This window comes from Rhinolophus sinicus, chromosome 8 (genome assembly GCF_057876585.1).
Source record: "Rhinolophus sinicus isolate RSI-liver-muscle chromosome 8, RSI-T2T, whole genome shotgun sequence".
Lineage (NCBI taxonomy): Eukaryota > Metazoa > Chordata > Mammalia > Chiroptera > Rhinolophidae > Rhinolophus > Rhinolophus sinicus.
In genome coordinates this window covers 80295888-80578702 of record NC_142508.1, presented here as the reverse complement: position 1 = coordinate 80578702, position 282815 = coordinate 80295888, and the positions used below count along the sequence as shown (strand labels likewise).

Here is a 282815-nt window from a genome sequence, read left to right as displayed (position 1 = left end):
ATGGTGGGAACTCAATCACTGTTTATGGAATTACAAGAATAAAACCACCACGAGAATTCCACAGTGCTCCTCCCCCTTAGCGATCCCCTGGCTTTCAGAAGAAGGGAGACACTTTGGTTTCAGGGTTTTAATATAATAAACTAGTGAGTTCACTGGCCATTTAGGTTCTAGCAATATCAGATCCTCACAAAAAACAAACAGAAACGTCTCTTTCCTGGGCCATATGAGAAATGATTCAGAGGAAACAGCAAATTTGAAGTGGCAAGCATTATATATTTTAATTTGCAATGTACAGATACGGTGTTACACTCGTTTCAGACATGTAGGTAAATATGCTTTTACAGTGCGGAGCGCTGTGGAGACCTGGCCCCTGAAGGTCACGTGACCCTGCCCTGCCATGAAGGGCACCTTTCCGTCTGTCCGCGTCACGTCTGTCGTCTGTCAGTGTCACCAGATGCGGGCACTGCTGCAGCACGTGTATGCCAATGTGTTATATATACAATTATAAACTAAAAGTTATACATAAAATTCAACTGAATGTTTATATATAAATTATGCCGATTTGGTCTTCATTTACTCAGACATTTATCAAGTGCCTAGAATGTGCCAAGCACAGCAGGAGGTGCTGTGGCTGAAAGGAGCAAACACATGCCCGTGAGCCTTCAAGGATTCTCAGTCTAATAGGGAAAGACTCACAAAACAGACCTGAAGCAAGTGTTATTCACACATTTGTGTAAATTAGTATCTGTTCTGAGTGAGTCCAAGCTTTTACTAATTTCCTGAATTCCTTACCAAAACCGACAGAGAGAAGTCCGCATAATAAGACTTCCCCTATGAATAATTTGTAAAATGCTTCACTTTGACCTAATTAGCCAGGGTGGGGGTGTGAGGGGGAGTGTAGTTCTTTGGCCAAGGACTTGCATTTCAAGTTTTAACTTGGATTGAATGTATAATGAAAAGCGAATGGGCCGTTATAGAAACGCTGACAGACACCAACAGTGCGTTTATTGAAAATTAATGAAGTCCCGGAATTTTTATTTATAAAGTGGATATTATTGGTTTTAGATGATTTTCCACAAGCCAATAGTCAGAATGTAATAAGATGATGTGTACAGATTACACCGATTTCCACTCTTATCCACTGCTTGCAGCCTATGTGCATTTGAACCAAAAAACATTTGATATACACTAACTATAAATTATTTCCTTGGAGATCTCTCAGGCATGAAGAAAAAGCCTCTTAAAATAAATTTAAAATATTATATGCTTGGTGGTGTATAACCAAAGGTTTAATCTCACCACCAAAGGGGGCAGTAACCGTGATTTCGCAATAACCCTGCAGACAATAATCAAGACAGCTCCTGTTGTTCTCAGAGTCAACCTTCGTAAACACAGCATGGATAGACTGTAATTTGATATCTGTAAGATCAACAGCTCGACCGCATGACAACTCATAATACGTATAAGATTTGATTCACTACTCAATTGAGCGTTTTCCTCAGAAGACATGGGAAAGTGTGTTCTTTACCAAGCACTGTCCTATTAACTAAAGATTAGCAAGTTGAAATAGACGTGATAGATAAGCTTTCTTCCTCTCTGCACTTGGAAAAAGTACAGGCCACAAAGCAAGCTCTGAGATGTAGGCAATTGATTATATTTTCCAAACATCAGGGAAATGTGCATATTTCCATCATTATTTTAAAACAACTGATTCCAATTATTATTCTACTGTAAAATACAAGAAATATTCCCAAATAGAGTTATGATTAGTCCAGCTCAAAAATGTCTCATAATATCACTTCATAATGATATTAATATTATTCTAACTTAAAAGAAAGGAAAAAAGAAGGCAATTAGAATAAACACAAATGGTGACCCAACTTCAGGAAATCATGGAACATGAAATTCAGTAAACAGTGAAAGACAATATAAATTAGTAGCAAAAGAATTCAAATTGCAGATTACTAGAAGAATTCAACTATGGGGTACAAAAAAAAAATATATATATATATACACACACACACACACACACACACACACACACACAGTACATACTTTATTTAAACCCAAATAAGTGACCTCGTCAGTATTTCAGAAAGGTGATAATAAAAGCAGCTTTCACTCACCAGTGCTGGATTTTCTCTTGGCAGCTAGTGACCACCTGTCATGAAAACAGATAACTACTCATGAAAAAACAGGGATATGCACAAGCTTCAAAATCAGTGCATCAGAAAACGAGAACAGTGGCTTTACAGATTTAACAGCATCTCAGTATACATTTTTATTTGTCAAATGCACGGAGATGTGAATGTTAGTTTTGAAGCAGCACACTTCATCATAACCCTCTAATGCAGGCTGATAACTGCAGAACAAATTACAGCTTTCCAATTCCTACTTTGGTACAAAACCCGCTTCATAACTATTAGATGACACATGATAGAAGATAACTAGTATTTTGTACAATCTACAGACCTGTTTTCAATGTTGTATGTTTTGTAGAATACACAAATGTTACAAATAACAAAAACCACTGTAACATCCACGTTTCATCAGTAAAAAAAAAAAATGACAGTAGTGAAAATATTTTATTTTGTCAGTATATATCCAAATGTTTTCACCTATAATTTTTATTCTGACGCATTAAAAATGAGTTCTGTGATATTTTTCTACAACATTTTCAAGAAGAAATACTTGGGATAAAGAGATGCTCTGAACAGCCCATTTGTTCCCCCAGTGAATTATTATAAAATTTTAAGCATTTCATAGCCAGTTTAAACTATGCTTATAATACTAAAACAATAAAATTAAGTACACAAGTTATTTGTTTCCCTTAGAGATATTTCAGTAGATTCTCAAAATGCTCAGAAAACAAATAAGAACACTAAGCAACAAGGGGGGAAGAAAAGAACATTTGAACAGCAATTTTTAAAATGACAGTTTTCAAAGATTACTAATCATCTGTTTTTAAACTGTCCATTAATAAAAATTTTAAACAATAATCTCAAATATTGTAGCACCACTTTAGAGACAGAGAAACTAAGGAATAAAGGCCAAAGGGCTTAATACAAGGCCACATGCAAAAAGCCAGCAGTAACATCTGGTTTGAAACACACTGCTCTAGTTTACTGTTCTAAATACCGAGACTGTTTCTTGTACATGCTCCATGTTTTAACCAAAAATCACAAGAATGGGAGGAGGGCTGTCACTAAATTTCTCTCTTATAACATTTAATTCCTGCAGTAAATGTCCTCCTTCGGGACATTTTAAATACTAAGGCAGCAATCCTGTAGCAAAATACATGCTGTAATCAGATACCCAGGCATACTACACATTAGCTCAGCATACAAAGTCCATCTCAGAATGAAGATCTCTCAGTAAGTATCAATCACACAGCAACACTTAATAACAGTGGTAATACATAATAGAGTACTGGCTTTACATCTGGAAGAGCCAGCCTAAAACTACATCAATCCATTTCATTGTTTCAGATTTGGCAGTAATTATAAAACAGACAAACAGAATTAAATGTAAATTGAAAAAAAATCTTCATGAAATCCTTTTTTATAAAGTTGCTATTTAACACCCCCATTCAAAGATGAGACCCAAAAACAGGCAGGATGCTTTCCAATCCCAATGCATGTGTTTCCAAGCATGAAGTGAGCCAAAAGCACAAAAAGAAAAGCCCTGCAAACCGTAAGAGCAGAGTGTTCATTAACCTCTACATGATAATCCTGTCGTAGCTGCATATTAACTAGTTACATATTCATAATCATTTACATTATTTAAAGGACCTTCGATGAAATTGTCTATGCAATATCCATTAGTGACAGTGTTAAAGGTTATAGAAGATAGTCTACTTAATGTTTCCAGGAAGCCTTTTTAATTAGTAAATATGTAAATTTGGCACATATGCTCTGTATGTTTAAAAAACAAGTCCCTGGTAGAATGGCATGTATTCTTTCCATCATCCCCCCCACCCCCGCCGCCCCTGTCTACTCTCCACTTTGTTCCAGCTATTTTTTCCCCAACCCACCCTCCCTCGCCCCTTCTCGTTCCTAAAATAGTCTCCCAAGAATAGATATTCAAGGATAAAACAACAAAAATCTATTTCATAACTTACAAGAGAAATATTCACTGCCAAAATATTGCCCTCCATTAAAATCTTTATTAGTTACATGTAGGGTTTGGCACAAGAGACTTTTCAGTTAGGCATTATTCAATTGTGGGCTAGATATTTTGAGAACCAAAGAAATAAAGGAAAAGGTGAAAGAGGCAGGCATGAAATGAAAATAGCCTTCTCAGGGTATGTCTACAATTACCTTTGTTTACATGACTTACAGTCCACCTACTTCCAAAAACACTTGAAACCAAGCAGTTGTATTTATATTTTGAGATATCTTTAGTTTTCTTCTCTTTTATAGCAAGTTATTTTAAAAATTAGTAAATTTCTACAACTTAGCTACCAAGGAAAATTTTAGAAGGAAGAAAATCTTATGATTCAAACCTGAATCTTATTTTTCTGTGAAGTTAAGTAATTCCAAATAATCTTATTTCCTCTGAAAATGGACTTAGATTAATTCCTTTAAATATTAAATAAAGTGACCATAAGATAATGAGTCTGATTCTATAAGCAACTCTTGAAAACCACAGTAAAACAAAAACATATCATTACTTTGTTGTCCTTCACCAAAGCTTATTTTTTTTAAATAAGGTGGATATCAAAGAACAATATTAGTTGTTTTGTAAGTTAAACCTGCCAAAACATGCAACTATTACTCCTAAAGACAAACAAATCTTACTGAACTCCTTTTATTAAAAGAATTGGTTAGCAGGCTTCAACAATTAAAATAACTGACCTAGTAAATTCTTTCATATAATCGCACTTAAAGCCAGGAATTTATAAATAAAATATGTACTTAGGTACTAGCACAGCACAAGACCATAGTAAAGCAAGGGGCCTATGGGCTGATTTACCACTTTTTAAGATACATTCTCTCATTAAGTCTTTACCAACAACTTGGTAGTAAGTCATATGGTACTTTCTTTATAACTCAAAATTGCCCCTATCCTAAGAGTAATAGCAGCAGAGTTTTGCCAAGACTTCATATGCTCAAAATCAAGCTGTGAACAGTTCAATAAGGCAGGCTTTTACCTCTTCTTAAAGAGAGGAAACCTGTGTTCAGAGATGAAGTAACATACACAACGTTACACAAGTGCCCAAGAACTGGTAGGAGAGAAAGGCAGCTTTCAAAGCAGGTCTCTCATCTCCAGGCCCGTACCCCCTGTACCAGGCAGCTTCTAAGCGTCACGCATCTTACTGGGTAACCGAAGAAAGGCAGCTGTTTCCATCTGAAGTCTCTCTTAGAACACCGCTGCTACCTCTCCCCCACTGCTCTCAGGAACCCAGGCACACACAAACGAGCCCTTGCCAGTAACGACAGTAAAGTAAGCAAGCTTCAAGTCACCAATTCACTAACGACAATCCTTATTCCAATGCCTCATACGGCTCCTGGCCCTCTCAAGGCAAGCAACTACTGTAAGAATGAACAACAAACTTCCCAAGTCCATTTCTGCGCGCATTCACGCGTGGTGCCTCTGTATGCGCGTTTAGGGGGCGGGAGTAGTGGGCCAGCCCTGTAACTACTATCACATCTCCTCCTAGTTTTAAAGCACTCAGAACTAATCGAGTTAGAGGTATAGGATGACACTGACAGACAGCCCACCCAGCAACCTCTTTTTCTTTACATCAGCGGTCAGCTAACATACATGCACATTCTCTTACAAAGGGTTAAAGTAATATTTGATAAATTTTAGAATAAAGCACATGGAATACAAGAATAATAATCCCTTTGCTGTTTTTCCTCAGAAGTGACTTTTTAAAATTACTTTATAAAAGAATGATTTCACATACATTAAGATCTCTGTTCCTTATTTCCACTTGTGCTATTTATTTTGGAAACAGTCCACTAGGGGGCATCAGCCATGAGATTTCCATGTTAAATACAGAGCCACATTACACTGGACTGGAGCAGAAACCTAAAAAGGCACGTGTGCAAGTCTCAAGTGACTTCTCTCAAAAATGCTTCACTTCACTTCTAAAACTCTTGTCACTGTATTGCAATTGCAATTCTTCCTGTGTTGGTTAATGTATAATAACACGCCGAGGCCCTCACTAATCAGAGCTGTCTGCATTGACACGGTTTGCTTCTCTTGCTAGACTATGTCTGCAGGACATATCATACAATTTCGGGTTTTAACGCTGCTGAGTCAAAAAGGAAACAGTACCCGCGGTGACTACAGCACACTGATACTGGACATGCACTGGTTTCTGACAGTCACTTAAACGGCTGAAAACAATTTTGTAAAGGACACACTGTCAATTAATTAAATAGATATGTGAATGTCATTACCGAAGTACGCAAGAAGTGTACTTGAACAAAATTAGTAAAACATTACAGGTCTTTTAAATAAACCTCTTTGCAAAGAAGGGAAGAAATGACCACAGGTTCCTAACAGAAAAAAATTGCAATAAACTGTAATACACTGAGCGTTTCTGTGTAAAAATTTTAAACAAATTTACTTTCCAAATACGCTGAAAAGCAAAAATACCAAAACTGCTAGCCAAAGTTAATTCCAATTATATAGAGCCTCTTGTTAAAACACTTAAATGTTCTTATTCAAAAAATGTAGCTAAAATGAAATCAAAATAAGCTTCTTAACCTTACTTTTATATTTAGCTCAGTTTTCTCCTACATAGGCTTCTAACATGTTTCTAATATTCAAACCCAGTCCCGTTTTACACAAATATTGACCTGTGTGTAACATGCCTGTGAAGCTCTCCCCCCAAAAAACAATTCATTAAAGACTAAATACAAACAATAGAGTGTGCGGAGTCACAACATAGTGACACTGATGAAACCGAAGAGAAAGAGGCCATTCCAGGGAGAAGGGGCAGGGGGAGACCACTGCTTCCAAAGGAACAGGACCAAGAGTCGGAGCTAGAGGTAACCAACAAACATAATGGAAATTGAAAAATATAATAAAATCTTAAAGCGCTGAAAAATAACTGAAAATCTGTAATTACACACACAGCAAACAGATCTTCCAACATAAAGGAAAATAAAAATATTTCACACAGAAACAGAATCCTGCACCAGCAGATTTTTCCCTGAAAGAAATACAACAGGTAATTATGAGACATGATGAAGGTGTTAGTCAATGCTAAGGTGGTAGTCACTGCAATAGGTCAGTGTATCAAATCAACACTGTACAGATAAACATACACAATGGTATATGTCAACTATATCTCAATAAAGCTGGGGGGGGGGGAGAAATACTACAGGGATTATTCAGAGCAATGCAAATGCAGAAAAAACTAAAAAGCAACCGTACAGGTAATTTTAAAAAATGTAAAGATGAATCAATATTGATCATACAGAATGATTAATAAAATGCTGTGGCGTTCAAAACACATAGGATTAAAAGCATGAAAGCAACAAGGCAAGCGGTGGGATGGATAAATGAATGCATGTTGTGATCTCCAGGAAAAATTTCCTGAGTAGAAAGAATAGTATAAAAAATACAGTATAAATATATAGTATATTTAGTGCTAACAAATATATAAAGTATGGTACTAAAGTACCACAGGAAAAAGAATGTATAATGAACAATAGAGGGAAGAAAATACAATAAGGTGTATTTGATTAAGTCAAAGGAAGGCCCCCAAAAAAGCAGAGAAAAAAGAACATAAAGGTAGGTCAATAGACCCACAATGAGGTACCATTTCACACGCACTAGAATGGCTAGTTAAGAAAATGTATTAACAAGTGTTGATGAGGATGCGGAAAAATTTGAACTCTTGTACACTGTTGTGAAATGTGAAATGGTGCAGCCACTGTGAAAACAGTATGGTGGTTCCTCCAAAATTAAACACAGAATTCCCATATGACCCAGCAGTTCTACTTCTGGATATATACCCCAAAGAATTGAAAGCATGTTCACAGCAGCATTATTCACAAGAGGTAAAAGGTGAAAGGAAGTAACCCACCCATGTCCATCAATGGATGAATGAAAACAATATGTGGTATATACATACCGTATTTCCCTGAAAATAAGACCTAGCCAGACCATCAGCTCTAATGCATCTTTTGGAGCAAAAAATAAGACCGGGTCTTATATAATATAATCTAAGACCGAGTCTTATAATAATATTATATAAGACCGGGTCTTATATCGTGTTTCCCCAAAAATAAAACCTAGCCGGACCATCAGCTCTAATGCGTCTTTTGGAGCAAAAATTAATATATAAGATCGGGTCTTATATTAATTTTTGCTCCAAAAGACGCATTAGAGCTGATGGTCCGGCTAGGTTTTATTTTTGGGGAAACACGATTATATGTTTGGGGAAACATATTATATGAGATCGGGTCTTATATTATAGTCAAATAAGACCAGGTCTTACATTAATTTTTGCTCCAAAGGAAGCATTACAGCTGATAGTCTAGCGAGGCCTTATTTTCAGGGCAACATGGTATTATATAATATAAGACCGGATCTTATACTAATTTTAGCTCCAAAAGACGCATTAGAGCTGATTGTCTGGCTATGTCTTTTTTTCGAGGAAACACAGTAAGTACTATGGAGAGGCAATTCTGATATAGTCTATAAAATGAATAAACCTTGATGACATTATACTAAGCGAAATAAGCCAAGTCACAAAAAGTCAAATACTGTATGAGGCCACTTATATGAGATATCTAGACTAGTCAAATTCATAGAGACAGAAAGTAAAATGGTACTTACTGGGGGAATAGGGAAGGCGGAACCGGGAGTTATTGTTTAATGAGTAGTTTCAGTTTAGCAAGATAAGAAAAAATTTTGGAGATGGATAGTGGTGATGGTTGCATAACAATGTGAATATACTTAATGCCACTGAACTATACACTTCAAAATTATTAAAATGATAAATTTTATGTTGTGCATATTTTATTACAATTTTTAAATAAAAAGTAAAAAGTCAAGTTGAAAGACGAGAGTGAAACTATATCCATAATTCCATTAATTCCAATGGAATTAATTCCAATTCCATTAAACAGAAATTGACTAAATATCTTAGATAAAATAAACAGTTGTCCAGACTGAATTTTTAAAACCATAGTTATATGCTGTTTCTAAGAGACACACTTAGAACACAAAAAGGTTGAAACTAAAAGATAGAAAAAGATATATCATGAAAAGAAGCAAAACAAAATAAGCTGATATAACCATATTATTATTTGACAAGGGAGACCTAAAGGCAAGAAGCACCACTACAGATAAAAAAAATTTCAGAATGATAAAAATGTCAATTGACCATTATTACAGTCCTAAATCTACATGTACCAAATGACATAACTTCAAAATGCATAAAGGTTGAAAAAATAGACAAAAAGATAAATACAAAACCATCGTGGAGATTCTAAATCTCTTAACTGGTAGAATTAGAAAACAAACAAACAAAAATCAACAAGGATATCAGATACTTCAATACCACATTCAATCAACTTGGGCTAATAAACATATATGGAACTCAAAAGCTGCAGAATTTATATTCTTTCCAAGTAAATTATGGAATATTGACAAAAATTGATCTTATACTAGCCATCAGGCAAGTGTTAAATTTGTTTTGCAAAATGTGTTCTCTGACAAGAATGGAATTAAATATGACAATAGAAAAGCAGAAAATACTCAATTTTGTAAATTAAGTAACATATTTCTAGATAACTGTGGGTCAACAAACAAATCACAACAGAAATTAGAAAACATTTTAACTGACTAATACAAATAACATAAAATGTGTGGGTTATCTAAGGTAATGATTAAAGAAAATGTAAAAAAAAATGTGTGTGTGTGTATTTTAAAGAAATATATATATTTTAAAATATATATATTCTATATATATATATTATAAAGAATGGTAAAAATATGTGGCTTTTTCTTCTCTAGTAGCTTTCATCTCAAGAAGCTAGGGAAAGAAAAAAATCACAGCCAACAGGGAATTTTTTAAAGGAATAAAAAGATAAAAGCAGAAATCAAAGTAGAAAGCCAATTTACAAAGAAAAATCAAAGTCAAAAACTGGTTCTTTTTTTAAACAGATCAGTAAGATTGATAAACCGCCAGGAAAACAAATTAAGGGGGGGAACACATACAAATTGCAAATAACAGACATTAAAAGGAGGATGTCACTATCAAACCTACAGATATTAAAAAGATAAGGAGCTAGTATGAATAACTCAAGGCCAATAAATTTGAAAACTTAGATTAAAAGTGAAAATTCCTTGAAAAGCACATTTCCAAAACTGACACAAATAGAAATAGAAAATCCAAACAGTCCTTTAACTGAAATTGAGTCCATATTTTGAAATACCCAAACAAGGAAAATACTAGACCCAGACAGCTTCACTGATGAATTATTCCAGACATTTAAGTTAGAAACAATACCAACAGTATACAAACATTTTTATAAAATACACAAAAATGTGAGCTGTTTCATGAGGCCAGCATAACCCTGAAACCAAGAATTAACACAGGCACTACAAGGAAGGAAAAAATTACAGACCAATATCCCTTATGAAACTGTCAGCCCCAAAAATTAATGTGCCTGTTAAGAAGGACTTCCGGTGGCTAACGGCTCAAATTTATAGTCTAGTAGTGACTGCTAAACAGCAGCTTCTCATGCTCTCTGCGCTTCAGGGAAAAGCTGCACTGAGCTGCCGACCTCCTGCACTGTGCTCCGGCCCTCTGAGCCAACCCTTATAAAGGAGCTCCTAGGCTTGTAAATCAACCAATGGGCTGAAGACCTGCCCAGGCCAACTGGGACTGTGCAGCTATATCCTCATGTGTATCTTCACCGACCAATCGCAGTGACTCCATGCTATTTGGACCAATCAAACTGTGAGAATTTAGTCTTCATTTGCATAGAAATGGGCCAATCAGGGAGGGAGAGGGGGAAGGCAGGCATTCTTCTCTATATAAGCCAGCTTCACCTCTGTTTCAAGAGCTCTGCTCTTGAGCTCTGCTTCAGAACTCACCTTAATATGAAATGTAATATGGCAATATATAAAAAGGTAAACACGTCATAAGCAAGGGGTCTTTCTCCAGGAATGCAATGGGTGTCAGTATTTTAAAAAAACAAATTAATTCACCACATTAATATGTCAATACACATAGAAAAAATATCTGATAAAATTCAACACCCATTCATGGTAAAAGTAGCAAACTAGGAATAAGAAAACATTTCCTTATTTTCATACAGAGTACCAAAAGCCTACAACAAACATCATTTGTAATGGTGAAGTATTTAAAGCTGTTCCTGGGATATGCAGACCTGGATAAAGAAACTTACTATTACTACTTTTATTCAACACTGTACTAAAGGTCCAAGGTCATTAAATAAGGCAAAAATAATAAAATAAAAGCCTAAGAAATGAAAAGAATAAAACTGTTACTCAGACAACATGACTGTATATAGCTATACACATACTATCAGCATATAAAGACAAGCAATTTGAATTCAAATAAATTTAACAGTCAATACACAAAAATCAATTATATGACTACATGCCAACAAAAGATAAAACAGCAAATAAATTATAAAATGCAATAAAAATAAATATCTAGGGATAAATCTAAAACATGTGTAAGATGCATATACTAAAAAAAGCCAATACAAAAAGAAGTTATGAAAAAACTGAATAAATAGAATGATATACCATGGTGATGGATTGGAAAATTTAATATTGTAAACATGTCAATTTTCCCCAAATTGATCTTTAGATTCAATGCACTCCAAGCAAAACCCCAGCAGGTTATTTGTGAGTATTGAAAAGCTGATTCTAAAATATTCATGAAAAAGCAAAGGGTCAAGAACATTAAAGTCAGTCTTGAAAAAGAACAAAACCAGAGGAATTTTACTACTATATATCAAAACCTCATAAGAAAGTATTGGTACAAATATAGGCAAATAATACACCAAAACAGAAGAGAAACAGAAGTACACATACAAGATCACACAACTTTATGAAAAAGACATAATACACATGGAATTAGAGATACGCCTTCGGAACAAGGCTTGCGTGCTAGGAATATGAGCAAAATTCAAACAGACCAGCCCTAACAAAACCCAAAACCAACTCTCACCTGAGTTACATTGATCCACTGGTACTCGGCTGCTAAAAGAAAACTTAACCCCTCTTTGAATGAAGGTAACATCATCTAGAGTCTCTACAATTTTTCATTACAATGTCTGGCATCTAATAAAAAATTACAAAGCAGTCTATGAAAATAAGCAGCTGATGACAAACCAAGAGAAAAAAAAATAAACAAAAACAAACCCTCATTTGATTTATACACCTACAGATACTTTATTATTAAAACATTCATGAAAATAGAGGGAAGGTTAGAGATGTCAATAGAGGGTCAGAATCCATTTAAAATACCAAACCACAAATTCTAAAGCTAAAAAATAAAATAACTGAGATTAAGCTTTAGTAGATGGGTTTACTAGTAGACTAGATAGAAGAACCAAGGATTAGTGAACAGGAATACAGGTCAATAGAAGGTATCTAAATTGGCATACAGAGTAAAAGGAGGCTAGAAAATACAGGAGAGAGAGTAAGAGATATGAGACAGTAAAAATGTCTAATATATGTACATTCAGAGTACCAAAAATAGAGGACAGAGACAATGACATAAAGCCAATATTTGAAGAGTGGATAAGAATTTTCTAAACTGACAAAAATCATTAAATTACAGATTCAAGAAACTCTACATATTCAAAGCAGACTAAACACAAAGAAAACCACATCTAGGCACATAATAATCAATTGCTTAAAAACCAAAGATGAAGAGAAACATCCAAAAGCAGATAGAAGGGGAAATACATTCAAATTCTTCAGGGAAGAAAACAACAAGACTGAAGAAAAACTAACAGAAATGAAGAAAGTCAAAAGATAATGGAATGGCATCTTTAAAGTGTTGGGAAATTAGAACTACCAGCTTTGAATTAAATAAAAGTTAATGTTTAAAATAATAACCTAATATTTTAAGGGGTTAAAAACACATATAGAGGTAAAATATATGACAACAGCACAAATGAGGGAGGGTTAGTTAATGAAATTAAACTAGCAAAAGATGATTTGAATAATTTATCAGTGACAAAATTTCAGAAGAGCAGTGAATACTTTCCTACTAATTTGAGGTAGGCTATAATAAGGAAAGAATCCATATTGTAATCTCTAAGGCAATAACTAAAAGGAAAATAAAAACCATATAACCATATTGCTGAGAGCTTAAAATAGAATATAAAATATTTTATTAACAAAAAAGAAAGAGAAATACAGAAATAAAAACAAATTTGACAAGTGGAAGATATATGGCAAGATGGGTAGAGTTAAACCCCAACTAAGTAATGGATGAGAACATTTAGAACTAATAAACAGATATACCATGCTCACAGACTAAAACTGCAAAAATAAAAGCACAATGAGGTAACATCAGAATGCTAACAGTTAAAAGTAACATTTAACTGAAAAATCTGACACATTATTTTTCAAGTAAGAGCCTAACTGAAATACACTAGTGGTCCCTTAGGACAGAAGGTATGTATCATATGGAAAGAATTGACAAGATTTAGGAAATCAGTGGTCTGAGATGATTCAGCGCAGGCTGAAAACATTCCAGCTTGAATGGAGCCAGCCAGTATCAGGATGAGGACATATAACACTTGGATTAGGGACGAAGATGATCACCTCACTTTTAGTAAATGAGACTGAGCTGCTTGTGGGCCATCCAAGCAAAGGTGCCTTCCGAACAGACAACATGTCTGGGCTCTGCGCGAGAGCAGAGGGCATAAATGAGCAGAAGAGAGAGAACTTGAAGAGTGAAAAGAGACGACAGCCCAAAATGGAAAGTACAGAGATTACCAAGGTTTAAAGATGAGATGAAGAAACTAAAGAGACTAAGTAGGAACAGAGAAAGTGGTAGAAACACCAGAAAAAAGCATGCCGTGTTGCTTTTCAATCAGTTCTAATGCATCTTTTGGAGCAAAAATTAATATAAGACCCGGTCTTATTTTACTATAATATAAGACCAGGTCTTTAATATAATAATATAATACAATGCAGTACAGTACAATACAATATAATACAATACTAGGTCTTACATTAATTTTTGCTCCAAAAGACACATTAGAGCTGATTGTCCGGCTAAGTCTCATTTTTGGGGTAACAGGCTGTGCTTACCATTAACATGTTTCCTTACAAATCTGTAAGTCCCTTCAGGCAAAAAAGATAACCTGTGTATCACAGTCTACAATGTAGGACAGTGCCTGGCAAGTAATTCAGTGTTGTCTTTTTGTTCTTTGGGAAAGCACTCATTTGCAGTAACTTTCTTATTACTCAATTTATAATATGAAATCAGAGGATTAGGAACAGACAAGCCCAGAGATTAAATGGGATGCTTTTGCTATACTATATTGGGATCTCTTTAAAAACAAGCAAACATAGTATTTTCAACAGAAACATATTTAGGGTATTCGGCCCCAAAAACTACGGCATTATCTTAAGTTACAGTGAATAAGTGCAGAGTGGCCAGAAATGAACCTGGAAAGCGACAAGTCAGACAATACAAGGGTCTCACATCACATTTTAATGCCCCTGAATTTTATTCTAAGTACAATGGGAAGCCACCAAAGGATTATGAGGAGAGTGATAAAATGACATAAATTGATTTACATTGTTTAAAAAAATAGCTCTGGAAAAAAGGTAGAAGGGGAACAAGAGTGGAGCCCTAAAGAATAGCCAGGAATTAGTGCCTCCAGGTAAGAAACGATAACTTGAAAATGTCAGTGGAGGCCCCAAAAAACAGCAATTCAAGCAACTCAACACGCTGCTGTCCAGCCTGTGAACATCCCCTTCTAGCCTTCTTACCTCTTTATTTATCAATTTATTTATTGTAAATTAAATTGAGAGTTGCTGTTCTTTGAGAAAGTAATCATAAACAGGGCTTATAAAGCTAAACCAATTCACCCTTTGACCCAGGAATCCCACCTCTAGTTCACCTGAAGTCACTTCACAAATGAGACACCTATGCAGAGCCACTCACTGAAGCATTACTTGTACGTCTAAGAGACTGAAAACCAGGAGCAGCTGGATAGCTCAGTTGGTTGGAGCGCGAGCTCTCAACAACAAGGTGGCCGGTTCAATCCCCACATGGGATGGTGGGCTGCACCCCTTGCAACTAAAGACTGAAAATGGCAACTGGACTTGGAGCTGAGCTGCGCCCTCCACAACTGGATTAAAGGACAACGACCTGGAGCTGATGGGCCCTGGAGAAACACTGTTGCCCAATATTTCCCAATGAAATTAAAAAAAAAAAATTATCTGACTGGTTAGTGCAAAAATTGTAATATAGAATTGTGAATTAAAAAAAAAAGAGAGAGACTGAAAGTCACCAAGTGCCCATCAGTCAGATGCTAGCTGAATATGCAATAACATCCCCACACAACGGCGTGCTGTGCAACTGGAGAACAGGGGGAGGAAGCTCTCTGAACCAGAGTAATTCCCAGGTGAATCACTTAATGAGAAAAACAAGGGCCAAGATATACCCTGCTTCCCCGAAAAGGAGACCTCACTGGACAATCTCTAATGCATCGTTTGGAGCAAAAATTAATATGAGACCCGGTATTATATTATATTATACTATAATTATAGTAAAATAAGACCGGGTCTTATATTAATTTTTGCTCCAAAAGACGCATAGAGCTGATTGTCCAGCGAGGTCTTTTTTTCGGGGAAACACAGTAGTATGCTACATTTTGTATAAGAAGGTGGGAAGGGGATAAAGTAGCATATTTTAGAACTTATTTTTAAACAAGAAACACAGGGAGCATAAACTAGAAATTAATGAAAATGGTTATCAATGGGGGCAGGCAGGAGCAGGGATGGGAATGAATTACCTCAGTATACCTTTTGATATATCAGGGGTGCCAAAAAAATGTATACACATGACTTGTATTCATCTTTTGTTATCGGTATATATTGAGTATTACAATTTTAATACATTCCTTCCCTTTTTTAAAATGTCTATACATTTTTTGATATCCTCTGTAGTTGTGATTTTAACCATGTAAATGTTTTATGTATTCAAAAACTAAAATTAAGCCATCAAACTAATTTTAAAAAGCAAACACTAAAACTGAATGCAAATAGAAATTGTATATCAAATCCAAGATATAACCACGGAGGGAAAAAAAACCACCTAGTAATTCAAGTTAACTTTTGAGATCAATACCCTAACTGCACACCCCAAGGCAGTTAATTCTATAAAAACAAATGAAAGTGCAAAGAATTTTGGAACTTTGCTTCATAGGTTTGCTGTTGGCAGTGTAGTCATGTAGTAATTCTGGAACTATTTGGTGTATAATGTAGGACAGAGCCAATGAATAAATATAGAAAAGCCAACGTTTTCACTATAGAAGAAGGGAGATTCAAATGTAGATTGGGGAAAAGCTAAGGAAGAACGCTGTGTGATGGATCTGAATGCAAACTATCAGAATCCATTGAACCCAATTGGAGTTTTTGAATTTCTTTTTTGAGCTGTTCTAACTATTTGCAAGGATTGGCATTTCAAGACTTCTTTTTTAGATGTCTTGCAAAGAATGAGAAAATTCACTTATTTAAAAAAGAATAAAGTTCATTTTGTCAAGTTAATTACTATCTGAGCACAGTAAACCTTTCTGTAAGGCTAAGCTATGGTACAGGAATCCTAATGCTTATATTTTTCCTACATCTTGTTATTTCATCACCCCAGATGATTACTCACCTATTATTCCTAACTGCTTAAAAAAAAAAAAAAAAACTATATAAGAAATGGAAGAATCATGGAATCACCTAGAAGGATAATACAATCAATAGTGAAAAATCATCCTTCAGTTTTCCTACTGTATTGCCCAAAGTACTGCATCATCTTTCGAAAATGTGTAAAAGACTGGAGACACCCATCTTTGTAGACTATTTCTAGCTTTCAAACAGTTGACAATTCAGAAATTGTCACTTTTGGCCCATAATGACAAGGAAAAGAAAAATGACAGAGGAAGACACTTTGAAATTACAAAACAAGTCAGAATATAAATGTTGACCCCCACTGGCCAGTAGAATTTTCTTTGATGATGAAACTCCCCCAAATCAACACTGTCCAATGCAACAGCCAACAGCCACATGTGGCTACCAAGTGCTTGAAATGTGCAAACAAAATCTTAATTTTACTTAATTTTAATTAATTTGAACTTTAAATTTAAATTTAATAGCCACATGTGGTTAGTAGCCACCATATTGGATAGCACAATGAAGGTAGTGAAAATGATAATATAAATTTACCCTCAGATTATGAGTCTTCAGATGACAATAGCCTAGATAAATTTTCTCAAATTCAACAATCAATGAGCAATATAGAAAATTAACTCAAAATGGACCAATGACATAAATATAAGAGCTAAAACAAAAAACATATAAAACACTTAGAAGAAAACCCAGGTGTAAATCTTAATGACTCTGCATTTGGCGATGGGTTCTTAGATATAACACCAAAAGCATGAAGAAAAGAAAAATTACATAAACTGGATTTCATCAAAATTTAAAACTTTTGTGCATCAAGAAAATGAAAAAATAACTTATAGGAGAAAATATCTGCAAAACATATATCTGATAAGAGCTTAACATCTACAACATATGAACAACTATAACTCAACAACAAAAAGATAATTCAATTTTAAAATGTGCAAAGGAATAGACAGCTCTCCAAAGAAGATACACAAATGTCCAATAAACACATGAAAAGAGGCTCAACATCCTAGTCATTAAGGAAATGCAAATCAAAAACACAAGGAGATACCACCAAACACCTATTAGCATAGTTATCAAAAACGTGGAAAATATGTGTGGGCAAGGATATGCAGATGTTGAAAACCTCACCAATGCTGGGAGGAGTACAGAATTGTACAAAAGCTGTGGTGAACAGTCTGACAGTTCCTCAAAATGTTAAACATAGAATTACCGTATGACTTGGCAATTCCACTCTTAGGTACGTACCCCAAAGAACTGAAAACAGGGACTCAAACAGATGGATGCACAACAATGATCACAGCACCATTATTCACAACAGCAAAAGGTAGAAACCACCCAGGTGTCCATCTACAGATGAGTGGATAACCAAAATGTGGTGTATGCCCACAATGGAACATTATTCAGCCTTAAAAAGGAACCAAGTTGTAATACACCAACTTCTTAGTTGTAATACTATGACTATTAATACGACAACTAATAGCCATAACATGGATGAACCTTATGCGACATGAAATAAGCCAGTCAAAAAAGGACAAATATCGTAGGATTCCACTTATATGAACTATCAAGAATTGGCAAATTCAGAGAGACAAAAAGTAGACCAGAGGTTACCAGGGCCTCAAGAGAGGGGCAAATGGGAGAGCTACTCCTTAATGGCTACCGACTTTCTGTTTGGGGTGATGAAAAAGTTTTTGAAACAGTGGTGATGGTTGCATAATAACAAATGTAATTAATTCCACTTAAAAATGGTTAAAATGGTAAATTTTATTTTATAAATATTTTATCACAATAAAGATTGTTGGAATAAAAGATCTCTAAGTTGTACTGCTTTTTCCACCCTACAAGTTTTTAAGTTTCTTCAGGTCAGAGATTAGCAGTGGGGTGGGTGACGCTGAGAGCTAGAAATGAGTTTTAAGGCAGAAATGATGAAGTGGTTTACCTTTGTACTTCCCTAAGTCCTGGAACAAACCATGCCAACTGGAAAGACAACGCTACACAGCTGAATACAGTGGATGTTGAATAAAGGGTGACTGACTTGAATGAGGGGGAAAAGTATCAATGAATGAACAACATACTTCTAAGAACCGAAAAGAAATAGGGTTATTCCCATCCAGTCAGTCATTCAACCAGACCTGCATCCTGTAAGAGCCCGCGACAAGAGCCTGGACTGCCCTGTTCTTCTAGAAGGACATGTGGCAGTACCCTGACATCTCTGACAATATTTGTGCACAAAATTGACTTAACACAGAGGACTGCTATGTTTACACTCTTATTAAAATAGCCAATAAAGTTGTTTCTCACTATTCCTCATTCTTACTTCTGTAAATATTTGTAAACATTACTTAAAAAGTCAAAGGACCCCTTGGAGTGAGATGGTAAGTGGTGGTCACTATTTCTCCCGGCTACTGAATTGAATACATTTCCTCAGCACTGTCCACTGAGCGGGCCTTGATGCAACACCATCCCAGTGGCAATGGGTCCAGATCTTCTTTCTGAGCATTTCTCATTAAAAAGAACCAAAGCTCTTTGAAGAAATAGTGAATTTCAGGACTAAGGCAAGAAAACTAGTACAAGGTAAGCCAGGGACACGCGGTACCAGAAAGCAAGGTAATGATCACAGAACGATGGGATGTGCCAGAAGGATGCAGGAGCCAGCTTGAAGGGGCTCCCACCGGCCACACGCAGAACAATCTGAGCGTCAAAAGGAATAATGACAAGTTATAACATGCTGAATTTAAAAAACAAAAACAGGAGCTTACAGTAATAGTAAAAGGACGACAGACGCTCTTCATTACAGAAAAATACCAGCTATAAATAGATGCTAGAAAATCACTAACTGCAAACACCAATATAGTCCCTGACTTAGGCAAGAGTCATGCACGGTAACGAGTGGCTGGGGAAAACGATATTTACAGTCTTTGGGTATTATTCCCACTTAAAGTTCTATTCCTCACACAGGGAAGAGGGGCTTGGATAGTGCAGAGTTCTGGCAGGTACCACCTTAACCAAGTAATCAGCGACACCAGTAACAGGACAAAGTAACACACGTTTCCTGAGGTGATGCAATAGGAAGTCATCATCATCTATGTAATGTTCTTGCCAAAAATGTTTACCTTTGTTTCTTCATTACATTCATCAGACCTCTCCAAATCATGGGGCATTCTATAAGAAAACTGTCGTAAAATCTTCAACTACCAATTTCAGAAAGACCCAAAAAGGCAGGGGGGTTGTTTAGATGAAAGAAGACTAAAAAGGTAAGGCAGCCAAATCAGTCTTTGATTGGACCATGGAATAAAAAAGAGAATTAGAAAGGCCATCTTTAGAAAAACTTGAGGAAATTTGAAAATGTTAATACTATTATTGTGTGTGTATGTTCATTTCTTGTGTGCCAGAGAAGATATTGTGACTATGCAGAATAACCTTGCTCTAAAATGATATGTGCTTCAGTATCAGGGATGTGATGATGCCTGCAAGTTACTTTCAAGTGATTCAACAAGAAAGTACTAAGGGATATAAAGAGAGAAAGAAAAAGCAAATGGAACAAAATATTATTGATGACTCTAAACTATTCTTTCAACTTTTCTGTTGTTTCAGTTTTTCAAGACAAACAGTTCTAGCTTAAAAAAAACACTACCTTAGGACAGACTAAAATGATTGAGACTCGTCAATCTGGAGATGAAGGCAAGAATGATATAAGCTCAAAGATTCTTAAACGCAAAATGAGAACGCCAGACGGGAGAAGAAAATGAAGCAGTCCCGGCCAAATCCCAAGCTCTGCGCGGTCCTTCGCCCCTTCTCCGCCAGCGTTTTGGAGCTGTTCTTGTCTTTCGCTCCAATCGGCAGAGGCCTAACACAATGAAAATGGAGTCTATTCCCTCTTGAACACTGTATCATAATGCTCATTAACAATTTCCAAACGACTAAAACCAAAGTTTTTTTCATGGCACATGACTGACACGATACTAAGTGCTAACAACAACAAAATTATTCTAAAATAAAACTTACAAGTAATAAGATCTGAAATTTCATCTCCTTACAAAATGTATCTTTGGCTATAAGCAAACTTATTCTTACTTTACTGCTCTTATTAAAAAAAAAAAAAAGGAAAGAAAACTTCAACACTAGAAAGATCAAATACATTTTCTTCAATAAATTACTTATAATTACTCAATTTAAAAAAAGTATTTTCTAAACTTCACCCATTTAGAAAAACTATTAGCTAACTAGGAATTAGCTAATAAGGAAATGTCCTTAATCTGATAAAAGTGAATACAAAAATTATCCACAGTACACATACTTGATGGTGAATTTTTTTATAATAAGTTTACCACTAACACCCACTATCACCATTTCTGTTGCACTAGGAATTTGACCCAGTGCAAAAGATAACAAAAAGAAATAAACAGCATAAGGATTGGAAAGGATAAAATAAAGGAATCTTTAGGAATCACAACAAAACATACACTACCAAGTTTCAAGATGACTTAGAAAGCTGTAATAATTAGTTCATGTTTGGTTTAAGACAAATAGGCCAATGGAACAGAGTCAACAAACAGATCCACATCTATAGTCACCCAATTTATGACAAAGATGGGAATACAGTGGAAAGAGGATACTATTTCCAGTAAATGGCAATAGGGCAACTAGATAGCTATATAGTAAAAAATAAAACCTGACCGCAACCCCCCATTAAACACAAAATCAATTCCAGGTAGAGTGTAGATCTAAACATGAAAGGCAAAACAATAAAGCTTCTAGAAGATAACGTAAGAGAATATCTTCAAACATGAGGGTAGGAAGGACTTCATAAAAACGAGAAGACATTAACCATAAAGGAAATGCTTATTAAAATTAAGAATTTCTGCCCATCAAAGGGCCACCATTATGGAGTGTCAAGTTAAGCCACAGACTAGGGAAGAAATTTACAAAGCATTCCTGAAAAAAGACTCATAACAAAAGTACATAAAAAAATTTCTATGAATCAATTAGAATGTGGCAAATATCCCAATATAACATGGACAAGAGATGAGCAGGAATTTTACCAAAAGGCAATGCAAACAGCTAGTAAATATTTGAAAAGGTGATCAACTTCATTAGTCATTACTAGAATGGCTGGCAAATGTGAAAAAGACAGACAGTACCAAACGGTGACAAGGACAAAGAGTAGCTAGAACTGTCACCCACTGCTCACAGGAGTGTCAACTTTGGAAAACATGCATAAGTAAAATTAAACACACAAATAAATACACCATGAGAAAGTTCAGGGCAAAAACTAGAAGCCACCCAAACAGTTCACCTGAAAAATTAATTAAGAGTTAACAAGGATTCTAACACCAAATTTGTAAACATCTAGCACACACAGGATTCACTCTAGATAATGCAATCCCATGCTTCCCTTTCTTCACACGTGACAAATGGAAGTTTATAATTTTAGTATGAATTGCAGAACACATTCCAACGCCTTCTCACCTATCAAAAGCAAAAACCCAAATCCTTACACTGTTCGGAAACAGCTCTCTCCCTGATTCATCCTGACAAGTCTGCTGGGACTAGAAGAAAGCTCTTCTCCAAAATATCCTCCAAATAGCCATCCATGCTTCTCACGCTCCACTTATTTTAGGGTTCTGCTCAAAAGAAACCATAAAAGACAAGATTTCCCTGACCACCTTACTTACATCCAAAGTCCCTCCACTCACACCTGCACACTCGCTATAATTCCTTTACCTTACTTTCTTTTCTCTTACTAAATGTATTGGGGTGACTCCTTGCTTTCTTTATCTCCCTGGCCTAATAGGTGTATCACACACCACTGGACATTTTTAATGCGCCTACTCCATGTCTCGACCACTAGAATGCAATCTCCACGAAAGCAAGGACTTCCTCCGTCTTATTCACTACTGCGCCCTCAGCAGAACACGTCTGGCATGTAAGAGGTACTCACTAAACACCTGTTGAAAATTCTATGGCTTGAGCTTGAAAGAACAGTTGTTGTATGGGGAACGTGGCAGTTTCTTAAACTATGTGCAATTTAGTTTATCACGAGAAAAATAAGAAAACCCTTCATTAACTAAGTTGTTCTGCTTTATGAAAATTTACTTTTAATGCATTGAACACCCCACGTTCTATAGCAACAAAGTTATTCCAAAATTCTAAGTGAGAATTACATGAGCTACTCAGTAGTAATAAAATAACACTATCTGCATGAATTTTCCAAAGTTACTATTATTCTACAAATAAACTTATAAAAATAAAACTATATAGTACTTTTTTCACATTACAATAAAATCTCAGTAATTCTAAAAGTTACTGTATATGGAGATGTAAAGTACAGATGTCACAGAAATATCACCTTAGCCAAGAAACCAAAATGTCAACGGAACTTCCCTATAACAGCCCAAGACACTCCACTGCAGCCCTGGATCATAAATTTTATGGCAAGGTCAGTCTAGAGAGGTTCCGGAGTAGCTTACATTTTCCCACCGAATATTTTACTGCTGTTGGTAAATACAGATTTGGTTATAAGAAAAAGTAAGTTAGTCCAAGTTTCCCCTTGTCCCTGTAGGTTTTGACAGAGAATTAAAGAGTAAATAAAACCTCCAAGGAAAAAAGAAAAAAGGAAACCAAATGGGGGATGAATGTTTGAATAAATTATATCTATCAGCTCTGGAGTAACCAAGAAATAAACCTACCTAACTGGTGTTCAAATGAGCCAAGAGCTATTTTTCAGGCCCAGAAAGTATTTAACAACTAAAAATACAACATCCCAGTTTTCATTAAAACTAATAAAATGAGTTTTATCAACATCCTTTATTGAAAAAACTATCATTCCATCCAATTTCACTCACTTTTAGGTAAAACAAGAAATGAAATTGTGCTCTTGAAACACTGGATGGATGGTGTTTTCCTATATAAAGTGTGTGAATATTTCTATACATGCAGACATAACTGTAACCACTTAATACATACTGTTCTACAATTTCTAATGCCTGCATAAAAGCTCCTCATATGTATCGTGATTTAACCAATCCCCTAATGTTGAGTTTTCATTTTATTATTATAAACAAAGCTGCAAGGAACCTTTCTGTACATGTCTTTTTGTTTGATCAAAAAGGAATAAGCAAAAGTTTCAGCACTGATGTTATAAGTGAAAACAACGTTACAATATCTGATACTGTCCATTCACTACAGAGATTGTCATTTTTGGGGTCATGGCTCATTCATGCCGCACCTCTTTTTTCCTCAGGTTACTAATTTTTTTGTCCTTGTTATTCACTGATCCAAAGGATAAAACAAGGAAAAACAGAGGGGGACCCAGATAAAACCTGTTATAGTCCTTAGCTGAATTAAAAAATAAAAAACAATCAACTGATGAGCAACACTTAAATTTACCACATTACCCAGCAGTCCTCCACCAAGGTTCCCAGAGAAAAGAATGTCCTAAAGCTAAGGTACCCATTGTACGCAATGAATCCACATCTCTCCTGGGGATCTAGAGCCCACTGGCTAGGTACAGGTCCATCCTGGAGGAAAATGAAAAACCAGTCATTGCAATCTTTCTCGCATGGTAGGGAAAGGCCAAGTCCTGGAGCACATTTAATTCGTCTTCTATAAAGGAACATTAAGTGCCAAATAATACCAGGTCTAACAATTAAGTTTGCGAACTTGTTGCAACAATGTTGCTAACCTTTTCGCTATCAGAGGGATTACTCATTATGAATTTGTACCAACTGGACAGTTAACCAAGTTTACTATTTGGCAGTGCTGAAGGGCTGCATGAAAAAGTTAGACGACCTGAACTTTTCGCCAACAAGTCATGGCTCTTGCATCACGACAATGCACCAGCTCACACGGCACTGTCCGTGAGGGAGTTTTTAGTCAACAAACAAATAACTGTATTGGAACACCCTCCCTACTCACCTGATCTGGCCCCCAGTGACTTCTTTCTTTACCCAAAGATAAAGGAATAATCATTGAAAGGAAGATATTTTGATGACATTCAGGACATCAAGGGTACGACGACAGCTCTGAGGGTCATTCCAGAAAAAAAGTTCCAAAATTGCTTTGAAGGGTGGACTAGGCGCTGGCGTGGGTGCACAGCTTCCCAAGGGGAGTACTTCGAAGGTGACCATAGTGATATTCAGCAATGAGGTATGGAGTACTTTTTCCAGGATGAGTTCGCGAACTTCATTGTCCCACCTCGTATAAAGCTATTGTACCATCTTCCCTTTTCCATCCCAACACTGTCCCTCCACTTCTGCACTAGAGTTCACTACACCCCTACAGTTGGGCTGGTTTTCAAGCCTAAGTAAAGTCCCTCACAAAAATGTCTATTTACTAGGTGAAGTCTCCCTACAGTAAACTATAATTAATATAATTAAAGTATAGCTAGCTAACCAGTATATTTTGGGTCTCCTGTCCACTGAAGCAGAGCCTTTAAAGCCTAGTCTAGTCCACTGGTGTTTACTGAGAGGCGTTATCATGAACTGGGAAGAGTTGTACATACACATGACAGACATGCACATGCTTCTTTTACGTGCCCCAAAAGCATTAACAAAACAAAGGCAAAGTAATCTGGTAAAACAGTCAATGTCTACTGAAAATAGTTGTTCAGGGTCCCATAGGATGGACCTGAACAGGCAGTAACTGGGTACCATATCAGAAAGCTGTTCAGAGCATCCCCATGTATCCTTAGTATTTCAGCCACACTAACATCAGAATAAAACCAGAATCTCTCTTTTGAACATATCAAGTCAGCATTTGCACACTCATGCTACGAAGAAGGAGAAAGTCATTCCTCTACAGGATAGACTAAGGCCAATGGGGACACCATCTTCTCAGCGTCTGCTTCACATTTTCTAAAACAACAGAAACTGTAAATAGTTTTGCCAAAATGAACAAACTGGTTTCATAAAGAGCTGTCTTTTCTTTCTATTTTCCCTTCAAAAAAAATTAAGATCTACTAATATCTTATAATTTAGACATGCCAAACTTGTTGAATTTTTAAACTGTCATCTTGAAAAAGGCCAATTTAAAAACCCAACAGTTGTATATAGTGTTAGAGAAAAATGGCTCTCAGAAAAGGAAATCTAATGCACACAATAATTTAGACCAACCAGCACAAAGCAGGAAAGATTCCCACAACAGGTGCTTTGCCAGCGAACCAGGATTTTTTAGGTTCTACGAGAATTCCCTCATCTGGCTGACCTGAGTACATATATGTGTACACCTATGTTACGTAGTCATTTTTACACAGGAATGTTCAATAGAAGAAGTCTGGGATTCTCACTGTTGACAGTTTGAAACCGCCTCCTAATCCTTTTAATCATGATACTCTTCCCCAACGTGACAGAGGACATTGTAAGTAAATGTTGCTTTTTAAAGTAAAAATTGCAAACTTCCAGGAGACAGTGTTAATCTTAAATGCTACAAAGTGCAAAGGGGAAAAACCGCAGATTAAACAGTAACACTGTATTTCTAAAATTGGGTCTACTGCTCCATTTACAACACCAATAGGAAATACAAAACTTCCTTGCCTCTTAATTGGTATATTAAAACTCTATTATACGATTGAAGTTTTAACTTCCATTTAACTTTCAATTTACTGAAACAGCACTCTAATTTGACAAATACTAAACGACCGAAGTTGGAACGCACATTAAGGGTATCCTTACAAACCTAATGAAACATTGTTTAAGCGCAACGATAAAGAGCAACAAAGTGTACACATTTTAGCAACGCTCAGTAACAGGCTAATTAGGTGAACTCTTCCCACCAAAGAGAAATCCCCGCGCACGGCTCTATGCGTTATATACACGTTAAAGATTGTCACACCCCTGTCCCCCACCCCTTCCCTCCCCTCTAAGGTCAAAGGGCTCCAGACAAAAGACAACAAAAACACGTGACAAAAGTTTCTCCCAACACTTTCTCTCGTGGCCTAGAGGCCGTGCTCCTCCCGGGAGCAGGTCAGGAGCGAGCGGGGCCCCCGCCCGCGGGGCTGCGGCCCAAAGCGGGCAGGAGGGGCTCGGCCGGGGGAGTCGGCCCCGCATGGAGGGCCCCAGGCCGGGGAGGGGGATCCGGGCGCCGCGGACGAGCCGGGGAGTGGGCGCCTCGCGAGACCACCGGCGGGAGCGCGGGGCCGGGACGCGGCCTGTTACCTTTTCCTGCTCCTCGCGGAGCCGCGCCACCTCCGGGGCGCGCAGCGGCGCCGCGGCCGAGGCCGAGGCCGAGGCCGAGGCGTGGGGCCCGGGGTCGGGCGGGGCCTCCATGGCGGGGCGCCCGGACCTCAGCGGGGCGAACGAGTCCTAAACAAGTGTTTATGGAGGCGGCGTGGCCGGCAGCTGCCCAGCGCCCGCGTGCTCGCCCTCATGCACCGCGCGCCCCGCGCTGAGGAGGCCGCGCCTGCCTTCTCCGCTGCCCCGGCGGCCGCTGCTCGCGTCCGGACTGCCCGCGGCCGCATCTCACACGCGCATGCCGCCCGCCGCCGCCGCCGCCGCCGACTCGGAGCAGCAGGCCGGCCGGTGAGAGCGGGAGGTGCTGTCCGGTGGCCGGGCCGAACCAGGCGTCCTGTGCCGGCCGCGCCTCCCCCGTAGGCTCCGCCCCTCGCCCCGCCCCGCGCGGCACGCCGGGAAGCGCGCGGCCCCGCCCTCGCTCCGCCCCCTGGAGTCACGTGGTGCCGGAGCGGCGCGGCGGGGGCGGGCCTGCGCCCAGGCTGCACCCTATTGGAGCCTTCCGGAGGCTTCCGTTCTAACCAACGTCCAGGCAGTGAGTGTTCACGGAGATGAGCGCTGGTCTAGCCTTGTGTCTCACATCCCCCCAAGTCGTTCAGTGCTGCATCTGGCGGGAAGAGCTTAATGCATGCACTAAAGCTGCTTCTTAGGCCATTTAATTTTAGCAAATTTAAATCTTTACTGGGCCTGTTGAATGAATTAAAAATGCAATTATGTTTCGCATGTGTATTAATTACTGCACACATCCTAATTTTTCCTTATGTAAAGCTCTGGTACTTACATTAGTATATTGCTATGTATGGACCACTGAAGACATATGAGTAACTTTGCCCACACTTTTTCTCTATTTTAGAATTCCTGTGCCCTCTTTCTCATATAACCACTGTACACGTTAGGGGCCCAATTAATGCTTACTGAATGGGAGTGGCCTTGCCCTAACAATCATCTCTGCTGCAAGCCCTAACAGTAAGGATGGGTCCTGTTCCTTCACCATCCTAATGCAGACGGAAGTAGGCTGGGAGGTACCTGCACTTCGCACCCTGGTGTGCCTGCTGGCTCTACTTCTCCTGTCTCCTGGCCAGCTCTCTGTCTGCACACACCCTTTTCCATTTGCTATAAAGAAACAAGGGAGGACAACTTGGGCAAACGGTAAATGTTAATTCCTCTCGTTTCCTCACTGTATATCCAACCTCAACACCTCTGAAGCAGCCTGACTGACTGCTCTGACCACCTTCTCTAGCACCACCATCATAGCTTTTTCGCTGGTCACCCTGCTTTCACTCATGCCCCCCTGTAATGGCCACTGGCCACTGCACACCTACCACCCCCCCACCCTTCATTCGCATGGTCAGCCCTAGCCCACATAGCTCCCGTGCCTATGGGACCTGCGCCAGCTTCAGTCTAAGGGGAATGCATTTTCCCTGCAAGTGGTTGGTTCCAGGACCATGTGACACCCCACAAATAGAGGTTTTCTGGAGGCTTCTGAGAAAGTTCTTCCTCGCTCTTTGAAGGTGCTTCCATAAGGAATCTATCCGTCCCGTGGCGAGGACTTATGAGGCATGTAGCCTTGTGTGTTAGCCTCAGGGCTAGGAAGGCCACGCAGACACCTCCGAGACTCCGAATGACGTCTGTAGCCCGCAGAGCCTGAGTCCTGGACTACGTCACAGCACTGTTTCAGGGCTGAAGCCACCAACACGGAAGGAGCCTGCATTACCTCTGGACTTCCAGTTAAAGAGGCCAGTGCATTTCCTGACCGGTTCCGGCAGTTTGCATGAGGACTCCCATGACTGGCAGCCGAAGACACCCGATACACACCCCCAATCTCCTCGCAGCTCAACAGCCTGAGTGAGCTTTTTGAAAAGTAACCAGATCACATCATTCTCCCCTGTAGAGCCCTCCCTGACTTCTCACTGCAACCAGAAGAAAACCCAGATACCCTACTGGAATTCTGCATTATCTGACCCACCTTTCCACCTCCTTGCAAGCCCCCTGCCACTCATACCAACCAGAGTGGCTTCTCTCTTCTTCAGACACTTTAGACTCATTCCTGCCTCAGGATCTTCACACTGGCCAGTCCTTCTGCCAGATCTTTGCATGGTCAACTCCTTTGCATCACTCAGGCCTCTGCAAATAAAGAGGCTTTCCTGACATGGCAGGATTTCCTTTACTCTTTAAGATGAATATTTCATTGTATGTATATGCCACATGTTCTTTACCCCGTCATCCATCAGTGGACTCAGGTTGTTCACATATCTTGGCTATTGGTAACAATGAACACAGGAGTGCAAGTATCTCCTTGAGATCCCAATTTCAAATCTTTTGGATAAATAACCAGAAGTGGAACTGCTGGATCATATGGTAGTTCTATCTTTAATCTTCTGAGGAGGTGCCATACTGTTTTCTATAGTGGCTGCACCATTTTACACTTCTACCAACAGCACACAAGGGTTCTCATTTCTCCACATCCTTACTGACACTTGTTATCTTTTGTTTTTTAGAAGTCATCCTAAGAGGTGTGAGGTTATATTTACTGTGGTTTCATTTGCATTTCCATGATTAGCAGATTTGAGCACCTTTTCATCTATCTGTTGGACATAAATAGTTCCTTAATATCATCCAATATCCAGTCAAGTTTCACATTTTGTGGGAAAAAAGCTCCTGCTTCTCCCCACCCCCCTCCATCCCCACCCCAGGCCTGCTTAATCATGATCTCTATTTCAACAAACTCTGGGGTGGTTTTTCCATGACCCAGCTTGGGTAACCTGCCATATCCAGCAGCTTCAGCTGGACATACCCCCAGTGATAGGGAACTTCCATCAGGAGACAGTCATCATTGTAGGAAATACCTTCCTTTAAAATTGTTTTGCTCTTAGTAGAGGCAAAACTTGAATGTATTTTCCTTTGAAATAATTAAAACATTGGACATAAGGCTGCAGTGTCCTTGGATCACAACCCCCAATGCTGGTCCCACCCCCAATCCCCAGAACTATCACAGTTTGGTTAGTATCTTTCTATACCGTTTTCTGTGCTTTCAACATTTTCCCTTAAGCTGTGCCCCAAATTTGTCTCCCTGGAGTTCCCAAGCTTTTCTGTGTGTTTCCTGTTTCTGAATTGCCTTGCCAAAATTTGAAGCTGGCTCTTGTGGCCTCAAGTTTTTCCTTCTCCAGCATGGTGTCCTCTTTTCCCCTGACCTTGACAAGGTCACGGTCTTATTGAGGTGCAGGCCTGGCTCTCTGCCCTGGAATCCTGCACAGGGCTGGATTTCTCCCCAGGGCTCCTGGCTCCCCAACCCATGGGCATGTAAAGAAGAGGAGGTACATGTAGAGATAAAGCAAACTGGCTATGAATTGATCATAGTGGAAGCTGGGGGTTTGGGCATGGGGAGAGGGCATTATACAATTCCATCTTCTCTTGTACATGCTTAAATTTTCCATAATAAAAAAGTGGAAGGTAAAACAGCAATGAGGTACCACTACACACCTATCAGAATGTCTAAAATCTAGAACACTGACAACACCAAATACTGGTGAGGACGTGGAACAACAGGAACCCTCATTCACTGCTGGTGGGAATGCAAAATGGTGCAGCCACTTTGAGGACAGTTTGGCAGTTTCTTACAAAACTAAACATACTCTTATCATACAATCAAGCAATCACGCTCCTTAATATTTACCCAAAGGAGCTGAAAACTTACATCCACACAAAAACATGCACATAGATGGTAATAGTAGATTTATTCATAATCGCCAAAACTTGGAAGTAACTAAAATGTCCTTCAGTGGGTGAATGAATAAGTAAACTGTGGTCCGTCCAGACGATGGAATATTATTCAGTGTGAAAAAGAAATGAGTTACAAGCCATGAAAAGACATGGAGGAACCTTAAATGCACATGACTAAATGAAAGAAGCCAATCTGAAACGGCGACATACTGTATGATTCCAAATGTATGACATTCTGGAAAAGGCAAAACTATGGAGACAGTAAAAGATCAGTGGTTGCCAGGAGTCTTAGGGGGCAGGGTGAGGGATGCACAGGCAGAGCACAGAGGGTTTTAGGGCAGTGAAAATACTCTGTATGACACTATAATGGTGGACACGTGTCACTACACATGTGTCCAAACCCACAGGATGTCCAACACCAACAGTGAGCCCTAAAGGAAACTATGGACTTTGGGTGATGATGGCGTGTTACTACAGGCTCGTCATTGTAATGACTGTCCCATCTGGGGGAGAATGTTGATAATGGCGGAGGCTATGAGGGGAATCGGGGCATATGGGAACTCGCTGTACCTTCCCCTCGATTCAGCTGTGAACCTAAAACTGCTCTAAAATATTTTCTTAATTAAAAAAAGGGGGGGTGCATGGGAGATATGGTGCATGTAGAGTGAGGGCTCTCTGCCTGTAAGAAAAAAATTTGAAAAGCCAAGCAGGAGCTTTTGGACTCAGCAGGCCTGAGGCTACTGCCTGTAACCAGTGTACAAAGACAGCCTGATGTGGCCGGAATCGCACAGCCTCAGCCCCCTTCCCAGGTCATCACCAGTGGCGTCAGATCATCTGCGGCAAGAGCTCAGTGCTTCGTTGGGTGGAATGGGCTCCATCGCCAACTACAATACTTCCTGCATCACTCTTCCTCCTAAGAAACATGTTATTAGTTTTTTCATTACTTGATAATAATCATACGAAGAATTTTTTTTTTACGTCAGATATAGAAACACACCAACACTGTGCTCCTTTCAAGAGCGAGCAAAATTAACCTGATGAATTACACTTCCTTGCACAGATCTATAAGCGGTGCCCTCATATTTTTCTAATTTGTCTTTCTGGTTCTTGTTTCATTCTCTCCTTGATGATACAAGTGGCCACGCAGTACGGCAGCTCATTATTTACACGCAAACCAGGCTCCGGGGGGATAGTCATGTGCTCTCTGGAGGGAGCAAGGTCCACGTTGTCATTTGCCAGCTGCATATATTATTGACCTGGTGGCCCTTGCAGCCCAAAGAGTCTCGTGGTCTGTGTGCCCTTCCTGTAGCGTCCCGGGCATTGTAGCAACATACACCATACATCATCACAACGTAAAAACCACCTCTGGGACTGAAGAAGGACCTTCCCCAGCTGCCCTCTAATTCCTCTTGCTATGCGGGGCTTTTGCTGAGGGCTGGAGCTTGGCACAGCTCAGGCAGACAGGTGCTCCCACGGCCTGGGAGCGTCAAAGGGAGGCAAAGGCCTGGCAGGAAGAATCCCATTTTACAGATGGCAAAACCAAGTCTCTAATGTGGGAACAAGCAGTCACCCAGAGAAGTGAATCACCTCCCTCCCTAGCCATTTTTAAATTTACAAGGAGTATATGAGCACACCCTATGGTACTCTTTCTTTTGTTATGGTTTTCTCCTTTTTCCAAGTGACAATCATCTTTCTTTTTTAAAGTACAAGATAATACATGATGACAAAAGAAAAATCAGAAAATAGAGTGAAGCAGGAAGAACTTAAGGAAATCTGTAATTCCACACACTAGGAAGAAATACTTGTCCTCTGTATGTAGGCCCTTCAATATACCTTTATTTCATTCATTCATTCATTCATTCATTCATTTTGCAGAAGTGTTTTGAGCTGCTAATAAGTGCCAGATATTAGATACAAAGTCATCAGAAGAGGCCCCTGCCCAGGAGACAGAGAACTAAATAAGTGAATATACTCAGATTTTCTGTACATACAGATATCCACATGTGCAGGTGTATTTTTTACAGAAAAATGGGATCACATCATAAATGCCATTAACCTGACTTTTGGACTAATATATCAGAAAGACATTTTCATGTCAATAGATTCATTTCAGAACAACAAAACAAATTCTAGAACTCAACCTAACAAGAACAGTGCAAAACCTACATGAAGAAAACCAAATCATTTGTACTGAAGATCATTAGAATAAAGATTTCTAAAAATCAAGATAGAAATCATATGCAATGACTCAGTACGTCAGACTGTGACTCTCTACAAATTAGTCTCTATAGTTGATGCAATCCCAAACAAGGTCCACATAGATCTTGTGATGAACTTGTTAATATTCTCGTTCATCTGGAAGTGTAAATGCCAAGAATAAAAAATGTGTATAAAGAGCAACTGGGAATACTTTGCCTGCAAATACCAAAATACAGTTTAAGACATCAGCAGTCAAACAACTAGTATTGACACAGGACTATGAGAGATCAGTGGAATAGGACAGAAATTCTAGAAACTACTCCTAAATAAAATTTAGTTTTAATTTGGCATTTCAAATTAAAGAGGCGGGAGTAATGGAGTATCTCGTAAACACCACTGGAATAATTTCGCATTGTTTTGAAAGAGAATCTTCTACATAACTCAAAATAATAACCCAAGACTAATGCCAGATGATTTAAAGACTCAAGACAATAAAAAGTATTATAAACATAATAGAAGAAAATATGATATAATTTCTAAGTACTTTTTGGATGGGGAAAGCATTCTGGGGCAAATCTAGTAAATATAAGGATACAATTAACAGTTTCAACTATGCATCAAACTTCTCTGTACAAAGATGTTACAAAGTTTAAACAGAAGCCTCAGAATGAAAATATTTGCAATGTATTTAACAGATATTCATATGCAGAATACACCAGAATCTTCTACAAATTATCAGGAAAAGACAACATAATTATAAAAGTGAACAAAGAATATGAATGGGGCAATTCAGAGAAGAGGAACTACAAGTGGCCAGTGCACATGTGAAGAAGGATTAAACCTCTCTGATGCTCAGGGAAATGCAAATTTAAACAGACATTATATTTTATTTTATTTATTAGATCGATGAAAATATTTTAACCTCTAGTGCTTCAAACTGCGAGGAAAAAGAGATGCTTACCAAGTTCTGGTGGGGATGCCAGCATAGCCTTGGGGAGCGTAATCTAGGAACATTAGTGAAAATGTTTAAACGTGTAAACCCTTTGACGCTGCAATTCTAGAAATAAGCCTTCCAGAGAACATAACGCTGCAACTCTTTCTGATCAGTGAGTAGAACGCTACCAGCCACCAGCGAAGGTCAGCATTTGCAGGCCAGACCGGACCGAAACTTTGCCTCGTTGGTGGAGGGAACTGGCTAGTGACACCAGTTCTTCCCTGGGACCCAGGCAGCTTTCTGAAGTGTCTGTTGAGTTATCAAAGCCAGGAAGCCAAGTATGAAGAGGAAATGAACCCAGAACCAGGCTTCTGAATTGCTGCATCACAAAGTGTTAATCAAGATTTCCAAACATAATGAAACACATTTAATCACACTGCCACTCACGAGGAATCTCATAATTAATATTTGGGTGAGAGCAAAACGATTGTGTTGTTAATAAATAAGTTACTTTAAATATTGCTTATTTTATCCCTATCTTATCCTTTTAAAATGTGTGTTTGTATATGCTTTATGACAAACACAGTGAAATAATACCCTAGTACCCAGTAGACCCTGAGACAGGGACTTGGGTGTAGGTGGTTTATTTGGGGGGTGATTTGGGGAGGGAGGTGGGAGGGAGTGGGGGAGGGGGTGTGGAAATGAGGCCGTCCCTGGCTCCCACAGAGGCCGGGACGCTGTCCTCCCTCCATCCCTCCCTCCTTCCCTTTCCTTCCCAGGTTGAGAGCTGCCCCTGGACGTTAACTCCTAGACACCGTCAGGCTGCCCGCAGGTCAGCTAAGCAAGCTCCCCAGGGACTGGGGAAGCCATAGTCTGAGACACAGAGGGGAGCCACTGCTGGTGGTGAGAAGCTGTCACTTGTGTGGGAAGCGTCCAACACAACTGGTGGGGAACTCAGATGGGCCATCTACAGCATGTGCTAGAAGGTCTGTGCTTATAAATGTTACTTCCCGCCCCCGCTGCACCCTTCAACTTGCTAGTGTCCCAGTTGCCTTCCCACCTTCTGGAACTCTCCATCGCTTTGTCATTTCCTTCTGCAGGGCCCACCTGAACTGGGCTCTCAACTGTGCGTGGGGCTCACGGTCTAACACTGAATGGAGATCACTCACCTGGAGGCAATTCATAAACGGTGACTGGGAATAACTGGTCCTGAATTCAAACGCCTCCGTTGTCACTAACAGTGAAAGCACACTTGTCCCTCAGGCCACCACCCAACCCTTCCTCCTGACTCCCGGCCCAGGTTACTGCATGGGCAAACTTACCAAATCCTCACGGACCAGGTGACAACCATGGTGCTTAGACTGTCCCCAGCACACGCGCACACACACACACACACACACACACACAGACCTATTATGTTCCTAGAAAAACTTCCCATTGAAATTACAGCCATTCCCCTAGGGTGAGTCTAGATTGGATGTCTCCCATTTCTCTCCTCTATCTACTAGCCAGGACGCTTTTGGTTGCAAGAGACAGAAAGCAGTTCAAACTGGCTAAATGGAAAAAAGCGGAAAAGTGGGGAGATTTCTTGGCTCAGGCACAGCTGGATTCGGGAGCTCAGCCATTGTGCTGGCTGCAGTGGCAGGTAGCCATTTCCCTGTGGTGGCTTGGCTGCTCCTCCAGGACACCCCAGCAGAAAAGGGTCCCTCTTTCCTTACACGCCCAGCAAGAACCCCCAGAGTGCTGCCTGGTCACGCTCCTGCCTGTCAGCCAGTCCCAGGGACCAGGGAACAGGGTGCACTGTTGGCAGGCCTGGGTCACATGTTCATGAATCAGGGGTAGAGCAGCCCCCAAACCTTAGAGACTGAAAGTGGGAGCACAGGAAAATGGAGGCACCATTATCTGAAGCAGGAGCCGTACAGGGAAAAGCAACAGGATCTCTGCCTGGTTTCCAAGCGCCCCAAGCTTAGGGAGTCCAGCACTGGTGGGACAAAGTGCCATGGGGAAGAGATAATCGGACAGTGGGGGGGACAGTGCCAACGACTTCCTCTGGCACTCCACATGCAAGGTTTGGGGAGCGGGCCCAGGGATGCACACCCCCCCTCCCCGGAGCTGAGGTTCTGGCATGAGTGGCAGGAGCGCAGTATCCTGGAAAGAGGGCAGGAGAAGGGAGAAATGGGGTCTGCACTGGACACCAGAAAAAGACAAGGGCCAGTAAAGGGAACCGTGGGGCCCGACAGCCTCCCTGATTAAGGGGGCCTGGTGCTGAAACTGCCGTCCCGGCATGTGTGCCCCAGGATGGGACTGACCACGCAGCCAGGCTAGGAAAGAAGCAGGGGGAGGTGTCTGCAGGGTGGATTTCCAGACCCAGCACCTACCTACTTTGGCCCAGCTCTCAGGCCTGCAGTCTTCCACCAACACCCCTCAGCCAGGCAGGGACGCCCCGGCCCTTCAGCTCCCTTTCCTGGAGCCTCAGCTCTGAGAGGAGGAGGAGATGCATGAGGCAGCAGCTTCCCAGTCTTGTCCCGCTTAGCTCTGCCCCTGGGGCGGGGAGGGAGACACCAGGGACAAACCCCCAGACCCAGAACACTCCACACCCACCCCTCCATCAGCTTCTCCCAGGCCCAGACACCCCAGGCCTACCTTTCTGCCAGGCCTTGAAAAAGTCAGAAAACAAAAGACCAAAGAAAGTCTTTGGATGCAAGAATGATACAGTGGGTCATGAATATGGTAAGTCATCTTATTAGAATTTGCTGATTGATTGATTAGAAACTTCAAATCTCCTGGATTTGAATGTACTTGGAGAATAGGGGGAAACTTGTGGATTCCTGTCAAATATTGTAGATCACTGCCTAACTTGTTTGCTTTAAAGTGACTTAACCGTCATTTTGGGCTTTAAATTCTACATGACTACTTCATAAATATCCCATACGTTTACTATTTTCACCTTTTTACATCATATCTACGGTACTTTAGTGCCTGACTTGTATATTTATGTGACTATTGTTAGAAGTGACTAATTGGGTTTGATTAGCTCCATCATTAATATTCTGTCCATAATTTAACATGCTTCAATAAAATACCCTAAAGCAGTGTAATGATTAGATTTCAGGAATATGTGTTTTGCAATTAAGTTCCTCTTGATTTTGATATGCAGATGAAGAAATGGTGGTCTCATTTAAAAAAAAAACTGCCCTTATTAACTCAGCAGTATACTCTGAAGATTAGGTAAGAAACCCAAGATTTTCTCTTTGTATATGCTAGTTAAAATGTATTTCAATCAAGCCTATGTGGGCAAATCAGATTTGATTAGTTTAAGTTCACAGTCATTCTATCTAAATGAATAATGTGTCACCTAACATTGCAAAAATTTGATTAATAGTTTATCAGTTAATTAAAAACTGGTTTAATTTTTCTTTTTTAGGAAAATGCAAGGTAGATAGATATTCCTTGTGTTCATCATAAATGCAAATTATTTCACTTTGAATCTATTGTTCCTTTTTGCTTCTTAGCCAAACTGGCAAGAAAAATAAAGCTCTCAGAAATACCTACGGGAGGAGTTGGAAACTTTCTCCGCTCCCACGGGCCCCGCTGGGCCCTGGCTGCGGACAGTTTGTTCTGGGTGGAGCTGGTCCCCAGGCCTTGGTTTCTCCGGGCCTCTCACCTCCCTGCCTCCCCCTTCTCTCCCGCACCCCAGTCCTCCTGCAGGCTTTGGCCGCAGACTTTCCCAAATGGCAACTTTTGTCACCTTGTTCAGTTTAATTCGTCTGTGGGGCAGGAGCCAGGGAACCACAGGACCCTGAGACCTGCCACCAGGGCTCCAGGCCCCCAGCAGCATGCTCCTGCCTCCTTGGGGCAGGTCACCTTGTCCAGTAGTTAGGACCTGGGGCACCTCCTTTGCGAACCACGGATTCATCATTGAAAGGCAGCTGGACAGCCTGAGCAAAGCGATGGTTCCTCCAAGCACTGCTGTGGGGTCGGGGGATGGGGGAGCAGGACGGCATCGTGAGGCAGGGAAGGGAAGGAAGCCAGTCCCGACTGGGCGATGAGCAGGTCCTGCTGCAGGCAGCCTCACAGCTGCAACCCGGGACCCAGTGCAGACCTGGCCTCGGCCCATCCCAAGGGCAAGGGACTGGGCTGTTTATCAACAACTTCTCTTGTCACTGACTGAGCCTGTTCCCCGCGGCCTGAACTCCTGGCACTCCCCACCTGTCCTGCACACAGGCAGAGCAGGCTCCGGTGGCCAGAGCTGGTCCCCAAGCTGGTCTGCTGGCACTTGCTCAGCTGCGGGTAAAGGAATGATACCTGCTGAGGGGGCAGGGCAGGGTTGGGTATCCCTGGTGCCTCCCGCAGAGGCTCCTGTGCTAAAGTGGCAGCCCTGCCTGCTCTCCTAAAGTCATTCTTAGCTCCTGGAGCACCTGTCCAAAAGCAGCATCAAGAACAACAAATGCTTATCCGGAACCAGCCCTGTGGCCCAGGCACAGCTGTAGGTGCTGTAGCCACAGCACCTACAGCTGTGCCTGGGCTGTGAACAGACTGACCAGGTCCCCACCTTTGGTCTCTTGCATTCTAGCGGCAGGAGACTGACACGAATGTGTCGGGTGAGGGAAGTGCGATGTGGGAAGGGTAGTCAGGGAGGGCTTCTCAGAGGAGGGGACTTTGAGCTGAGACTTAAAGGGTGAGAAGCAACCTGCTGTATAAAGATCTGGGAGGGGGGTGGGGGGGGAGGTGAGGGTAAGGGGGATCGAATATATGGTGATGGAAGAACTGACTCTGGGTGATGAACATACAATGGGATTTATAGAAGATGTAATACAGAATTGTACACCTGAAATCTATGTAATTTTACTAACAATTGTCACCCCAATAAATTTAATTTAAAAAAATAAAAAATAAAAAATAAAAAGATCTGGGAGAACTTTGCAGGCAAGGAGGAGAGCCAGGGCCAAAGCAGGAGTAAGTTTGGTGTGTGAGGGTCGAGAGGAAGTCTTTGTGGCCAGAATGTAGGGAGTGAGGGGACAGGAGTGGTGGTGATGTTGAGAAGGAAGGCTGGGACCAGGTCCCTGAGGCGGCTCCAGCCCTGCCTGCCCCTCAGAGTCCCCGAGGAGCACTCCACACGCACAGTTAGCCTGCAAGCTCCTTGATCTGCCCAGGGACCAGCAGGCATGCTTTAGCTCACAGCTCCGAACTCAGGAGGGGCTGTGAGCATTTTGAAAACCGGGGCTCCATGGAGCTGTGGTGCGTGAGTGGCCATGGGTAGCTCTTTTCCTGTAGGAAAACCATATCAAGAAACCCTAGGGCCTGCCCGGTGGCTCAGGCGGTTAGAGCTCCATGCTCCTAACTCCGAAGGCTGCCGGTTCGATTCCCACATGGGCCAGTGGGCTCTCAACCACAAGGTTGCTGGTTCAACTCCCACAAGGGATGGTGGATTGTGCCCCCTGCAACTAGCAACAGCAACTGGACCTGGAGCTGAGCTGCGCCCTCCACAACTAAGACTGATAGGACAACAACTTGAAGCTGAACAGCACCCTCCACAACTAAGATTGAAAGGACAACTTGACTTGGAAAAAAGGCCCGGAAGTATACACTGTTCCCCAATAAAGTCCTGTTCCCCTTCCCCAATAAAATCTTTAAAAAAAAACAAAAATAAAAAACCCAAATGTCAGTGTCTGGACATTGAGAATTTGGACTATATCTGCTCCCAAAGGGGCACTATATCTGCACAGATGGCAGACTGCACCTCTCGGGGTGACGGGACTAGACCATCATCAGAATCAGAACTGCACCTGTCAGGGCCGGGGCCTGGCTGAGATGGGGTACCAGGCTCCTGGGAGGGGCAGAGACCTGCTCCCTGGCAGCAGCCAAGCCTTTATCGGGCACCTGGAATTCCGAGCACCAGTCCCACACTTGCAGCAGAGGGCCTGCACCTCTGAATCACTAACTTCCCATCTACTGGCCAGCACAGGGGCAGCGGGGAGCCCCTGCAGTCTTGGCCTCCACTGGAGGAGGGCCCCCCTCTACTTCGACGGCCCACTGTAGGAGGGCCTTAGTTCTGCATCAGTGGCTGGCCCTTCTCCCTGCAGCCAGGGCAAGTGCTGCCAGAGAAGAGGTGGTAGGGGGTTTGCAGGAAGTTAGCAAAATGGTTTGCTATTTCTACACACATCCAGTGAGTTCCTATTAGTCCTGCACACACCATTCCGCAAATATCTTTCTGAGCACCAAGAAGACACAAGGCCCAGGGCTGAGCCCTCAATGGGGACACAGGCAGTAGGGCCATGTCCCCGGCCTCCAGGAAGCATGACTGGGCAGGAGACAGAGAGCCATGCCCAGCTGATGGCATGAGGAAGCTGCTGCCTGCTTTACTCAAGGCCAGGAACTGCGGGTGGCAGGACAGCCCTCTGCCCAGGGTTTGGGGCAGCTGTGCGGAAGCCTCGCTGTGACAGAGTATTGTCCATTACAGGCCCAGGTATGGCCTAATTCTCCAGCGCCTTCTTCAGGTTTTCCATGCAAGAAGCAAGCCTGGGTGAGGTGAAGGGGCCTGCCCACCACTCAGCACTAAGGGGTAGAGCTGGGAGCCGACCCAGTGCTCATGCCCTGTGCCGCTCCTCTAGCCAGCACCACACAAGGACAACTGACGTGGGCTCTGGATGGAAGCGTCATGCCTTTGTTGGATGGTGTTGGGCTGGTTGGTGCCAAACACTCCATTGGGCAGCCCTGCCCACATCACACACCTCAGCCCAGAGGTTGGGCCTTCCACATGGGACATTGGCCATTACCTAGACACTGCCTAAATACACTACAGCCATCCCTGTGAGTGACAATGAGCACAATATGTCAACTGCCACGTAGCCCAGCCCCAGTGGGCCAGGCGGAAGCATCACAGCCCAGCTCTGCGCAGGGAGCTGATTTGTGCTTGGAAAGTCAGGAGCGGGGAGCAGAGCAGGAGACGAGCAGGACCAAGCAGGACAGAACTCCCCACTCTCGTTTCTACCCTCCTCTTACATCCCCTGCGTTTCAGCCACTACAGGTTACCCAGTGCACCCTCTCCCGCCCCTGCAGCAGGCTTTACGCCTCCTCCCAGCTCTGGGCTCTGCGGAGGTCTGACTTAGGACACGTCACACCAGGAGGTCTGGACCCACCCCACCCATCTCACTGGAGGCTGAGCCTCCTGGGAGCAGCTTCCACACAGCTCCACTCGGCTGCCCTCCAGCACAAGGGCCAGGGCCTGGCCCACTCATGCCCACCCACCCGGTCATACGAGATGCTTCTTGAAGGCCCACTGTGTGCCAACCCGAGTTAGGTGCTGGCATCTATAGGGGAAAACAGTCAGTTTCTGTCTTCTGAGAGCTGACAGATTGCTGAAAAGACAGCAGCACATCCAGTAAACAAAGAAACACGAAGAAAGGTAAAGGGTGATAATTGCTGTGCAGGAAAAGGATCTGGGGGAGCAGAGCAGTGGGAACTCACAGTGCACAGGAAGTCGGGCGTCAGGGAAGCCACTACTTGCGGCGCGCACGCCACATGCCCAATAGACACTCACAGTTCGGTGAATACATCTGAAAGCAATGGAACAAGGCAAGAGAGAAGAAAGGGGCCCAGAGTGGGGCGGGGGCTCAGAGCAGAAGGAGAGGGCCTGGCACTCAGCATTCAAAGCCCACTCCAAAGTTCAAGGACAAGAGCCCAACTGTGAACTGCTGCTGACACACAGGTGGGGACATCAGACCAGCAGGAAGTGGGGGCTCCGGTCACTGAAACCTCTGTGCTGTTTACAGACCACGTCTGGTGATAAAACATGAAATCGGGGCCTTACACAAGAGGCCCTGGGCTGCAGTCACTACGACCCTGGCCTGGCCCCGAGAGCACAGCATCAGGCCGGCTGCTGGCCCCGGCGCTGGCTGTGCCCCCTCTGGAGCCCGAGCTCCCGCAGCACAGGCAGAGGCTGGACACAGGGGGGGTGAGGCCAGGTGGGAGGGCCCCAGCTCTCCTGGAGGATACCTGGAGAGGGACAAGGCTGCCTGGACACAGGGCTCAAACAGGACGCCAGGGCCCAAGTTCCCACGAGAGGCTCGGCTGTCCTCTGAGGTGGTCTCTTTCCCAGGCCAGACTCTCCCCCCGTGATGGCCCCAGGCTGAGCCTCAGCAGGAGACTTTCTCCTGAAGCTGTTCCTGCCAAGTCGTGAGCCTAGGGCTGATGAGCCCGGCTTGGCTCCCCCAACTCCCCCACAGGTTAGCTCCACCCGAACAGCTTAGACCCTCAGTGGGTCCCCACAGGAAAAGCAGGCGCCTGGACACGGGAAGGTGGGGCTGTGTACCACAGCACGGACCAGAGGCACGCCAAGGGGGAAAAACAAATCACAATGGAAAGAAAGGCAAAGTCTTCGGGGGAAGAGTTGGGGTTCAAAGGTGGGGAGGCCCTGGCGGGTCCAGAGGGATGCCATGGGAGGGCTGACGTTTAGACGGCTCTGAAGGCCGGGGAGTCCTTGAGGACCATTTTCCGCCCAGTTTTTTCTCTCTCTTGCAGGGGCCTTTTCCTTAATTACACCCAGAGAGCTCAGCAAAGCGGATGCCAGCGATATTTATTTTCTGCTCGGGGCCTGCCCAGCACAGGTAACTCACCGGGGGCATCTTTCTTAATGAGGGAAGAAAAATGTCAGAACGGCGATCAGCCATGATGCACCCGACGGACTTAAAACTAAGCAAAAATAACACGAGAATGCATTTGCATTAGTTGGTTGGATATGCCATCCCCAGACGAGGGAGTAGGGTTTTCTCTGAGCTGTAGTGAGATGTCACCAGGGGTGCCCTCACCAGGAGACACACCTCAAAGACCGGGTCATCATTCCGGGGAAGATTTTGTTCCACGTGAACCAGAGCTGAAGTTGGATGCCTGGGTCACATTTGTCCCTCCTGTGCCTCCCTGTCTGAGATCTGCACCCTCAACCCCCACCTGCGAGGCCCCCTCCCACTCGAGGTTATATCTTTTATGTGTCTGGAGGGGGCAGAAGTCCCTGCCACTTAATAATAATTCTCTATGATCTCACATCACCCCTAAACGAGCTGGGGAGGTAAGGAGTGTCACCTGTACTTGAGAGAAGAGGGACCCGTGGCTCACCCAGGCTTCTCCCCGGCGCTACCCCACCTCCCTGTGTGTTCTGTCAAGAGCAGACACCAAGTCCTCCATTACCATATAGCCAGCTGGGGTCTGGCCCAGAACCCAGGCGTGGGGACCCTGGGGGCATGGTCAGTAACTCAGGGAGGGGCTGCTGGGGGCCTGCCCATCGGGCCGTGTGCTCTGAGTGCCGGCTGGCACCGCATCACTCCTGCAGGCTGGGCACACAGTAGGAGGTCCCAGCAGGGGCTCGGAGGTGGCCAGAGGTGCTGGGAGGAGTGGGGAAGGCCTCCTAATTCCAGCCAGAGCGCAAGGAAGGAAGGGGATGAGGATGTCCTTGAAGCCAGACAGTGGCCGTCGGGCCCATGGCCGTGTTTAGAGCAGCTCAGAGCAGGAAGAGCCCAGAAGCACTTGAAGCCCATCTCCTGGGCCTGGTGCTCACCCTCCGCTAGCGGTGGGGGGACAGTGGGGAGGGCTGTTGGCCCCACCGCAAATGGATCACTTGGGAAAGGTGCACAGTCCCCACCCCAATGGCTTCCTTCAGGGCACAGAAGTGGGGAGGCTATGTCTAGAGGGAAAAAAGAGGTGAGTCAGTGAAAGACACAGATGGTGAGACAGTGAGAGGGAGTGGGGGCCAGCATGAGGAGGGACAGAAGGAGGCTATGGCGGTGGACAGACCCCAGGAAGGGGACAGGGAGCTGAACATGTCCCCTCCGCCCTCCATGTGCCTCCCCACAGGCTCCCCACACCGACACAGTGCTCTGCCTTGGGGACCCCAGCAGGAGACTGGAAGTGAATGAGAGGTGCTGGTGGCCAGTCCCCAGGCTCCTCCTCCCGAGGTCACTGGCCCTCTCCACACAGACACCTTGGTCCCCAGATGGAGGTAGCTTCTCCTCCCCGCACCCTGCAGCCCCAGGTATGGGAACAGTTCACTGCCACCAGACCCACAGTGCAGCCCCTCCCCCATAGATGCCCCTTTGTAGAAAAGTCCCTTTATTAAACTCAAAAGTCGTGCCACCTGCTCCTTGCCTGGCCCTGGCTTCTAACTTTGAGGGGAAAAGGACAATGGGGGGAAGAAAGGCCCTGGCCTCTGATGTGGGAGGCTTGCATCCCCTCAGAGGTCAAAGCCAGGCTGGGCAGGGCACAGCCTCCCGCATGCGCCTGGGCACTCACGGCTGGCTGTTTTCCTGAATATGTCTCTGGGCGGTTGCAGCTGTCCCCAGAGGACAGCCCTCCACTGACTGCACGCCAGTGTCCGGACTCCAGGCCCTATTTTTAGAATGTAGGATAACTTTCTCCCAGAAGAGACAAGACAAGCTAATCCAGGACGGAGGCCTCGGAGAGATGAAGACATTGAGTCTAGATATGAATTAGCTGCAAGTAAATTATTTGAAGAATTGTTGAACAGCTAGGCAAATATTTAATACCTTTGAATTGGAGCCGGCGTTTTCACAGGTGGAGTGGCAGCAGCTGCTTGAGACGTCCCCCTCCTTGCTTGTATACCCGGCTGTCACGCCTGGTTCTGGAGGCCCCCTCTTGCTGCATTCTGGGAATTAAAACAGCTATTGGGTGTAAGACACAGCATCACATACACCAGTCCCCAGTCTTGGGGACAGTGTCGAGTGCATGAGTGGATCCAAACAGCTTTTTCTTTCTTAAAGAAAATTTATTTTCCTTAAATAGTTCACCATATTATTAAAGGGATGAGCCATCTGCCCCAGTGTGGCATTTTGGGGAAGGGGTCAGGGAGCATGACCTCTAATTTGCACCCTCTGGTCTGTGACCCTGGGGATGGGATTTGCAGGACAGCCACCCAGAACCCCTTAGCTCAGAAAGGAGGCCCCGACTCTGTGGCGGGGTTTATGCGGCCGGGTCTATGAGGCCGGGTCTAGCGCCCCAGTCTAGCCAGCGCCGGCAAGAGCCTCCAGGTTTCGGCAGCAGCTGGGGGAGTCTTTTTGCTCTGGCAGAATATTCACCTCTGAGACCAGTGAGGCCAGCCAGGTACACCTGTCCACCGAGAGGCGGAGCCAACTTTACACTGAGTTGGAGGCCCGGCATGGGCGTCGCCAGTTTACAGATAGAGAAACAGGAAGTCCATGAGCTGGCCAACACCGCACACTGCAGCGAGATACAGTGAGAGTCTGAGAAGCGGTCTGGGATTTTACAAGAGCAACAGCTAATATTTATCATGCTCTTACCGTGCGCCTGGGGCTTTCCAGGCGTCTGCCCAGGCCATCCTTGCAAAAGCTCCGCAAGGCACGCGCTTCCCAAGCCTCCTTTACAGCTGAGAACAGGGGCTTAGAGAGTGATGGGCTCTGCTGCTCATCACTCAGCGGGGAGTGGCGAGCCTGGCGCCAGGGCTCAGGCGCCGACCACTGCACGCACGGCCCCTCTCCGAACCCCACTCTACTAGGGGCATCCGGAGCAGCGCCGGAAGCGTGGGGGCTCCCCGGCTGTGTGGCGCGGGTCTGAGAGTCTCAGGGGGGTGGATCTGCGAACCCGGCTCCGCGCCCCTGGCTCGGCCTCCCGGCGCTGCGCCGCACCTGCCTCCGTACAGCCACCAGATGGCAGCAGACGCTTTGCGATCGCGCCGCCGGGAGGGAGCGCGCGGCAGGGCCGCAGCACCGGCCCAAGTAGCCCACCTGCGGCGCGCCCCCGGGACAGGGGCCGCCTCCTCCCGCCGTCCGCCGGGCCTGCGCCATCCCCCGCAGGTAACTCAGGCTGTGGGGGAGTCGGCCGGGACCCCCTGGCCGGTCCTCCAGCCGCAGCCTCACGCAGCTCCAGGCGCACGCGTGCTGATTGGCTTGATGGAGGCCGGGAAAGCTCGACGAGCAACCAACCCCTGCAGACTGGCGGCGGGCGGGAGGAGGCTGCAGGAGGAGGGCGGGGCCGTTCGGACAGCCGCCCCCGGGGCTCGCCCTAGAGCACGCCGATTCACACCTCTTGCTTCGCTGCCGCCCTGACCCCGTGGGAGGGCGCTGTCACCCCACTGCACCCGCGAGGAAAGTGGACCGGACAGGTCCAGGGCCTTGCTGAGAACGCACCGATGGTGAATGGCCGGCGGGACCCTGCGCGGGGTCTCCCCGCCCCAAGGCTCAGGCAGTGCCTTACACTCGATGGCGCCCAGAGCCTGGCTGGAGGGCTGGAAATGATGCGCTCAGCCAAGAGTGGGTGCGGAGCCCGTGGACAAGTCCTGGGCACTTTCTGAGCTGGACGGAGGTGGGGTGCTGTGTGGGAAGGGGCGGCAGAAAGAGGGAGGGGGCGGACTCCCACCTCCGAGCAGTTGGGGAGAGTTTGCTAACCGAGCAGTGCGCGGCTGGAGCAGGGCAGAAGGGGCTGTAGGCTGGCTCGGTGAAGGGGGCGATGACCCAGCAGCCAGCGTCCTCTGTGCCCGGGAAGGGGGCCACGTCGGGGCGCCAGGGAACCCCTAGCACTCTGCAGAAGCCCAGAGGCCCTCCCTTCGGAAGGGTGGGTGTCGGAGGGGTGGGGGGTGAGCCCAGAGAAAGCCCTGAGGTTGACTCCTGCAGACGCCTTTAAGGAACTAGAAATAAAATGTCTCAGAGGGAACTTTGTAAAGGCCACTAATAAGAATGACCTCCTCGGCCACGCCATAAAAAACGCACCTGGCCGTGGGCACTTGGCCCAGCCCTCACTGCCCTCCGCAGCCCCTGAGCCTGCAGGCAGCGATGCCAGGGGGCCCCACTGGCCTCGGGCTGTCCCAGCTCAGGCCACAGCATCCCGCTACCGGTCAGGCACCGGGACTAAACGGGGGTTGCAATGAGCAGCCAGGAGAGTCTCTGGAACCAACATTTCTGATTTACACATTTATTTGGGAGTCTTTAGAAAAATAAAGACTAGAAACAATGAAGTAAAATAAAATACAATGAATGGAAATAAGAAAATACAAACTTGAACAGACGGGGATGTGGCGTGCAACCAACAGCCTCAAGTCCGGTTCCTGGCCCCATCACCCACTTCCTCTGCGCTGGGGCACTGTCTCTTCACCTCCCCGGGGCTCCTGGACAGCCCACTAAATGGGAATAATCACGCACTCGCAGCACTGCTGTGGGCGTTAAAGGATGCAGGGATGAGGGTGTGCGATTGTGGAGGTGTCAGGACCCCACATTTGCTGCAGGGTCTCAGACCCAGCAGGGTGTTGCCCCGCGGCAGCACTGCCTCTTACTTTCTTTTTGCAATTCACTTGTGCTGTTTGGTAAGGTATTGTCTTACTTACATCAGTGTTTTTACTTTCTTTGTCTAAGGAGCCTATCACAATGCTGGCGCACCCACACTCCTCCCCACAGTGCTGTCCATGCTGGGAGCCGGGTGGGGGACACCTGAGCCCTTGGATCATTCTCTCAGGCCATCTGCCCCTTGGGGAGAACCCAACAGCTCAGCCTACTCACATGGGCCACCTCACTTCCCAGGCCCCTACAAATTAACAAGAAAAGGCACACGACCCAATAGAAAACGTGCAAAGAGGTAGGATACAAGGTGACAAAAATTCAGAAGAACAGGAGCATTTGCAGCCGGTGAGGTTGGAGGGAAGCAGGCACCCGTAGAGGTCATTACCGGTGGGAGGTGACTCACTACATATTTTCAGCTGTGCATTATCTATTACAATGGTACAGTGTTCCTGGCAGCTTGTTACATACTATCCCACTTTATTTCTCTTTACCTGTTATCTCTTCCCTCCCCCCCCCCTCCCCTTGTCCTTCCCCCTCCACCCCCATCCAGTGCAGGCGGCTGAGCCATTCTTTGCTCACTATCTCAAGACAGAAGTGGGAGGGCAAAGGCTGCACGTATTTTTACAGCTTTGGTTTCCTAAACTCAAGGCCTAAGTAAATGGAGAACATACGGGGCCCAAGGAGAACATGTGGAGAAACACTAGGAAGGGATTTAAGGAGAAGGCGCTCCTTCCCGCCCTCCACCCTGCCCTTCAGGAAGGGTTTCTCTGGGCTGGGGTCCAACTGGGTGGCCTTCATTGGGACACAGAAAATGGCAGAAGACATGACAAGAGCCAGGACATTGTGCCTTCCTGTGGGAGGCAGGCCCTCCCCTGAGATGCTGGGCCATGTTAGTACCGTGTTTCCCCGAAAATAAGACCTAACCGGAAAATAAGCCCCAGCATGATTTTTCAGGATGCTTGTAATATAAAATAAGCCCTACCGTATTTCCCCCAAAATAAGACTAGGTCTTACATTAATTTTTGCTCCAAAAGACACATTAGGGCTTGTTTTATATTACGAGCCCATCCTGAAAAATCATGCTACGGCTTATTTTCCGGTTAGGTCTTATTTGGGGGGAAACACAGTAGGGTGACAAGGCCCCTGGGTATCCCACCCCAACCCCACTGCCCATGACACAGAACCAGGACAGGGAGCTGCTTGGATCAAAGAGTCTACGAGCCCACGATGTCACTGACGCTGGAAGGGACCCATGATGGAGGGGCACACATTCCCACCGCACCCCAATGCCTGCGCATTTGCAAGGACCCAAACTTAGACTGAGTCCCAGGACAGGATTCCCACATTATCTAAGATTAGTTGCCTACGTGAAACTGAAATCGAGTTTTAACAGAAAGATATTTTTTCTCTCTTGTGCAGCAAGGGTCCCGTCTCCAGCATGGATGTCTTCTAGACCCAGCCCCGCACTCTCCAGACTCTACTGAAAATATCCGCAGATAACATGTCAGCCCTTGTGGGCAGCTCTGTGGGAACTGGAACCTGCCCACCTATCCAGCCAGCATTGGCAGTGCCCTCGCGGACTGCGCAGGTACCAGCCCGCCAGGTTTCCGGAGGCCAGCAGACATGCATGGACCAAGTTCCCACTCACGGGAGGGGAGGGACTGCAGGCAGGGAGACAGTGAGAGGCCCCCTGCAGCAGCAGCGGCAGGCTGTCCCGCAGGTCCTCAGGGTGCCACTTCCAAGGATGGAAGGAGGGGTGTTTGGGAGGGAAATCAAGCAGAAAGGGCTGGGCCCTGCCTTTGAGTGGGTGCTGGGGTGCAGCCCAGAGGAGACCAGAATCCAGCTGGAAATCTGAACGAGAGGGCCTGGGCATATTGGAGTGGCCCCGGGAGCTCCTAACCTACACTCAAACCCAGGCTGCACCTCACCTGTTCAGTGAGGTCTCTAGGGGTGGGGCTCCAGCATCAGCATTTTAAGGACTCTGCGAGGGTGACGTCTGCTGGACAGCCCTGCACAGAAGCAACCTTACCCAGATCGGGAGTGTGGTGTGTCCACCCGCTCCTAACACACCGGTCACATTTACCTGTCTATTCACACGTCTGTGAAGTCACTGTGTCCTATCCTTTCTGTGTCCCAGCACAGTGCCTGGGACTCAGCACCAATAAGTAAGTGAATAAAGAAATCTGTGTTTTTGATCATAAAATCACAGCACTAAAAGGCCCCTCAAGCCCATTTCGTCTACAGGCCCCAGGACCACGCTGCACACAGAGACAGGCCAAGGTCCCTGAGGGGAATGGGGACACCCTGAATTTCACCCAGCCAAGAGCCCGGGCTGGGTGAAAGCCAAGCTCCCCCGCTCCTCCCCCCCCACACACACACTCTGTGTGGGTTACTTTGGATTGCTTCTGGATCTCTATAGACCTGTACCTGTGTGAAGAGAGTGGGACACAGACTGTCATGCCCCCGGCTGTGAAGCACGGTCCTCTCCCCACAGGCAAACTCTGCTTTGTGCTAGGCCTGTGTTCCAGAAACGGGTCGGGGAGTAAAGTAAATATCTGCAAATGGAGTCCAATTCTCTCAGGAAATATTTGTTGAAATCTGCTTTGTGCCTGGAACGGTTCCCGTGCCCACCTGTGGAACGTGGTGAATAGTCAAGGAGGGCAGCTCCCCAGCTCCTCCTAAAATCAGGAGGGTCGATTCCCCTCCCCCTGCACCTGGGCTGGCACTCTGATGTGCTCTGACCAACAGAACGTGGCAGCAGTGAGCTGTGCCCCTTCTGGGGCTAGCTGTTAAGAAAGCTGGCAGTCTTTGATTTGGGTCTCTTGGAGCCAGAGTCGGATGTAAGAAGTCCAACCATCCTGCCCAGAAAGGAGCCCAGCCACGCCTGGCCACTGCAGCCATACCCGGGGACGCACCAGACACATATGTGTGTGCTCCAGCTCCAGCCAGGCTCCCAGCTGAGCGCAGCTGACCGACCCCAGCCAACACCACGCGGAGCAGACCTGCCCACTGAGCCCAGCCACCCAGAGTCATTAGAAATATAAATTGCCGTTGCCTTAAGCCACTGATTTATGGAGTGGCTGCACCACTAGATAACTGAAACAGGAGGGGAGACAGATCATAAACAATAAGCGTAACAAATATTATTTATTATCAATCATGGTAGTTATTCTCAGTTATCACTGACTCCCAATTCCTTGGCCTCAGGTCCATGAATACCCTCCTTCCTTCTCTCAGGGATAAACCTGCTCCCCGTCTCTGGGCGTGGTCAGCAGCACAGACCCCAGACCCGCCCCAAATCTCTCCAAGTGTCTGGGACACCGTAGGTGCTTTCTCGATGCGTTAGGCTGGCTCTGTCAGAAGCCTCCGTCTCAACTCCCACCCACACTGTGAGCACCCCCGACCTGTCCTCTCCACCAGGGGAAGCAATAGTGAGGGTCACCCCGTTTCTGCAGGGTAAGGTCCCCAGGCAGTGTGTCACTCTAGTCTAGTCACCTCCTGCCTCTCCTCACCCCCCACACCCACTCAGTCTTCATGTGGTAACAACACTGTGACTTTTGGGGGGACCCATCCTCCCTCTGGGTCCTTCTGACTCCATCCCCACCTCCAGGGCAGGCACATTGCTCAGTAGAGCATATTAGAGTATCTAACCGTGGCCAGTGATTGGTTCCAGAGGGCACGAAACCAAAGCCCATTGGCTCAGATCGCGGAACTTCTGTGCCTCTGTCAGGAAGAAAGAGAGCCTCTTCCACTGGGGTTTCCCTTGGTGAGGCTGGTGCAAGCCTGGAAGCTGGGCAGCTGGAGAATGGAGCCAGCGGGTAGGAGGCAGAGCAGAGAGACACAGTCAGACAGAGACACGGACAGGGCAGGAACAACACTGCCAGGGACTCACCCTGTCAGGCGCAGATGCCTCCCTCATCCTGAGAGCCAAGAGCAGATGCAGGGGAACACAACATACTTTGCTGGCAGGTATCTGAGCTGCAAATAAGTGTCATTTATGGTTAAACACCAGCAGTCATTTTATCTGTAAGCAACGGACATGATGCAGATGAGGTGGGGGAGGGCACTGGTTTGAGTGACAGGAAAATTATTTCAATTGGCTTAAACCAATGAGGTACTTACTGACCCACCTGTCCTAACACAGAAAGAACACGGTGGTTCTGCCTTCAGGAACAGCTGGACCCAGGGACTAGCACAGGGTCCCACTGTCTTAGCTCCGCCTTTTCTCTTTGCATCCACATTCATTCTTCTCTGGGTTGGCTTTCTCTGGCTGTCAGGGACTGGCCTCACGCAGTCCCCAGCTGACCTGCTCACAGCCTTACAGCCAGAGACAACAGTCTTTCCTCTCTGACTCCAGTTAGAAAAGTCCTGGGGAAGGGTTCCGATTGGCCAGCCTGGATCACTCATCCATCCCTCTATCCATCCATGTGGCCGAGGTCAGAAGCTGTTAGCACAGGCAGGAAGCCTGGTGCCCACAGGCCTCCAGGGGACCCAGTAATCAGTCTTAATTGTGTCTACATAGAGCGGAGGGGAGGAGACAAGCAGGGAGGGAGGGGCGGCGGGAATGGCAGGGCAGGGAGCCCTTGGGTGAAGGTGGGGAGACTCTCTGTCGACTGCGGAGCCAGCCTGATGCCTAATCAAGCAGCAGTGCCCAGGACATGGGGTGACCTGAGTCTCAGAATTGGGTTCCAGACTGGGGATCTTTTCCACCAGGCAGGGGGACTGATGGCAGAAGAGGGTGGGGAGCCCTAGGGAAAGCTGGCTTGCCTTTGAATTATGCAGAGTGGAGTGTCACAGTGGCTTTGATGGTGTTTAATTAAATATTTGCCACAGTTAATTAATTAAATATTTAAACGTTAAATACGGAATCAGATGTGACTTAGTGGACATTATGTCTCAATAGCCATTAGCCATTCACCAGCCCTCCGAATGGAGCCTCTGCAGCCCCGGCCTCCCCTCCCCTGCAGAGGAGGACACTTGGGAAGCGTCACTGGGTACTTAGTGCCTGCGGCTGCACTTTGCTATTTCAGAATGTCATGTGTCACCCAGGTGGGGTTCTCTCTGGCTGGGTCCCAGGGAGATGGAACAGGCAAAATCTACCGTGACCTACATACACACAAACACACACCTGCTACCTCTTCTACCCAAAAACAGCCCTAGTGCCCCAAATCCCACCATTAGACATTGCTTCCTTGGTTTCAGGCCATGTCCCCTTCCCTTGATCTGCCTTTATCCTGTGTTTGGGAGCTCCTCAACTGGCCGCCTCAAATGGGGGAAAGTGCTCCTCCAAACAGCCAGGCAGGAAGCATGGTGACCTTCAGCTCCCCTCTGTGTCCTGCTCAGGGACCCCAGATGCAATCACCCACAAGCCACAGGAGCCAGGCTGGGAGGGCACCCTGAAGACAGCTTTCTGGCTCCCCCCACAGGCAGGTGAGCTCCTAGGAATACGGGGGTTGGGGGTGTGCAGCTCTGTCCTGCCCAGATGGCGTGGGAAGGCAGGTGTGTGAGTGTCCTGGGCCGGGGCTTACCACAAGATGTCAGGTAGCTATGGCCACAGTAATCTTCCCAAAAGGCAAAATCTGATGGTTTGGAGGGGGAATTCCCCACTGCCCTCAAGATAAAGTTCAGACTCCTGAGTCAGGCTGCCCTGGCCCTGCTGCCCCCACCAGTGTCAAGGTCACCTTGACTCCCCAGTCCCCATCCCAACAGTCTACATTCTGGCCACACCAGCCTCCTATCGGTTCCTAAAGAAACCAGGGTCTGTGCCTCAGGATCTTGGCATATCCTGTTCCCTCTGCCTGAAATCCTTCCCTGCCTCAGGACTCACCTAAGATGTCAGCTCCTCCAGGAAGACCACTTGCCTTGAGCAGGGACCCAGGCACGGGAGAGTTGGGTGGGGAGTCCCAGGCAGGGACAGCCGGACAGGGCTAGGTGACCCCACATAGCTTCCTAGCACAGCCCAGGGTCTGGATGTCAGCACCTCCCTCCAGGCCCCTGGGGACCCTAGGCAGGAGGAAGGCTCAGGACTGCCACCTACTGGCCACTGAAGAGAGAAGGCCTGGGAGCTGTCAGGAAACAGCTGATTATCAGGGCTCCTGAGCCCTCCCTCAGGGACCTGGCTCCCTGGGAGGCATGGGAAGCGGGGAGGCCAGACGAGAGACCCAAGGCACCTTCTTTGAAAAGAGTCTGAAAGAAATGCCCAAACAAGGTTACAAGAGGCATAGCCTATTTAAAATGTTTACAATGAACAATCTAGCACTTTTTAATACCAAGATATATTCAACATAATGCAACTATGTTTTTCAGAAGAAAATTAAAGAAGGGATGTGAAAACTATTTGCTCATGGAGGTCTTGGATGGACATCAGCCTGTCTCCCGCTTCTGACTCTAATTGCAACCTCCTGTGGAGGTAGCAGTCCTTTGGGGCCCTGAGGCCAGGCTCAGGTGGCTCACACGCCCCTGTGTAGATGGAAAGCTGCAGCAGGTGGGGCAGGGAAGAGGGGAGCCCAGACGGGCCTGGCAAACCAGGCTGGCCCTTCCTCCTGGATGCACGGAGTTCTGCTCCCTCCTCAAGCTGCCAGCCCCGGCCTGAGCCTGGTCTCTCTGGTCTCAAGGTCCAGCCACCCCTCCCACCTCTGGGGCGCCCTGCCGTCCAGCCTCGTCAGCCTTATTTCCCTGCCCTTTATTAAATATGCATTGGCCCAGAGAGATGGGGGCCTCTCTTCTGAAGGAAAATTAACCCCGATGACAAACTTAGTTATTCATGCAAACCATCAGCCTGTGATTCCTGATTATGCAGGACGCAAACTGTGAGGATCTGAGTGACTGAGGGCGGCATCAAAGGTGCCATCCAGCAGTCCCTGTACCCCTTCTCTGCCTCTGTACCCCCTTCTCCGCCTCTGCACCCCTTCTCAATCCCTGTACCCCTTCTCCGCCTCTGTACCCCCTTCTCAGTCCCTGTACCCCCTTCTCAATCCCTGTACCCCTTCTCAGCCTCTGCACCCCCTCCTCTGCCTCTGCACCCCCTTCTCAGCCCCACTGCAGGCCAGTGGCCACCTCCTCTGACAGCGCCCATTCCAGGCAAAGGGGGCCCTCCACCCGGTATTTTAAAGGATTAGTTAACCTTGTGAGATTGGTGGGGAACGTTCCACCTGGCTTTCTACTTCATGAAAGCATCAGCTCACCGGAGTATTTTAAGCACACAGTGCAGACCATATGGTATTTCAAAGAACAGAAGTTGAAAGTACAGTACATATTTATTCCTTCCACAGAGAGCATTAAAGGGGTTTAAGTATTTTATTAAAGCCTGTGTGTGCGGGCATGTGTGTGTGTGCCTGTGCGCATCAAGCGGAAATATACTTGACACATACAAAAAATAAATTACACAGATTTATTTTCATCTCTCTGCCAGCCCACCCCATAGCAACAGTGAAAACTTAGTCTATGTAAACTTGAGAAAACAAGAAATATTTTATCAGGTCGTCTCAACTCACGGCTATTGCCAAGTTTTTCTTTTCGGAAACAAGAACAGCCTCTTCGGTGTCAGGACTGCAGGCAGAGGGGAAGGAGTGGGGGTCTAAGACAGTGAAGGGGCAGCCCCAGGCCGGTCCTCCGGAGGCAGGAAGTGCAAACTGGCTGGCCTGCTCACCTGCAGGTACCTCCTGTCGCTGTGCCCTTACCTGGAGCAGCGCTGATCTCGCAGGGCTCGCTCGTGTAAGGATAAAACGAGAAATTGACACCACCAGGACAAGCAGCAGCCCTGCCTTGAAGAGTCCTGGACCTGGAATTTGGAGAAAACTTACTGTAGAAGCCTGTTGATTACATCTGTATCTAGCAACCCAGCCCGCATCTCTTGGGAACAGCCCAGTTTTTCTTGGGGAAGCCCCTTTCCCGCCTCAGTCCAGGTGATTGGGGTGGACTTAACTCCACCCCTGACTATAAGGGTGGCTACTGGCCAATCAGAGCCCTGCGTCCCTGGCCTGAGTGACTTCTTCAGGGATGGTCACATGACCCAAGACAGACCAATGAGGCTCAGGCCTGAGACTTTTGCTGGAATTACTGGGAAAGAGGCTCTCTTTTCCCAAAGGACTTGCTAGGCTGGTAGTTTGGAGTACACTGCCAACCCAGTCTTGAGCAAAAACCTAGCAGTGGAAGAGTCCAGGGCAGATGTGGACTCTATCCAAAAGACAACTCACCTCTCCTAAGCAGAGGCAGAAATTGAAATTCATAAGGTTAATTAATTAATGGAATTAATTAATGGAAATTAATTAATTGATTAATGGAAAAATAAGATCGAGTAAGCAAGCTGGTCAGGTTCAGTGGACCAAGGATCTGACTCTTCTGTCTCAACAAAGTCGCAAGCTTGATCAATCTAGAAAGGAAAGAGCTGGTAAGAATGCCAGGCAGCCCCACCCTTCAGCACCTAAGGCTCTGCCTGCAGTCCCAAATCTCCCCTGGCGGGGGCATCAGTGAATCAATGGGACCCAGGACCTGGGAGGGTGGGGCCTCAGGAGCAGCGAGGAGGAGCATGCAACTCCGAACCCTTCACTCCCTTTTTCACTGGAAAAGACTGTCAAGGAAGCAGTTTATGGCCTCAGAAATTCATCAAAAGCACATAGCACAGGTGCCAAAACATGAACACACTGAAATTCTAGCCCTCCCCTGCAGCCACCATTTTACGGATAAAATATCTGCGCGGCAGCAAGACAGTAACTATGGTGCATCCAGCCTCCCCTGCCCCATATGTGCCCCCTTCAAGTCTTCCCCTCCATGAGTGTTAGAGGGAAGATATTTTCTGGCCACAGATGTACATGGGAAGATGCAATTCTCCCTGATATTCTATAGGTGAGAACTGAACCGTACATGGAGGCAGAAAAGTTAATCGAGTGAGTTCCAGGTTTTCTCAGACACCTAGTGCTTTGTTCAGTGATTTCAGATTTAAGCTGTCAGTTTAGATTTTGCTCTCCACGCTCTTCTCCACCGGAGTGTCAGGGGCTAAGAGTCCGCACACTGACCCTGGCAGGAAGGCAGCTCTGCTCCGCCACCCAGTCGTTCCTCAGAGGTTCTCCTCTGCTCAGAGCCAAGTGACGCCTACTGACCAAGCCTTCTGCGGTAACCACCACAAATCCTCATACTGACCGAAGGCACTGAGAGGGACCAAAAGGCAGACCCTGGGGGAGAGTCACTACTCAGAAGCAGCGAACAGCTCTGGACAAGTTTCCCATTTTCATGGGTTTAAACTAGAATGTAGGCTCCAGTCTGCCCTATGTAATAGGGCAACTAAAACATGGGTAGGAAAGTCAGACTGGCTTAAGAACCAGGGGCAATTAGAGCACATAAAAGGTGCCTGGGGGAAATTCAAAAAAAGTGGGTGCCATAGAAGGGGGGTCCTCAAATCTGTGCATAAAATGCCCAAATCTCTGAGCAACTGCAGAACCACACAAGTAAGGCGATCACCAAGTGGCCCAGCTAAAGCTAAAAATTCTTAACAGATTTCAGCTACCACCATCTGCAGGGGAAAGAGACTTTACAGTTTGAGTTCAACCAAGTTAATTGCCTGCTTAAATAAAAATCAACATTCTTCAGAGGACTTTAACAATCCAGAGTCTCTGGAACATCCCAATGACCAAGACAGAATCCAAACTTATCTGACAGATGAAGATACAGGAAAACATGACCCAAACCCTAGAGAAAAGACAATCAATGGACAGCAAACATATTGTGACCTTAGATGCTGGAATTAGCAGACAATCATTTTAAGGCAGCTATTATACGTATGCAATGAACATAAAGGAAAATATGATCATAATAAATACAAAGACAAATATTCCCAGGAGAAAAATAGAAGCTATAAGAAACAACAACCATAACAAACTGCTGTGACCATTCTATGCATGGAGAGAAACCCCTGGTTATTGTTCAGACATTTACACTTGCTGGCATCAGCTGAGTAGGCCGTTTCTCCATCTAACCCAGTCATTAGGCCATCCGAGCCCGTCATCCTCCTCTTCCAGAATCAAGTCTATTATAAGTCCTCTTTTGAGAAACATCTTCTCCCTCTTTTGGGCACAGAAAAATGTGACTGAGACCCACAAAATCTGGGGCCAAAGGACACATACACACACACACACACACATACACACACAAACATACCCCACAAACCAACATCCGTCCGAACACTGATGCAAACCCCGTAACAAAATTTCAGCAAATTGAATCTAGAAATATATAAAAATGGGCTTTATCTCAGGAATTCTAGGTGTGTTTAAAATTCAAAAATCAATGGACTCATCATTATAATCGCAAGAGGAGACATACCACATGATCAACCCAGTGGAGGCAGGAAATGCGTTTAAAAAATTCAATATTTCTTCATACTTTTAAAAGAGACAGATTCCACGAACAAGAGCTAGAAGGGAAGTTCTTCAATCTGATAAAAGCATCTTTCAATCTCATAAAAGCCTGGGTCTAACATTGTCCTTACTGGGAAAGAATCAATGTTCTCCTTCTGAGATCAGGAAAAAGGCAGAGAGGTCTCCTCACCACTCATGTTCAACTCTGTACCAGACATCTGAGCAATGAAATAAGCCGGGGGGGGGGGGGAAGGCACACAAATTGCAAAGTAACTTTATTCACAGAAGACTAACTTTATTTACAAACTAACTTTATTTATTAAAACTAACTTTATTCACAGAAGACATGATTGTCCACGTAGGAAATCCCTAAGAACATACAAAAAAAAGACAGAAAGAAACTTTATAATTTTATAATCAATACTATTTAAAATGGCATTAAAAATGAAATACTTAGGGACGAATCCAACCAAATATGTTCAAGGTTTGCCTGCTGGAATATATAAAGCCTTGTTGAAAGAAACGAAGGAACACCCAAGTAAATGGAGATATACACCGTGTTCACGGATTGGAAGACTCGATACTGCTAAGATCGGGTCTTCCCGAATCAATCTATAGGTTCAATGCAATCCCAATTTATATTCCAGCGGGCTTTTTGTGTAACAAGTTGATCTTAAATTTTATACAGAAATGCAAGACTTAAAATGGCTACAGCAACTTAAAAAGATAAACTTGAGGAGTTTCACTACCTGATTTCAAGATTTTTTTACACAGCTACACGAGTCAAGAGTATGGTACTGAGGGCCAGCCCAGTGGCTCAGGCGGTTGGAGCTCCATGCTCCTGACTCCGAAGGCTGCCAGTTCGATTCCCACATGGGCCAGTGGGCTCTCAACCACAAGGTTGCCAGTTCAATTCCTAGAGTCCCACAAGGGATGGTGGGCTGCGCCCCCTGCAACTAGCAATGGCAACTGGACCTGGAGCTGAGCTGCGCCCTCCACAACTAAGATTGAAAGGACAACAACTTGACTTGGAAAAAAACCCTGGAAGTACACACTGTTCCCCAATAAAGTCCTGTTCCCCTTCCCCAATAAAATCTTTAAAAAAAAAAAAGAGTACGGTATTGATGCATGGATGAGAGAGGTCAGAACTGTGGGCGGCCAAGAAGGGTTCCTTGCACCCCCCACAGAAGGCTGACCCGAAGCTTCCAGAGCCCGGCAGCATCCAAAGTTGTCCTGCTCCAAAGCACCGCCCCACACCTGAGCAGGGGGAGGGACCTGAATGAGGAGACCCTGACGGATGACTTCATGTGACACTTACGTGGGGCGTTCCCTGGCTCCGAGCTTCTCCTAAAAGGCATCCAGACTGCCTTGTGGTGATCAGGAAAGTATGTGAAGACACCACCACCCCCCAAAGAACGGGAGTCCCATTTGTCTGTGCTGTTTGGGGGAGAGAGAAAGAGGGAAAGAGGGGGAGGTGGGGGAGAGAGAGAAACTGGTTTCAGGTACCTTCTCTCCTTTGACTCTTGACGACAGCTCTAAGTTGGGCCTTATTTTTATTCCCCTCTCACTGGGAAGAAAACCAAGGTTCACTGTGGTTGGGTTTCCTGCCCAAGTTCATGTCTCTAAAACATAGAGAAGGGATTAGAATCCAGGTGTGTACACTCCAAAGTCCAAGCTCGGCCCTCTAAATCCTTTCTGCCTGGACACTGGGGCGAGATCTTGAACCCTCGGACCTCTGCGCCCTCATACAAAAGTGGAAACAGGCCTAATCCTTCACGACTTTCTCCCGGGCCAAGTCCAAATACACCTCCTGCGGGGATGGCAGGAGGATCCGTGACGAAGGTCCGGAAACCTACAAAGCAGCCCCAGACAAACGCAGATGACTTCACTGGACTTGACTCACTGTGGGAAGGTGGACGGAAGTCCTTTCATCTCATGCTCAGCTTTATTCACCAGGTTTCCACCCTCCACCTCAGAGGCCAAGCACTGGGCAGTCGTGTCCACCATGATGGTCATTATCTTCATTTACCAAATACTACGTGTCCAGTTCCCTCACAGGAGACACTACAACTCTGCGTCCTAAGCAGCACTGGAACGCACATGTGGCCCCGTGCAGCCACGCCAGCACTTCCTGTCAGCGGACCCGCTGAGCTGTGTCCCTTCGCTGGGGTAACGTGGCACCTCATCCCTTACCGTTACCTTTGTCTGATCACCAGTGAGCACGGGCCTTTTCCCACACCTCAGCTATTTTGATTTCTCCTCCAGGAATGGCCTCCACATATCCTTTGCCCATTATTATTTTTGTAATTATGTTTCCTTTCTTTTCTGGACAGATTTTCAGAAGTTGATTACCCTAGTTACAGCCTTGTGTTGGTTTAAGACATGGAGAATACCCTCTTCCAGCTTATCACCTAATATGTTAATTCCATCTGTAGTAAAGCAACATCTTCAATTTTGGTGCAGCCAAATCCATCGTTTCCCTCTTTGTGGATTAAGCTTTGGAGGTCATGATAAATCCTTTCCTCTCACAGAGATATTATCCTACTTTTTAATTTATCACCTCTATTTTTTAACATTTAATAATTAGGTATTTAATCTAGTTGGAGTTTATGTATATGGTATGAGGTAGGGATCCAATTTTATTTTTTCTCTGTTACAGAAAGTCAATATTCCCAATGCCATTTACTAAATAATCTAGCCTTTCTCTAGTCACTAATTATTTTATCTCTCTCACATACCAAGTTAATCATGTCTGTACAAATATCACATTTTAATTACTATGGTTTTGTAATCTGATTTAATGCCTGTAGAGCAAGACCTCCTGTTAGTTCTTCTTTTTCAAAATTGTCGTAACCAATCAAAGACTTTTATTCTTCCACATACCTTGCAGAATCAGTTTCCCAAGTTCCAAAACAACTGGGCTGAAATTTTTACTGGAATTACATTGAATACAGAAAGCATTTGGTGGAGAATGCATTCTTCCAAGGTTAAGATGTTATCCCATTATTTATCTGTGTATTCAGATCTTTTTTAAAACATCTATATTTTTGAGTTTTAGATTTACCTCCTTAAAGATCTTGTGTGGTTTTCATTAGGTTAATTCCTACATATTTCAGTATTATGCAGACTATCTTATTTTTATTACCTTTTCAAGAAATGGATTATTATTGCAGGGGAACCCATTACGGACTTGATATTCTGATCTTCTATGAGGTACCCTTGTTCAGCTCTTCTTAGGTTAATCCGTCTGTTGACTCTCTTGTTTCCTAGGATGATGCTCATTTGAGAATAACTGTGTTGTCTTTTTGCTTCCAATCCTTACAATTCACTCAGTTTTCTCACGTTGTATTGCCAGGACTGTCAAGTACCATGTTGAATACTGGCAGGGCCAAAGAACATCCTTGCCTTCTCTCTGACTTTTGAAAAGGAGGAGGTTTGGGTTTTAGCCTAGTGCTTAAAGCAGGTGCACGCAATTATTAGAAGCTCACTCTTGAGAAAGGTTCCCGGCGCCGCCCATGAAGACCGGATGGAGGGGAGCGAGACAGACGAGGGCTCATCTAGAACAGCGGCGGTCAATGAGCTGAAGATGACGTCGTCCCAATGGGGCTTCGGACATCAGTGTAGCAGAGAGACTGGGGGAACAGTAGATGGGGTTCTGGGGAACATTCGACTCGGGAGTGAGGAGTGAAGACTGAAGCCCTGTTTGGGGGCTGGCTGGCTGGCTGGGGAGACGGTGATGCCTGTTCACTGAGGGGCAGAAACAGACACCGGGAAGGAAGGCGGGTTCCACGTCAGACACGCGTCTACGTCCAGCAAGGGACCTAGCGGGCATCTGGATGGAAGGATGGGGAGTCAGGAGAGTGGCGTGCGCCAAGGGATAAAGGTCGGGGTGTACGAGTCCTGAGTGGTATCAGCGACGTTCACAAAGCGCTTAGCAAAGTGCCCGGCACACACGGGGCAGCTCCCGTTCAAACGAGGGAGTGGCCGAGAGCCCCCAGGCCAAGCCCTGGGCGACACCACGCCCGCGGGGCAAGAGGCCGCGGACAGACAGGAGGAAGGGCGGCCGAGGATGTCAGGGGGCAGGGGCCGAACGCGAAGGAGAGGCTGTGCCGAGACGGCCGAGGACCCTGCGCGTGACTGCGCCCCCGCGCGAGCGTCCGAGCCTGTCCGGCCGTCTCCCGGGGGCAGGGCTGGCACACCGCGACCCGCCTACCTGACTCTGGGGCTTCAGGGCAGCGGGCCTGGCAGCCGGGACGACGCTGGCCGCGCCCGCGCCCCGCCGCGCCCGCGCCCCGCCGCGCCCGCGCCCCGCCGCGCCCGCGCCCCGCCGCGCCCGCGCCCCGCCGCGCCCGCGCCCCGCCGCGCCCGCGCCCCGCCGCGCCCGCGCCCCGCCGCGCCCGCGCCCCGCCGCGCCCGCGCCCCGCCGCGCCCGCGCCCCGCCGCGCCCGCGCCCCGCCGCGCCCGCGCCCCGCCGCGCCCGCGCCCCGCCGGCCGCGGGCCCGACGGAGCGCCTGCGCAGGGGAGACCCCGCCCACAACCCGGCCCCGCCCCTTCCGCAGGCGCCTTCTGCGAGGGGCGGGGGCGGGGCCGGGGACAGCGGGCGGAGCGGCGTCACGTGGGTAAACACGCGCACGTGGAGCTGAGGCTGAGCGCGGAGGGCGGCGCCGGCTCCCGGCGAGCCGAGGGCAGCTGCGCTCCGCCCGCGCCAGCCCGGGAGGCCGGAGGTCTGTGGGCTGGGAGGCAGCGACCGCGCCCGGGCCGCGTGAGCCCCGCGGAGCCTCAGTTTCCCCAGCTGCTCAAATCCTCCTAGCAATTGGGAAACACAGAGGTCGGGCTCAGCCCTCAGGGACCTAATAAACTGTGAGGAGCCGATGATGTGCGCATTATCCCATTTCACGGATGGGGAAAGCGGAGCCAGGAGCGCAGGAAACGTGCCCAGAGCCACGTGGCCAGAAAGTGCCGCGCTCAAGGTCCGAACTCCGGCAAGTCTGGCTCCGTGCTTGGGCCGCGGTCCCGCTCCTGGTGTCCTGCGCCCGCCCCTTGGGGTTGGTCCTGCCCTGGGTCAAGCAGTGAGGCGTGTGTCACCCGACTGTACGATAGGGCGACAGTGGTGACCGCCTCCAGAGGAGCTCGGAGGCGGCGCTCACCCAATCGTCGCAGTAGCTTCCGCCCGCGCGTGGCGGGGATGGACCCCGGGAAGCCTGTGACCCCCACCCCCACAGCCCCGGCGCCGCTCACCCGATGGCCCCTCCTCTGCGACCCACCTGTTTCTCCCCGGAGTCCTGTGTCATCAGCGAACCCTGCAGCGGGCGGCGCCCGAGGCACTTTCGGGCCCTTCTCCGGCCGGCTTCTCCCCAGGCCGCCCGTCCTCTCTCCTCCGCGTCCTCCTCCGCGTCCTCCTCCGCCCGCCGCGTGACCTGGAGGCGCCACACGCGGAGTGAGCAGGGTGGACGGGAGGGTACGGCGGCAGCTCAGTGTTCAAAGAAAGAGGCGTTTCGGGCACAAAGTGAGCTGCCCGGCTCCAGGGGGTGCGCAGCGCTCTTTCCATGCCCGGCTGCCCTAGCCACCGCGGTCCTGGACAGGGGACACCTGGGCCCCGAACCTCAGTTGCGTTTTGAGGTTCATGGGAGCTGGTTGATGGCGTTAACCAAGCTTGGGCTTCTCATGCAGTATGACCACGGGCCCTGAGGCCAGCCCACTCCTGCCCACGTGCAAGTTTCTGAACCTCTCTGTGCGTCAGCTTCCTCTTCTCTGAAACGGGGTTGTGTGTGAATTAAATGACTAGACTAAGAACTGGATGACAGTGCCATGTACTGCAGGTGAGCGCATGCAGGGGCTGCGAACTGCACCTTCTGGCAGTCTGAACCCAGTCCCACCCCTGACCCCAGTCCTTCCCTCAAGATGTGTTTTATGGAATTTTCCATGCAGGTACCTTCAAACAGGGACTTATCCAGATGCATTCACTGAGACAGGTCAGGGCAGTAACACAGGCCTGTGTGGTGGCCGGAAGCTGAACACTCTTCTTAGCCTCCTCCCAGCTCACTTACCTACTAGCCAGCCTCAGCATGTCTGTCTCTGATGATGCCGCTTCCTTTGCCCCACCCCCATCCCAGGACCAATGGACACACCTGTGGGGAGCTTCCCTGAGCTGCAGTGTGATGTTGGACTCTTATTCTGCTGAAGAGAGCAAGACTACCCCAGAGTGGCCTTCTGAGTGGCAAACAGAGGCCCAGGCCTGGAGCTTTGGCTACTGAGGACCCTCCCAATCTCTGTCTTTTTCCTTCAGAACAGGCTGGGGGATCACAGCTGCTGGTCTAAGGAAGAGAACGATGGAAGCCAGAACACAGGGAGACCTAGGAGACACCAGAGAGGAAACCTGGGGAGTTCGGGGTGCGGCTGACCTGAGTGGTGGGCTGTTCCCACACTTGGGGCTCCTGGTCACATGGCTCATTAGAGGTGGGCCTGGCCTGCAAGAATCTCTAGAAGGGGACTCCTGCCTCCTCTGGCCTCTCTCCTGGCCCCTGCAATGGCCTTCCCAGACCACAGATGACCTTGACTGAGTGTTCTCTGGGCCTGTCTTGTGCAGAACTGTATTCCCAAGGCCTGGCATAGAGGCTCTCAGCAAACACTGATGGAAAGATTATTGGGTCATTGAAGCTCCTGTGGAAGATTGGGGTTTGGGGAGGGGTCAAAAAAGCCAGAAGCCCCCAGAGCTCCCTCTGTCCCACGTGCCACCTGCCCTTGGCATGCACACAGCCTCTTGCCCCACTTCTACTGATTATCTTCCCTGAAGACTTGCCCCACCCCGCAACCCTTCCCCAGGAGCACCTCGGGGATGACAATATGGCCAGTCTTGGGTAGTCAAGGGATGGATGAGTTTTCACTCTGACTCCCCCTCTGGACCCCCACACATACTCCAAAGGCCCAGGCACCCCAGAAACACTGTCAAGAACACCCCCTGAGGGCATGATTGCCCCCGCCAGCATGCCAGCAGAGGTGAGAATGTGCAGGCGGAGAGGACACAGGCGGAGCGCTTCCCGAAATGCAGCAGCACATCTGCCCGGAGGAAAAGGGAGGCCCAGAACCACAAGCTTTGGTATTTTTACTTGGTGTTGTGAGGGGCCATCTGTGCAGGTTGGCACTTGTCTGGAGGAAACCAGAATCTACTGTAGATGAAATTCAAATGTGAGATTACTGTGCAGGCTGTCAGGCTGAGACTTTCTCCAGGAGCTGGGGCAGCCGTTCTGGTACTTTAGGAGCAGCAGAGTATGCCAGGGGCTAGCAGCTGTTCAGGGCGAGTGAGCACACGGGGCCTCCTGCCAGAGCCTCGTCCAGCTCCTCACCAATGGTCTTCTCAGCCCTGGCTCCACCAAGGGCGCCAGAAAGGGCCTGGACCACCAGCTGTTCAAATTGGCCCCCACTGCCCAGGAGCAGGAGGGCTGGAGGGTAGAAGTCCGGGTGGGGCGGGGGGGTTGGCAGTGCCAGAGAGTGAGTGTGGGAGAAGTTCAGACCCCTCCATGATCACCATTGGTTCCTCCCAAACCACCGTGACAAACTAGCAGGTGCAGCCCATCCTCAGATGTGCCCTTGGCCCCCGCTTTCAGCTGCAGGTTACTCTCAAGGCCCCTGCATAGAAATTCTAGAACATCCCTGTCTGAGCTGAACCTCTCTGGGATCTTCCCACACAGCAGGACTACCTGGGTGGGGGGTGCGTGTCAGTGTGAAGTGGGGCACGAGGGTCCTGGAAACCCCATCGGAAAGGCCTTTCTGGGGTGTCCCAGGTGGCCGTCCTGCATGGGACTTGCATGTTGACTGGTGGCTGTCCCTAGCTTGTGTGCCCCCGACATATGGCGTGCCGGTGAAGACTGTGTTCCCACTGCAGCGTAAGTGTCAGGGCTGCACATGTGTCTCGGCCACTTGTACCAGGAGCACTGTTGGTCGCTGGAGGCTTTCCTTGGGCCCCTCCCCGGGGTCAGAGGTGGAGCTGCCCTGGTGGGGGAGCACCAGGGTGGGGAGCAGAGGACACTGACAGTGGCACATTTAAGTTTGGGAACTCTGGTGCCATTCCTAATATATTCTGCTGGGTTCTGGGATGGGAGGAGGATGACAGATGTGGGCAAATGATCCGTGACTCCTGCAGACGCGTGCCCCCAACACACATACCCTTTTCTAACTTATGCCAAATAATAAAATCTAAAATTAGCAGACAGGGATGTGGGAAGAAAGCAGCCCAGAACCTAATTTTCTTTTCTTCCTTCAAAAAGAACACTCAGGTAAGGAATGTACACCAAGAGGGGTCCTTGGCTCTGAAATACTGCTACATACACACACACACACTCCCACACATGGCCTGTGACCACCCAAACAGAGGATGCATTACCCATGTCAGAGTCCCTTACCTGGGATTACGCCAAAGCAGAATGGAGGAGGGTGGGCACAGGGCCTGGGGACCCAGCGGATGGCCACTGCCAGGCATGACTGCTGTTGGCATTGCCAGGGAGAGCCAGGGTACAAAAAGGACAGGGAGGGGGTCCAAGATGAGGGCTGCCAGGGCCTTGCTGGGTTCCAGGCTCACACTGGTGCTGACCAGCTTGGGCAGGCCTTTTTTTAAAAATAGAAACAAAAGGATGAAATCATTAGCATCAATCGGGCACATTCAGTGTCGATTACTGACATGCCATTGTTATGAGGATAAAAGAAATGTCATTAATAAAGCCGCCCAGCCCGCCCTTTGTGACCCGTGAATCCTTTACTGGCGTCTGCATCATCTGTCTTGCAGCAGATGAGCCATCGCTCAGGTGCCCTGGACACCACTGAAACGAGCAGCTCAGAAAATCACTCACGCAATCTGGAAACTCATCATTTTCAGGTGCAATTTGTCTTCTGATGCCTCCATTTTCTTCACCAATGGGACAGAATTGGGGAGAGGGTTTCCAGCAGCACAGTGCAGGGTTCCATTCAAGGAAGAACAAAGCCTGTCCCCAGGATGAGGCTCTGAGGGAGCCCAAGGTCCCTGACACCCAGGACCATGTGCAGGGTCACCTGGCAGGACCAGGAACCAGCCTTTGGGTGGAGGACCCTTTTCCAGCAGCAGCCCTGAAGTCACACTGCCCACCTCTGGCCTTGACTTGCCCTTGAGGGGCTGAGGGTCGCAGGTCACCCTGAGGACGAGAGGCACCGGGAGGCCTGGAAGACTGGGGAGGGTGGGGGGTAGCTCTCAGCCCCTCGCAGGCTTCCCGCCCACCTGCCTGCCAGTCTGACTTCACCCCCTGTCCTTCCTGACGTCTAGAGAAATGAAACCTCCTTTGCATGACAGGAAGCAGGGCAGTTCCCTAAAGAGTGATTGCAAACCTAAAAACCCCAAACTCGTCTTTCATCACCACCTGGAAGACAAGAGTTTGAAGAGAAACAGAAAGAAGCTCTTCACCCCGAGAAGCTAGACTCATCTGGAAGCACGCTAACACAACACACTGTGGCCCACCTGCCCACTGGGCAAATGAGGAAACTGAGGCCCAGAGTAGGTAAGTGAAGGTCTGAAAGCCCCACAGGCTCGCCCATACATACAGGAATCTGAAACTCCAACACCTGTAGGAGCCAGGTGGCTAAAGGGCACAGGGCTTTGTCCCGGGTATTCAACACGTTCAGATATTCTGTGCATCTGCGGAGAAATATGCTCCCCCTGCCACTTTCCTTAAAACATTCTTCTTCCTTGGTCTATACAGTTTTCTCGCTTTAAGATCACAAGTAGAGGAAATACCTGGAAACTTCTTCTCAAGAAGTTAGGCAGCACGTGGGTGAGAGCAACAGCCACGGTGCCAAGACAGAGGTGGGGCGTGGCCGGATGTGCTGCTCTGCAGGGTGTGGCTCACCCACCCCGCTCAGGGCGGGAGCCGCGTGTGTGTGTGTGTGTGTGTGTGTGTGTGAGCTCTCACAAGTTTTAAGAGTTGGGTCAAGTGTTTGAAAACCCCTTTGCTGCCCAAACACAACGAAACCCCACGATAGCACCAGACCTGCAATCCCGATGTGCAGCCTGTACTTGGTCCTGACTGTCTCAGGGTCCACCACCACCACCACCACCATCACCACCGGACAGCCTTGGGGACAGATGGATGGAGGACAGAGAACTTCAAGAAAGCTTTTCTGACCAAGTCATTATCGCACATCGAGGGACGCAGAGAACTTTCTAGATGACTCAGGCTGTGACTGCTGGAATATGTTAACTTTGGATTTTTTTCTTTTTTTCTTTTAAGGACGGGATGGCCCTACTAGGCTGGTCCATCACAGTCCTGGCGGAATGGATTGTCTGTGTAGCTCGGAGTCTGGGCTCAGTCCAGTGTCAGCCCACCCTTGCAACCCTTCCAGGAACTGGAATTCAATGGTGTGTGGCTTTCTTCCTCAGAAAAGCACTAGAACAGAGACCGGACCTGACCTATTCCTGTTAGCGTCTTGCTTCTCCATCTTAACAGTGATTTTTTACAAGTGGAAGACAGCCTACATCCTGGGCATGGAAAAGTAAGAAGCTTAACGAAGGTGACTATACATGTCGACTCAGCCTACCCACCTGTACACTGGGTATATTCACACGGGAGAAAACTCCACGTGTGCCAACATGGGAAAACCTCCAAAATAATGTTGAAAGAAAGAGCAAGCGGTATGATGGTGTGTGAGGTTCGATCCCATTTATGTGAAATTTTACAACACCCAAAGCTGTGTTTTCTGTAAATCTATTGCTTATGGATCCAAATATAAATGATGTGAGTCTAGAAAAATGTATGGAAACCATCCACACTGCCTCAGGGTGGTGGTTTCCTGTGAGGAAAGAAAGAACATGGGATTTGGGAGGGAGGCGGAGGAATTTCCACGGGGTCTGTAATATTGCATCCCTTCCAAAAATGACCTGAAGCCAATTTGGCGAGTCTGGTGATGGGTCCACGGGTAGTCACTGCATTACTTTCTGTGCTTGGAAATGTTTGCGTCTGATGGGAACGAAAGAATCTTGTTTTCTTTTCTTTTCCCTGATGACTTGTGCATCTAGTGGTTTTGTGTTGCTAGCCCCATTTTCACGAGAGTATGGACCGTAAAGTAGAGTTTTCCTAGAAGACGGTGAAGTGTGCGTGGCCGTGAAAAGGGGGCAGGTGGAGGCACTTTCAGGTGGGTCTGCAGCTGTGAAGCCGGGGCGAGCCTGGCTGGGCGGTGAGGGGACACCCAGGGTAGTGGTGAGCTTGCCCAGGCCAGGTCGTGGGCAGTGGACCCTTCACCGTATGTGGAGCAGAGGGGCCTGGAAAGAATGACACCTGGTGTGTGTTTGGTTGGGGGTGTGGGGGGGGGCAGGGGTAGGGGAGAAGTCCAGAGAGGCGCATCTCTGGAATAAGTGGGGTCAGCAGCGCCAGTGCGATGCAGGTTACAGGGAGCCATTAGGTTAGTGCCATCTGCAGCGCTCCCCTCCAGGGCCTCAGTCTGCTGGGCCAGGACATGCCCTCCATTCTAACGCTCACCGCCTGTCAGCACCACCAGCAGCAGTAATGGAGGTGACAACCACACCAGCAACCACCATTTCTTGTTCCTTTTTAATGTGCCAGGCTCTATGTGAGCATTTTTTACGCATTACCCCACATAGTCTCTCCCTAATTTTATGGGGTAAATGCTGATAGTGCCATCCCCTTTCATAGCAGTCACTAGGCTTAGAGAAGTTTTGCACGGTGTCCAGGGCTACGCTGGGAAGTGGCAGAGCAGGTCCCCCTCCTGGTGACTGCCTCCGGTGCCCAAGGAGGAAAGGACATCATGTGGGCCACAGACAGCATGGTGTCTGCAGGAGGTGAGTTTCCAGCTGCCGTGGGTGGGGTGACAGGCCAAGGTGCAGGGGCCTGAGTCACCGCGGACTGAGGAGAGACGCAGGCCTGCCATGCAGGACGGGACAGCCCTGGAGAGATGATTTTGCACGCAGCACATTTTTATTGCTGCCCCTTTGCCTTCCATCCTGCCCCCACATACTGCACAGGCATTTCCTGTGGCACCAAGGGCAACCTGGCCTTGTTTCCTCGGCCTGCAGTTAGCGCTGAGCCATCACTGCCCTCCTCACAAACACTGCCCCCACTGCTGGGACCGCAGGCCAAAGCCCTTTGTGCAGTGATCTCTAGCCCCTCCTCTGCCTCATCGCCCTCCTTCCTCCACGCCATCGGTGACCACGTTCACTGGCCACAGGGAGGACTGTCCCTGTAAACTAGCCTGTCCGTGGCACTGCCCTCCCAGGGCTGCACTTCGCCCGCCTCCCTGGCTCACCTGAGCGTGCCCACTGACCTGGGTGCCTTGGTTTCCAGCACTGACAGCCCCCAGCACACGGCAGGGGTCAAGGGAGGCTCCTCAGGCATCTGTGCTGGGGAAACGACCCTAAACACGGTGGGATGCTGCGTGACTTGTGCTGTTGGCGTTGATCAGCAAGGTGATTTAAACGTGAGGCAAAGGGAGTGTTTACTCGCTAGAGGATGCCGCTGCTCTCCTGTCCGAGGCTCAGGAGGACTAGGAGCTGGTAAGCCTGTGAAACAGCACATTGGAGTCTTCTGGAGTGAAACTGGGAATCGGGATGAGGGAGGAAATAGCTATGCTCACTGAATCCGAAATGCAACTGTCTGTCAGCACAGGAACTGGAGAATGTGTGGCCAATTATATTTAAGACCCTATTGTCACAGGCGGATTAGCTAATGCGCGAGTGGCAGCGGAGGCTCCTAATGCCATTACTCCTGGTTAGCTCTGCCTGGCAGGTAACCTTGTGGAACAAATGACTGCATTGCTTAAATAACATATTTGATCAAACAGGACAATTCTTTCAAAAATTGAGTTCTCTGTGGCAATTTGAGACCCGTAATCAGCAAATTAGATGATTACAGCAGGGATAAAAATAGTCTTCTAACAATGTCCAAGGTATAGATGTGATTGGAATTTCAAAACGTGGTAGAAAAATGCACAGTTGGGTAAATAAGACTAGACATGATCAGATTTGATTTCTTCCCATCCTGGCTCTGAGCTGGAGCCTAATTTTGCCGAAATAAACTCCAATCTCATTTTGTGTCTGAGTTGCAGGGCAGCAGAGTCTCTTGCTCTAAGCTCCACGCCTTAAAGGGCTTCACAATGTGACTTCCTTGCCTCCAGTACTTACGGTCAGGTCAGCATGAACCTCAGCATCATTCATTCCCCAGCTGGTATGAAAGGACCTCCGTGGCCTCTGTGATGCCGTAAGTTGTCTGCGTTCCACACAGGGAGATGGTGTGGGAGAAAACCTTCAACTGCCGCACGTGGAGACGCGTTCTTTCTCAGGCACTGGGGCACACGTAAGCAGCTGTGGTGAGGCCTGTGGGGTGCAGCCTGTGAGCTAGGGTGTGAGACGATGTGAGGTGTCTGCCACAATCCCACAGGTCTTCATGGGTGCTTGGGAAGTCGCTCTCAGTGTCTCCATCTCCAACACGAGAAGTTAGACTGCGGCCACGTCCCTCCTCTGGGTCCTTCCTGCTCACACGTCTCTGCATTTGTCCACCCAGTTTCACCAGCGCTGCCATTTCCACCCCAGGGATCTTTTGCTGTCACCTGGCCTCAGCTGGTTCCAGCTGAATTGCAGAACACAAATGACTTGGAAAATGGGTAGACACAGCCAAAGTCTGCACTGACTACTAGCAAATGGAGGAAGTTCCTTAGCGGGGAAGACTTGATTTTACTTACCAGTGGTTCTTCGGTTCCTGTTAGAGGCACAGAAAATATTGATTGCTATAAATGTCACTTACCCTTCGGGATTCATTCTCTATTAGCACAGATGTTTAAGCTGCCTGTGGTAACACTGCCATTTGAAAACACACCAACTTCCAGAAATGCAGCATTCCAACAACTGTAAATGTAAGGCAGTCGCCTTTCCCCATGGCCAGTGACACTGCAGCATGATGGCTGGCCAAATGATCTATAAATTAATATTTACCTCAAACATGCTTCTCAGTGTTACTTCACATTTGTTAAGCTCTCCAACTTATAAAACTCTGAAGATAAACGTTTTTAGTGCCCTATTTAGAAAATGCCAAACGTAAATAAACTTTTAGGATTTTTGCAAATCACTTGCAAATGATCGCCATTAAAAATTCACTTTTTAAGGAAGAGCATCACTGCCTGAGAAGGACATAATTAGCTAAGAGTATCATTTGACTAAATACCATCACATGTGGATTTACAATGCATTTCTTAGGAAACTGGATTAAAACTTGTCAGAACTACATCACAACGTGAAAAGGTATGGTCGCTCTCCAACCTCATGTAAATATGAGATTTAAATTGGCTGTTTTCTTTCTATTTCCAACAGATTTTTTACAAAATGAGATAAAATACCCAGTTAAAAATAAGTGATATTTGCTCGTTCACCTTCCCTTTTATGAACCCAGACACCCACCAAAGCATCGTGACAAAGTGAAACACAGGACCTGACAAGGCCACCACTTTGAGAATGTTCAACAGAATGCCACGGGAACTGCACACAAGGCCTGACGTGGGCAGTGACCGCCTCCATCAGCAGGACACTTAGTGACACCATCCACGGTCAGGGCACATACCACACGTCAACAGCATGGCCGTGGCTGCATCTAACTGGCTTTGCATTGCCTTCTTCAAAGTACTTCTATGTCAACGAGTCCTCCAAACAAGAATCTTCTTTTTTTCCCCTTTCTTCTGTCACCCCCCACCCCACTCCAGTTCAAGCCGTTGTTTCAGTCTAGTTGTGTAGGACACAGCTCCCTGGCCCATGCTGGTATCATGAGCCTTGCGCTCCCCCCAGCTGAGGCAGTTGGTTGCCGGTCATCGGTCGGCGGTTCCCAGCAGCTCACAGCAACTCTCGTTAGCTGCTGGCCGCTTACGCAGGCTGCCGGCCACTCACAGTAGCCCACGGCCACACACAGCAGCCCGCAGCAGCTCAGGCCAGCCCAACTCCACGGAGAGCTGTTGTTCATAATCTTAGCTGTAGAGGGTGTAGCTCACTGGCCCATGTGGGAATCGAACCGGTGACCCCGGTGTTAGGGGCACAGCGCTCAACCACCTGAGCCACCGGGCCGGCCCAAAGAAGAATCTTTAGGTTGAATTGTGTAAGGCACCGTGCAGGACCCTGGGGGAGAAATGCCCACTCGAAGCCTCAGTCCCAGCTCAGGCTGACCCTGAAGCTCATTTCCAGTTTTCTTTTAAATATATTTACTGAAAGGCTTGAGCTTCAGGAAGCATGAAGTTCAAAACAGGAACCCGACATAGCTACTCTCTAGGTTGACTTCTATCTTAAATGACCAGGCATAGCTCACAAAACCAGCTGTCTCAGACAGTGTTAACTTTATTAAAAAATGGATAGGCATAGCAGCACTTACAAAAGAACAGTTCATAAAAGGAGTTGTACATTGTCATCTGTGAACGTGGAAGGGCAGCCCCAGCACAGCTGGTTCCAGGTGCCACACCAGACCCTCCCAAGAGACCCTCCCATACACGTGTAGGAACACAACCAGCCCGGAACGGCAGGGAGGCCCCCTGACGTGCGCGCTGTGGCATCCAGCCTTGTCACTGGTGTGAAGTCAGTCGAGTCAAGTGGCACCGACCTTAGCAGCATTTGGAGCACTCGTCGGTGTTCTGGAGGTGGCTGGTGCACTTGACCCACTGAGAGAACCTCTGAGCACTTGACGGAACACTCCTCCCTGTCCAATGTCATCCACAAAAACACACCTCCGTGAAATGTCTATGAAAGCTACCGCGGCCTCCGCCGCAGCAGATGGACTGACGGACGAGACCTGGAGCAGGCACTTCACACGACTGTCTCTAGAGAAGGCCGGTGTCACGCTGTTCCCTGCCCACCACTCTGCTTCTTACCGCTGGGTGGCGGGGTGAGGACCCCAGTGGGCACAGGAGATACCCTGTTCTGTTCAGACAAGATGGCTTTCTTTGCTTGGGCTTTGTCCTGTTGATAAGATTGAAAGTGAGGAGCGTTAAAAGGGAACAACGTGTGCTTTTGGCTTAACGTACTGAGTGCTTTTTTTCTATGAAGGTGAGTGAGGTGAAAAACACCAAAGAACAATTTAGAAATCTCTGCTCTACACAATGCTTGAACGTAGCATCTATTGACCACCACTTTTCTTTTTCAAGGAATTAAAAGAATGTCTTTCTCGGCTACCAGAAGCCTGCCTGAAGGAAAGTGCAGAGGAATTCAGGCAGCTTTTAGAATCTGTGGGGGCACAGGACGAGTACTGACCAGCAGGTCCAGGCTGTTCAGGTGGGTCTGGATGTTGTGGGCGTCTTCTGCCGGGACTCCCCTGAACTGCTTCAGTTTTGAACTTCCTGTCTCCCTTATAACCATGGCAAACGGAACCATCCACTTGACACACTTCTCTATATCACACCACTGGTACCCTGCAATGAAAACAAACCTTAGGCTCAACCTGAGGCCAACAAGTGGCTTGTAAGGTAAACACACACCTGTGAATGGACCACACGGCAAACGTACCTGAAACCTTCTGCATCAGTTCAGATGAAGAGAAATGATACAAGGCGGAAGCAGCAAGTACGCCATAGGAGAATTCTAGGCAGCCGACATCCAGGACACAGAGATCTAAAAGCTACGGAGAAGAAAAGAACACTGAAACCGGCAGCAATACACAGCCCTTCTGGAGACGCTGGGCCCACGGGCAGAGCAGGCGCCCCAGCGGGCGGGGGCCACTTGCCTCTGCGATCTGGACGAAGATCTGCTGCGGGTATTGCGGGAGGAGGACTTCATATATGTCATTTAGGTAGGCGACCTGCAAGTAGACATTCAGCCAGGACACAATGGTCAGGGGACTTAAATGCCACTTCAGAGCCTGAGGGAGAACAGAGAGAACAGAGACCAGTGGTTCAGAAAAGGAGACGACATTCTGCTCCCCTCTGTCCTCTAAAGGGGCTCCAAGGGCAGCCGTGAGCCACGCCACAGTGTCCAGCTGGAAGACACCCAGCCACACTCGCACACTGAACATGGAGACGTGACGTATGCATTTCAAAAAGGACCGGCAAACTAACTTGCAACCTACCTTCATGATGATTAATTCCATGGTAAGAATGTCATCTCCTGAACAAGCCCCGTCTGTAACGTATGCAAACTGGTGCAGCTTGGGAGGGTAGATTTCCTACAGGAGACAGAAGGAAGACACTGCTAGCAACAAGCCAAGCTCTCAGTCTGCACTTGTAACGAACATCCAAACTGTTCCTCTTAGTATGCGGGCACGGAAGGGAAGGGAAGGGAAGGGAGAGGGCGCGTCGATGGGACAAATGCAGGGCCACCCTGTGCTCCAAACTGCATTGGCTGTGAAAAAAGTGTCACACCCACCCTCACCCATCGCTCGATCGATCAATGAGTCAAACTTTCACTCTTTGAGAATATTGAAATTTTCACCTTTTCAATACCTTGGCAACATGTTTGAAAGTTGGGCCCATCCACTTTTCCAATCACATCAAAATTTTAACCCTCTTAGGTCAGAGTTTAATTTTTTTACTGAAAGTAACATCAACCTAAGCATTTTATACATTCACTGCTTCTCTCTCTCCTTGGTTGATTTCTAGCATTTTTTGCATGCGTCTGAACTTTAGAAGGCGTCAAATGAGAACAAGCATGTTTCCCCGAAAATAAGACCTAGCTGGACCATCAGCTCTAATGCGTCTTTTGGAGCAAAAATTAATATAAGACCTGGTCTTATTTTACTATAACATAAGACCAGGTCTTATGTTATATAATATAATATAGTATAATATAATATAATATAATATAATATAATATAATATAATATTAATATAATATAATATAATATAATATAATATAATATAATATAATATAATATATTACCGGGTCTTATATAATATAATATAAGACTGGGTCTTATATTAATTTTTGCTCAAAAATGCGCATTAGAGCTGATTGTCCGGCTAGGTCTTATTTTCGGGGAAACATGCAATTTAGGATATGTATTATCATAGACAAATAATTGACCTCATCCCGTACTCTCAGTGGAGCTCAAGAAACAGCACGTGCTACATAATGGATATTTGACAATCATTTACCTCAAGTTTGGCAGCAATAAATAAAGACGAAATCCCAATAAGCTGTAAAAGTGTTTTTACAACGTCTTGTTGTGTGGCCATGTATCGATCAAAGAAATCCTGTGCCAAGTAAAATGTCTCTCTGTGAAGTTTGTAGACTTCACACACCTGAAACAATATTTAGTAAGTTTAGAACAGTTACTTGAGAAAAACGGAAAGACAAAAACCCTGAGTTTTGGTTCTAGACGGTATTAACGAACCGAGAGAACTTGTTCTCCTGAAAGGATGGTGACCTTGCTTGGCCCTAGGCACATGCAGTGACAAACAGGGACTCGGACGTAAGGACTGCTTAAGAGCAAATGTTGACAGCTGGGGAAAGCAGCATTGTCACCGAAAAACTAGGAATTTTCTCAAAGAGTGGTGCCCCCGTTATAAGTTTCATTACGACTTGAGGAATGAACTAACATATTTCTTCACAACTAGGCAATATCAGTAAAAGTTTAAAAGCTGGAATACACATTTATTTAAAGATTAACCTATCACAAACACTCTTAATCACAAGAGGTGAAAGCTTTTTTAGGAGGCATTAAACAAAAACCTCAGCGACCCAGGTCCTAGTTTAGGCTCTCGCTTGGACACACCCGTTTATCTCAGATTACCTCAATGTCAAAATTAGGACAACACCTGCCTTGCCCACCTCACAGGATCATTGGAGGAAAGGCGAAACAGTGTACATGATGGAGTTGGGAAAGACCAAGGAAATATCAGACCTCAACTCATCAGCACACTGCACATATAAACCTGCCATTCCTAAACAGGACATCCCAGAGAAGCGCATTCACGGGCTAACAAGTAGAGAAGGCACCCAGGACAAATGGGACATTACTAGAAAATTCCATCAGTCGCCGAAGAGTACAGTGGACTCTTGACAACATGGATTTGAACTGCACGGGTCCACTTATACAGATTATTTCCCAATAAATACGTACAGTACTGTAAGCATGTTTTCTCTTCCTTATGAATGTCTTAGTAACACTTTCTTTTCTCAGTGTACTTTACTGTATACATAGTATATAACAGATATAATATACTAAACGTGTTAAGCAACTCTTCGCAGTAAGGGTCCCGGTCCGCAGTGGGCTATTAGTTAAGTTTTTGGGGGAGTCAGAAGTTATACATGGAATTTCGACTGTGTGGGGTGGGGGCGCCCCAACACCCGCATTGTCCAAGGGTCAACCGATTGTAAAGTCCAGGTGGAGCCATATTTAGAGTCATGTTTACAAAGTAACACGACGATAGTCCGATTAGTCATGAAACTAGACCTGTTCTGAGGAACAAACTCAGCCCCGCTCCCCAGCTCACAGCAGGTGCATAGCCAGGGTGTCACTGTTTCCGTGTGGACGTCCTGGTGGGCTGGGGGCCAAGGAACTTACGTCTTAACATTGCTGCATACAAGCCTGCCTGCGAGCTGTGGACTCCAGTCAGCCCCTCGCCGACATAAAGGTCACCCTTCTTTCCTAGCCTTTCAGTGCTGTTACTGACAGTTTTGATCGACTTGCAGAGAAACGCATTTGTCCAAAGTCGACGGTACCCTCTGCATTATGTAAAATAGAACCTCTCGGTCCCAGGGCCTTGCGGGCTGGAGCTTGAGACTGAATCGTACTACTTCTGGTGCTGCAAGGACTCAATGTCCCAAAGGGTGCAGAAGGGCCACGTGCCACCGGGCCTGTGCTGGGTGACCACAAGGGCTGCCGCCCTACATGGGCCTGCCAAAGATTCCAGCACAGAAAACGCTGACACTGACATTTCCAGGGATCAGTGAAGAAAAGCAAAGTAAGACTGATAAAAACAGCTACCTTTTCGTGCCTACTATGGAAGCGGCATTTCATATACACTATTTGTAATCCACACAAACTCTGCATGGAAAATACCACTAGAAAACGGTACAGATGAGAAAACCAAGGCTCACAGCTGAGTGACTGGTCTAAGGCACACAGATGGCAAGTGGCAGAGGGGACCTGATTCTAGCATGAGCACAACACAACAGGCTTAACACGGGTGTGCAGATTCATCTTCCACGTGGAACCTTCGTGAGACCCATCTGGTGAGATGACCTTCCACGTCACAAAAGAAAGCCCCTTTCTCACTCACCCATGGCTTACAGGTGTCTGGGAAGTGTCCCTAAGCAAGGCACTGCTGCGTGCCCCCCCAGTCCCCCCTGAAAGAGGTGCACGACCCATAAAACAGTACTTTTCTATGATTAACGAGTATCGATCACAATTTGTAATACTTGTTCTTTTGACCAATTATTTCAGAAAAGTGTGAAGGTGGTCAATAAAAGATTTGACTGATACATTTTGTTAGTTAAAAAGGAACAATGTACAAGTTCTGTTAAAGGTAAGCTTGTTCATTTTTTTTGTTTTCTTCTATTTGTTGTTCATATACTTTTAAAACTTACAATATTGGCTACTGAAAAGCTGTTACCTGCATTCCGCTGAGTATGTCTAAAAGCAATTTAATCAACAAAGATCAAATATCAATTTTTACAGTTAATTGGAAAAGACCTTTGCAACTGGTGAAATTCTGATGAAAAACATTAGATGCCAATTTAAAAATATCTAAGGGTCAAAGAAACTCCAGAAATTCTTTGAAGGACAAATGCAAGCCATGTTCAATCATGCTAGTATATGTACCACAGCTTCAGAGACTCAGAATGTGCCAGTGGGATGAAACCCACGAGGAGGTCGTGATGGCACAAAAGATTCCGGAAAGGGTCAGCGTTTCCCACTAACAGGGAGAGTGGCTCACCTCCATCAGCCAGTCCAGAAGAATGGCCCGCATTTTCGGCTGCAGGAGAGGGTGCCGCTGTAAAAAGTGCTTGTCCCTTAAGTATGTCCTTTCCTTGTTTACCATGATTTTCCAGACCTCCTCTCGATTTGCCCAGCTACAAGAACAAAAGAGGGGTCAGGTGCAGCCACACACAGCGGCGGCCGCGGGGGCATGGGCGCACTGGGCAGCAGCGTACTTCAGCACGGGCAGGGGAGAGGCTCGGGCAGGCCTGCCGCTGTGAGGCTGGCGCGTGGAGCTCGGGTCCATCAGCTCATCCTCTTCTTTGTCAGGTGTGGGAATCAGGGAGCAGGGGCTTTCACACACTGGATCACTGTCCCAAGGCTGGAAAGGAGAAACACGTTTGATGCAAAGCAGCTCTTTCTACATTCATTGATTTGTAGAGCAGCCAGTAATTCAAAACATGTCTTCACACTGGAGAGCAAGTCCCAGGCCTGAATAGATATTCTGGCCTAAATTAAGATGGTGATGGCGTGGATGAGTAAGAGCCACAGTAATGGCCCCAAGCTTTCACTCACTTCTGTCACAGCTTAGGAGCCCATGGAGGAAAGAGCTAAGAAAACTACAAAGTCAGGAGCATTTTGTCGTTCACACAGCATTCTCATATGTGGTGCGTGAGCAGCACAGCGGGTGCAGGAGGGGTAAGATGAAATGCAAACAGCTCTTACGTTACCAAAAAATACGTATACACACAGATACACTTGCAGCTCAGTAAGACACGGGAATGACTACTGAAGTGTATTGTGCAATTACGTAGTCACAACTCAAAGATTTGTTTTTTATCAAATACAAATAAAAATTTTTTGAAAGTGAGTAGAATTTCCAAAAGGAGTATTTACATAAGCACTCCACATTCATAAGTATAAAAGATCAAAAATATAAATTGCCACCTACAATTAAAGTCTCCCCATTTTAAAACAAAATGTCACATCAAATGTGACATCTTCCTTTGGTTGTAGGACTAGCCAAATACATTACATAATTGGGACTTTTTGTTTTCATAACTCGGAAGAAGACAAAAAGAACACCTGCCCCGTTAAAACCAAATCAAGTAATGGTCACAGGTTCTGTCAGGTTGGTACAAAAGCAACTGCGTTTTAAAAGGTTTTAAAAAAAAAAATTGCAAAAACCGCAATTACTTTTGCACCAACCTAATACTAAGACGACTTTGGAGACAGAGCTTAGATACCCCTGAAGACCTCTGAATCCCGCCCTGAAGCCCTACACCCAAGTAAGACTCAACATTAAGTGAATAAACCATCTTTATAAACCAAAAGGCTTTTCTTTTAAAAATTCCAGATACTTACTTTTATTCAACTTTCAGTATGTGGAAAATACCAAGGTCATTTTGCCATTTAGGAAATTTTCATTTTAAAGCTACTCTGTTTATTGTCCTAGTGTAAAAAGAAGCCTACGATTGATGTATTTTTATTAAATGTATCGGGGTAACATTGGTTAATAACTTTATATAAATTTCAGGTGTACAGTTTTATAATACATCTGAATACGCCATTATGTGCTCCCCACCCAAAGTCCAGTCTCCTTACATCTCCATGGATCTGACCCCCTTTACCTTCATTCCCCTCACCCCCCTGGTAACCACTTCTCTGTTGTCTGTATATGATCGATTTTTTAAATTATAAAATAGTGATTTTGTTGAAGATATGGCAGACAACAATCCTGCCAGCGTGGAAGCACTTTGAAAGTCTGACACTTGTGGCATTTTTTTTTTTCCTGAAAGCAGAGAAATCATTAATGTTCACTAGAGAAGAGACAACAGAGATGACTATAAATGATCATGGAAACTTGGCTCTAAATCGATCTGAAAACCATGGTACAGGATGGCTGTCACAGCACACGGGCCCCTTTCAGAGGAAGCCACAGCACTTTCAGGGTCCTGAGAAGAGGAAAGCAGGCCCGAGCCCTTCTCCAGTGTCCTGCACAGAACTGGGCATGCAAATCAGCCACGACAGCTCTTGCCAACAGCTGCTGGGGGGCACCCTCCTCTTCCAGTCCCAGCACAGTGCGCTGGGAGCATTTCCTCGACTCAAAAAGGGTCACGTTACAACTGCTTTAGTTGCTCTTCATTCAAGAATGAATTCTAGCTCTGAAGGCAGAAGCTGGGTGCCACCCTCTACAGCTGGACGGCTGGATAGCTGAGAGCAGGCCTTTGGAGACGAACTGGTAGCAGTTTCCAGCCTGCAGCTCACAAACTGAGGGACCCACAAGCAGACACATGGTTCCCAAAGTTGGCCTTTTCAGGAGCCAGTGTATAAGTCTGGGTCCTGTAACTTGGAGTGTGTACATGTTTCAAAGGAAGCAGATCAGACTTTAGGGAGGAGTGAGATAATAGCAAGAGACCAATCACGACGATTCCTAACTGCCCCGACTCCTGATGCCACTTTTAATTAATACAACTACCTTATGCAAAATTACGTTCTGAGAAGTAACAGAAAGTTCAGGATTCCACTTGAATACAAAAAGTTGCATCTCATGCAAAAAATGGATATATGAAGTGGACTTTAGACAAAAGGGTATTCTTTTCATTCATTAAGTCAGGTCCAGGGTAAGACTCAAAGGTTCCCTGTGGTCTTGATGAAGCCGTTACATGGAGCTTGGCATGACGGTTACAAGCCACTGAAGGCTGCTGTACTGCGCTGAACTATGGTAATGGTGCCATTCTGTGGAGTTAACAGGCAGAAAGGCTCTGTTACCCCAAACTTCTGGCTTCATGAGTCAGCATCAAGACAACTGCTCCATAAATGGGTGGATAATTTTTAAGCTATCTACTCTACAAAACATGCAGAAACCTGTTGTCATTAATCTCTGGACAACCATGAAGACACCTTCCAGTGGGAAATAACCTGGCTATTCACATATCACAACTGTCACCTTTCCACAGGCCAGGGACAGGGCCACAGCTCCGTCTTAGCAGCCCAGGTGCCACTCGGGAGATGTCAGAACAGAAACTACCTAAAGCGCCAAGAACTCAATATGGACAGCTTTGCTTCACCTCAGTTGGAAATTTCAATTCAAAGCACAGCTGGGCAAATAACCAATCTTGCATTTCACAAAGTGGAGGTCCATTTTATCATACCACAAAAATCAACTTGCTTGGTTTGAAAATGAGAAAAAGAAGGAACTTGGGATGCACTATCTTATTTCCTTTCCTAAAGTGATGTATTTTTTCTTCTAAGAGAGAAGGAAATCATCAGCCCCTATTATGCAATGGAACCGCCCCACAAATGCTAATCACTAGGGTCTTCCATGCAGTGGCACTTACTGCACACCGTGTGGCCCAGCAGTTCGAAGCCCTTCCCTCTCCCACGCTCAGCTGCCATGGCTGATGCACACCCACTGCCCACATGGTCAGGACACTGCGTTCAGCCCAGGCTCTAGCTACTCAGCTTTCATCTGTGCTCGGGTCAGAAGGCCTACTCGGCCGGTTTGGAGAGAGGCTGCCTTCCCTGCTGGAGCCGTAACTACAGTCTCCAGCCATTTCTGGAGGTAGACAGATAACACAAGCTTTTTCTGCCAGGAACTTCTGATATTATAATGATATCATGAGCATGCAGGAAATTTGGCGGGAAGTCCGTGAAGGAGGGGCAGGAGACATGAGATAGTCAACAAAAAAGTGTTGAAACACACATATCATTACACAGAATGTTCCACTAATACTCTGACAGAGGCCAGGTCGAGCCCCAGACAGCAGTGACCACACTGTAGGTAATTGCTGGAGGGGCTGGAAAAACTTCCGGGGGGGGGGGGGGGCTGGGCGGGTTTAAACCTGACCTAAAGGCAGTAGGAGGGGTCAGGGAGGTCCTTGAGCACCAGGAGGAAAAAACGCAAGTGTGGGTTGGGGAGAAGCCGTTCTTATGAACACACACAAACCCCCATTATCACAGTTACCCACAGAGCTGTGTCAGGGGCCCTCCCCCATCCCATCCCCCCCTTTGCCAGAATAGAGACAAGGCTGTAGGATAGACTGCACGCCTGCTTTGCACAGGGCTCTGGGTTAACTTCTTCCTGAGTCTCAGCTTCCTCAAGGGCGAAAGGGGAGAACTGAGTTATTTGATGTCCATTCTGGTTCCTCCAGACATCAGCACATATTTGGAACACAGGACCTTCCTGGAATCCCAAGACTGGCAGAGGTCAGTGCCCACTGACAGGCATGGTGCTCAACCATGGGGAAAAACCCTTCCCCAAGAGGCAAGGCTATATGAGACCCAACTCTCCCAGGAGAAGCAGGAGGCGCTCTACTGAGCCCGTCAGCAAGCGAACCTACCTGAGTGCCACACTGGCTTCTCACAGTCCTGTCAATTTTGGCAATTTCTTCATCAGGATCTTGCAAAAACTAACATAAAACCATCCCCAAGGAAACACACCAAACAATCCAAAGACAAAAACACAAAAGAGAGGAGAAAAAGAAAGTTGGTTAGGAAATGGGCAAATTGGTTAGGCTAGGGCTATTTCTGCAAACCGGGCCACCCCTCAACGTATCCCTCCATCAGTAAATGTGGGCAGAGCCCAGCCTGGCACCTAGGTAAGATGAGGGGGCTATCCACCCCCACCTGTCTCCTTTGTACTCACAACGGCCACATTTGCCTTCCTCTTCCTGGAGCGAACAGAGACATCGGTGCAGCTTTCCTCTTTCATGGTACCCGGCTCCTTGGCATCCCTGCAAAGCCGGGGTGGCACAGAGGTTAAGGGTGAGTTGTCCCCAGAGAAGGGCCCACCCTTCCCCCACCGCCGCACACCCTTCCCTTCCCGGCAGTGGCAGGGCCACTCACCTCTCCCTCCGCTCCCTCGGCATGGCGCAGGGCGCGGGATCACACCTCAGGCCTGGGGGGCACGAAGCAGGCATTGGGGTGAGGACGACCGGCGGAGGGGACCAGAGCCCGCCGGCCCGCCCCGGACACCCCTCCCCCTCCCGCGCGGGCGGCGGCGGGAGCCTCCTGGGCGGGTCGGGAAAATGGCCGATGGGCCCGGGGTGGCTTGTCACCCGCGGCGCCGCCAGCAGCCCGCGATACCGGGCCCGAACCCGGGGTGGGGGGGCTCGGACGCCCCGGAAACGCTTGCCGGCCCATCGCCTCCCTCGGCACCCGCGCTGCCTCGGTCTCCCCTCCACACTCCCTCTAGCCCGTCTCTGAGCCACCCTGCCCAGGCACCCCGCGCTGACGCCTCCGGGCACCCGGCGACCCTGCCTCGCCCCACCCCCACCCCCACCCCGGCCCGGCCCGGGCGCTCCGGGAGTCCTCGCCCGCCGCGCCGTCCGCAGCCCGTGGCGGGCCCTTACCCGAAGCCGTGTCCGCGACAGGCAAGCGGCACGCGCCGAGGCCGGGGGCAGGCAGGCGGCAGAGGCGAGCGGGAAGCCGGGAGGCGGGAGGCGGCGGCGGGCGAGCGCGCGGCGGTGGCGGGATCCGCGCCTGCCCCCTACACAGCGCTGGCGGTCGAGCCGGCTGCTCCTGCGCCCGGCGAAGAGCGGGACATTTAAAAATCTCTGCGCGCGGAACCGGCCCCCGGCCCGCCCTCGCGCCCTCCCGCCACCCTCCGCCCCGCCCCGCCGGCCCCGGGCCCGCCCCGCCGCCGCCCTCAGCACCGCCCGCCGCAGCGCAGGCCCGCGGAGGCGCCGGGCCGCTGGGGCGGGGCGGGGCCGGGGCGGGGCGGGGCCGGGCGGGGCGGGGCCCAGTGACAGGGCCTGCGCGGGGCGGGACGCGGGAGGCCGGCCGACGCGCGCGGCGGGGGGCGGGGCCGCGCCGGGCGGACGCGGTGGAGGTCTGGCGCGAGCGGGGCGGAGGGTGGGCCGGGGGCGGGGCCCGGCCGCGCTGGAGCGGCAAAAAGCCGCGTGGCGGGCGCGGGGCGGATGTAAACACGGCTGGCGGCGCGAGTTCGGGCCCGGCCGCGGTCCGGCCTAGTCGGACCAGGGTTGGGGCCGCGGTCCCACCGTTCGTCCTCCTGCCGTGCGCGCGCACTGTGCCTCCTTCCATGTCCTCTCCGCCCTGAGACGCAGGGCTCTGGGCCCTGAGTCGGGGCCAGGATGTGCCCAAGGTCACAGCGCCAGGTCGCTGGGCCTAGAACCAGGGCCTCCAGCGGGTCGCTGGGTCTGGGTCCCCTGTGGAACAGCTGTTATTCTTGGGCGCACGTCCCTCCATCTTTCCGTGCGTGTATGGCTGCGCGCATGCATTCATCATTCCTTCATTCGACTAATAGTCAAGTCCCTTCCATGCGTGCCCCTGCCCCGCAAACCTATGTGAGCATCAGGCGACCTCTGGGACTCTGGGACTCCACGGGGCCCTCTCGAGCTTAAAGCCTTTTGAGTGTTCGCCATCAGCCTGAGGATCAAATCCACAGCCCCTGCCTTGACCTCCAGGGCACTACCTGAACTGGCCCTCAGCCCCGCACACCTCCCCTTTAACCCCTCCCCTCACAGCTCAGGCCACCCGCTGTCCTTTCTCACCTCAGGGACTTGGAGCCTGTTGTCACCTGCTCTGGCCCCCTTGGGCTGCTCCTCCTTCCTGAGGACTTCAAGGTCTGCAGTGACCCTTTAACCTAGCGCCCGGCTCTCCCCAGGAGCTTCTCTCCACCCTATCGCCCTGCTGCAGGTCCTTCCCAGCACTTGCCACCACGTGTCTCTTGCTCCTTGGTTTTTGCCTCGTTCGGTGTCCCTCTCCCTACCTTGTCTGTCTCATTCCCGGTTATATGCCCCAGGTATCGGCATAGTGGCTGGAGGAAAGGAGACACTTCAATCCTATTTGTGAATGAATGACTGAAAACCATACATGGACCAAAACTTGTAGAGCTTGCTGGCTCGTGAGAGAGGCAGATATAGAATAATGTAACTTGAAAGTACCTTCTGTTCTCAATTTCTAGAAGCCTGTAGCAGAGGGCTCAAAGCACTCCCAGGTCTTTCCTGCTGTACAGTCTCAGTTTTGCTCTCTGACCCCCACTCCCTCATGATTGTCTTCTTGATGTTAGAGCCTGGGTCTTATTGAAGAGGCTAAGTTGTGTCACCTCCACAAAGACTCTGCTAGCAGATTGTTGACCTTTCAGGGGCTCTGAGGTCAAGGCTGCTGAGGTGACTTGCTCAAGTTGGCTTAGGTAGGCTGGAGCTATACGCTTACAATCTGTGTACTTTACTGTTATACTTTAAGAAACAATTTAAATTTTTTTCAAAAAAGAATTAAAACAAAGTAAAGCAAGACTTTAATAATCCCTGCTTACTTGGGAGCTTACAGTCTGGAAGGAAGGAAGGAAGTCAGCGGCAGTACAGACTGATAACGAAAATCCTGGGGGATAAAACTTCACGTGGAGTAGGGGGTTGGGAGCATCCAACCTCCTTTTGGTTGCCAAGAAGGCTGCATGGAGGAAGCAGCATGTAAGCGGGAAGGATGAACGAGTTTGGCAGAGGCAATAGAAAAGAAATGTCTGAGGCAGCGGAAACATCCTGCACAAAGGCTTGGAGACTTTTGAAGTTATGGATGGCCACTCGTCTGGGGCAGCTCACCTTTGGCTGTTTGGGTTCATTTCATGATGCACCTGCAACAGGTTCAGAGTGTCCATGCATGGGCTCAGCCTTGAGGGAGACTGTGGATGGGACTAGAGGTGGTAAACCAGCTGCTGAGGGGGGAAGGCAGCAGCTTTGGGAAAGAGCCTTAACAGCTTCTTGGTGCCTCAATTTCCTCATCTGTAAAGTGGGGTGATTCAAATTATCCCAACCTCTAGGGTTCCTGTATTAATGCCCATAATGCATTTGCAACAGTATCTAGCCAGTAGTTCGTGCTCACTAGGATTAACCATGATTATGCATAAAGACATTTAGGTTTAGCACCAATGATGGTGGGAGGGTTAGGACAGGAGCCAGGATACCAGGGTTAAGGAGAAGTGAGCACATGGGGGTTGCCAGTGGGAAGTCCTTCCCAGATCGGATCCCTTAACCTGGGGCCCCCAGACAGTTTTCAGGGGCCCAGGAAACTGCCTGCAGACAGTGCCAGCCCATTGTGTGCCCTTTCCTGGGCAGCTGATGCATAACTTTTACCAGCTCCTTAAACACACCTGACAGAAAGGTAAGGAGCGCTGCTGCTGGAGAGGGTTGGTCAGGGAAGGCGTAGGCTGTGGAACTGGCAGGGGCCATGCTGTCAAGCAGAGCTGGACAACTGTACCTGCCTGGCTGGGTCAAAGGAGGGGCTCTTGTGCAGCTCCAGACTGGAATACCAGAAGAAGAGGGGCTAGACTGGCTGCACCAGTGTGAGCTGTGGGTGGGGTCCACGCAAGGTGAGCAGGCCCCTCGAGTGTGGGAAGGCCCTGGAGGCATGGCTCCTGTCCTCCCTCAGCCCTAGAAATCAGTGTGCACAGGCCTGCCAGGTCAGCGGGAGTCGAGGACCCCAATCTATGCTCCCCAAGTCTTTATTACCATTTAGATCAAGCTGACACTGCTGTGGACTCCAAGGTGGAGAGACTGGCTACCCAATGGGTGGTCCCTCCTTGATCTAACCCCCTTTACACTGGAGAGTAAGTCCAGTCAATACTTCTTTAAACAGAGGCTGTGATCAGTTAAAACGCTCCTGAAAATTAAACTTGACCTTTAAACTTAATGTATGATAGAGCCATGAGCTGACATTTATGGATTCTATGCTAAGCCCAGGGTTGCCAGAAACAGAGACTAATTTGAAGACACTTCAAGGAGTGGGGGTGTGTGACCAGGTTGGGGGCCAGTTATGTAGCAATAGGCTACCCCCACAGAGTGGGCTAAGACACAGGAGGGCAATGATCTGTGTCTGGCCACCATATCCCCAGCTTTCACTTAAATCTCATTTTGGGTTTTCTGAAGACAGGCACAGCTGCAAGACTTAGAGGGTGGGGTGGGGGGATGGCTTGGAGAGAGAAGGCCTTGGTATGTTCCTTCTGGTCAGGGACTCACATTTTCCTTGAAGCACCACCCTCTGCACTTTGATGGGGTGGGGTCCTGGCCAACCAGAGTACCACATTCCTGACCATGTGATTGGTTCAGGGGTAGGCACATGACCCAAGCTGGGCCAATGAAAATCCTTCGGTGTTGCTAAGCTGCCAGGAAGTGGGCCTGGAACCAGGAGGCCATCTTGCTACTCAGGGTGACCTTCCTTGGAGGGAAGTCCTTCCTCAGGGGAGCAGAGCCAAAGGTGAGGGGAAGCAGGCTTCTGATTCGTTGAGTTCCTGGATCCAATCAAGCTCCAGACCAGATTACTAGGAACTTTCTGGATGCTGGAGCCAATTATGTATTTTCACGTATTCGCTTAGCCTGTTGGGGTTGGGTTTCTCCTGACTTGGGACCAAGAGAGTCGTGGGTGGCGTGGGTGAAGGAAAGGGTGAGGCGCTGTCACGCTGTGTCCGTTTGCGACCCCGCGGCTCGCAGTGGCCCTCCAGCCCACGCGGCCCTTGTCTATAGTCAGTCGGTCACCGCCGGCCTGGTTCGGGGCTGCCAGGCTGGGCACTGGCTCAGCTCCCCGGGAACCGACTTCGCCAGCGACGTTCCTCGCCCCTCGCGTGTGTCAGTCACCTTGGCACACGCTTATTAGTCAGCCTGGCGGCCTCAGAGGCCGTGTCCCCAGTCACATGCTGGTGGGCCTGGGGTGGACGGGCGTGACCCTGCCTTCTAGGAGCCCCCAAGGGCATCGCACACCCTCTGGGGGCCAGTGGACACTGAACGGGACTGACGCCACACGTGACTGGACAGAGGTCACAAACAGGCAGAATATTAGCAAGAAATTGAACTCCTGTCTGCGTGAGGGTTTCTGACTCGGGCGACAGGGTGGTTTGGCAACGCTGGGCCCACATGTGTGCAGCACAGCAGCGTGCGGCTGGCCTGCGTGGGGCTGGGGCCAGCGTGGCCCTGTGGTTGCCTGACACAGAGCCGACCTGGCATTCGGAACTGACTCAGAGCCTGCAGCGTGGTGTCGGAGGCGAGGGAGGCTCAGGATTAAACATACGACAAGGAGAGAAGGAAGACGGCACTGCGCAGGGGACAGGCTGGCAGGAGCCCAGGCCTGGAGGCCTGAGCGTTTCCTAGAGCCCAGCACAAGGTCTGGACAGCCACCTTTGCGGAATAAATAGGTGGGCGGATGAATGAATGAGGGCAAAGGTGAGAGGTACAGAAAGCTTTTTCCAGATGGTGACAGGAAGCTAGGAGCAGGGGCACGGAGTGGGGGCACATTCTTTTGCTGGGGCCCGCATGGGGCTGGTATCAGGGACTCCAGGGCTCAGCAAGGAGCCCCCCAGTGTGCGGCCGGGGCTTCCCCACCTCCCACCCTCTCTTCTCCCCCATCTGAGAGCCTCTGTACCTTCAGCCTTTCACTACGAATAATATTTCCCACTTCAGTCTGTTTGAAAAGGAAAACATACTGTCCCTCCCCCAAATGGAAAGCCAGCATCACAGCCACAAAGAGAAGGGAGGCGTCAAAGTGCTCTTAACTGCTCAGGCGACAATGTGCGGCGGGTCATGCCAGGTCCGAGCTCTCTGTTCAAAATAGGGGTGATTGTATGATTCCACGTTGATGAGGTGCCTGGGTCGTCAGATTCATAGAGACAGAAAGTGGAAGTGTGGTCCCCAGGGCTGGGGTTGGGGGGGGGGGAGTCAGTGTTTAAGGGGACAGGGTTTCACTTTTGTCAAATGAAAGAGTTCAGTAGATGGATGGTGGTGATGGTTGCACAACAATGTTAATGTGTAAAATGCCACTGAACCAGATACTTAATATGGTTAAGGTGGTAAATTTTACGTTATGTGTACTATTTTACCAGTTTTTTTAAAAAGGAGCTGAGCAAACATTCGAGGGGGTGTCAAAGCCATCTCAGCGGCAGAGGCTTCCTCCTTGACAAAGCAGAGTGTGTGAAAGAGAATTGGAAGGAATGACTCACTGTGTGACCTGCTATTATTTAAATGAATAGATGAAACTGGTCAGAGCAAGGAAAGGGAGGCACAGAGGAGCCCGGCTGGCTGGCCACGGGGATGCGTTCTGGGGGCCTGAAGGCTGAACCAAGCGTCCTGCACGCAGGATGCTCTGCCCTTTGGAGGAGAAAAGCAGCCCACCTGTGGGTCATCACAAAACAGCAAGAGGAATGCCTGCGGGGAAGGGACCAGATCCAACCCGGGGGGGAGGGGCAGGAAGGGGAGTCACTGAAACTGTCTTTGTCAAGGCCACCAATGCCCTCCATCTCCCCCACTGCAAAGGGCATCTTTCAGGCTTCATTGCACAGCCCTCTCAGGAGTGCTGGGCTTGGCGGCCCATCCCGTCTTCCTGAGAACACCAGTGTGCTCTCTGCCTCCTCCCAGCGGCCTCCTCAGGGCCGACCCCCTCCTCCTCCAGGTAAGCATGGCTGATTCTCCAAATGCTCCCTCCCCAGGGGGTCTTACATCTCCAGCCCACACCTCTGCCCTGCCCATTTGCCAGCTCCCAGGCCTCAGTGTAAGATGCCTCAGGGTTTCCCCCCATCCATCCCACCTGCTTCTCCACCTGGTTCCACCGCTCACTCCATCCCTCAGGCCCCAACCCTGCTATTCCTCCTTACTGTTCCCTTCTCTCACCCTCTGCATTGCAGGCATCAGCAAGCCACAGTGGCTTTCTGCCCCCCAAGTATTTCCAACCTGTCTACCTCTGCCCTTCTCTGCCAGGTCCTGGAGGGAGCCACTGTCTGCTGCCTGGACGGCTACACTGCCTCTGCCCGACTGAAATACCTTTGTCCCCTGACAGCTAGATTCCGTCTGTAAGTCCAATCAAACCTGCCCCTCTTTAAGATCATTTGACAGCTTCCCAGGATTGCAGAGGAACCTGATGTCACACAGCACCCGACTCCTCGCCCACCTCTCCCTCTGCTCCCGCCTGCGGACTCCATCCATTTCTCTGACATGCCACACAATCTCAATTACGTTGTCTCCATCTCAGGACTATTCTTCTCTTTCGCCTCTCACCAATTTTCTCTGTTTTGTTTTTGTATTTTTCTTATAAAAATTTCCAACATGCACACCAGTAGAAAGATGATACTACAATGAACCCTCATGTACTTAGCCTACAGATTTAACAATTACGATTTTCGTCACATTCGCTTCATTGAGCCCATGGCTTTTTTCCCCCCCTTGCTGAGGTATTTTAAGGCGAATTCCAAACATAATCTCATTTCACTTTTACATACTTAAGTAGGCAACTCTAAAAAGTATGGGCGTTTTCCTACCTACCCACAATGCCAGTAACACCCCTGACAAAACAGACAGTTCTTGGTATCAGTTAACACTCAGTCTAAAATCAAATTTCCCAGTTGCCTTGAATATGCCTTTTAAATAGGATCATGGTCTAAATAGGATCCATGGGCTAGGCTGTTTGCTGTGTCCTTTGCTCTTTTCACTCTCAGGCAGCCCTGTCTTTCCCACATTTGGTGCAGAAGCCAGGGTCCTGCCATCATTTCACATTCTGGAATTGTCTGTTTGCTTCTCCACGGAGTCATTTAACCCGTTCCTGTCTCCCCGTGTTCCCTGTAGACAGAAACCAGTTCTCATAAGTGATTAGTTCATATCCGGAGGTGATGCTGTGTGCTTCACGTGTCATTACCTCCAGAGCCCCACGGGGCCTGGCTGTCCCCTCTCATGATGCTAAGATGGGCCGGCAGGCTCAGGTGGTGACAGCCCGTCCTTCATCGTAACTTCCCTGGCCACCCCTCGCCTAATAGCTTCATCCATTGACAATTGTTTCCTGAATCAGTTTTTGATTGGGGTTTACAAAATGGTGATTTTTCTGTTTCCTTCTTTTCTTCCCAATTAGAGGCATGCCAGGGGGGCGGGCGGTGTGTGGGATTGCCTGATGCAGGCGATGGGGGGAGGGGGACGGGGGGGCACTGTCTGAAAATAACTTTAAAATAATGATAAAAGGGAGTAGGAGTCCTCAGCTTTTCTTCTTACCATGCCCTTGCCTTTCCAAACCGTGTCAGTGATGGAACATGTCTCTCGCTGGGCAGACAGCCCGTGTCCCCAGCCCCCACCGGGGTACTCCACTGTTCGGAATTTATTCACTGGGGTCTTCTGTAAAGAAATTTTCCATATCAATTAGAGCTATTTGGTTGCCCTGAAATACAGCTCATATGGTGGAATAAATGCTTAGTTCTCCCCTTTTAATTAAGCCCCATATTTTTATTCTGCCTAACGCTGGAGACATTTTGTAATTGCCTGTTTGTTTACTTGTTTGGGGCCCTTCTTCCTTCAGAAGGAATCTGCACAAAGGCACATGGGAGGTGCTCAGTGTTCAGACACTGGAGGGGGAGATTCAGGAATGAAGGGGGGGGGGAGGGTTGTCCAGCAGGCCGTGTCAGAGGTGGGGTTGGGCAGAGAAGAGTTTGGGACCAGACTTGGAGGCTGGCACAGGAGGCAACAGCTGTCAGTGTGTCTGGGGCTGATGAGCGTGAGGTGGGCAGGGCAGTGCTGAGGCCCCAGGGGCAGGAGCCTAGAGAAGTACCCTCTGTGCCATGCTTCCTGGGGTAGCTGGATTCCACCCTGGGGGCCATGGGGGCCACAAGACCTGTGTGCCGCCCTACGACCTCCTGAATGTAGCCTGCTCCCCGAAAGCTCAGGCAGTCCGGAGACTTGGCCTCCTTCTCAGCCAGTACCTCCCTCCCTCTCTCTAATTGGTGTTTTCCTCCCACTTCACAAGTGGGTTGGCTAGTACCACCGACGTCTGTTTTATATACACATAGATAGTTAGCAAACACAGAATGTGTGGAAAGCTATGTTTCATCCATCTTTATGTTAGTAACACACAAAAGCAAGAAAGCTCCAAGTTAGAGCGTCTGCAGATCAGCCCAGTGCGAACAGCCATATGGTGTAAACATGTGACGGAAGGAGGCAGAGACGCCCCGTCTGGCTTCATCAGGGACCCCTCAGCCCGCCAGCGAGGACCACGGCTCCTCCCGCCCTGCCGAGGACGGCCAGCTTGCCTGCCTTCATCTGGTCATTCGTCCTGTGGTTTTCACTGAGCTGGCACGTGCCCAGGACCGTTCCCTCACGGGGGACTCGGAACCAAGGCGGGAGGAGACCCGTCCCCGGGGTGGGAGAGGGGTCAGGGTGTAAGCGAGTGACCTAGCATAGGAAAAAGATACGATGGTTCTCGGCACTTGTAAGAACTCTTGAGAAAGTATCTGGGTGATGTGACAAGAATGAGCAGAGCAGTCTTATCACTTCAGATAAGCTGGCTCGCGAAGGCCTTTCTCAGGAGACATCTGAGCCTGAAAGACCTGAAGCATGACAAAAATCCAGCACAAAAGTGTCCCAGGCCCAGGGAACAGGATATGCCCAGGCCCAGAAAGGCAAGCAAATTACTGTGTCCGCAGACCCTGCAGGGAGGCTGGAGTGCCGTCGGGGAGGACAGGCGTGAGATGGGGTGGGCAGAGGCAGAGGCGCCCGCCTGGGGTCTCACAGGCTGTGGCAGAGAGTTTAAATTTTACTCTAATGCTATTAGAAGCCCTTGAGTTGAATGGTTTTAAGGAGAGTGACTGACGCGATTTACTTGCTTACAAATCACTCAGCTCCTGAGGGCGTGTGGAGGTGGGGACTGGGCATAGCCTGCAGACAGAGAGACCAGTGGCCCACGCCTGGAGCATGGCAGCTTGGCCAAAGTTGGGGCAAAGCGGAGTAGACCCAGGGCTCAGATATGTTTGCAACCAGGTGAGGTCTGGCTGACAGTGCAGGCCCACAGGACTAGGGCCCGTGGGGGCTGAGAGAGCCCAGGCAGGGCGGCTGGGCAGAGCATAATGTGCAAATACACGTCCCCAGCTCCCTGCAGCCAGGTGCCCCGTCTGGGGCACTCCTCATGGAAGGCCTAGTTTCTTTCCTGTTCCCTCCCCTCCGTGGTCATGAGTGTAACGACATCATAGTGACGTGCCATTCTTCTGCCAGGTGGGAGTCTGCGGAGAGGAAGTCACCACCTGAGTGCACACAGTGACAAGGGCACCTCCAGAGGAGAGGACCCTACTGCAGAGACTGCAGGACGCCTCCCCCGGGCCTGCATGGTTGTTCTGCTCCCCAGCTAGTAAGGGGGGAGGGGCCCTGTCGCGGCAGCTAGGACAGTGGTGTTTGCTCAGCCTGCTCCTCTGCCTTCCCCTGGAATAGAGGCCACGGGCCTGTGGCAGTTTGGGTTCTCCGGAAGCAGTTTGCTGTGCGGGACGTGTGTTGGGGATTGCCCTGCGATGAACTCCTGGGGACCAGGGGCCATAGAAGCAGGAGTGGGCAGAGGGCTCTGGCACCGAGGTGCCCATAGAGCAGTCGCACCCTGGGCCGAGTGGCAAGCTTGCGTGTCGCCACCGCCCTCGGGCATGGCAGACAGCCACCAGCAAGCCAGCTTTGCAGCTGAGGCAATCCTGGAGGGACTGAGGTGATGGGATCTTCTTCAGGGGGGTCCTGGGTGGTTCTTCCATGTCCATCACATTTTACTAACCCAGACATGACCAGTCTGTAAAGTAGCAGTTGGTGTTGTGCTGAAGTCACAACTTCCCTTTCCTAAAACAGGCATAGCCTGAGGTCCGAGGCCACCAGCAGGCAGGTCTGAGACTTGGTGGGAGTCCCACTTACATGCTAACAGCTGAAGGGGCTAAAAAAAGGACCCCTTCTCCTCCATCTCAACAGCCCTGTGTTGACCTAACTTGGTGTCTCTTATATTCTGTGCAAACACACACTGCACATCTGTTTGTGCAGGGTGCCCAGTGCCCAGTGAGCAGGGAACCCTGGCTGTCCTGCCCTCGTGGAGTGCACAGGCTCGTGCGGCGGGGAGACACCAATCACGTGACCACACCCAGCAGCACGCTGTAAACGCTGCTGTCCTGCTTAGTGCCACAGGAGAGGATCAGAGGTCTGTCTGTCTTATCTATCTGCCACGTGGAGAACGGGCTCCAGGAGGAGCCAGGTGCTGGAGGCTACCACGGTCGTAGGGAGAGGGTGGCAGCCAGGGCCGGGCACGGCAGGGCCTGGCAGGCGGGGGCTGGCCTCGGTGCTGTTTTGAGTAAGGCTAACTCAGCAATGGGCAACGCGGGCCTGGGCAGAGTCAGAGACCCCACTTTCTGGCCGGCAACTGTGCTCTGATGACACCTTTCAATGGGGCGGAAACCCCAGGGTTTTACAAGGTCTTGAGAAGTGGCACAAAGGCAAAGTGACATTTTTTTCTCTGCCTTTTATATATCAAGATATTGAAAGAATAGTCTCATGAACACCTGTTAATAGGTGTTCACCGAGAATCACCAGTTGTTCATAGTTTGCTGTGTTTGCTGTCTCTCACCCTTCACACACACACACACACACACACACACATTTTTTCCTGTCCAAGTACACACATCACAGCATTTCACCCCTAAATATGTGTCCCCTAAGAATAAGGACATTCTCTTCAATAAACACAATGGCAGTTTTGCATCTAAGCATATGAACAACAATCCCATAATACCACTGACATCTAAGCTGTGTCAAATGCCCCCTAGTTGTCCCTAGATTTTTTTCAACAGGAGCAAACCGAAGACACTGCTGTTGGTTGTCGGGTCTGTCCTTTGGTCTGTTTCAATCCAGAGCAGCGCCACCCCCCGCTCCTCTTTCCCATGACTTTGGTTTTTGGACAAGTCCAGGCCAGTTGACTGGTAGGACATCGTCCACTCTGGATTTGTCTGATAGTGGCAATTCTTTTGCTCTTTCTTTTGGTAACAGCTTTATTGAGACATAATTCACATACCCGACAGTTCACCCACTTAAAGTGAGTCATTCAACAGCTTTTAGTATATTCACAGATACGCGCATTCATCACCACGGTCCCTTTAAAATATTTTCATCACCTAAGAAAGAAACCTGTTAACTCTTCCCCACTGAGCTGCCCTTTCCAGCCCCAAGCGACCACTCTTTCACTCTCCTGTCTCCTCAGACTTTCCTAAGCTGGGCTGTCATATGAGTGGAATCACGTATTTGCAGTCTTCTGGGACTGCTGCCTCATGGAGAGCCCAGGGAGCATTCCTTTCTCTGGTTCAATAACATCCATTGTCTGGACACACCACATCTTGTTCATCGTTTGTCCATCGGTGGACACTTGGGAGGTTTCCACAGTTTGTTAGTATGAATAATGCTGCTATAAGCATTTGGGAACAAGTTTTGATGGGGACGTACGTTTTCATTTCTGTTGGGTATATACCTAGGAATGGAATTGCTGGGTCCTATGGGAATTCGACGTTTAATCATTTCCTCTGCTTGTCCACTTATTGTCTCTCTCCCACCTCCCCACACCCATGACCGTGACTTCCATGTGGGCATCGCTCATGACCTGCCTTCCCAGGTTGGCACAGTGCCCACACCAAAGGGGCCCAATAAACATTCATTAAATGAGTGAACTTCAGGACTCTCCCCCTTTGACCCACTTTGGGAAGAATTTTCATGGTCCCAGGTTCTGGTGGTTGGTACCAAACTGGGGGAAGTTCTATAGGGTTGGTGATCCTCCCCCCTGGGGGACCCTTCTATTCCAGAGCCCAGGACTTTGGGTGGCAAAGGCTGTTCCAGACAGAGAAGAAATGACTCATCCCAGGTTGGGCATTTCAGGACCCAGTTCTCAGCAAAACCAGTAGTAACGCCAGAGCAGAAAAACCTGTAGGGGGCAGTGGAAGGAACAGGGCATCCGGACCATGCCCTCCCTTAGCTGACTTTCCAGGCTGCTCACAGGCCCCCCTGGCCTCACCATCCTGTCTGGATAGCCTTGGGCCTCCCCTTCTTCTCCTCCCCTTTTCCTGCTCTGCCCTCCTTCCTGGCTTCTCCCCTTTCTCCTATCATCTGCCCCAGCCACTGCACAGCCAATGACACACAGTAGGTGCACAGTAGCTGTCATTGGCTGATTGGATTTATAACATTTTCTTCTTATTGGGAAAGAGATGGAGATGATCCCTCCCAATGCTTTCCCATCATTTGAATGAACATGAGAAGAGAATGGGTCATGTTGAATGAATGAATGAATGAATGAATGAATGAATGAATGAATGAAAGAATGGCACAAGCTGGGCTTTGTGATGGTTGGGTTGTGTAGACTGCCCCATCTCAGACTGCGATCAGAAAGGCTGAGAGCAGAAACCAGCCTGCTTTGTTTTTCCTTTCTTTTAGAAGAATTATTAATTTTGAGTTACAGAAGCGTGCATGAATACAACCTCAGGGGAAGGGGAAGAATGCAAACAGTGCAGATAAGGCCACCGGCCCTCTGTCTCCAGCTCCAGACCCCATGTCATTCCAGAGGTGGACGTGGTTGATGGTGTGGAGGCTTCTCTGCGTACTTGACATATTTGTGTGTGTGTCTGTGTGTATATGTGTCTGATCACAATATTTGGCATTGTTTTTGTAAACTTTCTGTTAAACTTTCTTTCTTTTTCAGGAATAACCACATTTTCTGGTACTCTCTCCACACAAGAACACATCTCATGCTTTTCCCCTGCTGCTGTTGGAGCCCCAGATGCCCCCACTTCTGTTAGCACGCCCCTCCTGCTGTCAATGTATGACGTTCCTAAACATTTGTTCCCACAGAGAAAGTTCAGCTTATGTCCACTTCCGCGAGTCCCCAGGTCATCGCCGGTTCTTGGACTGGCATGACGGTGCCAATGGAAGAGGCCCCTGCCTACAGCCTGCCTGCCCTCTGATCCTTAGTGTCAGTGAGGTCCCAGAAGAACAAGCCTTGGAGATCCAGGAGGCCGGACAGGCCGAGTGTCAGTGTGAAGTGTCAGAGGAGGGGTCCTCAGCCTGGAAGTACTTCCCCAGTACCCAGCATGCACCAGGACCAGCACATGACTCCGAGGCACGATGGCAACCTCGTCCCTGCTCCTGGGGCTCCCAGGCCACTACATGTTTGTGTAGGTGCTGGGCTGCAGTCCCAAAGTTAAGGACTGGAGTGTGGGGGGGGGGGGAGCAGTGGCTGCCAGTCCCCAGAATGGCGGCCTGGAATGAGACCTCTATAGGACCACAGAGACCAGGCATGGGAGGCGGTGGATAACCATCTGCCCACCCGGCCCAGCCCCTCTGCATCCTGATACTGCACCCCTGCACGACCCAGGGGCCACCCAGCCCAAGCCCGAGCCCTGCACCCCTGCTGTCCTCTGCCCCTCCCTTCACCCAGCACCATGGTTTGCAGCTCCTCGGGCAAGCTCGGCACAGGTGCCAACTATTATTTCAGTCTCCCAGCTTCCATTTCCATGCTTGGCACCTGCAAACCTCCCTATTAGAGTCACGCGGACGAGAGGGACCGCTGCTGTGTGCCGCCGCCCGCGAGCCCACGTGCCCGTCTGCCAGCGCTCACAGGAGCCACGAGGGAAATTTCCAGCACAAAGACCGTGTGCCTGAGAGAGAGGGGAATCGCTCAGCAAACTTTGGAAGCGATCAAAATGTCCTTCCCATAAAGTCCTGGCTTAACAAATGTTAGCAGGTGCATGTACAATAGCCAGTCAGTGGGGACGGGTTTCCATAGAATTCCACTTCCGCTCTTTCCAGACGATGAATTCAGAGTATAATTTTCTGTAAATTGTCATTCTTGTCTGGTAAGGAAGGCTAATTTTTTCCTCAGATGGAAAGAAACAAAAGCAACCCACCCCTATCCAGGGGCATGTCTCCTTGGAACACAGGCTGCTGGCGCCTCCCTCCCTTGGGGACACTGGGGGGCTGAGGCCAGAGGCACAACAGGAGGCCTTTTCTTCCCAGGGACCAGGGAGCCAGCCCGCCATGGGTTGGCCAGAGGGCTTCGGGTGAGGAAAGACCCCTGGTCATGGGTGCTGGGCGTTCCCCAGAAGAAAGGTGGAGAATGACGGTGCTTTCTGTGCGTGTGCGTGTATGTGTGCGTGTGCGTGCGTGTGCGTGTGTGTGTGTGTGTGTGTGTGTGTGTGTGTGAAGCGATGCAGGAAGTCAGGAGAGGTGGGAGGTGGTTGGCAAGGCCTTGGAGGCTGTGTTCACGATTCATTCGTTCATTCATTCACCAGTGTTTAGTGAGTGTCCAATGGGCACAGTGAAGCTAAGGTCTTCTGTCCCAGTGGGGAGAAGAAAGCAACAACCAAGGGGAGCGGCCATCCTCAGTCATCACGCAAAGGAGGGAAATCACTGTGACTGGAAGGGGCCACCAGGAGGGCCCCAGGGGAGGTGATTTTGGTGCCGCAGCAACACGAAGAGGAGACAGCTAGGAGGGGCCAGCCATGGACCATGGACAGGGGTGGGGGTGGGGGGCATTCCCAGCGTGGGGCCTGCAGGGGAAGCCAGCCCTACCTGTTCTAGATAAGACGGACAGAGAGCCTGCCTCCCAGGGAGGAGCGGGGCGGGCTTGGCACGGTCTGAGGCATGAGAAGGCACTGGACAGTTCTGAGCATGGGCGAGACGCAACTGGTTTCTGTTCAAAGCTCCCTGGACGTCGGTTCCTTGACCTTCGCCTCCAGGGCACCCTCAGGGGTGTGGGTGGCTCTGTGCCCGTTCCAACTTCTCCTGAGGGAACTCCAGGAGGCCACTCCTCCAGGGGTGTTAAAGCCGCTCTCTATTGCAGCGGCGGGAGAAAGCTGGAGCTTATTCCAGTATGGAAGCCCATTTGTCAAGATTCATTCAGATGAAAGTGATGGAAACTGGAGTCATAGGCTCAAGTCAAACCTGAAAGAATACCAACAAAGTATTGGCTCATGCTATTAAAAGGCCCATGGCTTCAGGCATGGATGGATCTGGGGTGAGCCGATATTGATAGGAATCTTTCTTTGTCTCTGCTTTCCTCTATGTTGGCTCCATTCTCAGGCAGATGGTCCCCAAGTGAGGGGAGGCCTTTGCTCAAATGACATTCCTTGTGGAAGTCCAGGAGGTGAACGACCAAGGGCTGCTTGGGCTGGAGTTGTGGTGCCCCTTCTGCTCACTGGCCTGCTCCCCTTGGACTTGGCAGGTAGCCCCTGCAGGGTTCCCCCGGAAACCTGGAGACCACACCTGCAGCCCCTGCCTCAGCCAATGGTCCACCTGGCTATGCTGGCTCTTTCCGCTGATGATGCTACAGATCTTCCCAGCCCCCTCAGCACGCTGTAGCCCTTGGCCAGAGCAGCCCCTGGGCACGGCATATACACCTTGCCTGGGGTGGTGGGCCCTGGAAACAGGACATGCTCCTGCTCCATCTGGGGCCAATATCCAGCCAAGTCCCCCACACTCCCATAGCAGAGGGGGTTTCACACGCAGGGTTTCACTTCCCCACCTCCCCATTACAGCATACACTCCATCCTACTTCTTCCTCTAAGACACCAAGAAGCCATTGTGCTCTTTTGAGTCCAACCAGCATGGTCATCAAGGAGGCAGGCTCTGGTGACAGGTGGCCTGAGTTGTTAGCTGTGTGACCTTGGACGGGTTCCTTAACCTCTCTGTGCCTCAGGAGCCCCATCAGTGAAGTGGGCATAATAATACTAGGGCTATTGTGAATACTGAGTGAGGTAACACTGAGGGTGTCTGGCACATAGCAGGGGCTCCACACATGTGAGCTGTGGTCCGCATCACGTACTCAGGTCATGGGGCCACGCTGGTCACCAGGGTTTGGTTGCAGGTGACGGGAACCGACTCCAGCCATCTCAAATGACAAGAGCACCCCTGGGGAAATCTGACTTCCCAGACAAGCGCTCCTTTCCTCATTGGCTCTCTCGCTCAAGACTCGCGGCCCTGGGAGAAGGCTTGTGGTCAGCTGAGCCCAGCTGTCACCCCTGCCATCTAGGGAGACCAGGCATGTGTGGGATCTGGTCTGAGCCCACCTGGTCTCCACAGCATGAAGGGGCAGCAAGAGGCACGAGGAACAGGAGAGACTGGAATCCACGTGCAGTCTGGGCGGTGTGGTTCAGAAGTCATTTTCTCACCCACCGCCCAGCTCACGCGGGCACTAACGTGGTGAGCTGTAGGGAGCATGGATGTGGAAACTGAGGTCCTGGCTCCATCCCACCCCACCGCTGAGCCCTGGCCAGCTGAGGGGTACCTCCGCGGCAGTTGACAAAGGTGTACTGCAGAAGGAATGTGGGACAAGGCCAGCAGCAGGCCTGTGACAAGGAAGGGGACAGGCCACTCCCACCTTTCTCCTGGAATGTTTGGAATCTAGGGCAGATGGCACTTAGGCTGGTCCCTTCAGCATACTGCCTCCTCCTTTCTATCTGCAAAATGGGAATGAGAGCTCACTGCTCAGCCACCTTAGGTCCAGGCGCTCCTGTGCCATGTGCTCTGAGCATAATTGGAAGAGGAACAAGACAGCTAAGGTGTTATTACCATTATTACTGATCATAAAATAGGCGGTAAATGATTCCGGGGGGCCTTCCTTCCTGGGAAGGAAGATTCGATGGCAGGTTTAAGAGACTTTGGAGCCACAAACCCTGCAGAGGAAGCAGGCTCTGCCGAAGTCTCCAGGAGCAGAGCTATTCAGGGCTGGGAAGTCTTTGATTACCGACATCTGTTTTTATGGAAACTTCTGGGAGGCTCGGAGGGGAAACGGAAGTGTAAGCAGCCCGAATGTTGACGGGAATCTCCACTCGGGCCCCGGGATCCCCCGCAGACCTGGCCCTTGGGCCGTGGCAGGAGTTATTAAATGATATGAGCACACAGACAACAGGATCAGGCCACAGAAGGAGACCCGGGATTTATGTCCCTCGGTTCTGTGCAGTGAGAGGAAATACCCCTGTGCAGTGCGACTCGACTGGCTCCTCTAATTGGCGCATGGTGCTGCCTCTGGCCTCTGGGTGTGCTGGGGGATCAGAGGCCCGTCCACTGGGCTGCGGGGGCTCCACGCAGGCCCACGCGGCTGATGGATTGCTTCCTGTTGTTGTGGAGCAGAGCTCACTCCCAGCAGCCGTGCAGGTGGGGTGTCCATGGACTCGCAGGGCTGCCCGCCTGGCCCTCGGCCTCTGCCTGGCAGCTGGGGGCTGCCACCCTGCTTCCCCTTTGCATCTTGTTGCTGCAGGAGGCTGGGTCCCGGGCAGGCACTGTGGGACACACACTGTTTGGCTGCGGAGAGGAGGCCCATCTGTCCCGTCCTGACGTCTGGGTCGGCGTGCTGCACAGCTGTGCGTGTTGTGCAGTCTGGCGAAACCTCTGCGCCTGCCATTCCCCAGGCCATGCGCCTCCGGGGCTGTGCTCCCCCAGCAGGACACCTTTTCCGAAGTGCATCAGAGACTAGCAGAGACCTGGTCCTGGGGTTCTGACCCCCTGGCCACACAGCAGCCACACCCTGCGGACCCCTGCCACAAACATGCCATCCTGAGTGCTGCCCCTCTGCTCTCTGTGTCTGAGCAGGGCTCACCGTTAAAGCCCATGCAGAGGCCTCCCCCTGCCACCCCAAGCTCTTCCTGCTGAGCTTTGCCCGTTGCACCGCCTTCCTCTGGAAACAGTACCCCACCACACACACACACATGCTCTTTGGGGTCTGGCAGAAGCCACCCCCGCAGGAGTTGACTGGTCCCGGGTGGGGCACGGAGACTGGGCTCTGGGCTATTCTGAGGTGGCAGCTGGAAGGAGAAGTGAGGTCTTGAGGAGGGAAAGGCTCAGACAACTGGCCACGCATTGCTGGTCCCCAGCCTGCAAATCCCTCCTCCGCGAGGTCCTGTTGCTGACACAGGCTGCGGTTGAGCACGTGGCTGAGAGGTGTGCTTCTCTGAGAACTGTGGGCAGCCGGGTCCTGGCAGGGGTACAGAGATGTAGAAGGGGGGGCACAGAGGCACAGCCCCTCCTCTCCCACCCACACAGCTCACTGTAGGCCCCAGCTTCCTCTCCTGCCCCTTCAGAGGGGCACAGGAGAGACAACAAACCACCGGGGAAAGCCCACAGAGTCTTCCTGAGACTTCCCAGGACCAGTTGTCAGCCCTTCGCTCAACCATCCATCCAAGGGGCCGGCTGCAGCAAGCCATGTGGGCAGGGCTGGCGGGGCTGTGGCTGCGAGCCTGTCAGGTTTGCCCACTGGGGACATGGGGGCTGGCCCCCATGCTTCTGACACAGGGACCCGTGGGGCCAGTGCGCCCTCAGCCTCTCTGCTCTCTTTCTGGGGAGGGTGTGACAGGAGCAGCACTCTGGGTCATGGACATGGTGACGCCCGCCCTGTAGGTGCCCAGGGAATGACAGAGAAGCTGAGGGGCGGAGGCTCAGACCCTCCAGAGCCAGGCCGCAGCGGGTGCCATGGCGGGTTCAGTGATGGCTCTGCCACTTAGAACTCATGCAAGTCACTTCCTTCTCCAAGCCTCCAGGTCCCCAGACAACAGGGTAGGGGTGAGGTTCCATCAGGATGAAGGGCGCTAACGTGGGAGAGTGGCAGCCACTCACACACCTATCCCTCCTTCAGAAGACGGGTGCTGTCCTTGCAGCTTTCAGTCTGTTCACACCCATGGACCTCTCCTCTTAACCAAGGAAAGGCCCCGAGGCACAGAGCTGGGGGCTTGACTTACTGGTCAGGCAGCCCCTTCGGAGGAGTGTCAGCTGCCCTGAAACTGGGCACCCGCCTGTACCTAGGAGCCGTCTTCGCCTCCTGCTTCTGCTGCGGAAGCCGCCCCAGCAGCCCAGGTCCCCGCCCGCCCTGTGCAGGCTGAATTGGATGGAGCCTCAGGAAATTATAGGCTAAGCAATATGTTGAAAAGTGTCCAATTGTATCTGCAATGTAGCAGATGTCTCCATTGCCTCACAAGTGGGGTGGGGGATGGGGGTGGGGGTGCCAGGACTCGGCTCTGTGGCAGTGGGAGCCAGGGGGAGCCCAGCCCCTTGCAACTGGTGGGCCTTCCAGCAGACACGCGCCTCCCAGCGCTCAGTCCGTTCTCCCCACCGGATGTCTCCCAATGGCGTCTCACTTCTCCTCCCCAGGGCTCCTGCCGCCCCTTCCCTCCTGCTCCAGCCACACAAACCTTCTTCTACCTTCTAGAACACAACACACTCATCTCTACCAAGGGCCTTTGCACTTGCCGTTCCTGTCAGGGGCGCTGGTTCCCTACATCTCTCGCCCTAAGAGCCCTTCCTGATAACTGCCCCCCACGGTGACCCACCCTGCTCTGTTTTCATCAGGCCACTCTGTCAACCCGCCTCCCTGCTTTATTTCTGTGCTGTCTGCACCCTTGCAGCGGACCCGGCCTCCATCACAGCGGGGCTGGTGCACCCTCAGACCCCCTCCTCCCCCAGCTTAGCAGCTGTGCACTGAGTGGTGTGGGACCAAGCCCCAGCTGTCCCAGCCCCAGCCAGGGACAAGCTGGTCCCTCTGATAGGTCGCAGGCAGCCCATAGCCTCTATTGCTTCCTGTGCCGCTCGCTGGCTCCTGCCGGTGGAGCCCATGTGGTCTCCAGCTCGGCCCCGAGCAGCCCTGCTGGACGCTTGCCCCTCACTGGGGGGAGTTGCTTTTGCCCTGCTGATAGCTGGTGCCTGTCCTCAGGTAATTTCCATTTGTGGGACACCCTTCCCACTTTTAATCCAAGTGGTTCAAATGGGGCTGTGCCAATGGCCTTCCCCAGTTTCAAGTTGATACTGTGGTGTAGGCCCAGCCAGTCAGAGGTTCCCTTCCTCAGCTGTGAGGATCCACTCTGATGCAAGCTAAGCTGGCAGAGCTTTTATTGGCACCATCAGCATGTAACTACCCCAGTAACAGTGTTGCTATGGAGAAGGGTGGGGTGTGGTGACAGCTCTAAAGGGAGATCTGAGCTGCTCTGGGGTAAAGGTGGGGTGTCGGGAGGGCTCCCCTTGAAGTGAGCTTTGAGCTGAGACGTGGAGGATGTGCAGGAATTACTTAGGAGAAGGAGAAGAGCAGACAAGAGATTCAGCACATGCAAAGGCCCAGGGGCAGGTGTGTGCACATTCTAGAAACTAAAGACCAGTATGGCTGGGGTGCAGGACATGGCAGGTGGGAACAAGGAAAGGCTGAGAGGTGGGTGGGTCTTGCCTCTGAGGGCCTTGGAAGCCGGTGAGGGGTCTCTGGGAAACCCTGGAACGTTTAAAGTGCATGTGTGTCAGAGGATGAGGTTTGTGTTTTGCTGGCTTCCTATGGCTACTGTGTGAAGACTCTTGTAAACTTCAGCCTTCAAGGAGATGGGCCAAGACAGTCTAGCCCTGAGGGTTTTTTGTTTTTTTAAAAATGTTTTATAACAGTTCATTTAAGCCAAACTGATGACATATACCAGGGAGCAAGATCTGAAATGCTTTCTCAAGGTGTTTCTAGGAGCCCTGACCACCCTCCACGACCACTGACCAAAAGGCCCCTCCTGCCTTCCTGGGCCTCTCAATCCTTTCAGATCTCAGCCACCTCCCCTCCTACAGACACCGGAGTGAAAGGTGCCAGCCAGCTGGGCTCTCCAGGACGGTTCTGGGAGGAGGGCCCCTGGCAGAGTGTGGACAGCAGCTCGCCCTCCCACTGAAGACATGCGCCACCATTCCACACCCATCAAATGAGGAAGTGATCCCACCTCCCAGGCCATCCTTACTCAGGCCCGAAAGGCCCGGGGCAGTAACGGGGCTGAAATGTAGGTCTAGGTGAATTAAACTTTCCCTAAAATGGGAGAGGAGGATGGGAAGAGGCCATGGAAGGGAACGGTGGTGCTGAGATTGTCCTGACCTGGGGGAAGGCGGGGCTGCCCCTAGAAGGGCCTGCCAGGCGGGAAAGGGTGCCAGGGGCAGACGGCACGCCCTGTGGGAGCCTGAGCAGAGAGGCCACCCCTGGGTACTTAACCAGGGTCATGTGGACCTCGCCCCTGTGTGGCTTTCAGTCACTGGCCGGAATCCTTGAGCTGAGAACTGCTCAGACACCGGGGTGCAAGGGTGTTTCATCTGGGTTACAAGGAGAGTGGATCAGGCCATGCCCACAGCAGTGGGGTGAGACGGCTGCCATACGTCCCCTGTGTGAGTTTCTGAGGGCGGCAGTGACAAATTACCACAAACTTGGTGGCCTTAAAACAACAGAAATCTGTTCCCTTACACTTCTGGAGCTGATCTGTTCAAAACGCAGACGTGGGCAGGGCCACGCTCTCTCTGCAGGCTCTGGGGGCGGCTCCTTCCTCCTCCTCCGGCTTCTCTGGGTCCCCACAGTCCTGGGCTGGTGGCAGCAGCACTCCAGTCTCTGCCTGTGTCTTCACGCAGCGTCTTCCCTGTGCGTTCGTGTCTCTCGTTTTAAGGACACCAGTCACTGAATTGGGGGCCCGTCCTAATCCAGTATAATCCTGCTTAATATGATGACCTTTGCAAAGACCCTTCTTCCAAGCAAGCCACATCCACAGGTGTTGGTGGTGAGGGCTTCAGCACGTCTTTTGGGGGATACAGTTCAAGCCACAACATTCCCCATCCAGAAACCTTCCCTGTGGTCTGGGGAGGGAGTGGAGCCCCCTCAGTTTACTGAGAGAAGCCTTTACTGCTGCTGAAACCTAACTGAGCCGAATCCATTGACACTGAAGATGCGTGTAGCTGTGAGGCAGCGTTGCCCTCTAGGTGCCAGGGACGGGCACGTAGCAGGTTCATTCATGCCCTTGGGCAATACCGGGCAAGCACAGGCTCCGGCCCCCTACTGCAGGGTGGGAAACCCCAGGCCTACGCCTCCTGGCCTGGAGCACGTGAGGACAGCAGGATGTAGGAGTGAGTGGATGCATGAGTGTGTCCGTGGACGTTTCCTGCGGGCACACACGTGCATGGAGGCCCACAGGGCTGGGACAGACACCCACAGGCACCAGCATCAGGACGAGGGCCGTCAGCCTCACCTATGATGTGTTTACGTTTCTACCTGGAGACTATGTTACAAGTAACTTAAAAGAAGAATCATAGCCTCCACCTGCCACGGGTGACTTCAGCTTAAGTTGCTCCCTTCTTTTGTCTCATCCTGAGGGTCCAGAAACAGTCCTGAGGTCCAGGTCACCCACTGTGAACTCCTGGGCCCCAGATGCACGGAGGAGAGGTCTGGCGAGGGGGTCAGTGCACATACAAACGTGTCCTGGGAGGAAGGCCCCGTCTTTTTCACCAGGTCTTGGTACCTGCTGGAAGCGAGCACCGAGCTGTACTTGAAAGGCACACCAGTGTCGCTCCTTCTGGGCTAATTGTCTGGAGGGTTCTGGAGCCGCCGTGAGGATGGAGACACTTTGTCACCATGAGCTGCAGGGGACGGATGAAGTTGCTTTGGAGGCTGTAACAAACTTGCTGGTACTGATGCTTTGGTGAAAGAGGCTGTTTTTAAAAACATGCCGCAAAGTTGCCAAAAGTCACATTCATTACGGGAAAGTGGGAACCTAATGTGTTATCAGTGTTGTTGCAGTACTGGCGCTTCTGGAAGTGTCACGGCGGGGGACGAGGCGGTTGCTCCAGCCTGCCCCAAGCAAGCCCCTTGAGACTGCGGTGTGGGGACAGCAGTGATCCAAATGAGCCTCTGGCCTCCCTGCCCCCCTCACCCCTCCACTGCCCTGGACACAGCGTGGGGGTGGGGACACAGGACAGGCCCAGGTCTCCTGGTCCAGCCTGACCATCCCCTGTCCTTCCGTCTCTGTCTAGTTACACAACAGCATTCAATGCTATTCTAGAAAACAAAGCGGAAGCATTACCCATGGGATTCAAGTTCTTTTTGCCAGTGCCCAGACTCCCTCGAGGGTGTTATCGATGTCACTTGTGTTCCTCCAGGGATTTTCCCGTGCTCAGAGCAGGGTTTCTCAACCTTGGCACCCCTGGCATTTGGGCTGGGTGACTGTCGTGGGGGCCAGGCTGTACTTTGCAGGGCGCTTTGCCTCACCCTCCGCCTCTACTGCTAGGTGCCAGGAGTACCTCCGGCCTAGTTGTGACAACCAAAACTATCTCCAAACATTGTCACATGTCCCTTGGAGTGTACAATCACTCCATGTTGAGCCCCTGAAGGTTCTGCTGCACTCAATGTCTGACGTGTGGGCGTGGGGTGGGGTTCCACAGCCACGCAGTGCTCCAACTCCATTCAACCCCAGTCTCACCCTCTCTACCTGGAGAGAGCACCAACCCCACCCACAGGTTAAGGACTCGGTCCTACAAGACCACCCCCACTCCTCCTGCCAATTCAGATGCCAATCGAAAGTCACGTATGCTTCTGACCCACTGCCTATAAATCAGAGGTTCCTATGACCCCCTCCTTGGGTTCGATTAATTTGCTAGAGCGGCCCGCAGAACTCAGGGAAGCATTTTACTTACTAGATCATGGGTTTATTATAAAGGGATGTAACTCAGGAACAGACGGAAGAGTTGCACAGGGTGGGGTTGGGGAAAAGGCGTGGAGCTCGCCTGCTCTCTCAGAATGTGCCACTCTCCTCAAACCTCCCCGTAGTCACCAACCCAGAAGCTCTCCAAACCCAGTCCTTTTGGGTTTTTATGGCAGGTTCATTACATAGGCACGACTGATTAAATCATCTGCCATTGGTGATCCATGCAACCTCCAGCCCCTGTCCCCTCCCCAGAGGTCAGGGGATGGGCTGGAAGCTCCAAGTCTCCAGTCACAGGGTTGGTTCTTCTGGGGACCAGCCCACATCCCTAGGTTACCTGGGAGCTTTCCAAAAGTCATTCATTAACCTAAAAACTGACACCTTTATCGCTCTCATCACTGAGGAAATTCCAGGGGTTTTAGGAGCTCTGTGCCAGAATGGGACAGACACCAAACATACATTTCTTATTATAAGTCACAGTAACACAGAACAACTGCCCAGGTGACTGGTAGTATTACTTTGTGGGATGGTTTCTTAAAGCAAAACAAAAATACACTCTGTAATGGGCCCGTCTGTCCTTAACTGTTTTCCAGCCTGCGGTGTGTGTCTTAACTGGCAGGCGTGCCTCCTTAACTGTGATTTCCCGGCAGGGATCCCTCGCTGGGCATTCAACCAGCCCTCTGCTGTCATCGAGGTTATTTCCTGTTATTGCAAGGCTGCAGTGAAAGTTATTGTCTAGGTCTCCATTTAAGATTTCTCCAGGTTAAACAGAAGAATGGAACCGCTGGGTCCTGGAGTACTTGTGCTTAAAAATGTTTAAATATACCACAAATCACATCAGAGGTAACAATTTCTACTCCCACCATCAATTGACTTATGAGAGTATTTTCCCACATCCTCTGCAACACTTGATGGTACCGTACTTTTCCCTTGTCGCCATGGGTAATGGGTAAAGCACGGTGTCACGTTGTCCCTCCCTCTGCTGCTTCCCGGGAATGTGCACGTTGATCTGTTTGCATGTGTAATCTACACTAGTTGAGCACCTCATACATGTTTCAGGCTCTCTGCTGGGTTCTGGGCTGACATCAAGAGGGCAAATGCAGTTTCTACCGGAGGGTTCAGCATAGAGGCTCACTTCCCCAGGAGGGGGTGGGCAGAGGGAACAGGAGTGCCAGGGCGGGCAGGGGGTGGGGCGTTGCAACCAGCTGAAGCTGTGGGAACTTGGGAGCATGAGTGTAGGGAAGCCGAGGTCCCCACGGGCCGTGCAGTCTGTGCTGGGGACCAAGGGAGCCTCTGAGGAGTCTGAGCTCAGAGGGTGAGCTGCTCACAAAGCCAGACAGGGGTTGTCAGGGCCACTCGCTGCCCAGCGCCCAGCTGGCCATGCCCCCATGGGTTTCCTGAGGCTGCCTAACAAACAACCACGAGCTGGGTGGCCCAAAACAGCAGAAATGTATCATCTCAGTTCTGGAGGCTGGAAGCCAGCCGTCCAGGTGTCAGCAGGGCTGTGCTCGCGCTGCAGGCCCAGGGGAGGCTTCTTTTTTGCCTCTTCCGGCTCCCAGTGGCTCCTGCCTTGCGGCTGCACTGCCCAGTGTCTGCCTCTGTCTTCACGTGGCCTTCTCTCCAGGTCGTGCTGTCATTCCATCTTCTGTCGCTCATACAGACAACTGCCATTGGATTTAGGGCCCGGCAGAGTAATCCAGCCTCATCTCAAGAGCCTTCACTTATTACACCTGACAAGACCCGTTTAACAAACAAGGTCACAGGTTCTGGGATGTGGCCCTCTCTTTTGGGGATGCCATCATTCAATCCACTGTGGCACATTCGAGGCCAGGGAAGCCTGCCCTGCCATGTGCTCGGGCACAGTGGGGCCCAGGGGGCCCAGCCCCACCCTCAACGCGCTTCCTGTCTGGCCCAGCCGGCCACAGTCCACAGGGACTGTGGGCCGGGCAGCAGGTCCAGCTGCTTGCTGCCAGGTGGGCAGCTGGCTCTGCGTTTCCAGAGCTTCTGAATGGGATTGTCAAGACAAGGAGAACTCTAGATCTTTAAGTGAAATCTCTAGCTTTTCATACATGGCCTCAGAACTTTTTGAACACACCAAATAAACACACCAGCTCTGTCTCCCAGGCCCACGGGTTGCCCTGTTCGTTCTGGACGAAGCCTTCACTGCTCCTGCTCACAGGTCAGGCTCAGCCCTCACTGAGCACTTTCCTCCACATCTCATCCAGATGTCACACCAACCCTGCAGGAGGCTTGTGTCCCTCTCATCCCTCAGCGTAAGCCGGGGGGTCTCAGAGGTCAGGTCACCTATCCAAGGTCAGGTCAGGTGGAGCTGGGGGTTGACTATAAGCTGATGGGTTTAAGAGCAAACAGCGCGAGACTGCTGAGAATTCCTTGGCAACTTCCGGCTGGTTTACATGCTTGGTCTGCATCCCTAACCCACCTCCTTTAGGCTCTGCCACCCTGGCCGGCGCTGACCACCTCTGAGCCTCAGTTTGCCCATCGGTGGAATGGGCTACTGCTCCCATCCTGCCTACCTAACAGTGCTCTTCGGGGGCCCTGGAGCTGCGGTGCCAGAGAAAGCGCCCTGGAAATAGCCCTGTGCTGTGCACAGAGAGGGAGGTGCCCGTAGTGTGCACTTAGGGGCGCTCTGTGCCCCCCCACGCCCCGCCAGTTACAAACCCAGAAGGCCTGGTAGGGCAGAAACACTGACACCTCCTCCTCCCTTTCCTAATTTGCTCAGACATCAGGCACAGGGGCGAAAGCACATTTTCCTCTGAAGCACGGAAGCTTTAAAGCCACCAGATGAAGGATAGAAAGTGCGTGACAATTTCCTTAAGAATCTTTCATTCTCTGGGTTAGACTATCGTGCGCGAGGATAAGTGTGTGTTGTGTGTTTTTCAATCCCGCTATCATGAACAGCAGGTAGCAAAATGTTGATCTTTAACGTGTTAGTAAAACAGCACACATTTGAATGCTGGCTTTTTCTGCCATCTGCACCAGTTGACACTGTTTTTCATACCAGCTTATTACATTTCTTGTACAAACACACTTTTGGGTGTCTCTGTTGATTTATGCTATAGTTGCTCTGGTATTTGTGTTAAAATAGCACTTCAAAACTTTAAAATATTGCTATTTATTCCTTCCTTGGTTCTTTGCCACTTGACACGCTCCAGAGCAGCGGCGTATGTCTCCCGAGGACTAAGTATGTGGGCTGGGGACAGGTGAGCCCAGAGTAGCTCAGGACAGGGTCCAGCTGGGCACTCCGAGGGCACACAACTCATGAGCCCCTTGGAGTAGATCTGCAGATTCCTCAGGGTTATTTTTAACCCCTGAAGGAGGAAAAACCCCAAAGGAGGAAAACAAAGGCAATATGCTGGGTCCCCTAAAGCTAAATTTGTGCAGCTTAAAGACCTTTAATTCTGTCTTTCTTCACTTTTTGATGTCAAAACCGCCTTCTTTAGTGAATTGAAGGAGATCCGTGGGTGATAGGATTTTCCCCTCTAGATTAGCTTTCCTTGACAAAATCATAAGTTCTCCAGTTGGTTTTAAGGGGGGTAGTTTTACTGGTTTGCAAAATCCACAAATCTGGGGCCCACTTGAGCAAAGCTGGTGGGGGGAAGCTGAGCCCCCTGCCAGATACCACACTCTGTAGGGGCGGGGCTGGGGCTGGGGTGAGATCTGGGATGGGGGTCCTCACCAACGGCGGGGGGTGGGGGGAGCGACTCTGTAGCAGCGCAGGGTGCCTGCAGCCGGCTGGCGTGTAGATGAGGCATTCTGCCACTCTAAAAAAAATCTGTGCAAACTGCCACAGATGGGAGAAAGCCAATATTCAAATTGGAGGCTGTTTTGCTAACATGTTAAAGAGGAACGTGTTTTACTGGCTGCCGCATACTGTGGCAAGATGAGTTTTCGTTCTAAAAAAGAAGAAAGAGAAGCAGCCTGTTTAGGGCCAGTACTGGGGGTGGGGGTGCTGGGCAGCCCCTTGCCATCTCCTCTTGCCCCGGAGGCCTGAGAGAGCCCAGGGTTCTGAAACGCAGTCCCTTCTGCAGCTCCAACGCCTTTGCCCTTTAGCTCTGAGATCCTCAGCCTCCCTCCAAACCTGCTTCCTTCTGGCTGGCAGATTCTGTCCCCTTTTATTAAGACTCAGTCCAAATACAAGGCTATATGAATATATATATACGTCCAAGTATAGAGACGATGAGAGCTAAGATTTATTATACACTGACGTCATGCTCAGCACTTCCCTGTTCGGTCCTGCTGAATCCAACGAGAGCCACTCCAATTGCCTCCATTTTACAGAAGGGGAAACTGAGGCACGGAGAGGTTAAATAACCTGCTCAGCCCACACAGCTGGGAAGTGGGGTTTGAGTCCTGGCAGAGGGGGTCCAGAGTCAGTCTCTAACTCTTACAGCAAAGCTCGGCCACTCCCCCCACCCCAACCTCTCACCCCCCCAGCCAACAAGACACTCCCTTCCCTGGGCTCCCTCAGACATGCTGTCATTAGCTCATGTTCTTATCCTGGGCAGGGAGTGCATCGCTGATCTCCCAGCCTAGGGAGAGAATTGGGCTTCTGTGAGACTTCATGGGTTGAAATGGGGCTCTGTGAGGGATCTAATTATAATTTTTGCAAAATGGGGCACAAGGCGAAGACCTAGTCAGAGAGGTTTAACATATAACAATGATTACAGAAAGGCTGACGAACAGAACTGACAGCTCCCCATCAGACCACTGTGTGGGGGTGTGGGAGGGGGCTGCCCAGAGGTCTGGGGTCCAGTCCTGGCTGTTTACTTCTTAGAGATGCTTTGGGCAGGCTCCCTGGGATATGGACCTCCCTGAGTCATCCCCCGGCCAGCGCTGCCCATAGAAGACTCTGGGCCAGGCGCCCTCTCATGATCCGTGGAGGCAGCACAGCCAACATGGGGCAGAAGGCTCCACGACAGGGGGAACACGGGCGCACGCAGGTCAAGAAGGACCTTCCAGTGGGGAGAGGAGGGCCAGGCAGAGAGGTGGGCACTTCCCCTTACTCATGGTTACCCTGGGCTGCCCACTGAAGAGTCAAGCCCCTGATGAGCAATCCCCCATGCCCTCTGTGGGTCATGGCCAGTGGTGGCTCATAACAGGCCAGGTTAGGACAGGGGTACCCTAAGGGTGGCTTTCTAGTTTAGTGAAGTGGAACCAGGACCACAGATTGGAGATTACAGAACTGGTAATTGTGAAAGCCCTCCCCACCCAATCCCCGGGGGCAGCCAGGGTGGGAAGGGCGCCTGGCAGGCGGCAGAGTGTTAAGGGAACTGGCTAATCTGGCTAAGCCAGGTTTCTGCCACCCCCTCCAGGCACAGCCTATGCAAATTTGAGCATTGGTTTTCTTATCTGTGTATTGGGCACACTGGTGATTTCAGAGGTCTCTGCTTTGTGTGCCGGGACTGAGATTCCAGTGGACACTTCTCCTTGGAGTGGACCTGGAAGTGGGCCAGACTGGCCTGAGGGAGAGACTTCACCTGTGGGCACAGGAGGGCAGAGGGGGCCCACGGGGGCCCTGTGCCCCAGGGTAAGGATTTGCAGGAGGCAGTACCCGCCGTCTCCCGTGCCTGCCCCATGACAGTCAGCGTTGGTGGGTTTTGTCCAACTGGCCTCTTGTCCTAGACTGTGTTTGTTAAGAAACGTCAAACCTGTAGAGAATTTTTATGAGTTTATTTGAGCCAAACTGACAACAATGCCTGGGAGGAAGATCTCAGATGCTCCAGAGAACGAGAGTTTTGCAGCTTCTTTTATGCATTTGAGATTAAGGAGGGAACTAGGGAAGATTGGAGAGAGCGAGGCAGGGGTGGGTCACAGGGCAGCTGACAAGATTGTGTGCGCTCCCGAGGGTCAGGCCCCCTTCGGAGGGGTTACTTCTGGCATTTGAAAGGTGTGTGAGCCTAGATGCACAAGCCTGGCTTAAACCTTTCACTGAAGAAGTTGCAGGCCTGGGGTGTGACTGGCCACCCTGGGCTGCCCAGGTGGGAATTTATGATCAATCATCCTGTGAGGTCACTTTCCTTAGAACCCCTTTTTTCGTCCACAACTGTAAGCATCGCTGCACCAAGCAAGTTGCCCACACACAGTAGGGCTTCAACAAGTAGCGGCTGAATGAACAATGAACCTCAAAAGTCACCCAGCTGAGCCCTGCCCACACGACCCACGGGCCCCCTGCAGGGCGCACACCTCATCCATCCCAGGCCTGGTTGACTGAGTGGCCCTCCCCGGGATCAGGAGTATAGGCAGAGGCCGCGGGGCGCATGCCTAAATGTTTACTCTATAAACGGCGCTGAAAACGCTTCAATAAAACTTGTTCTCCCCGCCATGGTGGATATAAGGCCCGACAGACCTCAAAGGCTAGGCTCCATTCTAGAATCTCAGGCTCTGCAGTTCCACATGGCGCCTGGCAGCCGGGATCGCCCCAGGCTGTCACCCACCCACCCTCCACCCTGCGTTGTCCCAGTTTTATGTGAAGACACCCCAGGCTGCGTGTCCGCATGCTGACCCTCAGTCCCACAAACATGGCCATCAGCTGTTCCCAGGGCCTGGCAGAGCTTCCCCACCTGGACACTGTAGTACTTTTTCGCTGCAGGGCCATCCTGTGCCAGGTAGGATGTGAGCACCCCCAACCGTCAGCCTACCCGCTGGATGCCAATAGAACCCTGTCCCCACTTGTGAAACCTGAGCACGGCTCCAGACATTGCCAAATGCCCCCCAGGAGGCAAAATCATGCTCCCACTCCCTTGAGAAGCACTCGCCTAGGGGTACAAGGTCCCAAGGCCTGCTCAGGTCCCAGTAAGTGTCGTCCAGCCCCCCCCAGCCGTGTCACCCTGAACGTGGGCTGGCCCCTCAGTGTGTCCCCATCACTAGGAGGGACCAGTCCCTCTTCTCCTGAATTTGCTCCTGGCATGTTTCTGTCCCTGGAGCCCTGGGCAGCATTCCCCACATCCACTCGGCCCCTGGATCTGTGGGTGTTGCCTTCTAAGTCACATCCGGCTCTGTCGTAGGCCTCTGGGAACCAGGAGTGGGACCTGGGTGGGAGGGGTCCAGGCGTCAGATGCCCCCAGGATCCAGGCTGGGGCTGCCACTGGGCAGGCAGGCGGGGCCTCCGTCCTCCCACAGCCCCCACCAGTGACCGAGGGAGCCCCACACTGAGCACCGTGGGGAGAGGGCTTTGCTTCCATGCAGCTTTTTTTTTTTTTTTAATGTTCAAGCTGTCAAAAAAGAACGTTTGCTGAGTTGCGATGCTTGTTTTGGATTGTTGCTCTCTGGAACAATGTGGAAGGGGGCAGAAATGACTGTTCTGTGCAGCAGGAATGGTGGGCAGTGAGCAGCGGCTGGCCGGGGCTCCCAGGGGTGGCAAACACCTAGCTTGAGGGACCCAGTGCCTGAAGCATGGCCCCCACCCTCCAGCCCTGAATTGGCCTTTCCATCTGGGCCTCGTGACGAGGCTGCCCTGTGCGGGGGCTGAGCTGAGCTGGACACTGTTTCACTTCAAACTCCCCCATCTCCTGCAGGCGCAGGCTGATCCAGGGATGTCCCCTCACCCTTCCTGGGTGCTCTGTGTGGTACCTGGATTTATGTGACACTGTGTCATCAACTATAAAGCCGGTCATTGACAACAGCAGGTCTGGGAGAATAAAAGAAATGAAACCACGCACCCATTGATTGTAAGATGCATCTGATGTCAACACGGTAATGGGTGGAAGAGAGTTGAGAACAAGAGGAATCTGCTGATAATTTATGCTCAAGGTCACAGGGCCAGGGCAGCTGCAGAGCTGAGGACCCACTGCTTCCTGCCTGGCCAGCTGTCTACCAACTCCTTCTGGGAGTGGTGATGGGGCACGCTGGGTGCTGGGAGTGTCACGGCCTCAGGAGTGTCGCCCTGATGCCCCAGAGGCTCTTAAGAGATGGGGAGCTGAGGCTGGGCTGGCTGAGGGCCCTGAACTGGGGAAAGGGCCAGACCTGCGGGCGTCACACATCCAGGTCCTGTCCCTTTGCTAGAAGGCGACTGAACTGCTGGGATGGTGGCAGGCCTCCTGGGAGGGTGACTCCAGTCTGGCTCCTTTGTCTTCATAAATGTTACATTTGCCGGTGTGGACAGCCCCAGGGTCTGTGCCACCCTCACACGATGGGGTCCTCACGTCTCTGTTCTGTTTGATATGAGTGGGAGGGAATTTTAAAGACTGGGGCCCCGGCAGCAAGACAGGCGAGCCAGTGTGACAATGGACACGCAAGCAGACGGAAGCCAGGCAGTGTCAGGAAACTGGGTAACACGGATGGAGCCCTGCCCAGCATCTGCTTGAAGCCATCACTTCCTCTGCACTTTTTGTTTACATGAGCTAATACTTTCTTCTTTTGCTTCCATGTTGGTTTCATTTGGGCTTTCTAACTTGTCCCAGAAAACTGGGGCCACATTCCCATTTACCCTCCAGGTGTGTTTTCCCCGACTCTCACGGCGGTCCTCTGCCTCAGTTTCCTCATCTGTGACATGGGACACCACAGTGCTTGCACCTGAGGCTGCTGTGATGATTAGATGAGATACACCCGGGAAGGGCAGTTGCTCTTCTGATGAGCGCTGCTGGGATTGCCATTTGCTTGAAGCACCTTGAGGCCGCTCAGGCTGTCCTGTGATTCTGCCCCAGGAAAGCCTAGCTCCAGGCCCCAAAATAGACAGAGAAACCCCTGGGCTGGGACTGCTTTGAATTTCCAAGAATTTATCAAGAATCGAGAACCAGGTTTCCTCAGGGAAATATCAGTTCTTAGGTTTACAAAGTGCCTTGGTTGTAAATACCCATAAAAATGACAATTTGTGGGCCGGTCAAAAGATATTAGTGCGTCTGACTGTGTAAATCTGCCAGCTCCTGAATTGCCGCCTGGGCACCATCAAGCAGGACGCCATGGCCAGGCTGGCCGCCCTGAGCCATAGTGGGGCACTCGCCGGGGGCTGAGTGGGTGGCCCAGGCAGGGACAACCTTCACACAGCGGCCCCTGGGCCCGTGGGCTGAGGACACCAGGGGCCTGCAGCAGGGTGGCAGAAGCCAGGCTGCGTGGTGGCCGAGAGGGGGCCCGCTGACTCTCCCCCACGGCTTCACTTCCAGAGACATGCCTGCATCTCCTGACCGCTGGGCTGGGCCCACGGCCTCAAATGCCTCCTCTCTCTGTCTGTCTTGACTCCATTTCCAAGTCAGCTCAGCTCACATCCTCCTCCCTGAGCTGCCACAGCAGTACTGACACCACCAAATGTTCCCTTTCTCACGTACGAGAACACACAACATCTCGAGACAGATCTCTTGGTCCTCAGAGCACCTCGACGGAGCTGGGCACACAGCCTGTCACCTGGTCGATATTTTTTCTTGTTTCCCTGATGATGAAAACCAGCAAAGCAGTACTTGTCTCTGTTTGCTGACTGGCCAGCCCGGCAAGCTCCTTTCAGCATGAGCTCCTTTAACCATCAGGGCCGCGGGACGGGCGTACTCATTCTGGAGGTGCAGGAACAGAGGCTCGGAGAGACTGAGCGACCCAGCCAGCGAGGAGCAGAGTGAGGACTGACGCTGGGCCCCAGCCCTGACCGCCTGACAGTTCACCCCGGCTCTGTGCAAGGGCGAAGCCGAGGGACTAGGTCCTGAAATGACTCAGGCAATTCAGGAAGGGAGCACTGCTCTTTGGAAAACAGGGTTTGGGCTCCAGTTTCAATCCTCTATTTGAGTGTAGACATGGTTCCTGAGATTATGGCCGATTTCTAGATATGATTTCTGCCTTGGGAAACACTGAGTTGTGTGCAATGCAGAAACTTGGTGGGTGGCTGTGAGCAGCAGCTGACATATTGTACAAGGTGTGATCACAAAATAGAGTGAAAGTCTAAATTTAAAAAAATTATTAGTCAAAGGCACATTGCCATTAATCCCCCTCAAAATACTCCCCCTTGCTTCAAACACACTTGTCCCATCATTCTTTCCACTTTCGGAAGCGGTTCTGGAAGTCCTCTTTTGTGAGTGTCTTTAGTTGAGCTGTCATGGCTGCCTTAGGTCCTCAATCATTTTGACTTTGGGGAAGAGCCAGGGGTCACACGGTGCCAGATCCGGTGAATAACGTGGATGAGGACACAGCATAATATTTTTATTTGACAGAAATTGCCGTATACCAGAAGCGATGTGTGACACGGAGTGTTGTCATGATGGAGGATGATTTACGGCACACTGTAAAACACACCTTCTCTCAACTGTGGCTCACACCAGACTGACTGCATTGAACAAGTTGAAAATTGTCACCCAATGTGACTAAGTTTCGTTGTACCGATTCCTGTAATGAAGACCCCTGCCTTTCCGTTGGATGGCACTCAGCAGCAGCATTCACTGTATGTTTTAATCACATCTCATATACAGCTGGCATTCGATAAAGACTTGTACTGGGATGGATTAGTGAGTGACAGCAAGGCCCAGAGCTACAAGTGGCCTCCATGACAACTAGGCCCAACCACCTGATAGGGCGTCCATCTCTTCTCCCATTGGGCTGGTGGGCAAGGGTTTTTAAGGGCAAGAATGAGGTCAGAACAAGAATGGTATTGGGACAGCATCTAGGTGGCTGGGGGGGGTAGGGGGCGGGGCTGGGCTGGGTGAACACCAGATTTCACAGCTAAGGACTTTGGGAGTCCTGGAAAGAAAGGGCCTGGGCCCCTCATGTGTGTGAGGTCCTCACCTTCCCAGGTAAGCACTGCCCACTTCCATTTGCCAGATTGCTCATAAATCACGGCTTCTTCCTCATACACAGACACTCTCTGCGTTTTTATTCCAAACATTTAACTTGCAGAGTTGACAGAAAGGCTATAGATTTCCCCCCAAATATCCATTTGCCTTGCCATTTATCTCTTTCGATCTGAAATACAGAACATGATGGGTGCCCTAGGTAAATCAAGCATTTCCTGTCTTCTGAAATGGGTTTGCAAACGCTTATTTCATGCCATTACCATTTTTCTGTTTCTAACAGTAAATCAAAAAAGTATCGCCCATTCATCCACTTTAAAAGTAATGCCTCTCCTTATGCATAATTACACACACCCAGTGGAGGTCGGTGTGTGTGTAAATCTACTCTTTTAAAAGGTTTCCCCTTAAGTACAGCGGTGACATAAATTGGTGTAGAGCAAATTTATTTATTTAATAGGTTTATTCTTTTAACTGGTCTGATAACCATTACTGTGCACAGTTTCGTTTGGGGGAGACGGAGTTCTTACTAATTTATCTGATTTATTTCTATGGCAGATATTTATGTAAAAGGTTCCTCTGGAACTGAGGGTGAACGGGATTTATTGGTTTAGCAGGTTTCCTCTAAACTGTCCTTCAGGCAGTCTGCTTGGTACTCACAGGAACCAGGGGAGTCTCTTCGAATAATCAAAGGAGCGGCAGCCGGCCGAGGGAGGACATTTTGGACAAAACTTTTTCTAAATCCTAAAATAAAGGGGCATATGTCACAAAACTGAAGGGATTAGAAAAGGAAGGAAGGAAGGAAGGAAGGAAGGAAGGAAGGAAGGAAGGAAGGAAGGAAGGAAGGAAGGAAGAAGGGAGGAGGGAGGGAGGGAGGGAGGGAGGGAGGAGGGAGGGAGGGAGGGAGGGAGGGAGGGAGGGAGGGAGGGAGGGAAGTAAGAAAGGAGTGTCTCAATAATAACATCCCCAAAATGTTTTGGCAAATTGCAGATAAAAGAGAATCAGTTAATCAGGCCGGTGTAAACCTGTTTGCTTTTGTAAATCTTGTTTGTAACTCCTGATGGTGTCGGAGCGAAAGCAGACAGGCCCAGCTGGTGAAAGCGAGGGAGAGAAATGCTGAATTTTTAGCAGTTCAGGTTTATTTTTAGGCGTTTAAGGGTATCTTTAGCTTCCCAGTAAATGAATCCATCAGAAGCCCGGACATGCTGAAACAATCAGAATGTGAAAATACACAAGTCTGAAGCCCCCTGACCAAACTGTGCCATGCAGGACCGTCCCACTTGGCACAGGCGAGCCAGGCAAGCTCACTGCCCCCAGCCAGCCCCCCACAGCGCCTGGAGGTGGGTGCAGGGGCAGCCTGATCCACTCAGTCCTTGCTGAGGGGCAGTGACCCTGGCCTGGAGGCCGGAGAGCAGTGACCTTCAAGGAGCTGGGAGCTTGGCCTGGTCTATGGGGGATGGGTTGAGAGCGTGAAGTGGTCCGTGGCCTTGGAGCTTGTCCCAGAGGGAATGGTCAGGGCTGGGCCTTTCTCCAGAGGCAAGGAGGGGTGAGTCCCAGAGAATCTCTGGACTCTGAAAAGACCTGTGAGGCCCTGAGGCTGGTGATCGGAGGTGAGCCCATCAGTTTAGGCAGAACTGGGAAGCATCCGAGCTTCCATTTAGTCCAGAGCCCCCCGTGGGGTCTCCCCAGGGAAAACAAAGCAGGTCTGATCCCAACACCTTCGTGTTCCCGTAATACTGGCCCATCATTCATAAAAGACAGAACTATTGAAGCATGTGATGGACTCTGGGCTGGCTTTGGGGGTGACACACCTTTTTCAAAGGTGCTCAGTCCCTGCCCTCAAAGTGGGCTCCATGTCCTGGGGGACACGAACAGACTGACCGTGACAGGGTGGGGACATCTGTGTGATAGCCAGCTCTGTGAGGCCAGAGCACTCAGAAGCGTTCAGCCACCCTTTTCTCCTACGACCGTGAGGTTGGGCCCATGGCTGGTATTCCAAAGGTCTTTGTTGAATGGTAATGACAGACCCAGAATGGCAGGCGGGGTGCAGAGGGGCGTCCCCCTTCACAGATGTGCAAATGGGGCATGTAAGGGATGTGTAGCACCGCCTGCATGGTGCCCCAGCCAGCTGCAGGCCCTGCCCGGGGGCCCACAGGTGCTGCTGGCCGGGGCCAGGCTCCACATCTCTTCCTGGGACGAGGCTCGGTGGCCTGAGGCGTCCCAGTGCATCTTCTCCCTTCCTTGCAGCCATCACTGCCAAGGAGTCCAGAGTCTGGTGACTTGTTAGGCTATAGAACGGCTGGCTTCCTGTCCACGTGGTGAGTGCTCTGGGAACACAGCCCAAGCCCTCTGTGCAGCAGGAGTCTGAGGCGTGTAAGTGGGCGCGACTGTCAGTGTTGAGAGGAAAGCGAGGGGGCCTGGCTGTGGAGTCCAGGGTCCTGGACAGGGCTCCGTGACTCCTGGGCCCCTCCCGCCTGCCGCTCATGTCTTCAGGTTTCACCCTCTGGGGCTGCGCCATCATGGGACCAGAGTGGTGGAAGCCTCTTCATTTTCAGAAGACAACGTCCCATTTCTGAATCTCTATCTCTGTCATCTCTCTGATATCTATCATTTCTCTCCCCACCTTAGGAATCGTGTTGTGCTTTAAAGCTTTTCAACAGGTCTTGTTCTGTAAATGTGTGCATCCAAACACCAGACAGGCTATAGATACTGATAATAAGAAAGAAGACATCATTTTGGTCCCTGTCTCTGCCTCTGGTTCCCAGTGTGGGGTGGGTCAGGGTGCCCCATCTGCTCAGGAAGCCCCCATCAGGGGTGGCCAATGGAGGGCCAGAGAGCCCCTCAGGAGAGCGCCCGCAGGGGGCCAAGTCGGCCAGAATGGGCACCTCCTGGGCAAGCGCCTCCATCCTCTGCGCCTTTCTCGGCTATCCCCTGCAGGACCCTCTTCCCCAGATCCTTGCACGGCTCCTTCCCATCCTTTGGTGCTTGGTACAGCTGTCGTCTCCTCAGAGAGGCCTTCCCAGACTGCCTGCTCCAAAGTGCCCTGCCTCCTGGCTTCTCACTCTCATATCACCTTCTTTTCTTTTCTTCTGTTCTTCTGTCGTTATCTCATTACCCTCTTGATCTCGTCAGCCGCCTCTGTCAAGCAGAACGTGTGCTCCGTGAGTGCGGGGACCTTTCTTTGTGGTTACCGCTCAGACAAACGGTGAGAACAGGGCACTGCGCCCATGTCAGGAACCCTGTGGACGTCTGTGGATAAAGGACAATGAAGGAAAGACCCACTGCCGAGCTCGGTCTTGCTGAGCACGTGGCTGAGACGTGGGACCTGGGACTGGACACAGGACCATCCACACACACCCCGTCCTGACCGCAGAGATGCTTGTCCTGAATTATTCTGACTTCTCCCTGAAAACAGCTAGTTAACTGAGGTCTAAGCGTTCGGTGGGGAGGACTGGGCCTGAGCTCCTGCCCAGCTGCTCCTGCCTACCCCCCCCTCAGGAGATGGAGGCACAAAGTGTTTAAGTCGGGGGGGAGGGTTGCAGTGGAGGGACCCTCCTCACAGTCTTGGACACCTGGAGGTCCTTGCTCCCAGGGCACAGTGTGCTAGGAGGCTGCGTGGGTCAGGGGGAGGCGAGGTTGGGCGTAAATGTTTTGAACAAAGAGGCTGTGAAGGCACCACCTTATCACTCACCTGACTGCTGCCTTCATCTGGAGATCTCCCTGCTCCACCTCAGCGACACCCCACCCTCCTGACAGCCCACCCCCCACCCCACCTCTCAGATGCCTCCTTAAACAGACTAATGGCAACAGCGCTCCAGTGCTGGACCCCACACGATAAAACTGCACCCCACCCGCTGCCCTCCCAGAACTGGCTTCTCCATCCCCCTTGGGGCAGAGCCCAGACCTGGGAGCCACTCCTGACGCCACTGTCCTTCACCCCACATCCCAACCATCATCACGCGGGTCCAGCCTACAGAGTATGACTCACCCCGTGCCCCATCCACCCACTGCACTGCTCTCCGTCGGCCCTCATTCCTCCAGGGCCTGGAGCACAGGCCAGTCTGCTCGGCGGCTATAGCAACATGTGCTGGGGCCTCTGGTGTCCCTTCCTTTCCTTATAAGGGTACTAACCCCATCATGAGGCTCTACCCTCGTGACCTCGTCTGACCTCTCAACCACCCCAATACCATCACACTGAGCATTAGGGCTTCAACACATGAATTTTGGGGAAACACACACATTTGTTCAGGCTATACGACCTCCTGCAGTGTCCTTTCCTCCCCTATCCCTGGTCCTCACAGCTGGGCTGTATTTTAAAAGTCATTTGGATTAGTTTTCCTATAGGCCTTACCCTGTCCCCCACCACTACCACCCCCAAGTGGCTTCCCATAGCATTTAGGACAAACCCCCAGGCCTCGTGGGCCCAGGAGGCCCTGCAGGACTGGGCCTGCACTCCTGCCCAGCTGCTCCTGTCTCCCCCCCCCAGGAGATGGAGGCACAAAGTGTTTGAGGGACTTGCTACTGTCACATAGTGATAACCATACATGTCACACAGCGGTAACCATACATGTCACACAGCGGTAACTATACATGTCATGTAGCGGTAATAATACATGTTTGTTGAAGAAATGAATGAAGGAGGCCCCAGTCCTTCCTCCTCGTCCCCCCTCAGACCCCGACAGCCAACCCCTTCAGGGGGGTGCTGGAGGGGCTCCCCCAGCAGCTCGGTGGACAAGACAAGTCACCCCATGGATGGAAGCCAGCATCAGCCACCCCACGGCTTGGGTGATAAGTAGTCCCACGAATGGCGTGGCCGTGGTGACAAAGGCCAGGCTATGGGCCGTCATCGGCACCGTGCCTTCAGCGTATTTTCTGCCATTGGCCCCAGGGGTTCCCTGATGCCTTGGCATGGGATGGCAGATAGAGCCTGTTCAACATGCACCCCACACATGTGGGAACGCTCATCCATGGGGGTAGGCAGGGAATTCTGAGCGGCCGTCCATATCCTGCTCAGAAGTCCCCAAGGGACTGAGCCTGGGGCCTTGATAACAAGCCCCCAGCCTTCGTACGGCAGCCTTGTATTGGCCTTTCCTCCCTCCCCATGTCACTTTCTCTGCTTCCTCACCCCTGTTTCTGGGACCACCTCTCAAATAGTTCCCTTTGCCCAAGCCCTTTTCTCAGGCTCTGCTTTGGGAAGGACCCAGGTTAAGACAGTGTCTCCAACCTCCGACTTCCCCTGGAGAAGGAAGAGTTCACGAGTGGGATTTCTGCCTGTGTCAGGGTACAAATGATAAGAACACAAAGTACTGAAGATAGTTGGTGTTAGGCAGACAGACCTGGGTTCTGTCACCTGTAGCCAGTCTTGAAATTCCATGTCATCACAGGGGACATAAATGTCTCAAACTGGGCATCTACAGAGCAATGTTATCATATCAGAAACAGTGAAGACATAGGGAAATTTCAATGCACACATCTCACAAAGTGAAACGCATAGTTAGACTAAAATCCTGAGCTCCCCTTCAATGGTTCCCGCATTTCCTGACCTCTAGCACCCCCTAGTGGTATCTTCAATTCATGTCCTGAGCTCCGCAGTAAAACCTAAAGTTCCACTTTGGCAAAATCCATGGTTAGTAGAAATTTGTTACAGGAGAGGTTCGTGTCATTGCTTTTTCTCCAAGGAGAAGTCATCAGGAGTTTGAGTGTTTGGAGGATAAATCTGTGCCACCTCTGTGTTTGGAATAACGTATTATTGTATTCTTTTTATGCTCATTTGTTCCTCCAGCAAATAATTGTTGAGTGTCGTACGGCCTGTGGAACACACCATGCTTCAGCATGAGGTTGCCATCGAACATGCACTGATCTCCACAGATGAACAGGGAAGGACGATGTTAGACCAGTCTCCAAACAGGTGCGTGCATGGGAGACAGGTGCCCCGTTTGCCTCAGGCCCACATCAGAGTTCATCGTCCCGCCAGCTCAGCACAGACACGCGAGCACACGCTGTCTCACAGGTTGCCCCGTGGCCACTTTCAGGGCATCTGTGCAGCGTGGTGTGCACTGTCCCGAGTGCCTCCTCAAATGAAAACATTCTGGGCCTCGATCAGGGCCTAGCAGCTTTACATTTCGCTAAGTTAAGGCTTCAGCACACCCTGGTGGGGTGATTCTCATACATGTGGGGCGCTTCACACGCGTGAGAAGACTTCCCTTTTTGGAGCAGTTCGGAAAGGAAGCATTACGGGCAAGAATTTGATTTGAAGTGATGGGAAGAGAGGGAAAAGGGTGCGAATTTAGCTCTAGACTCTGCAGAGGATGGAAGATGTATTTCTGTCTGAGACTTTGCAAGTCACTCCAGAACACTCTCTGAATGCCTCCCTCTGTCCACCTGTCACCCACATGGCTGGGACACATGCCATCGCCCTCTGAGAACAGACAATCTCAGAAAGCCCCAGCGTCCCTGCTGAGACAGTAAAGTGTTCTGGAAAGTGACAGTGTAGCACATCAACAGACCTGGGAAGAGACTTACTCAAGACTTGTCTCCTCAAGGTGGTATTTTCTTTTCTTTAACCTGCAGTCTTGTGGGCATGTCTGTATATCTGTATGTGTGGCAGGAATGAAACTTGCTATTTTTAAAAGAGCAGAAAATGTACGAGCACCCTAGTCACACGAAAGCGGGTGTTGGGAAAGCTGTTCATTAGGGAAACAGACTAACTAGCGCAAACCCCTACACACATGGCTTTCCTCCAGGTAGGAGGAGGCTGGGTGCCCAGCGGAATGTGGCCACTACATCAGTGCTCTGGACCCCCATCTGCCGAGACCTGGAGGGGATGAGCACCTACTGACACCGGCTGTGGGAAGGGCGGCCCAGCGAGAGCGAGGGGGGAGCTGAGGCCGGCCCATCGGGAAGAGAGGAGGAAGAGACCCAATAGAGTGAGAGTGGAGTGAGCCCAGCTGGGCCCCAGTAAGTTTCGAGAACCAGGATGTCTCAGTATTCCTTCTCAGGCACTCGATGGGTCATGCTGTTAGTGGAACCCTCTCTCGCCTCTGCAAACCCTTCAGTCAAAGTCTGTGGCACCAAGCGCCTGGGTTAGACATGCTTTGGGGAAGTCCCCAGATGATCTGCACTTCCTCGTTCATTGGGGCCAGGCCAGCGAGCAGAGAGAGGAAGGCTGATGCAGGAGCTGAGGGGGGCGGCTGGGAGAGGGAGGAGGAGGAGGCAGGGTCCAGGGTCCCCATCAGGAGAGACAGTGTGCTTCACCCACCACCCCTGCATCCTGCCCAGAGGCCATGCTCTCCATAACAAAGGAAAGGAAGACTTTCTTCTATGTTCATAAAACAAATACTTGACTGTAATTCATCTATCTGTTGAAATGGCCTGCTAATTACTTGACGAAACTTAGCAGAAAGCAGCCAGTGAAGACAAGGGGCGCTGTGAGGGATGCTTCACAGTCGGGTCAAATCCACACACACTACGCCCTTCATGCTGCATTGTTTCCCCACGCGTATCAGGCAGGGCTGCGCCTTTGTCCTGCTTGCTGTGCCTGCTTATCTCCCAGAGCATCACCCCAAAGCCTCCCTTATCCAGGCCTGAACACCGAGGTGAATGGAGCATTATTCACCTGAGGTCCCCAGGGGGTAAGAACTGATGGGGACAGGAGGCGAGTCTCTGCTTCACTAACGGAAAGGTGGCCCAGCAAAGGGGCCTGGAAAAGGAATGTGGGTCCACTTTGGATCCCTGTCCCTACTGGTTCCCATCAAGAGTGTGCTCCCCAAAGCAGGAGAAGTTTCCAGTGGACAGCTGTGCTGTGGGGTGGGCATGAGGGTGGGGGAGAAGGTGGCACCCCAGACACCCCAGCTCCCTGTGCACTGAGCCTCAAAAGAACGCCCTGGGATTTCCAGTGTGCCTGTTCTGGGAGCTTCGAACTGTCTCACTGTTCTCCATTTGGAAGATTCCCTGAACATTCTCCTCTGTGGTTTTCTGGATTTACTATGTGTGTGTGAGTGTGTGTATGTATATGAGTGCGTGTATATATGTGTGTGTGCATGTGTGCATGTATATGTGTATGTATGTGCGTGTGTTGTGCATGTGTGTATGTATATGTGTGTGTGAGTGTGTGTGAGTGTGTGTATATGTGTGTATATGTGTGTGAGTGTGTATCTGTGCGTGTGTGCGTGTGTGTGTGTGAGTGTGTGAGTGTGTGTGTGTGTGTTTACCGCCCTTCAAAGGCAGGCAGCACCCCCACCACAGTACCCTCCAGGCCGCCTCCCCTCCCTGCCAGAGAGTCTGCTGTGGGCAGAACAGAGGCCAAGAGGTTTGGAGTTCTGCTCTGATTCTGTTACTGACAGTGTGACAGGGGGAAGTCCCTTCCTCCCTCTATTTCTTGGGGAGCCTAGGAAATCCTCTGGAAACCGGGGGCCTGGATGATTTGAGCTCTGTCTCCTTAGAGGCTGTGACTGGGGAGCCTTACTTCTCCCCGGGGCACAGGACTTTGCCCTCCATCCGTGGCTGAGGCCTCTAAGCCATGGGTGTGTTTCACCAGGGACACGTGGAAATGAGGGCTAAGCTCAGAGGTGGGCTCTGATGGCCCTGGGCTGCTGTGGGCAGTCATTTGGGGACTTTTCCTAGCCCTTAAATCCTTCCAGTGTGGAAAGGTCGACGGGCCTGATACAGCTAGACCTGATGTCCGAGATTTGAGGATCACCCTTTCTCCAGAGGGAGAACCTTCCTAAACCATTGTATTCCAGTCAACAAACATTCTTCTAGACCCCACCAGCTGGGGCCTGAGACCAGCGAATCAACCAAGAAAAGCTCCAGCCCAACCCCAGCCCCTCTCCACTCTTCTCCCCCCAGTGGGGCTCCATCCGAAATAGGATATTACCCGGTCTACTGTGCTTGAAGTTTCCAGTTCTCTATTGTGACTCTCACTAATATTATTTATTCCTTCTTAAAATAAAGGTTATCAACTTCATTTAATGCAAGTGCTCTGGAGACTTCTTTAGCAACAACAACCAAAGCTACGCGGTGCCATGGACTTCATGTGCTGAGGCCCGGCATCAACTTCTCCCTGCACTCACAGGCCCCGTGCGCCCCAGCACGGTGGGGGCCGCCTGCGGGCCAAGCAAAGAGGCCTCAGCATGAAACCAACCTTGTTGGCACCTTGATGCTGAGCTACTAGCCTCCAGAACTGCGAGAAACAAACTTCTGTTGTCGGACCCCCAATCAGCGGTGTCTGTAATGGCACCCGAGCAGACTGATGCATGCAGATACAGATAGAACAATCTAGATGACATTTTTTAAAAATTGTGTGCACCACATGCTAACAACAAACAAACACACACCAGGGGCAGCTCTGCACTGCAGCAAAAGGAAACATTGCATCATCGAACAAACCCCAAACAGAACAAAGTTCAACCCCCACCCCCCAAAAAACCCAAAAACCAACGCAGCAGAAAGTAAAAATGACTTGGGAGAAAGAATTTCCATCCTATGAGCGATTTGAAATAAAAACTTCAGAATCATAATAGTGACTCTCCCATAATTTTCCGTAATAAAACATCTATTATAACAGATATGGCAATACAATAAAAGTCCTATTGTTCCAGAAACTGTGTTATAACTGAAAAAGCATAATTATAGAAATACTTGCGTGAGAATTGCATGTTCAACAGAACCATTGAAAATCATTCTTCTCAGACTGAAAATACGTTTTCCGGGTACAGAAGAAATCTTCAGCGAGATCTGAAATGGAAGATGAGGTAGACTTCAAAACAGAGTCATTTGTCGTAGCACAGCCCTGCAAAGCCCCCTCGGGGCCTCCTGCAACGTGTCTCCAGGGCCCCACTGGCTCTGAGTTAGTTGCACACTTTCTTGGGAATTCTAAAATCCAACAGATTTTGGAGTAGGGCATCTCTACATTCTTTCAACCAACAGATTTTAGGGTGAATCTCAGTTCTATGGAGTTTTTTTGTAAATTCTAAGTTAGAATTTACAGCGTTCTCAAACAGCTGACCCCAGGACATTCTGCACAGGTCCAATCTCATGTCAGCATTGCTGGTGCTGACGCCCCCTCCCCCCACCCCACCCCGTAGCTCACACAGCATTTCCCCACGCGGATCTCGAGGTCACCCCAGGCTGTGGCTAGAGGGGAGGGAGGGCACTCGTCCTCATTTTGTAGCTGAGGAGACAGGATTGTGTGGATGGGAGCAGGGCCGGGGTGTGTGTCAGGAACCTGCATGTACACTGTAAGTGCACTGCTTTTCTAGTCATTTGATGTGGCTTTGGAGAAACTGATGAAAATTACAGAGTAGGGGGATCAAGGGTCTGTGCGCCATCCCCTGTCACCACTGACTTCTAGGGCTCCATCCTGGGGACCTTGGCACTTGTAAGACCGGGAACCTAGAGAAAATTCACACAGCTCTGATGGCGGCTGAGGGGCTAAGGGAGTCCGCTGGGAAGAAACAGTAACAATAATAGTAATAATAATTATTATTATGGGGATGAGGAGGACACACTCCAGCGCCACCGCAGACATGTACAGTGGGCTAAGTGACGACTAAGGGGCAGGATAACCTTCTACAAATATTTGAAGGATGCAAACAGCACAGGAAGAAGATGAATTAATAATTTAGGAGAACAGGCATGAAGCTCAGGATGGGCTCATTACCCGTCCGGAGCCACCTTGTCGCTTTTCAGAAGCAAGCCCTCCAGGACTGATGGCGGGCGGCGGGATGGTCCCTGGACACACTTTGACCCAAGCCACAGGCATGGCCGCTCTGTCCATGGTGCCTGCTCGTACCCCGTGCCTGAATGGGTACCAGTCACCACAGTGGCATTTGTGGGTCCCTGGTGCTACAGATTGAACTGTTTTGCCCAAAACGATGTCTTCATGTCCTATCCCCCGGTACCTGTAAACGTGACCTTACTTGGAAATAGGTCTCTGCAGATGTAACAAGTTAAGATGAGGCCATTGGGGTCACCCTGACCCAGGACGACTGTGTCTTTATAAGAAGAGGGCACTTTGGGCAAAGACAGACACACCGGGAGGACCTGCCACCGGCACCAGAAGCTGAAAGAGGCAAGAAGGATTCTCCCTCACACGTGCGGAGGCGCACAGCCCTCTGACACCTTGGACTTTTAGTTCAACACTGGGAGACAGCACACTTCTGTCTTAAGCCACCCGTCTATGGTGCTTCTTTTTAGGACCCCAGCCAACTAATACACCAGTATGTGCCCAAAGTGCACTGAACACTTGACAGACAAAATGAATGGTGTGCATCCCGGGGAGAACTGGGGGAAGGGGACCTCCTCCACCTCAGAGTTCAGGACTCAGAGACCCTCAGGAAGTGTGTCCTGGGCCCAGCTCGTGACACAATCCCAGACCCTGGCTCTTGGGTGCCTCGGGGCAAGTGACTGGCTGTGAGACCAGATCGTGTTTCCTGGGGATCCCTCAGCACCAAACAGACTTTAGTGCCTCCTCAGAAGTAATTTAAAATGAAGAGAACACTGAGCATAACATGTCAGTTTAAAAATGACGTCAAGTTTACTTGTGTGCTCTTGCTAAGAGGTTGCAGGGGTTTATATGTGTGTGGCCGGCGCCTGGACTGTCCAGCATGCGGCCTGGGTGGGCTCAACTTGCAAGAGCCGGGTAGGCAGGAGTGGCTCATTTGGCCTCTGGGAAAGGGGGGTAGGGCTGCTGGCCTCAGGGAACCCCATCGGAGTTCTGGCTCCGGCTGGCTCTGTGAACACAGCCTGGCACTCAGGGGATCCTTGGACCCGTGGGGAGAAGGGTGCGTGGTGAAGGATGGGGCGTAGGGTGTCCTGCCCCTCTGGGGATGTGAGGCTCACATGTGGGACTTACGGATGCTCTTCATTTTCATAACCTCCCACGTAACCAAGATCAACTTTGAGTCCTACACATTACCTCCTTTAACCTGCAGAACAATCCTGAGACACCCACGATCGTTGTCGTTCCCCGAATGAGGAAACTGAGGCACAGGGCCAATGAGTGACTGTCCAAGGTCATGAGCCAGACCGGGCTGTGAACGTCATGAACGCACTGCACACCATGGTGGGGACCCCACAGGCATCCCCGTTCACAGGAACCCCTTTGCAGGAGGCCCAGGTGCCACCATAAGGATGTGGTAACGGGTCTTACATGGACGGGCTTCTGTGCGTGCATTTCACAACTTCTCTCATATCAGAATGAAGGGCCCAGGCTGCTGACGGGTTGAAGGTCTGTGGACTTCTTACAGCTAACCTTCTCTGGAGGGCTCGACTGTGACGTTGCTTTCCCTTCCAGCATCTTTCTGTCCTCACGATGCTCTTCTCTGTCTCTGGGGAAGGAGTGAGCAGGCCTTTACTTAATATGTCACCAGGGGGAGCTGCCTGCAGAGGAACTGGTTCCTCTCTGGAGTCCAGGCCTGGGGACACCCCACGGAGCAGGGCTCTTCTTCACTTCAGTTAACTTGCACTCCTGAGGGTCCCCCAGGCTCAAGCAAAACTCCTGCTCAGGAAAGAATGGGGCCTTCACTGTGGCCAGGGGAACCCTGGTTAATGCTCTGGGCCCTTTCTCACAGGGGGACAGAGGGTTCAGAAGTATCAGAATGATGACAGGGAGACAAAATTTCAGTGATGACAGATGAGTAAGTTCTAGAGATCCACACACAAAGTGCCTGCAGCTGACACTGCATCTTACAGCAAGGTTTACTAAGCGCGTAGGTCTTATGTTTCATGTTCTTACACACAAACACTCACGCACACGCTCTCACTCACACATACACACTCACACTCATGATTATATAATAAAAGGGGCAGGAGGAAATATCCAGAGGTGATAGATTTATGGCCCGGATGATGGTGATGGCTTCACAGGTGTGAACATACATCCATTTCATCGAGTTGTATACATCAAACATGTACAGCTTTTTGTGTCAATCATACCTCAATAAAGTGGTTTAAAAATATACGTATATACAGTCAGGCGTTACTTAATGATAGAGACACGATCTGAGAAATGTGTTGTTAGGCGACTTTGTGGTTGTGTGAACATCACAGAGCGAGTCACACAAACCTGGATGGTCCAGCCCACTGCACACCTGGGCCACCTGGGCCAGCCCACTGCACACCTGGGCTACATGGTCCGGCCCACTGCACACCTGGGCTACCTGGGCCAGCCCACTGCACACCTGGGCCACCTGGGCCAGCCCACTGCACACCTGGGCCGCATGGTCCAGCCCACTGCACACCTGGGCCGCATGGTCCAGCCCACTGCACACCTGGGCCGCATGGTCCAGCCCACTGCACACCTGGGCCGCATGGTCCGGCTCACCTCACACCTGGGCCACATGGTCCGGCCCACTGCACACCTGGGCCACCTGGTCCAGCCCACTGCACACCTGGGCTGCATGGTCCAGCCCACTGCACACCTGGGCCGCATGGTCCAGCCCACTGCACACCTGGGCCGCATGGTCCAGCTCACCTCACACCTGGGCCACATGGTCCGGCCCACTGCACACCTGGGCCACCTGGGCCAGCCCACTGCACACCTGGGCTGCATGGTCCAGCCCACTGCACACCTGGGCCGCATGGTCCAGCCCACTGCACACCTGGGCCGCATGGTCTGGCTCACCTCACACCTGGGCCACATGGTCCGGCCCACTGCACCCCTGGACCACATGGTCCAGCCCACTGCACACCTGGGCCACATGGTCCGGCCCGCTGCACACCTAGGCCACATGGTCCGGCCCGCTGCACACCTGGGCCGCATGGGCCGGCCCACTGCACATCTGGGCCGCATGGTCCAGCCCACTGCACACCTGGGCCGCATGGTCCAGCCCACTGCACACCTGGGCCGCATGGTCCGGCTCACCTCACACCTGGGCCGCATGGTCCGGCCTGCTGCACACCTGGGCCGCATGGTCCGGCCCGCTGCACACCTGGGCTACAAGCCTGTGCAGCACGTCACAGTACTGAGTCCTGTAGGCAAGTGTAATGCAGTGGGAAGTACGTGTGCATCTAAACATATAAACACAGACAAGGTGCAGTAAAAATACGGTAGAAAAGTCCATGGTCCACTTCAGAGGGAACTTACGGTGAGTGGAGCCTGCAGGACTGGAAGCGGCTCGGGGGAGTCAGCAGGTGAGTGTGAGTGGATGTGAAAGCCCAGGGGTGACCGCACACCAGCGCAGGCTTGACAGGCACTGGACGCCCGGATCGCCACAAAGGGTGAGTAATGCACTGGGGTACTGTATAGAGCTTACAAAACGTATTGTATATGTGGCCTGAGGTTTGCAAACAAGTTGTTTACTAGGGACAGGACAATGGCCACACATGTGTGAGACTGAGAAGAGTGAAGTAAAAAACATGTTTTTCTGTGAAACTGAGCATAACAGAATTGAGTGATAAACACCTTCACCAAAACAACTTCTGCTTATCACCTAACAGGTAAACAACTCCTGGCAAACAACTTCTGGTTTTCACCTAAGAAGTAAACAAGTCCAAGGAAAAAAGGATAAAAGCAGGACTGCAGAGCAACGCTGTGAGTGGTCTGACTGAGCTATGAACCTCTGCGAGGTACAAGCCGCGATACCGGGACTCTCCGAAGGTCTTCCCTGCAAGACCAGCTCGCCTCAGACCCGTCGTGGGCCCAGTTGTCTCTCCTGGACCAGGAACCTTCTCCATCCCGGTTGACTCTGGGACTTGGTTCATTATTAAATTCTATTCTACTCTGTATAACCTTCTGTGCTGACCAGAGCATTGGCCTCTGGAGGGACATTGGCTCCCAAATAAAGGTGTGTTACTCGCTCTATCTGAACCTGTGTGCTGGCACTTTGTTCCCTACTCACGTCACAAGTACCACGCAGGGACATAGGGCCAGGTGGAGGGATTAATGTCCCCTTGACTTTCAGGAAGAGACTGAAATGACTGCTCTTACAGGCGCTAGCAACATAAACGGGCGTAGTTGGGTTTAAAATGGTATAATCGGCTTTAAATTGGCGTAGTCAGCAATTAATGACTTTGAGAATTTTTTCTTAAAATCTATGTGGTGCTGGACGACAGTGGGTAACAACGTATGGCACGTTGCGTAGCCAAAATAATTTATGAAAGAGCTGAACTGTGTGAGGAAAAATTGAGACAGAATTTGTTAACAGCTAGAACTGTGAAATGGGAATTTTTAGTTTGGAAAACTAATTACTTATATTCTCTTGCATCCAAACTTCTATAGTTTATTTTCCGTTTCTCCTAGATTCTCTCTCTGTCTCTCTCTGTCTCTCTCTGTCTCTCTCTGTCTCTCTCTGTCTCTCTGTCTCTCTCTTCCAGAGGATGTGGACCCTAGCTAAATCCCTAAAAAAGAAGCTTAGTGTTAGGAGACGTCCAAATACTGTGCTTAATAAGGAGGACCCATGGTACGAGACAGGCAGAAGTCAGGAAACAGCTTCTCATACAAACCCCCGAGGATGTACGGATGGACCTCAAAAATCCTAAAAATGTGAATCCTTTCATTTCAAGGGTGATCACGCAGGCAATTCCTGTGATTTTGCTTAAAAGCCTCTCACAGGTCGATGAGGACAGGAATAAAGGAAAGACACTGACCAGGACAGTTTTGAGCAGATCTGCAGAAAACCTAAAGGTTGGGTTTAAAAATGATGAATGGAAACCAAGGGATTTGCACCCAGAGGATCCAGGAGATTATAACAACCCGTGGGCCCCAGAGGACGTCTGCCAGGCTAGACCAGTAATAACTAGAAAACAGGTTACAGATTGTAACCATGAGCAGGGAAAACCACAACACCTAGAGGAGGGAAGAGAATTCACTAGAGCAGAACTCCAAACCATGAGGACTGATTTCTCACAAAAAGATCTGGCAGACGCAGAATGGCTCCTTCATATTTGGGATAAAGGAGCAAACTCTATCAAGCTTCCAGGAACAGGGATGAGGCAAATATCAGCCGTCACTGAGCAACCTCAGTTGAATGACCAGCTATTGGCCACAACTCAGGCATCCCCGACAGGGATACTGACACTGTGGGATTGGATCGCAGAGGCCTGGCGAGCCACATACCCTACAGTGGACCCAACGTCCCTGGGGGGTGGTTTACACTGGAAGGGCACAGCTCAAGCCATCAAAGTCACTAGAAAATTGGCAATTCTGGCGATGATATGTGACAAAAATATTAACAGTCCCATGCAGGTGACTGCTTCAAATGCAATAAAGAAAGCCATACTCAGAGGAGCCCCGCCACACCTAAAAATGTCAGATCTGAATTCAATAGCACAGGCAGGGATAATTGAAGACATAATTAAGGTCTTCAGACTGGCCGAGGAACTCCACGGCATTCCAAAATTTACATTCAATGCACAAATCAGGAATCCCAACACAGGCTTTATGCCACAGCAACAAACCAGGAAACAGGAAAACCCTAGGCAGACATTTAACAGGCCCTGCAATGGCAGATTTTTCCAAACACCAGGCCCGTTATTAGTATGTTCAGGGGATGGTCGCCAAGAAATCAACAGGTGAATAACTTCTCAGAAAATCCACAGCGGAATTCCAATTTTCAGGGTAATTCCTACAGGAGCCCTAATTTTCAAAATAAGTCCGGGGAAATACACAACCCCTAAGGCGAGCTCTTAACAGGAATCCTAGATGGAATGCTAGAGAAGACCAACAATCACAGGTATGACATACTCCAAAATTCTCTTTAAAAAACAGGTAAATCCCCAGGTGGACACAGCCAGCATCCATGATCGACCCAGGGATAACAGACCTTATATAAAGTTATATAGAGAAATGTTTTCACGCCTTCAGGTGGTAGAATTCTTAATTGATGCAGGCTCACAGGTTACTCTGTTGAATCAAACAGATAGCAGGAATTTGGGGACATTCCCATCCTGCAATATTGAAGGGCTTGGGGGTACACTCTCCAAAGCATATAAAATTCCTATCATTATACATAATTATGATGAAAACCCAATTAACTCCTGTGCCTCTATGGGACAAAATTTAGAAAACACGCTGGGGATATACTTTGTTTTCTTCCTTTCTTCTACTTAAAACCTTAAAAAAAATAATGTAGTTGGCTTCACATGTAATGAAGCATCCGTCTAGATTGATCCAGTGAAATTACCAAAACCTATTGGACAATGCTTTACTAAACAGTACCCCCTTAAGGCGGGACACAGGAAAATCACTGCTAAAATTCAGGAAATGGTGACTGAGGGTGTAATCTCTAAAGGTCGCTCTCACAGATTTAATAGCCCAGTGTGTCCAGTTTTAAAACCAAATGGGCAATACAGATTGACTATTGACTACGGGAATATTAATAAAAATAGTTCCAAAATGCCAGGAGCATTGCCTGACCCTGAAGGGGTAATTAATAAAATTACCCAGAGAAACAGCAAATTTTATGTGACAATTGACATGTCAGATATGTTCTTTGCCATTCTGATTACCTGGGACAGCAAAGAATATTATACCTCCTTCACATGGGAAGGTGCACGCTGTCAATTCAACAGGTTACCACGGGGATACTTGAATAGCCCAGTCATTGCACATTCCATTTTGGCATCACAAATGGACAACTCCAAATACTCTTCTCTTATTATCTCCTACAGTGATGATATCGTTATGATGCGTCATGAGGAACACATATTGGAACAGGAAAAACAAAAATTGATACAGGACTTAAGATCAAAAGGATGGACCATAAACAAGGAAAAGACCTCGGGTCCTACAACAACTGTTAAATTTTTAGCTATAACATGGAATTCACAAGCAGACAAGCACCACAATCAGCCAGTGACGAAATGAAAGCTCTCACAGCACCAAGGATAAGTAAGGTACAGGCTCAGAGGCTGACAGGGTTATCTGGCTGTTGGAGACAGCGCATTCCTTATACGGGAGCGTTGCTGGCACCATTGTACAAAGTAACTAGGACGGCAGAACATTTTGCTTGGGACTCAGAACAGGAAAAAGCTTTTCAGCAGTTGAAAGACTATATTCTTACCTTTCACACCCTAGTATATCCAGCACAAGGTGGTGACTCATGCTTGGAACTAGTACAGACAACTGTGGACCAGAAAGAAAGGGGATAGACTGTTCAAACCATGTGGTTTCTGGACCAAGCGATTTCCATGCTCTCCTAATACATATACTAAATTTGAGCAATCGGTCTGCCTCTTGTATGAGGCTTCAAAATCAACGGAGCCTCTCACAGGCCACACCAAGCTCACTGTTGGAACCACGGTACCTTTCCTACACTAGACTAAGCTGACACCAGAAGAAACAGTGGGCGTCCAATGTGACCAGTGGTTGCTAACCTGGAAATGGTATATCCAAGGCAGCGATATTGCCACGAAGGGGCAACCTAGTCTTCTCACGGAAGAGATTCACAAGGCAGAGATAGACTTGCCGGACCTTGGTCCAAGGGATGAGCAAATCCACGTCCCAATAGGAAAATGGGGCTCATTCTGGTGGTCCCCTGTCTCACGGAACGTCTGGTTCACAGACGGCTCAGCAGTGGTAACTAAGGGCGTGACTGCTTCGACAGCAGCAGCTTTCAGGCCAGGGGACCGGGTGGTTCTCAAAGAACAAAGTAAGAGCCGTTCTGCTCAACACGCAGAGCTCATAGCTGTGGTGCTGGCAGTGAGACACTCAGTACAGGAAAAGCAACCTACGGTCAGAATTTTTACTGACTCCTGGGCAGTTGCTAATGGAATTACAATTTGGTCACAAATATGGAAAAAGACAGTTTCAAAATTAATGGCAGCGAGGTGTGGTCCAGGGGTTACTGGAAAGAACTAAGCCTGTTGGCTGAACAGATTAAGATCTTAGTTACACACGTATCAGCACATAGAAAGGGAGAAACACCAGACGAATACTGTAATAACATTGCAGACTCCAAAGACTCACCAAAGAATCAGAGGTAAGGGTAGAGTCTAAGGACTCACTATCGAGGCCAAAGAGACAAATCAAATTTCCTATTAAATGTCAGGACTATGATACAACCGGAGCATTTAAGGTTCCTAATGAACCAGACAAAACACAACCCTTAGACCCCAAAACACATCCACATAGACCACAGAGGGCGCGTTAGCCTCCAGCTCATCTAAAGGACTATGCAACACAAGTTACAGAACAAAAACCTGTTATAGTTGGTGATACTATTAAACAGGTCCATAATGACTTAGGGCATTTAGGAACACATTACCTTTATAATTGGCTGACTAAAAGGTTTACGAATTCCATGGCAATGCATTAAGCACGTTATTTCTACCTGCGTTGACTGCAAAACATTTAGTGACAGATATAGATACAAAGAACCACCGGATACTACATCTATACACATGTTTCATTTTCTTTGTCAAATTGATTTTATTGGACCCTTAACACACTCATACACCCAAAAACCTACGTGCATCTTAGTGGATAAATACCCTGGCTTCGGAGTTGCATTAGCCTGTCACAAACCCACATCGAGGGCAGCCCAAAGAGCGATTCTTCGATGGAGTTGTTTCTATGGACCACCTAAGGTTATTGAAAGTGATCAAGGACCGCATTTTACCTCCATAGCAACTAAAAACTGGCACAACTTTTGGAAATCCAGTGGCGATATCATTTGCCTCATAATCCCACTCCTTCAGGCAATATTGAAAGATTCATTGGACTTTTAAAAAGGGAACTAAAATTACTAGAGCAACATTCTTCTTTTCAATTGGCAGTGGATGTTGCATGTTTCCTTTTAAATCAAAGGAAAAGACTTGGTCGTGAGCCACCTCACTCCTAGTATGTAAATCACTCACCAGACATTGTCGATTTGCCACTGACAACAAACCATGTCAATTTCTTTATAAAGTCACCATTAAGGATGATAAAAATAAACTCTCCCTACAGGATATAATCGCTGATGGAGGAGGGAATATTTATTGGGCTTCAGGAGGATGTGGAGAGTTACAGAGCCAACCAAATCCCCCAAACTTTTAAGTATTCTTGCTACTTTTTACTACCCTGTTTCCCCGAAAATAAGACCTCGCCGGACAATCAGCTCTAATGCGTCTTTTGGAGCAAAAATTAATATAAGACCTGGTATTATATTATATTATATTATATTATATTATTAGACCTGGTCTTATATTATAGTAAAATAAGACTGGGTCTTATATTAATTTTTGCTCCAAAAGACGCATTAGAGCTGATTGTCCGGCGAGGTCTTATTTTTGGGGAAACACGGTAGATATTTTATTAGTGCTTACACTTATTGAACCTGTTTATATTATTTTTATTTATCTCTGTGCTCCAACATACCTTCACTTGGCAGTACGACCAGTCCTTATTTTCTCTATTTTATTTATCACCCTTTTCCTTTGTGAATATGCCTACTGGAGGGGATGGCATGTGCCTCAAATACACCTTTGGGTAAAGCCCCAAACCATTACCAGGTCACGGGCCCTCAGGAGGGGAGATCCCGCCTGTATAACTTAGGACATCGACTACGCAATAGAGACTGCTGCACATGCACTTGTATAGCGGTGAGGCCACCTGACAGACACATTAGGGCAATGGAATTTGAGAAATCAAACAACCAGCTTTTTGGTCTTCGTTATGCTAAGTGAAGCATATTCTCTGCTGTAGAATGCCTGGATACTTGGATTACACGTATAGAAAACCTGAAGAACAGATAACGTGCTACAAATATAATCTACAGATTGCTTTAAACTTTAGAAAATCACGTAACCCAATCTCACCGCAAACTATTATCATTAGACAACTATTAGACACCTTTACAGAGACACAGAACTATTTAACTAGGAGGATTCAATTTTTTAACACGCATAGGAAAGCCAAAACTAGACCATGCATTGGACTGTTAGAACCAAAACGGAAGATGGACAGAAGATGAAATTATAGCTAGGAATCTGAGAATCTACATTTTGGGTAGAAGACCAAACCATAGGGAAATTAGAAGGGGATTACAGGAATTACAGTCAGACCCTAATTAACTTTACCCCTGTCACAGATGATGTTACCTTGCAGATTCACTTGCGTAGTTTTCAGCTTTCTTGTTTATTGCATCCTAATCTACATGGACATATTTTTGCCCGGACACCATACCATTTGTGGGACTAGAACTTGCTCTCGGGATAACACCACTGCAGGGGCTGACTGTAAAGTTTACCAATTATACCTGTGTCTTCTGGAAACATTGTGGCTCTAGATGGGGACCGCAAGAAGATGCGTTTTGGATACATAGATTTGATCTTCTCACGCCTGTGAGGAATGGGACCTTAACGCAATAGCAGAAGGACTTACTGATACAAGTTTGTTCAGCTTTTGGCTAGACAGCAAACTGAATATAGGAAATATAGGATTTGCTTGGCTTTTAGTATATATGGTACACTGTATTTGCCCGTTGCTGCACAAGTGTCAGAGAAAACATAACCCTGAAATCTTGCTTGCTAGACCTGAATTACCTAGTCCTAGTCATTACGCAGTTCCACTATTGGAACACATGCTTTCAGAAACTTCTCCTATCCGCCCTCCTTGTACTGGCAGGTATAGACCCTATTAATAACACAATCTCTGCTACAAACCCTACTGAAGCTCCGTCTCCTATTACTTTATTACCACCTGCTAGAGCAACATGTAAGATACGCACAGGTGCCACGCTCCTTCCAGCACCAGGATTAGAGGAACACATTCCTGAATACATTCTGTACAACACTCCTAGGCTTTTGAGAACCTTTTTTAACAGGGGAGCATGAACTCTGTCATGGCTCAAGGTGCGATCCTATTGCTGTCTGTACTAGACACAGGACAGATGCACGCAGGTTATATTGCAAAGACTGCAGACAACCAGGCGATGGAGGGAATTTACACACCAAAACCACAAAACAAGATGTCCAAACATGCAAGGATACACGGACAGAATGTACACAATCAGCTTACTATACATTAAATCAGGATTTTAACAACATACCACACTTTTCAGTATACTTACAAGACCTAGAGGATGCAGAAACTTTAAAAATTCATAAAGGCTCCATACAATATGACACACCTTTTGGCATGGGCGTTGATACTACCTGAATTGAACCGTACAGCCTCAGCCCTAATTCTACATGCTTCTGATTGATACTAGCATCTTACAAGGGCTGTAGCAATTTAGTCTATAACTTTTGGTGGGAACCTAGGGAAGAGGAGGAGGGTGCTTATGATGATCGTGACGAGGAGGGTTATGATGGTTACGAGGAGGAGAGCAGTAACTTACGTGTACTAACAGCACTACACCTGACAGCAGTGCTGCATATACGGCCCCTCCCAGCCCGAGAACTATAGCTGGACCTACAGCTAAACCATCGATCCTCAAATCTAATTCTAGCGTCCTTTCCGCTTCTCACCTAGCAAAACACCTGTAACAGGAAGACTTGGATATCCACTTTCCTACAATATTACTTCCACAGAAAAAGGTGGTAGAATCTACTATACATACAAACTGACAGATTTTCTGAATTTCCCAGTGTTTGGAAATTTTTGTATCCATAACTGTATGGGAAACCCACTATTTGATATTTGGTATAAATCTTTGGACAATTTTTTATCTCCTTCAAAATTTTTTTTAACAAAACCAAAACTACCCTTTCACCAGCACCAATGGATTGGATCACTCATCCACCGGTTACAATTCTTACATCCACATTAGCCAATCTTAATAGACCACTGGAATACCCTCAGAGAGATTTGGACCAGGAAATAATAGAGGCATGCCCCAAATTGGAACACATCTGTGTAATTGGATACAAAGCTAATTATACTACAATACCCCTAAAGAACAGTACTTGGTTAAAAACTCAAAAACTTTTGCTTTGCTTCCCTGTAAATGCAACTACCACACAGAGAATTTGGAACCATGTAGATATAGAAACACAATCTCATGCTATACCATTCATACCCAATACAGGTAGAAGCTTAAGGACCAGCATATCTTCTTATATTACATGTAAAAATGGAACCAACCCTTGTCAGAACACGCCTAATCTTATGCTTAGTCACTCTAACCCTGCTTTATAGCACAAGATTCTAAAGACCACCAGGGTATATCCACTTAGGAACTTTACATATATTAATGATACATCAGACATGGAGGGATACATCTTTATAGAAAAAGCTAATGTTACATGGTTTAATGTAACATTGAAAACACACAAAGCCACTGGTTGGGAGAAGTATGTTCTTTGGATACCTTTCCTTCCGGCTACCGCCCCAGTACGGAAGCTGCCTTTTAACCTCACAGATTATGGCTACCCTTTACAACAGCCTTACAAAGAAAAAGTTCAAATACCAGTTTTTGCAGACACATGGTGGGATGGCCAATGGACAGCTATTCAAAAAACTGTTGGCTACTCTATTTTTCTTTCCTGCTCACACAAGCCAGAGATGGTAACAGCTATGCAGCACTAGTCACCCATAGCTGCAGGCCCATATTTTCCCTTAGGGCCTAAAAGCAAAATTGCTGACATTTGGACAGAATTATTATACACACTTCCTTTTGCTATAGCATTACCAAACGTTGGAATCACACACACATCAGGGTAATGTCTATTACTGGATCTGCTCGAGCAGATGTTCTACAGAGACAGTCTCCAACTTTTGCTTTCTGTCAACCGCACGCCTTTTCAGATCTTCATTCTTATTTTCCGCCCAATGTTTCTGCACGCCTCCAAGGACGCTCACCTGAGTGGTGGGAAACCTGGGGAGGTTCTTTACCAGACTTGCCAAGAGCAAATACGCTACTAGGTCCTTATTCTTTTCAAATGTTGCTTCCAGTGCAAGGCAGCTGGAAGTATGCTACCTTTGTTCCTCACGTACCAGCCGAAGGAATTAGAAACACCACCTTCATCAACACTGAACAGAACCTTTTTCTAGCGATAATGACATGGAAGAAATGCCATGTTCCTGAGTATGTGCCAGGACCATGTATCATAGAGCTTGCTTCAGTGCAACACAGGGCCTGAGAACTGAACGTGATAAACCAGGATGGACATGAGGTTTGGTGAAACCACCTCCAGTCACCAGTACCACATTCACACCATTAACTATTATGGTGTAGCCTAAACGCCTGCTATATAGACCTACACCTAGAAGGGGACACATTACTTTTAATTTAGATGATTTCAGGATGTCATATCTAGTCCCTAAATGTAAGGGATACACCGATCCTAGATATCGTACAACAATTAATTTAGGCATGATGAAACCACTGGATGACTTCAAGGTTAGGAAACCATTACAGGTACTGTTAGCAGCTGGACTCATTACTAATTTCATCACTGCTGGAGTACAAGCAGCTGGGATACAGGAGATAAGAGGGAAACTATTGGAGGAACAAGTAACCAGACAGCATTTTTTTCAAGCAGACTCGGGACATTGTACACGAACTTTCTTCTTCTATAGGTGAAATTACTTCTTTACTACATACACATGGCACACTTATCCATGCACTTATGAAAACTCAACAACTACAACAAGAATCACATGAGCAGTTAGAACAAAACTTCTTCTTTCTTAGATCCCATACTTCTTCTGTTAGAAATGGATTATTCCAGGCCATCTGGCTGTACAGCCGATGGTGAATGTCAGGTGAATCTAATAGAACAGATACAGCTTCAGTACTTTTCTATGACATTTATGCTACACCCGTCACAATTCAGGGACGGACCTCTGTTCCCCTTGAAAGCCCCTTTTATCTACAAGGCTATTACCTTTCTGGAGATCTTGTTCATCCTTTCACTTCATCTATTTACTTCACTATGCAACCTGTGGAAATTACCTTTTCTGATATTCCTATGCTACAAACTGAAACCCCAACACTGGTAAAGAGCTTGGGTGATGGCGCATGGATTTTGTGTACACGCAACATAGCTCAGTTATTCTATTTTAATCACACAGTCATGTCAGATAACAAGTTAACCTTTACAGCTTGCATTCATGTTTGAATGTTATTAATATTACTTTTAATGGTTATAGTTACATGACTTCTACTAATACACATTTATCATACCACTTCTTTCCACCCATGGTGGCAGATACTAGAAAACCAATTCCTTGGATTAATTCCATCACAGTCAAGGAAGCTATTCATCAAAATTTGGACATACGAAAGACCACTCATGATGACACCATTAAACACCTCTAGGCATTGGAGGCACATACAACCAAAATACAGGCATTGGTTTATACCATGAATGCAGGGTTATCCAAGGAAGGCATAGCCACTGAATTAAGTATACCTTGTTCCTTTTGGGGACTCATTAAGAGATCCCTGTGCCTACACACTTGTTCTGGCTCGTGGAGCACATATAACCAAGTGTATTTTTTTCGCAATACCTAGAATTATATCATTGGAAATGTTTGGGGTGGACTTAAATTTTGCTTTTATGATATGTGTTATCTTTGGATGCTATTTCCTGAAATATATAATATGCACCTGTTGCACAGGTAAACTTTTGCTAAAACACAATAATTGTAATTTCCTCAATGTTTTCTTTGTAACATTTGAGAAATCAGGGGATGGCCTGTATAGAGCATGTAAAATGTATTATACATGTTGGATTGAGGTTTGCAAAACAAGTTGTTTACTAGGGACAGGAATATGGCTGCATATGTGTGAGACTGATAAGAGTGAAGTAAAAACATGTTTTTGTGTGAAACTGAGCATAACAAAATTGAGTGATAAACACATTTACCAAACCACTTCTGGTTCTCACCTAAGAGGTAAACAGGTCCAAGGAAAAGAGGATAAAAGCAGAACTGCAGAGCAATGCTGTGAGTGGTCTGACTGGGCGCTCGGCTAAGACCCTCTGCGAGGCTCTGGGTGAGACACTATCCGACAGAGTCCTGTGCGAGGTACAAGCCGCGATACTCTGGGATCTCCAAAGCTCTTCCTTGCAAGACCAGCTGGCCTCAGACCCGTTGTGGGCCCAGTTGTCTCTCCTGGACCAGGGACCTTCTCCATCCCGATCGACTCTGGGACTTGGTTCATTATTAAATTCTATTTTGTATAACCTCCTGTGCTTATCAGAGCTTTGGCCTCTGGAGGGACATTGGCTCCCAAATAAAGCTGTTACTCACTCTAACTGAACCTGTGTGCCGGGACTTTGTTCCCCACTCACGTCACGAGTACCACGCAGGGACGTAGGGCCCTGTGGAGGGGTTAATGTCCCCTTGACTTTCAGGAAGAGACTGAAATGTGGTGATTGCCCTTACAGACACTCGCAACAGGTACAGATTTACAATGACTGCGACGACACTGGGTGGTAGGAGTATTTCTACTCCATTACAATCTTATGGGACCACAGTCATATATGCACGTGACTGTACATATATCTCCAAAGTGCTTTTCCATTCAAACAGCAGAAAAGGAAAAAGAAACAAAGTGACTACGGCAATGTGAAAAAGGCCCATTAGCAGGGTGCTCTCAGCACCCAGGAAAGCAGCGCAGAGTGCGGGCCAGAGCTCGGGCTTTGGAGCCAGGTGGCCGTGGGATGGAGTCTGGCCCCTCACCCTGTCTACCTGGGTGGTCTCAGGAGACCTTGGTGCCTCCGCTCTCCTGTAACATGGCAGTGACAACCATGCTTACCTTGCAGGATTGCTGTTAGGGTTAAGTGGGATAGTCCATGGAAAGCCCCCAGAAGCCTTTTTCAGATCTGAGATGGTCCAAGACCAGACTTGGTGTGAGTCTGATTGGGGGAGATGGGGTCAGGGCTTCTCCATATGTCCCTCTAACGTACAGGGGACCCTCCTTATCTGCAGGGTCCATATCCACCCAGTCAACCAACCAGAAATGGAAAATATTGTTTCAAAAATGTTGCTGCTGATGTCTGCTATGTAGTTAGGTCTAAACTGGCCTCTAAAGTGAGACTTTTTTTCTTGTCATTATTCCCTAAACATTCTTGAAATGGGTGATCAGTGTAACTATATATACAGTGTAACAACTATTTACACAGCATTTACGTTGTATCCAGTATTATAAGCAATCTAGAGATGATTGAAAGTTTACAGATGTGCGGTAGGTTAGATGCAAATACTACCCATCTGAAATAAGGGACTTGAGCAACAGCCATTTGGGGAGCTAGGTATGGGGGGTGACCTGTGACCTCACCCCCTCACGTCCTTTGCACCCTCCCAAGAGTCTCCCCAACCTCAGCTTTGTCCTGGAAACCTAGGAGTAAAACGTGCGCCTGTCCTTTTCAACCCTCCACCCTCCCAGCCCCAAAGGTCCCTGGTTGCTGTTTGACTGTGGCCTTAGCAGTCACCAAACAGTAATTTAGTCCTTCTGCTGCGCAAGGCCCTGTGCTCTCTCCCGCGGGGGATTGAGGAAGTCCGAGATCCCAAATTCAGGGCCAAAGGGAGAGAGGGTTTCCTATAGGGGGTGGGGTGAGAGGCCGTGCTGGCCTTGGGGCCGCAGGGTCCGCCCCTGGACGCCTCTTGGGAGCTGGGATCAGGTCAGAGGGACTTGCGCAGCGCCCTGCCCAGGGTCCTCTCGCCAGGCTGGGCAGCCAGGGCCCAAACACGGCGGTGGCAGTGCCCTCAGGGCTGGGTCCCACTGTGCCCTAGTTGGTGGCGACCCGGAAGGTCCCCGCGCCAGGAGCCGGAAGACAGGAGGGCGGGGCCTGAGCGCTGGGCGGCCCCAGGGTTCGGGAGACCCTCGGCTGGGCGGGGAGGCCCCAGTGTCCCCGCGGAGCTGTCGGTGACCGCGAGGCGGCGGGACGGCTCCAGCAGGTGAGGGCCCAGCACCGGCGGGGCAGGGGAGGGGCGCGCGCCGTGCCCCCAGGCCTGCCAGCGAGCGCGGGGATGGCCGACCGCCGGAGCAGTTGCAGGTGACTCCGTTAGTTCACTCACTTTCCGGATGAAGACGCGGGACACCGAGAGTGAAATGCGCCGGAAGGACACTGGCGGAAGCGCAGAGCTGGGGGGCGGGGGGGGGGGGGGGGGGGGGGGGCTAGGCCGCCGGATCCAGGGCCCAACACCCAGCGGGGCTCCGGTACTAACCTGGTGTCTGGGTCTGTCACCTCCAGCAGTAACGTGTGTGTGTGTGTGTGTGTGTGTGTGTGTGTGTGTGTGTGTGAGTGTGAGTGAGTGTGACCTCCTGCACTAACCTGTCGTGCCTGTGTGTCACTTCTTGCAGTAACCCGGGTATATGTGGGTGTCCCCTCCCTCAGTAACGCTGGTACTGTGTGACCTCCCACGGGAACCCGCGTGCGCGCATGCGTGGCGGGGGTTTTATAAGCAAGGTGGAGTCCTAGCAGGATACCTGCTCCAGTCAGCACACCTGGCCTTGCCCTGTGAAAGGAGGCGTGGGTGCTAGTGTAGAGATGATGGGGAAGGGATGGTAACAATTTAGGGAGATTAGCCCTGGTGGGGGCTGGTAGCTCCTTTAGCTTTTAAAAAAGAAACAGGGATATTTTGACAGGTGCGTAGTGACCTGCCAGGTAGGTATTAGGTAGGGAGGACTCTGCAGGGGCCAGTGGCAGAGAGGGCAGCCCTCCTCAGCTCTGGTCTCAGTCGCTGCCAGAAGGCAGGTCCAGTGTGCCTTGCTCTTCCGATTTTTCAAGAGTAGAATCTGAGGTATATGTAAGATCTCCTGATTTTTAAGTACCAGCCACTGTTAACCTAAAAATAAAGGCCCTTCAAAGTGAGTGGCAATAAGCATTTATTTAAGATCACTAAGAAGAGCTTTTTGGGACACACTGATTCAGGCAGAAATCCATATAGTGTGTTCTGATTAGGAGACAAAGGTAATGGGTGTTTATGAGAAGGGAGGCATTTCTGTGGGTCAGATAACGTAACATAGTGATATTACTTCTAAACAATGTTTTAAATCTTTAGTCCGGTAGCCATCATAACTGCTTTCTTGTTACTTTGCAAACAGCTCTTTGGGAATCAAGGTTGCATTCATTTTCTTCGCTTAGCCTCACAGGACCATGGCTTCTGGGAAAATCAGGTTCTGCCTGCTTTCTCCATTTCTGAGTGGCTTCTGCCATGTGCAGTCCCTTCGCTGTTATAATGACATTAGTGTGTGGACAAGTCTTGACCTCTGGAAGAGAGGAAGTGGCTCTCTTCTGGGAAGGGGGAGGGGCGTGTGCTCTGTCTGTATGTGGTCACCACTGGTGAGCAGAGGGGCCGGAAAGCCAGGAGGGGTTTGAGATCCAGGACACCGGGGAGAAGAGGCAAGGACCGGCACATCTGAGTTCTCCTCCGGGCCCGTGGGCAGCCCTGCAGGGCTGCACAGCCATTGCTTTCCACACCCCACTTGGCAAATAGACACATCTGAGGGACTTCTTTTGGCCATTTCTGAACTCGAGGAATAGATGTCAAATGTCCTGGGTCATGCTCTTTCAGAGTCTTGGTGTCCAGAGTGAGGTCGGACTACCTGGGGGCTTGTGGTGACATCCGAGTCTCCCCAGGCCATGCCGGCTGTGCTAGCAAGACCTTCAGTGACTCCTGTGCCCTGTGGGGAATCACTGATCCCAAGATGTTGGAGGAAAAGAGGGGGCAGTGTCAGGCGCTGGGGCACAGGCTCCTCCTCACGCTCCTGGGACTGCCCAGAAGTCTGACTGCGGGGAGACGGAGGATAACAGACTTGTTCTCAGGACTCAGACTTTTCTCCCAGGACTGGAGGGCAGATGTACATTAGGTTACACTTGGGTCAAAACAACCTCATGTAACCAAAAGATATGGAGCTATAGAGTCTGCCCCAAACTGTCTCAGTCATGTTCCTTTAGCGACTGTTTGCATGTGTCAGCCTTGAATGGATAGGGGGTGCTGGAACAAGAAGTGCCCGCCTAGCCTTCCTTCGTTGCTGCCACTTTGAGTTTGCTTCTCAACCCTGCCAGGTGGGGGCGCTCCATGCCCACCCTGGGCAGGGCTGCCCGCCCCCACACACTGCCTGCCGTTATCTGCCAGCGTGGCAAACAGCGTCCTGACTCCAGAAATTGTTCTGACATCATTGTTCCAAAGGTCGAGTGCTCTCCTGTCAGTCTATCCGCATGTACATGACTTCCCGGAATTCTCCCATTTCTTCTAGTCTCTGATGGTTTCATGTTACTGCTTCATCCGGTCCCAGGAGAACTGGGTTGATTTTTGGTGTGGTTGCTTTTAGAAGCCAGTGGTGTGTGTTGGTAACAGAATGGTCACCTAGAGACATCGTGTCTGAGAGTCTGCAGGGTTCCAGACTCGCCAGGCACTTTGTACCCATTCCACTCACCTGTCTCCAGAATCCAGCCTGGAGGTGGTTTGTCTCCGCCATACAGGTGAGGAAGCCGACACTCTGCTCAGGGTCACACGAGGGGCACGGAGTCCAGTGCAGTGGCAGCCCTGTGCCCTCCCCTGTCTGGCTTGGCCAGAGCACAGATGCCCTGTCACAAGGCTGGGGCTTACGCACTGTGCCAGGCTTTGCACATGGGGTTGGCAGAGCCAGTGCCAACAGGCTGGCCACTGATGCCAGAGGTCAGACTTGCCACAGCTGTGATGAGCTACTGCAGCACGTGGTCACTTTACTCTGTCACAGATCGGAAGTTAATCAGAGGGTAAGGAAGACCTTTCATCCACTCAGTGGATTCTGTTTGCTTATTAACGAAACGCAACCCTGCTTTCTCTGTGACACAGAACTTGTCATGTGACTGGGTGCTGTCTTGTGTACATAGCAGAGCTACATTTCTCTCCTGCAACGGGGAACCTGTCCTCAAAACTCTCGGAAGAGTAACCTTTGGGTGGAAACACTCTGACGCTCATTAAAACTCGCCCTTTGAAATTCTTCCTTCCAGGCGTGCCGGGATGCCCGTCATGGTGGACGACGTCATGAAGCTGCTGTGCTCCATTTCTGAGCAGAGGAAAATGAAGGCAGCTGTCAAGCACTCAGGGAAGGGCGCCCTGGTCACAGGGGCTGTGGCCTTCGTTGGTGGCTTGGTCGGTGGGCCACCAGGACTAGCTGTGGGTAAGTGCCAGTTCCTCGTGGGGCAGCCAGCCTCGTGGGTGTCAGATAAAGGCCTCCCGCCCACAGAGACCACACAGAAGTCTCCGTCCTGTGTGAGGAGTTGTTAAGTTTGCTCCTGTGACATGATCTTTGTGTCCATAACTTGTCTCATGAACAACACAAGCTCCTGTGTGAATATCTCAGATGCAGGGCGTCTTGAAATGGCACCGTGTCATGCAGCCCTGGAGGACACCTGTGCCCCAGGGATGTGTCCTAGAGTCTGCAGACCTCAGAGTGACCCTTGGGTAGTTCCCCTCATCTGTGGTCATTACAGGTCACCGCAAGAGACAACCTGGGAGGTGAGGAAGCTGGGCACCAACTAGGAGAGACGCTGTCCGGTCATTTTACAGCAGCTCTTTCAGAGAGAGTGTCCCCTTTCCAGAAGCAGACAGTCCAATGCAGGAAATGGGAAAAACTAACTCGTAGATTGGTCACCCGGCCCCCTTGTTTGACCACTTGTTTCTATGCGGGAACTGGTTTCTGGCAAAGAATGAAGTTTGGCTGATTTTCCCATGGTTCCTTGGAGCTAGGATGCAGTTGCTTCCTTTGGAATAAGAGCAGGGAGAATTGCCGTGTGGCCCAAACCACGAGCTATGGCCCAAACTACGGGGTAGGGTGGCGTTGGAGAGCTGGCCAGTCAGGCCTGACTTGGGGAGGGTCCATGAGGCCTCCCTCGAGGTCGCTGCGATGGACCCTACAACCCAGGGCGTCTGCTGAAGGCGTGGCCTCTGCTGAAGGCGTGGCCTCTGCTGAAGGCGTGGCATCTGCTGAAGGCGTGGCCTCTGCTGAAGGCGTGGCCTCTGCTGAAGGCGTGGCCTGCCACATCAGCTCAGCGGCCTCCCGGAAGGCCTCTGCTGTGCTGGGCTGCCTGTTCCAGGGGTAGGGGCCGTGGGGTACTCAGTCTGGTAGAAAGCCCCTGTGCCTGCTGGAGAAACGACCATTTTCTGCCGTGGTCGACCTCTGTTTGCAGCTCACTGGCAAGGCTTCCTGCTCTGTTCTTCCTTCAGGAGCAGGATTGACGTTCAAGGACATTGCAATTAGCTGAGGCCACATCAGGAAGAAAGTAGAGGCTGCATGTGGGCGGACTCAGACCTGCCATGTCTGCATTCCCTTTCCAGCCTCTGAACTAGTGGCTGCAGTCCTTGCCATCCAGGAGGCACGTGAAGGAGGAGACACGGTTCGGCCTCCTTCCTCAGAGATCATCTCTGTCCCGCCCTCCCATGTGCTCAGAGGACGGCTTGCTGGCATCACTTGTCACATAGCCAAGCCTGGATGCCATTTTGGGAGCACATATTTTACTCAGACTCAGGGGAAGCTGGTCGAAACAGGGTGCCTGCAAGGGACCCAGGGACTGGCCACTGCCCCCCCACCCCCCCTTGCCATGGGCAGGAGCATCATTTTACCCAGAAAACAAAGGAGTTTTCTCTTCTCCAGACAGCTAGCAATTTGCTGGTCAGGATTCCTGGTGACTTTAGGGTACAGGTGCTTCTCTAAATCAAACACTGATGTGTCATGAAGGGTCAGCGCAGAGCAATGCAACTCCTGTCGGCTCTAGAGTCGTGGGGAAAAGGGTCGGAAACTTGTAATCCCTGGTGTTTCTCCCCGGGATGCCCCTTTCTTTAGGGCAGAGGGGAGCCTGTCCTGGGGCAGTTACAGCCTCCAGGATGTGAGGTGCAGGCGTTCCCCCCAGAGGAGGGGTGTGCATCCAGGAGCCTCCACCTCAGCTTCCCGAGGGGGTGCAGGGTTACTGCCCGTCAGGTGAGTCGCCTGCTCACGGCTTCTCTCTGGCTGGGTTCTCTTCTTTTAAAGTTTTTATTTTTGAACAGTATGAGATTTACAGAGAGTTGATTTAAAGACAGTGCACAGAATCCCCGTCTATGCCTCACCAGTTTCAGTCCCTCTGGTGTTAACATCTTACATCCCAGGGACATTTGTGGAAACTAAGAATCCAACACTGACACACTGTAATCTATCCCCCTGCTGCAGACTTTACTTGGGTTGTACCAGCCTTTGCATTACTGATTGTTTTGTGCTTCAGGGTCCAGCTCAAGGTACCTCGTGGCATTTAATCGTCATCTCCATAGTCCCTGGTCTGTGACAGTCTGGGACCTTGCAGGTTTTTCATGGCCGTGATAGATTTGCAGGGTGTGGGCAGGTGTTCTGTGGAATGCCTCTCGGTCTGGCTTCGCCTGACCCTTTCTCCTCATAGACGGGGTTATGGGTTTGGGAAGAACACCGCGGAGGTGAAGCGCCCTTCCCATCGCAGCGTTTCAGGGACACATGACATCCACAGGCCCTCCCTGGTGATGCTGACCTTGACCACCTGGGTAAGGTCGTGTTTGCCTGGTTCTGCACCATAAAGTTACTGTTACAACTTTGTATGTGTTCTTACGAGGAGAGTCAGGAAGTCCAGCCAGGCTGCATCTTTTAAATACGTGATCATCAATATTTGAAAATCATGAGACGCATAAAAGATACAAACTCGTATTCTGTGTGGCAGCAATTGGCTGGCATGGGGTAGCTGCTGCCCCTTTAGACAGCGACCCTGCTCTTCAGGTCCCCACAGGCCTGCTCAGCCCGTGTCTCCCCTTTCAGTGACCTCCTGGCCTCAGAAGGCACTTGAGTTTGAGCCCCGGCCCTGGGCACTTCCTGCTGCAGACCTGCCCCTGGCCTGGGCAGGTGGCACTTTCCGCTGACTCGAGGTCTTCCAGTCCCACAGCTGTGCCTTAACTGTGGTGACAAATTTACATTTACAATAACGTTTGTGCCCGTTGAGGACAGCAGAAAGAGAACTAGGTGGACACATTAAATTGCTTCGTTATCCTCCTGCGACTGTGGATGGGTTGTATGAGAAACATTGCTGCACGAGAAGAGGTCTCCTTGCCTGTCCCCAGGGTCCTTTAACCACATGAGTTCACTGGAAATTTCCACAATTCAGGGACAAGGAGCATATTAGGCAACCGGTGGAGGAAACGCGGTTCCCCCCCCCCCCCCCCCCCCAGAGGGTGCTGGCCTTGCACTGGCTTCTCAGCCTTGTCCTTTGTGAGCGGAGAGATGTTGGTGGGAAACATCTGCAGCCCATGCAGAGGGTTTTCGTTAGCGTGGCTCAGGGCGGGGACACGCTTCATGCTGCGTCCGTGAGTGGGCTCCGGGCCAGGCATGTCGGGGGGTCAGTTATCTGAGCCCAATGGTCGGAAAGCCACATCCACCTTTGTTCTCTGTGCTGTCTGGCCGAGTGGGCTCGAAGCTGCGCCTGCTGTGACATGCTCATGAATACCCACGTGTCACCATGGGGACGTGCTGTGGACTGGCACCCAGGGCCGTCCTTTATGAATGCGGTCACACTAATTGAAGCCTTCCTTGTCCTCTAGGGGGCGCCGTTGGGGGTCTGTTAGGTGCCTGGATGACCAGTGGGCAGTTTAAGCCAGTCCCGCAGATCCTCATGGAGCTGCCACCCTGCGAGAAGCAGAAGCTGTTTAACGAGGTCACCAACATCCTCAGGCACGTGGAGTGGACGGACGCCGTGCAGCTGGCCGCGCTGGTCATGGCCAATGAGGTCCTACAGCAGCAGATACTGGCCATGCTGGTGGGCTACGTCACCAAGGAGCTGCGGGCCGAAGTGCGGTATGATGACTAGGCCGCCCGCCGCAGGGCTCTGGGCGGCGCCGGGAGCTGGGGGCGCCAGGCATCGTGCACTCCCTTAAGCTGGAGTGAGAGCTCCCGCGGGACAGGCTTCCGCTGCCCTGTGTCACGTTCTGGACATTCGAGGTAAAGACCTGGGAGTGGGAAGCTGCTGAGGAGCAAAGGCGGCCTGTTGCCCGTGTGGTACCAGTTTTCCGAGTCCGCCCTCCTGCATGGAGCGTGGAGGAAGGTCCCCGTGTCAGCTTCTCGTCTGTGAACACGGCTTCTGTCCTGACCCCTGGTCACTGGCCCCCCTCTGAGCCCAGGGTCTCAGGACCAGGGAGCCGAGCCGCCTGGAATCATGTTTGCCTCCCAGTCCCTTCCCAGTGGCCTCACGAGGGCCAAGGTCAGGGGCACCCCGTCTTTTCCCTCCAGCCGTGTGCCGTCGTCCTCCCCACCTGAGTTCTGCTTTTCAGATGCACCACTTTCAGTAACGGGCAATGCTGCCTCTGAAGTGGCCGGATCACCAACCGTGTCTGAGAAATGTTCCCACCCGAAAGCTTCCCGAGCACTGTAGCCCCTGCTTTCTCAGCCACAGTGGGCCTGTCATCAACGTGCAATACAGTTTTCTGAACGGTCCTTCTCCCATGTGTTTCCTTGAAGCATCTCTGAAATTGGTAGTCGTTCCCTCCCAATGTTAGGGACAAAGGGAAGGTACCTGCTGTGTGACTTTAAACAATGAAAGACAGCACCGATCCCAGTGCCACCCCCAGCGCCCACTCCATGCCGACCTGCCTTTCCAGGCTGCTTTGACCCGGCCGCCCGGTGCTGCCAGGGTGCACTGTCCCCAGCCTCCTCTAGCAACCACAGTGCCAGGGAGCGGACTTGGGGCAGCAGCAGTGCTGCCTCCCTGGAGGGGTGGGGGTGGGGTAGGCACTCCTGCCCAGGAGAGTCAGAGCTCATGTGTGGAAAGAAAACTTCGGGATGAATTAGAACGCATGGCGCTCAAGGAACGAGTGAGCTTTTGTGTTTCAGAGAAATTGCTCTCCAGCCACACTCCTGGAGCTAGGTCGCTGCCTGGATCATTTGTGTGCTGTGTGAGTGATGGGAGCAGATGGGGTCCTTTAGATGATTCTCCTAACTCAGAGAAGGTGACCGGGGGGTTGGGGAAGCCCCCCATTCATTACTCAGGTGTTGGGTCGTCTCCTGCGAGGCCCAGCGGACACAGGTGGTCCCAGCTCAGAGGTCCCACACCAATGTCCACTGAAGCACCTCCCCGGCCACCTGCCTTTACCCCTGGGAAAGCACCCCTGGGAGGGGATGGTCCCACTCCCGATCAGGTGGGGGTTGGATGCACATGCCTTGCTGAGCAAAGTCACCCTTGCCTAGCCAGTCCTAGGGTGACCTGTGGTTCGCTTTGGGCACAAGAGGGCCACCCAGACCTCAGGTCCCCCCTCCTTCAAGAGCTGAAGGCACGTTTCTGGTTTCCCCTCAGGCTCTCCCTCAGCTCCTGTGGTTTTAGTAATTGTACTTAGTATTTATTTGTAAAAATCTTTACTAATTTATTTTTGAATTGGCCAGCCAGCCTGGTACAAAACTCAGAAGACACAGAAGGGACAAACGTAAAAGGAAGGCTTTCTCTCACATTGGCCCCTCCCCTGAGCCCCTCCCCAGACACAGCCAGGAATCAACTTCTTGTGCATTAACTGTCTTAAATAGTCTTTTAAAATGATTCATTTCCTTTTATTTGTCAATATTTATTGCTGAAAACTTAGAAAAATCCAAAAAAGTATAATGAAATAAAAAGCACTACAAAGTCTACCATTCAGAATACACTGTTACCAAATTTGGTGTATTCTGTGCAAATCTTTTAATGCTATGTGTGTCTGTTTCTAATGTATTTGGATTGTGCTGTTTAGACCTCTTGGAACACTTAGCAATTAACATTAGTGACGTAACTTAAAATTCTTGTACACATGTGTGATGGCTGTATAACATCCATTGCACTCCCTGTACCTGGTGTGGTTTCCTTTGTAGGTTTTTATTATAATGCTGGGTGAACATTTTTGTGTTAATACTCTGTTCATATTTTGGGTTATGATAGATGGTTTTTAGGACAGGTTCCACAAAATGCAATTGCTGGGTTAAAAAGCATGCAATCCTTTTTAAGGCTGTTTTATTCTATTTGGTCAAATTCTTTCCAGAGAGGTGGTACTGTCAGTAATTTGCTCTCCCAACAACAGTGTCTGAGGGCATCTCACTGTATCGTCGCCGAGAAATAGAATGATGTCTTAAACCTTTTTACATTTGATGGTAATTACTGACATCTTGGTTTGATTTGTTCTTCTTTGCATTATGAGTGGGGTTGACCGGGTTGGGGTGACTCCATGGCAGCCACCTGCCCAGGCAGTGCTGAGGGTCCCCAGGTCCCTGTGGCCTGAGCAGAAGGCTGACCCTACCTGTGGCGGGGTGGTGGGGGTGGCAGGCTGCCAGCGGGTGAGGAGGCAGCTGGGGAGGAAGCCTTCATGGGGGGACCCAGCAAGTAGAGAGGGACCATCTCCTCCGGGCTGGTTATGAACCTCCTTCGGAGTTGGCATGACGGCGCGAGTGAGGTTTTTCACAGGCAGATGGTATATTTCTAGCTAGAGTGAACTTTATTTTTCTGTTTTGAGCTTGGAAGTAAACACGACTGGGGTGTGTTGCCATGCGGCAGGCTGGAGGACGCCCAGGATGGGCGGGAAGCCGGCCTCTCCCATTCCTTACCAGGAGGTGCCACCTAGTGGGCATGTGGCAGTGTCCTTTCTCCTCGTCCCTCCCAGCCCATGGTGCCTTCCCGAGTCACCAGCCAGGCCAGGAGGGGGCTCCCCAAGGAGGCTGTTTGATGAGTCCCCGATACCCGCCTGGGCCTCCCTGAGGTTTTCATGGACCTTGAGCAGAACGTCAGCCGTGTCTCTGTAACCCTTTCTCTTCCAAACCAGAATGTCTGTCCATCCTGAATGATCAACACACGGCAGCTACGAAACGCTAGGCCTCATGGAGACTGACCAGGAACAGGGACCGGCTTTGTGGGGAGGAGATAAATGGCGGTATTGGCTGGAGTGTCCGTCAGACATAGTGACATGGGGTCAGGAGGTGAGGCTCGGGCCTGGCCCCAGGGGCTGATCGCAGCCTCGGGCAGTAGGGGGACCCCAGATGCTGGCAACGGCAGGGAGCTGGCAGAGCTTTTCTAAACTGGGGTACAGCTATCTGTTTCATTTTTGTGGGTTTGAGGGAAGGACTTCAATCATTCTCATTGGCAATTAAGCAAATGCAAGGATACTACCCAGGAGAGACCCGCTACACACCAGGTAATTAGTGAAAATAATGTAATTAGTAAAAATAAGTAGAAATGGTCAAACCCAGAAGTAGCAGGGTTGTGGGAAAGAGACGTACACACATATACACACGTGACACACACACACACACACACACACACACACACACACACACACACACACACACACTGGAGATGAGTCTTTTGGGAGAGTGATTTGAAGGAAAAACATCACAGGAACCATAAAATTGTATATACTTTCCAGTCAACAAACTTCACTTCAGGGAAAACATTACGATCAAATAATTCAAATGGAAAGAAGATAGACATCCACAGCACAGCTGTTTATGATGGCAGGAAAAGGGGAGCAATTCCGAGGTTGGACGACAGGGAGACAAACTGGGTATGTGGCCGTGTCACGGGCTACGCGTAACCAGTGTTCGTAAGTAGCAAACGGGTGGGTATACGGAATTCAATGGAATGACTCCACATACTGTCTTGACAACAGCCTCATTTAGGGGGTGAATCTGGGCCCCAAGTCCTTCACCTGGTCCCTTTCCCTGGACTCTCCTGAGAGGTGGGCTACCCTGTCACGTGACTCAGGACCACTCCCTGCCCTGCGCAGGTGGGTGAAATGGTATGGACCCTGCAGCCCTCACTAGGTCCGGTAGTCAGTGCCTATTTCCGGAGCCAGGATGTGGATGAGCCAGCTGTACCCAAGCAGGGGCCTGAAGATAAGGAAGACGGCTCCCCCAAGGGGCTGCGAGAAACACTCCTGCGGTTTCCTTCCCTCTCACGCCTCTAACACACTCACATCCTGACACCAGGTCTGTGGAGTTTTTCCCACACCAGGCAAATCTCTGCGATGCCATCTGGGTGTCCTACAATTCAGTTCAATTCTGACACTAACTGGAGTTTGTGCAGACTCCCAGGTTAAGGGCTCGGTCCCACAAGCCTGCCCCCATTTCAGATGCCAATGGCAAGTCCCAGATGTCAGCTGTACTTCTGACTGGCCAGCTCCAGCTCAGGCCTCGGGGAAAGAATTCTCAGCAAGTGGCTGGCTTGGTCCAGGGCTGAAAAGGTCCCTCTACTTCCTGGGTCAGGGGTGGGGACCCCAGGAGGCTGAGTTGGGAGAGAAAGGAAAGCATGTTGGCATTTTAAGAATGTTGGCAATTTGTAAACTGCACACGGGGAATTGCTGTGGGCAGCTAGGGCCATGTTAAGCAGGTCTGTGCTGACCAAGTGTGGGCAGACGGGCAACTGGCCCAGCCCCACTCCCCTCCCCCCAGCTTGGGAGCCGGCAGGAGGGCAGGACCCGTTCTCTGGAAAGCCTGCTCTTTGGATCAGGACATCTGGCCGGCCCCTTAAGTGACACTCCAGGGCTTGAAATTTCCCCTTGTTTTTGCCCAGAAATGTCTGCCTCAGTCTGCCAAACCCGTCTTCTCTCTCCCTGCCTGCCTGGCTTTCTGTTGTCAGCACTGGAACATTCCAGTGTTTAGAGCCGGCTCCTGGGGGTGGTGAGGGAGCCAGCAGGAGACAGGACCCTAGGAGGGACTCAGGACAGTGCCCTGGCCCCCTTCTCATGTCATACTGACCCCGACCCAGGAGTGTCAGGGGTGCGCCTGCTCCTGGGACTGGGCTCCCAACCCAGTGACGGGATGGGGAGGGGCCCCAGGGAGCGCCCGTGGGTTTACACTCTCCTCTCCTGGGTGTGGCCTCCCTGTTCTGTCTCTAGTCGTCCCTTCTAGACTGATCCAGTGACCAGTCTGGGCTTTGACATGCGGTGACCAGGAGGGGAAAGGAGGCAGGCTGAGAGAGGCTTAAGGGGTGTGCGTGTGCGTGTGTGTGCGTGCGTGTCTGCGCACATGTGTGTGCGTGTGTCTGTGCACGTGTGTGCGTGTGTGCGTGTGTGCGCATGTGCGTGTGCATGTGTGTATGCGTGTGTGTGAGTGCGTGCACATACACGGGCTCTCTCCCCGCAGGGATAAGGATGCCCCTTGCAGGGTCGGCACAGCCTGGCCCACCCCCCGCTGAGGCCTCGCTGGAACTGCTTCCTCTGTGGACGCTCCTCCAGTGCCTCAGAGCACAGCCGACTCCCTCAGTTCGGGTCTGGGTTGCCAGGAAGGGTTGGGGTGGGTGGGGACAAGCAAGGGAAAGGTCAGGAAACACCCCAGCATCTGGTTGGAAGGCCTGGGTGCCGGCGCCAATGGAGGTCTGACAAGCAGGTTCAGAAGGACCAATGGGGTCGGGTTTGGACACAGTAGCTTTGAGGTCCCTGTGACTTTAGCATCTTGCCAACGTCCCACAGGAGCTAGGGGGATGTCAGAAGGCCACCTGCGAAGACACGCGTCTATGGGATGGTCAGTGATGCAGGGCCCTAGGCTCAAGCCGTGGTGGCCGCAGAAGCGTGATGGGTGGGTGGCTCCCTGCTTGAGCAGCTCAGACGTGAAGGCCAGCCTCGATGGGCGCTGGCCGACTCGGGCACCTCATGGGAGACGGAGGGTGGGGGAGCTGGAGCAGGGGCCAAGGTGCTCTGGGAGCACAGATGGGACAGCCATGCTGCCTGGGGCAAACTAGGAGGGCTGCAGAGTGAAGGTGACAGCAGCACTGGGGTCCATAGGTGGAGCCAAAGTCCATGGCAGCCAGCAAACAACCCAGAAGCCCTGTCCCGTGCCTGGCTGTCTCTCCTTAGGGTTGGGACCTCGTGTACCTCACTCCTGCCTGTGTCCCCAGCACCAGCCTGGCATACGGCAGTGAGTGAGTCTGCAGCCATGGTGGCGCTCCAATGGGACAAGAGTCAGGCACTTGTACTCTTAGGTCCTTGCAGGCCCTAACACCTTGGGGCTCAGAGATGCAGCAGCCCTGTCTCAGCGCCGGGGTACAGGGGGGGCACAACACAAGGGGAGCAGGTCTAAGGGTCCCAGCTGAGGGCTGAGCCAGCATGTGCCCAGCCTGGCGAGAAGGGCATGGCCCTCAGCCAAGCTGCCCCGCCCACTGGGGTCCTTTGCCAGCCCGTGCCCGGGATCAGCTGCGGACAGCCCCTACCTATCCTTGCCCAAAGGGACACTGCTGCCCAGGTGCTTCTACTCCCCTTGGCCAAGCAAGGATGGCTGCAGGGACTGGGGCGCTGACCAAGTGGCTGGTGGCTGGAGCAGGGCACACCCTGCCCCTCACCGCCCTGGGGTGAACGGATGGACTGCCTGGCCTGGCTTTCTGAGAGGGCACCTGATCTGTCTCCAGGAAGTTACCACTCACCCCGTGACCTTTCCTGCCCTGCGCCCTCTGCCCAGGCAGAACTAGCCTGGACCAGTCTGAGTGGCTCTGGGAGGCCAAGAACGTGTAAACCAAGTCATTCTTGGACACACCTGTGACCCTCTCACCTGCCCCTCTGCCGTGTGAGGAAGGCCTCAGGCAGGCCCTGGGTGCCTCCTCCTCTGCCCCTCCCGCTCTCCCTCCCGGGGGTGGCTACCTGTCAACAGCAGGCGGGAGCCGTGCCACCCCTGGGAGCCAGGCCCAACCCGCTGAATCAGAGTCCGACTCGAACGAGACGTGTGAGAACTGGCCAGAGAGGACAAGTCATCGCCCAGGGACTGTAGCCCCAATGGTGGGGTTTCAGGCACCATCCCGTTGGGCTGGGGAAAGCGTTTCTGGACCCAAAGTCACCCCTTCTAGCTGGTAGTGACCCCACAAGTTCTGGCCAAGGCCGGCCAGGCTGTGGGCCAGCCATTCAAGCTCCAGCCCAAACACACACTTGCCCTGAGCAAAGCCAGTGGCTGCACGTGGGGCTTTCCCACCCAACGGCACCAACCCCAGGTGCGGGCCCCGGCAGGAGGCCGTGCATACGGTAGAGCCCTGAGCCTGGGAGGCCCGGGCAGAGCTGGTCAAGCAGCTCCTTGCTTCCTTTACTCACTCTGTCCACGGAGAGGACTCACAGCCAGTGGACAGACACCGGGCATGGTCACAGCACCAACCGACGGGACCGTGTCCTCGGGAACCAGCCACCAGGCGGTGCGAACGTCTGGCCCCACTGTGCTGCCCGATCCCCGGAACGCCCAGCCTGGTGGCCAGTCGTGGACATCTGCCTCTGACGGACCCGTGTCTGAAGGAGAAGACCTGGGCTTTTCAACCACACCAGTCAATACACTTGCTTTTTATTATGAAGTCAGTCTGGAGAGGGTTTCTGTTACCTGAAATTAGAGTCCTAACAGAACACACTGCTTTCCCCAGCCCCACGGAGAGCTGAGCACCGACAGAGGATCAGACATCCGGACGCCTGGGAAGAGGTGAGACGGGGCCAGAGGCCTTAACAGGCTGCCCTGGTCCATGGGGAGCGCAGGCCGCCGTCCCAGGCCTGGTGGGCACCCACAGCATGGCAGTCTCCTGCCTGGCTCTGGGAGAGCCCCCACGCTGGGCTTGCCAAGGTCGCGCTGACCAGGCAGGTGGGCGTCGGCACAGTGGGCGGGCGGCCTTGGTTTCCTGGACCTCCCAGGACCAACAGTCTTCCGTGGGGGTGTGCGTGTCTGGGATCTGGTGCTGTGGTTCAAGGCCTCCGGGACAAGTGACCTCACTCTGGTCCTACTGCCCTCTGGTCCCTAAAAGTCCTGGGCGTCGTGTAACTCAGGGGGTCCCCTGGAGCTCACAGGGCGGACAGATGGCATTTGTCCCCGAGAGGCCTAAGTGTTCTGGGTTTTCTAAATGTAAAGACAATTAATTACCTGAAGTGTAAGCACTGGGGGTCCAGAGACCAAGCGCCACTGCCACTGCCCCCGCCACCCGTGGGGTACAGTCCTGGGAGTTGCTGGGCAGCTTCCGGAGCTCCGTGCGCGCAGGAGCCTGAGCAGCAGAGTCTGCAGAATGATTGGGGCGCCTGCCCCCCGACATGTGCTGCCGGGTCAGCTGTGGAAGGACGACCAGGAGACCCCGGAGGCGTAGAACTGCACGCGGCTGGGCCAGTCGCCATCCCCGCTGCCCTCCCTGTCCTCGTCTGAGTCCTCGTCCTCGTCCCCACTGGACGCTCCGCAGAGGGCCGGGGACCCCGCGCCCTGCTCTCCCTCCTCCCCGTCCTCCTTGCGCTTCTGGGCGGCCAGCTCGCGGTAGCAGAGGCTGCAGACGCGCAGGGGCTTGGGCGACAGGCGCGGCAGCAGGAAGCGGGCGCGGGAGCAGTCCCCGCACACCACGAAGCCGCACTTGCGGCAGTGGTGGCGCCGTGTGAGCGCCGAGAAGCGCGTCTGCGTGCAGCGCATGCAGATGTCCGTGGCCTTGTCGGGGATCCAGGGCGCCGCGTGCTCCGTGCTGGGCGGGCGGCCCGTGGCCAGCAGCTGCCGCCGCACGCACTCCTCGATGTGGCTGACCCACTCCTGGCGCTCGGTGGCGGAGGCGGCCGACACCACGAAGGACTTCTTGGCCGTCCTGATCATCCAGCGGTTCTTGGCCTGCAGCGTCTCGGGCAGCGGCTCCAGTGTCACCTCCTCCAGCGGGATGATGTGCTGCCTGTGGTACCTGCGCTTGCTCAGCACGATGCTGCCGTACACGAGGATGTCGTTGAACAGGAAGAAGACGCGTGGCTTGGCCTTCTTGCGGCACTCCTTGGTGAGCACGCCCTCGCCCAGCAGCACACGGCCCGGCAGGGCCAGCGGCTGCCCCGACGCCCCGAAGCAGCTCTCCACCGCGGCGATGCGCTGGCTGTTGATCTCCGTGTTGGCCAGGTAGTCCACCATTCTGCCGCCGCGCTCACTGCGGGAGGGGTGCAGACAGGCGTCAGCGGCCGGCACTGCCCACTCCCCCTGTCACCAAGCCAGGGAGCCCAGCCAGCCCCCAGAAGCCGACCTTCGGACGAGGAGTTACTGGGAGGTGAAGGGGGGTCCCCAGGAAGGGGCGTGTGTGGAGCCGGCCAGGGATGGGAAGGCAGCAGGAAAGACGTGTGACACAGCAGGCGGCCACTGCGGGCGGCCGGGCCAAACTCCTGGGGGCCTTGGAACACACGGCAAACCACACCTCAAAGCTGTCCACCCAACGGGAAAGGACAGTGAGCCCCAACTGGCGTCAGGGGCTCCCCAGCTCCTTGGGCCTGCCCCAGGCGGATGCACTGAACAGTGAGTGCCGGGCAACAGCCTGTCTGCAGGCCAATCCATCACTGGGCCCCCCACCCACCCAGCCAAACCATCAAGACCCTGCACCCGCTCTCTCAGCCTATGAGCCCAGCGGTCACCACCGCCATCGGTACAGGGACCATGGGACCGTGTTCTGAGTGCTTCGTTCGTGGCAAGCATGCCACCGTATGTGGCCCTTACCACAACCCTTGCAGGCAGAATCCCCTCTGGGCTGGAGGGAAACTCAGGCTCTACTAGCAAGTCGGGGGCCCAGAGCTCGCACCCCTGGAAACCGTGCTGCTACACTGCCTTTCCCCATGGACGGTGAGGCCCAGGTGGCCCTCCTGTGCCAAGCAGTAGATGTGGGAGGCCACAGAGCTCACCCCGGGCCTCTGCTCGGCCCCACACCCTCCTCTGACCAGGCATTGAAGACCACCCAGCTCCTGCCGGCTTCCCAGGCCAAGCCGCCAGTCCTGGCTTCTCTACTGAGCTGTAGGCGTGGACATTCACCTGCCCCCCGGCTCCCCCACCTGGGGTCTCAGAAGGTCCTCAAACACAACACCCCTGGCACAAACCCAGCTCTCCCCTCCAGTTCTTCTTTTCTGTAAATGGAACCATCATTCACCCGCTTTCAAGCCCCAAATCGAGGACTCAGCCTTCAATCTCCTCTTTCCTGTGACCCCAACATTCAACCCATGACCAACGCCATCACTTTCCTCGCTCACACCTGGACCGTCTGTCCACTTCTCACCTCGGGACTCCACGTGGAATGGACAGGAAGGCGCCACCACCTCCTGCCTGAAACGGGCTATCCATGCGGCTCCTTCCTGCGACCGGCTCAGTTCTCATTTCCCTTTCAGAAAGGGTCTGACAACCCCCGCTCAGGCTGCCTCTCCCCCACCTGGGACAGGATCAGTAAACCACGGCCTGGCCTACAGCCTGCTTTTGTAAATAAAGTTTTATTGGCACACAGCCATGCTCATTCATCATAGCCTGTGGCTGCTTTCATGCTGCAATGGCAGAGCCGAGTAGTGACAGACCACATGGCCACAAAGCCTAAGGTATTTACTACCTGGCCTTTTACAGGAGAAGTTTGCTGCCCCTCCTCTAGCACGTCAGCCCATTTTCTTTTTTCTTCACAGGACATATCAGGACCTGGTGTTTCCTTGTCTGTCCAGCATTTGCTCACGTGTTTTCATTCTCTCACTCAGATCTCAGCTCCCGGACAGCAGGGCCTTTTCTTACTTCTGTATCCCCAGGATTTGGACATTGCTGAGCACACAGTAGGTGCTTCATAAGTGGCTAGTCATGACCTTTCCACAGCTCCCGAGGGCCAACCATGCATGACTCAGCTCCCACCTCTGCTGTCAGAGGAAGCAGGTGAGAGCTGGCTCCACTGCCACCACCATCTCGTGCACACACGTACAGGCACACATGGCACGTACTGGCCGACCCTGTCTCACACACTGTGTTTCTGGGTCACCACAACACAGTTCTGTCTGTCAGGCCTCCTGTGGGAAGCCGGAGGGGGCCCATTGTGGGGGATGGATGCATTTCACGAGAGGGGAGCGCGGCCCCGAGTCACGCACCGCTTGCCTCTCTCAGACCACAAGGCCTCCTGAGAAGGGCTGTTCACAGCACGTTATGCATGAACTGCTATTTTTAGGTTGCCTATCTCGGCTGCGTGTTGTAACCTAGCTGATTCTCGGTGACAGCCCTGGGCTGTCCTGTAGGACCTATCACTGGGTCCCTGCCGTGGACAATCTGGCAGCATTCCAGAGGCCACCCCAGGACCCCTGGCTGAGTGCTGGGCCCTGGGATGGGCTGGATGAGAACTCCGCAGCAGGAGGCACAGCGAGGGCCGTGGGTTCAGTACCTGCAGTGGAGACCATGTGACGCTAGCAGCAGGGGAGACAGTACGACAGCGGGGCCACTCACACAGTGGAGCAGTGTCTGTCTGCTCTTACGACTGCATCCTCCCCACGTGGGCCCACATGGAGTGACAACAGATATCAAATGCTGAGGGGAAAAGGCGACCTGCAGGGCGGAATGTGGGCACCACATGTAGGAATGACACAGTGTTTAAAAGCATTTGAGAGCTCTATTTACGGATAGAAATGGATAGGACGGGACCTTACCCCATAAGGATGGCTACTTTTAAAAAGCATGAAATCACACGTGTTGGTGGAATGTGGGGAGGTTGGAACCCTCCCGCACTGTTGGTGGGAATGTAATTTGATGCAGCCACTATGGAAAACAGTGTGGAGGTTCCTCAAAAAATTACAAATAGCAATGATCCAGGAATCCCACTTCCAAGGAACTGACAACAGGGTCTCAAAGGGGTACCTGCACCCGCACGTTCACAGCGCCAAGAGGTGGAAGAAAGCCAGGTGTCAATCAGTGCACCCACGGATACGCAAAATGCGCCAAACACACACACGGAATATTACTCAGCCTTAAAAAGGAATGGAATCTGAAACATGCCACACGTGGGGGACCCTGAGGACATGATGCTGAGTGAAACGAGCTGTCACAAAAAGACAAACGCTGTCTTTTTGATGCCGTTTCCACGAGGTGCCTAAAGTAGATAGATTCCTAGAAACAGCACAGAATGGTGTTGCCAGGGCTGGGGTGGGGGCTGGGAAGGTATGAAGGACAGCTGTTACTTAACAGGATCGACTTGCAATTTTGCAAGAGGAAAAGGTCTCTTTCTGGAGATCTGTTTCACAAGAATGGGGATACGCTTTAACACTACTGAGCTGTACACTTAAAAATGGTTACGATGGGTTTCCAAAAAAAGAAAAGATGGCAAAAAAAAAACCCCACAATGTCACCTCACCCCAGTCAGAATGGCTATCATCAACAAGACAAATAGTAACAAGTGTTGGAGAGGCTGTGGAGAAAAAGGAACCCTCATACACTGTTGGTGGGAATGCAGATTGGTGCAGCCGTTATGGAAGGCAGTGTGCAGGTTCCTCAAAAAAGTAATAGAATTACCGTATGACCCAGCAATCCCTCTCCTGGGTTATCTACCCAAAAAAATCTGAAAACATTTATCCATAAAGACACGTGTGCTCCAATGTTCACTGCAGCTTTGTTTACGGTGGCCAAGACATGGAAACAACTAAAATGTCCTTCGATAGATGAATGGATAAAGAAGTTGTGGTATATATACACAATGGAATACTATTTGGCGGTGAGAAAAGATGATATAGGAACATTTGTGACAACATGGATGGATCTTGAGAGAGTAATGCTAAGCGAAATAAGTCAGACAGAAAAAGCAGAGAACCATGTGATTTCACTGATATGTGGTATATAAACTGAAAACAACAAAAGAACAAGACAAACAAATGAGAAACAGAAACTCATAGACACAGACAATAGTTTAGTGGTTACCAGAGGGTAAGTGGGGAGGAGGGGTGGGAGATGAGGGTAAAGGGGATCAAATATATGGTGATGGAAGGAGAACTGACTCTGGGTGGTGAACACACAATGGGATTTATAGATGATGTAATACAGAATTGTACACCTGAAATCTATGTAATTTTACTAACAATTGTCACCCCAATAAATAATTTAAAAAAAGACATACTTAAAAAGAAAAAAAAGAAAGAAAAGATGGACAAAACCAAAGTCAGGAGAAAGTGGCCTGGGGGCAGGGCCTGGATGTAACCAGGAACAGGGGATCAAGAAGGACTTTGTCTACAATATTTTAGTTCAAAAAGGCAGCAGCAGATGTGATAAAATTCTACCAGTTGATTCTGGGAAGTGGAAACATATGGGACTGGCCCCCTGAACACACGTGATGCCATTGCCTGAGCTGGGCTGAAGGTGCTCTGGGTGAGAGCTGGGCCTGGGAGCCACATCCCGAGTGTCGCTGGGTAGGCAGGTTCTGTGCATGACAGTGGTCACACGTGATCTACGCCAAGTCTGACCCACTGCTGGCTCTCCTAAACACAGCTCACTGGAACACAGCCACATGAGACAGAGAGCGCCTTGCAAAGTCGCAGATATTTACTATGTGGCCCTTTACAGGGAAGTTTGCAGAGCCTAGTCTACACCCCCAGGCGCTGTCAGATGCATGATGCCCTCCTCCAGGAACGCACCTGCCAGGGCTGTGTCCTGAGGGAACCCCCGCTCCTCTCCTCCACTCAGACACAGCCTGAGATCCCAGAGATACGTCTGGGACCCCACTGGGAACCTGGAAAGTAGGAGCTGGCAGGAGCCCCAGGTCCATCGTCTGTTAGAGTTATAGTTGGGGACACTGCTTATCAGAGAGGGAGGTACCTGCACAATGTCACATAAGGAGGGAGTCAGGCCCATCCCTGATTGGGGCGGGGCTGAGTTATCACCTGCCCTTCTGTCTGTCTCTCTGGCCCCAACCAGGCCCACCCTGCTTCAGTGCCTGCCTGATTTCACCTGCAACGATGTTTCCCCGAAAATAAGACCTCGCCGGACATTCAGCTCTAATGCGTCTTTTGGAGCAAAAATTAATATAAGACCCGGTCTTACATTACATTACATAAGACTCAGTCTTATATAATATAGTAAAATAAGACCAGGTAAGTACCTGCTGGCACCCCACCATACATCAGGCACAGTTCTACTGGGCGAGGCAACGGATTGATAGCAAGGAGCCAGGGACCTGGCCCTTTGGTAACAGATTTCCTGGGGGGAGGGGCTTAATCGAAAGTAAAGCAAGGTCATTTCTGACTGAGTTCTAAAAGCCCTGAAGGAAAAGGCTGACCTGCGGACAGCGCTGGGATGGGCTGGTGGTCAGGCAAGACCTGGTGAGAAAGTGACCTGGCACCAACCTGTATACTGTGAAGGAGCCAGCCACGCCGAGGCCAGAGGGAAGAATGTTCTGGGACCAGGGAACAGCTCAGGCAGACCCGAGGAGGCAGCAGAGGGAGGAGGGTAAGAGGTGAGGTCAAAGGGGCTGGTGGGGACCCTTGGCCAGATGAGGGTTTGAGTGTTTCTCCAAGTGCACAGAGGGGAGTGCCACGCTCCCCTGCCAGCTTGTCCGGCCCTGGGCTTTCTGGAAGCCCTCCTCCATGGAAAGAACCTAACAAGGAAAATAAACCCAAAGTGCCAAGAACAAAGCTTACAGCTCACCAGCCACGTTACAAGAATTAGCTCACTGAATCCTCACAAAAGCCCCAGTGGGGAAGGTACCACCCCCATCACCAAAGTCACTGCCCAAGCTCCGGGCTGAGTGACCAGGAAGCCCAATTCCAAACTAACCATGAGCTGCTGCTGCAGGCTGCTCTTGACCAAAGACAGAATGAGAAACCCTCCAGTGCAAAGGGCAGGGCCCTTCCCCAAATGCCTGCTCTTTACCCCCAACCCCAGGCCCTGGGACCCTTGGGGTGGCCTGCAGGTCCCTTAGCTCAGGCCGGCTGCCTCATCTCCACCTCTTGGCAGCCCCGAGCACTGACGTGTGCGGTGACATAGGCTGAAGTCAGTCATCTCTTGGCCTACACAGACCCCAGTGGAAATTCTGTGCTCAGGAACACCCCAAAACTAACTGGAGATTATGTGCTAAGAAAAACCTTAGCAATGCTCCTCCCTCCTCCCTGGATTCTGACCTTTCCCAAGGTGAGATAACAGCTTTGTTCAATTTCCAAATTTCCCTCGGGGTGTGCAGATCAAGGTTTAGTGGCTGGGGGCCTCCATCTTCCCACCTGCAGAGGGGGCTGATGACCACTCTCCCCTGCAGGGTACTTCTAGTGTCAGTGGAAAGGTCACGAGATTCCAAGGGCTCCAGGCTGGGAAGGAACTGCCACTCTGGGCCTGCCTCAGTGACTTCTTCTGTGAAATGGGCATCCAGCCCTGTTTCCTTTGACAACTCCTACCAACTCAACCACTTTAAGGGCCAGGTGGTTCCTAAATGAGAGGCCGGCGCTGACCAAGGCCACCCTCCCTCTTCTACCCCTCGGTTGAGGCAGTTGTCCCAGCCCACTTCTCCAGCCCTCAAGGGCTGGGAACAAGGAGTGAGGCCCGACGGCTGCGTGAGGCCAGGACTCTCCAAACCATCCCCGGACAACGGGCGCGCTGAAATCCGTCCAGCCCACGTCCAGACCAGGGCGCCTCTGGTCCCTGCTCGGCTCACACGTCGCGCTTCCCTGGATACCCTGCTTCGACCCGAGAGCCCCCTTACCTGTTCTCACCCCGCTCTCCCCGGAGCCCCTGCAGGCTCCACCGCGGCTCCCGCCCCGCCAGCCAGCAATAAGCGCCTTCTGCGCGCCCCTGCTCGGCCAGAGTCCGAGCTCGAGTTCGGCAGTGGCTGCGCGCCCGCCCCGCCCCAGCCCGGCGGCCACCTGGACTGGGCGGCGCGGGGAGCGTGCAGGCTGAGGGCAGGAAGCCCACCTGCTCCGCGCGCCCCAGCCCGGAGGGGACCCTTACCTCTTCCGCCAGGGGCCCCTCGCCCCCCGGCAGCCAGTCCACAGGACACAGGGCGCCACGTCCCGTTCACCAGCTGCGGCCGAGCCCCGCGCCGCCCACGCCGCGTTCCAACTCTCGTCGGACACGCCCCTCGCAGACGCTCCGCCAATCGGGGCCCTGGCGCGCGGGCGGGGGCGGAGCCTGGACTCCGAACTCGCTGAGCCTGAGTCCCGCAGAAATGTGCGAGGGCGCAGCGGTCGGAGTTTGCGTGGGTCGGCGGTGCGCCCGCTGCGGGCCTGTCCTGGGCGGGGCGTCCTTCTAGCTCGTTCTCGGGACTGGTTCCAGCCTGAACCCCCTCCGCCAGTTTCCCTTTGTGCCCGCAGCACTCCCTGCGCGGGCTGCTCTCATGCCAGTGGAGACGCGTCCTCGGACCTCTGCTGTGCAGCCGGGGCTGCGGGCCCGGGAATGGCGCGGGAGGCTGTGGGATCGCTGTGCATTGCTGCCCTGTTGCCAGCAGCCATAGTCATCTCCTCTCATTCACCCACAGATTAACAGTCAGAATATTAAAAATCAGCAGCATTTTATCTACTTTATATTTCTAACTTTTTATCATGGAAACTTTCAAACATACACTGAAGGAAAGAGAGACCAGTTTAAGGGACTCCGTGTACCCAACACCCAGCTCCCACATGACCCGCAGGTTTGCCCCCCACCCCTCCCATCTGTGACTCCTATGACACTGGAATGAACTCCAAGCCTCACCACTCCAGGAGGTCTGTCTTGGCCTCCCCCTGGCCTCTCCCGGATACTTCACCCCACACCGACTCCCTGTTCTTGAAACGCCCAAGGTTGTTCCCATCTCTGGGACTTTGCACTTCCCTTGTCTCCAGATTTTCCATGTCTGCATTTTGACATTTGAGCCTCAGCTCAAACTGTCAGCTTCTCAGAGGCATCCCTGACCACCCAAAGCAGTTCCCTGCCCCCACTCATCACCCTGGGCCGCAGCACCCTGTTTCGTTATTTTGTAAAGCATTTCTCCCAACCCCAAGTCATCGTATTACTCACTTGTTTACGTGCTCACGGTTTGTGTCCCCCACCGAGGCTGTGAGCCCGTGGGCTGGACTGTATCCATCTTGTTCACTCTTTTATCTCTAGTGCTGAGAACTGAGTCCAGCAGTAAATGTCTGCTGCACAGGTGCATTTGTTGGTACCAAGTTGGGCAGACCCTGGCACATCGCAGAGGGGCTGGCTCAGGTCAGTTCAGAGCCTGCTGGGCCAGCAGCGAGGCAAGAGACAGCAGCAGGAGCAGGAGCCATCCCCTTTGGATGGGGTACGTGTTCTCCCATTCATTGCAGTGCCCCTCCCCCGCTTGCCCCTCTCCCCCTCCCCCTCTCACCTGCTTTACCCACTTACAACATCCTGCAGTTGGTGAAGCATGTGAATTTATGAGTCCTGATGGTATAGCCAGGCCTCTACACCACACAGAGGAGGAAAGGTCCCATGATCCCAGAGGCTGAGTCATAACCAGTTGGGACATTGATACTCTGGGAAATGCCATTCCAAGTGTCCATACTACTTGTTCCCTGGGGGTGGGGGTGGGGTGGGGGTGGAGGAGGACCATGAGCTGAGCCTTCAAGACCCCATTCCATGTCTGCCTCATTGCCAGATCCCCCACCTCCCTCGTAAGAGGGGGCTTCTCAGGGGAGGTAGGCCCTGCCTCTGGTGCGGTGGCCGTGGGAAGGGAGCTGGAAAGCTCTGTGGAGGCAGAGCTGCCTGGTTCACAGCAGTGGCCTGGCATGGAATGCTGTGCCTGGCACAGAGCAGGTGTCTCGGAAAGGGAGACGTTTCCATGATTCTGGAAAACCAGAGGGAGGATGCACATCTGTTACTCCTGGATTCAGGAGACCGCTTGTCTCACTGCTGGTCCAGGGCCCACTTGGGCCTCAATCTCCTCATCTCTCCTTCCTTCCAGCTCTGACATTCTGGGTGGAGCTTTGGGAATCCCCTGGAGGCAGCACAAGTTCTGGTCATCCAGTGGTCCACCCCCCTCCCCACAGGGACCAGCCGTGGTCTGAGAAGACCTGGGCGGAGGGCCATGTTCCTCCAAGTAAGAGGAAAAACTCGTGACTCAGGGAAAGGCAGAAGTTGAGTCAGCCAAGCCACAAGCTATGGAAAAAATGAGGTCTCCCTGAGGCTTTTTCTGCTCCTCTGGTGGGAAGCCCTTTCTGAGGAAAAGCTGGCTTCCAGGGGTTCAGGACAGCGCCAAGCCTTGGGATTTTCAAGTTAGGGGTTCCAGCGACCACTGCTGGAAGAAGCCAGCAGTTTTTGTCGTATCATTTATTATGTTCTAAATGCCAAGCAGTGTGCACTAAACACTTGGTGTTTTATCCCTCCCCAGACAGAGGCCACAACACTGAGGGGTAAAGTCTCAAGACCAAATGTTCCAGCAAGACAGAGAAAACAAAGTCTGCACATGCTTTTCACGTCTGCCTGCGTCCCATCATGGGTTTCCCCATGAGGCTCTGACCAGGCCAAAGGGGAAAACGAGAAAAGTGAGAACAGAAACAATGGCCTTTGAACAATGCTTCAGATGGGTGAACGAAGGGTTACAGGTAAATACAACCTTCACAGTGAAGTAGACACACCTCCTCTCTCAAACAGGGCAGAGCCCAGAGGCCCCTGAGAGCCACCGTACTCTCCTGTGCTGCTGGGGGGTAGATATGGGCACCTCTCCTTTGGAAAACCACTGAGCAGTGTCCTCCGGAGCTCAGCAAACGCTATCCAGTACCCCAGTTGTACTCCTAGGTACACATCTAAGAGAAACGAGGGCTCATGTCCACCAAAAACAATGTGCACAATGATATTAAATTATGATTCATGACAGCTCCCAAATCAGCACAACCCGAATGTCCATCAGCCGTGGAACACGGGTGATAGTGACATATTTGCGTGACTGAATACTCCTTGGTGATAAGAAAAATGCTGCTGCACAAAAGAACGTGGATGTCGTGGGGATGAAACACACACCTAACGCTCAGTCAAAAGAGCAGACACAGAAGGGTACATACTGTATTATGTGAAGTTCAAAAAAAACAAAACTAGCCTACAGTGACAGAAACCATAACATGGTCACCTTGGGAGGGGGCTGGTATGGATGGGAAGGGCAGGCGGGAGCTCATTCGGTGCCGAAAACGTGTTATATCACCTTATTTAGCTTCACATTGGTGATGATTCCGTGGCTGTGCGTCTGTAAACATTTATGGAACGGTCCACTTACGATTTGTGCACTGTGTGTCATGCACGTTATATCTCAATAAACTACAATGAAAGTCACTGGAAAAAAAGCTGAGCTTGAGTGTTTCAGAGGGCTTCCCACAGTCCCCACTTCTCCCCAGTGTCTGACACCGGCTGGGAGTTGGCGTTTGGCGGCATCTAGGCATTAAAGGAAATCATGCTGGGAAAATTCCAACTTGCCTATTGTTAGGAAATGAGAGGGAAAAAGCCCACACAATCGTCCATTGTCCAGAACTTGCTCCCTCTGCTTTAGGGAAAGGTCCGGTTCTCAGTCGCCTAGGGATTCTTTAGCTATTTCCTGATCAGAAGGCCAGGGATTAGAACTCCCCCACACTTTTCCAAAGCCACACAGATAAAAAGTCAGAGTTTCCCTCATCCCCCAGACCCTAACAAGAGGAACTCTGACGTGTAAAATAAATCAGCAAATCGAGGCTATACATCAACAACAACAGGATGCAGAAACTTCCCATACCAAATGAAATGCAACTAGACGAAAAATGAACACAGCAAAATCGAGGCTTAGAAACGGCCTTACCACGGCCAGGGAGAACCAGCACACCAAAAATCTGTCTAAGGGGGCAGCTAGAATTAAGAGAAAAAAGATTTCAGAAATGAGCCTAGCTCTTATGGCTGCCCTCACCCCTCACCTCCAAACCTGTAAAGCTTACTGCAGGAGCGCAGACTCCTGCTGGGATGATGTAGTAATACTTTCCAATTGGATAAAAATAGACTACGGTTCTCAGCCACCTAGGGAAGAGACGCAGGCCTTATCAGTCTTCCTCAGCCCTCCACATCCGGGGTTTTGCTGGGGGGGTTGGGGAGGGGACCAACCACCTGGACTCCTTGCTTTGATTCTTCCTGGCTGGGGAGCACAGCCAGAGAGGGACAGAACAGTCATGTCACCCTTGCTTTAATTAGGGATTCAGCAAAGAGATAGCTGCTGTCTGGTCTGAAAACATGTTGGGGTGTCTCCCCACCTTGAGGAGCCCTACTTTGATTTCCTTTGATTACGGTGAAAAAATTTTCTAGACCCCAGAGGTAAAGCCTGCTCCCACTTCCTGTTAAAGTTGGTACCAAGCTGTGCCCAGGACCTATGAGCTACTCTCCTGCCCACCTGTTGGTGGTGGGGGTCCCTTATTATCCCAGCTGCTTTGCCATCCAGAGTAGGCATGACTTATTTGGTGACTGGGGAGCGTGCCCAGGAGCTCTGCCTGGAGCCTACAGCTGGGCCCCCATTGGGACTGTGGGGCAACAGGTCCACCAAGTGGAGACACTGACCCCTTTCAACATGGTGTTTGAGCTGGATCATCTCAGGGCATCTGCAGCTTCACGTTAACAGTGGTGACACCAGTGATCCCTGTTGGGCACTTGCTGTGTCCCAGGCAGCACGCTCAGCCCCACGGCACCCCAATCCAGTTAGCCCCACGATGGTCCCAGGGTGATTGTGTCTCACACATGAGGAAGGCGGGGCTCAGGGAGTTTAGAGGACTTCCCATGCCACCAGCGAGCACGCGGCAGAACCTGCTCCCAGAGGCAGGGCTGTCGGACCCCAGAGCACTTGCTGTCCCTGTGTACGCGTGTGGCTTTGCTGTCCCAGGGTTGACCTCTGCTTGTGTCTGGCGACCTCCTAGACGGTCGTCCGTGTCTATTTGGTATGGAAGCCAGTGCAAATCCTTGCTCCTGGGACTCCTATGCCTGATGCTCCTCCCTCCCATTCTGCTGCCCTCCTTGTTCCTGTAACCCAGATGTAAGTGGGCTCCCAAGCACCTCAGTCTTTGGCCTGGGGCGGTTAGAGAATGAACCAGAGCCACAGAGTGATAGAAAGGAGCCCTGACTCCACACTCAGGCTCTGGGGGAAGCACCACGAGAGAAAACGCGGTCTGCAGGTTCAGAACTGCCTGAAGCCCTCCCTCTCCATCACTGCGGATTTCATCCCCCCAGCAGACATGACGGCGGCCCTGCCCCCTTTCTTCCCCACTGGCTCCTGTCCTCCAAATTCTCCTTGACACTCAGCCGAGGCCGCCTGCCTGTTTCTTTGCTTCCCTATCTTTCCCCGGCTCAGCTTTTTAGTATGTAGACCAACGGTACCCCTCCGGGGTCTTGGGTTTTCTTTTTCCTTTCCTATCATCCAGACCCAGCACAGCCAAGGGTAGGTCAGCATGCTACCCAGAAAGCAAGAATCCTGGAGAGAGAGGGGGTTGACAATTCCCAGACATGGATGCTTTCTGTCTCTGTAGCATCCCCGAGCTGCCCAGAGCTGCCCTGGGAGTGACAATGGCTTGTTACTCCCGGCACAAGAGGAGAAAGCATATCACAGTGAGATTTCCTTGCATCTTCCCCCTTAAAACATACTATTCCCTGTGTGTGAGACCCATTCCATTAGAGCTGTTAGCATCCATTCAGCTGGGTGGGTGGCCCCTGGGTGTTTGGGGGCAGCTCAGGCCCTGACCTGCCCTGACAGCTAGAATTGGCACTTTCATCTTCTCCAAGCAGCAAAGCAGCTCCTCTCCCCTCCTGCCTGCAGACCTTTTATAATAGCAATAAGACAGCTCTGGGGAGGATCGTCTTGTAGTAACTCCGGGGAGTAATCATCTAATCATATTCCAGGCTGATTTGAGGCACTCATCTGGACCAAATGTCTCCCCACACCCCAGGAGTGGCTTTATGAGGCGGCCGCCAGGCCCCATCGAGCCTTATTGCTTAATTAAAAGCAAATTCCCGAGTAATTTATTTTTTGTTGTTGTTTTTAAGTTTTTTACATTTTTTTGTCTTCCCATAAAACCTCCAGCCGCACAAAGTGTGAGGGAGAAGCCCAGGATCTGGGAGAGGAAGCTGAGATTTACAGCTGTGGCTGCTGTGCTGGCCCCCTGCTGCTCAGGGTTGATGGTGAATGGAAAACTGTCCTGGGGGGCTGGTTACTGGCTCCTGGAGGCAGCAGGCAGGCACAGGGGTGGCGTGTTGGGCTTCACCATGTGACGTCGTCCCTGAACCTGGCGTTAGGATGACTGCTCTGGGCTGCGACAGACCCTCCAAAATGCCACCACCCTAACTGGGGCCTTAACCTGCCTACCTTGCTAAGGGCTGCTAGGGAGGCACCCCACTAGGGTCCTGCAAAGGGACAGACTGTGCCCTAGGGGAACCGGGCTGGGGATGGGGGCCTGGGCCCCCACAGTCCCGCCCCACCCACTCCTCCCAGGATGACTCTGGGCCCCTTGGTTTTTTCTCTTTGGGCCTCAGTTTCCCCAACTAAAGAAAGAGGGCAGGTCTCACCTGCCTTGCAAGGTAATGAGGGGATCAGAGTGGACAGTGATGCTGGAGAAGCTGGGGTTCCCTCTCTTGGAGGGTGTGAGGAAGACAGTTTGGAACAAGGATACCAGAGTCCCAGCTTCCCTGCTGAGGCTGTGAGTGTGGAGGCATTCTCTTGCTCCTTTGTACCAGGGGAGGTGGAGAGAGCCAGCAGAAAGGAGTGTGCATGCGTGCGTGCGTGTGTGTGTGCTTGCACGAGTGCTGGCGGCATGCATCTGCCAGTGCATTTATCTGTGGGTAGAAAGCAGCTTTGAAGGGCACATATCCTGGGCCCAAGTTGCCAAGGTTCAAATCTCAGCTCTGCTTTGCATGACTGACTTAGCCTCTCTGCACCTCAGTTTTCTCATCTGCAAGATGGAAATAATGCGGGCATTGACCTCATCAGGGTTGCTGGGAGATGCAGCAGTTAATTCATGCATAGTGCTCAGGGCAGTGGCTGGAAGTGCTTCGTAAGTGTTTGTACATTGATAAGCATGTGTATGGGTCCTCTTAAAATTTACGTGTATATAGACTTCTCCAACTTGATTGACATTTCCCCATGGACTTTATTTTTTTAAATTAGGGATGAGACTTCTAGAAATAACTTTGTTCCTATGATAAAATAAAATCATCGAGAAAGAGTGGCAGCTCTTTCCATGACTAGTCATGATTTATGCAAGAATGAGTGTGGCCTATCTTGGGGTACAAACCGGAAAACAGAGTTCTTTCCTCTACCTTATAATTCTGATTACCTAAAAATGGCCTCCTGAGACTGCAATTTCTATAGGAGAGCTGAGGCCCAAATGCTCTTCTTCCCCTCACTTTCCTCTCCTCCTACCCCTTCATCACTTCAGAAATAAGAGCGAAGTGGCCAAAATCAGCTCTGGGAAGATTGCAATCAAGAAAAGAGGTCTCAGCCACTTCAAGAAGAGGCAGCCTTTCCTGGGAAATGTAAGGGTCATTCGTTAGCATTGCAGAAAAACATCCCTGAGAAGAGACCCCCAAAGAGCTGCTGTCACACAGGGGAGACCTTCACTGCTAATCACAGTGGCCACCCAAGGGGGCAGAACCGAGAGTGACTGTCAGCGAAGGCAGACTGCTCAAGGGTCTCTGAAGTGGCCGCTCAGGTTCCCTTTTCTGAGAAGTTGGCGGGGCCTGGCGGTGGCCTCGAATAGCCCTGCTGAATTTGTAGGGGTTTGCGCGGGAAGCAGTGGCCTCAGTCAGACATCCAGGGTTCAAATCCCTGACTTTACCTCTCGCCAGCTGAGGCCACTTCCTGAGGCTCCTCCGTGAATTAATCCAGACATTGAAAGTTGCCTCACAGGGTGTGGGATTCCACGTGGCTGTTGCAGAATGCGGAATGGGGCTGAGTCAGGGCGAGCTGGCTCTGCAGCAGACCGGTTGGTGCCCAGCCTGCATCCTGCAAATGGCTGTCCAGCAGCATCTCCGCAGCCCTTCAGCCAGGCTCTCGAATGGTTCCTGCAGCGCACGCACGAGCGCAAGGGGCCAGGCCAGAGCCTCTCCTATTGAGGCTGTGCCAGGTCCAATCACTTCCTATGCATGGGGTGTGTGTTCCTATGTTACAGAGGCAAAGCCCCACCTCCCAACCACTGACTGACCTGCCCAAGGCCATCAGGCTTGGAAGTTCCAGTGAGGATCGGAGCCCAGCTTTCCTAGCACTGATTAAAGACATGCAGACCAGGCTCCAGCCCAGGGGTTCTGGTTTAATTTGGGGGTGAGATCTGGGCTGTGGTATTGCTGGAAAAACTCCCTGCTGTGGGGCCTGGATTGGGCAGGTCTGAGCTGGACACAGGTTCTTCCTAAGAAAGGCCAGCCCCACACCTGCCTATGAGCACCCCTGTGACGGGGGCAGGGCACTGGGCAGTTGCTTGCCAGGGCTGGATGGGGACAGACAGGCCATGGAAAGGCAGCTTTGTCCCCACACTCGAGGGAGGGAGGCCTCTCTGAGGTGACATTTAGTCTGCCCCTCCCCCCAGGAGCATAAAAGAGCCAGACAGTGAACAGGAAATACCAGCCCAGTAGGGCAGGGGTCCCATGACCAACTGCCCCATTTGCCTGGGACTGTGCTTGGACCAGGGTGGTGGACAAACCTGGCCCAGAGCGTGGGGCAGGACGGAGGCGGGGCCAGGCCATGCAGGCCTGTGTGGGGAGAAAGTCTGCTGTCTCCCTGCAGGAAGGCTTTGGGTTCCAGGGAGCCGCTGAGCCTGTGGGTCTGAGGAAAGAACCAGCAGCGGGGTAGCTCTCATGTCTGATTTGGGGACGGCGGCCGAGCTGCTGACTTCTTGGGGCCCATTAGCCTTCTGTCTTCATTATTTAAGGCCACGACTTACTTTTTATTCCACAAAGCCAGGATGGGGCTGCTCCCATAAACACCCCCGGAATGGGGCCCCAGGCTGGCAGGGTCTCCTCCGAGAAGCATCAGCCTCGCTGAGCGGACACTAACTATCATTTACATTAATTAGCAGCTGGATAATAGGGTGTGCAATCGTTATTGCAGTTTTTAAATTCTGCGGCAAAGGCTGCCAGGAGCCTGGAGCTGGCAGGGGTGTCTGACTCGCAAAAAACAGGCCTGCCCTCATCCTGGCAGGTAATGGGGCCAGGGAGGCTTCCTCGGGCTCTGGAAGGGCAGCTGATTTGGGCCAAGGGGCAGAGGGGTCTCGCCATGCGATTCCCCCACTGCTGGGATCCTGGGTGAATCAACCTGTGTCCTCGGCCAGCGAACCGGCCACTCAGTGCGAGTTCTTGGGGGATATTCCCAGGTTCCATTCACAGCTGGCTGTAAAGCCGGAGCACTGAGGAGCGAGACAGGTCTCCTGTGTTTGGAAGCTGAGACCACACACCGTCGGAACTCCCCAGGTGTTTGGTGGTGACACAGCATTCACGACGCTTGTTTTATAGACGAGGACACTGAAGCACCACGAGGTATGTCCACCCTGCTCCACGCCTGGCCCAGCTCTGCCTTCTTGCTCCTCATTTCTGTCTGCCCAAGAGCCCCTTCTTCCTGCCCGCCTGCCCACTCCTCTCTTCTCTGAGAAGACCCCCACGGCGGCCTTGTTCCCAGTGCCTCCATCTACCAGCCTGGCAGGCTGGGGCTGACCTCTGCTCACCCAGCCGGCCTCTGTGCTCACAGGCCACTATCTGTGGGAGGAGGCTCAGGTGGAGATTTGGAGGGGACAGCGTCTTGTGAACCCAGGCCTAGCTTGTGGGGTGCTATGTGTACCCCCAAACCTGTTTCTGTGCGTCCCTGATGCTGACACCCCAGCTGGGCCACGGCCTCCTCGCTGGTGCCAGCCATGCTCTGGTCCCTCTGGCTCACGCCCTGCCCGCCCTGGATCCTCACTGCACTGCCCAGTGCTGGAAGCCTCCAGTGCTCTCCTTTCTAGGCCTCCAGCGCTTGCGCGGGAGGTCCCTCTGCCTGTGGGAATCCAGCGCAGCTCTCTGGCCTCAGCTTAGGTCGGGTCGCAAGGGAAGCCTGCTCCCCACACCCCGCTCAGACCTCCCAGGTGCCCTGGGCCCAGGGCTCACTGTCCATCTCACCCACTAGATTGGGAGCCTCAGTGGGCGGGGCCCAGGAGGTCTGTGGCAGCCACACCCTAGTGACAGTATTGCTGACCTCTTGGTCCCGAAGGCCCAGGGCAGAGAAAGAGCCAAGATGCTGAGAGGTGGAGGAGATGGTAACATGGTGAATTTGGTGACACACCCATTTTTTCAGACTTTGGGTTTTCTTCCTTTAAATCCATGATTCCTGGGAAAGAGTCATTAGGTAAACCAACACCAGCGTTAAAAAACAAGATTGCATGGAACATGCTTAACTCTCCTGTTAGATGCTTGCTAGGCACCCACACAATAGGCTGAGGCGCAGAAAGCACACATACCCACGTCTGTAGTCCTAGAAGCTGTCAGCCAGCAAGTGCTGCTGTGTCCCCAGGCCCCGGAGCCACACCTTCTGACTTCACCCACACCCTACTGCAAAGCCAACGCTTGGGCTGTCTTGTGCTGTCCAATCTCCTCTGGGAAGGGCTCTCCCGAGACAAACCTCCGCCCTTGGCGGTCCCGCTCACGGGGCTGGCGCTTACCTCTGCCTGTGTTCAGGGGCGGGTGCGGGACGACCTTGAACAAGCCTTGCTCCGTAGCACGGTGGAACTTTCGTGGTGTTAAGTGTTCCCACTGTGGAGCGCTTAGGCCAAGCTGCCAAGGTGAGTGGTGCGTCAGGAGGAGACAGGCACGTGGGCTCCCCTGAGCAGGCCCAGCCCCTCAGCACAGCCCTGGCACTAGTCACACATCTGGGGGGCAGAGGGGGCCTAAGGACACTTCCCTTCGCAGCGCTGCAGGCAGGCTTGCACTGGACGGGGGGCAGGGCACTGGGCAACGTGACCCCCACTCACTCTTCTGGCAGAGGGCACGGATGAATTTATGTAGACTAAGTGAACCTACCATAAGTGCCACACTCCCTTCCTTCACATTCTTTGTGGCTGAACCTGAAGGTCAAGTAAGTCGGGCCTTGAACTTGGGTTTTCTGACTGAATGCCAGGCTCCTGGAGCACAGCCTCTCCATCCAGGCCGGGTCACCGGGCACCAGCCACACCTGCCCCCACCTGCACCCTGTGTCCAATGAATGAAACTGAAATGGCAGAGAAGTACCAACCACACACCGCAGGTCCCAGCAGTTGGTGGGGTGTAAGCTCATCCGGCTGAGTAGCCAGGAAGGGCAGGACCTGATGACACGGGCTGCAATGGCACCTGGGGACCGCTGCCTGCGTGCCTGTCAGCCTGGGAGGGCGGGCTGGCCGTGGGTCTGAGGATGCAGTGCTGCTCTGCTGTGCGTGGGCCGTGGGGGTGGGGCGTGGGGTGGGCGTGGTGGTGGGCGTGGGGCTGCTGTGTTGGCTGAACAGGGTCATGGCCCGTGTCATGGCTGCCGTGTGCCAACCCTTAGCCATCATGAAGGCCACCCTGGGCTCATTGTTTTTTTGGTCAGACAACAAATATTTAACTGAACACTTGCTATGCGCAAGGCCGTGTTCTAGACTGAACTGAGGTTACAGCTACAATGGAGAATGAGACAGACGAGTCCCAGCGTCCATGGAGCTTCTGTCCTAGTGGAAGGAAATGACAATAAATGCGCAGGTGCAGTTGTTAGGTACTGGAAGTGGTGCAGAAAATGCAGGACAGGGTCGTCTGATGGAGGGACCAGGGTGGGGGCTGCTGAGCTAGGATGGGGTGGCCCCTCCGAGACGGGGGCCAGTCTCTGTGGACTGAATGCAGAGGAGGGGGCGGCCCCGTGGTTGGAAGTCCCGGGGAAGAGAGGCCCACGCAGGAGTGGCAGGTGCCAATGCTCTGAGTGGAACAGTGGTGAGCAGGGCAGGCAGGACCCGGGGAGGTGGCCGTGGTATGTCAGACGCAGTCTGCGTCAGGTGGAGGCGGCGCTGGATGACCCCGGTCAGGATGGGCTGTAATTCTAAGTGTACTGGGAAGTGACCTGGGGGTCTGAGCAGAAGAGCAACACGACCTGAGTCATGCTTCACGAAGGACCCCTGGTGGTGGGGGGCCACTCGTAGAGGCAGGGAGGCCAGTGAGGGGTGTGGTCGTGGCTGAGATGACGGGGCGGGCAATGAGAGCGGGAGCCAAGCACAGCAAGAAGAGCTGAAAGGGAACCACCAGGACTCAACGAGAGGTTGGTTGGGGGCGTGGACGCCAGACAGGGTGGCTCCTGGGTTTCTGGCTGAAGTAGCTGGACACACAGGAGGGTGTGGGTTTGTGGGGCAGAGTCGCTAGCTCTGTGTGGGATGCCGCTAGGCGTCCATGTTGGCAGGTAGTGGCCCTCATTCCCTCAACAGTACCTGCTGAGCACTTGTGAGGGTCAGGTGTGCTTCTAGCTCAACGGGGACACAGCCGCCATTGTGACAAAGTCACTGTCCTCCAGGGGCATGCCTTTGAGGTGGGAACAGCAGACACCAAGGTACGGGGGGCGGGGCTTGGGGGGAAGTGAGGCTGCTGACCTGACTTTGAGTCCTAAGTGCACTTGAAGTTGTGCCTGAGCCCACTGCAGAGCGGCTGTGGGCGCCGTTCAGGGAAGGGGGGTGTTCGTGGAAGGACCATGAGGAGTGTCCCGTCCGGGGGTGGGAGGAAGGTCAGGCACGGTGGCTGGGGAGGCCACAGAGGGAGGAAGCTTAACTGTGTCACATGCCGATTAGACACCAGTTTAGGTAAGGACAGAGAAGTGACCACTGGCCTCGGGAAGATGGAGCGGCAGCCGTTCAGTGGAGGAGAGTGGTGGGGCCAAAAGCGATAGATGCCTCCATCCTGCCCTCGTCTGTCCCGCCCACCTGCTCCTCGGCCATTGGTACTGAGTGGGCGCGGCCTATTTCCTCATCCGTCCTCGTCCTCCCCACCCCTCACCCAGGAGCTCAGTCTAACTTGCTGTGAAGGTGCGTGAGAGGCAGGTGTGTGCTCCTGAGCTGGAGCGTGTGTCGTCTTTGGGCAAAGCCGACCGGGACACAGTGGGGGAAGCCCGCTGGGGATGCCAGCTCAGACCTCCGGCCAATCTGCATCTGTCCACTTAGCAGAGCTCGTCCTTCGCAGCTCAGGAGAATTACCAACAGTGTTACTGACTGTAATTTGAATTTGTCTAGCACTCTTGTTAATGATGTCGATTTAAGACACCCATTAAAGGCCCATGGGGCTAATTAAATGGACAATTCCAATACGGTTCCATCAGCACCCCCTCTATTAAATTAATATTATAGACATTTACCAGATGTCTTAATTAGGCTAAGAAATGCAAACCAAATTAGAACTGAAGCCATTGTCCAGAAAGAAAGCTTTTTGCCATAATTTATGGCATGGCGGGGGGAGTTGTTCATGTTTACTCTTCAGAACCTGAGCCATTTGACACTCTTTTCCAGCGTCCAGAAAACACCATCCCGAGAGTCCCCAATCTTAAGTCACAGTCCTGACATCAGAGCTGGAAGACTTCCGTCACCATCTGGAGCCCAGGATCCCCAGACATCAGTGACCCGAGGAACCAGCTGGGGTCGCAGGGGACACGAAGCTATCTGTGCCGCAACCCTGGAGTCCGATGGTGACTGAGGACCTGGCTGCTTGTCACGTGCGTCCTGCTGGTTGTGGGGCAGGAAGGTCCAGGATCCCACTCCAGGAAACCCCGATCTGGTCTCCTGGCCCCACTTGATGGATGGCAACACGGAGGCCCCCAGACTGCAGGACAGGGCGAACCGGGCAGCAGAATTCCACACCCTGGTCCCTGGCTTAGGACTCTTAGCAGCTGCTGACATCTCTCCCCTCCCTGAGTTGGGCAGGACCTCAGGTGTCTCCTGTCTCCTGTAGGTCTGGGACTGGCAGCCCTAGTCCCACCACCCCCTTCTGACCTCTCCTCTTGCTGGCCGAGCCCAGTGGGGGGCTGACTTCCTGGGTCCTCAATGGCCCTGCAGGCCCCTGCCCTGAGCCCAGCTGTAACCACTCTTCACCTCTCACAGCTGCCTGCATCCAGAGCCCCCTCCTCCAGGAAGCCTCCCCTGCCCACCTGTGTGAGCATTTCCTCCCCCAACCAGACTGTCCCTCGCTCCAAAAGGAGGGCAAGGGAGGAGTTCAGTTGTTTGCAGAAATGAAAGGGAACCTGGCAAACCCAGGGCTCCTGGTACTGGAGGGAGTGGCTGGACTTAAGTTCCCGTCTGAGCAGGTCATGGCATCCAGTGGTGATGGGAACTCAGGGCCCAGCAGCTGGGCTGGCCGGGTGAGGGGGCTAAGGGCCCAAGCACCCCCCATGGGGATGTGGGAAGGCCAAGCCAGTGTCTGAGAATGGGGGCCAGGCTGGTATGGGAGCCTTTCCGAGGGTTTGGGACTCCATGCTGTTAGGGACTGAACTATGTCCCCCCAAACTCCTGTGCTGAAGCCTCTATTTGGAGAGGGGGACTTTAAGGAGCTAACTAAAGTGACGAGGCCATAAGGAGGAACCCTGATCGCACAGGACTGGATCCTTGGAAGAGGAAGACACAGCTGATCTTTCCCTGAGCGCAGAGGGAGGCTGTGTGAGGACCAGGCAGGTGGCCAAGGAGAAAGTCTCACCAGACACCGACCCAGAGTGGTAAGAAAGGAACTTCTGGTGTCAAGCCATGCACGGGCAGCCCTGAGACTGACGCCACGGCCGCGCCCCGGGTGCCCCAGCTGCCCCTCCAGGTGCCCATCGCTCTCCTCTGCGGGCCCTCACTGTGGCATGTCCTCCACTCTGCTGGCCCTGGGGAAGGAAAAGGGCCCCAGGCCCTCATTCTGGGCAACAATGGGTCACTGGGCTGATGGCTCCTGGCCCCTCAGCCCCGAGACCCCAGCCTGAGGTGTTAAGCACCCCGCTTGCGGTCTCTCTGGGGCGCGAAGATTGACCCACGAGGCAGGTCTCGCTGCACCCCACGCAGGCCTTCACGCCCAAGTGGAGGCGGAGGCTGGACTGCCGGACGCCACCCTCCCACCAGCCTGACCCAGGTCCCAGGCTCAGGCCCCGTTCAGGCAGCGTCAGGGCTGCCCTAGCAGCACTGCTCTCTCCTAGAGCCGCTGCCCCGCCCAGAGGGGTGCTGCGCTCCTGGGGTACAGGGGCCACGGCCTCTGGGGACACCAGGGCATCCTGGACACGGGCAGGCACAGCAGCGGCTTCTGGCAGGTGAACATTCTCCCCAAGTCTCCTTGAGGAGAGGGGAGCAGAAGTCTGCAACCCAAACAGCTACCCACGGAAACTTGAGTCTGCGCCGAATGAGAAACAGATTTAACGTGGCAAGTGGTACCAACAAATTTTCTGGAAAGCACCTGTGCATTTGCGCAGCACTGGCTGCCTTTCCACCGCAGAGTGGGCGAGCGCAGTGTCACTGAGGACTGCCCAGCAGCGTGCTCCATCCACGTGGCACTTCTGGCCGAGGAGTAGGCTGCTGGACACGGAGGACGGACAGGCTTCCTCAGGGGCCCAGGTCACCAAGGGAGCACATCGCTCTACAAGTGTTTTCTCCTCGTCAACAGCACAGCGCTGGAGCCAGGCTGTGGGGTTCACACCCCAGCTCCCCCTGGGCAAGCGAGTGTTCTGAGGAGTCTCCTCGTGGCACGAGGCTGCCACAGCCCAGGGCGGTGCGGGCACATGAGCTCCACACCACAGGCAGTGCTGACGAGACTGGGGAGTGCACCCAAACTGCTCAGAACCGGCCTGGTGAGCAAGGGCAGCTGGCACAGTGGCTGCGGCTGGTCAGTGACCCTGGCTGTGTACCTCTGGGCAGTGCAGTGGCCATTCTCCTGCTCTAAATCAGTGTTGACTCTCCCCGTTTCCCCTGTGGGTGGAGTCTGAGTGGGGAGACCAGGAAAGCAAGGCTTGGCATCGCTGCCTCTTGCTGTGAAAGAAAAAGCACATGACACTTGCTACCCTTTTGTTGCCAGGAATGCGTCTGCCCTCACCTCAGTGGTGAGCAGACACTCACTTCTCAGAGGAAAAGGGCCACAGGTCGTTCCGAGCCACAAAGCCCTGACAGCAGACACCGGGAGGCTGGTCCCCGCCCCATCCTCCTGCCCGGCCTGTCTGACCGGGCCGTAGACACTCTGCCCCACCTAGCTGGGGCAGATGACGAGCCAGGCCTTCCGGCTGTAAATGAACCAAGAAATCAACCAAGTGCACTGTCAGGGACCTTGGCCTTATTCGTGGGTTAGGCCTCGGCAAGCGCTGCAGCCCGACCCAGGAATGGGAAAGCTGCTGCAGGCTTATGCGCCCTGCCCTGCCAACAACCACTGCCAAGCACAGCTGCCCGGCGTGTCCCTTTGCCCCCGGCGTGCCCAACACACTTCTAGCTCCTGGCGCAACTGAGCCCTGTCACAGAGAAACCTCCATCCCTCCTCTGACAGTAAAGCAAAGCTGTCATGCAGGGTGTCATGCGGGGTCTCTGGTCCCGATCCCCACATTAAGAACGCAGGACATGGTGAGGCCAAAAAGGAACACCCATGGAGCCATAGATAGGGGAGTCATACCACTATAGTCTCGCTGGAGGCTGGGTTGGAGACACAGGAAGCAGGAGCCACACGATCTGCAACCTCCCGTCCGCTTCTCTGTCAACCAACCAACCCCACTCTGCGCTTGCTAGCTCAGCCACCATCTTCTTGCTAGCCCCCATTTTTCTGCTAGCATAGCCACGGCAGTTATATTAGTGGCCAATGGCTCACTGGTTACAGCTGATGGCCATCCGATCACAGTTGACGGCCATTTACTACCTGAGCCAGCACCTTTCCACGTGAGGCCAAGAGCCTGGAAACTGCACGCCTGGCTCTGTCCCCACTAAAGCTTATAGGTCCCAGCTTGGGAGCAAGTGCGACTTAGAGGAACGTGTCAGAGATGCACGGTGCCACTGAACTTGTGACACGCGACACCTGATGGTGGCATCTACAGAGCCAAGGGGGAGACTGAGCTGTGCAACCTCAGGCCCCCTCCCTCCACCTGGCTGTCCTGCAGGAAGGCATCTGTGTGGAGCCCAAGTCTGCACACGTGTTTTATTATCCCATAAACAACTGACTCACCACAGAACACTCAGAAAACAGAAGCAACAACCCAAGCCCCCGCATTCAAGTCAAACAGTGTTGATCTGGTGTTTTCTGCCAGTCTCTCCTCTCCATGGGAGTGATAAAAACTCAGAACCCCCCCATAACGATCCACTTCCCCGTCGCCACCGCTCCCTGACTTCTCCGCTCAGCACGGAGTGTTTCTTCCCAGGTGATTACATGTTTTAACTCTGGCTTTCACCGGCTGCAGGTGGTTAAACGGCCTGGGCCCTCTCTTCCCCGAGAGGGGTCTGTGTGGGCTGTCTCCACACCTGCTCTCCTAAGTGACTGCCGAGGCAGCAGGAGCTCACAGGTCAGTGGTCCCCTTCGCTTTGAACTTCTTTGCAGACCTCTCACTTGACCGAAGCTGGAATTTGCTCCCGTAAATGTAGGAAATAAAACCGTCGGTTTCCACGGTGAACACACAGTTTAGCTTGGGGATAACTAAGAAAAGCAGGAGAAAAAGGATGAGAAAAACGCGTGGCAGGAAGTTCCCTTTCATGCAGAATTATTATTCCTAGATGTGTGTACAGAAATAGGCTAATAGAGAATGGGGGGGCGGGGGGCGGGGAGTGAGCTACAGCACCAGGCTTACAGCGGGTTATTCTGCCGTAAGGCCAACTTATTCCCATTTTCAATATAACCCGACATCAGACTTTCCGGGTCAAAGGCTATGAACCAGACTCCAGAAAAACTGCCAGAAACAGGTCTTCCCGCCCCTTTCAGGTGGCCTCATGGTGTTCTGCTCGGTGGGGCAACATGTAAAGCACTTCCTGAGGGTTAACACGAGAGGCTCCAAGGGGGCTGGAGGGGAAGCAGCTCAAAGACTCGGGGAATAAGAAAATGCAGCCATGGCTGCCGCGTCTGGCCTGCAGCTGCTCACGCTTGTCCGCTACAGCCACAAGCTCCAGCACGCTGAGGGGATGAGCCTGCGCTGCTTCCGGGGACCAAGCGTCACCATGGAGGGGCCGCTCTCGGAGCTCCAGGGACAGGTACTGCCTTAGCCTCTCCCTCCCTGTCGCGTGTCTGGCTACAGTCCCGAGAGGCATGGCCTGCGTGCAGCCCTCCTGCCCTGGGCTCCACTGGCCAAGGCTGCCGCTGGGCTAGGGGACAGGTACGATCTCTGCAGGCGTCAATGTGGGGTCAGCAGGCACCTGGAACGTATGCTGACTTGAGGCCAAATCAAACCCTCGCAGGAACAAGGAAAGGGCTGGCGACGTGGCTGGGCGACCACAGCCCACATCGCCCTCGGACACAGCCTCGTACCTTTCAGGCGGTCTTCCTTGGTGATGATTTTGAAAACGTGCTTTGTTTCTTGTAGAAGGATTCCTGTGACACCCACGTAGGAGGGGCATTTGGATTTGGTGACTGCAAAGGAAAAAGGCGGCTCAGACTTGGCTCTCTGTGGTGGGGGGTGGGCAGTGCCAGCCAGGCTGAGCTGGAGGGCAGGAGGTGTGTCCAGAGGGCAGGGACCCAGCTGCCTAAGAAGCCAGGCTTCCCCATCCATGGAGTCCCTGGGACGGTCTCACAGGCGTCCTTTGGGGGGCCCACAGCCATGCGGGTTTGGGCAGGATTCTGGAGCCAAGAGGTCACACGTGTGTCCAGCACCACAGAGGCCCACAGCCAAGCTTGCCTGGATGGGGCCAAGTCTCCTCACAAGATCTGAGTGAACAGCCATCCATCATGTCTTCCCATGGCCCCCCAAACTCTGGCCTGAGTGGGATCCCGTTACAGGCTGCCCAGGAGCGAGTGAGGTGAGCTGCCACCATAGGCAGCAGGCTCCTCCCCTGACCTGGCCCCGGTGCATCCTGGCCACCTGCTGCGTGCCTGGCATTGCCCTAGGTAGGTGTGGGCATGGCAGTGAACAAGACCATCCTGGGTGCCGCTCTCAGTCAGCTGATGTTCTAAGGGGGTGCCAGGGAAACGTGTACCAAACCAGACAATGTATTTTCTGATAGCGAGAAGTGGTGTGATGAAAATAAGGAATAAGGACGGGGTAATGGTGGGTAGTCACCTCGGGCGATGGTAGTCCGTCAGGGGAAGTGATACCTGGGCAGGACCTGAATAACGAGGGGTCAGTCTGTGAACACGCAAACTTTTCTGGCCAGAGGGAAGGACCAAATGCAAAGGCCCTGGGGCAGGCCAAGCCTGGTGTGTGAGACAGGCAGCAGGCCCGTGTGGGTAGACCTGGGGCCAAGGAAACTGGGAGGGGCCTTTCGAGCACAGTCGGGAGGAGCAGTGTGTCAGCTGGGAGGACAGGCAGCTTCTGTAATCCCGGGGAGATGGTGGGGCTTAGATTTGCACGCTGGGACGTGCTGGAGGACTGGGGGTGGGGCTTAGGAAAGAAATGTGGCTCCCTCCTAAGCTTTTGGCCCAAACGACCAGGAAAATAGTGTATCTGGACTGTGATGGGGACACCAGGGGAGGGGCTGACCAGAGGAGCCCACAGCTCTGCTTGGACGCGTCAGGTTTGCAGTGCTCATCGGACGTCCCGGTGGCTAAGTTCAGTGCACAGCTGAATGCATGAGCGTTCTGGGGAAAGTTCTATGCTGGAGATGACAAGCAGAGAGCTGGCAGCCCACAGCCGACATTTAAAACCAGGGGACTGGATGGATGAAAGGGGCTTTCTGTGCAACATTCGGGCTGTGGGCGAGTGCTAGCCGCTGCTGTGCCCTGTAGGGGACCAGCAGGGCTCCCCATGTGGAGAAGGCACACAGAGACCTTCTAGAGAGGAGTGGCCAGACCTGGCTAAGAAGCTCGTCCTCTCCACCCACTGCTGGTGAGCTGGGCTATCGGCGTGGCAAGGAGCAAGCCCAACACCCTGACACAGGGCTGGTGGCCCGAGTGATGGCTTGGCCATCCAATGACTGCGCGCTCTTAGACAAATTACCTGAGATAATAGCGCCGTGAAGATCTGCCTTTAACAGCTTGGCCTGGATCATCTGTGGCTGCCTGTGAGGCAAACGGAAGCCCTTACTGAAGGCCATGACACAAAGTTTTACAGACGTGGGTGGACAGCAGTCATAAGGCTTGGGTTCTGCCCCAAAGGGCAAGGCTTCAGAAATGCCACTCACGTGTCTGGCTTGAGACCATTGCACAGGTCCCGGATGTACTGCTTCCAGAGCTCATGCAGAGGAAGAAATAGCTTGTATCTGTGGCAAAGTCAGACAGGGGTAAAAAGTTAGGCAGCAGAGCTTGGGGTTAAAATGTCCACAGTACAGAGCTTGGCTCGATGCCAAGGACGACGTGGGGTCACTGGGGACTGGGTGTACCCCCTACGTCTCAAGTCAAGTGCTTTCACCTCTCATAGCTCAGTTTTCTCCCTGGTAGAACCATCTGGAGGCTATGTTTCTACAAGAAGACGGATGTATGCCTCCCTTTGCACCTCATCCTTCCTGCTGGCTAGATGCACCTGTGACAGCTGGCGCTCAAGCAGACCCCTGAGACCACAAAAGATTGTGGAGCAGCGAGGACGCACCCACATCGCCTGGTCTGACGGCTGTGGAACAGCCTGCCGGTCACCTGGACTAAATTACATAAGCAACTTCAATCTTGGTTAAGCCACTGCTGTTCTGAGGTTCTCTGTTACAGGAAGCTGAACTAGGTTAAGCCCTCATTAAACAGCAATAGCTAGTTGCTGTGCAAGACCCCGTGTAAGGTAACAGGTCTGTCTGGAAGGAGAGTGACCAAGTGGTGGGACGAAAGGGAGGGAGCAGGTGAGAGGACCCCAAAGGCTTCCCTCTGGGGTCACTGTCCCTTGTCCTCACGCCTTATGGGGAATCCAGTTACACGGCACTGTGAGTTAGAGCAATGAGAACCTCAAGTTCAAACCCAAAGTGGGCCTGGGGGGGGGGGGGGAACCACACCAGCAAGGCAGCAGCCCCTCCTCCAGCCAAAGCCCAGCTGACTTGGCAGAGGGGCCGCGGACCAAGCGACAGACTTGACTTGTCTAGTGGGACGTGGGAGGCTACCTCCCTACAGATCCTGAAGCAAAAGTCTACAAACAGTCCTAAGACATGCACACGCAGAGCCATGGCCTGGGGGTGGAGTGGCAGTCCAAGGGAGGAACGCGTCCTCCCACGCAGGCTGATGTGTCCCTTTCAGAAGCTTCCGAAACATGTGGGCAGCACGTTCTTTGGCAATAAAACCCCAGTGGGTGACTGTCTAGTGCTATGTAAAGCTATAAAGAGATACATGTAAGAAATACCAGTTCCTCTTTTCCTAAGAAAGCTGGAAGGCAAACAGCCTGTTGCCATGGGCAACACACTCGCTACTGCGGTAGTCTCAATAGTTACGGGCGGCAACAGGAGCCGAAGAGTCTCAGCCTCGCTGTTAACAGCCACAGCCAAGCCGAGTCCCAATTGGTAAAGGAAGGCTGCCCCCTGGCGGCAGACGCAGGAGCGGCTCCCTTAGCTTATGGGGGGGGGGGGGCGGCGGCTGCTCTAGTCCATGGGAGGCCAGGATTGAGCCTCAGCCGAGAGGGCAGGACAGGGGGGACCTACCTCTGCTGCTCAGGTCTAATGTCGAAGAGCCGCAGGCCCCTCCTCTGCCTGGCAGACAGGCCTCTGGACCTCTTCCTCTTCTCCTTTTGCCTCCGGCGAGTGAAGTACTCCAGAACCACAGCCTTGCGCTGCAGCTGGTCGTCCAGGGCCTGCTGGCTCATGCGGGGCATGCTGCGTGTGAGGAAGGCCCTCACGAAGGCCTCGGCCCGCTGGGCCCCCGGAGGCTGTGGGGACAAGGCGGCCTGGGGCTCAGGGCGGGCCATGCGCTCCCACACGGCTCTCCATGGCAGACACGCTGCCTTCATGGCCTACCCACAGCCTCTCATCTGCCGAGTGTCCCCCACCTACAGCTGTCCATTCGAACGCCCATCAGCGGTCGTCACAGGACAGCCACATCAACTCTAACTTCCTCCCTGTTCCTCTGAGGGTATTCTGATGAGGATTAAGGAAACCTCCGTAATTTGGAAGAAAACACTGACCTGATCTCTGGCTGGGAGGAAAGACTGAGAAATGTGTGACAACAGTATGTCATCAGTAAGGACCAGATGGAGGCCAGCTGAGTGGAACCGAGCTATGGCCTTGAAGGAAATGATCCTTACACTTGGGAAAACGGCATAGCATGTTCTCTGGGGTGGGCCCCGCCCCCGGGGTAGGGGTTTTGTCACTGTGCCCATGTCGCAATCCCCTTTACTTGGGTTTCCAGTTCTGTGGCTGAATCGTGGCTACTCTCCAAGCCTGTTCCCACATCACTTGGGGAAAGGAACTGTCAGCACCCCTCAGGCCCTGCCCCCACCCCCGTGCTCACTCTCTTGTACAGACAGCACAGCGTCATGTGACCGTGGCTCTCAGAGAGGACTTCTGGGCAAGCCGTCATAATCGTGTATAAATCTTGAAGGAACTCCAAGAATCGCCGCCTCTCTAGCTGGAGACCCCCAATCTGTCCCTCAGGAGCGTCTGCCCTGGGTCTGCCACAGCCCAGGGAGCACCGCCCACCGAGGTCCTGCCTTTTGGCTGGACCATTTCCTGGGCCCCTGCTGCACTAAGCAGGCTGCAAACACCCTGAGGCGCATGTGTCTGTAGTAATCCAGCCCTCCCCCATGGGGGGTGGGGAATGAAGGTTTGATGCATATAACCCCAAAGTAGCTCGCGGGGGGGGGGGGGGGCAGGTGGCCACAGCTTTGTACCTTTGATGCTAACTAAAAGTAATAACCATTATCTCTGTAAGGGAACAATTATCTGACTGTGGCCCCTCCTTCATGGAGAAGCCAAATAAAGTATATCAATCTTTCAAAATCTTGATTTCGAGGTATCTCCCTCATCATGAGTCACCAGTGGAGCGTGTGCCAAACTGACAAATCATGTTTGCAGCATCCAGGTATACTCCATAAATTCCACTTACGAAATGTGACTTGCCTGCCTTCTTCAAGGGTGAAGGGGACACAGTGACAAGGTCAAATGACAGTGCTCACAGGAGCAGGTTTCAGGTGGGCATAGCCTGGCGTCCCCTACACAGCGGGTGATGACACAAGGTCAGGAAGTCCCAGTTAACCAAGCTTGACTTTGGCATGATGGGAAAGGAGGCCAGCATACGGAAACAGGCCAACAGAATAACAGACCTCGAGGAAACATAACACGGCTACTGGCAAGGTGAGGAGTAAGACCTGGAAAATGACACCTAAAGCAGCACTAAAGGCTTAGAAGCCACGGAGGTGGACTTCCTGCCAAGCACCTTACCTGAACATCAAACTCTTCTGCCTCTTTCTGAGACAAGGCATGGTAGATCACACCTGGGGGAGCGAAAAACACAAACACGGAATGACTCCTGTTGGGTATGGCTGTAAGAGCCAAGACGCTTTTAACTATGAAAATAATGATGCTTCTTCAGAGATAGGAGAAGGTGGGATGGTGCAAAGAGCAGTTTCAAAACTTGCTTGGATGCCTCTTGTCCTACTCGCTGGCCATATCCATCGTGGAAATCCCAAGGGCTTCCCAAACAGCAAGGTGTGTAAGAATCCCTGGGTTCTCAGGAAAATGGGGATTCTTGGCCCCACTACCACACCCTGCATTCCTAGCAAGTTCTCCATGTCACTGTGGGTCAGCATCACATGTGGGCCACGTCTGGAGTCTCAGTGGTTTAAAATACCAGTTTAGGAGCCTGGGAAGTTGCTCAATTAGTCTAATAAAGTAACTCATCTAAAAGTTACATGACAGAGCTTTCCAGGATGCAGGTGGTTGGGAATATTACATCTTGTTAGGTGTAAGATGTTTACAAAAGATTTTTCACATTTTACTGTCTATGATTTGGAATGTATCCTACAATTGGTGTCCTAAACTGATAAAATACAGGTCTTTCTTCAAGATCAAGCTACATATTCATCAATGTGGTTTCAACTTCTAAAACCTTCCACACTCCTGTTTCTTACTTGTCTGAAGAAGAAAACTAGGGCACTGAGGACAGACTATGGGAGTGAACAGAATAAGAATGAGACAAAGGCCTGGTTTAAGGGACAGAAGAATAGAAAATTTGGTTCACACTACACTCTGTACATTTCATCCCAGCTCCCTTACGCTTCCCTGAGAACACGTGATAAAGCAACCACGTGGCTACAAGTCTGATGCCTGGAGTTTAGTTCTGCCTTGTGATGGGGACAGCAGCTCACAGGGCCTGGAGCCCCAGGCATGGCTTTGTCAGCTGTCACAGGTGCCCCGCGCTAGACTTGGAAGGCTTCTGTAACAGTGCACAGCTAATGGTGGTTGAGCCTCACTACTTGCCACACACATTTCATCTCATCACACTTTCTGAACAATCCTTTAACACGGTTACATTAACTTGACACCGGCAGGACCCCGCGGAGGCGGAACTCCGAGTCCCGACCCAACGCGCCGTCGCACCGCTGTTTCCGCCGCCTAGAGCCGCCCGGGCGCCCGCGACGGCCCTCGGCACCGCCCTCCCCGCTGCGCCCCCAAGGCTCTGCGTCAGCGGTGTCGCCGCCCAGCGAGCTCCCGGAGCTTCCACCAAGCAAGGCGCGTTCGCAGAGCAGCGGTGCCAAGGCGCCATCATCACTGACTGTACTTTGCGGAAGGGGACCGCGGTCACCCAGGGAGGCGGCGGCCAAGGCCTCGGGCCCCCTCCGGCTTCTACACCACCGAGCAGCGCCCAGAGAACCGGCCTCCAGCTCCGCCATCAACCCCTGCTCGGAGACGGGGTCAGGCTCTCCGGGCCTCCGGGCCCGTTTCACCGATGTCCGGTCCCAGGAGGCCTCCGCAGCGACCCTCCCCACCCGCCAGCACCACGGCCCCGACCCTGACGTCCCAGCCACCCCTCTCCCGTGTCGCGGCCTCAAGCCCACTCACTCTTCATCCTCGGGCCGCTTCCGGTGCGCTCTGATGACGACGCCTTCCGGCGCCGCCCCGTTACCGCTCCGGCCCCTTCAGCCGCCGTCGACCACGGCAGCCTCGCTCGTCGGAGCCGGGGGCGGACGGCTTCCTCGCGCCCGGGCTCGCGCGGCACTCGGGGCGGCAGGCGGCCGCGCGGACGCAGCGCTGGCGTCGCAGGCTCGCGGAGCTCGGGGCGGCGCCGGCCGTGACGTCACCGACGCGCGCCGGCCGAGAGTGGCGCCGGCGCGGGGCGTGGCCTCCGCCGCCGGGACAGGTACGGCTGCCGCTGCGCCGGTCTGTGCGGCGGAGCGGGGGTGGCCGGTGCGTTTCGTTGCGGGGGACGCTGGACGCCGCAGGGTCGCGGTGAGGGCGTGTGGTGCTTCATCGCTTCTCTTTTTACGGCTCTGAACGATACCCTTTCAAACATGGATGCAGATGTTTTCCCACGAGTGATTCTTTTGTGACATTTCCAGCGGAAGTCGAGTTTTGATGGTACCGTTGCAGATGAGTCTCCCCCCCCCCCAACAGTTTATTATGAAAATCTTCAAATGTGCAGGAAAGGAGAAGAATTTCACAGTGAACACCCGTGTTCCGTTAGGTTCCACAGTGAACGTTTGGCCGTCGTTGCACAGGTGTCCTCTGGTCGCTGTTGTACGACACTCAGGCTGGGAGGTTGACGGCTCACGCACAAGCCCCCAAGGATTAAGCCTCAGCTATTACACGAGCGCGTAGCTATGAAAGTTAGGGCCCTCCTGGTAGATTTTAAGTGGAAGAAACGGTCATGATCCTGAAGAGGTACCAGCAAATCTGTAATGAGAACGCGGAAGGCTTTGTTTTCCGCGAAAGTTGTAATCCTCCAAGTTAAAAAAGTCGGTGTGTTATTTTATATACAATATAAAATATAATTTGATAACATATATGTATATACACATACATATGCATACACATGCACACACGTGTGTATATACGAGGGGTGATCAAAAACTACAGTGAATGTTTTAAAAAATTATTACAGTAAAAGACACATTGCTATTAACCCCCTCCAAATACTCCCCGTCCTTTCGAACGCACTTATCCCATCATTCTTGCCACTTTCTGAAGCAGTTCTGGAAGTCCTCTTTTGTGTCTTTAGTTGCACTGTTGTGGCTGCTTCCATGTTCTGAATCGATTCACAACGTTTACCTTTCATGGTCCTTTTGACTTTGGGGAAGAGCCAGAAGTCGCACGGTGCCAGATCTGGTGAATAAGGTGGATGAGGACACACTGTAGTGTTTTTATTGGACAGAAATCGCCATATCTGAAGCGATGTGTGACATGGAACATTGTCATGATGGAGGATGAAACTGTCCATTTCATGTTAATGTGTTGTTTGTGATCCATGATTTACTGCACACTGTAAAACACACCTTCTCTCAACCCTAGCTCACACCCGACTGACTGCACCAACCAGTTGAAACTTGTCACACACCGTTACTAAGGTTCGATGCACCGCTTCCCGTATTGAAGATCCCTGCCTTTCCATTGGATGGTACTCGGCAGCAGCAGTCACGGTATGTTTTGATCACATCTTGTATATGTACGTATGTATATACATACAGAATTTTTTCTTTCTTTTGTGTTTTTGTGAAGTGGTTAAAGCTGGTGTGTTTGAGAGGGCTGAGCCCTGTTCTGCTGTTTTAGACAGGAAGGCCTTGTTTGTACCATGGGATTGACAACAGTACCTGCTTCCTAGGGTGGTGTGGAGCACTCAGTGATATGACGCCCATGTTAAAACAGGGCTGGCACAGACAATATGGTTTGAGAGATGCTAGCCATCATTGTCTGCATTCTCACAAAGCTGAAACAGTCCCTGAGGCTCAGTATTATGAACTTCCCTGGCCCTGCTTTGCCTTTGATCTGTATGATTGTCCAGATGTGGTGTATTGAGAAGGGGAACTGGGAGTGGTGGTGGTGGGGGACTGCACACGGGGGCCCCAGCAGTCATTCCTCAAGCTCAATAGTGCCACAGGAGACTGCCCATTCTGACAGCGAGTGAAGGGACCAGGCTGTAAGGTGCCGGTGCTAACATGGGACATTCCTGCCAGGCCAGTCCTGTCCTGCTGGGTCACTGGGTGCTCTGGCTACAAGAATCAAAGGACTGATGCTTACAGGAGGACAACATAGCAATCCCTTCTGGTCATGTGACAGCACTGTGTTCTAAATTAGTTTAAGAACCATTTGGAATTTTGAACAGCAGGGGCTAGGACGCTTGGCATGTGTGACCAAATACCAGTTTCTGAAATCCAGGTTTCTCAGTCTTTCAACCCCCAAAAGTCACTCTTCAAGGCTGTCTTGATCCCAGGTATCTAAAACTCAGCTGTCATAGATGCTTCCAATTTCCTGACGAAGTTTTACTCTGAGCTGAACTCACTGAGGTGAACGTGGTTTGAGTTTCATGACAGGGTGTCTGAATGAACTAGATGGAGGCCTTTTGGGGTCGTAAGAGATCTTCTTCCCTTGATGTTTGGGGTAGTTCCCGAGGCCCTGGAAGGTTTTGCAGGGAAGTCAGTGCAGGCTGCATGGGGCAGGCGTGCATGCTGCTGTGTGTTTGCATAGGTCTGAGTCCATGATGGCCCCAAATATGGGATGGTGGGAGGGAGAACCGAGCTGACAGAAAATCACCCCACACTGCCATTAGGACAGGGCTGGAAAGCAGAGACCTGGTTTTGTGATGTTTGACTCCCAAAGCCCCTCCGGAGGCAGGGGACAGACCTCCCCTTCAAGATATTTGAAGCCAGATGGGGACTTGAGCATATTGAAAAATATAATGCAGGGAAAACGTCAGGCCCTCGGCATCGCTGCCCGACAGGAAAAGGTGTCCCCGGCTGGGAGATAGAGACACCTCTCAGGCTTCGCAGTCTCTTCTGTTCTGTCACCTGCAACATCCAGGTTAAAATTTAAAAACCAGTATGTATGACACACAAAGAAGCAGGAACTGTGACCCATAATCCAGACCAGAAATGGTCACTAGAACAGGACCATTGATGCCCCACGTTTTAACTGGAAGACAAGGCCTTTAAAATACTATTATAAATACATCAAATAACTTAGAGAAAAGATGGACAAAATGGGTAAAAAGATGAGGAATTGCAGCAGACACGTGGAAATTCTAGAGCGAGAACCGACTTCTACTGTTTCCTGTGATGGTAGATGCCTCGTTGTTCAGACTTACCATTTTCATACCTACTGAGAATATGCGCCCAGACCACTCCCACCCTTCCTTTTTAATCATGTCCTGACTATTTTATCATGTGATAAAAACACTATTTCCCTCGAGCCCCGAGGCCTCTCTGGGCCCCTGTATCTTGCTTGTTAAATGAACGGAGCAGGGGCCTGTGTCCGGCCCTCTTGTAGCCCCTGCACTGCCCGCTGCTGCAGGGGGCAAGCCTGGGAAGGGTGTTCTGTGTGCTCGGGTCCTGATGGCCACTGCCTGTGGCTGGGAGCCCTCAGAGGGGCTCCAGACGCCTGAAGAGCTGGGCTGGGGAGGCTGCCAGCTGGGGAACAGCTCCACGGCCGGCTTGGTTCCGATTCGTTTTCCATCTTCTCAGGACCCACGTTCATCCTCATTTGTGAGGTTCCCCTTGCCTGTCAGTGTGGTAACAGGAGGACTGGCCCGTTTACCCAGCGCTGGTCTGCAGAGCGGCCAGGCCCTGGGGTGGGCCGCTGCGCTCCTTGTGAGCTTGGAGTGGCTCCTGTGCTTCTCTCAGGTCTTTGGGCTCAATGGGGGACTCCGAGGACCCATGGAGTATGGAAGGAGCATGCGTCTCTAACACACACCTGGAGGCCTGTTGACCTTTGCTTTTGGAAAGGACGCCCCCACACTTTCCCCATAGGAGCCAGGAGGGGGGCTGCCGTCCATCTGACACAGGGTGGGGGTGGGTTGGGCGAGTGGTGGAAGAACGTCAGGGCAGAGGTGGCTGGGGTGCCAATGACAGGGCACACTTTGGATTTTTGACAAGGGTCGAGTCTGCTATGAAACCTATTTTCCTATGTGATGAGGTTCCTTGATTCCCCGAAAAGAGCTGGCTTTAATATTAATTTCGCCATTTGGACTGTGTCAGCTTACATTGGCATTTGTTATTTATTGGTTTACTTTTTTTTTCCGGGTAGGTCTTGGAGTGTTAGACATAAAAGCTGTCCGCAGTCGAGGCAGGATATCTGAGTCTGTCACGAGGGGGCAGCCTAACACAAGGACCGAATCAGTGGCTGGCGGCTTCTTCCAGAGTCTGGAGTAATTGCCTTCCAAGCTTGTCAAAAATCCGGTTTACCAGACACTTCAAAGACTCTCAGGCCTTGGTACTGAAAACCATGGCCATCCACGAGCTGGGTTATTTCTCTATAAACAATGTAACTGGATTTTGATCAATACCTTCCCTGCCAGAAAGAACAGTTAACAGAGTCAAGTGGTTTAATAAGATAGAGGTTAAAAGGAGAGAGAAATTATGAGAGCCTGGGGGAAGAGGTGTGATTGTGGATGACATTCAGAAATTGATGGCCTGTCAACGAGGTGGAAGGAGAGGAGCCAGGATTTGTGGGTACATGTGGCCTGTTACAGGCGAGGCTGCTTCTGGGAAGGTGCGGAATGGATTTCCACTCCTGTCCGCTTTGCTTGTTTTTTGAGGTCCCCTTGTTTTTTCTTTTACTATGAAATGATTTTCTGCTCAGTGACCTTGTTATTACCAGGGAAAGAGAAATCATACTTTCAGAGTAAATAATGCAACATCCGGCAGCGATGTAGTGGCCTGAGCTCATGAATTTCATGTGACAAGTGTCCTTTTCTGTGTTTGTAGAGGTAGGAATTGAGACAAAGGGAGCTGAAGTTACTTAGCAAATTGCTACCAATTAAGCCTTATTTATTTTTTGACGTTGGAAACTATCTGGTGACATTTATTCCTGACATCTGGGTTAGGACCCACTTGATTGCAATTGTCCCTCCTCCTTAGCAAGGGACAGCAAGTGATTGTGGCAGAGAGGTCATGCGCAGGGAGGACAGCAGGAATGGTGAGCTGCCCGTTGCTGTTACAGCGCTGCCTGTCAGAATCGCGCGTGTCCACAGAGCTTGAACAAGACTCACAGAGAGCGCTGGTGAAAGAAGGCACGAATGACTCCATGTCTGAAACCAACTGGAAGGCACAGAGAGGGGCCGCCTCATGCTGAGGCAGGAGAGGTGGCTCCCTAAGCTACAGCTCCTGAAAGACATGAACTACCAAAGCTTACGCAGGAAAAAAAGTAGATAACCCAAATAGCTCTATATCTACTAAAGAAATTAAATTGATAGTTTAAAACCTTTATACAAAGAAAACTCCAGGCTATGGTGGATTTAGTGGGGGAATTCTACCAATCATTTAAAGAAGAAATAAAGCCAAATCTATCCAAACTCTTCTAAAAAACTGAAAATAAGGAAACACTTGTGAATTCATTCTATGAGGCCAGCATTACCTTTAATCAAAACCAGAAAATGACACTATTAGAAAAGAAAACTGCAAGTTAAGATTTCTCATGAACATGGATTCAAATATTCTTACCAAAATTTTAGATTGGATCCAACAAAACATGACCAAGTGGAGTTGATCCCAGGTACGCAAAGGCAGCATAACATTGGAAAATAAACTAATGTAATTCATTTCTAACAGGCTAAAAAGGAAACTAATATAATTATCTCAATAGGCGCAGAACAATAATTTGATAAAACCCAACATCCAATCATGATTAAAAATCCTCACTAAATTAGGAATAGAAAGAACTTTTCTCATCTTGCTGAAGAGTTTTTATTCTGCTGACATTGTATGTACTGGAGAAAGCTGAAGTGCTTTTGCCGTAAGATCAGTAACAAGACAGGGATGTCTGCTGTTACCACTTCTAGTCACGTCTGTGCTGGAGGTGCTGGTTAGTGCAATAAGACAAGATGAGAAAAATAAAAGACAGCCTACAATTGGTAAAGGAATAGCAAACCATCTTTATTTGCTAACAGTAGCGTCAGGAATCTACATAAAAGCTACAGAACTTATAAATGCGTTTAAAAGGTTGTAAGAAAAAGATCAACATGTACAAGTACATTGTGTTTGTATATACTTGCAACAATCAGTTAAATGTTAAATAATGCAACTTATACTAGCATCAAAAATGTGAAATACCTAGAGATAAATTTGGCAAAAGATGTGCAAATTGTGCAGACCGAAAGCTACAAAACACTGCTGAGAGAAATTAAAGAGACCTAAGAAAACGGGATAAGATATACCACGTTCATGGCTCAGAAGACTCAGCATTGTTAAGATGTCAGTTTTCTTTAACTTGATCTATAGATTCAACATAATCTCAATCAAAACCCCAGAAGATTTTTTTTTATCTTAAAATTTATATAGAAGTGCACAAGTCCTCAGACAGGTAAAATAATTTTGAAAAGGAAGAACAAAGTTGGAGGACGTGCACAGTGGAAAGGGAGCTGGTAAGAGACTAATTGTGCCTGGCATTTTATGGCCAGATCTCCTTCCATCCACCTGCCGTTGTCCGAGTTGGGTCACCTCACGATACAGACTGAGGGCTGTGCCCACCCTGCTCGTCCTGGGTCATGTTCGTCACCCCCACACGCCTCTCCACAAGCACCCGTGTGCTTTCTGCTAACAGACCGCGCCTGCAGCCTTTTGGGGGCTGCTCTGAGGCCCCACAGCCCCCCCGACATGAAGAGACTATGTTCTCCCCCAAGTGAGCCGCCCACAGACAGGACCAACTGCTGTGGGAGAAGAAAAGCCCAGCAACTTCACCTCGAGGCAGGTCAAACTCCGAGGTATAGTTTATGCTCCGAAGCTTCCCGCAGGGTGTGGCTGACTCCAGGACACCACCTGGAACTGTCACCTGGAACTGTCACCTGGAACTGTCACCTGGAACGGCACCCTCATTTGCCTTCTCCCTTCTCTGTCCTGCTCTCCTTCCTGACTCTGGCTTCTTCAGCGCCCACTTGTTCAAGAAGTCATTGCACCCAGAGAAGCAAGGTCTGGCGAGCTCCTCGCCAGCCTCATAGCTCCTTATTTATCTGACCTTTTCTGTTAGAGACGGCTCTAGGCTTTCCTTCACGAAGAAACCTCCTTAGCTTGTCTCCATCGCTGGCTGGCTCTGTGGACACATCTGTTTCTCCTCACTGGGGTGGCTCTCCTGCAGCCAGGAGCTGGGGCTTACCCCGTTCCCCTGGACGTCCCTGGTGTTCCACAGCCCCGGGACAGGCACACACGCTGTTCCTGAACAGCACGTGTCTTCACAAGGTTCTGCTCTGAGGGAAGCACGAGGTGTGATCTGCAGACTGTTTCCACCGCCTCCCTGACTGATGTGCAGAGCTGGAGTGTCCCAAGAGGGCAGCTGGAGAGGGAGGCTGGACTCGCGCTGCCGTCCTCAGGCCATTCTGCATGAGCAGTTCAATCATCCCCAGCCCCCCAGGCATCACACCTCCTAAATTACACACTCTATTGCTCAGCAATTAAGCAATAATGCAATTAGAACTAACGCAGCGAGGATGATGTGTGCAGCCGCTGGAGACAGGGCTTCATTTAAATACTGAGCAAGATGCAGACAAAGAATAAACATACATATTTTCTACTTGGTTTTTTTTTTACATGAAAAGGAATCGGTCTCTGAACACTCGGGGATTTTATGTCGTCACGCCTGTTCAGCCTGCCCGCAGCTTTCTGCTGTGAGACGCCTCTGAGGAGTGTCTCCCACGTGGTTTCCACGTCGCTGGTCTCTACCATGCAGTGGGCTGGTTCCGCAGGCAGGTCACATCCGCAGCCACTTGTGCAGCCCCTCTGACGTGTAGCCATGTGTGTCTGGGGACATGAAGACAACTGCCTCATCCCTCATCCCACCCTGTTCCCCCTCCTGGGACCAGGAGGCTGCTGCTGAGGCTGTGAGCTGGAGGAGGGACCCAGGGGCCAAGCCCCTCCCCGGAGCATGGGGTTACTGTGGCCCCAGGATGGGTCAAGTGTGGGAAAGCCAGCCCTGGACACTCCCACGTGACTCGCTCCCCTGGTTCCAGCGTGAACTACAGACAACACAGCACGTGCTGCGTAAATCACAGTGGCCTGCGTCCCGGGATGGAGCCCTTCTACCTTTTGGTTAAAATGGCCTTTCCTATGGGAAATGCTGGTTTTTTTCCAGGTCTTGCTCACGAAAATCAGTTTCCCAAATTGCTTTGTGTTATGTTGAACCAAGTGAAATTGGTGACATTCAACCATTTTCATCTATTAAAAGGGCAAATTTGCTGTTATTTGACCAATAAAAATGGCAACTTCAGATGGTTCAACCTAATAATTTCACTAATTCATGTGAAACCAAACATCTGGGCCCAGTGGCTCGTGTAAAGCCCTTTATTCGGGTTTAGAGTCGTGAGTGGAGATCCCGTCAGCCCTAGTCTGTGGGGATGGAACTCGTGCTCCATGTCCTCCCATCCCACAGGGTCACTGAGATGACAGGTGTGAAACGGCCTCAAATAACCAGGCACCCGCGCAAGTCGGCGTCTCGGCCGACTGTTGGGCTGACTCTTACGTGTAACGAGCAACTCCTCCGCCTCGGCTCTCTGCGTGCCTTCTTTAACCCCATGTTTTTATCTCTTTGGGATAAAGACATTTGGGGACAAGCTCTGGGTACTGGCTGAGCTCCGGGAACTGATGAGGTCACTTCAGGAGGCTAAATCTTATATCTGCTATGGCGGCATCTCGTCAAAAGGCAGAACAATTGGGTTAAAAGTGCAAAACTCAATGTGTCAGTTACCTTGTCTCCAGGAGGTTATGCAACCAGTTTGGATCTTTTTCTTTTTTCACTTTTTTTTTTTTTTAAGAAATTGACTTTGTAAGAAAACCTTGAAATTCAGTTTTCCCTTCTCAGAGAGGCTTAGAGACCATGTTACTTATAAAATGTTTTGAAATTCGTAGGATAATAATATCAAAAGAGGAAAAGAAGACCGTTCTCCAAACTTTAAACCTTCAGTGGTTTTACTCAGCCCTGCCTGTCAGAAGCCTCTGTGACTGTTGTGCAGGGCTCCAGATGGCGGCAGGGGTGTTCCTAGTGGAGCTGAAGGAACTGCAAGGTCCTGTGTGACTTCAGGACCTCCTGAAGTAGAGTTCCGCCTGTTAGTCTTCGGAGACGGCAGACGCTGCCAGGATCCTGGCCCCTTGCCGCTGTGGTGCATGGCAGTCCCACTTTCAGTAGCCAGCATCCCCATCTCTTTGCCGGAGGGCTCTTTTGTCACTGGGCACACCGACCCAGAGTCCCAGGGGGTCGGCAGCTCCAGGAGCAGTTCTCAAGGACAGACAGCGGTCGATGTATCAAGACCCCAGCTCCCTCTTCCCTTGCTGGGACAGTGGTGACATGTGATCTGCAGTCTCCGAGACTTCCCCAGTGGAATCAGTCTCACTGTCCCATGCCGGTGGCAAGGAGCCTGATAGCACTGCCTGTTGCCTGCCTCCCCCCCGTCTCACCTTCCCTCTCCCCGACAGATATTTCACGGTCTCCCAAACGAACTCCTTTTGCTCACATCTTCACGTCAGACGCTGCATCTGGGGCCACCCAAACCGCGGCATTCAGCACTGTGGGTGTGGCACGGGTGTGGCCCCGCCACATTCGCCAGGAATATCAGAGGACGTGCTATCCCTTGGGCATGGCGGGAGCTGCTCAGTGTCGCAGTGCATTTAATAATCATGAGAACCTATGCGTCGTCCCTCAGCTTCCCTCTGGGGAGCACTCTTCTCCCATCCTCAGTCTTTGGGGTAGTGACAGGCTTATGACTCATGCCCAGCCCACGGGAGTGCCATATCTCTCTGGCCACTGTGGCTGGTTCTCCGAGTGCCACTAACCCAAGCCAGACCAATGAGAGGCAACCCCAGGACCTTTGCGGAGCTTTAGGGAAGAGGTGGGCTCTTTGCACGAGCTGGTGATGAGTGGGGTGTAAGCTGGGAGCCACAGGAGAGGGGCCTGCCCACGGCCCACATCCCACATCAGCGCCAAGGAAAGCAGGCTGGGAAATGCACGGAGAAGGGCCTGGTAACAGTGTTTGCAGCCCAGATCCACCCATGACTGCCCTTGTCACTACGAGTTGCTTTCTGTCACTTGCAGTGTAATTGGTACTGACCACGCTGCTGAACTGGGGGGCGTACGGGGTTCCCGTCTCAGAAGTTGCTGTCCTGGTGGGGATGTGCGCTCCTCTGGAGTGTGGGGACACAGAAGAAGCCGTGGTCTGGCGCCGGCCTCCACGTAGGTGACACTGCGAGACTACAGCCTGATGCTGTGTCCTGAGCCGGGTCTGGCGGTGCTGGGAAGGCTGCTTTGCTGGCCTTTTCTAGAAGAGAGGTGTGCAAAGTCCGGGCGGAGGGTGGGGTACGGTGGCAGTGGGAAATGCCGAGATGCAGGTGAGGCGGCTGCCCTGTGCCAGCAGTGCTGTCCTGGAACCCAGTGCCTCGGGAGCCTCACAGGCAGGCATCGGTTGGCAGGGTCTCCACCGAGACTGCAGCAGCACTACGTGGGCACCACCCTGTACCTCATGGGGGCGGGACCCCAGACCTGGGCTGTCCCCTGACTGACTAATGAGGTGTGACTGTGAAGGGCGACCTGGCCACAGCCATGAAGAGCAGTTGAAACAGGAGTGAGTGCTACTGGTGGCCACAGAGGACGGGGCCAGATGGGACAGGTACAGTGGAGTCTGGGGGTTGCGGGGAATGTGCAGGCACAGGTGTGCTCTGTGGGCGGAGCCATCAAGGTGAGGGCAGGAGAGCCGGGGGCTGTCGGGAGATGGAATTTATGGGGGGGCGGTGGACAGCTGAGGACACTCTGGGGACCTGGTCCAAGGGGACAGAGGAAGCAGGTCGCTTGGACGTGGCCAGGTGATGTGGCTACACAAAGTGCCTGCTTTCAGTTAACCAGCGAGGTGCCCATCGTGGCCCTGCTTCAGGCTGGGGTCTGATCTGATTTGATCATTCCTCGGGGAAGTGATGACTTGGCTGGAAGTAAAGGTTTGCTTTGAGGCTGTGGGAAATGTCCCTGTGTAAAAGAAGCCCCATCAAAATGTCATTGACAGCTCACTCCTTGCATCTCAACCAGCAAGAAGTCTTCCTTTAAACTTTGCTGTTGGGTGTGGGGACGGCTGGGCACTTAGCGAGGGGACGAGGGGGGAGCATGTCCTCCGCGGCCGAAGCTCCGGTATGACTGTCCTCACATCGGCACCCCCTGGGGGCCGTGAGGAATGCAGGCTCCCAGGCCTCACCCCGGACCTGCGTCTCAGCAGCACCCCACGGTGGTTTGCGAGAAGCACCAATTAAATGGATGTCTCCTCGAGTGTCTTCTCAGATCACACCATTTCCTCACCGGATGACAGAGGTGGGGCTCGAGTCATACTGAGAAATGGGACGCCAGCTTCTTGTCACATTCAACTGGTCCTGTGGTCCAAACTAAGCCAATCAGAGCGCTTCTCTGGGAATTTGGATTAGGGGTGTGTGTGTGTGTGTGTGTGTGTGTGTGTGTGTGTGTGTCACAGAGAAGGAGGGAAACGCACATGTTCTCCTCAGGCGGCTGAATGTATAACGCGTCCTGCCACCTCTTCCACTGGCTGCAGGCCCCTGAGCCAAGGGAGGCGGTTGGTGAGAGTGCGAAGACTGAAGTGGGTGTGTGTGACAGTGGGTAGTGATGGCTTTCATGGCCCGATTCTGGCCCCGTCCTGAAGCACAGCTTCCGTCACCCTTGGGTTCTGTGAGGCTCCCCTCTTGTGACGACTTCCTGTGTTGGCTTTGGCTGGTTGATTGGCTTCTGCTACCCCAGCTAACCACGGCAGCTGGGGCCTGGTGGCAGCAGTGGGAACTGACTCTGGTTATCTTCTGTTGGAGAGATGGTGGCGGCAGGGTGTCGGGCTCACAGAAGGCAGGTGGCGCCAAGGGAGTGGGTGGGTGGGAGGCTGAGGCCACAGCCAGGGCCATGCAACAAGGACATCTAGCAAACACAAACCACAGCCACCGGGGAGTGGCCCGAGCTGTGTCTCTCTCTCCCTCCAGGGGGCGCAATGACTCAGGTCCATCTGTGCTTGTCCCTGAGGCAGCCCTGGGAGCCAGGAGATCGGGCCCCTTTGGCCCCCCGCGTGCAGCTGCTTCCCACAAATCAGCACACACGGTAACGTGGTGATTCCCCAACGAAACACCCATTTTATGCCGCTATGAAGAAATCCACGCTGGGCAGCCAACTGTAAAGCTCTGTGTCCTAACCAGAGTGTGGGAAGGGCCTTGGTGGAGGTTATTTATTTGTAGATGGTTCCAGAGTGTGTGGGGGGGAAGCCGCGAAGGCTGAGCTGTCTAGGTCGTGCTGTGGGCGATGGGGGCTCGGCTGTACAGAGAAGCGGTGGAGTGCCTTCCAGAAAGATCCGCAGAGGACCAAGCATGGCAGGGGCATCCACCAACGGGATCTTCTGGGCACCACCCAACCCCCACGTGCTTCCGCTGCACCTGCTCTTGACTGAGCACGTGGCTGAGGAAGGTGGGAAAGCGGAGGGCACAGCCTGTACCCTGAGAGGTGGTGCCATCAGCGTCCAGAAGCATCCACAGCTGTGAAGCCAGACAGGGCAGAGGGAACGTCCTGTGTGGCACAAAAAGTGTCTGCTCCAGTCACGACACGTGACAAGTGACATCTTCATCTCTGTACCTGAGTAACCCGGATGTAGCGTCCCCCGCCCACCCCCTTGGAATGTGTGAATAATAAGCTCCAGGGGCATTGCAAATGGGCTTCTGGAAGAATTCCCATTTCAGTCTTTACCAATGGCACAAAGTGGGAACTTCAGGTATAGTAACAAGCAAGGACAAAGCCTCTGAATTTTCTCTCCGCTTTACTGATTTCTGTTTCGTGGAAAATGCACATGGTAGCTTGCCAAATGGCATACATCTCTTTGATAAATAAAAACCAATTGCTGACATATTTCCTGCCTGACAGATCGTTTTCTTAGTTCCTGCCTCATAAAATTTAGGGTGGGGGGATGGCAAATTTCTCATCTACCTGACTGATTTTACTTTCCTATGCTGTCAACAAATGCCTCCTTCGGACTGGGGTCTGCCTGTCGTTTGCAAAGCCTCCGCGCGACCGTTTCTGTGGCCGTTTCTGTGTCCCCGTGAGTCCGTGTGCAGAAGCCTGATTCTGACGTTTCCTCAGTTTTATCAGAGTGGAGTTCTCCTTGTTATTTTTGATTTGTGGTGTGCCTGGCTCTGCCCCCCCGCTGTCTCCACCTGGCAGGTGCCCTCTGATTCACGTGGCACAGTCTCCCAGGCGCCTCCCCCTGGGGCTGACGCTGGGTGTCACAGTGCTGCCCACGAGATGTAGCCATGCCGAGTGGGCTCTGAGATGCCCACACAGGTTGCCTTTTGCTTAGACACCCTGAGACCCACTGGATCTTGTTTCCACAGATCGATGCAGCCCAGAAAAAGATGCAGTGGGGCTGCCTCGTCTGGTGACAGCTGCTCGTGAAAAAGCATGGAGTTTTGCCCAAACACCAGCAGCTCCCGTGTGGGGGCAATCCACCTGTGTCTTGTCTAATAGGACTCTCCAAGCGTCAGGGCGAGGGAGGGAGGTCTCTCCAGGCCCAGCTCAAATGCCACGTCCACTTTTTCCCACCCACATTTGATGAGCCTCTGCTGTTCCTCCACCGCATGCTGTCACAATTACTCGTCCTCCAGGTCCCTTTCCCTCCATTACTGTGCTCGTCACGGTCAAATCTGAGTTTCAGCCAACTGTGGACGTGTCCACCCCTCCTGCTGGAGCACCAGCTCCTTTATGGGGAGGGGCCCTTTCCATTGTCATCTCTTTCCTCTATAGAGCGCTGTTTACAGAGTAATAATGTGTGTTTGTTTAATGAATAAAAGTAGCTAAGGATGAGGTTTATGCAGACCTTGGGGGTCCATGGCCCCCATGACACCCCACATCCATAGCCTCCCTCTCCCAAGTCCTGGTTGCCACTCATTCAGTGCTTGGACCAAACAGATCCAACTTTTGGGGTGGTGGGGCGTGGCACATCACCCACCCCGGATGGACAAGGTCCCTGCCTGTCATCTGCTCCGTGCCTCCACCCTCAGCCACCCTGGAGGCAGGTCTGAAAGCATCAGCTGCCTGGAGAGCAGCTTTTCATAGAGTAAATGTTCTGAAAACTTGGGAAGTTCTGTCTTTATGAATGGAAACCTCCTTTTTCTTTGATGAAATGCTTTAATTTTATTGCTTTCATCTTCTTACAGAAGTAATAGATGTCCATCACAGAAGAGTCAAACCTCACAGTCAGGCCTAATGCACACACAGTCCTACCTGTTACAGAGACGTAAGCATCCCACACCTCGGGGCACAGCCTTCCAAGCTGTTCTTTGTGTGTGTCTGCTTCTCTTTCTCTGTGTAATAAAATTGGGATTCAAACCCTATTTTAAACACGCCATAGGAGCTTGCTACTTAAAGAAATTCCAAAGTGGTTCCGGTTGGGATATGAGTAATCCCCCTGGAATTTATTTGTGCTGCTGACTCAGGCAAAATCTGGAAGTCATAAAGTGCTTATGGTTGGGTGTGTATGTGTCTCATAATCTCTGAAAATTTCTATCTCTGTCTCTGCCTCATATTCATCCATCCATCCATCCACTATCCAGCCATCATCCATCCATCCATCCATCCACTATCCAGCCATCATCCATCCATCCATCCATCCATCCATCCATCCATCATCTATCTATCCATCTATCCATCCATCCATCCATCCATCCATCCATCCATCCATCCATCATCTATCATCCATCCATCCATCCATCCATCCATCCATCCATCCATCCATCATCTATCATCCATCCATCCATCCATCCATCCATCATCTATCCATCCATCCATCCATCCATCCATCATCCATCCATCCATCATCCATCCATCCATCATCTATCCATCCATCCATCCATCCATCCATCAATCATCTATCCATCCATCCATCCATCCATCCATCCATCCATCCATCATCTATCCATCCATCCATCCATCCATCCATCCATCCATCCATCCTCCATCCATCCAGCCATCCAGCCATCCATGATGCATCCATCATCCATTTGCCTCTCCTGTATTTCCTATTGAGTGTTGAGAGGCTGACATGAAGAGACAGGCAGGGATGCCAGGGCTGGCTGGCTTGAGTGCCTTCGCAGGGAGCCTTGCGCAGTCAGTGCCACATATTACTGGTGTTCCCCAAGGACTGGATTACACGGCAGAAGAGGAAGAAGCCTGCTGCACAAATTAAAAATGCTCTATTATTTGCAGCATGGAGCGGACCAGCTGAAGATCAGCATCTTCTCTTTGAACAACATAATTGAATGTCTCTCAGCCTGAGCCCCTCACTGTATTGATTTGAATTAATTATTTGTGCATTTGTAATCTCCTGACTTCCCCTGCCCAGGAGTGCCCCTCCTCCCCAGCCATCACCCCCAAGCCGAGAAGGCTTTCACAGTTGTAGAGACAATCACTCAAGTGGACTCCGATTTTGCTGATAAAGGAGATCCTTCCTTGTAACACTGACGTTCCATTTTATGGGCATTAACATTCTGAGAAGTGACAGTGGTATGCCCTAGTGCAAAGCACTCGTTCATTAGGACCCAGTTTGGTGATGCTGTGGGAGGTGGTGGTGGCGGGGTCCGTGGAGGGGAGCTCAACAGCAGCATGCCTCTTGGTATTTAGGGAGCAGGAGTATTTCAGCTGCCGACAGCTGACCAGGCTGTATGGGTTATGTAGTTAAAGTAGCAGTATGTTGGGAGATTGGGTGGCAGGCACGCTGCAGACCTTCCAAAGCAAGGTGGAAGGAACGTTTTGTATACTGTGCTTTACTGAAAAAAGACACACAAAAATCAACAATTGCAAGAAAAAAGAAAACTCAGGTTTTCTGCAATTCCACTTCTTCGCTGTGTTCTTCAATCGAAAACTGGGTACATGTTATTCTAAACACCAATGACTTGCCTTGGGAATGGGATTCTGGTTAACTCTAAAACTTCCTTTGCTTTAGGCCTCTTTGGGGACCATTCTGAATGGCCTCAGTGCCTGTGGCCCTGTAAGGCCAGTTGAAGGGCCACAGAGGTCAGAGGCTGCTGGGGGCAGAGGCAGGATGCGGGCGCAGAGGACCGTCTGAGTGCCTGTGGATTTGCCCACAGGTACTCACAGACTGTACCTGCAGGAGGCAGGACAGCAGGTGACGGGGTGGTAGGGGTTGTGGGCAAGTGTGGGCACAGCTGCCGTGTGCTGCCTGAAGGACCCGCGTGGGTCACCAAGAGGAGGTGCTGTCAACCAGGGGGCACCTATCCCAGTGGTACAATGTAGGGGCCCTCCCCTGGGTGTGGGGCACGGCTCCCCTCAGCCCCCCTGCCAGACCCCCGCGGGAGTGGAGCTTGCCCTCCTCCACCCCTGCCTCCTCGTCCTCATTTTGGCAGCAGTGCTGACCCACAGTCCCTTCAGGCCGACCAGGCGTCCTCACAGGCTGGGACCAGAGCTTCTGAACCACCCTCAGTGCATTTGTCCAAGTTGAAATCAATTGTCTTGTCCTCGGACCCGTCTGCCTTGGGCTGGAAACAAAATCCAAAGGAAAGGGTGTTTTGGGTGGTGACTCCAGTCCCACGGTATCTGGTTTTGATGGCTACTTGTCCCTCCTGGTCTGTGTGTATCCCAGGAAATTCAGTGCAGGCTGCCTGTTCTCCGTCCTCACCTTGGAGTGCTGCATGAGGGGCCTCGGGGAGCACCTGCCCAGGTGCCCATTGATCCGCTTTATGGACCCTCAGGGGGTGCTGGTCCCCAGGGGGCCCAGGGTCAGAGGGATTTGCTCTGGCCTCCTCTGGATCCTAATTTCTCCTCGGTCTCAGTCTGACTGCCATTTGCTTCTGTTGGAGGTTAAACTCCCACTTTAGGGAACTGGCCTGGCCTCCCCCACCACTTCCTTCTCGGAAATCCTTGGTCCCCAGGAGGAGATGTAGGGCTCTCTGTGCAGAACACAGGGCAGCCCAGGAGCAGCTCCCCACAGCACACCTGCCTCGTCTCCCGGGTGCATCACACCCGGACCAGTGGCTTCCAGGCAGGAGCCTGGCTGACCGTTTCTGCAGGGGCTGGTTCGAGTGATGGGAAATGGCTCCCCAGCTCCAGGGCCCTGGAGTGAGCGATCTGGCACAATGTCAGCCCATCATTGACACATCCTTTCCATTCAACCTGGCATCCGGGAAGTGCCTTGTTCTTTTCAAGCACAGAGGGCCCGTATTTAACATGACATTAGCCTGCTGCAGTATTGAGTTAACTATGAAAAGAGATGATCCTTCTGAACAGAAGCACTATCCACCAGACAAAATGATTCAATTTACAGTTCGATTGGCGCTGATCAATAGAAATGAAATGTGAGACAACGTAAGGTACCCACCAGAAACAGCAGGCCAGAGACTGCCTTCTCACGGGCAGCCCAGCCCATCAGCTCTACACTGGGGGTCTCTGCACGTGGGATTGTCCAAATGCACTTCTCTTTTCTCTTTCCCCTCCGATAAATACCGCAGCCTTTGCCAAGGAGTCGGGATGGGCTGGATTCTGCTGAAATAATGAGCAACCCCAGGCTCAGCGGCCTGCAGCCTCCAAGGCTGAGTCCTCATAGTGCTGCAATTCCAGTGCTGGCCAGCAGGGGACGCGCCGCGCACCGTAGAAACGCGGCACCGAGGCTGGCCGCGTATTTACCGTCCGGAACGTTGCTAGTCACCATTATCAGAGGAAAAGTGTTTGGGAGGCTCTTGCACTCGCACTGCGATGCCTGGGACTGGAAGCCGTGCACGCCCCTTCTGCCCCCAGCTCACTGTCAGGAACTGATGACCCGGCGCCACGTGCCACAGGACGCCAGGAAGCGCAGTCTGAACACACGCAGGCCCGGAGGAGATGGAGGTATTTGGTGAGCAACATGAATGACAGGCACACTTGTTTAAAACTGGCTGGATTTTCAAGGAAGCCAAGAGAGCTGGCTGCTTAATGCGGCCCTGTCACGGAAGGAAGCATAACGGCCCCCGAGGTGTGTTATACCTTCTTTAAGATGTGTGTAACCTGCCCCAAATACATGTATTTCAGAGGCTCAAAACAATGGAGAGGCTCAATGCATGGAGGAAGAGTGTGGAAAGCCCCATCTTGGCCCCAAATCCCCCTCCAACTGGCAGTGAATCCAGTAACAGTAAATACATCTGGATGTGTAATCTCCAAGTGGGCAAATGGGTTGGTTAATTAGTCTAAACCCAAAGCGGAAAGGCTGGCTGTTGGTTTATATCACACCTCTTCCCAGCCACCTGCTATCCTTCAGGACCCAGGCTGGGGGCTCCTCACTCCTGGCTCCCTGGGGTCCCCTGTCCTTAGGGGACGCTGGGCAAGCGCTCTTCTCCTGTCTGCTGAGTGTGGCCTCGGCCAGGTGTCCTGGGCTGGCCTGTGTTCTGGGCGGCATCCAGGCGAGGGTGCAGCTGGCACAGGGAGCAGGTCACGGCATCCAGGCTGCACTAGGCCCTGAGGCTTAACATTCATACATGGCTGTAGAAAGCTTATTTCAAAGTCGTTTTTTATTCAACTGTTATTCAGCAGTATACAATACAGTTTATAAACAAGTGTCGGACCTTGTTTCCAATGTTTATTTAAAAATAAATATTATTGACAGTGAAGTTTAATTTTGATAAGATGTATCTTTTTAAAATCAAAATGTCTCAAAAGAAATAATTTAATTAAAAAAGGTAAGCCCCCAAAGAAAAAGTAAATAAAAAAATTCCTAACACAATAATCTACTAAAAATATTTTGCTTTGTCAGAAAGGCTGTGACCCAGCATTTTTACATCGTACCCTAAAGACCGTGCAAAATGAAGACGTGGAGGCCGAGTTTAGAACAGAAAAGCACATAGAAGTCGAGAATCATTAATCCCGTGCACTCTGCGTGGGCCAAACTCCACCTTATTTGGAAACTGGATGCATTGTTTCTGGTGTTCTACACTTGTGTAACTTCCCCCAAAATATGATTGATTTTCCACGTGGACTTTGTCATGCTTCTCTCAGTCTCTGTGTCCGTCTGCGGCCGGATCCTCACCCGCGCTCTGGGCCGGCCGTGCGGGCCGCGGAGGCGCGCAGGACGCAGGACGGCCTCTGTCAGTGTCCCACCAGCAGGCGAAGGAACTTATGCGCAGCTAACAGGAGCAGGGACAGCAGAGGGTCTGTGGTGTAGGTGGGGCCGGTGCCTGCAGGGGGCGACAAAACGGGCGCGGTTAACGCCTGATTCAGGAAAAGAAGGGAGCTGCCCATGCGCAGACAGGCCCATGAGCCTTCCGCAGGCCGCGGCCGCTGGACGGGCTGGTGCCGGGTGGCTGCTTCCCGGCAACAATAAAGCGTTTTGCTGATGCTGTTTGTGCACAGACCACGGGTTTCAGGAGCCGGTTGTGGTCAGACACGGGCGCCTGGACTGAAGCAGGGTTGTGCGAGACTAGATCTCAAGTCCAAGTCATGATTTTAGTTGAATAAAAAGACAATATGCTCTCTGCACCCCCGGCCTCCAATACTATGCTGCAAAGTGCCCTCAGCGTTTAAGGCCTAACCACCACCCTCCTCCAGGAAGACTCCAAGATTGCACACAACTCCAGCCCCTCTACCTCTGGCCTGACCTGCATAGCTTGGCACTCAGACACCGTCTCAGGCATCCTGACGTTTCCACGAGTCTTCTTTCCTTCTTTCCGTGCACTGCCAGTCCAGCCCTTAGGCTGGAAGTGAGGAGCTCAGAAACTGCTGGCTGGTGGGGGTGGGTGGGCTAGGGTCCCTGAGGAGAGACTCTCGCACTATTCCGGTGGGAGGTAACTGCCACTTGCTTCTCCAGAGCAGGGGTCTAAGGCAGGGCCCCTGGTGTGACACTGGGACGGTTTCACCCGGGCTGTGCGCCCATCTTTCCATCTGTCTGTCACCAGGGTCTTCATCTGTTGGAGGCCCCTCCCCCCTCTCCTGAGCCTGCCAGCTGGGCTGGAGCTGGAGCCCACAGGAGGCTCCGAGGCCCTTCCTGTCCAGCAGCTGTGGTACCACCTCCACGTAGGTGCCCTCAGGAGCTGCTGCAGGGCGGCCGGATCTGTGGCTGTCCTGACCAGGCGGACGGACCTGCTCCCACCACCTCCTCGTCTCCAGGTGGAAGAGCGATCAGTCTTTTCTGCCCAAGGTGTTCTCCCCAACCCCTAACCATTCTTGTTCTGGTGGTAACTGTCCTTGTCATGTGGTTCACGTCCCAGGCCCGTCTCCCCTGTGAAAGGCGGGGTTGGACCTGGGGGCCCTTCCGCCTTGGGACTCCAGGACTCCTGATGTCCATTTTGGGAAACAAGGCTGTGCTCAGACATCTCAGTGAAAAGGGGTGCAGGCCTCATCCCCAGTTAATCGTTTCCAAACACGGTTCTGAGTGCCGCTGAGGAGCAAAGCGCAGGACGAATGTGCCAACCTTCCCCGTCAGAGATTCATTTTTCAGACAGTCGTCACTGCTGGCCCTCCTTGCAGTGTGACCCGGGTTGACATTCTGCCTTGTGCCAACCATGAACACGAAGGGCCAGGGTGCAGTGGTTGCTCCCCTAACTGGGGTGCTCCTTTGCCCCTCCTCGCTGTCACTCATCACTGGGCAGGACGAGGCTGGATGTAGTGACGGACGAGGTGATGGATGGCCAGGTGCCTGGGCAGAACTCACCTGGGCTCAGGTGCTCAGAAAACGGGTGCGGCTGGCAGTACGTGGAAACAACCATCTTGCCACTCTGTGCTGGGCCAGGGCAGAAGCAGCCGGGGCTGGCGGGCAGGAGTGGTGTCCCCCGGGCCAGTGCCTAGGTCTGCAGCGTCTGCTGGTGGATGTCTGTGGGGGACAGCCAGGGTTTGGCTCCTCGGTGGCACCGCATCCACTCCCTGGTACGGCATCACCATGGTGTGGGGCAGGGGCCTGAGAGACAGGCTTCCAGACCAGCTTGCTGTGTGACCTGGGACCACACCATTTACCTCTCTGGGTCTTGTGTCACAATGCATAAAATGAAGATGTACATTTGTGTGGCGTCACCGGGTTGGGGTCCAGATTAAGCCAGATCATGGTGGTAGGTTGCAAACATGGCTCCCACTCCCCTCCTCACTCATCTCTGTGCCCCCAGCATCACGCCCTGTGTAACAGTGCCCTCCCACCCTGACTGGTCTTGACCATATGACTTGCTTTGACCCACAAATATTATCAAGTGTGAAGTGAGCAAAGGCTTGAAAAGTGCTTGTGTGTCAAGGCTTGCCCGTTCTCTGAGACTCTTGGTTCAAGACTGGGCCAGCCTGCTGTAGGATAAGAGCCAGGGGGTGTCCTAACTGAGGCCCCACTAGACCAACCAGCCCCCGGCTGAAAGGCCACTGACCACAGATGCATGAAGAAGTCTGGTAGAGACCAGCAGAAAAGCCGCCTCACTGACCGTCCTGTTATCCAAAGCCACTGTATTTGGGGGTGTGGGTTTCACAGCAAAAGCCAACTGATCCAAGCATGTAAGCAAAAGTGCCCCAGAGTCACCTGCGTGGCAGACAGGTCTCACCGAAAAGGACAGTGTGGTTACTTCCCCAGAACACATTCCTGACAGAATAAGAAGAACAAACTGTCTTCCCAACCATTTCTTTCAACACACAGACATCCACGGACCTTCGGTGAAAGATCCCAGGGTTTGGAATCTCCTGCTGCATCACTCCCAGAGATCCAAACCCTCTCTTTCCCCAATGAATCAGGACAGACCAAGGAAAACTGGCTTCCAGGCTGGCCCAGGAGGCAGAGTGGTCTCGACACCAGAATGGGTTAGATAGAAGTCTGGCAGTCCCGTGTCTCCCCTCCCCAGGTGCTGTCTCCTTGGAGGGACAGTGACAAGGGCTTAGCACTTGGCTGCTGGGCCCCCCGTCCTAGTCCCCACTGTTTCCTGGAGCGAGCCAGTATTGCCCACTGCGGCCTGGGCTCAGCTGAGGTCGGACGTCCTGGCCTGGCCTCTCACTCCCGCCTGTGTTCCAGCGAACGGGGGGCTGCTGTGCTCATGACCTGTCTGTTTCCTCTTTGCAGAGGGGTGCCGGGAATAGCCTGGAACACGGTTATCTGTCCTGAGGGAGTGGAGAAGTGGGCTGCTGGGTGCTGAACGAAGTGTCTCAGGCAGCACTGCCCACTTGTTCTTCGTATGAAACAAGTATCCTCGTTTTGCTAATCATTCTAAAAGAAATCAAGGCTGCGTTGGCTCTGAAGAGTAACTGCTACCATTAAGATGGTGGCAGGATAAGCAGCCCTCTGAGGCCTTTCAAGAGGCCCCCAAAGAACACTATGGGTGCACGAGTCCCCAAGGCACGCAGCAAAGGCGCCAGCCCAAGTGGCTTCCCACTGGGAAATCTTGCCTTTCCATTCATCCAGCAGGACCAGAATTCTAATGGCTTGTCAGAGAGCAGCACGGGAGCCCTGAGGCCACAGCGCCTGGTGATGACAGTGAAGGAGGACGCTATGCTTACACTCTCAGGCCATCCTCTGGGACCCTCGCTCTGACCACACCGTCCGCAGGCCAAGCCTGTGAGTCTGGTTCCTGGGGGGATGCAGGGTGGATGCTGGTCACCCCCACTCTGGCCTGGCCTCCCACAGGCATGGTGGCACTCAGGGGACCACCCCCACTCTGTGTCCTCTGTGCCGTGGACAGGAGACAGCTGCAGCCCTTCCCTGTCAGGGGCGTGGGGCGCCAGGCCTGGCTGGCTCCTTTGCCATTGCAGGCTCACTGGTGGCTTAGGAGCTGCAGCCGGTGACAGTGCCCTGAGTCAGAGGCTGCTCAGAGGCTGCACTGTTTTCCCCTATAGCGTAACAACCGAAACTTATTTCAGGTTTGAGGAGAGCAGAATTCAAATACACTGGAGGCCCTCCCCTGCCACAAACACGAGTATCAGGCTGACCTTGCACTTGGGGAGTTAGAGGGTCAGGGTGCAGGCTGATACCGGGACAGCTGGCCTGGCCCCATCCAGCCCTGTGCCAGAATATTCACACGGTGAATGCAGGTGGCAGAGGGCTGGATGCAGCCACGGGGCCAGTAAGCATCCTTACCCTCACACAAGGATGCCGACCAGGGGCTCGAGGACAGGCACCTCTGTGACAAGTGTCAGCCCGTTCAGCACTCTGGTCAGTTCCTCTTTCCCCTTTGGTTGCCTGAAGTGGGACAGGGCCGGCCAGCTCCAGGTGGCAACAATCTGAGCTTGGCTAGCCTTCATGGGCGGGGCTTAGACATCCACTTAGCCACAGGGACGGAGGGCTGTCTGCCTGCAGCGGCTGGGAACACGGGCTCTTAACCTGTTTCCCGTCCCTCGCCCGCCCGGTCCTGCCCCGACTCATCCTGGCCCTCGCCATGCCTGCGGCATAGAAATCTCCCTCTTGGAGCTTCCTGGGGCCAGGGTGCAAGGAGGCCCTCTCTGGGGGCGGCGGGGGGCAGGGCTGTGGAGTCCAGCAGAGAGGGCACTTACGGTCACCCTAGCCTTGGTCAGGGTATGGTCCAGAAGCGCCCTGCCAGGCCAAGCACACTGCTGGGGGCACTCCTGGTGGCTGGCCCCTCGCGCTTCCTCACCATCTCCACTGTCCCCATCCCTGCCTCATGGGACACAGCACCGTCTCCTACAGAGCCCAGGGGCAGCACAGCGGACTGTCTGGTCTACACAAGGGTCTGACAAATCATAAATTATAATCAAACATGTAAAACTTGGGAGACTTGTACATACAAGCACGGACTTGGCGTCCAGGGAAGACCCTCACCCCGGGTCTGCTGCTCTTCTCAGCAGAGATCCCCACTCGCTGCTCCCTCCTGACCCTGGGCCAGGGGGCTGCCACTCACCTCCTGGCCCCTTGTGCAGTGGGGCCTCCCTCTGCCCGGCCCACTCAGCACCATCCCCCAGCCTGGCCCTTGGTGGCTGGCTGAGTTTGCAGTTTCAGAGCCACCCCCGGGGTAGGATCCAGGAGGCCAGTCCTTTGTCCCTACACTGCTGTGTGACGCTGCTGTGTGACAATGGGGGCTGGTCTCCTTACTCCCACATTCCTGACTGCCACCCATGCCTGCCCCGCCCTGGCTCTCTGCCCTCCTCTGGACCCTGCGCGGGGCAGGCCAGGTGGCCCAGCCGCAGCTGCTGGGAAGAAGCTGCCTTGCAAGGAGGCTGCTTCCCTTGCCAGCATTTTAATTAAAGCCGCTTCGTGGGTATTTATTCAAAAGGAGTCAGCGAGGAATAATCGAATACTAACAGAACTGGATAGAATTCACTTGTGCCATAGAATTAATGTGTGCTGGTAACTAGGACAAAAACTCAGAGTAGCAAATGCCATTGGGTTTTAAAGGAAACAGATATTTGGAAGAAAAGGTGAGTGTGGGAGACAGAAGTGCAAACTGCGGACGAGATGGGGGTCCCTCGGTCCTGTTCTGACCCCACCCTGCTGGCCTGGCCTGCCCCTGCCTTAGGCAGCTGGGTTTGAAGACAAATCTCCTAGCGGGTGACAGTATGTCCACCGGGGTGATGCCCACGGCAGCCTCAGTGGCCAGTGGGAGGAGCCTGAATGCTCCCTGGGGAGCAGGGGGCCGGGGCGGGTGTCACATGTCCATCTTAGCCATTCCTCACTGTGCATTCTCTCTCTCTCTCTCTCTCTCTCTCTCTCTCTCTCTCTCTCTCTTTCTCTTTCTCTTTCCCCTCGCCATGGCCTGAGTTCAGCAGTGGCCCCTCTCCGAAGCATTTTCCTGCCCCATTGTCACCCTGTGCCCACCTGTTTCCTTCACACACACCTGGAAAACTCACCTAAGGTGCAAGACCTTTATGGGTTCCTTCTGCCCACAGGAGGAAGAGCCACCACCTCAGTGCCATGCCACAGTTGGGACTTCTCTGGAATCTTCCCCAACAATGGCACCCTCGCTGTCCCCCTGCCACCAGCCCTGCGCTCTGGACCACCTTTCTCAAGCACCTTGCAAGCACCTTGAGGAGACACCGGCTCACCCTACAGAACCAGTAACCCCTCCTTTTCCTTCGTACAGGTCTGACCGGTGCCTCAAGCCTGGAGCAAGTGCTGCCTTCAAGAAGCCCTCCCAGAGCTGTCCCCTAGGGTGGGGTCAGGAAGAGCTGCCGGCAAGCAAAGGAGCCGGGACTAGATTCCCAGGGACCGGGCTCGCTGCACTCAGGGCTGCTCCAGCCCTGCCCACACCAGCCGCCTGACCGCAGGGAAAGGCCTGTTTACCATTTTTATTAAGTGATGCCATTGAAGGATCATTTGGGGCAAGACTTCATTTCAAAAGAAACAGAAAGCTGGGAAGGAGCTAGCAACAAAGTTGGCCAGATTAAAAAGCCATCATGTATGTTAAACGCGGATAAAGTCTCATCGCAGGAAGCAGCGTGGGGCTCGGGCCCGGCCGAGGCACTGAGAGGTGGTGTCTGTGGATAGAAGTCACACTGTGTGGGTTCACATCCCAGACCAGCCGTTTATCTCAGCCCAGCAAACGTGGGCACTCAGTGCTCTAGGAAGGCAACTCAGGGTGTGGGGCCAGGCCTCGGCCTCCTTGCCCTGCTCAGCCGAGAACAGGCAGGGATGGCAGACCAGAGGCCTGAGGTCCGGGGAGGAAGGGCGGTGGTCCCTGAGGCTAGCGCGGCCAGCGGCCCTCATGCAACACACAGTGGCCTCTCCTCTAGCTTTCGCCTCGAGGACACCTGCATCTTTCTGTTTCACACTGAGGACTTTTCTTTAGAAACACAATTTAACTAGAAAGGTTAACACATTTTAATTGCCCAGGGATGTGCTCTGAAAATTCTAGAACATGTGCTCATTAAATAAAATGAGCACAGAGGAGCTGCCCAGGATATGCCACGCATTAAAACATGACCCTGCAGACCAGAAGGCATTATAAATTACTGCCATGTGTGTTTTTTTGTTACATTCGTCTTTCAATGTGAATAGTTACTCATCTGCCCACCTGGAGATTTAATTGTTTAAATGCTTGAAAAATTAAATCTACATTAATTTTACTTGCACAATAACCATCAAATCTTGGCCGGGCTGCATCCACCAGGGTGCCCAGTGTTGTGCAGATGGAGGGGTCCCCTGCTTCCACCCTCACCAGAGTGATGGTGGTGCCATCTGAAGGCTGAGGGCTTGGGGGAGCTGGGGACTGGCTGTGTCCACCTGTGCCACCCACCCCTCCTGTGGCCCAGGGACTGCAGAGGGAAACGACTGGCTTGGAATTCTCACCAAGCTAGTCTGTGCCATGCCACTGCCTGGGACTCTTCTCCCCGAAGCCTCCTTCTTGGAACATAGAGGCCCAGCATGCAGTGTCCAGGCACAGGGAATGCCAACCCCCCATGTCTGCAGCCCCAGCCGCTCGTCCTGCATCCCACACGCGCACACCTTCCCATTCATGTTTCAGCCATGTATCCACTCACCCTGCCATCCCCCACTCGCCCCTCCATCACCTTCCTTCCATTCTGCCACCCTCCCCCGTGCTCTCAGCCATCCAGTCCCACATCCTTCCCTTTGCTCACCCACCATGTCCCACCCACCCATCCATCCAAGTAGTTAGTCCACTCTCTCATCTCCTGGCTGGATCGCTGCCTCTCAGGTGGTCTCCCACATCCACTCTGCCCCCACCCCTCCAATCTCCACACTGCAGCCAGTGCCATTTCCAAAAGCATCATGCCCTGCCACCCACTTGTTCCCCAGCCTGTTGCCCCTGTCATCAGGCCCTACGGGTTCGACTCCTGAGCTACTACTCATGCCACTGCGCCCCAGCCAGTTACTTTTGGTCAGGCCTTTGTCCTTGCTGGCTCCCTCCTGCCACAGGATCTTTGCACATGCTGTTTTCCTCTTCCTGAAAGGCCCTAACCTCTCTCCTTACTGAGCGTCTCTCCTTACTCTTAACCATCTTTCAGATTATGACTCAAGCGTCACTCCCTCAGGGACCCTTCCATGACTGGTCAAGCCCCCCCTATTCTTAGTTCCCATAGCCCATGGGTCTGTCCTTTAGAGCACCAGCCACAGGCTGTGACTCTGGGTGGCTCTAAGGCCAGAAACGGAGAATTTGTTGGCATCCAAACCCTGGCTTGCCTCCCAGCCACTAGCCGAACAGTAAAGAAGGTGGGAAATGTCAGGAGGAAGGATGAAGTGCTTAGGAACGGTGGGGAGTCAGACTTCCTTCTCAACTGTTCTCAGCCTCGGGTTCACGCTACGTCTCTTCCACCACAGTGGGCATCTCCCAGATGACTGACGGGCACTCGGTGTCCCACTGGGTGCCCTCAGGACGCGCCCAGTTTACAGTCGGCCTTCATGGACCTGAGTGGTCTGCGTCCTGGCAACATGGTCACTTCTGGGCTTCATGGAGCAGAGCCCACGGGCATGGGTGCCTGGGTGAGGGGAAAGCTTTTGAAACGTCCACGTTTGCTCTATTTTGTACAGACACCAGGCCCCCAAACACTCCCCTTCAACCATGAAAACCAGAAGCCAGTCCAAAGAGCTTTGCTATTTCAGTCTGGAGAGCAGTAATAATGCAACAGAACAACCAATACTTTCCAGAAACTGCCTCACCCGGAACCACCAACTTATGGACAAGCTTCCAGGGCCATCTCATGGAAGGCACCCAAGCACAGTGCGGCCTCATGCTCCGTCTGGCGGCTGGGCACTTCCTGGGCATATCCTTGGTATGGACAGCACACCTTCCTGGGAGCACCAAAGCCATGGGTAAGCAGGAACAGGTGGGGACCAGCAATTACAGGACGGGCCTGTCACCTTAAACTTTCCGGCAGCCCCTACATAACAAAGGGAAGCCTGTCACTGCTGTGGGTCTGAGTTTCCAACAGATGCCTGGTAGCAATCAACAAAGCACGGGGAACAGGAAAGATGAGACTTTTTGCCCTCTGTGCTGCAAAGGCATGTTAACACTGAGCCAGCATCTCCCATAAAACTCAAGGGCTCAGGCCACAGCCAAGCGCTTGCCTCTGCCTGCTAATCTGTACCGTATTGCAAAGGCACTGGACTTCACTTATCCCCACAGATGCTGGCAGAAGCTTAATATTCAGAGCTTTGAATTGTGTACCTGGAGGAAGTGATGAGAAGCTCCTGGTGGGTGTGGCTCCCAGGCCATTTAGAAAGGCTGGCTCTCCACCCCTGCTGGGGCGGGGTCTGCGCTCCAGGAGGGGCCTGTTTGATGAAGTGAGGCAGGAGTTACGGAAAGCAGCAGCGAGGAGGGACACCCGGGAGACAGACGGCACTCAGGGCTCCGTAAAAGGCAAGTTCCGTATTATTACTTCTCATGCTCATAATCCATAGTGCGCCTGTTTTAGTCCTAATTTAGGGTCTCCTTGTTGCTGACAGAATGGCTGTGCAGGTAGCCAACTGACCACTCCATTTGGTGTGACCAATCCATGGGGTACAGGGCAAGGGGGAAGGCAGGCCTCCAGATGCTTTCTTGGGACTGACCTAAGCAGTAAGACTAAGCCCCAGGTGCCTCTTTCAAGTCTGAAACCACACACCACCTCCAGGCAGCCTCTCCTGATTGCCCCAGCTGGATCGGGTTATCCCTCCTCGGGACTCCCATTGATACAGATGGCTTTGTCCTGGAGTTGCAGGGGGGCTGGAGGCCCCTGAGCTGGCTCATGGCTGCCATCCTGGTTCCTGTTTGTGGCAGTCACATGACTGGCTGATGAGAGGGTGGTATGTGGCTGATAATCTCCCACGTTGGCCGCTGTCAGGGAGGATGCAGCATCTCTTGTCAGCTGTGAGGCCCAGCCATTTCCTGTATGAAATCCTTTACTTTTCTCTTTCAGATGCTCAGAGAGCCTCATCTCTCTTCTCTGGGACAACTTCTGCCAGATTTATTTTCTCTTTAATTATGATCTTCATGTCACATCAGAGCTTGAGGGAAGAGTGGACGGTGTATTTGAGGCAATGGTTTTCAGGTCCTCGTGGACCCGGGGAACTGGGAAGAGCCTCTGACAGACGGCGCCTGGCCCTGCTGGCCTAGCTGGAGACCCTCCCCACGGCGGGCATTCTCCTGGTCACCCCGGCCACACCAGCTCTGTCATCACCGGGAGCATGGGTGACCCTGAGTGCCTTCACCTTGTCCACAGCCCCCTTTGTTCACAGTTTATGGTTGCCATGGTGACACCCGAGCATGCTCCTCTTGATGGCTCCCAGCAGAAGCAGCCTCTCGAAAGCCGTCACACCCATGGCTTTGGCTGTCTTTCTCTCATTATTAATTGAAATATTGAGAGCCAGTTCTCTGTGGGCACCAGGCATCTGTTTGCCACATCCAGCTGGCTCTCTGTAGGGGCCAGGGCGCCTCTCCTTGGAGCCAGGGCCCCAAGGCTAATTAGAGGTTCACACGCCACAGACCTGATCCCTGAGTCCCTACGGAGGGGAACCTCTTCCCAACATACAAGCCATTCAGTGGCAAACGGTATTCTTTTGAGGCCGATCTGGGCTTCACCTTTCCCAGTTAGAAGGGTTTGTCTGGAAGACATTCTGTTTTGTTTTCTCTCTCTGTCTCTGTCTCTGTTTCTCTCTCTGTCTCTGTTTCTCTCTCTCTCTCTCTCTCTCTCTCTCTCTCTCTCTCTCTCTCTCTCTCTTTCTAGAAACAGCAACCAGCAACAAAGTGTTCATGAAAAATAGGTCAGCATTCAGATTAATTAGGAGCTGGATTTACGGACGTGGCTAAGAAGGGGCCCAGTCCCCCGTGCGGGTTCTGTGGTGCTAATCCAGCCACGTTATTTTTAAGCACAAATATCAAAATGTCTCTTGACAAATGAGACAAGAAATGAATGAGTTTTTGCACATAAACTTTTAGTGCAAAATCCGTATTTGGCTGCATTGGGCACAGGAAGGGTTTTCTGGCCCGGCTGTGCAGCAGCTGAAGGGTGAGGACTCGTGTAAACCCCCTGCCCCCTTCCTGGCATTGCCACAGCATCTGGCTTAAAAAACAGAACACAGCGTTGTCAGGACTTCTGACTTTCTTCCAGGAGCAATTGCTTAACAGGTGACTATATGGGGAGGTGGGCTAGGGCCATCCCTGAAGTTGCCAATCTGAAACAGCCAGAGATCCACCTGCCACAGGCCTGGGATGACCTTGTTAATTACAAACTCAGCCCTAGGTTTGCCCTGGGCGGAATCCAGCTTCCTCCCTCTGAGAGCTGGGCTATTCCCCTGGTGGCCCCCAAACGCACCACCCACTTTTCTCCAGTCTGCTCTGAGCCCCTGGACGCTGGGCCCATAGGCTGTATCACCCGGGCCCCCATGCCCTCAGCTCCCAGGAGGCCTCGGCCAGTGGGAGGCCCTGACAGGAGACTGGAGGGCAGGAGGAAATGAGGCCCTTGCTGGGCCCCTGCGGGTTGGCTGTGTCCCTCTACCACGGCCACAGCTCTGGTCAGGCAGGCGTCTCCATCCACTAGCAGGTCTGGGTTCTGCAAACTGCTTCCTCCCCTTGCCCCTTTAGGCCAGGGGTGCCAATGGCTCTTACAGCTGCCAGTCCTGGGTACCGGCACACATCCTTTCTTGGCGGCCCTACCCTTGCCAGCACCTTTAAACATACTCTTACAACCTCTCCTCTATGACCCTGTCTGAACGTGCCCTCTGCGTTGCCAGCACCTTGACTGCCACACTCTGCAAACGCTCTTGCCTGTTGCCTGCACCGGGCCTTCCTGGTCCCTCCCCTCTCAGAGGCTGAGAGCTGTGCGCTCCCTCGCTGGCTCATGCCGCTGGCAGCTCCGGGCCATCAGCTCACCTGCTGCTTCCAGGGGACGCTTAGCAGGACCGAGCACTGTTCAACCACAAGGCCCCACAGAAGGTTATCAGTGCTTGTCACCTGGACGTGGTCTGCAGGCTCCACCCTTCAACAGCCCACCGCCTCGGCAGCCTTCAGGGGTGGGGCCAAATGGGACACTTAAGATGGCATGGGTCCCTCCTTGGGGTCATGGCCATTCGGGTATGTTTGTGGATGACAAGTCATCTAACGCACTTCTCCAGGCACAGAGATGCCCATAGCACAGTGACTTTTCCAAGAGCTTCCCCCAGAGAGCAAGGGGCACAGGCTGTCTGGCCCCCACCTGAAGGCCCATCTTCCTGGTCTCCTGAGGGGGGCTGGAGACAAACTTCTGTCTGAGACGGGTCTGCATGGTTTTGGCATGTTTGGGAGCTGGCAAGGGTTTTGGGGTGACAGAGACATTAGGGGCCACCACATTCCTACAGCACTACCCTGTCACTCTGGTGGGAGCCCCGCTGGCGATGCTTTCTGGAGGGAAATGAACACGACCTGCCACTCCAGGGCTGGCAGGAGAGCCCCCGGCCTGGCTGCTGCCCTGATCTACATGGGCTGGCAGACGTCCAAGGTCCTTGCTGGGATACCCTGGGCACTGTGCCATCAGAACAGATCTTCCAGAAAGAAGGGCACCTTGCACGAATGGGTTCCCTGCTGGGGGGCTGAGCTGTGCCCTGTGGCCGGCCCAGAGAGTGCAGATTTGACCAGCCATGCCAGGATAGCGAGATCAGCCCTGGTTGGGGAGAGCGAGCCTCAGCAGGAAGGAGCCTGACCGTGGCCTCGTTAGCGTCTGTGTGAGTACCACCAAGTTCACGCTCAGAGATCTCGTTCCCGTGGCGCTTCCCGACTAAAGCTTTTAACACGGTCCCTGTTGCCTCCACAGGTTGGCCTTGGCCTTCAACAGCCAACGACCCAGCTTTATCTCCCTCCTTTCCAGCCAGAGCAGGTAATGGCCATGGTGATAATAATGAACATTTATACAGAGATTTCCATACTGAGCTCCCTCTCAGGTCAGGGATTACCACGTCTATTTTACAGAGGAAGGCATACATTCAGAGATGGTAATCCAGTTGCCCAAAGTCACACAGCCTGTAAATGGTGGAGGCACCACTCCCATCGGGGCTTCTGCCTTCCAAAGCCTCTGCTTTGCCCAGAGGAATGTTCCAGACTGAGACATACATGGTTCCTTGCTGGGGTCCAAGGGATGGCGCAGAAGGGTCTTCACCAACAATATCAACTAAGCGAATCACTCTACAAGTCAATAAGCACTTTTCCAGTATACCTACTGTGTGCTAGACAAAATGGCTAAGTTTCCCCAAGACTCACACTCCCCTTCTACTGTGAAGAGATGAGGATGGAGCAGCTGCCAAGCTGAGAACCGCATTTCCCAAGCTGCCTTGCAGCTATGTTGGCCAAGGTGACTGAGTTCTGGCCGATGAATATGGGTAGAAGTGATATTTACCATTTCTCAGCCTGGCCCTTAAAAACTTCCCTTGCCACTCTCTACACCTGCTTTACTCTGAGAGAATTAAGCCCTACCAAAATGATTCCAGAGGCTATCATCTCAATTTCCAAGAAAGACACTTAGTGCCCTTCTGAATGCATAAGAAGCCAGTTCATTGTATACAATGTAGCCTCCGACAGAGGGGGTGCGGTTCTCTCCCAGAGCTGGACTGAGAAGTGCAGCTTCTCATTCTCTTCCCTTGTCTGTTGGTTACATATTGATGCTGGGCGTGATCGTGGAAGCCACTTGTGAAGATGGCAGAGTCTGTCAGCCTGGGTCCCTGAATGCCTGCACGGAAAGGACCCACCCCAACTCCACAGCAGGACTTGATGTGAACCAGGAATAACACACTTGGACTGGGTTAAGCCACTGGCATTTGGGGGTTTATTTGTCACAGTAGCTAGTGTTATCTTAAACGAATACAGAGGATAGAGTTCCAAGTCAGTCGGGAGCCTGATGCTGTTGGGGAGAGGCCACCCACAAGTCCCAGATGACTCATTTCCCCCTGCGGAGCCTGGGGGAAGCCTTGTGCAGTGCTGTGGTGCCCGAGAGGGACAAGCCCTACAGGTCCAGCCGGTGGCCAGAGCTGCATGGACAGGCCCCACTGGGCTGTCACCTGAGTGAGAAACAACTGGGCTCTAATGGAAGACAGAGTTCGAACCTGAAGAATCAACCAGGAGGTGGGCTAGGATGCCCATCACCTGCCCTCCAGCAGGAGAGCCCCGGAGCCCGTGAGGCGGGCAGCGGGTGGCCTGTGGTCCACTCACCAGGAAGGTGTAGTGTTGCCCCAGAGCCCAGCCTCCCAGGGCTGCAAGGTGCCCCCTGGGGGACTTCCTCAGACAAGAGTGAGGGGTGGGGTTCAGAGGGAGTGGCTTGCCTAAAATCAGACATGGGAGTGAGCACAGAGCTGAGCACATCTCTGAGGCCATCTTTGAGTGGGCGGAGGGAGTGGGGGGGGCGCCCTGGGAGGAGGGACACACTGGGCAGTACTGTGTCCACCCCCATGATCCCCACTACTGCTAAGCAGCCCCTTCTCCCCAGCACCATCAGCCCTCCCCAATTTTCCAGACCTTCTGCTCTGACTCCCCTCTTGCCTCCCCCTCCCCAGCCCTCTCAGCTCCACAGGAGAGCAGACCTCAACCTCTAACAAGGGTAGGGCCCCTCCTCATTGTTCCCCCCACCGCAAGGGCCCAGAGCGGCCGGAGTGATGATTTCTAGCACCGCCTGTGGCAAGGACCATCCTGAACCTCGCCCAAGAGAGAAGAGGCTACACAGCCAGGCCCCCCACTCCAGCTTGGACGGTCTGTGTGCTCAATCTGGTCAGGCAGCATCCAAACACACATACACGGCCTGAGGTGTAGAGAAAGCGCCCCACACCTCAGCCCCCACATTCATAAATACATATGGCAAATGCTTCCAGCGGCCACCAGGAAAACAGTGGGAAGAGAGCCCAACTGAGGCTATAGAACGTGCACCCTGGGGCGCCCGGGTTACCAACCACCTATGACCACACACACGATCTGAGCGGGAGGTGGGGGGGGCGGTCCCTATGGCTCAGCCCCCCCGCCCGCCGGGCGCTCTTCCCCAGCCCCGCGCCAGCGCGCCCCCTCCTGGCGCCCGCCCTTACCGGAGCCGTGCCTCTGTCGCAGAAGAACAGCTTGGCGGGGTGGCGGTGACGCTGATGAAGCAGCGGCTGCAGCCGCGACGGTGGTGGTGGCTGTGTGGACCGCAGAGGCGGCGGCGGCGGCTTCGGGGACTCCGGAACCTGGGGCGGCGGGAGGGCTCCCGGGAGGCGGGCTCTTGTCGCTGCGGCCGGGCTCGGAGGTGGCGCGGCCGGGGGCACCCACGTGGTTGGCGTTGGAGGCGCCGGCAGGGCCCTGACGCCGCGGGCCGCTGCTCTGAATGTGGGATACGGCCTCGGCTGCCTGCATGTTGGGCGGCGCGAAGCGCGACAGCACGCGCAGCAGCGCCTGGGCCGTGTGCTCCTGCGTGTCGTCGTCGCTGTAGTCTGACACGCGGCACTCGTACACTCCCTCGTCCTGCCGCCGCACGGCTGACAGCCGCAGTCGGTGGGAGATGTCATTGCCCTGGACACGCACAGTCTGCAAGAGAGCGGGGCCTGGGGTCAGATGCCGGCCGGGCAGGCCCTCCCCTCTCTGTCCCAGCTGGGGGTGCAGGCGTCCCCATGCTACAGCACCCCAACACTTCTCCGACTCACATTTGCCTTCCTTTCACCCCTTGTCGCCCCAGCCGCATGGGGCTCCCAACCCTGATTGGACCCTGGGTGGTCCTACCCATTGCATCATGTCTCCAGTTCCCCATCGTCTTAACCCAATGCCTCGCGTTGCCATGTTGTCCCGGCAGTGGACTGACAGCGTGGGATCTGAATCATGGCTCGCCACATGTACTCCTACTAGCCTTTATTCTAGAATCCGGAGGGCCTGGGTGGTGGCCCTCTCCCTCAGAGGACACAATTATACCTGCTTCCCACCCCTCCCCCAGCCCTTAACAAAGGTCCAGCCTCCCCAGGAAGCAAGGGACTCTGCAGCTGCTGCTGGACCCCTGCTACTTATGAACCTGCCCTTTGGAGGGTCAGGCTGAAACTCCCAACAAAGCACCCCCCACCCCCTGTGGCTTGGTGGAGATACCGGAAGCCCCCCACTTCGTGGCGCTCATCATGCAGCCAGCGAACTCTCATCTCTGAACCAAGGGCATGAGGAGGCCCTGCTAGTCCCAGGCCCTGATACTTCCACGCTACAGCTGGGAAAGCTTGGGCGCATCTCCTCTCTGAGCTGCAAACCCCACGCCCCCAGCCCTGCACAGCCTGCCCAAGACTGCCCCCCTTTGTCCTCTGCCCCCCCAGCCCACAACTCCAGGCATTGCGTGCCACCTGAAACCCAGGCCTAGGCGAGTGCTGCGGCGGAAGGCGCCGCCTGGGCGCCGGCTGTGTGCGGTGGGGGTGGGACCCACCAGCTGGAGCACCGGTTGCGGCCAGGGCCGTGAGCAGAACGCCCCGATCGCTGGGAGAAATGCCAGCAGAAAAGGCAGGCCGATGAGCAAGCCTGAGCGTGCGGTGGACGACAGAGAGTTTTACAGGTGAGAGTAGAGCAGAGGAGGGACATTCAAGCTTGGGACCCTCTATTTACACAAAGGAGAGCCCGATGCCGCTGTGGGCGATAGATGGCGCCCGGAAACGCCCAGCAGCTGCCAATTTAAGGCTGCGAGGAATCCCTACACCTCGCGGCCGCTGAGCCTTTCTAAAAGGGAGGAAGTTGCGGGGCGCGAAGCGGCCAGAAGGGGTCTCCCGCGGCCCGTGCTGGGCTCCACACTTACGCTGATTTTAGTTGCATCCTTATTTGTTACCTAAAATGCAAAGAGGGAGAGAGGGAGACATTAGACTCTTGGCCTTCAGTCAAGCTCGGGGAACTCAGACGCGCCTCCCGCAAGGGGACCCTCTGCAGGCGGGCTGGGACTCCAAAGCGCTCGGCTGTGGTCGGGGCTGAGTGCACGCAGGACGTCAGGATTTGCAGGAGTGTTACCCGGAAGGAAGCAGGGCGTGCAGCTAGCACGGCGCCTGGCCTGGCCAACCAAGGGCTGCCCTAGCACACGCGCTGGCCAGAGGGAAGGCCGGAATGCCAGTGGGTGGGAAGGGGATCCATCTCCATCCTGTGGAACGTTCTCTGCCCTGCCGAGTTTCTCTAAACGCCATGGAAAGCTAGATGGAAGGGCCGATGTATTGGACAGGACTCAGTGGGAAACACGAGCAGTAACTCCTGCTGGGACACTGGGTAGAGGGAGGTGTGTGTGTGTGTGTGTGTGTGTGTGTGTAAGAAACTGGGGGCCAAGAGACAGAGGGACCATGAAGCCATCCCTCTGACCCTGCAGAGGCTGGAGGTGACCTGCAGGCTTCCCTGTACACAGTGCTCTGCCAGCCTCTGGAATGCAGCCCAGAGGACTTTGTCTTTGGCTTCGTGCCCCGGAGACCTCAGAGCGGCAGAGGGCAGGGAAAGCCCCGACGAACAAGTGGGGCTTCTTTCACCACCCCACACCCATCAGACTCTGGGCCGGCAGCCAGCAAGCAAGGGCAGGTGAACTGGCAGAGGTGTGGCTTTTTAGGGGCTGGGAGTCGAGTTGGGGAGCTTTCTGGAGGAGGGAATGAATGAACAGGGGTTTGGAGGTAACAACTGCTGTTGTTGGAGATGCTATGGGGCTGGGGAGGGTGGAAAACGGGCTGCGGCGCAGGACGGCGCCCTCCTTTCCTCGCCAGGGTGACCCCAGCCGCCAAGGCCTGAGTCGGGGAGCGCTGGCGCAGCGCGCGGCCGGTTACCTTGCTCCGGGCGCCAGGCACGCTGAGCGCCAGCTCCTGCAGCAGTTCCCGGGGCGGCTCCTTGAGATACCACCACTGAATCTCCAGCGAATACGAGGTGGCTCCGCTCGCCCGGAACGCGCAGGGCATTTCGATGTCCTCTCCCTCCCGTACTGTCACATCTTTAGGGACTTCAGTAAATGTAGCTGGGGGCGGGGGAGGAGAGAGGCGTGACCAGCTGTGGGGCGGGGGCCTGGGGCAGCCCGAGGCGAGACGCTCCGGCCCCAGCTCGCGGGCCTTATGCTCCCCACCCTGCAGCTACACGCGTGGCCCAAGCGCCAGCAAAGTTCCCTCCGGCAGCTGCCTGGCCGCCGCAGAGACCCGCTACCGCTGCAGGCTGCTTCCCTCCAGGTCCGGCGGGGCGGCAGGAGAGGCTTACGCTTCTTCCCCGCGCCCGCTGCGCTACGAGAGCTAGCCTGGGGCGCGTCACCGCCCGCGCCCCGCAAGCCGCCTCTCCACGGCTGGAGCCCCGGTCAGCCTCCGAGTGACCCGGGAGCCGCCGGTGCTCTCTTCCCCTTATCCCTCCGGGACCCGGCTGTGCACCGGATGCTGGAGACCGTGAAGCCTTCCCCTTCTCTTCCTCCTCTGGCGGCCCTTGGAAAGGACCCCCGAGCCCCCGCAGCAGCAAAGTGCCCGCGCTCACCGTCGGCCACGAGGAGTAGCAGGGCGTGCAGCAGCAGCGGCGGCAGGTATCCGAGGGCGCCGAGCCGGTTCCGCTGTTCCATCTCCCGCTGGGGGCGCGGCGGCGGCGGGGGCCCTGGCGCGGAGAGGCGGCGGCAGCGTGGGCTCGGATCCCGCTAGCGCTCGGGCTAGGACGCCTCCGAGCCGGCCATGGCCCCGCGCGGCGCGCCCTCCCCCGGCCGCCGGCGGCCGCCAATCAGCCCCACTCCCTCGCCGGCTTGCCCGGCGTGGCTCCGGCGGGGGGCGCTGCGCCGGGTGCGCAGAACGCGAGGTCCCGCCTGGAGGCTACTGGCGATCGCTCCTGCCTCCCTCTGTCCCGCGGTCCACAGGACGATAGGGAACCGCAGTTCAGTGTCTGCCAAGCGGGCCGGGCAGGGGCTGGGCCGCACCAGATCCCATCCCTGGCTAAGGGAGCGCGCTCCTAGGAGCCGCGAGCTTCTGCCTCCCGGTCTCCTGGTTTGGCTGCCGACTGCCACCACCTCCGTCTCCAGCCGGTCCCTCCGCAGCTCTTTCCGCAAGGCGAGTGGGCGCTCAGCCGCGGCGCGCAGACCTGGCGTCGGACCCAGCGCAGCGTCGGGAGAGAGGGTCCAGCGTGGCCGACCCAGAGCCGGAGAGAGGCGGGGAGAGGGGGAGGGGAAAGGGAAGGGAGGGGGCGGTCAGTGGCTGGGTACCGAGCCTCCAGCACCGCTGCATCACTCCCGCCCTCCCCTCCCCAAGCACAGCCCGCACCGCCCCCGCCCCAGAGCGCCCCCACACCCCCGCGGGGTCGCTTGCAGGAACCACAGTCTCTCTGGTTGGAGCGCAGCCCCGCCCCACCCCCGCTTTGGCTGGGGGTCCTCCCACCCAAACTCTCCCTGGCTTCTTCCCAAGCTCCATCGCCGGAGACGGCCGCTATCCCTGCACCCCTCCTGTCCCGCGGCCCTCTCCGCAGACCCCAGCCCTTAACTCCTTACTTGAATTTGGGCAACGAGATGCGCCGCTCTTTGTCCCAGGCCCAGGCCATGGCGGGTGGGTGGGCGCCTAGAGCCCGGGAGAAGGGCGGAGCGCGGTGCCGGGCCGGGGCCGGGGCCGGGGCCGGGTGACGGCGGCGACGCCGGGAGTCTGCAGTGTGCGAGCGAGAAGTGAGCGCAGAGCGCCGGGCAAGCAGGTGCCCGTGGCGCGGAGAGCGCACCAGCGAGCCAGCGAGCAGAGGCCGTGAGTGACGGCAGAGGCGGCGGGGGTGGGATGGGGTAGGGAGCGCCCGGCACGACTCACCGCCCCGGAGGTTTCCGGGCGGGGGTGGGGTTCCTGCACGTCCATCGGTGGCCCTTGCCTTCCCACTCGTTCTTCGCTGGTCGTGGCCCCGCTTTACCGGGTGTAAGGGGGATTCCCGAGGCGGCGGGAGGCAAAGGTCGGGTCCACAGCCCCTGCCCCCCGCCCCCTCCTCCCCCGCATACCGGCACCTTTCCCAGTCCTCGCCCAGAGCCTGTCCCCTCCCCAGCCGTCTGCAGGAGCGCGGTCTGATCGCCAAAGGGAAACGTGTGCTGGGCGGGCTTGGGGTTCTGGTGGGCAAGTAGGGGCAAGTCCCACAGCTCAGCTTGGGTCCCTCTTGCTTCCCTTCCCCAGGAGAGTCTCCAGTCAGTGGATTGCAGTATCTCTGTCCCTCATCCCCCTGCCCCTAACCTCTCAGCTCTGACCTGAGCCTGGGGTGAGGAGACCCCGCGGATTCACTTGTCTGCTTTCCCTGGTCATCAGCCTCCGGGAGGTACCACCAGAAGGTTCCCAGAGAGCTGGCAGAGAAGGAAGCCTAGAGGGCAGGTACTTCCCCAGGCTGGCGGCCACCGCACAGCCTCGGAGGGGCAAAAGCAGCGGGCCCTTTCCAAGCTTTGTCCTCACTCGCCAGAGCCCCTGGACAGCGCCCTCCGCCTGTCCCAGGCCTGGCTCTCAGTCTTTTCATCTGTGGCCAAGGAGTCGGGCCGTCCCCTCAGACCACTGTGGCCCATCTATGGAGCCCTTGTTTGTCCAGGTGTCTGGCCCGGAAGGGAGGAATGTCTAGGGCCTCCTCTTCTGGTGGTTTCTTTCTAGGGGCCCCAAGAAGGCAGTTGCCGGTTACCTTCTGTCATTTCATCCCCTTAGGCCAGGAGCTCTCCCTGAAAAACCCCACCTTCCTTTAGACACCCCCATGGGCTGTGAAGTGGGCTGTGAACGTTAGACCCTGCTGGGCGCCTGCTGTCCTCTGCTTTTGAAGGGAGGGGGTGGCCTTGTGCTGTGCTTCCCAGATTCTGGCCCTCAGGGGGATTCTAGGAAAGCAGATTCATGTGGGAACTGGTTCCAAGCAGGGTTCTGATGCCAAGAGCTGGCCTGAGAGCAGATGCGAGCCAAGGCCCATGGCCAGTGAGCAGGGGTGCACCCAGGAGGACTCCTGCACTGGAGGGAGTCACACCTCACTTCCCTTTAAGGTCTGTGAATCTTCTAAACCTTGTGGGGTAAGGTGTTTCTCGCCCACTGCGTGCGTTGGTGTTATTATTAATATGGATGATAGCTATACTTTTTCACATGCTTTCCATATACCGGTCACCTGGCTCCACAGCCTCCATGTGTTAGTTTTCAACACGGCCACCCAGCGGCCGGTCTCCTACAGAAATCAGATCATTAGTCCTCTGCTCACAACCCTGCCATGGCTCCCTTCCACTCAGGACAAACCCTGGTGGCCTTGCAATGGCTGCCGAGGTCACACCATCTGCTCTCCCCTGCACCCACTCTGTCCTCATCTCGCGTTTTCTGTACTTTCCCTGCCCACAGCGGCCTCCTCCCTACACTGCAGGGCACCAGGTGTGCCCCCAGCCCAGGGCCTGTGCACCAGCTGCATCGCCTGCCTGGGCCTCCCCTCCCCAGATGCCCAGTTCCCCAACTCCATCGTGGTCTTCTGATTGTTGTTGAGAAGTCGCCTTCTCAGCAAGGCTCTCTGGGACCACCATCCTAACACTGTTCTCTGCCCCCACCCCGCACCCCAATCCCTCACCTGCTCTCCTTTCCCTTCTTTCCTCGGCCCTAACGGTCTTTCAACACAGGCCTTCGCTTGTGCTTCTTGTCTGCGCTCTGTAGCCTGTCCATGGGCGGGTGTTTGACTGCTCTGTTCCCTGATGTGTCTCTGGCACCTAGGGCAGGGTCTGGCATAGCACAGGAGCTCAATAAACGCTTGTGGAGGGAATGAATGAGCTCATTTATCCCCTATAACAATGCTGTGGGGTAGATTTGACCCCATTTTACCCCTTGGATTTGACCCCATTTTAGAGATGAGGTGGCTGAAGCTCAGAGAGGTTAAGGAACCAGCCCAAGGTTACCCAGCGAGTAAGTGGCTGAGCAAAGGCTTCAGTTCAGGTCTGTTTTACTCTGGGGTCCTAATTCTAAACCAAAGCACCCAATTTTTCCTTATTCCAGGAGAGACTCTGGTCCCTGTACCTGGAGGTGCTGTGGAGAGGAAGTCCCCTCTGCCCTCGACTGGTGGCGGCCTCGTGCGACCTCAGCTCGCTCTGTGGCTTCTTCCCTGCTTCTTCAGCTGGTGCCCGGGAACTCTGCATGGGATGGGTCTGCTCGCTCTTCTGTCCCTCGGGTGTACGTGAGGACAGTGGCTGCACCTTCCTTCTCGGTGTCTTTACCTCCCATCTGGGCTCGATCCATGCTCAGGGCTCAGTCAATGTGGGAGCTGGGAGCACCACTAGGAGTGTTGGGAGGGGACGCTTTGCCTCTCGTTTGCTGGGGTTTCCTGGTGCGCCGGGCAGGGGTTCCTGCGTCTTTGACTCAGCCTTTCGGCCAGTGGAGGATCAGTGAGCTGAAAGTGGGCTGCAGTCCGTGCCAACGCCTGGCTGGCCCCGTCCTGCAGGGTGGCGTCCTCCTCGCTGTGTCATGGGCTGAGTTGGAGGCCCGGAATCAGGCATCTGTGATAGAGCATGTGTGTTGCTTCTCCATAGGGAGACTTCTCTCTGGGGACAGAGCCACTCGTCCCCACCAGCTGCCAGTGTCCCTTGAGCTCCCACAAAGATGGCCTGTTTACAGGGAATGCCCGTCCTGTGACGTGGAGCCAGTTTCCTGCTGATGGACCTGTGGGAGCCCTTCAGACTGCGTGTCTCCAGTCCTTAGCGCTCATCAGGAGGTAGATCAGACACCCCTGGGCTGTACAGTTTTTCCTTCTGTCTCTCCATCCACAGGCTCTGACATGCCTGTAGGATCACAGTGTACAGGGACCTGGAGGGGGCGCCCCCTGGATTGTGACCCCAGGACTCCACCTACTGGACCGACCCATTCAGCGGAGCCCATCCTCAGCCCTCGCCCCCCTGCCCGCTGCATGATGGGGCAGCAAGCCGGGTCTGCAGGGCTTGTCAATACCATTTTGTGGATGGGTTCACTGAACTCTCAAAGGCACATCCAAAAGTGCTGTTTAAAAAGACTGCCCAGTCTTTCGTGAAAGCACCCTTAAATTACAGCCCTAAGTGAATGTTTTTCCTGGAACTCACTTTCAAAATTTATTTATTGTAATGCTCAGGTCCTTTTGGAGTTTTGCTTTCGACATTTTTTTCTCGACTGACCTTTCCTGTCCTCTCGTACCACGTACAGCAACATTGATTTTGGGTAATGTATTTTGATTTTAAGACGCAACCCATCCATAAACTTTTCTATCAATAATCCTGGCACACTCTGTGTACCTGACAGCTTAAAGGAAAATACCAGATTTATGAGGTCTTTTATTTTTGGCCAATTTAGTCATTCACTTGCCATCAGTGTCAGGGGATAAAGGCCTGACGTCTGGCCCCAGGAAGGTTCCCCTCCCAGGGTATATGATAGGTCAGGGGCTCCAGGTCGGGGTGGGGGTGGCAGAGGCATAGTCCTCTCTGTTCCCTGGATGATGGCTGAGTGCCCCTAAGACCTGAGGGAGGGCAAGTGGAAAACCTGTTTGAGTTCCTGTTGCCCTCCTCTGCCCTGCCTTCCAGGAGGCCAGAGGGGCTCCTGCCTCTCTAATCGCACAAGAGAGGGCCCTCTGTCTCAGGCCCACCAAGGAGGGCGGCCGCCCATGCCCTTGTATGCCCGCAAAGCAGACCTGGCTTGCAGTCAGCCTGTGCTAGGCCGGCAGCAGTTAGGGACTCATAGTTGTCAGGCCTGTCATTGCTGTGTTGGTGTCACCACGCTGGGCCCCCTGATCCTGGGGCCGTTAGCTTGCTTGTCAGAAACAGGAATGCTGGGGCCTGGAGACTGTCTGCAGAAATGGAAGAAGGGAAAACTTCCAAGCAGAGCCTATTTCCTCTCAGACATTTATTCAGCCAACGGGTCCTGAGAACCTGACCACGCATTTGTCCAGCACACATCTGTGGGCACTGACTTCATGGTGTGCCTGGCGCGGGGCACCCTGCAGCATCCTGCCCACAGGGAACCTGCATTTCTGCCCAGAAGGGGGCAGGGACATGCCTGCAAACAGGAAACAGACTAAGCCCGCTCATCTCAGCAGTGATGTATGTCATGCAGCTCACAGCCCGCACACGCCACATACATGCACATGCCATGCACACACCACACACGTACATGCACATGCACATCACGTATGCACACACATGCACACATCATGCACGTACATGCAATGCACATCATGTACGTACACGCACGCACACGTGCACAGACTCCCCTAGTGGGAGTCCCGGGGGTCAGGAGAAGGTCTGAAGTGGTCGGCCAGACAAGGACCTGGAAGAGGAAGTGCGCTTCAGGCAGAAGGTCACGGCCAGGAGTGGGTAAGGTGGGGTTTCGGAGGGTGGGAGGCAGCACAGCGTCGTGAGAGGGGCTCGCAGCCAGGCCTGCAGCCCAGTCAGGGTTTCTGTGTGTAGGAGACCGGGGCTCAGAGCCTAGTGGGAAGCCAAGAAAGCACACAGTGACCCCAGCCCTGGCCGGGACCTTCGGGGAGGTGGGAGGAGCATCCCACCTGGGAAGACTTCCTGAACGACAGGCCTCCTGGCTCAGCCCTGAGGGAAGAGCAGAATCTTGACTGACTTTGTTGGGACGGGGTTAGGGTGCACCAGCACCCCAAATGAGCAGCTGTCTGTGCAAGGCTGTGGAGGCAGGACAGCTGGGGACTCAGCTGGGACAAAGAGAAAAGTCCCGAGTGACAGGATCATTGGGTGAGTTGAGGGACAGGAAAGGCTGAGGCTTTGGACTTGCAGGGGACGAGGAGGCGGTCTGACCCTGCTGGCAGCTGGGGTGGAAGCAGGCAACCTGGCGGTCCGCAGGGGGCCAGGCCAGGAGCTGGGAGCAGGCGCCGGGCAGTTGCCACAGAGCCTCCCTGTGGACCCAGCGCAGAGGCCGGGCCTTGTGGGAGTCCTCACCTGGGCCTTTCTCTTCTCTCCACCCCCTTTGCCCGCACTGCTGGCTGCTGGCTCGGACACTCAGCAGCGCACCCGCACTAGGAAGGGGGAGGTTGCAGCGCCAGCCCCGTGGTGCCTGAGTGCCAGAGGCAGAGTGCCTCCCCCACCCTTCCTGGTCCCGCTCCCGCCTGAGGTGCCTTGGATCTGTGGCTTTGGTTGAGAGCCTTGAGCGTCAGTTTCCCCGACTGCAAGATGGGATTTTAGTTCCTGCCGTACCCGTCTCTCCGCCACCTCTCATGGGCGTGCTCAAAGGTGCGGGGCCAGGATTGGCCGGAAGAGCCGGTGGGCAGGCTCGGGGGCTCCAGATGCCACCTCTGAGGGGCGTCGTCAGAGTGAGATCTGCCTCCTGCCAGGGCTAGTGGGACTGGTGGGGACTCAGCAAAGCAGAGCAAGGCAATGGCACGCTGTGGAGTCAGATGGCCTCTGGTTCAGATCCTCGTCTTGCCTCGGCCTCTGTAGCCTCAGTTTTTGCATCTGTAAGCAGGGTATACCAGCTGTGCCGACGCAGAGGGTGGACGGAGGACTGGTTCTGAGATCAAGTGTTTATGGAAGATTGGTAGCCCCGGGGTAGAGCTCTGAGAGCAGCAGGCCACGTGTCAACCGCGTGCCTTGCTGGCTTTGCTGTCGTGAGGATGTATGAGGCAGAATTGTAGGGGGTTGCCTGGCCAGCTGTCCTTGAGCCTGACGGCTTGGGAGGGGTGGTGTTATTAGGGGGAGGTGACCAGTGGAGCTGAGTGTCCACTAATGGATTTTATTACTGTGTGTGTGTGTTATTTATTTAATCATTTGCCAGAGTAAATCTTACAGACCCATGGAGAGTTTATTTTTTAATTTTTAATATCCTCAATACACTTGGGGTTTTATTTCCCACTAGATCTATTAGTTTAATTTAGTAGAGGACAGACTGTGTATACTTAACCAAAAATTGCTTTGACATTATGGAGAATTAAGAGACTGGGGCCAGACGAATCGGAGTGGATCGATCTGTTTGAGACAAAACTCTGTTATTTCCCCATGTGCTTTCTGCACCTTAATGGTGAGGATGGTGATTAGAAAGCACGGGGGGGGGGGGGGGGGGGGCTGGCTAATAACGACCAGGGTCAGCCAGGGGATCAGGGCTCTCGCTCCAATGCTTCCTCCAGGCCCACAAGAGGTCTCCCCCGTGGCGAGATGTCGTTTGATGGTCCCAGTGGAGATGCTTCGGGGGCCAGAGGTCTGCGGTGGCCTCCCAGTGGCTGACCCTCCAGCCTGCGGGAGTCAGCCCCGTTGTTCAGGAAACGCAGAGCGCCGCCTGGGCTCCGTGCGCCATGCTGTGCCGGCAACGATCGGGGTCCAAGCCCAGGGCTCTTGGAGAGTCCACCGAGCTGAGCCTCAGCGGCCGTGTCAGAGGACACGGGACCCCTACTTCTCAGGGCCGCTACGGGGCCAGATGAGCTGATGTGCAGGAAGTACCTTTGTGGGTCGTCATGCGGTGAACTCATACCGATGATTGGGTCTGGTGTCCCCTGCCTTTCTGGGTCCCAGGAGCCACTCAGGAAATGTGGTCAGCTTGACAGATGGCTCCATTTCCAGGACCTCAAAGTCTGGCCTCCTTCCACATCTTTCTGGGCCCCCACCTGGAGGTTTGTGACCAGAGCGTCCCCACGGGGGCGGGGCCAGCGGGAGGCTCCCTGGCATTCGCTGCCCCCACTGGGTGCAGGGCTTAGGATGGGCTCTGAGGGGCGAGAGAAGCTGCGGGGGCTCCATCTGCCACCTCTGACAGTCCTGGGCTGGAGTGGCCCCTGCAGGCTGGGGAAGGCTCACCGCTGGCCCCACCGCGGAGCCCCAGTGCTGGGCTCGGGGCGCTGCCTGCAGCCCCGTTTCACAGCTCCCAGTGGTTCTGTCACACCAGCCCTGCGCCAGCCCTGAGTTTGTTCACCCGAGTGTCCATCTCACTCTTCTGGCTGATTCCAGCCAGCTGGACCCTCCCTCCAGGGGGCCTTCCTCACGGTTTCTTCCTCCCTTCTCGGGTTGCTTTTGTGCTTTGTCCCCATGCCCGGAGTAGCCCTTGTTCCTGGGTTAAGCTCTGATTTTAGGAAGGCCCCAACCTGCCTTCATCTCACAGGCCGACTCCGTGCAGTGCTGGTGACGGGAGGTGGGGGCAAGTCTTTGAGGTTGTCATGGATTAGTGACGTGTGCCATTGGCATGGAGCTGAAAGGGAAGCAGCAGGATTTGCCACCTCTGGAGTGGCATCCTGGGCTCCCCGGGCTCCGGACAGCGCTACCCCCTCGAGGCCAGCACACACCCGTAGGTCTGCGCCTGGGGTTGGCTGAGTCCGGGAGTGCAGGGGAGGGCTGCCCGCTCCCCCTCACTGTCACTGGCAGGGACAGGTGCCTGGGGGGAGTAGGGGCCGGGTCCTGGCCGCACCTGCCTCCCTGCTCCTGTCCACGTGGGCTTACCTGCAGGAAAAAAAGTGTGCTGTGTACCTGCCCGGACACCCTGTCTGACGTGTGGCAGGTGCTCAGTGGGTGCTGCTGGCAGGAGGCCGAGGCAGTTTCAGGCCCAGGTTGTTCTCCAAGGACCTCTCTTTCCTGGTCTCATCCTGGCTATGGCATTGAGGGGCGGGACAGGCACAAGCTCCGGGTTTAACGTCCTCTTCGGTTTCAGAGCCACAGAGCATCTGGGAGGCCCTGGAGGTCAGCTCATTCCCCCGTGGGGGGCACAGACAGGGTCCAGAGGGACAGGGTCTGCCGTGCCCCTTTGGCGCTAATGCCCAGGCCTGGGAGAGGCTCCTCGGCATTTCTGTGACCTTCACGCCTGACGCGCCCTTCAGAGTCCCTCCTGCTGATAGACTGGCAGCTGCCAGTGCCGCTCCGTTTGGGAAATGTCAGTGCTTTAATATCAGTTCTGGAGGTTTTATTGCCCCCGCCTCCAATGGGATTTTGGTCCAATCAAGGCTGATCCAGAGTGACGGCAGAGTCATGTTCCCGTCCGAAGTGGACGACAGGTCACCATGCCTGGGGAGCAGGGCTGCCATGGCTTTCACGCCTGTGGGTACTCTCCCCTTCCCCTGGGCTCTGGAGCCAGGCACCCTTTGCCAGGACAGCACTTTCAGGTTGGTGTGGTGCTGCCCCCTGGGGGACCTGTTGGCTGCGGGGAGGTGCCTGGGGGTTTGAACTGGGCAGTCACCAGCCACAAAATGTCCTGGTTTTGTTTGCTAGATGGCTTTGATGCTTCAGACCTAAGCTAATTGTTCACAGTAATGCTTCAAAATGGTTTCAAAATGTCATTTTTCCCTTTCCAAAAAAAAAAAGAAAAAAAAGAAAAGCTGTAGAATGAGATTCTGTGTTTGGGAAGAGGGCTGAGATGGGGAGAGCCCAGGCAGCAGCCACCCTGGGCTGTGCCCCTCTGCTGTCTCTGTGGTTGGGCTGCCTCTCTCTCCAGAGAGCGGAACACCCCATCCTGCTAATTCCCCTCTCCCTCCCCTCCCCACTTCCCTCTCCTTCTGAGCCACCTGGTCCTTCTGTCTGGTTGCTCTTGGGGGGTGGGGGGAGAGTGGAGAGGGAGGCCCTGTTTGGCATGGTGGTCCAGGGTTTTAGATGAAGCCAGAAATCCAGGTTTTTAAGAAGAAGCTAATTTGTAAATATTGGGTCCACTACAAAAGTAAACCCCATGGGGTCTATAGGCTGGATTTGGCCCATGTGGTCCAGTTTGCCACATCAGCAGCCCCAGCTTCGGCCCAGACAGGGCACTCTGGGTGTGGCCCTCCCCGTCACCCCTCCCAGCCTTATCTGAAAGCTGTGGAGACATTGACACAGGATCGGGGAGCAGCCTGTGCCAGCTGTGGGGACACCTGTGAGACTGGAGACACCTATGAGTTTCGGCCCCCAGGGATGTTTCAGACTCACCTGAACAGTTCATTTCAAGTGAGGTGAGGTGTTAGTCCTGAACCTGGCGTGTTTCTGCTGTCTCACCTGTGCTGGCATGGAGTGTGTGAGCCCGCAGACAAGGTAGGCTGCGGCTAGCCGCAGGGGGCATCTGTGCAGTACAGGGGGGGGGACGTGCGGCTGGGGCCTGGCAGGTTCCATGCCCCGTCTCACCTTGTCTCACCTTCACGGCAACCCTCCCCCTTTTACAGGCCAGGAGGCCGGGCTCGCACACAGGAACAAGGGCACTGCTGCTTTGTCCCTGTTCCTGGGCTTGGGGGTCCCAGGCTGGGGAGGGTGAGGGCTGGTCTTACTTCCAGGCCTTCCTGCAGGGCACACTGGGGCCATCCCCCCTTTCCCTTCCGCTGGGGCAAGTCTGTGTTTGCAGCCTGGCAGACACCCCGTTTTTCCACTGCGATTGCTTCCAGTGAGATGCCTCAATGCCTTGATGTTCTCAGGTCTAAGGGGCACATTTTAGTCCTCACCTTGACCTTAAGAGGAAGCATGCTCTTCCTCTGAAAGCACTAGCGCCCTTGGCTTTTGCGATGCCACCTCCCTGGCTTCGCTCCGATAGGTCCTGCCATCCCTTCTCGGTGTCTTCATGGGCTAGCGTCCCTGTTGGGCTGCTGAGGGTTGGGGTCCTCGCAGCTGGGTCCCAGACCCTCTTCTCTAGCTCTGTCTTTGTGGGCTTCCATGCAGACGTCACAGAGGAACCTCACGCTGCCCACGTGAGGCTGTGACCTTCCTCACAAGCCTGGCCCTTCTGCACAGCCGGGTTTACCGTGAACCTGGTGGTCTTCTGTGTCTCGGTAACTGCCCTAAGCACCTCCCCCCGTCACAGGAGGGACTCACAGCACTTTCTTCCCTGCTCCCCCCACCCCCTGCGCCCACCATGGCCCATTACAGTGACCTGGGATTAGACCTTTGGAATGTCTCTCAGATCCATGCATTTCTCTTCACCTGCTCAGCCACCTCCCCGCTGTCCTCCGTCACCCCTTCCTGGACCGTGCTGAGGTCCCCAGGTGGCGGTCTCCGGCAGCCCTGGCATGGGCACTCAACTCCCATATGAAAAGCTCCGGGAGTAGTTGTTGGGTCCTTGTGCCAAAGGCTGGTCCTTCTGGCTCTTTTCCCTCAGGCCTCCATGAGTCCTGAGATGTGTGGTCACCCAGAGCCCAGAACACCCACCGGCTTGGCGTGTCATATCTCCAGTGCTTCCCCTCCCCTTAGAATCGTCACTACAGTTCATTGAATGCCCAACACACAGGAGACCTGCAGTAAATATTTCTTGACGAATGAATGAAGGCATGTACGACAGACGGACTAATATTCCCATCTTGTAAATGAAAAGTCTGAGTACTGGAGCAATCTAGTAACATAATCGAAGGATAGGTTAGTGCTACCAGGTGGAGCTGAGGGGAAGCCCGCACCGCCTGCGCCAACAGCCAGCGGAGGCGCCGCTGGAGCTGTCCAGGGTCCCCGCGCCCGGTCTCCTCCATCATCTTTCCCCTCCAGGGGATTTCCCCTCTTAGAGTCTCAAGTTGGAGGCTGTGTAGACACAGCTAGTGGGTTAGTCGGTGCACTCTGGTGAGGAACCGGGTAATTATTTCCAAAAATATTGACTTGTAATGTGGAGAAGGCTCTTCTCTATGCCGCCTGTCAGCAGAAAATTGCCTTTGGTGTTAACATTTCATCAACTGCATAATGTGAAGTGATGCAAATGCGTAATTAGAAATAATAGCCCGGGAAAATTCACTCTTATTTATGAAATTGGGCTCGTTAAATTCAAATGGGAGCTAACGACGCCATGTCCGAGGCTCTGGCTGCCTTGCTCTGCAGTGGGTGCCTGGGTGCGACAGCAGCTCTGTAAGGAGACCCTGGAGAGGGGACATCCTCTGAGGAGGCATGGACGCCACCTGTCCAAAAGGGGGCTCTCTCGTTACATGGAAGGGCCACTCAAAACTGTCTTAATCAACCTGCAACAAATGACAGTCCCCAAGGAAAGGCGTCTGGGTGACACTTTCCTCAGCCCTCATGCTTCCTGTAGAGTGGGGAGAAGGCAGCGCTGAGACACAGCGAGACAGGTGCCCTGATAAGTGGCCCCTGTGCAGCCATGCCGGCAGGGAGGTGCACCCCAGCCTCGCCAGTTCTATGGCCAGTACCCTCGTTTTGTTTTTACATTCCAGTTGGAGCTCGGTTTTCTATCAGTGGCCACTGTCAGAGTGCCAGCTGTATCTGTCCAGGTCTTTGTCCCCGATTAAAAATCACTCGTTAGGTAGCAGCCACTGCAGTTTTTAATAAGGCTCTGCTTAAATGAGCCCTCCTTCTAGAAACCCCCACTGATGTGCTCACGGTTTTGTCTTCCAACCTTGTTGGATCTTGTGGGTCCCTCTTTCGTGAGGTAGACTGGGCCTTCCTGGGCGGGTGGGTGGGTGCCCTGCGGCACCCCTGGAAACCATCCGTCTTCACCCAGTCCTGGAACCTGCCGACGTCCAAGGCACCCTGGGGAGCGGTGGGGCAGAGGCTGGTATGGAAACCTGTGGCTCTTACTTCCCAAGAGCGTGGTGCACGATGACCAATAGGTCGGAGGAGGCGACACATCCGCCTTGGGTGTTTTCAGTGGTTTTCAGAGGCGGGATCCGAGGCCCCAAGTCGGAGATAACGCGCTTGGGCTCCGGGGCAGAGCTGACCTTTACCCCAGCATCAGCACCTCCTCTTGGGGCCTCACTGGGGGGTGGTGCCCACATGGTTCCCTGGACTGTGCTTGCCTGCCTGCCAAGCGGGCATTGGGCCCCCAGCCTCCTGGGCTGTGTCCCATGTCCTGCTTCCTCTTCAGCAGGGAGCCCCGCCTTTTCAGGCAATGGCCATGCCTGTCCTTGCAACGCTCATGGGGGAGAACTCTCCAGCCACCTCCTTTTCAGTGGGGAAACCTGAGGCCAGAGTGGTGAATTGGGGCTGGCCCAGGGTCGCACAGGGGTCAGCTGTAGGGGCCAGGCGTCAGGCTGTAGTCACGGCAACGCCTGTGCAGTGTTTGCCTTGCAGCCCTGCCTGGCGCCCTCCAGGGCACCGTGGGGACCCCAGGAGGGGACCTTACAGGTCAACCTGGGCCGCCCCTGCCTCCTTCCCTCCCGCAGGGACACAGGTTCCCTTTTCATGTGGGAAGAAAGCTGACCGCTTGTCTCCAGGAGCAGCTGGGTCTTGTCCCCTCAGCTGTGGCTCCGCCTCCCACAGGCTGGACAATCCTGGCTGTGTCCTGGGAATTGGGAGCCAACAGAAGCACCTTGGCTCTGGCCCAGGAGCTGTGGGGGGCGTTGGGCCTGTGAGGCTGGAGGTGGGGCCTCCAGAGAGCCCATTGCTCCAGAGCCTGTTTTCTCTCACAGCTTGGCAGATTGGGACGGGCACTGCCGGGGGAGGGGTGTCCCCTGAGCCTTCTGAAAGGGATGCCAGCCGAAGGCTGCACGGAGGGCAGTGCCCGGCTTGCCCTGCTGTCCTTTCTCTCTGGCGTCCTCACCCCCAGGGGACGTGAGCAGCAGATGCAAACAGCTGTGGAGTCCCTCCCTCCTTAGCCACCTCCCCAGAGCTTGGACCCCCAGTGGGCTCGAGAGGCTCCACTGAAGCTCTGTTGCAGGGGGGGAAGGAGAAGGGTGGGAACAGCTGTGTCCGGCCAGGGTCACAGTCGGGGCCAGTCGGGGCCTCAGCATGGCGTCTTTTCTGGCTCTTCCACCTTCAGCTCCTCAGGCTGGGCAGTTCCTCCCACTGTGCTGTCTCCAGGGGCAGAAGCCTCCACGCCCCCCACCTCCCCTCTGCTGCGCAAGTGCCCTGGGCAGGCCCTGCTCTGACACCACTTTCTCCTGCTAATGGTAGCCCATAGGTGGAGGGCTTGTTCTGAACCACGCTTATACCAGGTGCCCTGCAAACTACACAGGAATCATGGAAGTCAGAGAAAATCATGCTGCACCAGAGCAGGCTGGGAAAGGCCCTGGGGGGACTGAGCATGGTGGAATGGCGGGCTGGGGGGGTGGGGTGGAAGGGGGGAACACATGGACACTTGGCAGTTTTCCCGGGGTGAGGGAGAGCCACCATGTGGCTTTAGTTCAGTACACTCAGTTGTCCTATCTGGGCCTTGGGTCCACAACAGGCATCAAAGCTTTTCAAACAGCTGAAGGACTCACAGGAAGATAACGTGGCCCCTGAGAGCAGAATCGGACCTGTTGTGGCAGATGGCTTTCAGGTGTGTTGAACGTCGTAGATCCCCAGGGATGAGAAGGGTCACTGAGAGGTGGTGAGTTGCCCACCATGGGCGGAGTCCAAGGGGAGCTATGCTTGGTGTCTGAAATGTGGTGGGACAGCTGAGCCCTGGGGATGGAGCAGAGGGTCCTGGGTACAAAGGGGTGGGGCTAGCTGACCCCAGCGTCTCCCTTAGTGGTCTCTGCGGCCTGAGTGTGAAGGACATCTGTACTGGAGAGAGGTCCATGGTCCCGGCAGACACGGGCCTTTGGCTGGCGTGGCTCAGCTTGCAGAGCTGCTTCTGAGATCTGGCCTGGAATGTGCTTTTGCTTGATACATTTGGTTGCTTGATTGCTTTCATCCCGGCCCTGGAGGAAAGTGAAGGGAAGATTTCTTGATTTGAGAAGACCAAATTAGGAACACATGTCCTTTCAAGCTATTAATAGGCGGTTGGGGGAACAATGGGCCTTATTTTTAAAGGAGCCCGCAGCTTGCCAGTTGCTGCTGCTCATTTGAATGTTTTGTGTTGGAGCGTTTTCATATTCTTGGCAGTGGAGAGTCACTTACAGCGAATGGCTGAGCCCCTCTGATGCTCGATTCAGGTCACGAGCCAGTGGGTCTAAATTTAACCTCTTCCCCCAGACTGTTCCACTTCCCCACAAGGGCCCCAGAACGCGTCAGGACTCTGAGAAATGGGTACAACACTGGATACTTTCCAGAGAGAGGCCGTGGGAGGCACGAGGGTGCACGAGCTGGTGCACGCCGCTCTGATTCTTCAGGATGGAAGTCCGGCCTTGGGCTTGTAGGCAGGTGAACACACCACCCCGGGGAAGCTATTTGTAATGTTATTCACAGTCCCAGTTGTTGAAAATGGAAATTGTCCACTGCTCTGTGTGTGTGTGCGTGCGCTTTGCTTATGATTTCAATTTAAAAATTAATGCCACTTAGTTCATTAAAAATACTAGTGAGGAAAATGGCTTTTCTTGAAAAAAAAATCCCCAACATTCTGCGGTGATGTGTTCCTCTAGAGAAAGTAAGTTAATTATGCGGATGGGGAAGTGTCTGACTTGATTTAATGGGCAGGCGGAGTCTGTCCCTGTCCTGCGGGAGGGGAATTCTCTTCGGGGCGAATGTTCCTTCGAGCACCCAGCTTGGCCAGGCAGCTTCCCACACTCAGTGGGCTCTCAGGGCCCGAGGGAGGCACCAGCTCCCCTTGGTGGCTTTTGGTCATTTCAGAATGAGGCCCGGGCCTGGTCTTGGGGAAGAAGCCCTGCTGGGTGCCTGCCCCTTCCTGGTCACGTGGGGCTGCTCTCAGCTCCATAGAAGTCCCTGCTTGGAGAGTGTGGTGAGCAGTCCATGTCCCGCTGTCACTCACGGTTGCCATGCTCTCTGTCACCCATGGGGACCTGCCACCCTGCCTGGATGTCCCTCTAGCCATGTGCGTGTGCCTGGAGATCCATGGGAGCTGACGCCCTCAGGGGCGGCCCCCAGCAGTGACCAGTGGGAGCTGATGCACACCCCAGCTTCCTCCCCTTTGGGGTGGGCAATGCTAAGGTGGGTCTGCACAGTGCCCCATGGCGCCTGTGGGCTGCGCACAGCAGTGGCCTCCCTGCCACCCCCGGCACTGTCCTTCCCACTTCCTCCCGCAGTCAGACCTCGAGCTTCAGCCGCCCCACACCTGCTCCTGGGAGGGTCAGAGTGCCAGAGAGGACAGAGGACGACTTGGAGGGCAGGGCGGGCCAACTGCTTAAGTGAGGTCATAAGGGTGGGGCTCTAACCCACTAGGATGGGGTCCTTAGGGGAGGGGGAAGAGAGACCTCCTCCCTCGCCCCCAGGCCCAGAATAGAGGTGACGTGAGCCAATAGAAGGCGGGCACCTGCCGGCCAGGAGATGAGGCCTTGGCCTGGAGCCCCCCGCCCCGCCGGCACCCCGATCCCGGACGTCATGCACCATCTGTCCTGGGCGTTTGTCATGGCAGCCTGAGCTGAGCAAGACACAGCAGGGTGGGCATGTAAGTGTCACTGCAGGAGCCTGCAGGGCCCTGAGGGAAGCTGGAACCTGTGAGCCTGGGGCCATGGCTGCTGTCAGAGCAGGCGTGTCCGGCAGCTGTCTGCTCCCCTGGGGAGAGCCGGACATGACACATGGAGAGAGTCTTGAGGGTCCCAGGCATCCTCGAGGCCCCATGGGACGCCCGTCCTTGCTGGGGTTCGGCGGTTGAGCCCACAAATGCTCCCTCTTTGCCTGGTCTGGCTTGGATGGTGTTTTTGTCACTTGTCACCATCATGGCCACATTAAGACATATTTGTCCAGCCACGGAGTCCCTTCACTCATTGCAGCCCTCACGACTGACTGCTACAGCCTTACAACCTGTGAGGTCTGCTCCGATTCAGCCATTCAGTGAATGTCATTTGTCACCAAGGGGTCTGACTGAGGTGGCCCCCAGTCCACTCAAGAGACCGCGGTGATTCTCAGGGAAACCAGGCTGAAGAGACAAAAGGTACGAGAGATGCCGCCGGTTCAGCGTCTTGGGATACGCAGGTTGGTGAGAGGGGCTGGTGTGATGGGCTGTTGGCTAACCTTCTATGGTGCCTGCTCACACCGTCTGGGAGAAGAGCCCCTGGTCTGGGCAGAGGGAGGAGGGGGAGGGCAGGTGGGGCTGCTGTGTGTGCCGGGCGAGCAGGCCTCTCGCATGTCCAGGGGAGCTGCAGCACCCAGAGCTGCTGGGCTTCCCCGCTGGGAGGGTCCACGGCCGCGACAGGACAACGGGACGGCACCCTCCAGATCCCACATGTGCCCCATGCACACACGTCTTGTTGTTGGCCCTTAGGTCCTGATTAGGTCACCATGGAGACAAGATGTACTCAAGCAGCCGTGGTGCAAGGCAGGGAGGGGTGCTGTACAGGGGCTCTCGAGTCTTCGGGGACTCCAGACCTGGAGCGGCCACATCCGGAAGCTCAGCTGCCTGCCCACACGGACCACCCGAGGCTTTCCTGCCTGCTCCCAGGCCTGCTGACCGCCCACTCGCTGGTCACGGTGCGTCCTGCGGCCTGGACTTGTGCAGCCACGGGGCCCATGGCCTAGCCTGAGTGCTCTGCCTGGTGAGTCTGTGAAGCCCTCTTCCTAAGTTCCCATCTTCTGCTCCTTTACCCACTGGCCGGGCTTCAGAGGGCCTCGCGAGACCATCTGACGCAGTCCCCTGCCTCTGGACAGGCGAATGCTTCCAGGCTAGTGGACAATCACGGGGCCAGCCTCAGCGGTTGACTTGTTCCTGAGCCCCACATCTCTTACTGAGGAAGTTCCTCTTGTTATCCAACCATGTGCCAGCCTGCAGCAACGTGTGATGGTTGTGTTATAAACTCACATGTGGGCCGGGGGTACTGAAGGAGGAAGAATCACTCAGGAATGGCATAATCTCACTAACTTTGTGTTTTCACAGTCAGAAGAGGATTTCCCTTGACCAGAAATGGATCTGTTCATTTCTCTGCTCCCGTGGAGGCTGTCACTCCCAGCTCGGCATGTGTCAGGCCTCTCTGATGTCTGGAATCTCAAGCCATTTCCTGGAGACAGATGGCATTGATTTTGCATTTGTCCCACCGTGTCTACCTCTCAGAAAATATTAACATCCGACTTTGACATGAAGCTTCTGAAAATATCAGAAACAATTTGATCTGCAACTTTGGTGACATGGTAGGCATGGGAGAAATTTCAGAGAAGGGACAATTTTTCAAGCATCTGGAGAATTTTGGAGAATCATCAAGTTGTTGCTCCTTTTTGCATAGAATCTTCTTGCTTCTTCGTGCCCCTGGCGCTGTTGACAACATAGTTGTGTTTCGGTAGCTCCGGTAAGAGAGGAAGATGGACCCCTTCCCGTAGCAGCACGGGGAGGGACGCTGGGCCCAGAGCCCGCAGGGGAGGCTCCCGTGACCTCGGGCAAGTCACTTCCCTCTCTGGGCCTCTGCTTCTCCACGGCTGAAACGGGGAGCACGGTCCTTTCCTTGCCACCTGTCAGGTGCCCGCATGCACAGCTTGCCATTTCTTAAGGGGAGAGCTGACCAGCTGTGTGTCTGTCTCTGGGGGGATGTAGAAAGTCCCTGGACTCCTTAGACCCTGAACGCCTACATGGCCCCCTTATCATTGCAAATAGAGGAGGGGGATGCCCATGGCTCGCAGAGGGGTCCCCAGGGCCTCCTGTTCGGGCCTCACAGAGCCCCAGGACTGGTTGCTGGGGAGGAGGGCCTGCTAAGGAGCCCCCAGCCCCCTGAAGTGTCACACCAACTCTTGGCCCTAGCAGTGGGTTCTGGGTGCCAATAAAATGGGTCGTGACACTCACCTCTGGGAAAGCCCATTCAGAAATGGGTGGTTAGGGACCAGGCTGCATTGTCACACAGGAACTCAGACAGGAGAGGGCTGCTTGTTTCCCTGGGCTCCTGTCCTCAAGCCTCCTTACCCCGCTTCCTTCTGCTCAGGGAGCCCTGAAAACGCCACACCCAGGGCAGATACGTGAAGAAATTGCCTCGGACAGGAGACATTGAGTGCCGGTTAGAATATCAGGCAGTTCTCATGGGCAGAGACTTCCCAAGGTGGTCTGAGGTCCCCAAAGCCCAACCCCTGCCCGGATGGCCTCTTCTTTCCCCATTTAGAGGTGTGACCTGAAAGAATGTGGGTGCCATGGAGCCGGGGCCCTGTCTCCCTTACCTGCTGGAACCCCCAAGGCCAAGATCAGTGCCAGGCACACGGGCCGTGCTTTATTCATTCACTCATTCATTAGCTCATTTGGTTCTGAACTCTGGCCAGGCTGGGATCTGTGCTGAGGGTGCTGAGAGATGGGCCACGCTCAGCTCCTCGCTCTGAGTCACGGTGGGCTGGGGAGAGGTAGACCCTCACGTCAGGCTGGGGGAGGCTGGGCTCTGCAGGCTCGCAGGTGGACGTGCAGGCCGGGGCCTCTCCCTGAACCCCTACCTCGTTGTCTGGGACCCTTGGAAACCTTGAGCTCTCTGTCCTCACCAGTAGCGCCTTTTGGGGTGAGCCCACACAACTGCCCCGCAGGATCGCCTTCCTTGGGAAAGTCAGAGGCTGGGGAGGCTCTGGCCTTCATCTGCGTCGCAGAGGGAGACCCAAGGGCCAAGTAGCTTGTCCAAAGTGTCACCGTAGACACAGCTGAGATTAGAACCCCGGTCTGTGTGAGGCCGAGCTGGAGGCTCACCCCTGAGTGGGAGTGCTGGATGCATGCCTTTGGCCGGTTCCGACCCCCCCGGGCCGCAGTTTCCCCAAGGAAGCTGTGGGACCAGTGACTCTCCAGGGGCACTTCCACTCGCTCACCAGTATTAGAGGAAGCACCAGCTTGCAGGATGGTGAGGGCCGTGGGCTCCCGCATCCCATAGCCTGCCACTGGGACTCACCACATAGCTTGACACGCACTGCTTTCTTTAAGAACAACACCTGCTTTTAAGCGGGCGATGCTTCCCTGGCTTGTCTGCATCCTTCTTTGCTTAGGAAGCAAATTCTTCAAGGCTAAGCTCCCACTTGGCCCGTGGGATTAGCACACACCCTATATTAACGGGCCCAAATTAATGCGATTTATCGTCATGGCTTCCAGATGCTGTGGTCTACTTACACAGACAGCTGCCAAAATTTAGGACACTTGGACCAACAAAAGGCACTGCTCTCAATTGTGCATTGAAACGTGTGGGACATCTGAGGAAGTTATGGACAGCACAGCACACGGAGCAAATCAGGCTGTCGGACAGAGTGAAGTGATGGGAGGTCAGGATTCCGCGGGGAGCCGGGGCTGCGGTTCCTTGGTGGGTCTCAGCTGTGAAACAGGAATGATCCGGGACGTTCAGCTGGATGCTTCAGAAACTCCAAAAGGCTGAGTGCTGGCGGCCACGTGTGTGCCGCACACAGGGTTTCCGGGACTACACGGAGCAGCGGGAGATTCCACACCCAATCTCCTTTCCAGGTGCGTTTAAGGGGAGCTGGCTGAGACCTCCTGCCTGGTCATTCTTGGATGTCTCGCATCATCCACCAAGTCCGTGGACTGGTGCCCAGGACTAGCGAGCGCAAGTAGGGATCTCAGCTTCATCTTCTGCTGTTTCTGGGATTAAGCTGGCATCAGAAAGGGGCTCCGAAACCCCTGCTCCTCAGGAGGCCCTCCCTGCACCCCGCACCACAGGCTTCAGGAATCTGTGTCCTTTCACAGAGTCATTCGGCTCTAAATGACCATGTAATTACATTGGTGGATGCAGTCCTGTGGGGCATTCCTTTAATTACAGCCCACAGCCCCTTTCAGCAGCTCTCAGAGAACTCATGTTTTGCAATGACATGGGGCTCTTCAGGCTGCAAGAAAGTCCGGGTGGGATACCTGGGCGCCCACCTTCACGTCCACCTCCTGGAATCCACACGGCCTCACTGTTTCTCAGGAAGGGTGTGGAGGGGCCGCTCCCCGGAAGCCACTCCTCAGGGACGGTCCCATCAGCGCTGGTCCCCAATCTACTTCCCAGAGCGCCTTTTCCCCCAATAACTTTGCTTAGTTTCTAATCGCTCATTATACATTCTTCAAAAGCAGTTTCGGGTGAATTTTATGATAGGTAAATTACAGTTAAGTAAGGCTGCTAAAAACTAAAGTTAATTATAGTCAGATATGGAGCTGTAAGGATCATACATCATAATCATTGCTGTGGGCCACAGGGGATCATGTGAGATGACCTGGGAAGTCTGGAGGTGGACACTGACAAAGGAAACGCCGGTGGCCATTGGTCTGTAAGGAGCTGAGTTGTTTTCTCCTGCCTCCCCTCCTCTCCCTCCCCCTCTACCCTCGCTTCCTCCCCTCCTCCCTCATCACTTCTTATTTTTTGGGCTTGTTTATTGATGGGGTGGAGTCTTTCCAGCCGTGCTTAAGTTTTAGTTTATTCTTTGCTGTGCACTACCTTACGTTAGGCTCGACACAATAGTAGGGTTCCTGGAGGGTTCCATGAGCCCCGACTTCTGGCCTTGGGCCCTGGGGTTCCTAGACGGCTGGAAGAGGAGCCATCATCACAAACATGGGTGCCCCAAGAGGGCACTGGCAGTCTTCAGTCATGACCCCAAGGTCACAGGTGGGAGGGATTTGGCCACTCTACCTCAGTTTTCTCACCTGGCAAATGGAAATAGCAATGCTTCCCTGGGGTCCATGCGGGTAGTAAATAAGAGCTCACAGAGGGAGGCGCGGGCGGGCTACGCCTGGACGAGGTGCGTAGAAGGCTGTGCTGTGCAATAATCGGCAGTGGCTTCCGCAGCCTGGGGTAGGCCCCGCCCACCTGCCCCCACACTGAGGGGCCAGGAAGGGGGCGCATCCTCCAGGCTTGGTGAGGACGTGTGGGAGTGCCGCAGGGAGCACCGTGCGAAGGCAATTATTCTAGTATGTTTCTAACTCGGGCTTTCTCCCGTTTTCGAGCCTTTTCCACGAATCTCTCCTGATGACAAACTCTCTTCACTCACATCTGCTGGTCAGCTCCGGCCCGTGGTGCCTCAAGGCCCTTGTTCCAGCCCTTCCTGGAACAGTAAATCTGTGTGCTGCAGCCCTGTCGATGAAACACCCCGATGTGAAATCCTGTCTGCGCTTTCAGGATTCCTCCCCCAGGAAGGACATCAGGGTTTCTCCTGCTTACACTGAGGAGCTGAAGTGCTCCTTGGCTTTGTCTCTGTGACCTGGGGGTAGAATTCAGGGCTGCCTGGGTAGGTGCAGAGCTAGAGCTGTGCCAGGAGGCTGGCCCACCAGCTGTGCAGCGCCTCTGACATCTGGGCTGGGCCAGGTGCAGGAGCGCCCAGAGCCCCCGTGGTGGGGTCTGGCGTCAGCTGGCGTCAATGTCAGTAAGACCGTAAGGCAGGAGGGAGGCCTGCTGTTACTTACCGGGACCTGCAATCAGCCAGCACATGGACGAATGGTAGCCCAAAGGCCAAATCCAGCCTGTACTCTTGTTTAACTTGGTCCACAGAGATTTAGGGCCATTTTAAATTAGTTGCCACTATTAAAAATTTGAGCGCTTTCACATAAAGTTGGGAGTTTGTTCTCAAAAAATTGGAAGCTCTGACGTGAGGCCCTCATGCTTGTGTCAAAACTCAGACCACCCCCCACCTGTTGTTATTCCCGTTGGCCTGTTGCTGGTGCCTGAATGCCACCATTAAGGGAGCAGGTGGTGTCTGGGTGTTGCCTGCACCCCGCTACTCCCTGAGGGGGGCGATCCTGTCAGGGGAGCATGTGTTCTCCAGGCTGCGCCCCCATTACCCTGCGACCCCCAGCTGCAGTCACTTGGTTATATAACTGCCCGGTCCACACAAGACAGTGAGGAGTGGAGGGGGAGGCTGGATTTAGGTCAAGGTGAGGTGACAGCCCTAAGGGTATTGTTACTGAACTCAAGTTCGGTAAACCTCCCGCAGAGTCCAAAGCACTGTAGAGTGACATGGTTGGTGAGGAGAAAAGCACCCTTTATTCTAGATGCTGGCAGCTAGGGAAGGTGGCTGACTCGTCTAAAAAACCACCTTTACGAGCCAAAATGCAAACGAGGTTTTATAGTCAAGTAGACTGCAAAGAACAAAGGAAAGCAGGCCTCATGGCTAATTGTTGTGAAGTCATCTTCTGGTGTGTTCTGGGGCCTCCATCTGCCTCAGTGTTATCTTAAATCTCACTGTCGGGAAAACTACTAGGGAGTTGTGACCCAGGGTACCGACGTCCAGGTGTCTGAGGACTACAGAAGATGCTCTTTTCAGGCTAGGATGTTTGTTAATTGACAAGGTATGGGTGGCCTTGACAACGGGAAGACAGTTCTTCATTTACTCAGTGGGAAGGGAAACACAGAGGAAACAGCTGAATATCAGCATGGACCAAACTGAGAACTAGCTGCGTTTAATCACATTACTGATCTATCAGATTTCACCCTCACAGTAGCAGCCCCTGCTGAGACCAGGGTGCTTGTGCCCTGGGGTCCTCAGAGCACAGGAGAGCAACCTCTGGCCCCTCCACGGTGCCTGCTGCCCTTGCTGGCTCCCAGTCCCACGCAGATGAGCCATGGTCTCTGCTGCTTTGAGATGATCTCCTGTCTGGTGGACATGTTCCCTGCCCCAGGATAGCTTGGCGTGCAGAGGGAGCTTGCCCCATGCAGGGAGGGCATGAAGTCACCAGCATGGGAGCTGAGCCAAGGCTTGGGGCTGGCAGGTCCAGGAGCCCAGGGAAGGAAATCATAGACCGGCCAGAAGGCTCCAGTGCTCCCCCCGCTCTGTGGAGCTCAGCAGACACCGGCCAGTATGCAGAGACCTACAGGACTTCCCAGAGCCGTTTCCGATTTTGGGGAATAGGTGCCTGCCTGGATCGAATGAGGGCCCCTGCTGGACTCTAGGTATGTGTTTGTCCTGACGGGGTAGAACATGATGAGTCTGGAGCTTGGCTGCGACAGGTCCTGTCCTGAAAATAGAATTAAGAGCCATTAGAAAGACTGATGGGAGAAAACGCTGGGGTTTCCTCTCATTCCCATTTACTTAGCCCTTTCCAAGGTACTTAATCGTCTGAATATTAATGTTAAATGCCTGATAATTAAGTGTGGGAGGTGGGAGGAGGGGGCGGGCTCTTACAGGGAGCCCCCCCACCCCCCCAGGATCAGAGGACTAGAGTCTGACCTCTAGCAGCCACTGCACTTGGGGCCGCTGTCTTCGTGTGGGTTTAGGACGTTGGCCTTGAGGCGTCCTCTCCAGAGTGATTTCTCCCCTTAGCCTGTGATTGGTGTCTGACATTCCACCATTAGGATCCTGGGTGACCCCCTGGGTGCCTACCACCTTACTCATTGGCAGGACAGCCCTGTGCGCGTTCACCAACTTCTCAGAGTCCCAGTTTTCCACTGTGAAATGGGAACAAGACTAAGACGTCCCGATTTGTTTTGAAAAATAAATGTAAAAGCCCCTGGGAGAAGCTTTGGAAATTGTTGAACGAGGGGCATGTAGGGCCGCACCCATGTCCTCAAGGGCATCGTGGGGACCTTCCCGATGACAATTTGGTCATGGGGACAGCACCCACAATTTTCAGGAACCATTTTCAGAGAGAACAACAAAGCTGCCTTTTTTATATCGTTGCGGCCCCTGCCCTCTGGGAGGCTGGCGAAGGGTTGCAGACTCCTGGTGCCTGCGTCCCCTGGGACCCAGGGACACACTGATGGTGAAATTTTAATTCAGTTGTGTCCTTATCAGGCCCCCTAGAAACCTGTCTTGGATAAGCTGCCCTGGGAGCTGACCTGGGTGCATAAAACCAGCCTTTTAAATCACGACAGCTTCGCAAGATGCTTTTCAAACAGCATTTATTGTTTCTGTGCAGATCATACAAGTGATACATGCTGACTGGGGATAACTTAGAAAATATGAAAAAAGTATAAAGAATAAACCCCCCATAATGCCCTAAAGTGATAGCTGCTCTAGGCATTTTGGTGACTTTCCATTTAGTCTTTTCCTTCCTCTCTCCCTCACGTCTTCCTTCTTTTTCTTATTTTTGTCATAAAATTATTCAAACAGAGAGAAACAAAGTGCAGGGGAAATACAGCGTCACCCATTCTCCATTCTCGTGTCCTTTCCTCGGTCCCTTTCTTCCTTCGTAAGGAAAATGGTTACAGATAGAGTCTAAGACCTTTATGCGCCCCCTACCCGGGGCCGCTCCTTGAGTGGGGTGTATCTTCCCTTATCGCATTTTACAGAAATGGGGTCATACAATCCACACCTATCTGCCACTTTATTTTTTCTCACCATGATGTTTCTGAGATTTATCTCTGTGGACGTGTGTGCATTCGGTTCATTCCTTTTAGTGATGGGTTATCTTCTACTGTAGGAAGTCAGCGCAGTGATTTATTCATTCTGCGCTTGGTGGACTTGACCCTGCAGTAGCCGTCTTCCTGAGCACGTGTGCCAACTTCTCCTCAGAGTATGCCCACGAGTGGGATTCCTGAGCCAGGCGGCACGTGCACCTTTAACCTCAGTCAATTTGTACAGTTGTTTTTGAAAGTAGTCCTGTCCCTTTTAATTCCCCCCATCAACGTGTGCATGTTTTCATTGCCTCTCAACCTCAAGCACTACTTGGGGGGGTGCCAAATTAAAAAATATTAGCAGATGTGGGGACGGGCTTTGGTGTGGAGTCATAGCATCTCATTGTTCTGACTGGAATTCTTTCTGAAAATTAGAGAAATTAAGCAGCTCTTCACATGCTTATGGGTCACTAGGGTTTCATCTCGTATGAATTTGACCACTAAACTATTTATTTCCAATGGCTTTATAGGCATACTTTATATATACTTGATACTAATATGATGTTGATAATATGTATTTGAATGACTATGCTTAGATTATGACTTATTTAAAAAATGTGTTAATGGTGTTTTTGAGACACAGATGTTTTAAATTTTAGTGTAATTGCATTTATCATTTTATTCTTTTTGATGGTGTGTGTGTGTGTCTTGGTATCATATTTAAGAAACCCATCTCTAAACCTTTTTACATTTTCACATTTATAATTTTACAATGCCTAGATTGCATTGTAAAAAATAGTGAAATATAAGAACATATATAGAGATATTTATATAGCAATACATATGTAAATATTCTTATACATACATACATATATGTATATATACATACATACATATATATATACAGAGATATATATCAGTATCTCTATGTCTCTCTCTATTATATATGAATATCCATATAGAGTTACGTATGTCTGTGTCTATACATAGATATACCATCATCTCAGCAGCATTTGTTGAATAGTTCACCTTTCCCCATGAATTTGTAATTCCAGTTCTGTTATATATCAAATTTCTGTATCAGAGCCTGGGTCTGTTTCAGTGCTTCCTCTTCTGTTTCATTGGTTTATTTGCATAAGCCTCATGTTGTCTGTGGATAAAGGGCTATTTATTTCTTCCTTTGCAATATGTATGCTTTTTATTTCATTTCCTTGCCTTATTGTACTAGTTAGGACTTCTGGTATGATGTTGAATGATGTGATGAGAATCGATACCCTTCCCATGTTTCTGATCTTAAGAGGAAAGCATTCCATCTTTCATTGTGAAATTTGAGGTTAGCTGTAGTTTCTTCTGTAGATCTTGTCCTTAGGTTAAGGGAGTTCCCTTAAATTCCTAGTTTGCTGAGAACTTTAACAAATTACAAATAGTTGAATTTTGGCAAGTGTTTCTTCTGCATCTATTAAAACAATCACATGCCTTATCTTCTTTAGTCTATGTTACTATGGTGATTTATATCAATTTCAAAGTTGGACTAACCTTGTGTTCCCAGGATAAAACTCATGTGATCATGATGTATTATTTTTTCAAAATATTATTAGAATTGATTTGCTAACATTTTTGTGAGAATTTTTGCATCTACATTCATGAGAGATAGTGGTCTGTAGTCTATTACTCGTATGATGTTTTTGTCAGATTGGGAATCAAGGTAATATGAGCCTCACAAAATGAGTTGGGAAATATTAATTCCTTGTATATTCTGGAATAAATTGGGTAAATTGTTATTTCTCCCTTAAGTGTTTGCACAGCATATAGTTGGGCCTTTTTCGTCTCTTAAATCCAAACTAACAATCTCTGTCTTTTACTGGGTATGTTTAGATCATTTACGTTTAATATAAATATTAATGTTTAGATTTAGGTCTAGCATTTTATTGTTTGCTTTCTGTGTGTCCTTTCTGCTTTTTGTTCTTCTCTTCTTCCTTTCCTGCCTACTTTTGTGTTACTTGGGGGCTTGGGGGTATCTTTAATTTTAGTTACTTTATTGGATCTTTTTTTAGAGGTTGCTCTAGAATTAACTTTTCAAAGTCCTCAGTTAGTAGCTTTTTTCATATTTTGTCCAGAAATTTTAGCTGTGATTTGTGGGAGAGGCTGTCCTGCATTTAGTCAGTCTGCTCAAATGTTGCCTTTTCAAAAGTAGTTTGCTATTTTTCTCCATCTGATTTCTAGACATCTGCTTTATTGTTCTTTTACAGTAACTGGGTATTTTTGTGTGTATGTGGAGCATCTCTCTTATAGCGTTGTTTGTTTCTGTCCTAAGTGAAATCCTGCAGAAGGCTCTGTTGGTGCCCTCGCCAAATGCCTTTGTATCCTATTTACCAGCTTAGTGTACCCACCTCCCAGCTTCTGTGTGCTTTGCGGTTAAAGGTTTGCACTTGAAATCTTCAAATGATGGTTGTTGGGCGCTGGAGCCACCTGCTGGCATGGAGAGCTGGAAGTGCCCACAGGTTACCTTCCTCTCACCCTCCAGCAGCCTTTAGCCATCGACTGGCAGGTGTGGGAGCAGAAAGTCTCAACTCCTTTGCCACAAGACCAGGCACATCTTCCTCTCCGCATGGAACTTCCCCAGAACCACTGGCTTCTTCTGGGAGGACTTCTTCTGGGAGGACTTCTTCTGGGAGGACTTCCTTAAAAGACTGCACATTCTAATTCTTACCTCAGATGAGTTCCTTCCTTTTCCTTTTAAGTTTACTTTTCTTCTCAAGTTGCATGACTAACTGATTTATTTTTACAACCCCCATTTTTATGTAAATGAATTTATCAAGAACTGTACTGAACTTATCCCACAGCTTATGGTAAGTAGAACTCTTATTTCATTTAATCCTAAATATCTTATTTTGGGGTGGGGATTTGCACTCTTAACATGAGTAATTTAGGAATATCACTAAAAATATTCTATAGTCTTGTCCTAAAGATCTTTTAATTTTCAATGTATTCTTTTCCCCTTCTTCTGCCTCCCCCTGCCCCCACTCTGGTTCAAGCCGTTGTTTCTCAGTCTAAAACTGGCCCATGTGGGAATCGAACTGGCGACCTCCGCGTTAGGAGCACTGTTCCAACCACCTGAGCCATCACGCCCGCCCCTAATGTTCAATATCTAATTTAATTCCACTGGGATCTGGGAGTGATCTTTGTTGATATTTGATCCCCTGAAATTGGTTGAAACTTCTGTTGTGTTTTACTGCAAAATTGGTTCCTTGTAAATGCTCCTCATTTTCTGGAAAATACTGCATACTTTCTGTTTGTTCACGTCATGGCTTTTTCTGTACCTCTAGCTCAAGCTCGGTACAGTGTTGTGCACATTTTCTGCATCCTAAGTCACTTTCATCTGCAGGACCAGCTTCCGATACAGTGAGGACTCATCTCCCGCTCTGACTGTAGATTTGTCAGCTTCTTATAATTCTGTCATTTTTGCTTTATTTATTTTGGGGGCTACGTGGCTGTGAGGTACATACAGTTAGTTCACAACTGTTATAGCTGCTTGGTGAGTCTTTTCCTTTTATAATTACAGAGTGTTCTTTATCTCTGAAAATGCCTTTGTTTTAAGTTCGATTTTTTCTGTGAATGATACCCTACTCCTGTTTTGTTGTTGTGCCAGGACTATCCTTTGCAGTGTGTGTTTTTGGCTTTTCTGGGTTGTTCGTATTAGTGCGTCTTGCAGCAAGCCCCGCATCACGGGATCAAGGAAGGTGTGGTCGGCTAGACTGTCCTCTGATTAGTGACCTAAGTCTGTTTAGTATGAATATTGAAAGATCTATTTGGACTTATTTTTACTAGCTTATTTTGTATGTTTTCTTGCCACGGTGTTCCTTTTCTACTCTCCAACTCCCTTTCTGTTTATATTTGATTACTAACGCCTTTATTATTTTCCTCTCTTGGTTGGGAATTTATAGATTTTATTTCTGCCTCTTAAATGACTATCTTTATTTTTTCTTCAACATATCGTTGAAGTTGAAATTGCTTAAAGTTACAAAACATAGAACAAAACAATCATCAGCATTCCCACCACCAGAAACTAATCACTTAATATCTTGGCCTATTATCTTCCAGGAAATGATTCTATTATTTTTATGAAAATGAAACATGCTTATTATAAATACTTCAAACAAGACAGGAATGTGCAATAAAGAAAGTTAAAAGAAAAGAAAAGAAAAGAAAACACCTAAATCCCCCGACCTCAGGCAAACGTAATTCTAGACGGTTATCTGTGCAGACATATGGATAAACAGTCACTTAGCTTTATAAAAGTATGACCACCGCTAGGAGTTCTTTCAAAATCTAAAGTATTACGTATCTTTTTACGTATCGTTTTACTTAGAACTGAGAAGAAAACGTAACACAAGTACAAGAGGAAACTGTGAACTTCAAATATTTTTAGGAAACGTAAACAAAATTATTTCCTAGAAGATCCCTTAAAAGTAAAAAAGAGATTCTGAAAAGCTTCAGGAGTTTATAGTCATTATTTTTAAAAAGTATGTTTCAGGTTTCAAACTTTTCCCAAAGTTTTGAGTTTGATGGGTGTCCCTCCGTCTCCTGAGACGTGTCAGTCGTGGTGTGACTTTTCCTTTATCCAGGTTGATTCATCCTTTGCTCTGTAATCTAATTCCCTGAGTTGCTTCGTATGGGTTCTGTATTTGGACAGATTCTCTCCTCATCCCTTGTTCTTTTACCCAATGTCTAAACTCCTGAGTTTATATTTATTATTATTATTATTATTATGAATCTGTTAGTGGGCTGGATATAATGGTGAATGATTTTTCCCCCTAAAAAAGGTCCATGTGCTTCAAATTTCCTGCTGTCCTGAATGTTCCAGAATGGCTGCTGCTTGCTTTCACACGAGAATGACTGGCTGTGTGTTGTATTCTTTTGCTTTCTCTCCAAGCTCTGAGACAGGAACCTGTTTTCTGCTCTGAGTGTGACTGCAGAGTCTGGCCCAATTTCCCCATTGTGTGCGATTTTGCTCTTGCTGTTTGGATGTGTGGAGCTTTCTCTCTTAACTTTGAAGTTTAATAACTTAATTAGGATGAGATTTGTCTTTGTGTTGAGATTTCTGTATCAAATGTTCCTGAAATACACTGTGTCCTTTTTGTTTTGTTTTGTTTTGGTTTGGACATGTTCAGTAAGTTTTTTTCAATATGGGGAAAATTTCTTGTGTTATATCTTTGAATATATATTTTGTTCTACTTGTTGGGCTTTTTTCTTCAGCAGCACAGAGTATTCCTACGATAAACTGTCTTTTCTTATAGCCAGTGTCTCTCTAATGGTCTAGGTTTCCTTTTTTATATGCATCCACTTTTATTACCCTGAGTCCTTTCTCTGTGTCAGTAATTAGGTTATCATAGTGCCATTGTGTTCCTCTAATGATGCTTTTTTGGTTCTCATTTTTCCCCAAGCTTTCCAATCTCTCTTTCCATCTTATTCTGTAGTTCTCTAATCTCATCTTGGAATTTGAATGGTATTGAAGTCATGTTTCTATTACCTGGCTGACCCGAGTCTGTCATCTGTCTTCGATGCATCCATAGTGATTCGCAGCTGCGAACCGCTGTACTGTTCTCCCCACGGCCGTTTCCTCCACATGCCCAGGCTCCAGGCAGACGGTCATCAGCTGCACGCCCTTCGACCTGAGAGCAGTTGGTCCCACGTTTTCCTGGCCACCCCACCTACATGAGGGGCTCAGCTGTAGTCGGCGTCTCCCACTGTGGCTCTCAGGCATGTCCCCACCGCATGTGGGGTGCCCATGGTCCCCACACCCCTCAGTGAACGCAAAGGCTTCAGCACCAGAGCCCTGCCACTTTGTGCTTCTAATCCGTCTCTCATCATTGCAGCACGTGCTTTGTTTGTGAAGACAGCTGTGCATTTTACAGTTTTTTGAATTACATTTTCCCTGCATCACAGCGTGTGTTTGAAGCAGGGCCGCTGAGGTTCTTGGGTCAAGCATATTTACACCGGGTCTTCTGTGGGTGAGCACAACAAACAAGGGGCTTCTGAAGTTGGAGAGACAGGGTGACAGAGGAAAGTGCCAGCCGCAGGTCAGCACTCTGTGCAGGGAGCTCTGACCGTATCTAACAAGCCAGCTCACCTGGGACTTGACTGCAGCCCCAAGAGACGATTCATTGCAGCAGGGACCCTGGTGCTAAGTCGGGTAACGGCCATCCTTGCACCAAGTGGAAGGTACTAGTACAGGTCTGGTTTCTTATACGAAGACTCACTCAAGAAGCTGCATGTGTCCTGGTCCCACCATGGGCCATAGTACACTATGCTCTGCAGCCATTGTGGCAGAGATCTTATAGAAGTGGGGCTGCTGGACCGATGGGAGGGGGTGTCCCCATGTGCCACCTGGCCTCAGCTACCACATGGGCAGGCTTCTCCTTGGGGAAGATGGGTGTTGAGAGGGTTGGAGATGAAAGGCCCTCCCCAGGAGCAGGTGGGGTCACCCTCTGGCGGCCGCCGAGTGCCATGAGGAGCCCCATTCCCAGTGACAGCAGGATGGACACCGGGCTGCACTCAGAATTCCTGCAGTGTATCGGGCTGTTCAACTCAGGCATCTCCCTCTGGCTGTGCCTCACTGGACACTAGTCCTGGGGCCCTGAGTACCCGTGGGCGAGAACAGGCATGTCTGCCCTCATGGAGGCTGTGTTCTTACGGGGGCACCAGGGCATGAACAAGCGATAACACACCTAAAGACAGGATTCAGATCTGGGTGTACCGTGAAGGAGTAATCGGGGCTCGTGTGCAGAGAGCAGTGGTGGTGGGAGCCAGGTCGGGGAGGAAGTCAGGACACACCTTTCTGCGCAGGTGACATTTCAGCCGAGACCTCCTGATGGGGAAAGCTTGGGAAGAGAGTTCCAAGCAGATAGAAAGGCGCATGCAAAGACTCGGCTGGAACTGAGCTTGCACATTCTGTGGCACAGAAAGACCAGTGTGGCTGGACACGTAACTGAGAGCGAGGGGGAGGAGGTGGGGGCGTAGTGGGGATCAGGTCACCTGTAGGTCATGCAGGGTCCGTTCGGTCTCATCCTGATAGAAATCCCCAGGGGCTTTAAGCAGCGGAGAGATGTGGTTTGACTTGCTTTTATGAAAGCGCGCTGGCTGCTGCGTGCACTAGTGCAGCAGCCCCCACCCTGCCTGTGGTGGTCGCAGAAAGGGGCTGTGTGACCTGGAGCCTGGCTGACGGCGGGGCTCCCGGAGACGAGCAGACTCTTGTCCCGTTTCCGGCATCGCTCCCTCCTTCCTGCTGCCACTGCTCCCCAATCCTCCGTACCCCTTCTCTGCACTGTATTCACTGAGAACCTCCTCTGAGCCTGGCTCCACTGTGGGGAGACCCCCCCAGTCAGCAGCAGGGCACACACTGCTCCCGGCAGTGGGTTTGTTTCTTCAGCTCAACTTCCCAAGCTAGTGCCCGGAAGGAGGGAGACGCCGCTGAAACCTGGGGAAGTGGTGAAGGCCTGGTGGTCACTCGTCAATGGGTCATCGAGGGCCTCAGCTCTGTCTGTGGAGCAGTTTCATGTGCTGGTTGAGTTCATTGTACACCAGTTTCAGTTGTGCCTGAATTACAGGTGGCTGAATGGTAATTAACTAATCCCCGTGTCACTCCTTCGGGTTAGGAGCAAGCTCGTTAATTCTAGTCCGCAAGGCTGCTGGTGTCTTTTGCCTCCCACCCACCCCCCCTTTTTGGCTGCTCTTGACTTACAATCAAATATGAAATTCATGCATTTTTTAATAAGTCCTCGGCTGTTTTTGCCACTGAAAAATTCATGGCATTACACAGTCCCTTTAAATAATGTTTATTCATTAGACATCGCTCATCTACATGTTGGGGGTTGTCTGCTCTGACCGACAAGCCGTTGGCACTGTCGTGGACAGTGGGAGCCAGTCTCGGACCATCCTGGGTAGTAGAGGAGGGTCTTCCCTGGAGGCATGGCCGGTTTCTCGGCAATCTCAGCGGATGGGCAAACAGCATGTTTCCTGGGACCAGTCTGTGTCACGAACTCTGTTTCCACACGTTTGTCACTTCCCGCCTCCACTCTTGCATGTGTGGTGCCCTCTCTGGTTGTGTCGTGTTCCTCTACTTCCGCTTGACCGTGAGCCAGACATCCAGGCCGAGCTTAAAAGCCGCCCGGTCCAGGATGCCCGCCCCACCCAGCAGTTCTCCCATCCAGACGTGTCTCCTGCCCCAGGGGGTGTGTCATTGCACTTCCCACGCTTATCCACACAACCGCGCTTCGGTCCAGTGCTCGTGTCCAGACGCTGGAGGAGCGTGTGGAGCATCCCGACCCCCTGCCAAGTGGCCCCGGGGACAGGAGCTGCCCTTGCTGGGATGGGGGAGTGGCAAACCACTGACTGGTTTGCAGAACCCCACAGAAGCCCTATCCTTGCCACAAGGGCTCAGAGCCACGCACTCCCCCACCACAGCCTGGAGTGACAGGAAGGGCACGAGCCTCTGGCAGGGAGCTGCCGTCAGTGGGCCGGCATCTGGGTCTGTGCCTGGCCTGGTTGTAGGGCTGTCTGCCTCTGTGCCCTCTGGTCCTCAATGCGGTGCCCGGGGATGGGGGTGGCGTGAGGCCAGGTCCTTGTGCCATCCAGCCTGGCGTCCTCGCTCAGCAAAGGTGCTGACCACAGAGGGACACAGAGCCTGTCCCCACAAAGCTCCCAGGTCAGAGGGAGTGGTGGGCAGGTGGGTGGCATGTGGATTCACAGAGGCGGGAGGGCTGTGGGCGGAGACGCCTGCTGCGTCTGTAGGGCTATGACAGGCGCTTCTGGGCAGCGGCACTGAGCAAGCCTGTGATGCAGACATTGGAGGAAGTGGAAGAGAGCTGACTGGTCCCCTCCCCACCTCGAGGCCCCAAGTGAGGCCCCACCCATACCTGGGCCAAGAGTTTCTTCTCTGTGTCCCGGAAATCATAGACTTCCTGTCCCACCACAGACCGTGATGGGGACGAAGTTAAAGATGAGATGAGTAGACTTTTGCCAACGGTGACGCGCTTGTGAGCATGAGTGACGGGAGCGGGCTGGCAGACACGGGCTCTGAGCCCCTCTGCTTGTTTGCAAAGCTGCGTGACTGCCTACGTTTGGGTTCCGAAGGGACGGAACTCAGGCTTTTTTGTCTGACTCACAAGAGGCAAAGCGGCCACGAGTCCTGAATGCCAATTTGGGGACCTGAGTGACATTCAGACATGCCAGGCAGATGTGTGTGGAGCATGTTGTGTGAGGTCTCCTTGTACAGCCCTCTTCTCGTGAAGACGTGTGCCTGCAGGACGTGTATGGAAGGCAGCACCTCGATAAGGTACAGTCAGTGTCAGCAGTGCCCCTGGGGGCGCTGGGCGGCAGGTACGGGCTGTTTATGGTGACACCGCTGGACAGGTAGGCACGCATCAGCAGTGCTTCATTTGCACGCTATGTACCTACTGTAAAGGGTATAAAGCCAGCCTACTCCTGGAAGGAGTATGTGAGTGTAAACTCCTATCGGAGATGAGACGAGGCATTGAACCACTGAGCTGCCCACCACAGATCAAAAAGAAAGAGAAACGCTTAAAACGATTTTATAATAGTGGAATAGAGAGGAAACAAGATACTGTACTTTTGTAGTAAGATGTCCAATTCGATTAATGTTAAGAGGCGTTTACTGCTGACGACTGCTGACTTACCATGCGTCCAGGGTCAGACGGACCGAATTCTCAGCCGCAGAAGTCTCTTAGTGACTGGCACACAGTGTTTTGGGAAGTCCGAGGACCCAGCACACAGGCTCGGCTGTCTAGGCAACTGGAGTGGCTTAGAAATCTGCACTGAACTCTGCAGCGTGGCTGAGTTTTGACTTAATGTCAGATTTGGGAAGGTGAGTGTGGGGAACAAGCAGAGTGGGGCTGGTGGCGTGGGGTCTGGATGGGTCTCAGGGTCCCGGGGATGGAGGCTGGTCTGGCTGTCTCAGCGCTTTCCAAGTGGGTTTCCCTGAACCCGGATCCTGACCCGCTGAGAAGTAGCCCAAGTCATCGCGTTTGGGGAACAGCATGTGTTGGCTCTCCCTGGAGAGGCATGCATGCATTTTGCAGCAGCCCCTGAGAAGTCCTGCTGTAGATGCTGAAGTCATTCAGGAGGCTCTTCCCCAAGCGTTCTTGATGGCAGAGTCACATGGCTCCCCCCCCCTCCCACCCATCCACCCAGGCAGGGGTGGGACATCCTGCAAGCTGGGAGCTCTGAGGCAGACTTTGGGAAAGACTTCCTCAGGCTCCTGGAGTCAGGCAGGGCGGTGAGGTGAGCAGCGCAGCCCTGAGCCTGGGCAGGCCGCGCACCCCAGCCCCTGGCGCTCATTCTGGCTCCCTCATTCTAACCTGGGACATAGCGACACGTGAGCCAGAGGATGGGGTGCAGCAGGATGGAAGTGGCAGGATGGGGGTTTGGTGGCCCCACTGCATTGCTGGGTAGGCTAGTGGGTGGGGTCCTATGGCCGCTCTTCCATCCCAGGGCCGGGAGCTTTGTGGGCGGGGGAGGCTCACTGTCTGCTGACCCTTCCCGTGTGCCTCACCAGCTGACCCCTGTAGGCTGTGCGGTCCCCAATGCCTTCTGTACCTGCTGTGCTCGCCACACGAACCTCACCTCTCACGTGAGGCCGGCGGACACATCTGTGTTGCCTGCTCACCATCGAATTCTCCCTCCTGGTAACAGACCCTGATTTTCCTCCGGAACCCCCTCTTCTACTCTCAGCCCATGTGTTGCGGGTGGGTCTGACCCTACCATTGGGGTCGGCCAGCGGGGGGTATGTGGCCAGTCCCTCCCTGGCCACGGGGATTGGCTCAGGGGCAGTGTGCGGCCTGAGGTGGGCCAGGGGGGAGCCTGTCTCCTGCCAGGCCCCCCAGGAGTGGTCCTGGGCGTCAGTATCTCAGTGCAATAGGTGGCTGTGGCTGTCGTGTGGGGCGGCCTGCGGGGTCTCTGGTCCCGCACCCCACACAAGAATGCAGGACATGGTGAAGCCAAAAAGGAACACCCATGGAGCCACAGATAGGGGAGTCACACCACTATAGTCTCACTGGCGGCTGGGTTGGAGACACAGGAAGCAGGAGCCACACGATCTGCAACCTGCCGTCCGCTTTTCTGCCAACCAACCTCACTTGCTAACTGCAATCCGCACTTGCAGGTTCAGCCACCATCTTCTTGCTAGCCCCCATTTTCTGCTAGTGCAGCCACAGCAGTTATATTAGTGGCCAATGGCTCACTGGTTACAGCTGATGGCCATCCAATCACAGTTGATGGCCATTTATTGCCTGAGCCAGCACCTTTCCATGTGAGGCCGAGAGCCTGGAAACTGCACTCCTGGCTCTGTCCCCACAGTGGCTTCAACTCTGGACGTGCGGGTAGGGAAAAGGAGAGCTGAGCCAGTGAAGGAGGGGACGTCAGCAGCTCGCTGATGCGGGGTCACTCCTGTGGCAGCTCTGGGACCTGCCATGGGACACTCCTCAGAGTGGCTGGGTATTTACCCCCCGTCTGGGCAGCCTGGGCTGACGTCAGGCCAGGACCCTTGCACCTGTTCTGCTGACACTGCTAGCACATTCCTGTGACCAGGGGCGGTCATCAGTCATCACGGGGTGCACGCCATGAGGGGCATGGCACAGTGTCCCCGGCCGCTCCCATTCCCGTCTCCCACTGCCCGTGCTCCCCTGGCACCCCTGTCTTCCCAGCGCCTGTGAACCTGTGCCACCCTGCCACCCTTCCTCCCACGATGCTGTAACCCTGCCCCCTTTTATCGTTTTAGGGTGTGTCTGGGTGTCTGTGACCTGTGTTTACAGCCAGCACTTCTCTATGAGAACAGAGCCAGGAGTGCAGTTTCCAGGCTCTCGGCCTCACGTGGAAAGGTGCTGGCTCGGGTAGTAAATGGCCATCAACTGTGATTGCATGGCCATCAGCTGTGGCTAGTTGGCCATCAGCTGTAACCAGTGAGCCATTGGCCACTAATATAACTGCTGTGGCTACGCTAGCAGAAAATGGGGGGCTAGCAAGAAGATGGTGGCTGGCAAGCGCGGATTGCAGTTAGCACGGCGGAGTGCGGGTTGCAGATTGCAGAGCAGTGGACGGCAGGTTGCGGATCGTGTGGCTCCTGCTTCCTGTGTCTCCAACCCAGCCGCCAGTGAGACTATAGTGGTGTGACTCCCCTGTCTATGGCTCCGTGGGTGTTCCTTTTTGGCCTCACCGTGTCCTGCGTTCTTATGTGGGGAGCGAGACCAGAGACCCCGCAGGCCGCCCCGCACGACACCTCACAGCAAATGTCCCCAACTCTCTGGTTGCCAGCTGGGTGTCCCACAATCCCTTTCAAGTCTCATGCTAATTGCCTGGACTTAGTGCTGCCCCCACACCCTAGGGGCCGCCCCACTGCACATGCCAATCATGTGTCCTGGGCTATTGCACTTCGGGCAGACTGGCTATAAACTGGGAGTTCCCACCCCCCCCAACTGGGGTTTGAAAATTTGCTAGCATCACTCACGAAAGTCAGGAAGGCACTTTACTTATTACAAAGGGTGCAACTTGGAAACAGACAGAAGGGAGAGATACCCAGGAAATAGCATGGGGGCGGGGTGCTCACAGCTCACCTGTCCTCTCAGCACCCGGGTGTGTCCCCAGCCCTGAAGCTCTCCAAACCCCTTCCTCTAGGGCTTTTTATGGAGACTCCATTATGCAAGCACGACTGGTGATTCTCAATCTCCAGCACCCATCACCGCTACCGGGAGGTGGGGGAAGAGGCTGAATTTCCAGCTCTCTAACCAAGGCTTGGTCTTTCTTGACCAGCCCTCCCCCCACCCCATCCTGAAGCGCCCTAGGGGCCCCTGCCCCCACTCATCTTACTAGCTCATCACTCAGGGGAGTTGAGACTTAGGAGCTGTGTGCCTGCCAGTGCACACAGACCTGGGATCTAGTTCTCACTGATACCAACGCCTCCTCCTCTGCCAAGTCAAGGCCCAGCCTGTTTCTCACTAAACTGCCCACTGCCCCTGGGAGTGTGTGCATCATGTGAGAAGTGGTTTCCTAGACCCCAGTCCTCCCGGGGGGTGGTGGTCTTCAGCACAGCTGCACTGAGGATTGTGCCCTGGTATTACTCTCTAGAGGTGGGGGTGGGAGGGCATAGCCTGAGGAAGAGTAATTGGAGGTAATGTAGCTGTTTGCAGTCTGTGATGCTGTTTTATTTTGTGCTTTTACCCTAACTCTAGAAAACCTAGTGCTTACTGCCCCCCCCCCCCGATAAATACCATTACAATATCCCTCACATCCTGGGTTTTCACTAAAGATTAAAAATGTTACTTCTCTAATCTGCTTCTGAAATTGCTTTGGAAATGCCATCATCAAGACCAAAATGCACCGGCAGTAGTTAGAAAAGTAAATAATACTCGCTTCACATCTGCTTCAAACCGCACAGGACGCAGTCTGTGAAGAGCGTCCAGCCTGCCCCTCCCCCCAGCCCTGTGTGCACCTGGGAAATTAGTTATGGCTCTTTTGTAAGCGCTGGAAAGTGATGCACGTGCCATCAGGTCGCTCCTTTGTGCAGGCCGGGGCTGCTAAGGCTGTGAATGGCTCCTGTGCAGGTCTGGCCGGACGCTGCCCCCTGAGAGCACAGGGGAGCGCCCTGACCTAGCCTCCTGGCATCGCTGTGTGTCTGGGGAGGTTTCTCGGCCGGCCGGAGCCTCAGTTTCCTCATCTGTGAAGCGGGAGAGAGGAGCCCCCGCCCGTTAGACTGGGCGGAGCCAGGTCGTCCTAGCTGCTGTGCCCTGTGCTCAGTGCGTGCAGAGCCCCGGCCGCCGTGCTCCCGACGCTGTGAGGGAAGGGCCTCACTTCTGAGGCTCCCAGAGGACTTGGCCACAAGGCTGGTGAGGCCCCCAGTGGGGTCCAGAGAGCAGAGGTCCTCACTCCACAGCCCGTGGCCCTGCCTTCGTGGTGACTTGAGTTTCTACCAGGTCTGGCTGTTCTCGGGGAGGACGCTGACCCTGCTCAGAGGCCCCCGGCTGGGCTCAGCACCGCCCCTCTGCAGCTCATGGGGCAGGACAGAGATGTCACAGCAGAATGCCACTGGCCCTTGCAGCTGCAGACAGGACGGTGCTTCCTGCAGCCAGCTTGTTTGGCCCCCGGGGGCTGGGCCTTGTGCAAAGAAGGCCAGGGCAAGCTGCTGTGCACGTGTCCCTTTGGAGAGCTGCAGAGCACAGAGTCCTGGGAGGCCTGGCAAGCAGGGCACAGTGAGAAGCCGGGCCCAGCAGGCACGGGAGGTGGCCCTGCGGGACGGCAGTTGGGCCAGGCTCCCCGCCAGCCTTCTGACCTCCCCAGAAACCCAGCATGTGCAAGGGAAAGAGGATAACGGGCGATTGGAAACCAAAATGCCAAACAAAGGCTTGCAGAGGTTTAGCTGCCTTTTAACGCAATTGTGAGACGAGGAATTAAATGTGTACTGGTTTTGGGCTGAGCCAGGAGTACAAATCCAGTCAAACAAAAATGCCTTGTTTCCTCTGAGTCTCTTCCCAGAGGGGTGGCCAGCGGCTCCGGCTCCAGGCTGCTTCCTGAGGCAGAGGCCAGAAAACCCCCAGCAGGCCACACTCTGAGGACAGAGCACGGCCACTCTAAGCTCCTGCTGTATGCGTGACACTGTGCTGGTCTCAGTAATTGGGGCATCTGCCCCTTGGCCGTCACTGACCCTTCAGGAAACCCTGCAGGGCGCGCCCGTTCCCTGGGGGTCTTGGGGCTCCCAGCTTTTCTCTCTGCACCTTGCGTGTCGTGGGGACTCATCTCTCTGGACACCAGAGAAGTCAGGGGAGGCTGCAAGGGCAGCCCAGGGTCTGGATGGGCCAGACGAGGGGACTGTCCACTGGCCGGGGTGCAGGTTAGGTCACGTGCTCCTCCGGAAGTGGTTGACTGAAAGTTCTAACCCCCCCCCGACACACACACACAGGGAGGTTTCAGGGCCTGTGGGCTGGTGTCTCACTGCCTCACGGGGGAGACTGTCTTGTCAGAAAGGGCCCTACTGGGCCCCGGGAGCTAGAATCACCCAGTGCTTGTGCCACCATGGAGACACGTGGGGAGGCTGGTGGGAGGGTTTCCCTGGAGAGTGTCCGCACGGTGGGCTGGGAGGGGCCCTGCCAGCTCCAGGGTCTCCAGCCTGAGGCTTCCCTTCGCAGGTGGTCCCTGGAAGGCTGTGACTGCCCCCTGTGTGGTGCCAGCTCTGCAGTTGAGGACCAGGAGCCCTGCCCTGAGCAGTGCCGAGGCTGGGCAGCACCTCACCATCAATGGGGAAAGCGGCTGGACTGGCAAAGGGGCTTTCAGGGGCTGGCGACGTGGCCCCTGGCTGCAGGGCTGGCACCTGGACAGTAGGACGGGAGCTCCTTGCCTGTGAATGGAAAGTTTCTGCATTTTGAATCACATTTCTGGACCTGGACCGAGACCCTCCCCTCTCCCGACTGCAGAGCAAAGAGATGGGTTGGAGTGAGGCTGGTGAAAGGGGGGAGGTCGGAGTCTACGGCCACAAAACTGCTGCATAGAACCCCCCAAGCCTCTGCACATACGTACCCTTGTCCAAACAGCCATGGCCGGCCAAGTGCTTCTGCTGACCTGAGCTGGGCTCAGCAGGGGCCCTCTGTCACCTGTGGTCACTTCAGGTGGGCTAGGTGGCTTTGTTTACCTTCACCTTTGATCTGCTTCCACATGTGGGCCCTCAGCTGAGACCAGGGGCCAGTGGCTCTGCTCCCATGTCCCCCAGCTGGCTAGCCTGGACTTGGCAAAGGCAGAGGAGCCAAAGAGCGGAGCCTGGCCTACATGGCCACACTGTCACTTCCACTGCATCCCCCTGGCCAAAGCGAGTCACAAGGCCGGGCTGGATGAGGAGAGCTCACTGCCTGGTGGGTCACATGGCCAGGGGCCCAGGGGCAGGGGGGGCGAGGCTTGTGGCCGTTTGTGCAGCCGTGTGCCGCAGGTGGAGTCGTGCTGCAGGGCGGGAACTGGGGGCTGACCTGCCTCCTGGATGAGAAGCTTCGGGCACCAGGGGCAGAACCTTCCATCGGGGCGTCCTCCTTCTTCCCAGGGTCTTAGCAAACCTGCCCACAGACCCTCGTGGTGCAGGCTTTGCAGACCTGGCTCACTCAGAGATCTTGCCCAGACCCCAGGAATCTTCTGGAAAGATGTTGCCAGAGTCACCTTTCCTCTCCCTGTTCCCAGCCTCTCCTGTGGGTCAACCATGGACCCTTTCTTGGTGCTTCAGCTTCCCATCCAGGCTACCTCGGGTTTCACCTGGCAAAGAGGGCCCCCCACACCTGCCGGGTGGTGCTTCCGTTTATGGGGCCCTCACCCTGTGCCAGGCATGGATGTGTGCTCTGTATGTGTCACTTGGTTCAGTTCTCACGGCAGTCCTGGGAGCCCGCCCTCATTATCCCCCTGTCAAAGGAGGAATGGGGGCTCAGAGAGGAAGGCACGCACCTGAGGTCCCCCAGCTTGGACTGACCATTTCTTACCCCCGCCCCACAGATGGGAAGACCAAGACCCTCTGAGTCAAGTGACGAACTCCCCCGCCCAGCCCGGCAGTGGTCTGGCAGATGAACGCTGAAGTTTTTATTTTTTTCCTTCCAGTTTCCATCTGCTCACACAGCACCCGAATGTATGCGTGTTCAGGCGCCATCTGTGACTGCAGCCCCATTTCCAAGTCCAAGGCATTTTTCCTCTTTGTACTTAACATGCACGAGGCTGTGGTGGTCTTGCATGAATGACTCATCTTGCAGGGCCAACGTTGCAGGGGCCTCCGAGGGAATCTTTCTCCGAGGAACGAGGCAGAAGGAAAGGAGTTTGCTGAAGTAGAATGTCATTTATCCGAGGTGGGCTATTTCTTCTGGCTGACATTTCAGTGGGCTTCCATCTGCTGGCTGCATGTCACCCGTCTCTTTGTTGTCTCAACTGATAGCAGACGAGGCACACCGTTGCTAACCTCCTACACGAGCGTGTCTGCGTGTGCAGGCGCACATACACGTGCCCACGGTTCTTGTCTTTGCAAGCTCGTGGCCACACTTACACAACTTGGGACTTGGGGAGAGACACCCTGGCCTGAAGGATGGAAGAAGCGGTGTCTCCATGGGCTCTGCAGCTTCCAGAGTTTTCCCAGAGCCCCGAGAAGCCGGGAAGGGAACCTTAGCTTCCACTAACTCAGCGGCCCCAGAAAATCGGTTTTATCTTAGAGTCCAAGACTCGAATGTAGAAACCTTTCCTGGGCTGCCTAATAATTCTCCGACTATACCATGGCCAGGTTAATTTTCCTCATTTTTAAAGCTCTTTTCTTGTCACATCCTGTCCCCAACCATCCCTGGATAATGTCCTGCATTGGCGTGATATTCGCGGCTGGTCCCCTCCAGTCGCTGAGCATGAATTGCCAGTTCCTCTTGATGCTTTTGCGTGTCCCAGCCTCTGCCTGTGTGCTCCCCACTCGCCCCTATCTTCCCAAACTCTGCACGTCTGTGTCCAGAAGGCCGCCTGCCCTCTGTCTCCTGTCCCCAAGAGCCAGTCCTGGGTGACCCCCTGCCCTCTGCTCTCATGCCCCACAGCCCAGGTGGCCAATGCTTGGGATTCTGAGGGAGTGGGGACAGTGTGTGTGTGCTTGGTGTGCTCACCTCTCCAGGCAGGTGGGGGTTACACACAGGGGAGCTGCCACTGTGCTCAGACTGTGGGAGGGAAGTGGGGCCACAAGACCCCTCCCTCGGAGGGTGTGGGGAGATGAAGCACCACCGCCCACACCACGTGCTCACCCAAGGTCTGACATGTGGGGAGTCCACAGCCCGTGAATTCTGTGTTTTCTGAATTGGGGACTGACAGGTCTGGCAGACACAAAGTGGTGAGATGGGGGCTTTTCACTGTGTAACCTGAAGGTGTCAGCCGAGAGAGCCCCCAGGGCTGCCCTGCGGGAGGGCAGGGACCCTGAGAGTCCCACATGGTTCCTGGTGTGTGCGAGCTCCACACCCAGCGATTCAAGGTCAGAGCTTTGCTATGATAGTAATGACATTGGATTATGTGGCCAGACCTCCTAGAAAGTGTTGTAAATCACTCAGTATTATAAAATACCTTAGAAACACAGAAACTGTGTACTTCTCTAAACCCTCTTTCCTAACACAGCTGCTCTGCCATTTGGACACTCCGTCCCACCTTCTCGCAGCCGCATGGCTGTTCTGGTACATGCACCACTTTACGAGCTCGGCCCTCGAGGGACAGCTGGCACTCAGGGAGTACACGCTCTGCCAGACTCCTGCTGAGGGCGCCACGTGGACCATCTCCTCCTGTTCTTACACTTCAGGAGGCTGCCTTGTCTTCTGGATGACAGACCCGAGACTTTGGCACTCAGAGACCCCAAGCCAGGCAGTCAGCCCAAGGTCCCTCTGCTCCTGGTGACATCCTACAGGGCAGGGCACTGACTTGGAAATCGGAGAGACCTGGGTTTGGAGGGTTCCGAGCTCTGTGACTCCAGACAAGGCTGTTCCTTCTGTCTGGAATATTTCTCTCCCATTCTGCCCTTGGAGGAAAACTCCTACTCATCCTTCAAGACCCAGATGTCAGGCATCACCTCTTCTTGGGAGCCTTCCAGATTTCTCCAGGCATTACAGCCCATGTACGGACTGTGCTTCTCGTCCCTACGTGCTCCCATGGTCAGAGGCTGTGTCTTGGCTTTCTGAAGGCTCAGAGGGTTGGCAGCATCTAACCTGGGACAGATGCACTGACCATCATCTTGTCACAGCAGGGACCGCCTGACTCCCACCCACTCACCCACTGCGGTGTTCTGCCTGCCCTCAGCACGGACACCCACCTCCTTCCAGGGGGTCCTCTCCGGTGGCAGTGGGCCTGTGAGCATCTGGATGTTCTAACCCGCCACCGGTCAGGCCCTGTAGGGGTGGACGACTCAGGGAGGAAGGTCAAGACATGTATTTCTCTTAATTAAAAACTAATGAGCCATGGTCCCCAGCTGGTCAGTGATGTTGGGGCCATGTCCTGTCTGCTGGAGGCTCAGCCTGTGGCTGTCTGTGGCAGGGCTTCTGGGGGTGATGGGCCTGCCAGCTGCCTGCCCATCCAGCTGGGCGTCTACAGCCTGAGAAAGAGCAGGGCCTGCCTCAGGGTGGGGCAGGCCTTCGGGCTCTCCCTGCCGGATCCTCCCCTCTGGTCATGGCCTCGGGCCTTGTGTGCTCTGCCTGGAGCCTTCTCCTTGGCCTCACACAGCCAGACCTTCCTAATGTGGGCTCAGACGTCTTGATGTGGCCCCTGCATAGGGACCCTCGCCTGTGGTCTATCTGTCCCTGGGATGGGGGGCCCTCGCCTGTCCCCTATTCTATACCCCAGGATGGGGGTCTTGTAGCATAGAATCTGAAGACATCAGAATTCTAGGATGTTGGTCCCCAAAGGGCCCCAGGGACATAAAGCCAACCCTCTCGAGGTTATTGAGAAGGAAGAGGCAGATGCCTGGGGTCTGGATTTAGATCCAGCAGATCTTGGGCTGGTCTGTCTCTCTCGCTGGGCCTCAGTTTCTTCCTGAGTATGATGAGGGGTGGGCCAGATGGTTGCTAAGAGCCTGTTCATCTGTGATGTGCTTACGTTTGTAAAAAACACTATTAAAAAAGAGAAAGAAACAGGATAAAGCCTTGTCAGTCATCATTTTCCAACTTTTCTGTGTATTTCTTCATCAGAAGACAAGATGTGGTTAGACCATATGTTGGACTAATTGTCCCCAAACAGAATTTAAGGAATCGCCCATTCTAGCAGGCCTCGTTGGACTGCCTCACAGGGAAAACTCCGGGAGCTCAGACAGGCCAGGCGTCTCACCGGCTGCCTGATGGGTTCCCATGCAATTACGGACGCAGGACCTCAGGCCTGGAGATCAATATGAGGAAAGCGATTCTTCAAAACAGAACAGTAACTGCAGATGATTTGCCAGTAGATGGATTAAGCAGCTGTCAGTACGTGTGCTGTGGGGACAGAATCGTGTGGCCGGTGTCTTCCAGCAGGAGCCCTTCCTTGGAATGCGTACCCTGGCCTCAGCCCCTGGGGCAGGCTTGGAAAACAGCCACACGCCCTGGGGACCCGGAGGAGGGCAAACCTCATAGTTTCCTAAAAACTGAGGGGATCCCTGTGCCTCTCACAGAATGGCAGAGCCCGCACAGGCTCTGTCAGCACCCCCCTTACCCCGCCCCGTCTTTCCTTCTCTTTCCCCTTGCTTTCTTCTTTCCTGCCCACCTTCCTCCTTTCCTTTCTCTTAAAGAGCAAGGGGAAAAAGGACCACAACACTGTGTCTTGAGAGGGTCTGCACTCTGGTGTTGCACAAGGGGAATCTGTCTGGGCAGTGGGATTGAGGGCCTGTGGGCCCTTCGGTTCTTCCATCACCCACGGCTGCCTGATTGGGCGTGCGTCCACACGCGGTGGTCTGAACACTCAGGGAGACCCCGGGCCTCGCAGCAGAGGATACCCCCGGGGAGCATTTCCTTCTCTCCCTCACCTGCTTCAGGTCAGTGCAGCACACCCCCAGGTTGGCGCCTAGTGTGTACAGGCTCTGGAATGTGGCTACCACCTGTTTCCTGCATCTAAGTGGCTGGAGGTGAGTGAGTTTGTCTGCGAAATCCTGCAGAAATTCCGAGAGAGGCAGGGACGTGTCCCATGGCCTGAATGGAGCGCCTCCCGACAGGTGGTTCCAGAAATCCCTGTGGTCTGGCCCAGGAGCTGTGCTTGCCCTGCCCCAAGGAGCACCTGAGCTGCACTGCAGGAAGCACGGAGGCTTGTGGACACACAGGGAGCACCCCGCCCAGGTCTGCGGCAGGGCCATGTGGGGAGAGAGGTGGAGACATGCCAGCCAGCTCTGGCTGAGTCCAGGGCTGCCCCTCCAGGGCTTTTATCCTGGGGGGGTTACTCAGGGTTACTCGTGCACGTGTGTGCGCTTGTGTGTCCATGTATCTGTGCTCATGCTTGTGTGTCCTGGTGTGTGCCCAAGCCTGTGTGTATGCACATGTGTGCTCACATCTGCATCTGACAGTGTGTGTGCTATCTCCCCTCACCCTTGCTCATCTCCCCTCACCTGCCAGCCAACTCTGTCCCTAACCTCCATGGGAGTGTGTGACCTGCGGGAGGCCTGACGCTGCCAGTGGGAAGCGTGTGAAAGGCCAGAGCGGGGAGTGGAGGTGAGAAGCATCCTGCTTCCTGCACAGCCCTTCTGTGCCTCCGTTTTTCTCATCTGTGGAATGGGGATTCTGATGATGCCTCACCACATTGAACATGACAAGTGTTAGGCCCAGCGTCAGGCGCAGGGCAGTCTCTGGACGTGCCCATTTCAGTCCCCTCAGTGACAGGGCACTGAGCGTCTGGAGTCTGTCCTGGTGGGCGTGCCGGGGAGGAGCAAACCCTGAGTGCGTTTTCTAGTTGCGTCACGAGTCAGACACAAAAGTGGGAGCAGACCCAGGTTCTGGGGAATCCAGCCTGTAGGGAAGAACATGTCACAGAGTGTCTTTATTATTGTTAGTAATAGTACGTAATAACAGCAATTATGAGTAACAGCCATAACAGCTAACATTTGCCGAGTGCTTACTACGTGTCAGTCACGGAGCCATGTGTCACTGTAAGCCACTATTTCCTATCATCCTCCTGACATCCCACTTTGTATGTGACACAATGGCCCCGTCTCTCTCCATGTGTGTACTTGACTACATCATGTATAAGATCAAGAGTGTGTGTGATGGTGGGAAAACACAGGATTGGCAGTCAGAAGTGGGGGCTTTAGGCTCATTTGGGCACTCAGTGCATCCCAGGAACGCAGGCAGGTGGTTTTCTTGGATGCTCACTGAGTGCTGTTGCATTTCTTAGTTAAGGTGTGTGAAAATTAAGAAAGGAAACTGCAACTAAAGTTGGAGTTGGGAAGGCCTGTAGAGAGAGCTTTTGAGCTCCACCACACGCTGTCAATTACCCCAAACAGGAAGACATCAGTTACACTAAACAGGAAGTCGCCATCAATTCCAGCATCAGTTAATTCAGTTACAGACCCCAACAGGAAGAAAAATACCCCTCACTCCCCAAGAGTAAGTGCAAATACTTTAAAAATCCAGCGGAAGGAAGGAAGATTTTCCTCTTGCCCAGCAACAAGCCCAGCCAATAAAAACGTCACAGCTCAGCCAATGAGAAGCCCTCGTCACCTGAACTCTTACTTTCCTCCAGTGAAGTTTCATTTTTCCTTTGCTGATCACTTCCTTGTCCCGCCCTCCTTTCTATAAAAGCCTTCCATCTCGTAGAACACCAGGGCCTATCTCTCTGCTTGCCTGGTGAGTAAGGTCTTTGAATTCATTCACTCAGTTAAATTTTATTAGCAGGTGTTTTTCACATCACTTGGTGCCTTTGCGTGTCCTGCTCTACCCAGGTTCTGTGAGCACCACACCCACCGGCAGACCCAGACCCCAGGGAGAGGGCCTGGCACCCCACTCGGGGGCGCTGATCATCTATCTGTCAGCTCTTGCGAGGCAGGCGGGCTCCTGGACCAGTGGGAGATGACATCCATTCATCACTGCCTCTTCCCTCCTAGACGCAGCCCGGTGACATTACGTCTGACGGCCTAAACATGCCGAGGCCATTACTGCTCAGCCCAGCGGTGCCCCTAGACTTAAGAGCTGCTGGTACCTTGATTATAACGAGCAATTTCAGAGAGTGTGTAAAGCGGCCATTTGAAGTCTCAGGCTGAAACTTGAGAGAGATTGGCTACATTTGGAAATACAGATTTGAATACAATTTCTGATTTTTCCCAAGCCTTTCTGGGCTTTTTGATGAGATTAGGGGCCAGACCATGGAACCAGGGTGCCCTGTGTGTGTGTGTGTTGCGGGGGGTGGGGGGGACCTGTTGGGACCTGCTCATTGTTCTGTGCACACAGGCCAGGCAGGTTGCCCTGGGCGTCTGGGCTCTCACAACTGGGGCCGTTTCTGGATGCTGGCCACTGCCCACTCTGCTCAGGAGATGTGGGCAGTGCTGTCCCTCCAAGGAGGTCGTCACTTTTGACCTGAGAGCCTGTCGGAACTGCACCTAGTGAGCCGGTGCTTTGTACTTAGACCAGGAACGCTGTGTCTGTCTCCCTAGTTTAATTGGATGTTGTGGTGTTGGTCTCCCGCCCTCTTTCTCGCTGGGTCTCTTTCTCTAGTTTTCTTTCAGGAGCTTGCTTCTTTTTCCTGCTTGTCACTTCCTATCTACTTGTCTATCTGTCCACCTGGTGGCCTGACTATCTGCCTCCATCTGACTGCTCTCTCTTTCTCTCTCTGTCTCTGTCTTGAATCTCCCCCCACTTCTCTCTCATTTTCTGTCTTGTCCCTCTGCCTATTTCCTTCTATTTGTTTTATTCATTTAACAAACCCTTGCCCTAACTGTATCCAGGCGTAATTCTATGTACATTACAAATATTAATTCATGTCATCCTCACAAAAAGCCCAGTGAGGAGAGTACTGCGATTGTATTCATTTTATAGTTGAGGAAACTGAGGCACAGAGAGGTAAGTGACTTGCTGAATGTTACAAAGCAAGGAAGTGGCAGAGCTCGGATTTGAAAATCTCCTCTCTTCCTCTGTGTCTTCTAGAAAAAAAGAACAACTATAAATAACATCATAGTAACACCTGGCCGTCTAGACCCCGGCTGCTGGCCCTTCTTTGCACTGGCGTTTATCTCTGGGCCTTCTGGGTGCTCCCAGCCCATCTGCACCTCTGGCTCTGGGAGTCACTGTTCACCACTGGGTTCCAAGTGGCCTTAGCAGGTTTGGGGGCGCCTGGGGGTCAAGGACGGCGGCAACTGAGTGGAGAGAAGCCACCTCCCCAGTTCCTTCCAGCTCTCTAGTAAATGTGCACAGGGTAACCCTCTACCCAAACAGAGGACCCTGCCCTTCCTTTAGTGTGGGTCCTCCCAGGCCCGGGCCCCCTGGACTGCGTCCTGCTCCCCACCCCAGCAGACTGAGCCCCCAGGAAGACTTAACCCTCGACATGCCAAGTGACCACCTCGTGGCTTCCTGAAAGCCTCTTGTCAGCTTCTGGGCCAAGGGGGCCACCCCCTCAGGGCTCAGCAAGACACCTCACTTCATTCAGTAACAGTTTATCTTTGGCATTTCTTTTGAGGTAGGAACTATGAATCCCCATTTAAAGGGGGCAAAGGAGGCCTAGAGAGGGAAAGCCATTTGCTCAAGGTCGTCCCACTGAAAAGTGCTATGGTTGATATTTCAGTCCAGGCCCTCCTGACTCCAGTCCTGTGTCCCTTCAAGCCACGCGTCCAGGGCCCTGTGACATGGGCTGATGGTAGGGTAGACTGATTGCCTAACAAACAACCCCAGATCTCCGTGGCTTAACACAAGTGCACTCGTGACTCCTGAAACACTGATGTGGGCATTCCTGGTGAGGAATGGCTCCTGGGTCATCCTCTCTCCACTCACTGGCTGGTGGGGCTGATGGCGGCACGAGCCGCATCCACGTCCTCCTTCCTCCAGCCACTGCCCCTGTGCCCCACATGCAGTACGTGGCCAGACAATGTTTGCTAAACTGGATTGATCTGAATGTCTGTCCCTTATGATGAGAGACCCAGAAGGGCACATTGAGTGCTGGCGGGCGTCCCCGGCCATGCTTAGTGCCTGGGAGATAGATCTGTCATTGTCGGCGAGGACAAGCAGCTCGGCTGCCACTGGCGCTCTTGGCTAGGGACCTGGCTCAGCACAAATGTGAGCCCTCTCTCTCCCTGAGCTCTTGGCGCCCAGAGCCTGTGTCAGGAGGGAGCGATGCAGCCTCGCAGCTTGGCATATACTGTGTGCCAGTGGGCACTGGGGAAGCCAGCGGGCGGCACTGGCGATGGCCCCTGGCTGCCTGCGAAATCCTGCTGTGGTTCTCGGCATGGGCACAGCTTGGGTTTCTGCCCTGCGCTGGAGGGAGATGTGTTTGCATCAAGGTGCTTGGGGACGCTTCAGTGTTGGCATTTGTGCTCCTGGTGACATGGGCATCTCTGGGCTCAGTCGTGCTCCTCCCAAATGGGATGCTGACCCTGAATCCTGGACATGTCCTGGACGATGGTGGCCACCCGGCCCCACCAGACCCTGTGAGCTAAAGGCTGTCGGTGTGTGAATGTACCTGGGCCATGTGGGCTAAAGCTGAGTCACTGTACTGGCCAGACATGAGGTCACAGGGCAGCCCGTGAGTGCAGTTAAGCCTTGTCTGTTCAGAATCCTAGTAAAGTCAAGTTTACCGTAACAGAAGGGCGCTCTGTGCAGCGAGAGAGATGAGTGGCACGTACTTGCTGCAACAGGGGATTCAGGCGTAGTAGGTGCCTATTGCTGTGTGACAAGTTACCCCCAAGGCAACGGCTTAAAACACTGACGATGCTCAGAGTTTCTGTGAGTGAAGCATCCTGTGCAGTGTGACTCTGGCTCGGGTCTCAGGACGCCGCCATCACCTGGGCACTTCCAGGGGGGCTCACTTGCAGGGCTGGGTGGTGCTGGGAGTAGGTGGGAGGCCACAGTTCCCCCCGCATGGTTCCAGCCCCACAGTCTGCTGGAGTGTCCTCCCGGCCTGGGGACGGGCTTTTGTCCCTCAGAGCAAGCTATCCAAGAGAGAAGCTACCCTTTCCATGAGCAGGCCATGGAGATCATGGGGCAGCATTTGCAGCCGTCTAGTCGTTAGAAGTGAGGCATTAAGTATGGCCCACATTTGGACGGACGGGTTATACTTCACTTTCAAAGGCAGGAGGCCACAGTATTTGTGGACATGTTTAAAAATCATCATAGAGACGGAGAGAAGAAAAGAGAGCCTGTGGGGTCTGTGTGTGCCATCTTAACCGATCACACCTCCCCCTTCTCTGACTCAAACTGGAACTAGGAGGCCCTGAGGCCCGGCGGGAACCGTGGGCAGCAAAGGCAGCCCACCTACTTGGACCCGCCAAGGCAGGGAAGTGACAAAGACGCACGTGTGGGAGCAGGAGGGGTGAGGGATCCTGCTGGGGCTGAGATGCTGGTCAAGGGTGTGTCTGCGGGTGGGCTGGAGGTGGGTTGGCAGGAAGAGCTCCCGCCCAGCTGAGCCCACCCCTGTGGAGGGTCCAGGAGAGAGCCGCACGGCCAGCCAGACCTCTGGGAACCTGGAGCGATGTGCTCAAGGTCACATAATGCCTGACAGGGGACGAGGCTGCCTTTCAGATCGGTTTTGATAAGGAAATGGGACAGGCTGTGATCGATGGGGAAGCCGGGGTGCAGGCTGGAGGCAGGAAGGAAAATCACCCCAGGCCT

The 282815-nt window shown here is 52.1% G+C and overlaps 7 protein-coding genes and 4 long non-coding RNA genes across 57 annotated transcripts in view; 4 read left to right on the top strand and 7 right to left on the bottom strand.

Moving 5' to 3' along the window:
- The window catches only part of URI1 (URI1 prefoldin like chaperone), a 61875-nt gene extending 34379 nt beyond the window's left edge, over nt 1–27496 (bottom strand). The window contains exons 1-2 of the mRNA XM_074314978.1: nt 27036–27496; nt 2127–2161 (exon numbers count right to left, since the gene is read on the bottom strand). Of these exons, the coding sequence (XP_074171079.1) occupies nt 2127–2161; nt 27036–27146 (146 nt within the window). The 5' untranslated portion in view covers nt 27147–27496. The remainder of the gene's footprint in view (nt 1–2126; nt 2162–27035) is intronic.
- A 3328-nt stretch (nt 27497–30824) lies between these two features.
- On the bottom strand, nt 30825–46535 carry LOC148757608 (uncharacterized). 4 transcript variants are annotated; one of them, XR_016022141.1, is made up of 6 exons: nt 45267–46535; nt 45045–45186; nt 44496–44614; nt 36339–36438; nt 33988–34030; nt 30825–31740 (listed from the first exon to the last, which is right to left on the bottom strand). It is a non-coding gene; the product is annotated as an uncharacterized LOC148757608 (long non-coding RNA). The 4 variants fall into 4 exon arrangements; XR_016022142.1 differs by lacking the exon at nt 45045–45186 and having other exon boundaries at nt 45267–46534; XR_016022139.1 differs by lacking the exons at nt 33988–34030; nt 36339–36438 and having other exon boundaries at nt 45267–45905.
- Nucleotides 46536–54631: 8096 nt separating this feature from the next.
- On the bottom strand, nt 54632–63380 carry LOC141567535 (uncharacterized). Its single transcript, XR_016022138.1, has 2 exons — nt 62872–63380; nt 54632–55035 (listed from the first exon to the last, which is right to left on the bottom strand). It is a non-coding gene; the product is annotated as an uncharacterized LOC141567535 (long non-coding RNA).
- Nucleotides 63381–72930: 9550 nt separating this feature from the next.
- On the bottom strand, nt 72931–146564 carry CCNE1 (cyclin E1). Of its 7 annotated transcripts, none has more exons than XM_074314971.2 (15): nt 146417–146556; nt 130526–130703; nt 128018–128109; nt 83814–83982; nt 83308–83359; nt 83108–83195; nt 82803–82871; nt 78696–78841; nt 78479–78614; nt 75692–75838; nt 74668–74763; nt 74326–74460; nt 74109–74220; nt 73857–74014; nt 72931–73565 (listed from the first exon to the last, which is right to left on the bottom strand). In XM_074314971.2, exons 5-15 carry the CDS (start codon nt 83328–83330, stop codon nt 73443–73445), a joined length of 1233 nt encoding a protein of 410 aa, XP_074171072.1. In that variant the 5' UTR covers nt 83331–83359; nt 83814–83982; nt 128018–128109; nt 130526–130703; nt 146417–146556; the 3' UTR covers nt 72931–73442. The 7 variants fall into 7 exon arrangements, with proteins under 7 accessions (XP_074171072.1, XP_088656510.1, XP_074171073.1 ...); XM_088800384.1 differs by having other exon boundaries at nt 146524–146538; XM_074314972.2 differs by lacking the exon at nt 130526–130703 and having other exon boundaries at nt 146417–146564.
- Nucleotides 145886–153659, top strand: C8H19orf12 (chromosome 8 C19orf12 homolog). Of its 4 annotated transcripts, none has more exons than XM_019740540.3 (3): nt 145886–146244; nt 149191–149360; nt 152771–153659. In XM_019740540.3, exons 1-3 carry the CDS (start codon nt 146219–146221, stop codon nt 153034–153036), a joined length of 462 nt encoding a protein of 153 aa, XP_019596099.2. In that variant the 5' UTR covers nt 145886–146218; the 3' UTR covers nt 153037–153659. The 4 variants fall into 4 exon arrangements, with proteins under 4 accessions (XP_019596099.2, XP_019596100.2, XP_074171078.1 ...); XM_019740541.3 differs by having other exon boundaries at nt 145890–146146; XM_074314977.2 differs by lacking the exon at nt 145886–146244 and adding an exon at nt 146335–146408.
- A 6788-nt stretch (nt 153660–160447) lies between these two features.
- Nucleotides 160448–170117, bottom strand: PLEKHF1 (pleckstrin homology and FYVE domain containing 1). 3 transcript variants are annotated; one of them, XM_074314976.2, is made up of 2 exons: nt 169875–170117; nt 160448–162066 (listed from the first exon to the last, which is right to left on the bottom strand). In XM_074314976.2, exon 2 carries the CDS (start codon nt 162048–162050, stop codon nt 161226–161228), a length of 825 nt encoding a protein of 274 aa, XP_074171077.1. In that variant the 5' UTR covers nt 162051–162066; nt 169875–170117; the 3' UTR covers nt 160448–161225. The 3 variants fall into 3 exon arrangements, with proteins under 3 accessions (XP_074171077.1, XP_019596033.2, XP_019596034.2); XM_019740474.3 differs by lacking the exon at nt 169875–170117 and adding an exon at nt 168831–168985; XM_019740475.3 differs by lacking the exon at nt 169875–170117 and adding an exon at nt 168586–168762.
- Nucleotides 170118–185916: 15799 nt separating this feature from the next.
- POP4 (POP4 ribonuclease P/MRP subunit) lies at nt 185917–194066 on the bottom strand. Its single transcript, XM_019740551.3, has 7 exons — nt 193835–194066; nt 192215–192267; nt 190481–190704; nt 189053–189130; nt 188869–188930; nt 187245–187346; nt 185917–186422 (listed from the first exon to the last, which is right to left on the bottom strand). The coding sequence occupies exons 1-7, from the start codon at nt 193839–193841 to the stop codon at nt 186286–186288; spliced, it is 663 nt and encodes a 220-aa protein (XP_019596110.3). The 5' UTR covers nt 193842–194066; the 3' UTR covers nt 185917–186285.
- LOC141567533 (uncharacterized) lies at nt 193868–226737 on the top strand. Of its 24 annotated transcripts, none has more exons than XR_012490246.2 (6): nt 194139–194731; nt 195281–195408; nt 218947–222180; nt 222719–225497; nt 225587–225649; nt 226450–226737. XR_012490246.2 is itself a non-coding variant. In XM_088800372.1 (4 exons), exons 1-2 carry the CDS (start codon nt 193868–193870, stop codon nt 195293–195295), a joined length of 369 nt encoding a protein of 122 aa, XP_088656498.1. In that variant the 3' UTR covers nt 195296–195408; nt 218947–222180; nt 222719–223730. The 24 variants fall into 24 exon arrangements, 9 of the variants coding, with proteins under 9 accessions (XP_088656498.1, XP_088656499.1, XP_088656503.1 ...); XR_012490244.2 differs by having other exon boundaries at nt 225742–226736; XR_012490245.2 differs by having other exon boundaries at nt 222719–225649.
- On the bottom strand, nt 212455–232454 carry VSTM2B (V-set and transmembrane domain containing 2B). Of its 2 annotated transcripts, XM_074314963.2 has the most exons (6): nt 232208–232454; nt 231217–231804; nt 230535–230719; nt 229541–229570; nt 227835–228309; nt 212455–213135 (listed from the first exon to the last, which is right to left on the bottom strand). In XM_074314963.2, exons 2-6 carry the CDS (start codon nt 231296–231298, stop codon nt 213047–213049), a joined length of 861 nt encoding a protein of 286 aa, XP_074171064.1. In that variant the 5' UTR covers nt 231299–231804; nt 232208–232454; the 3' UTR covers nt 212455–213046. The 2 variants fall into 2 exon arrangements, with proteins under 2 accessions (XP_074171064.1, XP_074171065.1); XM_074314964.2 differs by lacking the exons at nt 212455–213135; nt 232208–232454 and adding an exon at nt 227382–227557 and having other exon boundaries at nt 231217–231436.
- LOC141567534 (uncharacterized) lies at nt 228305–230608 on the top strand. 2 transcript variants are annotated; one of them, XR_016022137.1, is made up of 3 exons: nt 228305–229303; nt 230093–230295; nt 230475–230608. It is a non-coding gene; the product is annotated as an uncharacterized LOC141567534 (long non-coding RNA). The 2 variants fall into 2 exon arrangements; XR_012490248.2 differs by having other exon boundaries at nt 230093–230309; nt 230475–230607.
- Nucleotides 232311–276188, top strand: LOC109451919 (uncharacterized). Of its 8 annotated transcripts, none has more exons than XR_016022135.1 (8): nt 232311–232448; nt 232860–233051; nt 233573–233692; nt 234675–234848; nt 235205–248305; nt 248595–255138; nt 271713–273395; nt 274681–276188. It is a non-coding gene; the product is annotated as an uncharacterized LOC109451919 (long non-coding RNA). The 8 variants fall into 8 exon arrangements; XR_016022134.1 differs by having other exon boundaries at nt 234675–245771; nt 246410–248305; XR_016022133.1 differs by having other exon boundaries at nt 234675–246577; nt 247603–248305.
- The last annotated feature ends 6627 nt before the right edge of the window (nt 276189–282815 follow it).

Excerpts from the sequence above, each read along its gene's own strand:
- CCNE1 (XM_074314972.2), bottom strand. The coding sequence starts at position 83,330 with ATGCCGAGGGAGCGGAGGGAGAG. Across the intron at positions 83,196-83,307 it reads CCGAGGGAGCGGAGGGAGAG|GGATGCCAAGGAGCCGGGTA; the intron begins GTGAGTGGCCCT and ends CCGGCTTTGCAG. Across the intron at positions 74,461-74,667 it reads TGGAATTAATCATCATGAAG|GCTCTGAAGTGGCATTTAAG; the intron begins GTAGGTTGCAAG and ends GTTCTCCCTCAG.
- C8H19orf12 (XM_019740540.3), top strand. The coding sequence starts at position 146,219 with ATGGCCGACCGCCGGAGCAGTTGCAG. Across the intron at positions 146,245-149,190 it reads GACCGCCGGAGCAGTTGCAG|GCGTGCCGGGATGCCCGTCA; the intron begins GTGACTCCGTTA and ends TCTTCCTTCCAG. Across the intron at positions 149,361-152,770 it reads GCCACCAGGACTAGCTGTGG|GGGGCGCCGTTGGGGGTCTG; the intron begins GTAAGTGCCAGT and ends CTTGTCCTCTAG.
- PLEKHF1 (XM_074314976.2), bottom strand. The coding sequence starts at position 162,050 with ATGGTGGACTACCTGGCCAACACGGAGATCAACAGCCAGCGCATCGCC.
- POP4 (XM_019740551.3), bottom strand. Across the intron at positions 190,705-192,214 it reads CAGAAGAGTTTGATGTTCAG|CCTCCGGGGGCCCAGCGGGC; the intron begins GTAAGGTGCTTG and ends TTGTCCCCACAG. Across the intron at positions 188,931-189,052 it reads AATGGTCTCAAGCCAGACAC|GCAGCCACAGATGATCCAGG; the intron begins GTGAGTGGCATT and ends TTTGCCTCACAG.
- LOC141567533 (XM_088800372.1), top strand. The coding sequence starts at position 193,868 with ATGACGACGCCTTCCGGCGCCGCCCCGTTACCGCTCCGGCCCCTTCAG.
- VSTM2B (XM_074314963.2), bottom strand. The coding sequence starts at position 231,298 with ATGGAACAGCGGAACCGGCTCGGCGCCCTCGGATACCTGCCGCCGCTG. Across the intron at positions 230,720-231,216 it reads GCTACTCCTCGTGGCCGACG|CTACATTTACTGAAGTCCCT; the intron begins GTGAGCGCGGGC and ends CCCCGCCCCCAG. Across the intron at positions 213,136-227,834 it reads GCGACAGAGGCACGGCTCCG|GCACCGGCCCCACCTACACC; the intron begins GTAAGGGCGGGC and ends CGCCCCCTGCAG.